The sequence below is a fragment of the Microcebus murinus genome, chromosome 11 (assembly GCF_040939455.1).
Source record: "Microcebus murinus isolate Inina chromosome 11, M.murinus_Inina_mat1.0, whole genome shotgun sequence".
NCBI classification, from domain to species: domain Eukaryota; kingdom Metazoa; phylum Chordata; class Mammalia; order Primates; family Cheirogaleidae; genus Microcebus; species Microcebus murinus.
This window is the reverse complement of record NC_134114.1, coordinates 46,075,322-46,311,820: the sequence shown is the minus strand read 5'-3', so window position 1 is coordinate 46,311,820 and position 236,499 is coordinate 46,075,322. Positions and strand designations below refer to the sequence as shown.

At 35.9% G+C, this 236,499-nt stretch overlaps 1 protein-coding gene across 1 annotated transcript; it reads right to left on the bottom strand.

Annotated features, from left to right (window-relative positions):
• Positions 1 to 8,188: 8,188 nt before the first annotated feature.
• RNF180 (ring finger protein 180) lies at positions 8,189 to 134,873 on the bottom strand. Its single transcript, XM_012784053.3, has 7 exons — positions 134,369 to 134,873; positions 122,683 to 122,778; positions 120,341 to 121,300; positions 117,417 to 117,452; positions 59,519 to 59,744; positions 41,622 to 41,747; positions 8,189 to 9,211 (listed from the first exon to the last, which is right to left on the bottom strand). Exons 1-7 carry the CDS (start codon positions 134,513 to 134,515, stop codon positions 9,012 to 9,014), a joined length of 1,791 nt encoding a protein of 596 aa, XP_012639507.2. The 5' UTR covers positions 134,516 to 134,873; the 3' UTR covers positions 8,189 to 9,011.
• Between the last annotated feature and the right edge of the window lie 101,626 nt (positions 134,874 to 236,499).

Sequence of the window (236,499 nt, the reverse complement as noted above, 5' to 3'; positions counted from 1 at the left end):
AGGATGTAAGAGAAGCATCAGCTGTTTTGTAGTATGCATACATTCTGCTAATTATTGAATCAAACACTGCTGTGAAGAGATTTTTGATTAAAGCCCCTAAGATTTTTGATTAAAGTCAACCTAGGGGCTTTATCCTGGGAGTTTATCCTGGATGGGCCTCATTTAATCAGTTGAAAGCCTTTAAAAGAGAACTTAGACCTTCTCTGGAGAGAGCCCATGGACAACAGCTTCAGCCAGTGATTGTGAGGCTCCAGCCTGCTTGTGATCTTTGCTTTTTGACTGCCTTGTTGCCCTCTGGATTTGACTAACCAGACTCCAATACTAGGTAAGCCAATGCCTTGTTATACATGCATGTGTACACACACACACTCATTTAGAAGCATGAATAGACATACCCTACTGGTTCTGCTTGTCTGGTTGGACCCTGACACAGATTTTTGTACCAGAAGTGGTTCCAGAGGAACAGATTTTAAGCTCTGAATTGGTTCTCTAATCTGATAAAATTTAAAGACATTAATAAGCCTGTTTACACTGTTTTAAAAGACACTGGTAGTCTATGGCATGATGTAGTGAAAGAGTTGCTCAATTTATTACCTTTGGATACTGTAATTGAGTACCTGCAAAAGATTGAGATTCAAGGTGCCTAAGTATGAGCCACTTGAGAACATTTTAGTCAAAATAAGGGGGTAAAATGGAATTGGTTGGTTATTCCTAACTGCTCTGGAGAAAGAGGGCAAAGAAAAATGAGCTTATGGCTTTAAATTGCTAGTTAAATGACCTGAAAGCTTCCATATCTGCCCTCTAAGAAATTCTCTCCTGTAGTTATAAGGCTGGCGTTTCTGAAAATTAAAGCCAGAGATTCCTCCTGTGAGTTGCAAACTTAATTCCCAGCCACTTCTGTTAAAGTTTAGACATTGACTGGGAAGGAATGGGCTACTACAAATGGAAGTGGGGAAATTTGGGTAGATTCTGATAAAGCTGGAGATCTCAACCTCTCAAATGAAACTGAATCTTCTTTGCTGGTAAAAGCAGACCTTCCACCTCTGCCTGAGGAAGTGAGATGGTTAATTTTGGGTCAACTTGACTGGACCACAGATATGTGGTCAAACTTTATTCTGGGTGTTTATGTGAGGGTGTTTGGGGGTGATATTAACATTTAAGTCAGTAGAATGGATAAAGCAGATTGTGTTCCATAATGTGGGTGGGCTTCATTTATGAGATGAAGGTTTAAAGAGAACAAAAGGCTGCCCCTACCCAATAAGAAAGAAAATTATCTTGTCTGACAGACTTTGAATTGGAAAATCAGCTATTCCTGGTTCTACTAGGTTCTACCAGCCTTCAGACTTCACTGGAACATTTTTGGCTCTTCTTATTTCTGCACAGCCTTTGGGTTTTGGACTTGAATTAGGACATCAACTCTAAAGATTTTGGACTTCCAGTTCTTGCCAGTTTGCATAAGTGTGTGAGCCAATTTTAGATATATAAAATTGTATCAATAGCCTAAGGAGATATATTCTGTTTCTCTGGGCTAGCTTCCTGATTAATACAGGTAGCTAGCTCCTCTTTACCTGAAGAACCAGGGAGGGCCTCATGAGGAAGTTGCCTACAAGGTACTCCTGATCCTCCTCAGGACCCTCTTCCTAACACGCTTTTTTGTTTCAAAATGTATAACTAGACTCAAGTTGAAGCAGTCCTCAAAGATGAGGTACAAGATGTGACTCATGACAAAGTGTGATATATACTATAAGAACTGCACGGCTTTTTCCAATTTATATAGAAATCTAGGGGATATATGTGAGAATGGATATTAAGGGTGTGTGGAGGAATATAAAATTATCAGGCTAAATTTACAGGCTCACTGATCAGAGATTCAATGTTTTAGCACAAAGAGTTAGGAAGAGCTTAACTGGTTGGTTGGTTGGTTGGTTGGCTGGACCAAAAGGATGGCCTACACTATAGTCAAAATGCCTTGTTATATTGTAGAGAAAGGTATCTATTCAAAGGCTTGAGGAAGTTGCAATGTTCTTTGCCTGGTGGGATGACACAAACTCTTATTCCTGAAGAGTCTGAACCATTATTAGTCCTACCTAAATTGGTAGCAAATATTTTTCATTCAACATGAAACTTTCTGGATAACATTAAATTTAGGAAATCATATTCTTTAGCCTTTTGAGTAATTTTGTAAATTTAGCATAAGTCCAATGCATTTGCCTTAAGTTCATAGTAAAATGCTTCTGTTGGTATAGCAGTGTGCCAGTATCCATGTCATACAATGCTACTAAATCTATGGTTAAAATCAAGTGGGACCCATGAAAGAATACAAGCAGCCCTTCGTTCTGCTAGAAATGAAGGCTGGAAAACTTCACCTGTAATCCAGTTTTGCCTGATGGCCCGGTTAATGGCTCAATACTTTGCTATACTATGGCTTTCAGCTTAAAGGAATATAAATTATAATAATTAAGGATTCTGGTTGTGCATGAACAGTAAATGTATTTGTACCCTATTAATATCTTTAAAATATAAGACTTTTTCTGTAGCTCTTTCATAAGTAAGTTTTTTTAAATAAGGGGAAGGAAAGAGAAACATGTTTATTGAGTGCTTGCTTTTACTAGCATTATCTCTTTTAATCCAAAGTATATTTTCACTTTTTATAAATCAAGAAACAAAAAATCATAGAGCTAAATAACTTGCCTGTTATCAAATAGATGGTAAATATTGCCCTATCTTTGCATAAACCTTTTCTTAAGGAACTTTTCAATCTGTTCCCTAATTTTGTGAATTAGGGAATCTTGTGAATTGAATTTTATCCTAGCAAAATCCTGTGAAGATTTGTTTCATTATGCATAGTTCTACAGGTGAGGAAAATGAGGAAAGAAAGGTTAAGCAAATTTTAGTCATATAACTCAGGATGAAAAGGTGTCTTGATTTTTTGCCATTATAATACATAGTAAGAGGTGAGCAGAAATACCATAGTATATTTTATTTTCTATATGTTGTATTATTAATGATATATATGATCTCATGTATGTTCTATTTGAATAGAGTCTAGTTAGAGATATGAAGGCCAAAGGATGAGTAATGAAAGAGAATAGGAAAAAAATGGGGAAATAAATTTTTTTCAAAAAAGTTTGATTTATAAGTAAATAACTTACATATCAATACTTAGACTTTAAAACCCACCACATAATTTCAAATCTTACTCAATAGATTCATCTAAAATATTTATAGTATAATTATAATTCCTTTATATTGGATAATCAGCATTCAATTGTCAAATGCCAAAACAATCTGAAATTTGTCTTCTTGTGATACTGTTGTTTTAATCTCAAGAAAGCAGTATTCATGGCCTTCCTTTTATATGAGCCACCTTTGTTCCTTGCTATCCTAAATGTGGTCCGTGGGCCCACAGATTGGTATCACTGATTACTTATTAGCCTTGTAAAATCTCGGGCCTACCTTACACCTTCTGAATAAAAATATGCATTTTTAACGAAATTTATTATAGGCATATGAAGGTTTAACACTGCTGTTGACTTCTAGATCTAGGTTGACTGCTATACTATACTCTTGTCTGCCTGATTTACCTTCAAATGTTGGAATTAGGATAGCCAACAGTCTCCATTTAGTCCTGCAGAACTTGTAAATCAGGACTCTACTTTGTTTTTTGAGTTATAGTTTATATTTTTCTGAAATGAGAACATTAAAGTACATTGCAGCTACATCATTATGTTTTAAAAATCTATGTATTTTACAACTAGGTTCCTACTAAGCTTCTGTTTTAAGCAAAATGAGAAGTATGTGACTGAAAGCAGTTTACTATTATATCATAGCTAAATTGGAATGCATCATAGTGCTATTAATTATAGTAAGGAAACTACATTTTTTCCCCCTCAACAAATGGAAAGACAAGATTCTAAAACATGCATGACTTTCTTATCCAATGATGAAAAATATCTGAAATTGCTAGATTCTCCCTCATTAGTCTTTCCTGCATATTTTGGCCCCTTATAATGTGCCCAGCAAAGTAAGATATAGAAATTTCATAAATGTTAGATATTGTCTTCTTACATTTCTATTTTCCTCTTAATGGTTTTGTTGGTAGATAAAGTGACACCTGTAAAGCGAGTAAAATATTTGCAAGGTTCTTACAAGAACAATATTTGTCTCTTGCAATGCTGTTATTAATAATAAAATTTCACTTTAGTGGGCAGTTACTTAACCATTCTGTTACTTACCTGATATGCTTCAGGTGAGGTTCTTAGACTCAATATATGAAATAGTAAGGGAAACTTAGAAGGACTGTGTCTTGCAGTACTTAATATATTGATTAAGAATAAGGAAAGGCTGGGTGCAGTGGCTCACGCCTGTAATCCTAGCACTCTGGGAGGCCGAGGAGGGCGGATGCTCGAGGTCAGGAGTTCAAAACCAGCCTGAGCAAGAGCGAGACCCCATCTCTACTATAAATAGAAAGAAATTAATAGGCCAACTAATGTATATAGAAAAAATTAGCCGAGCATGGTGGCGCATGCCTGTAGTCCCAGCTACTCGGGAGGCTGAGGCAGTAGGATTGCTTCAGCCCAGGATTTTGAGGTTGCTGTGAGCTAGGCTGATGCCACAGCACTCACTCAAGCCTGGGCAACAAAGCGAGACTCTGTCTCAAAAACAAACACAAAAAAAAAGAATAAGGAAAACTTAGGAAGACTGTGTCTTAATAGATTGATGGTTACGTTTATAAAGAGAAGTAACCATAAACTTTGTAGTAGCAGTCCAATAACTACTTTATAAGTGTTAAAATAAGAAAAATGATGCTCAAAGTATATCAATTGTGCTAGATGAGAGATCCTAAACAACAATGGGAATGGTATTTTTTTCTTGACCCTATAAAAAACATGAATGTAAGAAAACTACATATTGCAGTGGGTACTTATTATTGAAATAGAATGTTAATGCCATTATCTAAAGATACTTGCTGATGATGGTTCTCCTAGGATCTATACAATAAAAAGTAAGAACTGAAATGTGTAAAGCAATTCTTATTTTAGGTGTTATCTTCAAGAAAAAGCAAAAGGAAAATAAATGTATTCTGGAGAAAAGCATACATTAGTTGAACTGTAATATTCTTTAAAAATTTACTGAATATCAGAAACTCTTCAAGAAGTAAAAGTTGAGCATGTTAAAGTATGCAAAACCTTCAGAACACTTTCTGAGATGACAGTGTTCTCTGGCTTCACCTATAGAATTCTGTGAAGAATCAAAGACTTTAACTGCCATTGCATGTAATCAGAGAATGCTCTTCTATTAGACATTTCTTAACAAATGTCCCATATAAAAATCAGATTTTTAAGAATATGTATTCATTTAGCAAAAGAGAAGACATTTAAATGAAAATTTTATTAACTGGATGTTTTTGTTATGTCATTATAACTATCTTAGGAGCAAGATTCCAAGGCAAAAGTGAAACTGATGGTGGTACTGCTATTATATTTAGCATTTAATACTAGCATGGCATTAGTAATATAGCAGATATAGAAATATTGTTTTTTTTGTTTTTTTACCATTCTTGAATTTGGTAATTCACTGTAGAATCTCTGTACAACATAAATTCTGATTCCTTTTCCATTTTGTCTAATTTAGATCCCCCTAGCTTCTGCTGAGTATAAAATAAATGGGTCTGGGATTATAAATTTGCTTTTTTAAAGTTAAGAAATAAATTACTTGCTGAAAGTATTCAGATACATACCTCAATCTGGGCATTGTCTTTTCTTTTTTTTTTTAAATTATTTTTCATTTCAGCATATTACAGGGGTACAAATGTTTAGGTTACACATATTGCCTTTGCCCCACTCGAGTCAGAGCTTCAAATGTGTCCATCCCCCAGACGATGCACACCACACCCATTAGGTGTGAATACACCTATCTCCTCCTCCCTCTACCATCTGCCCAACACCAGATGAATGTTATTAATATATGTGCACTTAAGTGTTGATCCGTTAATACCAATTTGATGGTGAGTACATGTGGTGCTTGTTTTTCCATTCTTGTGATACTTTACTTAGTAGAATGGGTTCCAGCTCTATCCAGGATAATACAAGAGGTGCTAGATTACCATTGTTTTTTGTGGCCGAGTAGAACTCCATAGTATACATATACCACATTTTTATTAATCCACTCATGTATTGATGGGCACTTGGGTTGTTTACACATCTTTGCAATTGTAATTTGTGCTGCTATGAATGTTCTAGTGCAGATGTTTTTTTTTATAGAATATCTTTTGTTCTTTGGGTAGATGCCCAGTAATGGGGTTGCTGGATCAAATGGTAGTTCTACTTGTGGCTTTTTGAAGTATCTCCATATTACTTTCCACAGAGGTTGTACTAATTTGCAGTCCCACCAGCAGTGTATGAGTGTTCCTATCTCTCCACATCCACCCCAACATTTATTGTTTTGGGACTTTTTGATAAAAACCATTCTCACTGGAATTAAGTGATATCTCATTGTGGTTTTGGCTTGCATTTCCCTGATTATAGGGCATTGTTTTAATGAACATGTAAACATGTTTAAAATTAACCTTCACCAGAATTAAGCTCAGTAGAAATAGAAATTGTTAGTGATAGCTCATAAAATTAAACTTATGAAATATTACTAGGGATAAATTTTGTACTTCTTTAGTTTTAAAATTTTTTTTTGCTTGGCTCTTTATTGGAAAATGAGTTTTTATGTTATTAATACTGTGTGAGATGCCAAAGAATAGCATGAGAATTTTTTGTTTTATTCTAAAGCTCATTCATCTACTTTATTTATAAATCAATTATCTATTGAATGACTGCTGTGTTCTTTATTACAGAAGAAAATGGTTTCTTTTCATTTCAGGTTTTATCTGGCTTCTTATAAACTTATAGCTTTAGGAAATGCTATACTTCTTAATATTTAGTAGCTTTTAGCACCATTGGTATAAAATTTAAAAACATTTTAAAATAAATTAGTAATTTATAATTTTCTAAATTTACTTTTAATTTTAATATGACAAATCATGTAATTTTCAGATGAGGTTATTAATCAAGATATGATAAATCCATTTGGTGTGCTCTTCGAAATTATGCTTTCTTTTTTTTGAGTGTATATATTTAAGGGTATTATATATATTTGTATATAGTTTGTAGATACACATCTATAAACTGATATGTATCACTGATCTAACAAATATATAGGGGAATCAACTTTGTTTCAATGAGAAATTTGTATCTATATTACTACTTATTTACTTTAATTTACATATAATTAAACTTTTAAAGTAATACAGAAATGAATCAAGACATTTGCTAAAGCATATAAGCCAGGATTTTCTGGGAAATGGTTACAATTTTAAGAATAATTTAAGAATTTAAAAATTATTTTATCTCCATCCCATACATGTTTTATCAATTTTAAATCTTATATATTTTAGGAGGGCTGACATTTTCTCTTATATTTTTATGTTGAGCAATAAGTTAGTGATTATAAATATCCATTTATGACACAAATTTATCTGTTTTTGTACTGTATTTAGTTTTCTGATTTCTGGATTTGATGTCTAATGTAACTTATTTTATAAATATAATTTTAAACACAATAATGAAAATAGTATTAGAATAAGAATTTGTGCCATTCTTCTATATTTCTTGGAACATTACATACCATCAGTCAAGTGCTTTGGCTCAAATACAGTTAACAGAAATAAGGTTAAATTTTCACTTTTCATAGATTGAACCGTTAAAGCCTGGTTGCTCCCAGCTTTGTTTTGGATGGTGGTAGTATTTGTAGTACCATGAAAGATCCATCTATTTTTATGTAAAAATATGCCTATTTAATTATCAGGTATATGACATCATAGTGTAGTAATGTTGGATTAATAGTTCATAATTAGAACTTCTGTCCTAGGTTTCATGAAGATCACCTGAGTAATGGAATAAATAAGCTCATGTCTCTTTTTGCTTCAGTTTTCTCACTTTCAGAATGGGAATACATGCCCCAATTCCTTCCCAGATTGTAATGATTCAGATCTCTTTTTTCCTTTTGATAAGAAAAATATTAAAGGATTATTATAATTACAAATAAAAATATGTCAGGTTTTCTTTCTAAAAATCCATAAGCCTATTAGCCTATTTCCAACAATTCTTTATTCCAGACATTAAATCACTTCATAACAATAAAAAATTAAAAAGCCATTCTTTATTGCACATTTACAATATATTTGACAATCTTCTACTTAAATAAATGCTAAATTAATTACAGTTTGGACATGCATTGTTCTTTTAGACTACTGAAAGTTGTTGAATTGTTTATTTCTTCAGGTTATTTATCCTGTAATTTGGAAAGTGTTAATATAGGTCTCTAAAGTGTCTACTGGAGGGGGTTAGTCCCAAAGTTTGTAGTATTACATAGTTTTACTCTTCTGTTGCTTATAACAATTAAAATTACTGTACTAATTAGATCTGTACAAAAAGGATAGTCAGTTTTCTTGGTAATAGAAGGGGACATAAGTAAAGGCATTTGGATACCAATATTGAATATACCTTGCTAGATTAGTTCCCAGAAAATGTTGTTTATCTTTAATGAATATAATTTGCTTGAGAATAAGTAATGATTGACTAAATATTTCATCAGTTAAAATACTGTCTGTTCAGATTATCATTTCATTTTGTATTTTAACTATTTTAAGAGGGAAAACCAGTCTTTATAATCAAAGTAAGTATAAAAGTGACACAGTAAAATTAGAACCCCAAATCCTAAACCAAGAACAACTATGAAATTAATAGTGCATTGTTGCTAAGCGCTGGATAGATTAGCTTTTAAATAAAGTTGGTTTGTTACATGAAAAACATTAATAAGTCCATTATTGTCAGGCTTTCTATAAACACCAACAATTTATATAATGCAACATTATAAAAACTTCAAAGCACATTTAAAAAATGTTTAAGCAATTGTTATTTACATCTTTTATGATTGTTCAACTGTAGTAGGTATGAAAATTCCTAAAACGGAAAGAAAAAATAGCAAAGAAAGCAGAAAACAATGAATCCAATGACCCAGTTCACTGAATAAATATATATGATCACCATATCCATGTCAAACCACCATCCACGGCTATCATCCTCAAAGTGCAGGTAGTCCATCCTGTGTGCACCATGTGGGAACTGCCTTCTTGTAACTGGAGCTGCACGTCTATGGAAACCTAGAATATGTATGAACATGTTAAAGCTCATTAAATTCAGATAAGTGCTCAGAAAGAAAGCTGAATTATGAATACAAGTACCATGAATGAAGCATGTCTTGATTTCACTGAGTGGTATGTTGTATTCCTGAGAGTTTTTTTCAATGATGAGCAACTACCAGAAGCTGCTTCTAACATTGAGTGTTAAGGGCAGGGACAGTAAAGTTAGCAAAGAGCACAGGATATAGAGTCAAGATACTCGCCTAGTTCTGTCACTTTACTGGGGCAAGTTATTTAGCTCTGAGTCTCAGATTTCTCATAACATCTAATCAGTTCAAATATTTGTGAGGATCAAATGTAATTATTTTCACATGAGAACATTTTCTAAATGTAAACTTTATTCATGTTTCATTTCACAACTGCTGTTACTGTTTATAACTTCTTATCACTAACTTAACCTTAAATCTATACCTTGAATTTCATTCAGTCCAGTTATTGCATCAAAGTTTTGAGAAGAATGTCTCTTATATCTTGTTTTAGCAGTGAATAAACTGGAGAGACATGATTCTGTGAAGCTCTAAATTGAAACAAATTCTGGTTCATCCATTTTTTTTTTTTTTTTTTTTGAGACAGAGTCTCACTTTGTTGTCCAGGCTAGAGTGAGTGCCGTGGCGTCAGCCTAGCTCACAGCAACCTCAAACTCCTGGGCTTGAGTGATCCTTCTGCCTCAGCCTCCCGAGTAGCTGGGACTACAGGCATGCGCCACCATGCCCGGCTAATTTTTTATATATATATCAGTTGGCCAATTAATTTCTTTCTATTTATAGTAGAGACAGGGTCTCGCTCTTGCTCAGGCTGGTTTTGAACTCCTGACCTTGAGCAATCCGCCCGCCTCGGCCTCCCAAGAGCTAGGATTACAGGCGTGAGCCACAGCGCCCGGCCGGTTCATCCATTTTAACAATTGAGTAATCTTAAATATTATGTTGTAGATCAGGCTGCTTATTCTGACTGTAAGGTTGCATTCATTTGGGTATTAGTATAGTTATTTAAAGTCAAACTTCGCTGTTTCTGTAACCTGAGACTTTGCTTAATTTATCTATCAATTCCAGGAGTCTCTTGGTGGAATTTTTGGGGTTTTCTAGATATAAGATCATATTGTCAGCAAAAAGTGATAGTTTGACTTCCTCTTTCCCAATTTCGATATCCATAATTTCTTTCTCTAGCATACACAAATCAGTAATATTCCTTTATACCAATAACAGTCAAGTTGAAAGTCAAATAAAAGACTCAATACCATTCACAAGAGCTACAAAGAAAATAAAATATCTAGGAATATACTTAACTAAGGAGGTAAATGATCTCTACTAAGAGAACTACTAACACTGATGAAATTGCTGATGATGTAAACAAATGGGGAAATATATCATGCTTATGGATTAGGAAAATCAACATTGTTAAAATGTCCATACTTCCCAAAGTAATTTATAGATCCATTACAATCTCCATCAAGATACAAAAGTCATATTTCACACATATAGAAAAAATTCTATGCTTCATTTGTAACCAGAAAAGAGCCTGAATAGCCAAAGCAATCTTGAGCAAAAGGAACAAATCTGGAGGCATCACATTACCAGACTTCAAACCATATTACAAGGCTATGGTAACTAAAACAGTATGGCATTAAAAAGCTTCTGGCAAATAGACCACCTACAGAACAGGAGAAAATATTCACAAGGTATACATTGAATAAGGGACTAATAACCAGAATCTACAAAGAATTCAAGCAAATAAGCAAGAAAAAAACTCAACCTCATTAAAAAATGGGCAAAAGACATGAACAGAAGCTTCTCAAAAGAAGACAGGCAGATGGATAATAAACATATGAAAAATGCTCAACATCACTAATCATCAGGGAAATGCAAATTATAACCACAATGAGAGATTATTTTACCCCAGTTAGAATGGCTTTTATTAAAAAGTCCAAAAACAGTAGATGCTGGTGTGGATGCAGAGAGAAAGGAACAGTTATACACCTTTCGTGGGACTGCAAATTAGTATAGTCCCTATGGAAAATAGTATGGAGATTCCTCAAAGAACTAAAAGTAGACCTACCATTTGATCTAGCAATCCAACTACTGGGTATTTACCCAAAGGAAAAGAAATCATTTTATCAAAAAGAGATATATACTTGAATGTGTATTGCACCACGATTCACAATTGCAAAGATGTGGAATCAACCCAAGTGCCCATCAATTTATGAGTGGATTAATAAAACGTGTATGTAAACCATGGAATACTATTCAATCACGAAGAAGGATGAATTAATAATGCCTTTTGCAACAATCTGCATTGAATTGGAGATCATCATCCTAAGTGACGTATCTAAAGAATGGAAAAACAAACACCGCATATACTTACTATTAAATTGGAACTAATTTATGAGCACACATGTGCATAGAGGGAAGTATAACTCAATGGAAATCAATCAAGGGGAGGGACTGAGCAAAACCTACCTAATGTGTACAATGAATGCTATCTGGGTTGACAAGGACACTTATAAATAACCCTGACTCAAGCATTACAAAAGTGATCCATGTAACCAAAAACATTTGTACTTCCACAATACTTTGAAATTAAAAAGACTCAAATCTCCTTAGTCAAGAACAATCCTATTTTAAGCTTATGTATGCTTATTTATAAATTATGTTTACTTATATAGATGTAAAACATGAAATTAAAAGGGATGAGATAATGAAATAAGTGATGTTTTGCAATAAATTGTAGTCATATTTCAAATAGTTTTGATAATCTCTAATTGTTTATGGCTGACTTTCTATATTTGATTTGATTTTTAAAAAATGATACATAATATTTGTACATATTTATGGAGTACATATGCTATTTTGTTACGTATATAGGCTGTAATGACCAACTCGGTATTTTGGGTGTCCATTACCTCGAATATTTATCATTTTTATGTGTTAGGAACATTTCAAGTCCTCTCTTCTAGCCATTTTCAAATATTTGAAATATTGTTAACTATAACAACTCTACTGGGCATTTGAAGATTAGAACTTATTCCATCTAACTGTATGTTTTTGCCCATTAACCAATCCCTTTTTATCTTCCCTCACCCAAACATCCTTCCCAGCATCTGGTATCTATTATTCTACTCTCTACCCCCATGAGATCAATTTTTTTTAGCTCTCATATATAAGTAAGGACATGTGATATTTGCTTTTCTGTGTCTGGCTTATTTCACTTAGCATAATGATCTCCAGGTCCATCCATGTAGTTGCAAATGACATTTCATCCTTTTTTAAAGGCTGACTGGTATTCCACTGTGCATATATACCACATTTTCTTTACCCCTTTGTTTATTCATGGTAACTTATATTGATTCCATATCTTTGCTATTGTGAATAGTGCTGTAATAAACAGGCAGCTTTGACATATGGATTTCTTTACTTTGGGTAGAAACCCAGTAGTAGGATTGCTGAATCATATAGTAGTTTTTAGTTTTTTGAGACATCTTCATGCTGTATTCCATAGTGGCTATACTAATTTAAATTTCCACCAATAATGCATAAAAGTTCCCTTTTCTCTGTATCCTCACCAGCATCTGTTATCTTTTATCTTTACTCATAGCCATTCTAACGGGAGTAAGATTATATCTCATTGTGGTGTTGATTTGCATTTCCCTAATGGTTAGTGATGCTGAGAATTTTTTAATATACTTGTTGAGCACTTATTAAGTCTTCTTTTGAGAAATGTCTATTCATGTCCTCTGCCCACTTTTAATAGGGTTATGTTTTTTACTGTTGAATTGTTTGTGTTCCTTTTATATTCTGGATATTAGTTCCTTGTTGGATAGTTTGCAAACAACTTCTCCCATTCAACAGGTTGTCTCTTTACCCTGTTGACTGTTTCCTTTGATGTGCAGAGGCTTTTTAGTTTAATATAATCCCACTTGTCTTTGTTTTTGTTGCTTCTGCTTTTGAGGTATTAGCCATAAAATCTTTGCCTAGACCAACATTCTGGAATGTTCCCCCTATGATTTCTTCTAGTAGTTTTAGAGTTTCAAGTTTTGTGTTTAATTTTTTAAATCAATTTTGAGCTTATTTTTGAATGTGGCGAGAGATAGGGGTCTGGTTTCATTCTTCTGCGTATCATATGGGTATCCAATTTCCCCAGCAACATTTACTGAAGAAGGTGTCAATGAACATTCTTGGCATGTTTGTTTGAAAATTAGTTGACTGTAATACATGGATTTATTTCTGGGTTCTCTATTCTGTCCCATTGTTCTATGGGTCTGTTTTTATTCTACTCCCATCCTGTTTTGATTACTATAGCTTTGTACTATATTCTGAAGTCAGGTGGTATGATGCCTCCAGCTTTGGTCTTTTGCTCAGGATTGCTTTGGCTATTCAGGCTCTTTTTTGGTTCCATATAAATTTTAGCATTGCTTTTTTCTCTTTGAAAAATGACATTGGTATTTTGATAGGAATTGCACTGAATCTGTAGATTGCTTTGGATAGTATGGTCATTTTAATGATCTTAATCTCTCCAATCCATGAGCATGGAATGTCATTTATGTCCTCTAATTTCTTTTCATCAGTGATTTGTAGTTTTCCTTGTAGAGGTCTTTCACTTCTTTAAATTTATTTCTAGGTATCTTTTTTTATAGCTATTGTAGATGGGATTGCCATCTTGATTTCTTTCTCAGTTAGTTGACTACTGGTGTGTAGAGATGCTACTGATTTTTGTATGTTGATTTCATATTCTGAAACTTTACTGAATTTATTCATCATATAAAAGTTTTTTGGTGGAGTCTTTAGGTTTTCCTAGATCTGCAATGAGACATAATTTGACTTCCTCTTTTCCAATTTGGATGCCTTTTATTTCTTTCTCTTTCCTGATTGTTCTGGCTAGGGCTATGTTGTATTTGTGCTGAAAGTGGGCATTGTTATATTGTTCCAGTTCTTAGAGGGAATGTTTTCAGCTTTTCCCCATTCAGTACAATATAGGCTGTGGGTTTGTCATATATGGCCTTTATTATGTTGAGGTATGTTCTTTTTATGTCTAGTTTGTCAAGAGGTTTTTATCATGGAGGGACATTGAATTTTATCAAATGCTTTTTCTGCATCTACTGAGATGAGCATATGATTTTTGTCCTTCATTCATGTTGATTCTGTCATGTTTGATTTTCCTATGTTGAACCATTCTTGTATCCCTGGTATAAATCCCATTTAATCATGGTGTATTATCTTTCTGATGTGCTGTTGAATTTGTTTTACTAGTATTTTGTTGAGAAATTTTGTATCTGTGTTCATCAGAGATACTGGCCTGAAGTTTTCTTTTCTGTTGTTGTGTCTTTGTTTAGTTTTGGCATTAGGATAATGCAGCCTTCATAGAAGGAGTTAGGGAGAATTCCCACCTCTCCATTTTTTTGGACTAGAGGAGAACTGATGTTACTTTTGTGAAAGTTTGGTAGAATTCAGCAGTGAAGCCAACTGGTCCTGGCTCGCTCTTTGTTGGGAGCATCACTATTACTGATTCAATCTCATTACTCATTAGTCTGTTCAGGTTTTCAATTTCTTCTTGATTGAACCTTGGGGGGTTGTATATGTCCAGGAGTTTAACCGTTTTGGCCAGGTTTTCCAGTTTGCAGGTTTATAGATGTTTATACTAGTCTCTGATGATTTTTTGTATTTCTGTGGCATCAGTTATAATGCCTGCTTTTTCATTTCTGATTTTATTGGAATCTTCTCTTTTTTTTTTCTTGGTTAGACTAGCTAGAAGTTTATCAATTTTCTTTATCTTTTCAAAAATTTTTGTTTTGTTGATCCTTTGTACTTTTTATCTCTAATTCATACTTTTCTATTTATTCTTTCTTTCTAGTAACTGGGTTTGCTCTGCTCTTAGATTTCTACTCTTTGAGGTACATTGTTAGATTGTTTATTTGAAATCTTTCTACTTTGTTGATTTAGGCATTTAATGCTTTAAACTTGCCTCTAAGCACTGATTTTGCTGCATCCAATAGGCTTTGATGTGTTATACTTCTATTTTCATTTGTTTCAAGATTTTTTCTTTTTATTATTTATTTATTTCAGAGTATTATGGGGGTACAAATACTTTGGTTACATAAATTGCCTTTGTACCACCCAAGTCAGAGCTACAAGTGTGCCCATTCCCTGGACAGTGTGCACTGCATCTGTTAGGTGTGAATTTACCTATCCTCTCCTCCCCCTCCCCCCTGCTCAACACCCTATGAATGTTACTTCCTTCTATGTGCACATTAGTGTTGATCAATTAGTACCAGTTAATGGTGAGTACATGTGGTGCTTATTTTTCCATTCTTGTGATACTTCACTTAGAAGAATGGGCTCCACTCAGGATAATACAATAGGTAGTTAAATATTTTTTATGGCTTAGTAGTACCCAATGATATACATATACCACATTTTATTAACCTACTCATGTATTGATGGGCACTTGGGTTGTTTCCACATCTTTTCAATTGTGAATTGAGTGCTATAAACATTTGAGTACAGATATTTTTTATAGAATGTCTTTTTTTCCTTTGGGTAGATCTCAGGTTACAAAATCAATGTACACAAATCGGTAGCATTCATATACGCCAACAACAGTCAAACTGAGAACCAAATCAAAGACTAAATACCTTTTACAATAGCAAGAAAGAAAATACCTAGAAATATATTTAAGAAGGTGAAAGACCTCTACTGGGAGAACTATGAAACACTGAGGAAAGAAATAGCAGAGGATGTAAATAGATGGAAAACCATACCATGCTCATGGATTGGCAGAATCAACATTGCTAAAATGCCTGTAGTACCCAAAGTGATCTACACATTCAATGCAATCCATATTAAAATACCAACATCATTTTTTGCAGATCTAGAAAAAATAATTCTATGCTTCATAGAATTCATGGAACTAGAGAAGACCCTATATGGCCAAATCAACCTTAAGCTAAAAGAACAAATTGGGAGGCATCACTTTGCCAGACTTGAAGCTATATTACAAGGCTATAGTAACCAAAACACCATAGTACTGGCAAAAGAACAGAGTCAATAAATTTTTTGCTTTCCCCCTTAATTTCTTCCTTGACCCCATGGTTACTTAAGACATTTTCCTGAAGATATATCTATGGCAGGGGTCCTCAAACTATGGCCCATGGGCCACATGTGGCCCACTGAGGACATTTATCTGGCCCACTGGGTGTTTTTGCCACCACTGCCTATCCTGCTTAACAGCTGACTCATCCCAGGCCCACAGTGCTCATGTGTGGAATGTGCGCCGCACTCTCCAATGGCCCTCCAACAGTCTGAGGGACAGTGAACTGGCCCCCTGTTTAAAAAGTTTGAGGACCCCTGACTATGGTGTTGGTTGGGTAGAGCACTTTGGGTTTGATTCTGGGTGCATTTGGTAGTGTAGTCTCTATATGATTTCTTTGGTTATAAACAGCATCCATGGTGTCTGTGATTTTCTTATTGGCTTAAGGTGCAGTTGTTAGTACAGGTAGTGGTGAAGTTTTGCTGAGGACAGGGATTCCCAGTGGGTCTGTCCTCAGGGCCCAGTGGTGGCAGTAGTGGACTGAATGTGCCTGTCTTTGCCCCAGGGCAACATACACTGGCAGTGGTGGTAGAGGGTCCTGGTGGGCTGATACTTGGGTCTGCAGACTTGGATGCTGGCAGTGGCAATGGTGGGTTGAGCAAGTGGGCAGGTTCTCAGGCTCTTCGGCAAGGGTATGGTATGGGCAATGGTAGTGGCAGGAAAACCCTTTGGCCATGCTGGTGTTGGTAGTGCCTACAACAGTCTGGGTGGGCCAGTCCCTAAGCCCACAGGTGGCATGTACAGGTGGGGATCAGCTGCAGTAGTAGTGGCAGGTTGAGTGGGCCTGACTTCAGCTACCCAGAGGGAATGCTCAGGTGCTAATGGGGGAGGATAGAATTTTGCAGTCCCCAGGGCCTTGAATAGCATGCTCAGGCACTAGGGGTTGGAGTTGGACCAGGTGTACCTGCCATCAGCCCCTCGTGCATGCAGGAGCTGGCTGTGGTAGATAAGGGTGGGATGATTGTTAGACCATCAGTGAAATGCTTGGGTGGGAACACTAGTGGCTGTGCTGTAGCTTTGCTACTGGAGAGGGTAGAGCTGCTTTCAATGGCTGTATGCAGGCAGTTGTGGAGTGTATGAAAGCTGCAGTGGTAGCTGCAGGGGGATTCTGTCTTTGGGGTGCACAAAAATGTGTGGTGGCTTTTCCTTACTGATGGCAGTAAGGTCACTGCCAATGGCTCATGGCTCAGCCCTGGTGGTAGCATTCTGCCACAGGTGGGGAATGTCAGTTGTGCTCCTGAGGTATGGAGATGCAGGGGCTATTGTGTCCCAGGGCTTGATGCAGTCTGATGGGGACTGGGTGCCTCATATGGTGCCTTGCTTTAGATGCTTAAGACTTGTGGGCGTATGTGAGATGTAGTGTGAGCTACCTCTCTGCAACAATGCATTTGTGCAGTCTTTAGGCATCTCCCTCTACAGCAGTTTTAGGGCCCATGAGGGTCTAGAGGGGCACTCTTGTGGCTAAGATTGCAGGAGTGTGTGGTAAGAATGTGGCCCACTAGGGGTGCCTCACTTACCCTTTCCCTGCATTGGGAAGTCTCTCTGGGCTCCCAGCAGAGCAGGTTGCCTTGCTTTCCTCTCCATTCTTGTATTTGGTGTATCCTGTCACTTCTTTGTTCAATTCTAGTATTCTCATAGAGAATCTGTTTGAAGTATGATAGTGAATAGAATATTCACTATGTTGGTTCTTCTTTGTGGAGGAAATGAGTACCAGAGGCTTGCAGTCAGCCATCTTGAAGTCTTTCCTCCTGATAACTTTAATTTTCAATTATAATCTTTATAGCTTAGAAAAGGTTACATTAGGATGATGTGTCAGCTTCTCTGGTTTTTTTTTTTTTTTTTTGGTTTGCTTTTGTTATTAGTATTATTTTCAATCTGATTTCTTTACAGGATTCTGTTTAAGTCCCTTGTTCACTTTGTGCTGGTCATTTAGGTAAAACTAGATAATATAATCATTTAACAAAGCATCTGTAATCTTCAATATATTGTAACACATGGAAAATAAATGAATGAAGCCAGCCCTTCTGTGTTGCCAAACTTCCAGTTTTTCCTCAGCTAACATTACATACCATCATGACATGTAAGTGAAAATGCCAATGTCAGGCCTCAATAAATATTAAGGCTTACTTCTTCTATTTAGATAAAAATCATAAAAAATTTTAATGTTCTTTAAATTCCAGTTGATTGGCTTGCACCCAATCTGTGAGCATTCTACTTTGACGAACACCAGGGAATTTCAATACCAACAGTTTTTCTAGACTATCCTGTTTTCAAAAGTGTAGTCAGTATTTGAAGAAGAAAAGGCCTTTTTTGCGTGTGTAGGAGAAAGGGGAAGTGGGAAGAGTTTTTCCACACATTCAAATATTATCCTAATGTGCAAACACAAATATTCTCGGTGTAGTGATATAACTTTTTAAAAGTTTCTTCACAGGCCGGGCGCGGTGGCTCACGCCTGTAATCCTAGCTCTCTGGGAGGCCGAGGTGGGCGGATCGTTTGAGCTCAGGAGTTCGAAACCAACCTGAGCAAGAGCGAGACCCCATCTCTACTATAAATAGAAAGAAATTAATTGGCCAACTAATACATATAGAAAAAATTAGCCGGGCATGGTGGTGCATGCCTGTAGTCCCAGCTACTTGGGAGGCTGAGGCAGGAGGATCACTTGAGCCCAGGAGTTTGAGGTTGCTGTGAGCTAGGCTGACGCCACGGCACTCACTCTAGCCTGGGCAACAAAGTAAGACTCTGTCTCAAAAAAAAAAAAAAAAAAAAAAAAAAGTTTCTTCACAAATATAGGCTAGAAATTCTTATTACTAAGAAGAAATTATTTTTTCCTATCCAAAAGGATTGGTATAGGCCTTAGATTATTCAGATTCAAAAGTTTCGTTTGAGTAAAAGGAATAATGGTATTAATGGTATAGTTTTAATAAAAATAGTACAGCTGAGAATAGATATGGCACAAAGGATGAAACATTTTGAGTAGGGTGAGTACACATGTTGGTTTCTCTGGGACAGCCCCAATTTACTCTTGTTCCAGCATAATATATGTGCCTTCATTGCTAATTTCCTTTATTGGTGGAAGGAGGGAAAAAGAAGGCAGTATAAGGAAGATTAGATTAGAAACTTTGAATCCAACTCTGAATACCACAAGGTGATGTTGACTCATGGTGGCTTAGGAAACAAGTTTTTATAGATAAGGTGGAAAATGATCATTGGTTGGTTAATTTTAACTTTTTTTCAAGTGAAGAGAGAGTATTTATAATAAATTTTGGAATTCCAAAGCTGTGAATTATAGGAGATTATTGCAATTTTAAAATCAAAGTCAGACTAATAGAAAATCATCTCACAGATGATATATTACTGTTATTATATATGTTACTGTTATTTGGTAAGCCTTAGATTAATAGTGATATTAAAACTTGCTAGAATACAAATCAGTGATTAACTGCAGATTCCAAGGTAAAATGATAATAAAAATGCCTAATTCATTGGGTTATTATGAGGATTAAGTAAATTAATATAATACATGAAAGGCATATGCATGGCCCATAGTAAAGGTTCAATAATGTTAAATTCATCTTTTTATTTTAAACATCCCCATAAGGAGAAAAATGTTATTTCAGTGTGTCTGTACATCTTGCAAAGAGGCAGTAACTGCCTTTATTCTGGACTATCTTTTGAAAGATATTTGTATAGCAAACAATGTTGGAAGATAGTGTCCCCTTTTGAAGCAGAGGGCAGGTTTGTTTATAGTTTTGGAACATAGCATATTATAAAATGCTTGTTATAAAAGATTTGAGTTTTGTAAACTCAGAATTCTTCCATGTAACACACCCCAATGCATGTATACATATTGTGACAACCTGTGGAAAATGGGGCTCAACAATACATAACACGTGCTGCTATGCCGGCTATTGCTATGAGTAATAAACCATTCTTTGTCTTTGACCGATGAATCTTGTGCCGTCCTGCTAGCATCCATGAAAGTGGCCAAATAACTTGTTAGCTTACAAATAGGTAAAATCTCAGGCCCGTAACAGTTCTTGACAATGGTAACCTTGCAATCTCTTTTAGTTTCTGAAACAGTTTGCATAAAATTGGAATCCTTGAACGTTTGATAAATCTAGTCTATGAAACTATTTGGGCCTATAGTCTTTTCAGGCATAGTGGCAGATTTTAAAATACCAATTGATTAACAGTTGTTGGTCTATTCATGTTTTCTAGCTCTTTTTGAGTCATTTTTAATAATTTTCATACAAAATTATCCATCATCTCCATGTTTTCAAATGAGTTGGACTAAGATTTTCATAGCTGTTGTATACTTAAGACTCTTCACAAATATTCTGGTCTCTTTCTTTTTTTTCCAGAATATTATAGGGGTACAAACATTTTGGTTACATATAATGCCTTTGCCTCACCTAAGCCAGAGCTGCAATTGTGCCCATCCCCCATACAGTGTGCCCAGATCCATTTGTTGTGAGTTTACCCACCCCATACCACTTCCCTTCCATCTGAATGACACCCGATGAATATTACTTCTATATGAGCACCTTAGTGTTGATCAGTTAGTACCAATTTGATGGTGAGTACATGCAGTGCTTGCTTTTCCATTCTTGTGATACTTCACTTTGAAGGATGGGCTCCAGCTCTATTCAGGATAATATATGAGGTGCTAGTTCATCATTGTTTTTTGTAGTTGTAGTATTCCATGGTATACATGTAACACATTTTATTAATCTACTCATGTATTGATGGGCACTAGGGTTGTTTCCAAATCTTTGCGATTGTGAATTGTGCTGCTATAAACATTCTAGTGTAAATGCCTTTATTATAGAATGTCTTTATTTCCTTTGGATAGATGCCTAGTAAGTGGGATTGCTAGATCAAATGGTATTTCTATTTTTAATTCTTTGAGATAACTCCAAATTACTTTCCACAGGGGTTGTACTAATTTGCAGTCCCACCAGCAGTGTAAGAGTGTTCCTATCTCTCTCATCTAATCTCTTTCTGAGTACATGGTTTATTTGTACTTCCCTGTCCCTTGGAAGATAGGGATGGCCATGAGATTTGACCAGTAAAAATGACTGTCTAATGAAAATAATGTGCGTTGCTTTTGGGTAGAAGCATTTATCAGTTTAAGATGCTGATAGTCTTTTTTTTTTTTTTTTTTTCTCTGCCACAACAACCAGCAATTTTCCAGGAAGAAACTTCTGTGTCATCTTGGGTCCCAAGTTTGGAATCATGTGGGATGGAGCCCCCAGCAGTTCAGGGAAAATTATTTCAACTTTACTATGAATTCTGACTGAAAATAATGAGATAACATATAAAACTATTGAAGAAATGGGTGATAAAAATGGAAGTTGAATTTGACTTGTTTTCCCACATGGGAAGAAAAAGCTCTTGGAGAAATTCATTGTGGTGAAATCAAAGAGCAAGAACGACCTGTGAAGAAAATCTCCAAGTTTGTTATCAGGTTTAGAAGATTTTAAAGATTGTAGTTACTTCTGTCTCTTCTTATATTCTATTTTATAAAAGCAATTTTACTTCAGAATGATTTCTCTCATATCTTAGAAAATAAGGCTATCACTTTTTTCCTATAGAATATGATACAAACATATTCATCATCAAAGACTATAAGGTGAGCTCCATTATTTTGAAGTTTCTTTCAGAGATAGAAAAACTGTCTCTGAACAGTTATCTCTCATTATTGCAATTTCAGTAGTTCGCACTATGCGTATAGTGCATAAGTGCATACAGTGTACGTTAGCTGCATGGATGAGTGAGTACCTGCATATAAGGGTAGACTTTAGAGAATAAGATGAATCATTGGTATATTTTTTGAGAATATCCTAAATCAAGACTTCCAATTATATTTTCAGCAAGAGTTCAATATTATTATGAATATATTTGAAAGATATTTTATAGTTCTTATGAAAAAAATATTCTTTAGAAGCTAATTGAGAGGGCTTTGAAATCAGTATTAATGTCCTATCTTTCACAAGTGATGGGACAGACAAAAGGTTAAAGCACAGTGTTTTATTGTTCCATATTCTTCATATTACCTAAGAATTTTGTTATTTTAAAGTTGATTGATATAAGTAGGTCTTAGCAGGGGTGGAGTGATATATTTATAGTTATAAATAAGTATAGAGCTATTGTTAATATACTTGAAAATTAATGCAAAATAGATTTCAAATTTCATTTTTTCTCCTATATATTTAGGCTTCCAGAGTCAAATGTATTAATCCTTAAAAAATTAACCTTTTAAATGAATAAATTAAAATGTACTGCAGATTATTTACAACTCTGGGCTTAAATTTCAATATAGTTTATGAAGTTAGACTAAATTACAAATTTTTAAATGTTTAGGTTCTATAACAAGGTAAAAAGTGAGTACCAAGTGTTTTATAAAAATATTTTTATTGGGTAAAATATCTATAACAAAGTTTGTATTTTAAACCATTTTTAAGTATATAATTCAGTTAGCAGCATTAATTACATTTCCCATGTTCTACAACTATTACTGCTATTTCAATTTTTTTTTTCATCATCCCAAACAGTTTGTTTGGATAGCAATAACTCCCCACTATCCCCAGCCCTTGGTAATCTCTAATCTACTTTCTATCTATATGAATTTGCCTATTCTAGATATCTCATAAGTAGGATCATATAATATTTCTCCTTTTGTGTCTGAATTATTTCACTTAGTGTATTTTTCAAGGTTTATCCATATTGCAGTATGTATCAGAACTTCACTTTTTTATGGCTTTTATTCCTTTTTATGCATTATATGTGTATACCACATTTTGTTTATCCATTCAACTGCTGATGGAAACTTGGGTTGTTTCACCTTTTGGCTATTGTGAATAATGCTGAAATGAACACTGGTATACAAGTACATGTTTCAGTCCCTGTTTGTAATTCTTTTGGGTATATACCTAGGAGTAGTACTGTAGAGTCACTTGGTAATTCTATGTTATATTTAGCATTGTTGTTTTTTGTTTGTTTGTTTTTTGAGACAGAGTCTTTGTTGCCCTGGCTAGAGTGCCCTGGCGTCAGCCTTAGCTCACAGCAACCTCAAACTCCTGGGCTCAAGGGATCCTTCTGCCTCAGCCTCCCAAGTAGCTAGGACTTACAGGCATGCACCACCATGTGGTTTTAATTTGTATTTCTCTGATGATCAGTGATGTTGAGGATTTTTTCATGTTTGTTGGCCATTTGTCCATCTTCTTTCAAAGAACTTCTGTTCTTTTGCCTACTTTTTGATGGGTTGTTTATTCTTGTTGATTTGTTTGAAATTTTTGTAGATGCTGGATATTAGCTCTTTACTGGATGCATAGCTTGTCAATATTTTCTCCCATTTTGTAGGCTATTTACTCTGTTGATTATTTCCTTTGCTGTGCAGAAGCTTTTTAATTTAATTGAATGCCATTTATTTATTTGTATTGCTATATTTGCCTTTGTGGTCTTAGTCATAAGTTCTTTTCCCATGCCAAAGTCTAAAATTGTTTTAAAATAGTTTTTCCTGTTTTCTTCTAGAATTTTTAAGCTTTCATGCCTCACATGTAAGGCTTTTATCCATCTTGAATGAATTTTTGTATATGGTGAGAGATAGAGGTCCTATTTCATTCTTCCGTATGTGACTAGACAGTTTTCCTAGCAACATTTATTGAATAGGACTTCCTTTCACCCAGTGTATGTTGGTGTCTAGTGTTGAAGATCAGTTGTTTGTAGATAGGTGATTTTATAATATTTGCATGTTCTTTCTTATGTTTCGTTGGTCTATGTCTCTTTTTTTATATTGGTACCATGCTATTTGGTTACTATAACCTTGTAGTATAATTTGAAGTCAGGTGATGTGATGCCTCCAGATTTGCTTAATAATATTTTGGATATTCAGGATGTTTTTGGTTCCAGATAAAGCTGACGATTATTTTTTAGGTCTGTGGAGTATGACATTGGTATTGTGACGGGGATCACATTAAATCTGTAAATCACTTTGGATATTATGGACATTTTAATGATATTGATTCTACCAATCCATGAGCATGGGATGTTTTTCCATTTATTTGTGTCATCTATGATTTCTTTCATCAGTATTTTATAGTTTTCCTTGTAGAGACCTTTCAGTTCCTTGGTTAAGTATTTTCCTAGGTATTTTACTTTTTTTGTATCTATTGTAAATCATATTGAGTTCTTGATTTGACTCTGTTATTTGTATATAGAAATGATTTGTGTACATTAATTTTGTAACCTGAGACTTTGCTGAATTTATCAATTCTATTAAGGTTATTAAATATGAAATGTCCAATTTCCTTAAGTACTAAGTTTGACAGTTGATATCTCTGACATGTCACTTTGACACTTCTTGTTTTATGTTGATTGTGAAGGTATATCATCAGTCTTTTAAATGCATGTTTTAGCTGTGATTATCTTTCAAATTTTTTTAGAGCAATTTTTGTAAAACCATGGATAAGTCAAAAATTCGTGTTATTTTTGAATATGAGTTCTGTCATGGAACCAATGCAATGCAGACAGCTCAAAATATCAACGAAGTTGATCCCATCCTTTTTGGGAAGGATGTGGCTAATGAACACACAGTATGCCAATGGTTTGAAAAGTTCTGTTCTAGTGATTTTAATCTTAAAAATGAGCCACGTGGATGACCTGAGACCATGCGGTGGATAATGATGAGTTGAAGGCTGTAGTGAAAGTGAATCCATCTCAACCTTCCCAAATGCTTCTTTGCTGTCACCACATAAAGGTGAACCACTTCTATAGCATATTGTTACATGTAATGAAAAATTGATTCTTTTTGACAATCACAAGCATTTGGCACCATGGTTGGATAAAGAGGAAGTGCTGAAACACAGTTGAAAACAGAATATTCATAAAAAAAAAAAAGCTAGTGGTGTCTGTTTGGTGGTCCAGTACTGGTATTATCCACTACAACTTCATGAAACCTGGTCAATTGATTACAGTGGATATTTACTATAACCAATTGGATAAAATGATAAGGAAGACTGCAATAAGGAGCCAAAATTGGGCAATAGAAACAGGCCAACCCCTTTGCAAGACAATGCTCAACCACATATAGCATAAACAATGTTGCTCAAACTACAGAAGCTGGACTTGTAAACTCTGTCATCCACTAGACCTTGCACCAACTATCACTTCTTCCAAGCTTTGGATCACTTCTTGCAAGGAAAACATTCAATTCTCAACAAGCTGTGGAAAATGCCTTTCACAATTTCATTGCCACTTGCTGACCATGCTTCTTTGCTGCTGGCATAAACAAGCTACCATTAAGATTGCAAAACTGTGTTAATAGTTTAGGTGCACACTTTAATTCTACTGTTTCTTGTTTGAGATATAATAAACTATACATTTGATTTGAAATTGGAAATTTCATATTTAATCACCTAATAGTAGTCTTTTGGTGGCATCTTTAAGTTTTCTAGATACAAGATCACAGCGTCACAAACAGGGATAGTTGGACCTTCTCCTCCTCAGATGGATGCCCTTTATATCTTTCTCTTGCTTGATTGCTCTGGGTAGGACTTCCAGTACTATGTTGAATAGAAGTGGTGACAGTGGGCACCACTTTCTTGTTCCAATTATTAGAGAGAATGCTTTTAACATTTCCCCATTCAGTATGATATTGGCTGTGGGTTTATCATATATGGCTCTCATAATTTTGAGATGTTCCCTCCATGCCTAGTCTCTTGACAGTTTTTATCATGAAAGGGTGCTGGATTTTATTGAATACTTTTTCCACATGTATTGAAATCATATGGGGATTGTTTTTGCTTCTGTTTATGTAGTGAATCATGTTTATTGATTTGTATATGTTGAACCATCATTGCATCTCTCCTGTGAAATCCAGCTGATCATGGTGAATTATCTTTTTGATGTACTGTTTAATTAAGTTTGTCAATATTATGTTGATGATTTTTGTGTCTATGTTAATAAGGGAAATTGGTCTGTAGTTTTCTATTTTTGTTGTGTCCTTTCCTGGCTTTGGTATCAAGGAGATACTGGCTTCATAGAATGAGTTAGAGAGGATCACCTTTTTCTCAATATTATATAATACTTTATGCAGGACAGGCAGTAGTTCTTCTTTGTGGATCTTGGTAGAATTTGGCTGTGATTTGGTCTGGTCTGGGGCTTTTTTGGGGGGGAGATTTTTTATTACTGGTTCAATCATACAGCCATTATTGGGCTGTTCAGGGTTTCTATTTCCTTCTGATTCAGGTTTGGGAGGTTTTGTGTTTATAGGAATTTACCCATTGTCTCTGTTTTTTAATTTGTGTGCATTATAGTTTTCATAATATTCACAGATGATGTTTTGTATTTCTGTTGTACTGGTTGTAATGTTTTCTTTTTCATTTCTCATTGAGCTTACTTGAATCCTCTCTTCTATTTCTGGTTAATATGGATAATGGCCTATCGATTTTATTTTTTCAAAGAACCAATTTGTTATTTCATTGATCTTTTGTATTTTTTTGGTTTCCATTTTGTATAGTTCTGCTCTGAGCTTTTCTATTTCTTTTATTCTGCTGGCTTTGGGTTTGGATTGCTTTTTTTCTAGCCCTTTGGATGTGACATTAGACTGTTAATATGTGCCCTTTCTGTCTTTTTGATGTAGGCATTTAAGGCTATGAACTTTCCCCTTAGGACTGCTTTTACTGTGACCCCTAGATTTTGAATGGTTGTGGCCACTTTGTCATTCAGTTCATGGAATCTTTTGATTTCCATCTTAATTTCATGTCAGATGCAAGGATCAATTAATATTCAGTTGTTTAATTTCTATGACTTTTTATAGATTTGAATGTCTCTCTTAGAATTTATTTTCTAGGTTTATTCCACTGTAGTATGAGAAAACACATTGTATTATTTCAATATTTTTGTATTAACTGAGACTTGTTTTGTAGCCTAAGATAGGATCTATCTCAGAAAATGCCTCATGTGCCAATAAGAATATGTGTGTATTCAGTATTTTTTCTGTATAACATTTAATGTTTTTCTTCCCTAATATATTTCCCCCTTCTGTTAATACAGAGTACAGAATAATCTAGATCTTATCAATTAGTCTATTTATAATTATAACCATTTATTAAAAATTTAAGTATCAGTAAAGTTCTAACAGCAAATATAGCTTAGAGATCTCAACTCTTAAATTTAACCTAATCTCTAACATATTACAAAATAATCTTTTGTCAGGAAACATATCCAAACGCCTCATTTAGGTTGTGGCACAGGGCATATTAGACCATTATTATTATCAGTAAGTCATTTAGGATAGAGATGTTCTTCCATTTTACAGAATAAAAATTTAAAAAGAAGACTCTAGGCTTTGAGAGTTTAGTTGATTTGCCATGGGTCACATAAGTTATAGAGCTGAGTCTTCAGCCAGTTTCTGTTTATATATCTATGATAATCCTGTAATTTTCAGATATATCAAAACTATAAGACAATTCAAGTATCTTCTCTCAGTAGCTTGACATTTCATAAAAAATATTTCACAAAATTTCTATTTGATAAGACAGCTATTTTTCAAAATCATTTTATCTATTCCCTTTGAATATTTAAATATATCTCACTTTAAATTCCTTCTGTGACATTAAAATAATGGGCAACCCTAAGTAATACTTGAATCTATTTGTAACCTCAGTAGTTACAAATAGGAGTGGTGGTAGGAGACATTTTGGAAATATGTGGGGACATTTTTGATACAACAAGTTGGGGGATCTATTTCTGGTCAGGTATGTTAAATGATCAACAGTGCGAGGTTAGCCTCATAGCAGTATTGAGTTAGAATTGACCAACAGTGTGCTTTTGAGAACACTGTAGAAATTGCGTATTTGAAAATCTTTTTAAAACAAAATAAAGAATTGAGAAGAAAATGGCCCATGGATGGTTCAAATCATAACCAAAGCTTATTATTGGCTAAATCTATCTTATCATGGCTCAGACAAGGAATCACTTAAGTAGCAATATCCATATCAAACAGAAAAAATATTTCTATAATTTCTAAATCTATAAATAGAACTTATTAGAATGACTTGGTGAATAATTCATCTTCTGGGATATATCACTTGGTAACCAGTTTTATAAATATATATAGGCCCTTAGAGAAAGGAAAGGAATATATTTTATAATTTTGACCTATTTAGAGACGTTACTTACTAGTTGTTAATATTTTGAATAGCATACTAACAGGAAATGTTCAGAAAAGTCACACTCCACTAATTTAATAATAGTTCAGGAAAAAACATTTTATCTGATTGAGAGATTACTTTCTTTTGAGGGTTTAAAAGAAAAAAGCACCATCGATTCAACTATGACTTATCTGTCCAAAGCTCTGCTAGCATTTTTGACAGTCAGTACCCATTTGACAGGAAGTCATATTATCAAGTGCAGCTTGAAAAACCTCACATATGTCCACTAGTTGTTTATATAATCTCTTAAAAGTGAACTACTAACCTATTCTTTTGTTGTATGTGAACTCTTAGGACATATACCTAAGGAATGTAGAATAAAATAACTTGAAAGCATAATGCATATTTCACAGGGAACTCAAAGTTTCAAATCATTTAAATTCTCTTTGGAATATTTTGAAAAATTATGCTATAGCCTTTCATTTTCTCAGACCAGAAAATAGTAACAAATGAAAAAACACTCCTGGCAACATATAGTATTGTTCTCTCTCTTTGCTATTTTAGAAAAAAAAAAGATAAAATGTAGTATTGAAGAAAAAATTAATGGGACAGAAACTAAATATTTTCAGATAGAGTACATTTAAGATTATATTATAAAAGCTATAAATTACATATAATCTTGTATTATATACAATTTACCTTTAAAATACTTTAGCAAACCAGAAATGCAGAAGAATATATATTTTAAGTGATAACATAATGTGGTAGCATTACTAATTATAATACCAATTATAATACATACCATATTGTATTACAAAAATAATGGTCATCTTCAAAAAATAGCAGTAACTATTACTTCTCAACAAAACCTAGATATTAATATTATAATATAACCTTAGTAAAGTTAATACATGTATGCAGAGTAACATTTTGCTAATAAAAACCATTTCATTGCCAGCATAGTTATGAAGTTTTTCTATAACACATTATTTTTGAGTGAATAAAATCTTAAGCTGCTTTAATTGTGACACAAGCCTGATCCCAGTAAAGGTAAACAATAAATTTTAAACTGTTCAGTTTGCAAGTTTTTGATATCAAATAAATCTACAGATATTAAAACATTTTCATATCATCTTATTGAATTTAATGAATACTCTAAGAGCTGCCGAAATTTATAAACATACATCTCATTTAATATTCATTTGTTTTAAGCCATAATACATAAGCCCAGTACTTCATATGCACTACAAAAATGAAAGATGTAGTTACAGTTATGGCATGGTAAATTATGGTAGTAGCTCCACCAGCTGGCAAAAAAGGTCTGAAACTTTCAAGCATATCAGATCATTAACATATTCCTCATGTTACCAAAGGGAAGAAATTGGGACTGTCCTGCATCTCTTCTCCAGATAACTTGTTATCTTTCATTTTGGAACAACTTTTCCTTTGCCAGGACTATGTTGATAGGTATTTTAACCCACTTTCTTCTTTTTTACAGATTTTTTTAAATGTAATAATTTTACAGATGATAAAACAGGCAAATAAACTTACTGCCTTGGATACAATATTGAAGTACTAAAAACACTTTGTGGTCTCCCAAATCCCATGGCATTTTCCCCAGAGTGCTGTTGTTCTAAGCATATTGGTTAAAATCTAATTTGTGTAATTACTTGCAGATATCTTAAATTTGCACTGTATTTTCAATTAAATTTGCATTTGCTATCCAAAACAAATAGACAATTACCATGTGCTATTAAACTATCAATACATTATGCCAGAGTTAACTTCATTTCTGTGTTAGACAAATAACTGTTCATCTCTTTTATAGCATTGCATTCCTTCTGATTAATTCATTTTTGATAATAATTCAGATATGTTACAGCCTGGAAGTCAGAGAATAAAAACAGGATCTTTTAAAATTCCTTTGTATTCTGATCCCACAATTCTGTTCTGCCTTATATTCACAAGCCCTATCAGCTTCTAGAGCAGTGTATCTTATCCTTGACACTTTGGATGCACATTGGAATCACTCAGGGAGCTTTAAATAATACTGATGTTTGAGACCCATCTCCCAAGATTCTGAATTAACTCGTCTGGGATATGATCGGGGCATTAGGATTTATTCGAAGTCATAAGTGTGAAAGAATAGAAACTAATACCTGGAACTGTTTTGCTTTAAAAAACAAAACCAAACCTTAAGTCTTCTCTTCCCTCATGTAAAAAAAAAAAAAAAAAAAAAAAAAAAAAAAATTCTTTCTCATCTGTCAAAGTGAATTGAGGAATTCTCCAAGATTAGATGAAAAATTCTTTTTCATAATAATGGTCTTATTGTGTAGTAGCTCTGTTTGGAAGCCCAATTATCGAAATTCTGGATTAAGATTATGAATGCTGATGGTTATCTCTCCTGGAAGTTCTTTACCTTTTTATTAGTATTATCCAGCTAACTGCTCATTTGATTGATTGAAAAGAGTCAATGAATTTACATTTTACTTTCCCTAAGGAATCAATGATTACAAAAGGTACTTTCCTAGAAGCTATTTTATGTCATTTTGAAAAATATTTTAACTGTACAAATATGATCATACTTCACAGAAAAAAATTTCTTCCATAACTTCAGGATTTTTTTGGTTCTAAAATTTATAAGATTTATATATATTCAATATAACTGCTTATAAATAATAGTGGGCTTTTGGTCAGTAATATGAATAATGTTAGATAATTAACCAATCCTTAACTATGCAAAGAAAAGCAAATTATTTATAAAGTGTTCCTTTTTGTGTCTGCAATGACAGGTGTTATGAGTGTTATTGGTTGGAAGTGGCCCAGCCTTTAAAGAGAAATCCTAGCTTTCAAATCATTTTTTATATATCTGAATGTTGTAGCAAATTTCATTAAGACATTTCTTAGACTATAGACTGCATATCTTCAATCCATCTTTAATACATTTTAAATTAATTTATTTAATGAACATCTGCCCATTTATTTTTCTCCTATATTAATGTTTGGGTTATTATTCAATGCTCTCGTTGCTTTCCTAACTTGGAAGAATCCAGGAGGCACATAAACTCAGGTTGATAATCTTCTATGATGATGGGGGATAGAAGCCCCTTAGAGGACTACAAACTGAGGCTGTAAGCTATATCTTACAATTTGTATTATCTAGATTCTGGTGAATAGTTCACTAGCCAAACGAGAAAGAAAACATTGTTTTCATTAGTATAGGCAATCACAATTACCCCCAATACAAGGCTTATTAGTAAGCTGGTTTGAAAAAAATCAGGGGCTTCCTAGTTCCCTTCTCTCGTCTACATCTTGGGATCCACATACAGAGTAAGAGGTGGAACTAAGCCTACAGATGAACTCTCAGTTTGTTTATTCAATGAACTCAGGTGCATGGATGGATAAAGGAGCAGAACTCAGAAAAGTATGGCAGGTTTGTATCATGCAACCTGAAACAGCCAAAATAGAATGAGAATAGCGGATTGACTAAAAGAGGCCCTTTTGAATTTAGAGGAAGGAAGTGCAAGGGCATCCACCGTGCTTCAGTATAGCAAGTGCAAGAAGTAGGAGGGAAAAGAGTAGGCAATGCCACTCCAAAGCACTGACTTTGAACACAAAGACCCAAGTTACTAATATATTCACAATAACATGAGCCCCAACCTTTGAGATTAGCCACTACTCTTCCCTGGTGAAGGATCTCCTAGATCCTTATGGTGTATGTGTGTTTCTTTTTTTCTACCAGTTCTTGAGAGAGATGTGTTGAAACCTCCAACTGTGATTGTGGATTTATATCTATTTCTACTTTTAATTCTGCCAAATTCTGCTTTATATATTTTGAAACAGTTTTTAAGTTGCATGCAAATTCATGGTTTATTTTCCTGTTGAATTGCCCTTTTTATTACCATGAAATATTCCTTTTCATCTCTAGTAATTTCTGTTCACTTAAAGTCTAATTTTTTTAGATTAACATAGCCATATCTGCTTGCTTTTGATTACTGATTGCATGATATATAATTTTCTACACTTTTAACCTTTTTGTGCCTTTATATTTAAACATTGTCTCTTTTAAACAGCATGCAGTCAGTTCTTGTTTTCTTTTTTAATCTATCTGCTAATATTTTAACATGAATGTTTAGGATATTTACATTTATTTGATTTTTATTTTCCTAACCCCTTGCATATCTCATAATTTTTTACTGTATAAGAAATCCATGTAGAAAGAAGTTGATATTTCCCTCCAGAGAGGGTGGGACCTTTCTTTTGTCAGAAAGACAGCATGAGAGGTTCATCACTTCAATCCAATAATTAACATGCAGGGTTCAGTCTGAAGTTAGGTTGCAGCTTTCATTAGACTCAGTCAACCTCTGATTTCAAATGTCTAAAGTGCATGACCTATGTTGTGTTTATTGGAGTCTCATTCCTTTAATCAGACTTTATCTCCAAAAACATTATGGAGTTCATTATGGCACTGCAGGAAATTTTCAGTGTTTTAGTGTATTCTATTTTTCAGGTCTGGACTCCTCCTTTGAGCATGGTCCTCTGGGTTTTTTGCATAGCAGTTTAGGTCTCTAGCTCCTCTGATTTGAAAGTTCTGCTTCTCAGCTGTTATAGATGAAGCTCTTTAGCCTTTCATTCTACATAAGTTTAAAATATAGGAAGTGTTTTAAGGAGGATTCTTACTGTGTGTTTGCTGTAGGTCCCTCCCTATAGTATAATTTGACTCCTAAACTCTGTGAGACTGTAAGAGATTTCATTCTGCCTTTTTGAGTCAACTATTTAGCCTTTGGTACTGCCACAGCTCTTAGCGAATGTCTCATGTGGAAAACTGGCCATATGTTTGGACTCCTCTTCCAATCTGACATGTTGGTCCATGTGGTTATCAAAACCTCTGCTGATTTGTCTTCCCCTTTGTAAAGTTCTCTGCCTATGGCAAGACTGATCCTCAAATAATTCCCAGACTAAGAAAATACTCCCAGTGAAGCAAATAGCTGGCAACATTAGCTTTCCTAGGGGGCTCTCAGAATACTAGAATTCTAATTCACCTAGTCTTCTGAGCTGCTCCACTTGCTTTCTAGCCTTTGTTCATCAACGTTTCAAAAAATTCAGTTTCCAGTATCAGAGTCATCTTGTTACATATTTGAATACTCGATGCCATTTATTCTGAAGGGTAGTTAGGAAAAACATTAGTTTGGGGACAAAGTAATAAAACTGTGAGCTCAGAGACAAGGTCAGGACTACATGGTCACCCTTTCCCACTAAGATAATATTTTTCCTGTGCTAATTTCAGTGGTCAGTGGATTTTTAATGCACATGCATATGTATGCATTTATGTTTCAAATGCAAGTGTTTTAAAATGAAGGCAGCTTTCTTACCAACGCCCAACTTCATTTGGAATTAGTAAGTACGTTTTATAAATGTGAAACAATGAAAAGGATGGAATTTTTAGAGTGTGTGTGGATATGAGAGAGACAGAGAGAAGGGAGAGTGGAGGGATAGGGAGAGAGAGGAGCAAGATTGAGAAAATAAAACACTGCTCGTAACTTTTAAAATAACAGGTATGAAGCAATGATATTTGAACAAACTATATAACTTGTAATTTATTTGAATCATAAACTTAATGTAGAAGCAAAATGCTTTTGAAATAAATTTTAAACTCCTTAGTAAACCCTATAACAAAAACATAACCTGATTCGGCCAAAAGAAAAAGAAAAAGAAACCTCAGAATTTGTAGGCCCTTTCAAAATACCTTGTGAACAAAATTGTGGCCATTTCAGAGGAATGTAAAGGATAATGCACCTTTCTGCTAAAAGGCAGCATCAAGTCTATAGCACATTTTAAAATTTCTGACTTACTTTAAACTTTCTGGGAGGGCAAATTTCTGGGACATATTCCAACTCATGTTGTTTGAGCATGTACCATTTTGTTTTCTATTAGAGACAAACATTGTTTTCCATCTGGATATTCTTTGATTTATAATGAGCATGTTTAAACTTGCAGAATCAATTTAACACCTTCAGCCAAACTAATGACCAAATAAAAATATCCCCCAGGCTTCATGAGAAATGAATGTGTTTAGTTATAGCCAGCAATATTAAGACATGGAATTTTAAAAGCTTTTGAAAAATTATTTAACTTGAGTATATTTTTAAAAAATTCAACAATGTGAACTCTTTTTTTCAAAAACATTTTAGGAAAACCTCTTAGTTTCCTTGTGTATGTATATGTGTGTGTGTGTGTGTGTGTGTGTGTGTGTGTGTGTGTGTGTGTGTGTGTGATTAAATCATGTCAAATGGATACTGATAAAATAAACTGAGGATGCAATGCCTGGAAATGGTAAGTATTTCAGGGAAAGGAAATATCACTGACAGAGTCATCAGGGCATCTAGTACTTGATAAGAAATATCTATCTCACATTTATCAATATTTCCATTCCTTTTCATATTACCCATTTTATGTATATTTAATATGACATATATATTTGTAAGAAGAAAAAAATTAAAACATCTGTTCACTCATCAATATATTCAAGATACTATTTCATAAAATGAAAAGGAATGAGTCTATTATAGGTAAGTGGGAGAAAGTTTTATGGCTGAGTTCAAGAAGAGTTTATACAAGCTTCATTGGTTAGAAAAATCTATAACTATGTTAAGATTTTTTTGTGTGTGGAAAGAAACACTAATTTTGTGAAGCCAAAGGTATCTACAGAAATGTCTATTCTTTCTCATAAGATCCCCCTTCCCACCTTATCTCAGTCTACCAACTATATAAAATTAAGCTGAGAAGTAAATTTCTTAGGGAACCTATTAACCTAGCATAGGTGGCATCTTCTATTGCATAGTGTGGTATCACTATAGGAATCACAGAGGCTAATTTTTCAATATGATCCTGATTTTGTACAATTTTATTTTAATCAAGATGATTCCATCAGTATGCAATTAAATATGGCTTATTATGAAAAATAATTAGAAATCAAGAATAACAAAAATACATGCGATGAAAGGGAAATTTATGGCCTTAATAATTTAAAGAAAGTAAAAAGGATAAAAATTAATGACTTAGAAAGTCATCTTAATATGGTATAAAAATAACAGAGGAGATCCAAAGAGAATAACAGTAAGGATTTAATAAAGAGCAGAAACTAATGATATAGAAAATAAAGATATAACACAATAAAGTCAATTCCAAAAATTGTCAATTTAAAAGGAATAATAACATTGACAAATACCTGGCAATATCATGGGCAAAAATCAAAACAAAGCATGACTAAATAATATTAAAAATACAAAGAGAGCATAACTATAGATACAGGAGAGATTAAAAGATATTAAAATATTATAAACAACTTATGCCAACAAATTTGAAAACTAAAAAAACCAAATTCTTAGAAAAAAGATATATAAATTGATGTAAAAAGAAACTGACAAAGAATAGTGTGAAAATACAATCTTAATCATAAATGTAGATGTAAAATTCTGAAAAAAATATTAGCAAACTAAATGTAACAGTGCATAAAAATGATCAAGCTGAGTTTCCAGGGATAGAGCATAAAACATTAGAAAAATTGATTATAATCTATTCAATGCATTAACAAATCGAGGAAGTAAAGCCATATGACAATTCAAGAAATGCTGAAAAACATTCACAAAATTTAAACTCAATTCAAGAAAAACTACAGGTATTAGCAAATTAGGAACAGATGAGAACTTTCTTAAAACTTGATGAAAGGTAACTACCAAAAACACAGAGCAGCAATTATACTCAAATATTAAAAGCATTCCTTTAAAAATCAGGGATGCTGATACCACTTTTTATGTTCAAAATCAAACAGAAGTCCTAGCTCAGAATGTCTGGCAAGTAAAGTGAAAAAAGCATATGCATTAGATTGAAAGATGCAAAACTGTCCTTATTTAAGATAATAATACAATTGTCTTTATTGAAAGCCACCCAAACCCTATAAATAATTAGATTCAATAAGATAACTTACTAAGGTGGTTAAATATGAAATAATATTTCTTTGCAACAACAGGAAATAACATAAAAACTCAGACTATATAATAAATACTCAGAAAAGTAGGCTAATATTTGAAAATAGACATATGTGAATCCTCTGTAATACAATATAAGGGGTATAGTCTATATAAAGACCTAAATATGAAAGGTAAAACTGTAAAATAGATATTTAAAAAAATCTAAGTGAGAACCTTTGTGACCTGGGTAGGGAAGAACTTAAACAATAATTCAAAACATAAATGATGAAGCAAAAAGTGGATTTAATTATATCAAAGTTAAGGATTTCTTACAATGAAGGACACCATGACAAACAATATGCAGATGATAAAATGGGCTAAAAAAGTTATAATCTCTAAAGCTGACAACGGATTAAGAAATGCTCAAAAATCAATACGGGCAGACAGCCCCTTAGAAAAATGAGCACACTAGTTACAAAAGAGGCATCCAAAAGGTTAATAAGCATTTAAAGGTATTTTAAACTATTAGCAATCAGTAAATGCAAATTAAAATAATAATAAGGGTTTCTAATTCCCTTTCGCTGCCAACACAAGTTGTTTCCCATAGGTATCTAAACTGGTCATCTGGGAGAACTGTTGACGCTACTCAGTCAAGTCAAATATACTCATACTCTATGATCCAGACATTCTATTCCTAAGTTTATACACCAAATAGATATTCACAGTTCACCCTAGGATTCATTACAGTGTTATTTGTTGTGGCAGGAAGTTGGAGATATTCTGTGATAGCGAATAGATAGTGAATAGATGTGGTAAATGCACACCTTATAAGAGCATTAATTATATAGAAGGCACAGATTAGAGGTACACATAACCACTTGGATGGATCTAAAAGCCTAATGCCTAGGTTAAAAAGATAAGAAACAATGCAATATATTATATAACACAATTTCCATAAATTAAAAACATGCACAGAAAACAATATGTGTTCCATAGAACACAAACAAAAAGATACACATTAAATAAGCCCAATATAGGCCGGGCGCGGTGGCTCACGCCTGTAATCCTAGCTCTTGGGAGGCCGAGGCGGGCGAATTGCTCAAGGTCAGGAGTTCAAAACCAGCCTGAGCAAGAGCGAGACCCCGTCTCTACTATAAATAGAAAGAAATTAATTGGCCAACTGATATATATATAAAAAAAATTAGCCGGGCATGGTGGCGCATGCCTGTAGTCCCAGCTACTCGGGAGGCTGAGGCAGAAGGATCGCTCGAGCCCAGGAGTTTGAGGTTGCTGTGAGCTAGGCTGATGCCACGGCACTCACTCTAGCCTGGACAACAAAGCGAGACTCTGTCTCAAAAAAAAAAAAAAAAAGCCCAATATAATGGTTGGTTATGGGATGAGAGGGGAGTGGAAAGTATGATATGGGGATAAAAAGAAAAATGAGTGTAGCAGTGATGATATGCCATAAATTAAGAAATATGACTAGCATAATTTTCTGCACTGAAGATTCAAAAAGAGAGGACAGAGTGCCAAGTACATATGAATAAAACCAATCGACATGTATAAGACATGTATAAAGAATTATAGAACTTTATTGTAAGACATCAAATAAGATCTAAATAAAGAGATAAACCACATTAAGGGGTAGGAAAAGCAATTACTATAAGGTATCAATACTCCCAAAATTGGTTTATACATTTAACATGCTCTCATTTCCCTAATACAACATGGTTTTTCATGCAACTGGACAAGATGATTCTAAAATTCATATAGAAGAGCAAAGGCCCAAAAAGTAGCCAAGGCACTACTACAGCAAAACAAGTTGGAAAAGGGATGTTAAGACTTATTATAAAGCTTTGGTAACTGAGACAAGTATGGTATTGGCATAGGAATAGACAACAGACCAAAATGGAATGGGAGACCTCAGAATTAGACCCACACATGTGGAGATTTAAATATGACAGATTAGCATTATTTAGTGCGGGGGAAATGATTGTTTTTGGTAAGTGATGGTAGAAAAAAACTCCAAAGAAATTGTATCTTTACCTATAATGTAGCAAAAAATAAACCAATAAGAAACAACTATAACAACATAAATTAATTCCCAAGACCTTTAAAACTATTTGAAAAATACATAAAAAAATATCTTTATGATCCTGGGAATAGAGAAGACTTTCTTAAACAAGACAGGTCACACCAGAAAGACCAAGAAATTGAAAAAAAAAAAATTCATTAAAAGATATCATAAAATAAAAAGACCAACCATAAACTTGAAGACAGCTGCCATTCATATAATTAACAGGAAAAGGAGTCACCAGAAAATATTTTTAAAACTCTGAAAAAATAATACAATCAATAGAAAAATGGACAAAATTTATAAACAGGTATTTCGCAGATGAAGAAACTCAGTCCAGTACACATATAAAGCTATGTTCAATACTCATTAGCAATCACAGTAATGGAAATTCAAACCCCAATGAGATAGGATTTATACCTATTAGGCTAGCAAAATCTAAAAGATTGAAAATACCAAATGTTATGGTAGACAAAGCTGGTGATATATCAGCCATTTAGGAAAAGAGTTTGGTTTACTTAATCAGGTTAAAGATGTGTTTTCTTATAACTCAGCAAGTTTCTATTGGCATTTATTCTAGAACTTTTATGTTCCTGAGACATGACAAGAATGTTTATAACAAAAAAATTGGACAACTCAATTGTTTACCAACAAGAGAATGGATAAATTGGGTTGGAGTATGTTCGTGTAACTGAGTGTACTAGTAAAAATAAATGAATATGGCTATGCATATTGAAATGAATGAATTTGAGAAGCATAATATTGAATGACAAAGCAAAGCAAAATATACACATTGCTACCATTGCAGAAGTTCAAAAACAAAAATAAGTATACATATTCATACCTGAACAAAGAAATTATGAATATAAAATTAAGGGGAAGCAGAGTGTAAACAAAGAAGAAATACAGAAGGTGCTTCAATAAGACCGGTAATTGAGGAGTCCAGTGCCTGATTAGAATCCTCATGTGATTGACCACAGGCAATTACAAAAGCTTCACCTGGCAGGACTCACTCATGGGAGAAAGCTGCCTTCCCCACACCAGACTTAGTGCACAGCCAACGCATTACAGTCTCTGAGGGGGGTTGCAGTTAGGTTCTCAGGCTCCCCTGGCTGTAGACACTCTTTCACGTGTTTACATTCCTAGCCCTCATTCCCAGTTACCTTTATCTTCAGGCACTTCTGCCAAAGCCTTCTTACAGGGGCTGGAAGGAGACACCTCATAGGCATTTTTTCCCACTCTGACTCAGTACTTTTCCATTTCTAGCCCTTCTTCCTTGTCATTCCCCCTGACCTCAGGATCCAAAGAACTTGTGGAGCCTTTTGTTTGGGGCTTTCTCAACAGTGAAAGAAACCCCACCTCTGCCTGGCTCCACTTGGCTCTGGAAATGGTGCACCATATCATGAGAGAAATGGAACAGGGACATCAGCATTTCGTTTGGCTTTAGACTCGTGCTTATACTATTACAGTAAGTGATTAAAGACTTTTTCATTTTTGGTTTTTTGAATAGGCTACTCGGGATACCTGACAGCTCAGCTTAGCTCCTGATATATGAAAGAAAGAGATAGCTTGATCTTTCTTAAGTTGAGTGATATAATAATGTTAATTTGAACCTCCTCCATAAACATGTATTAAAAAAATGAAGTTCTGTGGAACAACTATAGGGAAGACGAATAAGACAAAATCACAAAGAACTAGCTGTTTAAACTATAGCTTCTATACTACCTCAGAATACAGAAAGACAAAGGGAATGTAGGGTTATCATGAATGTATTCCATTCTTTTAAAAATTTGGGTATAAGGTTGAAAGTAGGATACAAGGGAATCTTTTTTTTTTTTTCAGCATAATACAAGGGAATCTTTTAAAAACCATAATTCAAATTATAAACTTTCTCTCCTTTGGTATGAAATACTTTAAGACTGGTTTTCTTATATTTGATTTCATATTATTTCTTGGGCTAAATGTGATATATTTAAAGCCTATCTATACCAAATCTCTAGATAATGAATTTTTACAATTACTAACCACTATAAAGTAGTATGTACTTATTTAATGTCCTTCAACTACTTTCTTCATTCAAACCACTGTGCAAAGCTATATTGGTCCTTAAATTACTGTCTTCAAACTTAAGAGAGATTTCATTTACCAATTTATTTTTTGCCTCAACTGCACAGGCTCTGCTTCTCTCTCCTTTGGTCTAGGTCATTGTCATATTGATCTTGTTGATCATCTTACATAGAAGTTCCTCCTGTTCGCCGAAGATCATAGTTCGTCATATCTGAACTTTTCCTACCAGGCCCCATAACATCATAAGTGGTAAATACTAAAGCTGCAGGGTAGCTCAAGCTCTGACAAACCATGATTTTATAAAAGATGAAATTTATGTCCATGTTGTATGGTCATATGGTAACAAATTCTCAAGGCTAAAACAGGTATTAGAGATTGCCTTGCTCTTATTCCTTATATCTATATAGTGTAAGTAGTTATAATTTAGAATGTGCTTTTTACATTAGCTCATTTGATTTTTATAAATATATTAATTAGATGGGACAAATATAGTTATTCTCATTTTATAGAGCAAAACACAGAAACGAGAGATTTCTATGACATCCCTGAAGTCATATTGATACCTACACCTAAACCCCAAATTTGTACTCCTAGACCACTGCACACCTCTGAGCCAAGGCTCTCTAACTTTCTACTTATCCTAAACTGTGGAACAAGTATAAAACATTAAAACTAAATAAATTTAGCTTATGATAATGAATTATTAACAATCTTTATGAAGAGTACTAATGCTTTTGTCAAATCCGATACTTTTGAGATACATTTTCATTATCTACATATTAAACATTATTGATGGCAAGTTAAAGTCAACTTAGTCACTGGTTTATCTCCCATTTGCTTTTATTGTATAGTCTTCATTTTCTTCATCTGTAGCTTTCAGGATAGAGATACTTAGTAAAATCCTTACTTAAGATTGATCAATACAGAAATATGTTTCCACTATCATTTCTAAGCCATGCAGAAACTACCTTTAAGAAGAGACCTTGGACAAAGTTACTAGACTTTTTAAAAATACTAGTTTTCTTACCTCCAAAAAGATGGAATGCCTTTCTGCAGCTTGGTAGAGGCCATTTTGCACAGCTGGATTTATGGAAGCTTTGTTTTATTTTCAAATATTCTTTAGTAAAGAATGTTTTTGTGGCATTGTTCAGCTCTAGAGTAAAGCAAAAGAAAATAGTATTTTTAATGATTAATTTGAGTAAAATGGCAAGAACATGACAAATGATTGCTGCAGTATTTTGATAATAAATTCATATCTCTTTAAATCGGTGAAGACAAAAGTGGATTCAATATTTTTTTTAAATTCAAGCCTATACAACTCCCCCAAATTCACATTTGATGCAATACTGATATGCCTACACATAGAACATACATCTATTGAGTTAACTATTATGTCAGGCACTATGCCATACAAGGAATACACATGAGGCATCATGCCTGCCCTCAAACTGTAGACTAAAAGATGGGAATAAACTAGTAGACAAAAAAGGGGAATAATGTGTTATAGGTGTAGCAAAAGAATAGCTAGAATGCAATCAGGGCTCAGAAGTGATACTTTTTACTTCATAATCTATTATATTCTATTGTATTTTTACATTAGCTCATTGCTACAAATTTGAGAGTTTAAAAAATGTAAAAATTCTTGAACTTTCAGAAGCTTACTAGTGAGTTAAAAAGGAAATATTTACTTGAAGTACACATAGACCTATCAGAGAACACATATGATGATAGTCACTTTAAATAGTAGAAAGTCTCTATATATGAGCCATGGAAAACCAGGATTGAGTTAGACTGTTTAAATGGAGAAGCTCTTCTTAGAGAGGCCCGTGCAGAGTTGGTTACTAACCTGAGAAGTAAACTAGGTTTTCCATCTACTCTTACTTTTATTCCCACAACTATCACCTGTAGCATTTCCTCAGTTTTCATACTACTTCAGGCTTTGAGCTTCAGCTCAAGACAGTTGCATTAAATTTTCTCTATTTTTCCTAATCACTGCCTTGGACTGATTCTTACCTAAGGAATTCAAAGGGAAAATTGATTCACAAAGTTTACAATTAACCACAAAAGGAACAACGTAAGAAACAGATTACTCTAGGCAAGTGATGTTCTATATTAAACCTGCTCCCCTCCAAATTGTGAACCTATGAACCAGTATACAAGTTAGAGAAAAGGTATATTTGTAGTCTCATCATGTATGCTGAGGGTGTGAGGGTTATTATGGCTAGTGCATTTTTTATACCTTACATGTTTAACAGTTAAATCATTTCAGGTTGGATATTCTCACACTGGATTCTATAGTGATGCACAGCTGTTTTATTAAAGTTCACTTTGCCTACTGCCCGAATTGAGTCACAGCTTTCTAAATGCCCTTGTAAATGAGACCCATGTGGTAGGTCAGTGATGATTTCATGTGGGAGATAACACAAACCAAAGAGAAGAGTTTGCGAGTCAATACTTTCTCTCCTTTCACTCCCTTCTTTCCCTCCCCCTCCCCCCTCCTCCTCCTGGAAAACTTGCAGCCATGTTCTAAATTGTTGATATAATAGCTAGAGAATGCACTGTGCTACCCTATCTTATAATGAAAACTTGTTTGCAAATATTGTATTTTAGTACAAAAGATCAAAAGGACACAGTAAGAGTCATCCAATACCTGCAGTTTTGATAACTAGCCACAATCTTTTTATAGGGGGTAGGTGTGAGAAGGAAAAGCAATAATGTCCATGATAGTCTGTTTTCTGGCTTCAAGGAACTTATTACAACAATGAACTTTAAAACTATTTCACAAACTCACATATTAACACACCAAAACAAGAAGAGTTAGGAAATATTTTCCTAACACCCAAGAAAATTATGATCTGAGAAATTACTTTATTAAAATTTGCAAAATGAGGTGGGTCTTATACCTACAACCTATTGTTGAACATCTACACCTGTGTATCCATAACATAATCTTATGAGTCCAATGATTTTGGATGATTTAATTTACTATACTTGATCTGAAAGACCATTGGAGACGAGAGGATTCAGAAGTCCTTTCTCTCTATTGCTGGGCCAAATAAGAAGTGGGTTCTAACACTTCTTAACTTGGGACCTTCCACAAATCACTCAATTTCTCTTTGTACTCACTTTCTGCCCTATCTCCTGCAAATGTTTATTTTGAACCTTCTGTGCCTGGCATTTTGCTGATCTAGCTAGGAATACAGAGATGAATTAAGTGTAATTCCTGCCTTGCAAGGCATTGTACTAGATTAGTGATTCCAACATGCTTGGCTATGCATTAAAATCACTTAGAGTACTTGTTAAAAGGACAAATTCTAGAACCTCACCTAGACATATTAAAGCAGAATTGAATGTGACATAGGAGTCTGTGTTTTCTGATAAGCTCCTTGGGTGATTCTCATTCACAGCTAGATTTGATAACCACTCGATGAAATGATCTTAGGTCCTTTTCTGTTCGAAAAGTATTTAAATGTATTTAAATGTTAAGCATTATCTCACACCACTATAAAACTTACTAACCTTACCCAAGGATGTTGTTCTTTCTATAGATCTGTGTTGCCTCCATTCCAGCAGCATTTGAGTTTACAAATGCAGGATTTGGCAACAAAGAGAATATTCAACAATATATTCCTAAAATTACCTGGAAGAAACATTAAGAAAAATCTAAGGGTAGACCAAAGTGTAGGGCTCTGAGTAAAAGGTGATGATGAAAGCTACCTTTATCCTCTCCTCAGCCAATGTTACCTATTAGGGAGTAGTAGATGCTTCTTATTAAAATACATATTATAATTCATCCGATGTTATCAGTATTTAATACTGATATTAGATATGCTAGAAAATAAATATGCTAGAAAAATGAAAAATAAACTGACTATCCTGGAAAGATCTAAGTGTATTTCCATTATACATTTAGACAAATGTGGTGGCAGTAGCAGTGGAAATAGCAGCATTTTTGTGTGATGCTATCATCAAAACAGTAAATGATTATTAGGATAAAGGAATTCTAGTCGTCTTGATTTGGCTGAGGTCAGGAGCTAAATGCCAACTACATAAAATCATAATTCACATTATTACAGGGTGTATTACCATGAGATTTCATGGTACTATATTGCAAATAATAAAAAAGGACTATCACATGCATGTTGGGATAATTTTGAACTACAGACTGCATCAATAAGGTGGTGCAACTTTGGTTTCAGCTATATGCTTAATGTTGGTAACTTTATATTTAAACAATTCATTATAATTACATAAATAGTTCAGAATACTTTCAAGCATTCTGCTAAGTGCAGGAATTAAAGTTGTGTAATAGGCATAGTACCCCTATTAAGTCCTATTTAGTAACAAGGCAATCCTAAAGTTATGAGGTAAACGTTCGGGTAGGGTTAATTCATGGTACCTTAGAATCTTATTTAGCAAGGGAACATGAAAAGATTATTATTATAAATATAAGGCGCAGTCATTTAAGTGGACCCAATGATATTATGTTCTAATTTAAAAGACTAGGAGGTGTGTATATGGCTATCTCATTCAGATTATTAAAGGCCTTATTTACCCATTTAAAATTATTATTCTGAAAACTTATTTCTCCACAATTCCCTTCTTAGTTCTATGTTTTCTGATACAATATTTCATTTTTTTCCTGGAGATTTAAGGTACAAAAAATCATTTGACAAAAAGGAAAATTGTAACATGTTGTAATAATAATAAAAAGACCACTTCTCCAAGAGTTTTGAATTATATACCTGTACCAGGATGGATCCTGACTTTGAGTAAAGACCCAACTCTCCCAAGTTTCAGTAGGTGCTTGTGTATACTTGTTCACAGGCATTATTTGGTTCAAGGAAATTAATGTACAATAAAGGACATTTGCAGGCAATAGAACAAGATTGGGAATTAGAATACCAGTCAGTGGACATTTGTGTAAAAAGGAGGGAGATCTCCAAAAAAGAAATCTTTATTAGTTGATGCTAAATCCTCGTTACTTAACATAGCTGTGGGTTGAGTAATATCTTACGAGATGATCTTTGGAACTTTTCAATTAGTTTCATCTCACTCTTATCACTTAATATGTTGATTTTACTGTATCTCAATAGTACACACATTAAAATAGTTTTCTTTGTGTTGTTGAACAGCAGCAAGAGTAAGGCTGAGTTAGGATGTGGTGCCAAGGACCTCCTTCTTTTACTCAAGAATGGAGGAGGATTAATACATTTGGCATTTGAACCTGCCTTACTGTGTTTTAATGAAAATCTCAAAACTATCTTCAGGGATTCAGAGGCAGTGCTTACTTTGGACCTCTGAAAAAGGGGCAAGAAAATTCCACTTATAAGGGACCCTAACACTCCTGGTGAAACTCATTTTGTACCCATGTGAGGCACCCAGAAATGCTCATCTATCTATAGGGTGAATAACACAAGTTAGAGAAAAGTTTGGGTCTGCTGTTATAGCTTATATTCAACAGAAAATTATCAGTTTGAATCATAGAAATATGTAATGTAAATGTGTAAGTCTCATACCCAGCTCTTCTGACCTGGCAGGTGATCACCATGTGGTAGCTGCAAAGTCTCTCTGTACACCCCATAGCATTTAGGGGCCAAGAAGAGCTTTGTATGCTGGGAAAGGAGAGGCCAACCAGGAGTATCTCACCCAAAACTGATGAATACTTACCTATATATCTGTTGAGAGTAAATTTGAATCTGATCTTCATACCTTTTCCTAGTGAACTGTTCAAGGTTAAAATCTACTTTGGGAAATCCCACTGTCCAGCTAATATGCAGCCTGATGACAGAGGCATATATAACAGGGACAAAAATAAACAAAAACCACAAATTCTTTACCTGACATTTTCAAAATGAAGTTATTGTTTTTATAATATTTAAGTCATAGAAAGCAAATTATTTTTACTTAAGAGCTCCTATTTTATTAGGTAGATAAGCACTATTTAAAAATGTATCCATTTTAATTCGATAATTACATTTAGTATTTGGCACTATAATATTTGGCACTTATAATTCAATATAATTTTTATATCAGGATAAAGAGTTGTTGCAATCATTTTTTTTAACGCTTTGGTCCAGGAGAAATCTGCTAGTATTATAAGACTTTCTTAGGTTAGAGCCTTTATCCAAGCTTTTTGCCTCAGGCAGTTATATTTACCTTGTGTTACTCATGTCCTTTAATGGCTTTGGAGCATTAAAAAATCATTTCAGTAACTGTTTCATTATCCAAGAATAACTACGATAGTTTGCCCACTGTTAGAGAGATTATAAGGCCAAAAGGAAATCTATTAAACTAAGTCCAATTCAATCATAACATTTGTTGAGCTCTTATTATAAGCTCTACTTATACTTATAAGTATTTTGTACTGGTCTGATGTTTATTATTTTGTATGTAAAATTACACTTCAGGATTTAGGACGAGTCTATGGATAGGGATGTATTAATGGCTCCACAAAAGGTGATCACTGCATCCATCTGAAGTCATGATTCTCTCTCCTGTGTGAAAAGAAATAGGACTTGACCTTCCCTGTTCACCCTCATATTCAAATTATCCCCAAGACAGAGGATAATTTTTCATTGTGTGTGACTGGCCCAAATGCTATAGGATATTTGTCATCTTTACACTGCCTAAAAGAATCCTCCAATTATTGTGATAGCCTTAAATATTCCTGGTGAAAAATTGCAGGTCTGGACTATGCCTTAAAATCCTAGATTAGCTTAAATGTCATTTCCTTACTTAGTTTGGGACCTCTATGGACAAGGTAGAGAATTAGCTATTTCCTTTTCCAGTGGAGTTCACTAGTATATCTACTCATCAGCACCCAGTCCCACTATGTAAAGGCCAAAGAGTAGTGGCACTGGAGGGTAGGAGAGTGGTCAGAAGGGACAGTGAGATTGAAGAGAGGAAAATAATGGAACACGGGTGGGAATCTTCCTTGCTGAGGTTTGGGTGCACTGTGAATGTGGACGGGATGAGAGCAGGGAGTGATTTCACAGTTGGGAGGGAGGCTGCACTGGTACTGTGGCTCCCCTTGTAACGCTGGGGGCACTACCATCTTTCACAGGACTATAGGTGGGGATCCCTGAACAGTTGATACTGGGTATGTTAGTAGGAATGCCTGCAGGAGGGCCCTCTAGAGTCCATTCATGATGGGGGAAATGGCATGCTTGGTTTGAAGGCTGCAGTCAAAAAGTCCATTCCAGAAATGTTGTCTTTCCTTACAATAAGGTCATGATCTCCTTGGCTGAGGTATTCCTCCTCCCTTCCTTGGATAATGCAACTCCACAAAATGCTTGCAAATCCTGGCCTTTTCCCTTCCTTGGCCTGCAGATTCTTTTGTGCAGCATTTAGCATCTCCCTGAACAGGCCTACTATTGAGATGATAATGTGAGAGCTCCTAGTGTGAAAGTATGTAGTGAGGTTATCAGTCAATGAATGGGAAATGGCCCACCTATCCTGAGGCCTTTCTCCCAAGCCCTATCCATCCCAGGGTCCTTCTCATTTCCATAGATAAAAGAACTCTAGTTAATCTGGAACATACCAGAACTCTTCCCAACCTACAAGCAGACTTGGAATCTGCTGTGTTGAAAATTTATTAAACTGTTTTCCAAAATGACTGCATATTTTAAATTCTAACCAGCAATATATAAGGGTCCCAATTTCTCCATAACTCTACCAACACTTGTTATTGTCTATCTTTTTGATTATAACCATCCTAGTGGGTATGAAGTGATATCTCAAAATAGTTTTTATTTGCATTTCATTAGTGACCAATGACATTGAGCATCTTTTCACATGCTTATTGACCATTTTTGTATTTTTTGGGGAGAATTATCTGTTCAAATTCTTTGTCCATTTTTAATCTGGGTTATTTGTCTTTTTACTGTTGAATTGTAAGAGTTCTTGATATATTGCAATGCTAGACCCCTATCACACACATAATTTACAAAATTTTCTTTCACTCTGTAGTTGTCTTTTCGCTTTCTTGATAATATCCTTTAAAGCAAGGACATTTTCAACTTTGATGAAGTCTAATTTATTTATTTTTTTGTTTCATACTTTAGGTATTATATCTAAAAAACCATTGCTTAACCCAAGTTCACAAAGATTTATACTTACATTTTCTTCTAAGAATTTTATATTTTTAACTCTTATAATTAGGTCTTTGTTCCATTTTGAGTTAACATACATATGGTGTGAAACAGAGGTCCAAATTCATTCTTTTGCATGTGAGTATACAGTTGTCCCAGTACCATTTAGTGAAAGGACACAAAGACTAATTCTTAGAATACTTGTTAAAAAGCAGCTCGCCTAGATGTATGAGTTTTTTTCTGGACTCTCCTCTATGGATTATTGATTTTTTATTTGTTCAATGACTTGGATGGACTAGTTTAGTGAAGTCTATTTCCCCCACCGTGTGCACCCTCTCATGTGCTACAGAGCATAAGCTTAGGTACACACCCAGTTTTCCTAACCACCAGGGATGACTGTACATAGTTTTAGCCAGGTCTGCTTTGATTCTCTTTCCCTGATCTCTCCCCTTAAATCTTCTGGTTGGGCTTCCTTTATTATTACACACAGCTGTTAGTCTCTACCAATTGTTTGTTGATTGTTCTATTGTTTTCCACTATGCCCTGGGGTATAACTTGCTCTACAGTCTGATTCATTTAAAGCAAGGTTCTTTTGCAGGGGCGCTGTGTTGCCAATCTTTGAGGCTTACTACACTTTAGGAAGGCTCTTGTTAGCACTCTCTTTCCATGATTATCTTCTAGCATTTTTAGTATTTTGCTTTTTGCTACTAGAGTCATGGAGCTCCCAGTCTCCCCTAAATTGCTTACCACCCAAATCTCCATTGTTTTCAACAACACACTTTGGTGTGAGCTTCCCCACATTCTGTTCTAGATGAAGTCAGTTCCTTTAGACCTGCAGAGCTCTCTGTTGTTACTCTTTGCCTCCCCCCCTTGGCAGAAACTCTGCATCATCGCATTGGAGCTGGGCATGGGGACAGTGGTCTGTTTGTCCCAGAGTGACACTCCTCTTCTATGAGTAGGATACTGCACTCCTGGCATTTTTTGACTTGGTTTGGCTCTCCTGGCTTGGAGTCTCTGCCCTATAAGCAAACTGGGTTGGTAGATCGGGGCTCAGGATACTGGGACTGCTGTGCCCTAAAGCAGAATTTCCACCCTGCAAGTAGGGGATAGGTGGGGAAGGGAGCTCCAGTCTTCTTGGGTGTGACTGTCTGAAATAGAGCTTCTGCAACATGGAACTGGGGGATAAGAGATATCAGTAGTTTGCTTTGTGTGGAGTGAAACTATAGCCCTAGACTGGGGGTGGGAGAATGGATGGAGGGAGTCCTATCTTCCTGGATGTATCCACCTTTAGTAGAGCTTTTATCACATTGAGCTAGCAATAAGGGGTTTAGAAGCTGGTCCTATATAAAATCCTATAGGCGCTTGCTGTTCTTACCTACAACAGCAGGTTTTAGTAGATATTTTTGAATAAATGCTTTTCAATTTGCTATATGTCCTTAGGATAATTTACAGAGACTTTGGTTTTTTAAAAAAATAATTTTTACCAGTTAAATAGTTGTTTTGCTGGGGGAAGGGTCCACTGAGTATCTCATATCATAATTTCAGAAATCTTTATTTATAAACTTTATATATTATTGATTTCACTCTAAGAGGATTTAAGTTTTTTACCCTTCTCACCTCTCAAATTTTTGTGAATCATATCATTTTTAGTTTTTTTTCTATCATTATTATTATGTGCTTTTATCAGATACGTTGCTCTTGGTTGAAACTATTAATAACAGAAAATTAACTCGAGTTTGTTAATAAGTAAATTTAATATTTTATGTAACAGAAAATTCAAAGCTAAGGTGGCTTCAAAGTTTATTGAATTGTTGGTTCAACATTGTATTCAAGAGCCCACATTCATGTCTTTCCTCAGTTCTGCCATCCAAAATAAAGGCTTTATACTAAGACTGGTTCCCAATTGCTTATAAGATGGCTTCTAGTAATTATTCCTGTTATATACTTTCTTGTTCCTGTTCAAAGGGAGAATGAATGGCTTTTCCATTTCATGTCTTAAAAGTAAAGACAAACTTTCTTTCATCTCATTGGCCAAAACTGGATCACATGCCCATTGGTGAACCAATCACTGGCAAAGGGAATAGATTACCAAGGAGTAGAAGATGGGATCTGCTACCAACAGCCACTGGGTCTATGTTGGGAGACTTGAATACTCAGGGTTATGTTAGGAAGAAAGGAGGAGGTTATGGCAACTAATTAGCAAACAACAGTGACCACTACAAATCTGATTTCTTTTCTATTAGCTGTCAACAATATATACTGACCTCCATTTAAAAAAAAAAAAAGATATTAATGCATCTTACCTTTTTGTGTGCATATCCTATCCCACTTCAACTTCTCAACTTAACAGCCAACAGTGGTAAGTAATTTATGTAAGAAACTAGTGAATGTTATAGTTTAGATTTAAATCACTAATTTGCTAGAGAACACTCTATATGGAATATATCTGGGAGGAATTTCACTGTATTTCTATCCATTGAGCTCCTATTATAGAGTTCTGTTACAAGCAACTCTTTATTCATTGTATTGTACAAATATCTTCCTTTAAAAAATAATAGCCTTCCCATATTAACCTTTGACAATAACTATCTCCTCTGGCTTGTACATAACTGGAACGGAGATACTAGGTAACTAAGATAATAATTATTTAATAAATAACTTTTAGGTTTCAGTAAGGTGACCAGTAACAGAAGAGCCTAAAACTGGGAATCTAAGTTTGCCATAATATTTAATATCAACAAAAGCAGCAATAATAAGAGAAAAGAAATCTCATTTACAATAGCAACACCAAATATATAGGCATAAAGCTAACAGGAAATGTGGAGAGCCTTTAGAAAGGAATCATAGAACATTACTGGAAGATGATATACCATAAAAACAATCACTCAATTTTATAAAAATGTCACCTAAAATGCCAATTATCCTCAAATTAACTTATACTTTGATTCACTTGTGAGTTATTAAAACAAATGCTAGTTGAAAAAAATCAAACAACCCCAACAAGAAATGGGCAATGGAAATGAACAGAAACTTTTCTAAAGAAGACAGAATAATGGCCAGCAAACATATAAAAAAATGCTCAACATCTCTAATCATTAGAGAAATACAAATCAAAACCACAATGAGATATCATCTAACCCCAGTGAGATTGGCCCGTATCAAGAAATCCCAAAGCAACAAATGCTGGCGAGGATGCGGAGAGATAGGAACACTCTTACACCGCTGGTGGGACAGCAAATTGGTGCAACCTTTGTGGAAAAGAATTTGGAGATACCTCAAACAGCTAAAAATAGAAATACCATTTGACCCAGCAATAGCATTATTAGGCATCTACCCAAAAGAGCATAAGACATTCTATTATAAAGACATCTGCACCCGAATGTTTCTGGCAGCACAATTCACTATTGCAAGGACGTGGAAACAACCCAAGTGCCCGTCAATTCATGACTGGATAATTAAAATTTGATATATGTTTACAATGGAATATTACTCAATTCTAAGAAATGACAGCGAGCTAACACCACTTATAGTATCCTGGATTGAGCTTAAGCCCATTATCCAAAGTGAGGTGACACAAGATCAGAAAAATGGGCTCCATATGTACTCGCCGTCACATTGTTACTGACTGATTTTCAGTATGGTGCTCAAAGGGTGGTGTTCACCAGAGATTCGGGGGGGAGGGGGATAGACCCACATCTGAAAGAGATGGCGAACAGTGTGGAGGGGTAGGGCATACCTTTAACTTTAGCTAAGTAAAGGCAAAATGATAAAATCTAACCAAAATGTTATAAAAACAAACAAAAAAACCCGCAAAATACATTTATCGGGTGTCAGGCAGGTGGGGGGAGGGGATGGATTTGTATATATACATTATAAGTGCATTGTGCATTATTGGGGGCATGGACATGCTTGAAGCTCTGACTCGAGAGGGGAGGGAAGGCAATAGCAATGTTTGTAACCTTAACATCTGTACCCCCTTATTATGCTGAAATAAAAAAAAAAAAACAAATGCTAGAATAATTATAAGAGTGAAGTAATAGGATATGACAAGATAGAAAGATGAATGAAAAAGAATGGCTGCCAAGAAACACATATTTTAATAATAATTTTTTAAAGGAAGACAATCCAATCAGCATAGAAAGAACGGATTGGTAAATGAATGTTGCTGGGATATATGGCTAAGGAATGGGAATAAAATGTACTTTATATATGTTTTTTTTACCAAATCATATACCACAATAAATGGATTGGAGTTAAATGTGGAGAAATCAAGACAAAATGAAACCTAAAATAAATATAAAGAGAAGGTCTATATAATTCCATAGTGAGTGAAGCTTTTTAGTACCTAAATTGGTATTGAAATCAGAAATTATAAAGGCAAAGGTCACTATATTTTTATGAGACCACATAAAAATATAGAAGTTCTGTACATTCAGAAAATACCACAAAGTACAAAATGATAAAAATGAAATATTATTTGCCATATATGACAGAAGTTAACATCAAATATTTTTAAAAAGACCGTTATAGTCAGGGAGTTAAAAAGAAAAATTAGGACAGTCAAGACCGTAGAGACAAGTCCTCATACACTGCTCCTTACAATAATTTTGGATAGTAATTTTGCATATATATGTACCCTTAAAAATATGTAGGCTTTAACTAGCATTTCTGCTTCTGGAGATTCATCCTAAGGAAATACTCTGTGACGTATTCAAATATCTATCCGCATATATCGGTAAATAAATAAATTATATATTAAAAAACAAACTAAATGTCTCATAACAGTATATTGGATAAGTAGAGCATGATATAATCATAAGAACATTATAATCTGATTTTTTTGGTAAAAATAGAAAAAAATATGCACTTACGAAATATTCTGGAAGACAATTCACTAAATGTCTTTAATATAGATAAGAATATGGATGATTTTGAGCTTATAATATTTATTTGTATTTTCTGATTTTCCTATAATAAAATTATACAATTTTGAAAGTTATCTTTGTAAAAAAACTGGACCACATTTTTTTGGCTACTAAAAATGTTGCTCTCCTGAATTTATAGTCCATTTCTTCAGCTTTTATCAAATAGTATCACAAGAAATAATGTAAAAACTATTATTTTTGAGGACATTGCCTACTCCATCTCAACATGCCCTAGAGGAGAAATTGCATCTTTTTGAAGATAAGTGTCAGAAAAACCTTTGCTTACACTGAGGAATTTTTTTTTCATGGACCTAGAATCATGTAACTGTACTTACTTTACTTTCTCTTTTTTTTTAAATTTCAGAATATTATAGCGGTGTGAACATTTTGGTTACATGAATAGCTTCTGTACAGTTTCAGTCAAAGTTATAAGTATGTCTATCACCGACATAGTGTGCATTGTACCCATTAGTTGTATATTTACCCATTCCTTCCTCCCTCCTCCCCTCTGCTTTATTTCCATTGAGTTTTACTACCATACATGTACATGAGTGTTGATCGATTAATTCCAATTTAATAGGGAGTACATGTGGTGCTTGATTTTCTATTCTCGAGCTACTTTGAATGGAACTTGAGACTATTCTTCTGATTGTTACTAAAGGTATGAGTTCACCATTTTTTTTTTTTATGGCTGAGCAGTACTTCACGGTATACATATACCATATTTTATTAATCCCCTTATGTAATGATAGGAACTTGGTTTGATTCCATATCTTTGCGATTGTGAACTGTGCTGGGATAAAGATTCTAGTGCAAGTGTCTTTGTGATAAAATGACTTTTTTTTCCTCTTTGAGTAAATATCCAATAATGGATATTGCAGGATCACAGAGTAGGTCTACATTTAGTCCTTTGAGGTATCTCCATACTACTTCCCATAGAGGTTTGTTTTTTTTCTGATATTAATATAGCTATTATCCTTGTTTTTGGTATGCATTTGCTTAGAATATGTTCTTCCACTCCTTTACCTTGAGTCTATGAGAATCTTTGTGGTTATGTGGGTCTCTTCAAAACACCAGATATTTTGGCTGTGTTTTTTCATTCATTCTACCAATTTATATCTTTTAAGTGGGACAATTAGACCATTTATATATAATGTTAAAATTGATATGTGAGATACTGTCCAGACATTGTGTTATTTGGTTAATTTGTATTCTCCCTTGTGCTACTGTATGATAAAAGCTGTGAGTTTTTTCTTTTTTAAACATTGGGGTGTTTTTATACTGACAAGTACTGACCTATCATTTTGATGCTTAAAACTCCTTTGAGCATTTCTTTTTTTTTTTTTTTTTTTGGGTCCTCTGGGTCTGGGAATTTGAGCATTTCTTGAAAGGCTGGTGTGGTTGTCACAGATTCCCTTAGCATTTGCTTGTCTGGGAAATACTTTATTTATCCTTTATTTATGAAACTTAGTTTTATAGGATACAAAATTCTTAGCTGGCTGTTATTCTTTTGATGAATACTAAATATTGGACCCCAATCCCTTTTGGTTGTAAAGTTTCTCCTTAGAAATCTGCCAAGAGTCTGATGGGTTTTCCTTTGTAAGTTACTTGATGTTTTCATCATAGCTTATAGGATTTTCACCTTCACATTAACTTTGCCTACTCTGATGACTATATGCCTTGGTGATGCCTTTTTGCAATGAACTTTCTAGGAGTTCATTGAGCTTCTTATACCTAGATGTCTAAATATCTGGCAAGGTCAGGGAAATTCTCCTCCATTATCACCTCAAATACAGTTACCATGCTTTTTGCTTTTTCTTCTCCATCAGAGATATCTATCATTCTTATGTTTAGATGTTTTACATATTCTCATATTTCTCTAAGATTTTGTTCATTGCTTTTGATTGTTTTTTCTTTATTTTTGGCTGTCTGGGTTCATTCAAAAGTCCTACAGGGGTGGGGAACCTGTGGCCTTGGGGCTATATGTGGGCTTTCTGGATCCTTGAGTTGCGGCCTTTTGACTGAATCCAAATTTTACAGAACAAATGCTTTTAATAAAGGGATTTGTTCTGTGAAAGTTTGGATTTTATCGAGGGGCTGCACTTGGGGATCTGGAGGGCTACATTTGGCCTTGAGGCAACAGGTAGCCAACCCCATTCCCTAAATGACTCTTTCATTTCAAGCAGTTTCATTACTTTAAAAATAATCTCTTTAGTGAATTTTTTCATCATCATCATCATTTGGTTACTTTGTGTTGGTTTTCAGCTTTCTCATCGATCTCATTGAGCTTGCTTGTAATCTATATTTTGAATTCTATATCTGACATTTCAAAAATTTCCTTTTGGTTGGAGTCCATTGCTGGAGAGCTAGTGGGATCCTTTGGGGGTGTTGAAATAGCCCATTATTTTTCATATTGCCAGAGTTACCATGCTGGTTCTTTCTCATCTGGAACTGCTTCCCTCAGCTCAAAACAGACAGCTTTGCAGTTCACCTGTTCTCCTCTTCCGGGAACTCTTGCCGCTCAGTGTAAAGAGAGAGAGGTACACAAGCTATTCGGGAGGCTGAGGCAGGAGGATGGCTAATGCCCAGAAGTTCAAGGCTACAGTGAATTGTGATGTGCTACTATACCTCCAGCCTGGGTGACAGACTGAGACCCTGTCTATAAATTAATTAACTAATTAAAATTTATACCCTCAAAAAGATTTGAGATAATTTATAGAATACATATAATGAAATACCAGGACAGGGAATTATTTGGCTTGTGCAAGAAGAACCCATTGTAGTGTTGCTGGAAATTTGGGTGGGTTGGACCTCAGAACCCTGGGAGAGTGTTCAGGTGCCATTGGTGGTGGACTAGGTTAGGTAATCCCTGGTCCCCAGGCCTCTGGATGGTGTGCCTGGGTGACAAGCCTGAGGCTGGGCTCAAACCTCAAACCTCCCTGAGTTCACCTGCTGGTTGTGATAGAGAGGGGTAGGATGATCTCCCAGTCAGGAAGAATGCTCAGGCAGGAGAAGGGTGGGATGCACTGTGAGCCTGTCATAGGACAGGCGGCTCTCACTTGATGAGATTAGCAAAGGCAGGCAACTGTGGGGTCTACAAACCACTCATACCTTTCTCCCTCAGCAGAGGTGGTAGTTTTTGTTCTTGGGATGCCCCAAAGTATCTGGATTCCCAGCTCTCTTCCTGGCCTGGCCATGGGAGAGGTGTCAGAAAAGTTCAAACCTCTATGTACTGGGTTCCTGGAATGGCTGGGGACTATTGCTTAAGTGCTCCTGCAGGGGAGGGGCAGTTGTGCTAGGGACTTGCCTCCAGGGGAGGGTAGGCTCCTCCAGAAGAGACAGCTCCAGGAGGGGAGAGGATGGCTCACTATGCCCTCCTTAAGCAGAGGTGGTAGTTATTATTCTTGGCATACAAAAACACCTAGGTTCCCAACTTCCTTCCTGGCCTGGCTGTGGCAAAGGTGGCAGAGGAAGCTTGAACCTCTGCATGCTAGGCTTCCAGAATGGCTGAGGGTTGCTGAAATGCCCTGGCAGGGGAAGTGTAGTTTTGCCAGGGACTCACCTCCAGGAAGGGTAGGTTCCTCCTAGAAGAGTTAGACAGCTCAGGGAGAGACCTGCTAGTCCTACCTTTCCTCAGTGGAGCTCTTGTTATAGCTTTCTAAAGGGAAAGGAGTGAGCTCCACACTCCATGAAAGGGTGTGATAGGTGCTCTGTCAGAAGGAGGCAGCTGTTTCCAGGTGTTCTGGCTTAATCATCCCTGTGGAACCCACGTCGGCTCTACAGAAACTTCTCTGTAGGCAGTTAGAACATTTGAAACCAAATACTTCATTTGATTTAGTTCCTATGTAGGGCCATGTGGCTTATATATCTATCCTTCTACCCTCACCTGGTCTTTATATTCCATTTCAATTTATAATTCCCTGTCCTACTATTTCATTATATGTATTCTATAAATTATCTCAAATCCTTTCGAGGGTATAAATTTTAATTCATTAATTTATAGACAGAGTCTCTGTCACCCAGGCTGGAGGTGCAGTGGCACATCACAATTCACTGTAGCCTTGAACTTCTGGGCATTAGCCATCCTCCTGCCTCAGTCTCCCGAGTAGCTAGGATTACAGATGCACTCCACCATGCCTAGCTAATTTTTATTTTTGTGTAGAGATGGGGTCTTGCTATGTTGTCCTGGCTGGTCTCAACCTCCTGGCCTCAAGCAATCCTCCTGCTTTGGTCTCCCAAAGTGCTGGAATTATAGGTGTGAGCCACTGTGCCCAGCCAAGGGTATAAATAATTAAGTAGGATATTTCCATTTTTATTATGAGTCTCTAAATGACAGTATACACCCAAATATAGTCTATACTGGAAGAGACTATAAGTATTCCCAGTATGATTTTAGAAGCATTCATTTTTAAAATAAAGGAAAATATGAAATTGTTGTTTTGATAAATGAACCAAGAGAGACTTGAATCATAAAATGTGATGGAAATAAATTTTATAATCCCGACCATTGTTAAAAAAGATCACAGAAGTCAGGGACAGCATCTGTTAAAGCACCATGTCTACCACCTCGGTGCTACCTATCAAAGTAAGCTTTTAGGAAATGTTTGCTTGCAGAGCTGACCAGAGATCACACTGAAAAAGAAGTGTCATTGGTGCTCCTCCTTTTGGTCACCTCAACAAGGGATCTGGTATTAGAAAAGAACCTTTGTCTCCTACTTCAATGTCTAGCCATAGGCCAGAACAGAATAGTGTCTAATAAGCTTCTGCCTTCTCATGGAAGTGCTTCCTTTCCGTTCTCCACCCTTTACTTGCTCGGGAAAGGAGGAATAACTGAAGTGCCTGGTGAGACTGATGACAGCCTGGTGTCCTGACCACATTCCTGTACTGGGTAGAATTACAACTGTGTTCGGCATGTCCTTTTCTCTCTTGATCTGCCTAAGCTCAGTGCAGTGATTTTGTGTGGTAGTCTACATGCACTAGGCAGATCAGAGAGGTGTCATTCTCTTCATCACTTGATTACTGAGCCTGTAAGGTAGTTTGCAAGTCTTCATGCAGCTGGTTAGGTTAGAACACTCAAAGCTTACTTTAATAATCTGATTCTTCCATGCAGGTAGGTCCTTGGATTTCTTTCAGAGAAGGAAAATGTGCTGTGTACCCTATACAGTTTTACTACCAATGAAGTTCACACTTTGAATTCTCATTTGGCTACTCTATGGCTGAGATGAGAATGTGAAGATAGGAAATTTCCCTCTAACATTTAGCATACAGTAGCGCACTCCATCATTCTACCCCTTTTCCTTAGTTCTCTATGTTCCACATTCATTAGTTTTTAATGTCTCCATTAATGTTTTAAATATTGTGTTATATGCCATCTTTGTATGACAATTAAGCCAACAAATCCTTGCTCAATTTTACTTTTTTCTTGTTTAAAAAGAAAGACGTCAAAAACATTAAGAAAATTCAGATTTGGAGGCTGGGGGTAAGATGTAATAATTGTCCTCAGACATTTACAGATCTATTCTCTGTGACTCCAGAGAAAATAACAAGGACTGAAAAATGAGTAGTAGTAGAAGGCAGATGTGAGGAATAAATAATCAATACCTCAAATGGAATTTCCTTGACAATGGAGATGTTCAAGTAAAGACTGTACAACAACTAGTTATGATGTTTTAGACAGGATCTGAGTGTATAGTAGGAGATTAGAGATGAGGATTTATTCTCATCTATAATTCTATGATTTTAACAGTTTTCAGGTATATAAGCACTGTTTGATAAAGTGGAGTCTAACAAATTATGCTGTATATGATTTTCAATAACTTTTTTATAATTTATAAAGTATCTTAGAACTAGAACAAAGAGGCAGTCAGAATAATCAGACAATCATGTTAGTGAAAGAGAACAGTTACCTGTCTGGAAAAAGACTCTAGAAATAATTGTCCGACATAATGGGCAAGGAGTGCTTGCAGGATTGTCTTTGGCCAGAGTCCGTAAGCAGGGCTCACAGAAGATGTGGTGGCAAGGGTAACACATGTAAGGGTTGAAATAAACATCCAAACACACTGCACAGATGTAGCTATCCTTTTCTTCTGCATATTCATTGTCATCATCTGTACTCATCTCATTATTCAAAGTCTGCAAAACATAAAAACAATTTTTCTTAGTTCAGTATGAGATTGGTTTCCTTGAGATTGACTTTAGATTTTGTTAAAATGAATGAAAATAGTTATGAGAAGCATATATCATTTTTTTCTGTGACATAGTGACAGAAATGCTGCCTTTCAAAGTGAGAAGAAACTGAAAAATACATGAAAAACCCAAAAGTCTATTTATTCTTTTTAGTATTTTTACATATTGCTAAATGCTAAAATATACCAAAGCATATTAAGTATGCCTGTGTCTCCACTTAACCAGTGCTATTTAAGTGTTAGGTGTACCAGTCGCAGGAATATAGATTCTTCTTCTGTTTCACCTCTACTACAGCTAATAAACTGATTGTCACCAAGTTACAGAGCCTTAATACTGGCATCTACACATGATAAGTAAAAGCAGGAGGCCGTCATACCTTATCCTCATACTGTGCATGAAGCATTCTCTCCTCTATACTTTGCAGCTTCCAGGACCTCAAAGCCAAGAAAGATGCAAAGCCTAGAGTTGTTAGGAGGTAGGCATGGTGAAGAAACCTGGGGTAACTATGGGCTTAGCCATGCAGCTGGGAAGCCTGATAAGCCTCTTCACTCTCCAAATGGAAGCATTAAAGAAAAGGTACAGCAGGTCCTCGAATAACATAATTTTATTCAATGCCATGTCGTTATAATGTTGATGAGAAAAAAATCGCCTCCTAGCTGGGGCCACGGTCTGTGTGGAGCTTGCATGTTCTCCCCATGTCTACGTGGTTTTCTTCCGGGTACTCCGGCTTCCTCCCACATCCCAAGATATGCCTGTTAGATAAATTGGTGTGTCCACACGATCCCACTCTGAGTGGGTGTCCAGACACTCACACCCTTGTCTGGACAAGACACCATCCCTGTGATGGGATGGTGTCTTGTCCAGAGCTGCAGGGAGAGGCTCCAGCCATTCCCCATCCTTACCTGGAATAAATGGGTGAATAATTATCGTGTTTTTATTAATCTTTTTAAAATGTGTATACAGCTGTCATTTATTTTAATGTTTAATATCAGAAGTGTTATTTAGAAGTTTGGTGATGTTTTTGTGACTAGAAATAGGCCACGGGAATTATTAATTAGCCTATGGTTTCATTATATGTCATTTCGCTTAAAGTCATAGTTTCCAAGAAACTATTGGTGAGAACTTTGAGGACTTACTATAGTTAGGAACTGGGAAGCTCAGAGGTTAGTAGCACAAAGTCTGTTAGCAGAATTCCTGCTATTCAACCTCACAATTTCCTCATCTGTGCAGTAGTTATAAGAATGGAATGAGGTAATCCAAGTGTTTAGTACAGTACCTGGCATGTAGTAAATATTCAATAAATGTTAGCTATGCGATACTCCTCCTCACTTCCCTTCTCCTGCTTCCCCACAGGCTCTGTAGTTATGCTAAAGTCTTGAACATTTTCCTCAAACCAGGCCTGGACTCAGTCCAGTGAGACATAATGGGAGTCTACAGGATGTATTTCTTTCCTCCTCACTTTGATGTTTATAAAAATGGAGATCAGTGATTAATATTTGAAGAAGCCTTGAGTTTAATAAATATTTGTAAGTTACATGAAATGTAAAAGTTATATAAATGAGGCAACAGAACTTTGAGAACACAGAAAAACCTTCTGCTATGGTTTGAATGTTTGTGTCCCCTCCAAAATTTACGTTACAATTTAACCCCCAGCCAAACAGTATTAAGAAGTGATACTTTTAGAGGGTGATTAAATCATGAGGGCACAGTGTTATATAAGCAACTTATACAAGGGCTGGAAGGAACAGCCTTCATCTGTTTTGCTCTTCCACCATGTAAGGACATGGCCTTTGTCCACTCCAAGGAAGCCGTGTTCAAGGTGCCAACTTGGAAGTAGAGACTGGGCCTTTACTATATTCCAAACCTCTTAGGGCCCTGACTTGGACTTCTCAGGCTCCAGAACTGTAAGAAATGAATTTCCGTTCCTATAAATTACCCAGTCTGTGGTACTTTTGTTACAGCAGCACCCATAAAGGAGGACTTTTGACTGCTGAATAAACTATTATTTGATTTTTCCAGATGGATTTGCTTCTCCTCTGCCATCTTCTTTCTGCCACCTGTTGGGAATTGCTCTCTTGGGGAGGACTTTATTTTTAATTGGGTTGTCTGATTTTTCTTATAGACATGTAGGCATTTTTACTTAATCTAGTTATTTGTTATTATTGGTTAGATGTGTTATATTTTTTTCCTTTTCTCTTATTTGCTTTTTCACTTTTTTCATGATGTGCTTTGATAAAATGAAGTTCTTAATTTTAAAGCAGTTTATATATTCACATTTTTTCTTCATAGTTACTACTTTTTGTGTCTTATTTAAAAACTCTTACCCTTTCCAAAGGTCATTAATATAGCACTATTTTGCATTTCATGATATTTCATAATCCTATGATTCCCCTGAAACTGACTTTCATATATGGTATACCTTATGGGTAAATTTAATTTTTATTTTTTATAGTTATTAATTGGCCCAGTTATTTATTGCAAAGACTTTCCTTTCCTACATTGCTTTGAAGTGCCACTTTGTCATTAAGAGACCATACATGCATGGGTCTGCATCTGGGATTTTTATTGTTCCATTAATTTACTATCTATTCCTATGTCATAATCACAATCTCTTGTAGCTTTACAATAAGCCTCAATATCTGGAAGTCCCTTCATATTATTATTCTTCAATAGTGTCTTGGCTATTCTTGGCTTTTCCACGACTATTTAAAATTTAGAATTACTTCGTTCTTTTTTAAAAAGTTGGAATTTTCATTGGAACTGCATTGAACCCACAGATAAATTTAGGAATAACTAGAAATCTTTACAATATAGAGATTTTAAATACACAAGCCTGGTTTACTTCTTTGTTTATTAAAAAGTTTTTTTTTTTAATTTCTTGGTAGAAGTCTACTTATATTTGAGTCAATATTTTCTCTTTACTACTTCTCTTCCTTTTCTCAACTAGCCCATTCCTATTAGTATATATGACATGCAAGCTCTTATGCCAAAACAAATTAATAAGCATGTAAAAATAACCTTACCAGCTCATGTTACATTCTTCTCTTCCATTTCATAGCAAAACTTCACAAGAGACTTGACCATATTACATATGATTTCTGCTTCCTTACCTCCTATCCACTCTTCAACTCACTTTAACATGGCTTCTGTTGTTCATAGAGAACAACAGAAACTGCTCTTATACAAGTCACTAACAACCTCTGCTATAGCCAAATCCAAGATACTTTCCTGACCAATCTTCCTCAATCTCTCAGCAGCATTTCCTAGGTAGACCAGGATCTCTTCTTTCCCATTTGCTTAATGGTTTCTTTTTACACTTGAAAAGATCAGACTCCTTACAATGATCTACAGGACACTGTAAGGTCCAGCCTACCTTGTTACCCCCCCTATTGAGCTACTTTCCATTCATTGATCATCTTCCAGCTCAACACACACACCAAATACTTTCCTGCCTTAGGTTCTTGAGACATAATGCTTTTGTCTTCCTAAAAAGCTCTTACTGCATGTGGTGGATTACAAAATATTAATAGATAAAATTCTTCCTCTTTGTATGTACATGCCCCTATGCATTTCATCAAGATGGAGAGATTATTTTTTCATCCTCTGACTTTCGGATCTGCCATGTGACTTGCTTTGGCCAATGGGTCATTAACAAACATGATACAATCCGATTTCAAAAATGCTTATGCATTGGGAATGGCCCTCCCTTGCTGTTCTTGGTAACTCTGAGTCCATTACCATGAAAATAAGGCTAGGCAGGCCTGCTGGATGATAAGTGACACATGGTCCAATTACCTCCATTGTGACTGCTGATAACAAGCCAACCACCATGTACATGTGTGAGCCAATAATTGTTAGCTGACTACAAATGTACAAGTGAGCCCAGATGACCCTACATGGAACAGAGAGAGATACGTTATCACTGAACCCAGCCCAAATTGCCAACTCAGAAAAGTGTAAGTAGATGAAGGTATTCTTTTAAAGCAACTAAATTTTAGAGTGATTTATTACATAAAACTTCCCTGACATATCCTTTCCTACACATGGCTAGCTTTGCAATTCATCCTTAAAAGCTTAGCTTAACTATCAACTTCCCAAAGAGAATTTCACTGGCCATTTTATCTATTCCCCATGTTATTCTCTGTCACTACTCACTTATTTCCTTTATAGGTCTTATTTTTATTTGTCTATTTTTCTTTCTCCCTCAATAGAATGTTAAGATGCATAAAGGGAGTGTCTCATATATACTTGTGTGTGTGTGTGTATCTTTGCTGAATGAATGAATGAATGCATAAATTAGTAGATAGGTTCTAAAGTTGGATGTTACCACTCAGTGCATCCTGATTATGGGTGCTCTCATCCTTAAAATGATCATAGGTTCAGCTTACACAATACTGTATTGATTTACATCCTCTTGTGAGTACCTCTGTTAAATGTTCTTCAGTATTCTTGTGGAACTTCTGGATATTTAAAGCTAGATAATCATTCTTAAACTTTGCATATGTTATATGAGATTTTTAACACAGATAGAAAATAAATGTCCCTCACGAACAGAAAGCTTATAGCTATGAGTTGAACAATGAAGAAAAATCTGGAAAGGCAACAAGATCAGTAATTTTTACTCATTATTGACATGCCTATTCCCTTCTGAACTTAAAATACATTTGACAAATTATAGCTAAAAGTGGGGATAATTAGTACTGAACTGGGTGCCCCAGATAAAAAAAACACCTTTGGACCTACATGCTTGTTTACCTAAATTTTACTTCAGAGTGTGAGCTTATTCTGTTTCTATTAGACCCTCAGGATTTTGCCTTGAGATTTGAACTAATTAACCTCTAAGAAGCCCATGTCATAAAAAAAGGATAATTTGAGGAACTTCTTATACTATTACCAAATTGTGGCCCAAATATTTGTGCAGAATTTTATTTCTAAGATGGAATTTTATACTTATATGTACAACAAAAATGACTACACTAAAAAATGAAATATTTATTTCATAATACAGTATTTTGAAAATAAACTTAATCGTGGAAGTTTGAAAATAGAAAGTAAGGCTGGAATTATTCATCTATTATTTGAGCTAAATGAAGCAATCCAAAAAAACAGGAATAACACAAACCTCTATGATTATTGTTTTATTTTTAATTTTTTTTCAGTCTATTTAATTTTAAAAAGTTGATATAGGTATACAATGTGAATTAATCAAATAAGGGTAATTGAGGTAACACTTTAGGCATTTATCATATCTATGTGTTAGGAACATTCTAATTCTCTTTATTTTGAATAATTTATTATTGATTATAGTCACATTGTTGTGCTATCAAATATTGTTCATTCTAACTATATGTTTGCACCAATTAACTGTCCCCACTTTATCTGTCCCCACTACCCATCCCAGCTTTTCATAACCATCTTTCTACTCTCTGTCTCCATGAGATTAGTTGTTTTTAATACTTAGGCTCCCACATAAGAGTGAGAACATGTGAGATCTTTCTGTGCTTGGTTTATTTTGCTTAACATGTTGTTCAATTCCATCCATGTTGTAAATGGCAGGATTTAATTCTTATTTGTGACTATATAATATTTCACTGTGTTTATGTACCATGATTTCTTTATCCATTCATCTGTTTATGGACATGATTCCAAATGTTGCCTATTGTGAATAGCACTGCAATAAACATGGGAGTGCAGATATGTTTTCAATATACTGAATTATCATCCTTTGGAATATATGCCCAGCAGTGGGACTGGTAGGTTATATGATAGTTCTATTTTTAGTTACCTCCATACTGTTGTGTGTAGTGGTTGCACTAATTTACATTCCCACCAACAGTGTAGGATAGTTTGCCTTTCTTCACAACGTTGCCAGCATTTGTTACGGCCTGTCTTTTTGACAAAAGCCATTTTCTTAATAACTGGGGTGACATGATATCATACTGTAGTTTTGATTTGAATTTCTATGATGACTAATAACACCAAGCATTTTTTCATATACCTGTTGGCCATCTGTATGTCTTCTTTTGAGATATATCTATTCAGATCCTTTGCCCATTTTTTATCAGATCATATATTTTATTTTTTCCTATTGAGTAGTTGGAGCTCCTTATGTATTCTAAGGAGCTTGTAAGTATGAATCCCTTGTAAGATGGGTAGTTTGCAAATATTTTCTTCCATAGTCCTAGAAGTTCTAGCTTGAGCAATCAGACAAGAGAAAAAAATAAGGGCATTCAAATTAGAAAGGAAAAAAGTCCAATTATTCTCTTTTGCAGATACGATTTTATATCTAGAGAAACCTAAGGACTCCACCCAAAATCTATTAGAACTGATAAATTCAGTAATATTGTAGGATACAAAATCAACATGCCAAAATGAATCACACATTTCCAAATGCCAATAGTAAACAATCTTGAAAAAAAAAAGCAAGAAAGTAATCCCATTTACAAAAGCTACAAATAAAATGCCCAGGAATAAAGTTAACCAAGCAAGTTGAAAGATCTCTATACTGAAAAAAATAAAACACTGATGAAAGTTGAAGAGGACACACACACAAAAAGAAAAGATATTCCATGCTCATGGATTGGAAGAATCAATATTGTTACAATGTCCTACTACCCAAAGCACTCTACAGATTTAATGTAATCCCCATCAAAATACCAATGACATTCTTCACAGAAATAGAATGCTAAAATTTACACGGAACCACAAAGATCTGGAATAGCCAAAGCCATCCTGCACAAAAAGAACAAAACTGGAGGAATCACCTTAACTGACTTCAAACAGAGCTGTGGTAACCAAAAAAACATGGTACTGGCATCAAAACAGACACATAAATCTTTGACAAAGGTGCTAAAGAACATATGGTGGGGAAAGAATAGTCTCTTCAATAAATGGTGCTGGGAAAACTGGATATTCACATGCAGAAGAATGAAACTAGACCCTTATATGTCCTGAATAGACTGCATCATAGAAGGAACCTTAGCTGGAAACAATTCATGTAAAGACGACCTAGGGATTTTAACTGATGAGCTCAATATGCGATATGTATGCTTAAAAAACAAAAGAAACCTGAACTGCAGTATAGTGTGGATTTACATGCCTACCATTGTATGATAATCACATCATACAATGTGTGCTCTTTGAAGGATACAGACTTCAAAGCTACTTTAAGAGACACAAACCAGAGTTATTCATAGAAACATTCTGAATGCCAGAGCAACACAAGTCTTGAAGCTATCTCCTGAAGTATGGTTAAAAGACTGAGGATAGGCATTCAGAAAAACATTAAGAGACAAGATAAGCATGTTCAAGCATTTATGTGAGAGAAAGCATAAATTTTTACCATATAGTTCTCATGATTAGATTTAAAAGCAAATGGATATTACGGGAAAACAGACTGTGACTAAAATAGCTTATAAAATACAACATAACATGCTCATTCTTATAACAGTATATTCACCATAGAGCTAAACATTTATTTTGTGTTCCCTACCAAATACTTTGGAGCTTAGTATGCACAGCGTTCATCATCTTATTTCTAACTCATCTCCTTAACATAAAACCTCTATAAAATAGATACTGTTATCAGTTTTCAGATCAAAAGGAATATATATAGAAATCTCACTTGCTCAAACTACTAGCGGTGAAGCTGGGATTTCAACACAGCCAGCCTGGATCTAGAACAACACTTTACTGTCTTTACTGTCACATTCTTAAGTAAATTAAGGTACTTCAAAAAGTCTTGAGAAATACTAAATGTTCAATAGACAATAACTGAAGATGATATCAATGTATGTTAAAAGAGAGAGGCAGATTTATACAGGACCTACAACGAAGTTAGAAATAGCAAGTCATCTTTATCATAATCAGCAAATGAATAGGTGCCCAGCTGCCTATTTTTAACCCCAAGGAAATTATCCTACATATTCAACCAAATACACTTAATCTCTGAGGCTCCTTTCTCAAGAAATAATAAAGTTATAAATAGTACAGAGCAAATAATTTTTACTGATTTTCTAAAGCTTAAGATACAATTAAAGACTGAGTATTAACATTAAAAATAAAGCAGCAGTGACATTTAACTCATTTGCAATTATTATGATTACTGTTAGGTTTGACCTTCTTCCTTGCTATAATCTGAATATGACATGAAAAAGTTCATGTATTGGACACTTAATCCAACAGTATTAAGAGGTGGGACTTTTAAGAGGTGATTAGGTCATGAGGGCCCTGACCTCATGAATGGATTAATTAAATTATTGCTATAGTGGTTTCTATATAAAATGATGAGTTTGGCCTGGTTTTCTCTGTCTCAGAAGCTCACTTCTTTCTTCTGCCATGGATGACCCTCACCAGAGGTTGGTGCCATGCTCTTAAACTTCCCTGCCTCCGGAATCATGAACCAAGTAAACTTCCATTTTCTTTCTTTAAATAAATTGCCCAGTCTGTGGTATTCTTACAGTGGCAGAAAACAAACTAAGACATCTCTTCAAGTTATTTTTTTCAAGAAGAAAGAGTAATGCAGTGGTTAAGAGGCACTGACTCCTGAGCCAATCTGTCTGGGTTCTGCCCCTAATGCCTTTGTGACTTTATGCAAGCCATTAACTCCCCAGGTGGCACTTTCCTCATTTGGAAAGTGGGCATACATAGAGGTATAAGCATTAAATGAGTTTATATATTCATAGTGCCCATAATATAAAACACGCTATATAAGTCTTTAATGCTGTTACTATATCCAATGTATATTCTTCTAAAGATTAATATCAAATTTTAACAAAAATAGTTAAAGTTCAGTATCTATAATCTCTCCCTTCTAAAAATGGTAGAATACATTTTACTCTCAACCCCCAAACACAAAGATTGCGCTATGCCTCTACTTTGTTAGGAATAGCTTCTTTAAAATTGAATTAATCCAAATTTAGTTTTAACTATTTTATTCTTCTCCTTATTTTTATTCAGCTTATTTAACACTGCTTTCTTGTATCTCTTATTGTCCTCTTTCTCTTGAATTCATTTTTTGTTATACTGTAGTGTGTCCTTGAGAATTTTTTTTCAGAAAATGTGTGTAGGTAGTAAACTTTTTATGTTCTTTCATATTTGAGGCTGTGTCTTCACATTTTAATTTTACTTGACTATAAAATTCTAGATTAAAAATAATTTCACTTAAAACTTTGAAGATATTGATGCACTGTTTTGTAACATATACTACTGCCTATGAAAAGTCCTACATCAACCTTATTTTTGTTTCTTTTCTTGTTGAAAGTCTTTACAACATTCTCTTTATCCCTGGATTTGAAAAATTTCACTAGATATGTGTCTGTAGGTTTTCCTTTTCAGCACTAGTTGTCCCTTTCAATCTGAAGACTCAAGTTTTTTCTGCAATACAGGTTTCATTTTTTTCCTCTAATCACTGCTATGCTCTTTGCTCCTATTTTCATAATTCTCAATAAACACAAATTTTATCTCTTTAATGGTTTAATTTTGTTTTTATTTTCCATCTCTTTAAGTTATACTATATTCTAAGAGAAATTCTCAAGTTTATCTTCCATAGTACAAAATGATCCAGTCTTAGATTCAACACATATTCACTGAGTAACTAAAGGATTGGACACATACCAGGTACTAGTGATAAAGTAGTGAATATAACATAAAATGTACGTCTTCAGAAGCTTGCTTTTTAGACTTATGTTTTGCCCCATTCTGTTAAAGAACCCTCATACTACTTTTTAAAATTTTAACAATCATGTTTTTCATTCGTATGAGTTCTTTTCCTCTGATTGCTTCTTTTATGATAGGCTATTCTTTCTCTCAAGATATAATTTTTTTTTTAAATCTTAGGATAGTAATTAGAACTTTTGTAACATCTTTTGTTTTCTGTATGTGTCTCTTTTCCCTTGGATCAGTTTTTCTGTTTATCTTTTACATTATTTTGATTTCTCAAAAGTCTGACAATATTTGGTTTATTTTTCTAGACAAAGGATTAGGTTTATTACTATAGGCAGTTGGCACTAATTGTGTAGGTCTGTTTCTGCAAGAGACCACTACTATGAATAGGGGAGTTGATTGCAAAGCCAATCTAAATGGTCAAAATATCAAGAAAAATCCACCTTTTGGGTACATGAGTGGGAAGCAGGCATACAGGTTGAGGATTTTCACAATTGCTAAGATATAGAACATTTTCCTATCATGTGAACTTACTTTATTTCACTCACGAGAATTGCTTTTCCATACCTACCATCATTCTATTTCTAAACTCTGCTTTGCTTCTCCCTCCCACTCCACAAACCAGGCACGTCCTTGAATTAATTTAGGAAGCAGTTCCCAAGGTGTTATCCGAGGTTAAATGCCAATTCTTTATGTGGGAAGGTGAAAGGGCAGGAGCAGGAGTAGCCCAACTATTCAACAGGCAATCTAAGTAATCAATTATCATAATGTTCACATGTGTGGCTTTAAAACTTACTGCCTATCAGAATCAACTGGAGAGATTGTTAAACCATATATTGCTGGGCCTACCCCCAGAGTTTGTGATTCAGTAGGTCTGGAGTGGGTCTAAGAATTTGCATTTTTAACCCTTTGCACTCTAATGTCGAATGTGACTCGACACGGTTAGCAAAAATTACAGAGATTAAAATTACTCTTTGAATGTATCAATAATTTGAAATATAAAAAAATACAAATAAATTTGTATGAAAAGAAACTCCAGTTTTTTATTCTACTGCCATGCTTTGCAAAATCTGGGGTATTTAAAAAATTAAATCCCTAGCAGAATAAAGGAATCGAGAAAAAAAGCAAGTGAGTGCAAAGGGTTAACAATTTTCTGGTGATTCTGATGCTGTTGATCCAGGGACACTTTGAAAACTAGTGGTTCATACCACTACCCACATTCCTGCTATCTAACTGATTTTTTAAACCAGTGTTGAGACCATTTTAATAAATATGCAGTCCCCCAAAGTCCCACTGTTTTAGATCTTATCGCTCCTGCAAACTCCTGTAAAAATAACGATTCCATTGTACATAAATAATTGTTTTGCTCTGACTGCTGTTATTTTGTTTCAGTAATAAAAATCCCCAGGCATCTGGCCTGAGTGCTGACTCTAGCTTTATGCTACTCCTCACTATTCTATAAAAGGAATCACTTCTTCCTCAACTTCACAGAACTCTCCTCTATTCAAATCACATACTCTGCATTGCTCACAGGGAACATGATGCACTCATGACCTCAGCGAACCCACCCACAGGAAGCAAGAAGACTTTAGACTTTAAAAATTTGCATTTTTAAGTAATTTCAAACTTATGGAAAAAGAACAAAACACAAAACAATAGTTCAAAGGATCCTACCTTTTACCCAGGTTCATCAACTGCTAACATTTGGCTTTAGAATATTCTCTTCTCATTTATGTTTACTCTCTCTCTCATTGATATAATCATAGTATAATGATCAGAATCAGGAAATTAAACATTAAACAATAGTATTATCAATAGTACCTCAAACTTCACCAATGTTCACAATGATGTCTTTTACAGAAATTATTTTTTCCCCAGTGTAGGGCCACGCATTGATTGCATTTAAGGGGCATGGACTCCTTTATTTTTATTTTTTAAATAAAACAAAGAATCTTTATCATCCAAAATATGGTTAGGATCCTTTGTTGCATGCAGTGTGTGCCTCCTAGCATGTTACCAAGGACTCAACCTTTAGGTGACCTTTTTATAGGCACAAACTTCTTTATTAAAGAATTTTAGGTTTACAGAAAAACTGTACAGAGATTTTCCATATATCCCCTCCATACACACATTTCCACCTATTAATATTTTGCATTAGTGTGGTACATTTGTTATAATTGATGAATCAATATTGATACATTATTAGTAACTAAAGTCCATACATTAGGGCTCACACTTTGTGTTGTATAATTATGTGTTTTGACAAATGCATAATTTCATGTACCCACAATTACAGTATCATATAAAATAGTTTCCCTGCCCTAAAAATCCATTATGTTCCACTTATTCATCCCTCTTCTCCTCCTCTTCAGCCTCTATCAAGCACAGATCCTTTTACTGTCTGTACATAGTTTTCTGTTTCCAGAATATATAGTCAGAATCATTACAATACATAGCCTTTTAAGACTGGTTTCTTTCACTTAGCAATTATGTTTAAGGTTTCTCCTAATTGATTTTTGATCTTGAAATTACTTCAGTTCTCTGATGAGAACTGCTTCCAATACCACATCAGTTTTTCTCTTGGACCTTAAAAAGAATCAGTTTACTTCATTTTCTAAATAAATGCAAATCCAATTATTTTCTACTGTCTAGAAATTCCTGAATCTAGTCCACTGATGGTATGTTGTTTATATACTCAGGTGTGATCTATTTATTGTTTTAAAAATATACCTTTTTGTATAATTCTACTTTCAAACTATCAGCTGAAAAAAATAATATATTTTGCTTTCACTGAAAATTGTTTACAAGACAGTGCTTGGTAAAATTAAGTTAAAATTTGAACCTAGTTCTATTTATGTATCTGTGTATATATACCAGTCCCTCATTTAAAGGTTTACTTTCGAGGGAAGAAAATTGGTGGAGTAAAGGAAACCTCCTGGATTCCTGCTCCCAGAGAAAGAGGCATAAATCTCAGTCTCCTACACACGAGTGGATTGCTCCTCCGCAAGAACAGTGTTGTGAATCGGCAGAGAATCAGCGTAGAATCACACAAAACAGGAAGAAAAAAAGGTGAACGGGAGATAGGATGTCGAACTCTGGATAGTGGAAAACAAACAATAGAGAATAGGGTGTGGGACAGCTGCACCTGCCAGGCCAGCAAGTTAAGTGTGATTAGACCTACAGGAGATCTTCTTGATTCCCCACTGACCTCCACACCCACGCAGACAGGCACCTGCCTGAAGTTGGTGCAAGATCGTGGCAGGAGGTGTGGGGTTCTGTGGAGAGGAGACATTAGTGGGAAGCATCTTGAACTCCAGGGAGCTCTGTACCAGGACTGCAATAGGTGAAGGAGGGATCCGGTCTTAGCTACTGCTAGAGGTAGTTAGGAGACAGGTAACTTACCTCTGGCACTCAGTGGGTCCAGACCAACGAAGGTGATCACTAAAGTAGGAGTCTCTAACCTGGAAACCACTGCAGGCAAATAGGCCTGCTCAGGGTGGTTCAGTAAGACTGAGAGCTCCTGCTGGACAGGCATGAGACTATGGGAGGGTCAAAAAAAGAGACAATGGGATATATCCTGATGACCCAGGTCCCCAATCAGTCAACTGCCATGTAATGAACAGTCACTCCTAGTGCTAGCAGGTGAGTGGTCACCATTATTGGGATCCACACCCAGCCCCTGCAGTGTGATATGGTGTGTCGGCAGCTCCCTTACCCCAGCACGGGGACTCTTGTGACAAGCTCTGCCCTTATATGATCTATGATCAACTAGCCACGCCTATCTTGATGGATGAATTCTGAACAGTTCGCTAGTCGTGGGAGGCTAATGTCTGCAGGAATTATAAGCACTGGGGTGCCAGGCAGACTGGGGAACCACCCCCTCCCCATAGCCAGCATATTTTGTGCCAAAAGTGATAGGCTCCACCCCTGGAGGTTGGATAAGACAAGAAAAGCCACTTTCCCTCTGCGACTAGTGTGTATCCATGGGGCCTTGGCACAGATCAATAGCTGACAGCCCAGTGACTTTGCTCATCAGACTGGTTTAGGTCATCTAGTAGGATCATAATGCTGGGGCTGGATCTCCGCCCCCGGTCAGCTACCAACAGTGAGGTCCGTGGTCAGGGAACAAAAATCCCCGCAAGAGGCCACAATAAGCTCCCCAAGTAACTCCTCACATCAGGAGTAGCCTACCAATGGTGGTAGAACCCTGAACAACACAATAGTGGGCTCCTTCCAGCAGCAGATCAAGCAACCATAGAAGTGCACATAGCCAGCAGCTGGGATCTGCCTTGCTCCTGTAGCACCTACAGGAACAAAGGCTACACAGGGCCTGTAACTTCCCAAATGAAAACTGAAAGGGGGGAAACACTGAACCAGATGGGAAGAGCTCAAAGAAAGAACTCTGGAAGTGTGAAGAATCAAACGGAAAGCACTCCTCCAAAGAGGAACACCAACTCTCAAGCAATGGACATTAACCAAACTCAGAACACTAAAATGACAGAAGAATTTCAAACATGGATTGTAGGAAAACTCAATGATATGGAAGAAAAAATGGATAACCAACACAAACCACAAAAAAATTCAGGACTTGGAAGAAAAATTCACTAAAGAAATTGAAATATTAAAAAAAAAATCAAACCTAACTCCTAGAAATGAAGAATCTATTCAGGGAACTAAAAAGCACAGTGGAATGCATCAAGAACAGCAGATCAAACAAAAGAAAGAATCTCAGAGATTGAAGATAACACTTTCCAATTAAATAAGTTAGTCATAGAGATAGGGCAGAGAAATAAAAGAGCAAAGCTTACCAAAAATGTGACATTATGTGAAGAAACCTAACTTGAGATTGTTGGGAATTCCTGAAGGGGAAAAAGAAAAAATGCAGGGTTGGATAAGCTGTTTGAAGATATAATTGAGGAAGATTTCACAGGCCTTGCTAAAAAGCTATATATCCAAGTACAAGAAGCTCAAAGGACTCCTGGGAGATTCACTGCAAACAGGAAGACACCAGGACATGTACTCATCAAACTGTTCAAAATATCAACTAAACAGGCCCTTCTACAAGCTGGAAGGTGAAAGAAGCAAGTAACATACAAAGGAAAATCGAACTGAATAATGCCAGACTTCTCAACTGAACCCTTACAAGTATGGAGAGACTGGGGCTCCATTCTCATTCTTCTGAAACAGAATAATGCCCAGCCTAGAATCTTTTACCTTGAAAAACTAAGTTTTGTATATGAAGGAGAAATCAAGACATTCTCAGGTAACAAAGACTGAGGAGATTCACCAAGACAAGACCAGCCCTACAAGAAGTACTCAAAACAGTGTTACACATGGATCAGCACAATAAACACTCACGAATGTAAAACCACTCAAAAGCTAAAGATTAAAGACCAGATACCGCAATGGCTCAAGAGATAAAACCAAGCAACCAAGTTGAACCCAATGGGATGAACAGAAATTTTCCTCACCTATCAGTTCTCTCGATAAATGTGAATGGCTTAAACTCCCCACTCAAGACAGGGAGTGGGGAAAGGCTGGCCGAATGGACAAAACAATACAAGCCAAGTATCTGCTGTTTTCAGGAAACCTCACCTAACCTGCAAGGATGCATTTAGACTAAAGGTAAAGGGATGGAAATCAGTATTTCAAGTAAATGGAAGCCAGAGGAAGGCTGGCATGGCAGTTTTGATTTCAGATAACTTAGTTTTTAAACGAACAAAAGTAATGAAAGACAAAGAGTCACTATATATACAGTTAACCAAGAAGAGATAATTTTAAATACATGTACTCAAGTTAGGTGCACTCAGATTAATAAAGCAAACTATTTGATCTAAGCAAATTGATAAATAGCAACGGCATAATAGCTAGAGATTTCAACACCCTGCCGACAGCACAGGACAGATCCTCCAAACAGAAAATTAATAAAGAAATAGTGGACTTAAACAAAACTCTAGAAAAATTGGTCCTGACTGACATTTACAGGACATTCCATCTAAAATCCACTGAATATACATTCTTCTCATCAGCTCATTGGACATTCTTGAAGATTGACCATATCCTAGGACACAAAGCAAGTCTCAAAAAATTTAAAAAATAGAAATTATATTATGTATCTTCTACTTTTACTCCACTGTGAACTGAAAAATCAACCCTAACAAACTCATTATATACAAAAACATGAAAATTAAACAACCTTCTGCTGAACAATTACTTCATAAACGAGGAAATCAAGATGGAAATCAAAACATTCTTTGAACATAATGACAAAGGAGACACAAGTTATCAAAATCTGTGAGACACAGCTAAAGCAGTCCTGAGAGGAAAGTTTATTTCCATAAATGCCTATATCCAAAAGACAGAAAGATCACAAATAGACAACCTAATGAATTGATTCAAAGAGCTGAAAAGGAAGAACAGCAGATGTGGAATTAACAAGAACAAATCAGATCTAAATGAAATTGACAACAGGAAAACTATACAGAAGATTAACAAAACAAAAAGTTGGTTCTTTGAAAAAAACAAAACCAAAATTGACACGCGTTTGGCTAGACTAACAAAAAACAGAAAAGAGAAATCTCTAATAAGCTTCATCAGGAACAAAAAGGGAGATATTACAACTGATGCCATGCAGATACAAGATATAATCTATGAATACTACAAAAACCTTTATGCACACAAACTGAAATGTAGAAGAAATGGACAAATTTTTAGAAACAGCCTTTCTAGGCTCCACCAGGAAGAAATAGAATTCCTGAACAGACCAATATCAAGTGCCAAAATCGAAAGAGCAATAAAAAACCTTCCTAAAAACAAAAGTCCCAGACCAGATGGTTTCACATTGGAATTTTACCACACCTACAAAGAACTGGTGCCTATCCTGTAGAAATTATTCCACAACATTGAGAAGGATGGAATCATACCCAACTCATTTTATGAAGCCAACATCACTTTGATACCAAAACCAGGAAAAGGCACAACAAAGAAAGAAAACTACAGCCCAATATCCCTTATGAATATAGATGCAAAATTTCTCAAAATCCTAGCTAACTGAATCCAGGTGCTTATCAAGAAAATAATTCTTCACAACTAAGTGAGCTTCAGTCCAGAGATGGTTCAAAACATGCAAATCTATAAATGTAATTCACCATATAAACAGAAGCAAAAACAAAGACCATATGATCCTTTCAATAGATGCTAAAAAAGCATTTGACAAAATTCAACACCCTTTTATGATAAGAACACTTAACAAAAGTGGGAAAAACTGAAAGCATTCCCACTTAGTGGAAAACCTTGCCTAGTTCCAGTTCTATCTCCACTTTTATTTCAACATAGTACGGGAAGTCCTGGCTATAACAATCAGATGAGAGTAGAATTAAGGCATCTAAATGGGGGCAGAAGAGATCAAACTCTCACTCTTTGCTGATGATATGATGTTATATCTAGAATACCACAAGGATTCAACCAAGAGACTCCTGGAATTGATAAACGAATTTAGTAAAGTCTCAGGAAACAAAATCAATACACACAAATCGGAGGCATTCATATCAACAACAGTCAAATTGAGAACCAAATCAAAGACTCGATACCCTTCACAATAGCAACAAAAAAATAAAGTACCTAGGAATATATTTAAGGAGGTAAAAGACCTCTACAGGGAGAACTCTGAAACACTGAGGACGGAAATAAGAGAGGACGTAAACAGGTGGAACACCATACCATGCTGATGGGTCGGCAGAATCAACATTGTTAAAATGTCTATACTACCCAAAGTAATCTACAGATTCAATGCAATCCCTATTAAAATATCAACATCATTTATCACAGATATAAAAAAATAATTTTATGCTTCGTATGGAACCAGAGAAGACCCCATATAACAAAAGCAATTCTAGGCAATAAAAACAAAATCAGAGTTATTAATTTGCTAGATTTCAAATTATATTACAAGCCTGTAATAAATAAGCTTGGTACTAGCACAAGAACAGGGACATTGACCAGTGGAACAGAACTGAGAACCCAGATATAAAACCATCCTCACATAGCCATCTAATCTTTGACAAAGCAGACAAAAATGTACACTGGGAAAAAGAATCCTTATTCAATAAATGGTGCTGGGAAAACTGGATAGCCACATGTAGAAGATTGAAGCAGGATACACACCTCTCACAAAAATCAACTCATGATAACAGACTTAAACCTAAGGTGTGAAACTATTAGAATTCTAGAGGTAAACATTGGAAATACTCTTTTAGACATTAGCCTAGGCAAAGAATTTATGAAGACGACCCCAAAGGCAATCACAGTAACAACAAAAATAAATAGGACCTGATCAAATTAAAAAGCTTCTGCACAGCCAAAGAAACAATCTGCAGAATGTGAGAAAATTTTCGCATGCTATCCATCCAATAAGGGAGTGATTACTAGAATCCATTTAGAACTCAGGAAAATCAGCAAGAAAAAATCAACTCTATCAAAAAGTGGGCAAAGGACATGAACAGAATCTTTTCAAAAGAAGACAGAATAATGGCCAACAAACATGAAAAAATGCTCAACATCTCTAATCAGCAGGGAAATGCAAATCAAATCTGCAATGAAATATCACTTATCTCCAGTGAGAATGGCATTTATCAAAAAGTCGCAAAACAATAAAGGTTGGCACGGATGTGGAGAGACAGGAACACTCCTACATTGCTGGTTGGACTGCAAACTAGTAAAACCTCTTTGGAAAGCAATATGGAGATATAAGTAGATACAAAGATACAGTAGATACAAAGAGATACAAGTAGAACTACCATTTGGATCCAGCAATCCCATGACTGGGCATCTACCCAAAAGAACAAAAGACATTCTACAAAAATATCTGAACTCAAATGTTTATAGCAGCACAATTCACAACTGCAATGATGTGGAAACAACCCAAGTGCCCTTCAATACATGAGTGGATTAATAAAATGTGGTATATGTATACCATGGAATTCTATTCAGCCACAAAAAGCAATGGTGATCTAGCACCTCTTGTATTATCCTGGATAGAGCTGGAACCCATTCTACTAAGTGAAGTATCACAAGAATGGAAAAACAAATACCACATGTACTCACCATCAAAATAGTTTTAACTGATCAACTTAAGTGCACCTACAGTAATAACATTCATGGTGTGTCGTGCAGATGGGAGGGGGGACAAGGGGATGGGTGTATACAGACCTAATGAATACAGTGTGCACCATCTGAGGAATGGACACATTTGAAGCTCTGACTCAGGTGTGGTAAGGGCAATATATTTAACCTAAACACACTGTACCCCCATAATATGCTAAAAGAAAAAAAATAATTTTCCAAACCCACTAAATCCAGCATTCACATATTTTTCATTTATTCATTTCTTCTTTCCTTCATTTATTCGTAAATATGGGATCTAGCTACATTGCTCAGATATGTCACATGTTTACAGAGTAAAGAGGTCTTTTAGTCTTCTTTCTTCTTTACTATAAATTTCTTGGGCTTCGTTTCCTGTCTTAATTCCTTTCTACTTTGTAGTGAAAAACAAAAAACAAAACAAATAAAAAAAACCCCAAACCATTTATATATTAGCCAATGTTTTTTCTAGTTCTGGTTATCCATGACTCTCCTTCATTCAGGCAGAACAGATAATGTTTTACTGACTCAAGCAATGGATGACACAGCAGGATGTGTTTAACAAAGAAATTAAATTATTAAATTTTTTGTATTTGATTTTCAAAAGCCAAGGATTCTGAGCACAACTGATTGACTTGGAAGATCCTTTGTCTGCTTCTCCTTTCCCCATCCCCTTATGCTCAACGCATAGTAGGTGAAGATTCTGTTGGGCAATATACTGGTGGATCTCAGGGAAGGCACTGTGCAAGATACTCATCCCAGCTTAGAACTGGTGGGAGGATGATGAGCAAGATAGAGCATCCCATCAGGTTTTGAGTTTTGTCAGGGAAGGCCACTTTGCCCCACCTTCAGAATACAGTCAAAGAAGAAAGTAAGGTCTCACATTTTCTGACACTTGGGTGGTAAAGGAGCAGCAGTGGATGACACTGACTTGGTGCTGAGTGTACTAGAGGTCTTTTAGTCAGTAGACTGACAGTTTGGTAGGCACAGACAAAGCCAAATATTCATACCATCTGCCAAGATACTGGCACTTGGAAGGCACTAGAAACTTAAGACACAAACTTAGGGGGAAAGGAGAAAAGAAGGCCCTGTATTGATTATGATTTAGTTACCAGCTGCTGATAGAAAATATGCTCAAAATAAAAATTAATTCAACAAATATCTGTAATATCCATTATATGTAAATAATAAAAATTACATTTCCTAAATATATGACTTTGTGGGCTGACTTATTCTTAGAATCAATTTTTTCCTTTCTTTTCATTATATCATTTAGTCTCTTCACACAAACTTTAGGCATGCCTACTTTTCTCTAAATCTTATGCTATTACATTATTTATATGCCTGACACAAAATCCCCATTATGTCATGGAAAAAATTTAGATACTAAGGTTATCAGAAAATAGCAGTGATTAAGAAATAACATTTGGAAGTTGCTTTAAATATATACACATATACGTTACAGAATTATTTTAATTTCTTTTTCTTAAAGAAATGTAAATTTTTATAAATGTCATTGTTGTATCATAAGAATTTGTATTTCTAGTCTCAGAATGACTTCAAATTTGCATAAATACATATTCCAAATTTGACAGTCTTGGATTTCTAACATATGCTAGCTTACATACCAGTCATCAAAATATATATTTTAAGAAACAACTAGAAAAGTTTTTTTATATAGCCATCAAAGACTTTTGGTCTATATGTTGAACCAAGCTGATGTAGGAAGTCTCCCTCTAGTGCTAATTAGATAAAAATTCTAGTTAAAAGGTTTAAAACCCTAATATATAGTGGGGATATAGGTTGGGAGTTAAAACTCTAGGCTCTATGTATAGCAGCAAGCTAGGAAGGACTCTTTGGTCTCAGGAATATGGTACAGAAGCCAGCTACTCTGGAAAAATATAGAAAAAGAATCACCAGAAGGATACCAACACTCCAAACCTGCACTACTTGTGGGTGTGAAGCCAAACTACCACGTCCCAAGAAGCCTGGAAGAGAAACCAAGATGGCTGACATAGACAACACTTGTCGGACTGTCCCAGTGGGAAGGTAGGATATGGGACTGAGGAGAGGGGAGAAAAATCACAGCTCAGGTATGGATCGCAGACAGTGACAACAAAGACAGCTGGGAACCCTATGGAGAAAAACTGTGAAGCTGAGAAAGGAAGAAGATAAAGAGAAGATATTGTCGAGGATCAAACCCAGAGAGGCTTGGAGCCCAGTTCAAGGGTAAGGGGGGATTCCCCACCCCTCCTACATGCCTTTGGTCACCAGCAGGCCACTAAACTTATGGAAGGCTTTTGTATACTCCACAAGCCCAGGCGCAGTGGAAAGTAAGAAACTCCTGGGCCCCAGGAGTTGTGGCAGTACATGAGGGGCCTCCCCTCGCAGAGCACCACTAGAGGCCTGAGTGTTGACTTTCTTCCATCCAGACACTTGCTCCCCTGCACCTCCTCTAACTAATGCAGCAAAGATAGCAGTCTGAGCTCACGCTGACTGGGACCCATGGCCCCACTTGATGTATTACAACTGCGAGAGTGGTTTGAGCCCAGCAGTTCCCAAACAGCAGCTTTTCTCTGGCGGGGTGCACACTGGTGGCTCAGATAAATCTGGTCTTGGTGTCTGCTGGACATGAGAGGGGAGAAGGGGGATGCAGAGGAGAAGTCTAGGAGCTGGACTTCAGTAGCAAGGAAGCCCAGGTACTGAGGGACGGCGATCTGGGAGCATACCCACCCCCCACTGGAGAACTACCATATTGGACATGGGTATGGCATTTGGAGAGGAACAGCCTATCTCCTGGCTCCATGGCAATCAAATGCCTCACACTCAGGCCCACTGGCTGACTGGGTGCTGTGGTCCCTCCTCACACTCATTACAACAGAGAGAAAAGTATTATGCATCAAGAAGTTTGTGAGTGCTGAGTTCTCTCTGGAGGGCAGTGCTCCAGGCTGAGGTCCCCACAGAAGGGCCTATACCTCTTCCCTGGAGGACTTGTGGTGGGACGGGGGTGCACAATATGGGAACTTCCTGCCTGCCAGTGTTCTGTGGAGATATACACTAGTGGGTCAGACACACAGACTGGGGTGGGGGTGGGGGGTTGAGAGCTGGACTTGGATGATGAGGGAGCACACATCTGAGGGAGTGCACTGGGGGAGTCAAAGGAGTGGTAATTTGGGTGAGCACCCACCCCTCTCCACAGAAAAACTACACTACTGGATAAGGGTGGTATGATCCCAGCCCAGGTCTTAGCACTAAAGCCTTTAGGCTCCTCTCTAGAGAACAGCCATACCAGTTTGGAGAGCTTGTCCTGACCCTCCTACCAGCAGCTGTCCCTAAGGACCAGAAGACCAACTTCTGAGCCCTGCTGAGGTTTTGCAAAGCCTTTCAGGCTCAGGCAACCTAGCCACAAACTGCCTTGCTTCTCCCTCCGCCTCAGTGGTGGTAGAGATCAAGCAACAGCCTGGGAGCTACAGGGTCCCTCCTAAAGCTTGGGGCACTCAAGTACTTCACCTGGGGGACCAGAGCCTACAACTAGCACAAAAGAACATCTCGGCAGTTGGCTCTTTCACACAAATGTGACAGAACAACTCTACAACTCGTCATAGTATCTCTCTACTCTAGCAAACAGGCTGTGACAGATTCGTGCCCACACATATCACCCACAGTATCAGAGATTAAGCTGGGGGACCCAACACAACTCACACTGCTGGGAAGAGGTGAAGACAGCAGGACAGAGGCAAACTGAGAGGATCATCACATCTGTTTGAACACCCCCTAGGCAACTTGGGACCAGCTCTCTTCTCTGTGTCATGGACAAGGATTGATCTTTGGTGTACTGGGGACAGGTCAGCAAGCCAGTCCCAGGACTCGTAGGACTTGACCAAGAGGCCAGATAAGAAGGACTCAACAAAAGAACTCTGGAAATATGAAAAAATCAGAACAAAAGGACACCCCCAAAAGGAAACAATAACTCTTCACCAATGAATATGAACCAAACAAAAATATCAAAATGACAGATAAAGAATTCCAAGTTTGGATTATGAGGAAGCTCAATGAAATACAATACAAATAAACCACAAAAACAATACAGAACATGAATAAAAAATTTACTAGAGTTCAAATCAAAAAATAGTAAAGATGGTCATTATATAATAGTAAAGGGAAGATATTCAACAAGACATAACAATCCTAAATATGTATGCATCTAACACAGGTGTACCCAGATTCATAAATCAAATCCCATTATATCTAAATAAAGTAATAAACAGCATTGTAATAGCCAGGGACTTCAACACCCCACTGATAAACTGGAAAGATCCTCCAAGAAGAAAATAAAGAAACACTGGACTTAAGACTCTAGAGCAAATGGGCTTAACAGACTTTTACAGAACATTCTACCCCAAAACTACTATATTCATACATTCTCATCAGCACATGAAACGTTCTCTAAGACCGATCATATCTTATGCCATAAAACATGTCTCAACAAATACAAAAACCAGAAATTATGCCATGTATCTTATCATACCATAGTGGAATAAAAGTAGACATCAACTCCAACAAAAACACTCAGTTCCACACAAAGTCATGAAATTAAACAACCTACTGCTTAGCAATTATTGGGGTCAAGGAGGAAATTAAGGTGAAAATAAAAAGATTCTTTGAACCAGATGAAAAAGGGGAAACAAGTTATCAAAATATATGGGGTTCAGCAAAAGCAGTCCTAAGGGAAAAATTCATGGCCTTAAATGCCTACATTGAAAAGACAGATCACAAATCAAGAATCTAATGAATCACCTCAAGGAACTAGAAGAGAAAGTAGAAACCAAACCCAGTAGAAGAAAAAAAAAATAAGGTCACAGCAGAACTAAATGAAATAAAAAAATTTGGTTCTTGAAAAGATAAACTAAATGAATAGACCCCTCAGTAGAGATTAACCAGAAATAGAAAAGGAAGGAAGCAAAGCAGCTTAATCAGAAATGAAAAAGGAGATATTATGGCTGAAACCACAGAAATATAAAATATCTGTGAATACTATAAGACTATGTACAGAAACTCTAAAACATTGAGGAAATGGATGAATTTCTGGAAACTCACAAACTCCCTTCCCATTCCCTTCTTAAACATTTTTAAATGTCTTGAAAGAGGTGTAACTTTTCTTTATCTTTATGATACAAAATTCTATCTTCCTACCTTCTTGTTCGTTCTTCTGAGTCCCAGCATGTCCTTCTCTTCCTTAAACGTACCATCTCCTTTAGGATATGGATCTTGGCACATGTTGGTCTATTTTATCTGTAATGTTTGGCCCTCAGACCTCTTTACCTTGTTAACTCCTACTCAGTTATTAGATCTTGGCCAAAAAAGATACTTTCACTAGAAAGCCTTCCCTGACTCCTCAATCTAAAATAGGTCCTCCCACTTGTATGTTCTCACAGCAACATGTACTTTTCCTTCATAGCATTTATCATAGTTTGAATTTTACATATTTGTATGAGAGCTTGTTTCATGTGTGCCACTTCCACTAGACTTTAATCTCTACATTGCCTGTAATATAGTAGCCACTCAATATTTGTTAAATGAATATTACAATAATATGTGTTTAATAGTTATCCATGTTTGCAAATAATTTAGTTTTCAAATTCCTTATTTCTAGTCTGTTCTATTTTATATATTTTAAGTCTATCTGCATTCTAATTTTCTTTGTTAACTAGGAGAGAAGGGGAAGGGTTATAGCGAGGGAGTTGGGAACCATGCATAAATCTGGAGATGTTCCTGACAATGTGTGTGAAATTCTCCTTCATTTGTGTCATCGTGAAAAAACAAAAACTAAAAACACAAAAATCCCTTCATAATTGCTGCTCTAGATTGCCAACTAATAACTTATTTAAATAAAATTCAAGTTCTACGAAAAGTAAAAATAATGTTGAAACACAGTATGCCTCTTTCGGCTGGACAGCAACAGGTGACTGAGAGAAGTTATATATTTTATTCACTCCATTGTATCTGCTGTGTGGTGTTCCTAGTTATAATCATCCCTCCAGGAATAAGCAAGCTTTTTTGATAAGTAGCTATAACAGGCAGAAAGTAGAACAATAATTCAGTTCTCCAAATTAATGCTTCAAATTTAGGTGATATTATATTCTTTATACTGGTAGTTATACAAAAAAGAAAATTAGGCACATGCTTTATTCTAGTTTCATGGAGATCAATAAAAATTAAATTCACATATACAATATTTACTTTAGCCTTTCAAGCGTGATGCAGTATATAATATTCTAAAGTAAATTTAAATGTATTGCATTATCTGTGGAAATTTATGGCATCTTATATAGAACATTTTTCTGATTAAAAAGGTAATAAATGCAAGAAAAACACAAAGGAAATAAAACCCCAAATCACATTTTATTCTAATGACCAAGATAGCCATTGTTAATATTTTACATATCATTTGAGTTTTGGTTTTGGTGTGTGGTTTTTTTTTTTCAACAGTATCATCAGGCCCATATTTTCCCATTGTGAACATTTTGTAAATCTGTATTCTTTCCTATTCTTCATAATAGATGCAAAATAATCTAGATGGTTTTTAACCAGGATAATTTTGCTCCAAGGGGACATTTGGTGATATCTAGAAACACTGATTTTTGTTATGACAGGGTGACCACCAGGGATGTGAGAATACTATTGGCATTTAGTATATAGAGGCTAGCAATGCTAAACATCTTACAATGCACGGGCAGTCCTATAACAAAATTATTCAGTCCAAAATGTCAGTAGTGATAAGGTTGAGAATCCCTGTTTTATTATACAGTGCATTTTAAATGCTGCAATACATTGATAGTGAAATTAAACCTTCCACTGCATTGTCATTAATTTCTGAAGATATACTATTAAATCTCCACTATTAAATCTCTGTAATGTTTGGATGTATAAAGGATGCATAAAGTCCCTTTTAATATTCCTAAAATTCTTTGTGATTTATTACTATTGGGTAGATTTTGAAAAGCAAAGAAAAATCCTGACATTCAATCCCTAAGCATTCAGTTGTGAAAAATGTAATTCTTAACTCAGTATTGTACACTTTCATAATGCTGTGAACCTCTTCTTTCTAGAATTTATCACGATGTAATTTTACATTGATTTATGTCTCCTCCATTAAATTATAACTTCCATAAGGGTAAGGACCACGTCTGTCTTTTCTTGTCCTTATTGTTCCCTAGCACAAGGCTTTATGTAAAACATAGCAAGCACTTAAATATTAAATGAACTAATAACATTTGTAACCAGTACAATAATGTATTGCTTAATGACAAGGATACATTCTGAGAAAAACATTGTTAAGCAATTTTGACATTGTGCAAACCTCACAAAGTACACTTACACAAACCTAGATGTCATAGCATACTATGTGTCTAGGCTATGTAGTATATAGGCTATTGCTCCTAGGGGCTATACAAACTGGTATAGTATGTTACTGCTGTATGGGATTCACTGTCATATATGCAGTCCATTGTTGACTGAAACATCATTATATGGGGTATGCCTATAATTACCCTTTTATGTTTTAGTTACAAAAATCAAAGAACATATAAATATAAATAAAATGAAATAACATATGACTGCATTTAACATTCAAAAGCAACATATACATTATTTCAAATGTCTAACATTTGAGGGATCAGCATAATAAAATGTCAGAAAATATCAACAGTAGGTATTTATACACCTTGTACTTTGTGATTTTTTTAAATAAATGATTTAATATAATTGGTTCACAGCTAGCAGTAGTTTTTTGTTTAATTTCTATTTACTAGTTCATCTCTTTACTTTTAGTTCAGATTAGTACACAGGTATGGAAGATCAATCATTACCAATCACATGAAATATGAAATTCCTTCAAATTAAGTATTTTATTGCCCAATTCTGTTTTGTTTGTTTCAACTTGAGTAGGAGTCAATAATCAAGAAATATATTTTAAAAAGTCAATTTAAAGCATTTATAAAACTGTAAGCTGATATTTCAATGGTACAAGGTGAACAAAAAATACATCAGTTATTTTGTGGTCATAATTTAATCACTTCCTTGTTTTCATTAAAATTATCTGAATTTACCTTCAGGTAAAATTTTAGTATGAGCAAAAGATTTGGAAATTATACCCTTTCCTCACCAACTCTAATTCTAATTGGGAGAAGCAAAAATAGACAAATAGCTAACAATTAGAGTATAGGTAAGATACAGAACTAAATTTTTAAAATCCTTAAAAATTTATTGCTTCAGAAAGGCATAAGTTGAATTCCCAATTTAATGGATTTTGTGATCTTAGACAAATTATTTAATCTGTCTCAGTTTACTCATCTACACAATGAGAATAATACCATTTACTTCATGGAGTTGTTATAAGAATTGAATGAGATCATATACATAAAGAGCCCAACACAAGAGCACATTAAATAAATGTGCTTAAGGCTGTGGGTATTTTCAGCAAACATAAACCAGAATCTCTCAGATTCCTGGGGAAGAAAGGTAAGAACATTTTGCAGTAATTTGCAAACTGGTTAGATGGCTATACAGAGAAATGAATAAGCACATTTATGCAATTAATTTCCCTTTGCCCTACCCAGCTATTTACTGTCAAATTGAAGAAAGAAGGATATAGACTCACTGATTTGGTTGTGTAAAATCTGGCACCACTGAAGCCCACCATTTAATTTCTCACTTGAGCAGGGTTGGTTATTAATAACAATACTCCCCTCCAAAATGTGATAAATATAGACAAGGCAAACACAGTGGCTTACCCATTTACTCCAAAGGGATTTTTTCATGTGTTTCTATGAAATATACTAATTCCTTTATGATCAACTAAAGAAATGAGTTTGATTTTTGTTTTTGTGGTTGTATTGGGAAGGAGAAAGGAAAGAGGTGGTAACTCTCATTAGCAGGTCTTTATGGTGGGTTGGTTTTATTAATACCTGGCCCATGGATGTTAGCCAGGCAATGAATGCCTGCAGCATTTCCTATAGTGAATGCCTACAATAACTTAAAATTGATGGCTACCTTTAAGTTCCAAACTAAAAGTTTAAAAATAAAAAGTAGGTCATTATTTCAAATATACGCCAGAACCTTTGGCACTCCATTGGAAAATCAGCCATATTTCAAAAGTAAACTTTGAAGTTTGAAAATAAAGTCAGAGGTGAACTGTGGTTCTAATCACAATTTCCAAAGGCACATGTGATTTACTCTGATGTCCTGCAGCTTAGCTGAACAGTGCTTATTAGAAGAGCAATTTGTCCCAGACAAACACATCAGGGCCTTCAGTAAGTTTTTTTGAAAATAATATCCACTTCTACTTAGAAAGAAACAAATAATTTTCAAGCTTTTATCTGGGCACACAGGAGCACTAAAAAAGAGAATGCAGTACTCTATGAGGCACAAGGAAACACAGAAGAATTACCTCAAATTTGCCACATGTAGTCTGCTGCTGGCATGACAGTCCATTATGGGAGAAATTTTAGGGACAGCAAAACCATCACACATTTCCCTCTTTAAAATTATGACAGAGAGGCATGATAATTTTCAATGGGGAAATATATAAATTAAGACAGCATAAAAATAGTTAATGCATGTAAAAAAAAAAGTGACTAGAGGAGGATGTGTCATTGGGTGGACTGTTAGAATCATTCCTCAAAGGAAGTGATAGACTAGCAAAGGAAAGAGAGAAAGAACGCAAAGAATAGTCTGAGCAAGACTATTGGGAACTAGCAATTTGGATGTAAGTATACAACAAATGGTAGAGATACTAGAAGTAACAACAAGCAAATGTAGGCTGGTGGTTCCCTGATAGTGGATTTTGATGCTGTGCTATGAATCAGTATAGGTTTCAGGGAAGGGTTCCTGTGGTGAAAAGTAGTATTTAAGGAAGAATGTTTAAGAAAGACCGTCTAAGGAAGAGCTGGCAGCTCTGCATATAACTGACAGAAGTGAAGAGGCTAAAGTAAGGACACCTTCCCCAAGACTGTTGCTGTACAGGGGCTAGATTATGTTTTCATCTGTAGCATTGTAGAGTAATGACTAACAGCAGACAGTAAATTGTGCTTTGGAAGGAAATGAGAAAGCATAGGTTCTTTTGGAATTAATTAGATGGTTCCTGATATTGTGGGGGTCTTCTTCCCTGCAGATCAAGATGTTACCATTTCAAATGGCTCAGATGTACTGACCAAATTACTTTCTAAGGCCCCTTTATGAATTTGTCAATCTAGGAAATTATTAATACATTTAATTTTGATTGCTGGAGACAAATTTAGGAATTTAAATCTTCTTCATTACTGTTCTGTACATTTTCTTAGGACTTTGTTTTATACAATTTGCTTGAATACAATTTGCTTGTCATAATGTATAATTAGCTAAATCCAAACAAAAAGATTATATAAAAAGAATGGATAACCTTCACAGACTATCCCAATACTTTTTGCTATGGCTTGCTTTATGGCTGTGTCATTACAAAAAACCCAGTTTCATTTGATAAGTCCATTTACAAATTATTTTTCTCCAGTTCAACTCTCCAAAACGCTTTCTTAAACATAACCCTCTATAAAAAGCACGTTGCAAAATGCCAGAGGTTTTCTGATCTCCCCAAGGCATTAAATACTTTTTGCTATTTAAATGAAAGAAGAAATAAACAAGTCCCATTGAGGAGCCATATATTATCAGAAATGAGGCACAAATATAGTTCTGCTACGTAGTCCTTCTCTGAGGAGAAGGAATTAAATACCACCTCCACAAATGTCATCTTTATTTTGTCATCAGGTCCTATTTGTCACCACTCCAATATCGCTTCTTAAATAGTAACTTCCTTAAAAATAGCTAAAGGTATACTCTAAAGGTTTAGTTCTTTAAATATTTCAGCTCTCCTTGGAACTCATTCTACTAAGTGAAGTATCACAAGAATGGAAAAACAAGCACCACATATACTCACCATAAAATTAGTTTTAACTGATCAACACTTAAGTGCACATATAGTAATAACATTCATCAGGTGTTGGGCAGATGGGAGGGGGGAGGGATGGGTATATTCACACCTAATGGGTGTGGTACGCACCGTCTGGGGGATGGACACGCTTAAAGCTCTGACTCGGGTTGGGTAAAGGCAATATATGTAACCTAAACATTGTACCCCTGTCATATGCTGAAATAAAAAAAAAAATTAAAAAAATATTTTAGCTCCTTTTTAAGCTTAAAAATGACTTGCCTTTAGAATCTTGATTTTCAACCTTTTATGTAACTGAATAGAATTTTTAAATAATTTCTATTTATCAAAGGTGAAGTGGTAGGATTTGAGCCTAGTTTTCAAGCTTGAAATACCTAAATGTTTAATTTTGCCTTTTAGAATATTGGTGTAATTATTAAAAATTTGTGGAGGTCTGAGAAGAGAGGGTCAACTAGCAGTGGGTAAATTAGATATAAAAATAAGCTTAACTTTAACAATAGCTATTATTTATTGCTTACTATATAATAATAACAGCTAGTATTTATTGCTTATACACACAAAATGCTAACATTAAAATGTATTATCTCATTAAAAGTACTCACCCTAGGAGGTGAGTACTTTTTTTTTTTTTTTTGAGACAGAGTCTCGCTCTCTTTCCTGGGCTAGAGTGCCGTGGCATCAGCCTCACTAACAGCAACCTCAAATTCCTAGGATCAAGGGATCCTCCTGCCTCAGCCTCCCGGGTAGCTGAGACTACAGGCACGCGCCACCATGCCTGGCTAATTTTTTCTATTTTTAGTTGTTTGGCTAACTTCTTTCTATTTATAGTAGAGATGGGGTCTCACTCTTGCTCAGGCTGGTCTCAAACTCCTGAGCTCAAGCAATCCTCCGACCTCGGCCTCCCAGAGTGCTAGGATTACAGGTGTTAGCCACCATACCCAGCCTGGAGGTGAGTACTATTATCTCTAATTTACAGATAAGGACACACAAACCCAGAGATGTTGAGTAACTTGATAGCTAGTAACTAGAAGAGCCAGGACTCAATAGAATAGGTCTGATTCCTGAATCGAGGTTCTTAATCTCTATATGAAGCTGCTTAACCTCTTGGGCTACTAACCAAGTGATAAATAATTTAAAACACATTGAGATTTATAAAGCAGATAAATAACTTTTAAACAACTAAAATTTTTTTTGCTTAATGCTTTTTAAAAGATTTGACTCATGCCATATACCTAGAGCTCACTCATTCAACTAGTATTTATTTAGCTAGGCACTATAATGTGCCTGGTATAGTTCTAAGTACTGGGTTTATGGGACTAAAATAGATAAAACACTCTCTCTCATGAATTTTACCTTCTTACAGAAGTGAGAGATAATAACAAGGTAATTTCAAGATAGGTAATATGAAGAAAATAAAACAGGGTTAGGGGAAGAGCAATGAGTGATCAGAAAAGGCCTCTTTGAGAAGACAGCATTTGATTAAAAACAAGAAATAAATAAATAAACAAACAAACAAACAAACAAGAAAGAACAAGCCATGCAGAGATTAGGGGAGAAAAAGAGTCAAAGGCCTGAAGGCAAAACTACATTTGAATATAACTAGGAAACAGCAAGCACAGCATAGTCAAAATGGAGTGAGCAAGTGGGAGAATGGTGGAAGAATGGTCAAGGAGACAGGCTGGGGTACAGGGATGATCATTAGGGCCTTGAGGATGGGGTAAGGAGTTTTTTTTATACCATGGCATATACCTTATATAGCAATGGTAAGTCACAGGGCATTTTGATACAGGATGGTAACATGATCTGATTTATGGTTTAAAAAATCACCCTGGCTGCTATGGCGTTGTTCGGGGGATGAAATATGGTGGGACAGAACAATAGCGGAAAGATAAACTGAGCTCACGTACTGATCTAGGCAAGTGATGATACAATGGTGACCTGATTAATGATGGAAGATGAAGAAAAACAAATGGATTCAGGACGTATTTTGAAGATATAACAAAAAATATCTGGTAGACAGAAAAAGTCTATTTTTGTTAGACTACGCAACTTGCTATTTCAAGGAAGCCTATGGCAACTACTTTGAAACAAGAATTTGTCTTTATTTCAGACATAACATAAATTCAGACTTTGACATATCAGGGTTGTTTACAAGCAGAATATGTTTGCATTATTTTAATTCAGGTTCCCTCGTATCTTTATAGGTGAAAATAAAGCTTATAATGAGGGAATTCCAGTTTTTAAAAGCATTTCCAGGATAAAGACTTGAGAGAAAAGTGAAAGCTATTCTAGTACTAACCAAATTTTTTACACTAAGATCTTATGGATCTTCAGTTCTGCCTGTGCATAAAACTCTCAAGACCTCATAGCCTTTACCAGTTTCATGAAATAAATAGAACACATAAATGCCCAACTGCAGTCTCCAATTGGAGATTACTTTTATAGACCAAAAAATTGCAATCTCTATATTTGGTAACAAAATATTAAACCCCAGAGGATCAAATTTTAACCTTATTTATTTTTTCAAAACTAGAAGGCAATCAATTGGTTATAAGATGCTATTTGCAAGTCTCGTGGTAACCACTAAACAGAGATCTAAAATACATATACAAAAAATAAAATTAAAACATATCACTAGAGAAAATCACTTTACACCAAGGAATACAGGAAGGAAGGAAGGGAGGATCTACAAAACAACCAGAAAAGAAAATGGCAATAAAAACCCTCACCTATCAAAAATAATATTAAATGTACACCAACTAATCAATCAAAAGACACAGAGTGTCCGAATGGATTTAAAAAAAAATACCAAACTCTATGCTGTCCACAAGCAACTCACTTTATAAAGACACAGAGACTGAAAATGAAGGATTTGGTAAAGATATTCCATGAAATCAGAAATCAAAAAAAGAGCAAAAGTAGCTATACTTATATTAGATAAATATTAATATGTTTCAAGACAAAAACTATAAAAAGAAACAAAGAGGGTCATTATATAATGATAAAAGTGTCAATTCAGCAAGAGGATATAATAATTATAAATATGCATCTAACATTGGAGCACCCAGATTTATAAGGCAAGTATTATTAGGCATAAAAGAGAGACCCCAATACAATAATAGCTGTGGACTTCAACATCCCTCTTTAGGCACTGAGCAGATCATCTAGGCAGAAAATCAATAAATCTCAGACTTAATCTACACTATAGACCAAATGGACCTAATAGACATTTACATAACATTTCATCCAATAGCTTCAGTAAACACATTCTGACTCTGCTCATGGAACATTCTCAAGGATAGAACATATGTAGGCCAAAAAACAAGTCTCATAAAAATTAATTGTATCAAATATATTTTCTGATCACAATGGAGTAAAATGAAAAATCATTAACAAGAGGAACACTGGAAACTACACAAACACATGAAAATTAAACAACATGCTCCTGAACAACCACTCGCTGGTCAATGAAGAAATTTGGAAGGAAATTTTAAAACTTCTTGAAACAAATGAAAATGAAAACACAGCATATCAAAACCTGTGGGGTACAGCATAAGCAACAGTAAGAGGGATGTTTAGAGCAATAAATGGCTACATCAAAAAAGTAGAAAAACTCCAAATAAACAACCTAATAATGCATATTAAAGAACTAGAGAAGCAAGAGCAAACCAAACCCGAAATTAGTGGAAGAAAAGAAAAAATAAAGATCAGAGCATAAATAAATAAAATTGAGACCAAAAAATACAAAAGGTCAACAAAACAAAAAGTTGGTATTTCAAAAAGATAATAAAATTAGGCCGGGCGTGATGGCTCATGCCTGTAATCCTAGCACTCTGGGAGGCCGAGGCGGGCGGATTGCTCGAGGTCGGGAGTTCGAAACCAGCCTGAGGGAGACCCCGTCTCTACTAAAAATAGAAAGAAATTAATTGACTGACTAAAAATATATATACAAAAAAATTAGCCGGGCATAGTGGTGCATGCCTGTAGTCTCAGCTACTTGGGAGGCTGAGGCAGGAGGATCGCTTGAGCCCAGGAGTTTGAGTTTGAGGTTGCTGTGAGCTAGGCTGACGCCATGGCACTCACTCTAGCCAGGGCAACAAAAGTGAGACTCTGTCTCAAAAAATAAATAAATAAAAAGATAACAAAATTGACAAATCTTTCACTCCACTCACTAAGAAAAAGAGAAGACCCTAGTAAATAAAATGAGAGATGGAAAAAGGAGACATTACAACTGATATTACAGAAATTCAAAGGATCATCGGAGGTTATTATGAGCTACTATACACCAATAAATTGCAAAACCTAGAAAAAAATGGATAAATTCCTAGACACATAAAACCTACTAAAATGGAAGTATGAAGAAATACAATACCTGATAGACCACTAACAAGTAATGAGATAGAAGCAGTAATAAATAGTCTCCCATCAAAGAAAAGCCCATGTCGTGATGGCTTCACTGCTGAATTCTACCAAATATTTAAAGAAGAACTAAAACCAATCCTACTCAAAACTATTCAAATAAATAGAGGAGGGGGAAATACTTCCAAATTCATTCTGGTTTCCACAAGTCCAGTATTACACTGATAACACAACCAGACAAAGATAAAACAACAGACACTACAAGGCATTGTCTGATGAACATAGATGCAAAAAGCCTCAACACAATACTAGCAAACTGAACTCAATAACACATTAAAAAGATCACTTATCATGATCAATTGGGATTCATCTCAGTGATACAAGGATGGTTCAACATGTACAAGTTAACAAATGTGATACATAAAATCAACAGAACAAAGGACAAAAACCATATGATCATTCATCATCAAATGATATGATCACTTCATGATGCTGAAGAAGTATTTGACAAAATTCATTATCCCTTCATGATAAAAACTCTCAAAAAATGGGTATAGGGTTTATTAATATTTGGTTTGTTTTAAGGGAATCCTCTATATAAAGTCAGGCAGGGAAGAAGGCAGCTAGAAGTAGGTACAAAATTAATGAGCCAACAATGTCTGTCACAAATATATCTGATACAGCTCCAAAATTATGTAACTAATGTTAAAAATACAACTATACTACAAAGCTGTAGTAATTAATTTGGTATTGGCACAAAAATAGGAATATTGACGAGTGGAACAGATATGAGAACCCTGTTATAAAACCATCCTCATATAGTCATCTAATCTTTGACAAAGCAGATAAAAACATACACTGGGGAAAAGAATCCTTATTCAATGAATGGGGCTGGGAAAACTGAATAGCCACTTGTAGAAGGCTGAAGCAGGATCCACACCTTTTACCTCTCACAAAAAATCAACTCACGCTGGATAACAGACTTAAACCTAAGGTATGAAACTATTAGAATCCTAGAGGAAAATGTTGGAAACACTCTCCTAGACATCGGCCTAGGCAAAGAATTTATGAAGAAGACCCCAAAGGCAATCACAGCAGCAATAAAAATAAATGGGACATGATCAAACTAAAAAGCTTCTGCACAGCCAAAGAAATAGTCATGAAAGTAAACACACAACCTACAGAATGGGAGAGAATTTTCGCATCCTACACATCTGATAAGGGGCGGATAACTAGAATCTACTTGGAACTCATGAAAATCTGCTAGAAAAAAATCAAACAATCCTATTAAAACGTGGGCAAAGGACATGAACAGAAACTTTTCTAAAGAAGACATAATAATGGCTAACAAACATATGAAAAAATGTTCAACATCTCTAATCATCAGGGAAATGCAAATGAAAACTACAATGAGATATCACTTATCTCCAGTAAGAATGGCCTTTATCCAAAAGTCCCAAAACAATAAATGTTGGCGTGGATGGGGAGAGATAGGAACACTCCTACACTGCTGGTGGGACTGAAAACTAGTTCAACCTCTATGGAAAGCAATATGGAGATACCTTAAAGCAATACAAGTGAATCTAACATTTGAAGCAGCAATCCCATTACTGGGCATCTACCCAAAAGATCCAATGACACTCTACAAAAAAGACACCTGCACTCAAATGTTTATAGCACCACAATTCATAATTGCAAAGCTGGAGAAACAACCCAAGTACCCATCAATTCATGAGTGGATTAATAAAATGTGGTATATGTATACCATGGAGTACTATTCAGCTCTAAGAAACAACGGTGATATAGCACACCTTGTATTTTCCTGGATAGAGCTGGAACCCATACTACTAAGTGAAGTATCCCAAGAATGAAAAACAAGCACCACATATACTCACCAGAAAACTGGTACTCACTGAGCAGCATCTAAGTGGACACATAGGAACTACATTAACTGGGTGGTGGGTGGGTGGGTGGGGGTGGGTATATACATACATAATGAAAGAGATGTGCACTGTCTGGGGGATGGTCACACTTGAAGCTCAGACTTGTGGGGGGGGAAGGGCATTATTTGAAACCTTAAAATTTGTACCCCCATAATATGCTGAAATAAAAAAATATACGTATCAAAATACTTCTGGGAGAACCCCAAATATAAATCTTATTTCTTTACAAAAGGTTTCTCATTCATATATTCTTATTAAATTCCTATTTGTTCAGCACAACCCAAAAAAGATCTTTTTCTTGTGGAGTCTAGTGGCGACAGAGAAACAATAAAACATTTATCAGGTCGCAGTAAGTACCATGAAGGCAAATAAACTGCATTGAGTAGAGAAGTAGAGAATTTATGTTCAAGTTACTGCTTTAGACAGGGTATTCAAATAAGGCCTTTTTAAGGAAGTAACATTTGAGTAGTGATGTGAATGAGGTGAAAGACTCATGTAGATATCTGAGAACAGAGCCCTTTAGGCAGAAGGAACAATAAGTACTTGGTGTTATCAAGAGATGGTGAGGAGACCAGTATGGGTATAGCTGAGTCAATGAAGGTACAAGTGATCAGCAGTGCAACAAGAGAAGAGAGTATCACAGTAGGATGTTGTAGTAAACCCCACTTTTAGGGGAGTATTTACTGGTTAAAAGTTCTGAAGTAGCCCTGTCACCACTATTGGGAAGGTTAAACCAATGACTGTGTATCAGGCACTCCAACACATGTTAGCTTGTTTAACTCTAACAACCCACTTTAGAAATGAGGACTCTGAGACTCATAATAGTTAAGATTCTCATAGGCTCTATTATAAACACACTGTATCCCTATCATTTAGGTATATGGGCTGCTGGTCCTTATCGTACAAATGCTGGATAAAGCAAAACTCATTAGATTTATTTCAGAGGATCCACCAGAGCCTTTGTTAATACTGATCTGTTTTGAGTCTCCAAAAAGAGGATATAGTTCATAGAGTATATCTATATTTATTATACTATGATAACACTGGTTAACATTTTATGAAAAGCAACCTGTGAAATGCTGTTAGTTCTATGTATGTTATATTTATAGTTCTGTGTATATTGTGCTGATGCTTAATGTGGAAGAAGTATACAAGTATCTCCTATTCAAATCTATTTGGTTCTTAAGTTCAGACAATGAGAACACAGAAAGTAAATGCGTATCTCTGAAAATATGTTGAAACCTATCAGTTTCTGAATTTAAATACTGAGGGATACCTGTATATGGATAAGCAGTTATTTTAGCCAATTCACCCAAAATTTGGAAAGGTAATATCTAAAAATATATCTTCATATTCAGCAAACAATTGCATTCTCAAGTAAAATTTTTATCATGTTTCTAATTTATAGTATAGATTTGGTCTCCTTGAAACAATGAATTGGCAAAGTAAGCATTTTCAGATGAAGGTAATGCTGTTTTTTTTAAGATAATAGACACTTATTTGTATCCAGGCAGACACATTATAAAATATTCATCATCACAGAACACTTTTAAGAGAATGGTAACAGATTCATGACACAGAGCACCATGTTTCAGAAGATCACTGATTTTAAAATGTTTCTACCTGCCAAATGATGCCAGATTAATAATTCAGCTAGCTCTAAAATGCCATAATCAATACAATAGCTTTTAACTCAACTGAAGAACAATACTTTAAAAGACAACTGCCTTATAAAATAGACTATTCTTGTTTAAACCAGACACATAAAAACCCTGCTTTTCCAAAGAAAGGGCAGTATTTACTAGCAGACAGGAAAATGTAACATACAGCAAAAGCAATTATTATCAGGAGTGAAGTAATCTGTCTCTAAAGCTGGAATGAGCTGGAAACAAAATAGCTGAAAGCAATGACTCAAAAATTAAAGGGCACATGAATTACCTGGGGAATGTAACATGCAGATTCCCATTCAGCAGGTGGTAGGCCTAAGATAAGTATGTTTCTAATAAGTTATCAAGTGATCCTGATGCTGCTTGTCCATGAACCCCACCTTGAAGCATGCCCTAAAAGTATACTATTTCTAAAGTTTCTACCTCTATGATGCTGTTGGGAGAATTATACTACATGGGTCAAATAATACTCAAATTGTCTTCTTAAAAAAATTGTATTTAACTGGTAGGAGAAGCAATGGTAAATTCTCCAAAGACAAAAATCAAACAGACAGAACACCCATAAAGCAGGAATTGCCACTATAAAATTAATCTTCAAAATTGTTAGCCATTTCATCCAACTAATTTTTTAATTAATATTTGAGAATGGGAAGAGATGATTTGAATATTAAGAACTTCAGGGTCTCCTTGGCAATGATTTCATGAATATGATACCAAAAGCACAGGCAACAAAAACAAAAATAAATAAGTGGAGCTAATCAAACCAAAAAGTTTCTGCACAGCAAAGAAAACACTCAGCAGAGTAAAATGCAATCATGAAAATCTCCAAAATATATAAGGAACTCCTATAACTCCATAGTAAAAACAATAAAAACCCAATTAAAAAATGGGCTGAGGACTGAACAGAAATTTCTCCAAAGATGATATACAAATGGCCAACAGATACATGAAAAAATAATCACTATCAACAATCATCAGGAGGCCGGGCGCAGTGGCTCACGCCTGTAATCCTAGCACTCTGGGAGACTGAGGTAGGCAGATTGCTTGAGGTCAGGAGTTCGAAACCAGCCTTAGCAAGAGCGAGACATCCTCTCTACTATAAATAGAAAGAAATTAATTGGCCAACTAATATATATAGAAAAAATTAGCCTGGCATGGTGGCACATGCCTGTAATCCCAGCTACTGAGGAGGCTGAGGCAGTAGGATTGCTCGAGCCCAGGAGTTTGAGGTTGCTGTGAGCTAGGCTGATGCCACGGCACTCATTCTAGCCTGGGCAACAAAGTGAGACTCCGTCTCAAAAAATAACAATAATAATAATTAGGAAAATGCAAATCAAAACCACAATGAGATATCACCTCACACTTGTTGGGCTGGCTATTATCAATAGAAATAAAAAAACAACATGTTAGTGAGGATGTACAGAAAAGGGGACCCTTACACACTGTTGGTGGGAATGAAAAATGGTATGACCACTATGGAAAACAGTATGGAAATTCCCCCCAAAACAAAGAATTACCATATGATCCAGTAATACCTCTTATGGATATTTATCCAACAGAATTGAAGTCAGGATCTAATATGGATATTAGCATTCATATGTTCACTGTAGCATTATAGAAAAAATTAGCCGGGCATGGTGGCACATGCTACTCGGGAGGCTGAGGCAGGAGGATCGCTTGAGCCCAGGAGTTTGAGGTTGCTGTGAGCTAGGCTGACGCCACGGCACTCACTCTAGCCTGGGCAACAAAGTGAGACTCCGTCTCAAAAAAAAAAAAAATTTGTTAAAAGTAAATCTCATGTTAAGTATTCTTACCAAAACAAACAAAAATAAAAAAAACCCACAAAAGTTAAAGAAAGGTTGAAAACAAAAAACCCACAAAAGAACCTAAAGGTCTCTTTCTAAGGAGATGCCAATCTCCTTGACTAAAAACTGGAGATGGCTAGCTAAAAGACCTGTCAATCTTTGAGGGAATAATGACAGTATAGCAAATGGATGGCAGCAAGGGTATGAAGTTAAGCAACACTATACCTAGCAATAGTCACTTCAAGGAATTTACCCTGAGGAAATGACAAGACTGGAAATATTTATAGAAAATAGGTTATATCAGCCAAAAAGAGTAAACTAACAAAGTGACCAAAGAAGGGAATTAGTTAAATAAATTATGGTATATTTATAAAATGAAATAATGTGTGGCCATAAAATATTGATATAAAGCTATAGTTAACGACATGGGAAAATGTTTAGAGATCACTGCTAAGTAAGAAAAAAAGGCTAGAGAACAGTATGCATAAAATTATTCTACTTCAATATATGCATATATAGGAATAGTAGATTAAGGGTAATAGTGGAAGGTTTTTTGCTTATCTGAATATTCCATTTTGCTTAAAACAGATTACTTTGTTTGATAAAAACAAAGAAATCAATATATTTTTCCTGAGCACAAATATATTTGTTTTACAGCTACATCCCCCAAATCTAGATCTTAACCTACTTATTCCCTTTTTATGTGATTAAGTTTCCTCACCTATGAAAGGGGAAAATAACATTATCAACTTTATAGGGTGATTATAAGAATTAATATGAACTAATAGATGTAATGTGCTTCAAACAGAACCTGGCACATAGTAAGTGCTACGTAAGAGTTGGTTATGAGGTTTTTTAAATGATTAAACTGGTCTCTGGCTAATAGCGTGTCTGATATTACTGTTATAATTCTGCTTTGGCTTATGACTTTATTAACTCTAGGACCTTTGGAGATAACTAGCCAGAAGAAAAGGTCTAAATCAGAACAAGAATACCATGAAGTGGTCAAACAGCAAGCAATGCAGAACTTTCTACCCAGCTACCCAGTGATTTTAAACATGCAGTAAAAAGGCTCTTCATGAATTGCCAGTAGGAAATCTGGTTAAATCTTTCTGAGGTACAATTTTGTAATATGCATCAAGCCAAGATCTTACAATTCTGCTTCTAGGAATTTGCAATTTTATTTAGAGAATATTGGGTGACATAGAATGTTAAAATTTTAAAAACTAAATACAGAATTGGAGATAGAAAAGGAACACAATTTTTTTGTTTGTTTTCTTTAAAGATTTCAATTTAAGATGCATGAAAGTTTACAGAAGTCAATATTTTAAAATAAAAATAAAGATTTAATATTTAAAGAAAAATTCCCTGTCAGATAAATTTCCTATGTCTAGGTATTCTGTGGACATAGTTTATATACCAAAAGAAAGGATATAAATGAAGTCAAGTATATTATTTGGGTCTTTATTCAGGATGTATGCAGCAACTATAAAAATACACTTAAAAATCAAGATGTAAGATTTTCTTCCTTTTTTTTTTTTTTTTGTTACCAGTAACGCACGTTGAACTTTCCTATTCCTTAAAAGTAATAATAGTTTATTTTTCTCAAAAGTGGCATTTTAAAGCCTTCCAAGCATTTATTTCTTCACCAGATCTCCTCAGTATTTACCAAGGTCCTGATAGGTGCCAGGTGAAAATATGAATAAGAAATAGTCAATACCTTCAAAGAGCTTAGAGTAAAATCTGTAATCATATAATACATGATTCTCTGTCATGGTTCTCCACAGCAGGTATTCAGATATTTTCTTTTTATAAAACAAAAACAACTTTTTATGGACACTCTACAATGACATAAATTAAGTTTACTTTCTAAACTTAAACTTCAAACATAATATAGAGCAAATATATTTTTAAATAATTTGAATTCAAACAGCATACTTTGTTATCTTAAATTAAAAATAATTCTTTTAATAATTTGATTTTTTTCATACATATGAATAATATATTTGGGTATATATCTCCCCTTAAGAGTCCCTCTCTTGGATAGAATCCCTCAGAAGTATTACAGGTTGAGTAATCCTTACCTGAAATGCTTAACACCAGAAGTTTTAGAGTTTGGCTTTTTATTTTTTTATTTCAGATGGAACCTAAGTCTAAACACAAAATTCATGTTTCACACCAGTCTGAATATAATTTTATGCATTTTTAAAAATGTTTAAGGTATTTTTATTTATTTTATTTTTATATTTTTTAAATTCAGGATATTAAATGGTAAAGTAGCGCCTCTTATACTATCCTAGATACAGATTGAGCCCATCCTTCGAAGGGAGGTATCACAAGGATGGAAAAACATGTGTCACATGTACTCAACATCAACTTTTATATATTCTTAATAATTTTGTGCAATGAAACAAGTTTTGATGTTTGCATTTTGACTGTGACCTGTCACATAATCAGGTGTAGAATTTACCACTTGTGGTAACATGTTGGTGTGCTCAAAACATTTCAGATTTTGGGGTTAGGGATGCTCAACCTCTACCTCATTGTTAAAGATATTAAAGGCAGATTACCTACTAATGCTTGCTCTCAAACAAAAACAAACATTTACTTAAAAAATAAAAATTCTTAGAGAAAAAATATTGAGATACTTTTCATTTAGAATTTATATTGGTTTACTCTTATTATTATATTCTATTGGTTAGCTATTATTATTAATGCTAACTTTTATTCAGTGTTTTGTTAAGTGCCCACTGTGTTCTATTTTATATTTATTAGCTCATTCAATCATGGCCACCATATAAGGTAAATAGTAGTATTAGATCCATTTTTGCAAAGAAATTGAGGCACAAAGATTTTAAATGTATTTAGGTTAAACAATAGACAATAGGGCTATGATTAAAACCCACAGTCTGGGTCCAGAACCCATGCTTATCAGCATTAAAAGTTAGAACTAGGCCGGGCGCGGTGGCTCACACCTGTAATCTTAGCTCTTGGGAGGCCGAGGCGGGCGGATTGCTCAAGGTCAGGAGTTCAAAACCAGCCTGAGCAAGAGCGAGACCCCGTCTCTACTATAAATAGAAAGAAATTAATTGGCCAACTGATATATATATAAAAAAAAAATTAGCCGGGCATGGTGGCTCATGCCTGTAGTCTCAGCTACTCGGGAGGCTGAGGCAGAAGGATCGCTCGAGCCTAGGAGTTTGAGGTTGCTGTGAGCTAGGCTGACGCCACGGCACTCACTCTAGCCTGGACAAAAAAGTGAGACTCTGTCTCAAAAAAAAAAAAAAAAAAAAGTTAGAACTAGAGGTCATCCTTTATAATCTGAAAGAGATAAATTAAGACCTGGATGGATTAAAATGTAAGAAAAAATGAAGCATGCCTACAAGATCTAGCAAATAGCCTTAAAATGGTAAATCTAAGAGTTATTGTTCTTAAAGAGGAGGTGGCGAGAGACATTGGAGTAGAAAATTTATTCAAAGAAATAATAACAAAAAACTTTCCAAACCTAGAGAAAGATATAAATATTCAGGTGGAAGAAAGTAACAGAACACCAAGCAGACTTATCCCAAACAGGACTACCTCAAGGCATTAATAATAAAGTTCCCAAAGGTCATTGATAAATAAAAGGTCCTAAAGGGAAGCAAGTAAAAAGAAAAAAAGTAACATAAAAAGGAGCTCCAACACATCTGGCAGCAAATTTCTCAGTGGAAACTTTACAGTCCAGGAACACAGGAAGTTTTTAAAAAATGTCACTGATGAGGCCTCTTCCAGATGAACTGAATAGGAATCTCTGGAAGTGGGCCCTGAACATAGGTTGTATTTTAAAATTTCTCAGCAAGATCCATTTAAACCAAAAGGCAGTATAGTCTATCAGACAGCAAAGTGCTTTGGGTGCAACCTGTTTTCCAAGGAATTTTCTTACAGGAAACAAAAGAAAACTGAGGATTATCTCTCAACATTATAAGGGTCCCAATCTTTATGATATATTGTCTACAATGATGGTCATAACTCTTCCCATGCCTGTATGAATGTCCCTTGTCAATGTGACTTTGTTGTTCCTCTCATCAAGAGGAAGAATCTCTTTTTCTACCCGACCAATCTGGGCTAGTCTCGTGATTTGCTTTGACCAACACTATGTGGTAGAAGCAATGTTCTGTGATTTCCAAGCCTAGGCCTGATGTGGTTTTCAGCTTCCACTCCAACCCTCTTAGAAGACAATGTCACCATGTAAAGAAGCCCAGTTGAGTCCCAGATGATGTGGGTGAGACCAGCAGAAAAAATGAACAGCTGATACTACCCCAAATTGCTGACCAACAGAATTGGAAACAAATAAAATTGATATTGTCTCAAGCCAGTAAGTTGTGGGATAGCATATAGTAAGAGATAATTGGAAGCTCACAAATCTCAAACTTTTACAAGTAAGCCTAATACAAAGTATATACTTCAGGTTGAGCATCTCTAATCCAAAAATCTGAAATCCAAAATGCTCCAAAATCTGAAAGTTTTTGACCACCAACATCCACAAGCAGAAAATTCACACCTGACCTCTTATGACAGGCTGCAGTCAAAACTTCATTTCATGCACAAAATTGTTAAAAATATTGTATGAAATTACCTTCAGACTATTTATATAAGGTGTTTGTGAAACATAAATGAATTTTGTGTTTAGACTTGGGTTCTACCCCCAAGACATCTCCTTGTAAATATGCAAATATTCCAAAATCCAAAAAAAAAAAAAAAATCCAAAACACTTCTGGTCCTAAGCATTTAGGATAAGGATTACTCAACCTGTCTATGGATGAATCCATGAAATAACTCATAATTATGTAAAGTTTCAGTATATTGCCTTTTCACAAAAATTCACTAAATGGATCTTATATTAATCCATTCATTTAACAACTATTTATTGAGTGTCTATATGTAAAGCTGTGTTAGAGGTTATCCCTGGATGACACACAGACATCTGGTTTAGTAATTTTTCACTGACTTACAGGAAATATAGTAGAGGTGATAAGGCAAATTTGGGGGTTTACAAGTAAAGAAACAAAAATTTATGCTTAAGTAGGTAATGGAAGACTCCAAGAAAAAGATGTTCTTTTAATTGCACCTTATGCAAATCAAGAGGATATTCTGGGTTTGGAAGGACAATACAGGCAAGTGAAACCTCAAAAGAAAGCTAAGAGATGAAAAATGTTCACAGTACAGTAAGGAGTCCAACAAGGCTGAAACATACAGTATATGTACAAAAATCATGGGTTACAACTGACACTAGATCAGCAAAGGCCTCAAATGGAAACTTAGATATTAATTTATTCAGTAGACACCTATACTCAAAGTTTGGGAAAACAATAGTAAAAAGAACAAAGGTGGAGCTATAAACACATTAATACAGATTGCAAAAAAAAAAAAAAAAAGAGAAGAGACTAGTAAAGAAGGTCAAATGAGAAGAATCTTATCTATTGGTGTAATAAGAAGTAATCCTGGAAGTAACAAGAGAAAGAAGTAAAATTAGGAAAGTATGTATTCATATAAGAAGCAAACGGAAATTATAAGGGTAGTAAGTCATTTCATAGGTAATGGTATGATGATTTTGCACACAACTTCCCACATGTCCCAGATTTCAGGGGGAAAAAAAAAAAAAACTACTTGTAAGTTAAAAGTCAAACCCTGGAAAATTTTTTTTCCTCTTTGTCGTTCAGGATCAAGATAACTTCATGTAAGAAAATTACTTAAGTGGCATCTCAAAAACACCAAGAATTGCCCAAAGGATATTTCCTCAGATATATCTTCTGCTTCTTGGGAGTTCTCACCATTGGCCACTATAATCTTCTTAGGAGACCGTCACAGTGCTTCCTTATTGAATTTCCCTATGGTCTTTTGGTACTCTCCTGTAGCAATGAGTCCCTAGAGATGGACCACCTGTGCCTGGTGCTTGGATCTGTGGTCTTAACTTTTATGACACATAAGCTATGACTAATATCCTAACCACAGGACCCTTTAAAAATACTGATGTTTTAAATTGGTCCTTCTAAATTATTTCTGTACAGCAAACCATATATTTCTATTGTTGCACTTGAGAATTTTTGCTAGAATATTCACATAGACCTACAACTGCTAAAGTCTAACCTGCCAGTACTTTCTGCACAGTCTTGTTTGCCAATAATTTTTCATATTTTAGGCTTCTTGACTGTTTAATGTCTCAAAACTTATATTAATATAATAATGATAGGTATAAATGACTGGGTACTTATGTATAAAATGCACGTGTTCAATATTTTGAAAACATTTCTTAATTCAGTCTTACCAACAACCTTATAAGTAATATATATTGTAAACTTCATTTTTTGGATGAGGAAACTAAGGCCCAGAAAGGGTAAATAATTCACTTGAGAGATTACTTTGCCAGTGCTGTGTAGAATCTACCCACAAAGCCTGTGGTTTTAAACCAACTTGACTGTGCTGCTTCTTATTATCCATAAAGGACTCCACAGCATAAACAAATCATGAGATAAAATGAAAAGCAGAGGATGGCGCATAATGGTTAAGAGCACAGCTACTTAAGCCTCATGGCCTAGGTTTGAATCCCAGCTCTACCACTTACTACCTTGGTGACTCTGGGCACCACATGTAATATGGCAATATGTAATATGGCAATAATAAAGTATCTCACAGGGTTGATCCACATGTAATATGGCAATAATAAAGTATCTCACAGGGTTGCCATGAAGATTAGGTGAATAATATATCTAAAGGTACTGGAGCAGTACCTGGCATATAGTAAGCACTATGCAAATGTTTTTGTTTTCTACTGCTGTTATTGTTTATGATTATTATTATTATTGCCATTCTTTGATTCCAAAGTAAAAATATTTTACCTTTGAAGCCAATCCTTTAAATGTGGCAAACCATTTAAGAAGGTTATTAATTTTCATTCATCAATACTGATCTTATTATTTTTAACAGATGTAGTCTAATAACAGCAAGGAGAAAATAATCTCCTAAACTTTAAGTCTAGTTGACTTTAGAATAAACATCTAAAAGTTATCAAGCCTGGTTGTACATTAGGATTAACCAGTGTGCTTTTAAAATTTGTCTGGGCCCATCTCAGACTTATAAAACTACCATCTCCAGGGAAACTGTATAATGCTCCCCTGGTGATTTTGATGTACCTGGTCCACAGATGAGCATTTGAAAATCAATGCACTACACATTTCTTTAAGGTGTAAAGAAATCAATCCAAAGAGATTAAAATCTTCAACTCTTCCTTAAAGATGTTCCTGAGGCCAAGTTTTATCAAAAGGCTAGAAATATAAACCTAGTCTATACACTAAGACTTTTGTGAAGGTGAAGACATTACATTCTCAATATTTATTACTAACTAATAGATAGGAAACTTCTGACACTTACTATGACAACAGTTGTCTAATAGGTGCTAATCAAGCAGTGGGTATAAATAAAGATTTTTGATTTCTTAAGTATGTAGTCCTGAACTTTGATAAAATCTATTGTGAAAAAGCAAATTATCCTAACACAAAGACTAGTTACATAAAATATAGGGACAACCTCCTACAATTACAAATGCACTGAGATAAGCGCTTCTCTTTGGCTCATAAATATTCCTAGTGGCTGCAAACACTTTTTGCTCTCTTGGATGACCCCAATAATAAACACATTCATCTGATCTAGGCTAGATGATGTCACTGCATAAAATTTAGGGACTACACAGAATGCTCCAGAGATTGCCAGTAGAGCAGAATTTTGCAATTCACTTCTGGGTAAGCAGAAAATCTTGATCATACCACAACAGACACCATTCCCCAAACTATTACTGATTAGTTTAAAGGCTGACGTTCTAGCTTCAATATTTAGCATAATCATTCGGAACCTACATAACTAATGAACTCAAAGACAGCTCAACTCTTATCAAACTTTGCAAATTTGTGGCATCTATATCTCATTAAATTTACATCACCTGGGAAAAAATTAAGATCGTCTTTCATATGGCATTTGTTTTTTAAAAAATATTCTTTGAATAAACTGACAAAAACTGGACTTTTAGACTACTTGGCTCATTAATAAGTGCAAAAAACTAACACACACAGGCACTCAAATGAAAGCTATTGTCTTTATCATTAATACATATCTGGTCTGTGACTGTTTTTGTTTTTTATTGTTTTGGTTTTTCTTAGGGTGGGTAGAGATGATGTCTAGCGATGTTGCTCAGGATGGTTTTGAACTCCCAGCCTCAAGTGATCCTCCCACCTTGGCCTACCAAGTGGGATCACAAGCATGAGACACCAATCCCAGCCAGTGTGACTGTTAGTTTTATGGACTAAAATGGACCCTGCTAGTCTAAAGTTCTTGACGTAGCCTAATGCAACTTGGGAGTTATTTATGTACCAAGAAGATGTGGTTTATAATCTAATGTTTCTTTACTCAGAGCCCTGGATCCAGGCAACACTGCAAGGTAGGTCAATATTAACTTCGGTACCACACATTTTACCTAAACAGCCCTTGCTCTCATGAGGTTTTCTATATTCAGAGTCCTCTAAACCTTTCAAACAATGCCTCGTGCCTCTTACCTTTCATGATACATCTCCCCATTCCAAACTTAATTGCCTTTTATCCTACTTAAGCAAGACCCAATAGACTAATCCAATCATTTCTGCCAAATTATGATACGGTAGATACATAATGAATCAATTATGCCTCCTAGAACACATACTCATTTTCAGAACCCCAAGAAAAACTAGAGAAATGAATAATGTGAAAATTCCAGGTAAGGTCAAAGAAAACATTCATTTTTCTAGAAGCTATCAAGACCTACAGTAGCTGCCTCTTCTCTTTCAATCTGGCCTGACTCAAAGATTCCACCAAAACCATCTGTGGTGAGTAGAATAATGCTTCCCTCCCTCCTCCACAGATGTACACATGCTAATCCCTACAACTTGTGAATACATTATGTTAAACGGCAGTAGAGAATTAAGATTGCAGATGGAATTAAGGTTGTTAAGCAGCTGACCTTAAAATAGATTATCATGGATTAATTGGGAGAGGGGGCCCAGTGTAATCACAGGTCCTGAAATGAGGTAGAAGGCAGGAGAGAGATGGCATTATGACAGAGACTCAACCAGTTATTGCTGGCTTTGAGGAAAGTAGTTATGAGCCAATATACCATCAGACTTCAGAATCTAGAAAAGGCAAGAAAACAGGCTCCCCTGGAGCCTCCAAAAGGGAATGCACTCCTGCCAAGACCTTGATTTTAGCCCTGCGAGATCCATTTCAGACTTCTGATGTCCAGAACTATAATATATTTTTGTGTTTTAAGCAATTAAATTTGTGGTAATTTGTTACAGCAGCAATAGGAAAGAAGTGCACAATCAAAGTAGGTATATATAAGGACCTAGTGCCTTTACTTCCTTAAAATACATGTTTGTATTAATATTTATCCCACTGGATTATGCTACTGCTTTATAGAAGTTGCCTCATTTGTATTTGCTAGTGATTAGACAACTAAACAGATTATCAATTGCTGTGGCTGGAGATAAAAGAGAAAAAGGAAAATACAATAGCCAGAAACAATTTAGGGTACAATGTAAAAATATCTTTAACTGTTTAATTGGACAAAAAAAAAAGCATAATTAGTGAAAAGAAGTCATTGGGTTGGCCTTGTTCCAATCACTTTTATTTAAGAATGAGGGAAGGATAATCTATGAAATGTAATTTAAGAAAACTCAGCTAAACATCAGTGTGTATGAATAGTTCACTGAAATCTACTGGCTTACATTATTTCACTCCTCTCTGTTAGCACCCCCCTCCATACTGAAGCACAACACTTGCCACTGATATTTTATCTTTAATTTAGGGAACATGCCTATTTTCAGAAAACTGCACATGCAAGAGAAAGCCCTACTATGATTCTCTAAACCCTTTCTCACAAAACACAAAATCTCTTACTTTTTGATTTGTCAAGAAACTAAAAGTATACCATTCCATATTCTACTCAGTGTATGAAATTATTTGATGGAAAAAAAATTATTTTGATTGTTTTGCTCCAAGAGGAAATTTGGTGCCCTCTGGTGTTGGAAAACAAGATGATTCATTTCACCTTTATAATCTAGCATTTTAGAGAGGATCATAAAAGCACAGAATTTAAGAGCTGAATATCATATCCCAGTGCAACACAGACATGTAATTACTTTCTAGTGGAAAGTTTTGGTTATGGATTATTAAATATTCAATTTTTATTCTGATTAAATAGAAAAGCATTATTAAAAAATTGAGTCTCTCATATAAAACAATACTTGCCTATATGATCTGTTGGAGATTTTCCCTCTAAAGTTTTACAAGGAGAACAAAGTTGAATGATCTGAGATTTTGCAGCAAAGTAATGAATAAAAAGAGAATGACATTATTAGGTTGGTATGATTTACAACCAATTCTTCAATAAAATATTGGAGACATATAAAATGGAACAAAACAGAACATCTGTGATAACACCATCCAGCTTAAGAAATAAAACATAACTAATAGAGTTGGAGGCCTCTATATAGCACTCCAGATCATATCCCTCTTACCTCTTATAGGTAACCACTCTCTTAAATCTGGCATTTAAATGAATTTTAAATATATTTTTCAGTTTTCTGTACTTTCTCTAACACTGTTATACTGTTTATAAAATCAAAAATTAAAATACTTTTTGTAAAAGAAATCTCAGATGATAATTATGGTTGATATACTGAACCAAGCAGAGGATTCCAGGCACCTTCCCAGTTTGGGGGTACATGGAAGCTGATATTTTGAGGTCTCCATATGGGAGAAGAAGGGGTAGCACTTGCCTCTCAGCATAGGACAAGGAGGTTTTAAGGAGGTTTGACTAGAACAATGAGGCACTGCCAACAAGTGATATGTGGTTTTAAAAATGGGACAGTGAGGTCGAAAAACAGGTAGGCAGTGTTTATCTTGGGTGATGTGGTAAATAAAGCCAAGAGTGGAGGTTTAGAATAAAAACCAGGCAGTCTTCACTGCACAAGGACAAAAGAGGTGAAGGCATTGCGTAGTTCTATTAATCAAACACAGCTAGTGCTAAGCTCAGACCTGTATGGTAAGTCTTCTGTATGTATTACTCTGGGACTAGCTCACTGATAATTCTGACTTTTCCCTTCCCCAAACAAGTTAGCCTTACACAAAACTTTAGTGTCTTAGTCTGTTTGTGCTGTTATAACAGAATACCTGGGACTGGGTAATTTATAGAGAACAAAAAATGTATTTTCTCACAGTTTTGGAGGCTGGAAGCCTAAGATCAAGTTGCTAGCATGTGGTCTGGTGAGGGCCATCTTGCTGTGTCCTCACATGGCAGAAGGTGGAAGGGCAAGAGAGCAAGCTAGCCAAATACTGCTTGAAGCCTATTTCATAAGGGCCTTAATCCCATAAATGAGGAAGAAGCACTCATGGCCTCATCACCTTTTAAAGGCCCCATCTCTGAATACTATCACATAGACAATACCAGAATTGTGGAGGGGACACATTCAAACCATAGCACTTACAAAACAGAACATGTATCTCTGCTGTTCTCCTACCTTCCAGTTGTCTTTCTCCTGCCCCCACCCACCAGCCCCCAGCACCTGAGGAGGTCAGGGCTCCTTTCTAGCTGTCCAAAGCCTGCTCTCCTGAGAACTTCCCTATGCTCAGTGACCTAAGAGCTCATGTAAATCAGGTAATACAAGTAAAACACCTCCTACTATACCTAGAACACACTGAAGCTCATTAAATGTTAACTGCTGCTTGTCATCTCTCCCTTCCTCTCCTTTGTGCCTAATTAAGACTCTCATTCTCTCAATATCAGGCTAAGAAAAGCAAAGCTATCTGAATATACTAAATGTTACTTGGACATAGATATTTATACGATCTTTTACTAAGTGCAAGGAGCTATATTAGGTGTTGGAAATTATAGGATCAAAATATCTCGTCCCCTTACGTATGGATCTTTATCTAATTCCTTCTCTGCCTGGCAACCATTGAGGTCAGCTGCCTTTCCCTCTGTAACATCCATCAGAACTAATTCTCTCTGCTCTTGTTAATAAATGCTTTGTCAAGGACTTTATTAACTCAAGTCTAAACCTCTTCTAATTATTTTCTGTTAACCTTTCTTCCTTCTAATAGTTCTCAAGAACCCTGGATACAGCTTGGAATCACTTGAGAATTTAAGACAGCCAGACACACACACACACTCTTACTCACTCACTCACTCTGCCCAGCCTAGGCCAACTGAAGCATAATCTGCGAGAGCCCAGAGCACTGAGATATTTTAAAATTCCTAACGGGACTTGTAAACCAGTGTTAAGAATGACTGCTTGCTTTTGCCCATAAGTCATTTACCATGCCTAAAGCATCAGCCACATAATTTATTTGTTCAATTCCTGTACTGAGTAACAATTTACTGAGCTCAGTGGGCCAAGCATAGTGCCACTCAGATTCCTCAGCAGCTACCCAGCATCCTCAGAGTCAAATATAAGTTTCTGACCACAGCATCATAATTCTTTACCAGCTGATCATCTTCCCCTTCTCTGTCTTCAATTTTCCCACTTCTGCACAGTCTCCCCACCTTCTCCCAATCAAACTTGCTCCTTTGTAACTGCTCTAGAATTTGGAGTTGCATTTCAAGGTCTTGGCCAAAACAATCCCATATTAAGTAACCTGTTGGCCAAAATTCTCTGTGATATTGGATTTTTGCAAATGCCCAAGAAAATGGTAACTGAAATTGGTATGTGTCTTCCCCATCCACTCAAAGGTCTTTGAGGAGATGGGTGAAATTTCATTCATTGTTGTGTCCTCAATACTTAGCACTGTTTCTCGCAAAGAGTAAACTACTAAATGATCATAAGTTAAATGAAGAAAACAGTATTGAGAATAAAAGTCTATGATAGTAAAATATTTTCTGAGTCATTAAAGAAAGATAAAATTGGGAGGATTTTAATTCTTGAAAGACTATAAACTAATGGTCAAGAGCAGAAACATTGGAACCTAGATTATTACTAGGTTTGTGGGCCTAGGGAGTTATTTAACCTCTCTGAGCTAAAGTTTCTCCATCTATAAAATGGAGACAGTAATATAAATTATCTCACAAAATTGGGTCAGGATTATATGAAATAAAGCGCTCAGAAAGTTAACGTGAGGTAGGTAGAATAATGACTCCCCAAAGATGTCCACATCCTCCTGATCCTATCCTAGAACCTGTGAATATGTTACTATACGTGGCAAATGGGACTTTGCAGCTTTGATTAAGTTAAGGACCTTGAGATGGGGAGATCGTTTTGGATTATCCAGGTGAACCCAATGTAAGCATAAGGGCCCCCTAAAAGGATCAGAGAGAAGATGTGATGAAAGACAACAGGGGTTGGAGTGATGCCGCTGCTGGAAGGGTGCCACAAGCCAAGAAATGAGGGCAGACTTTATGAGCTGGAAAAAAACAAGGAACATATTTTTCCCTGGAGCCTCCAGAAGAAATGCAACCCAGCCAACACCTTGATTTTAGTCCCACAAGGCCCATTTTTAGACTTATGACCTCCAGAACTATAAGGTGATAAAGCTGTTATTTTAAGCAACTATGTTTGTGGTACTTGGTTACAGCAGCAATAGAAAACTATCTAATATAAGGGATATAGAAGTGTGACATTTATTATTATTATCTTTCCTTCCTGTTACAAAACATTCCTGAGTTAACATCAACAATTAGTCACCTTGATAATATATATTCTTGTAATGTGATGAGAATGGCATGTTATCTCTGTGGTCTTCCTCCCAAAAATCCACGTGGAGAGAAGAGTTAATATAGGAGGCCTGTCTTCACTTACAAGGCTGGCTCTTGACTGGCACCAGAAGTGTGAATTTTTGGAGGGCTCCTAACATCCTAATTGACAAAAGTGGTTCACTGTGCCTAAACTTTTTGTACAATGTGGTTTATGCCAAACACCAGAACTTTTCTCCTGGGAGTCTGGAATTTTGGTATATGTCAGGAAGAGGGAGCCTACATGACCATCCTAAAAACCTTGGGCACTAAGTCTATAATGAGCTTCCTTGGCATTTCACCTTTGTAGTCAGAACTTATTGCTGGAGAATTAAACAATTCTATGTAATCTCAAAGGGAGAAGACTCTTAGAAGCTTGTACCTGATTTCCTCCATATTTTGCCCCATGCACCTTTTCCTTTTGTTGATGATGGTTTGTATCCTTTTGCTGTAATGAAACATAGATGGGAGCATGACTATATGCTAATTTCTATGAGTCTTCTTAGTGATGCATCAAGCATGGGGGTGGTTTGGGGAACCCATGACACAACCCATAACTCTAGTTTAATCAGGGGGAAAACATCAGACAAATCCCAGTTGAGGGATATTTTACAAGACACCTAACCAGTAACCTCAAAACTTCAAGGTCACCCCAAACAAGGCAAGTCTTGAGAAATTGTCACAGCAAAGAGGAACCTAATAAAACATGACAACTAAATGTAATGTGGTATCCCAGATGAGCTACTGGAACAAAAAAGTGAACATTAGGTAAAAACTAAGGAAATCTAAATAAAGTATAAACTAGAATAATAATGTATCAATATTGGTTCATTAATTGTGACAAATGTACCATATTAAAGTAAAAAATTAATAGTAGGAAAGACTGGGGTGTTGGGCATATGACAACTCTCTATACTACCTTCACACCTTTTCTATAAATCTAAATCTATCCTAAAGTAAAAACCACTTATTTTTTAAAATTGCTGAATAATCATCACTGGAGATTCAGCAGGGGGAGAGAGCATGGAAGGGAGTTGAAGAATGAGAAATTACTTAATGTATACAATGTACACTATTCAGGTTGACAGTTACACTAAAAGTCCATATTTCACCACTACACAATGTATTTATGTAACAAAACTGCACTTGTATCACCTTAAATGTATAAAATAAAAAGATAACAACAAGAAATAAACCAAAAATGTTCTAAGCAGCTATTAATATTAAGGTAAAGGCATTATCAATTCTATATAATTTTTCTCAACACCTACTCATTTATATTTTAAAATTAAAGTAGCAGGAAGGCAAAATTAAGATATTTAGTCATGTTTATTTAAACTGACTGCATATTTCTATATCATCCTACTAAATGGTGACTTTCTGCAAGGTAGAGGGAAATTAGAAGTATTAACTAATAGAGCAAGCCCTAGATAATTTTGCATTTATAAAATGAAGAATGGCAAACTTATATCGAACTATTAATCTGACACAAGGTAGAGTAAGCAATAAACACTGATCATCATGATGTTCTTTCAATCTATTCTCTTCTTTCCTAAATGACCATGTCATGATTAAGTTTCTGTGTTTAATTAAAATATTCACATTAGTGAAGATTTTCATTTCAATAAGCCATTAATTTTCTGCTTGAGGAAGAGGTGAATGAATGGGGAATTCTTTAATATTTGAATTATTAGAATTCTGAAGCACAAACAACCAAATATGTATCTCAAGTATAATCTGTGCAAGATTTGAAGATGATGAATCAAGTGATAAAAGATTAAATGGACTTTGTTAAAAACTGAAAATTTCAAAATAATCCTCATGTACAAATCATAAAAATGAAACTAAGTGCCTTGGCAGAAGATAAATCTTTTCTAGATAAACCTGTATGTACAGGCCTTAATATAATTTATTGGCCTGTATTCTCCACAGTGCCTAAATCATACTCTTTTAATAACACAAAACACCTCAACTCATTTAGCTCACTGAAAATAACATAATAGAATTATTGTAAATGATTCAGTGATTTGTTACAAACAATAACATATGGTCAATTATTTTAAATTTTCATGTACAACACTCCACAGAAACCTAAGGCAAACTCTTTTCACAATTTTTTCCTGTGGTCTTTTTTAAAGAGACTTTTTCTTTTATTCGTATTAAATAGGTTCAAGGCTAAGAAATGCAAACACAGCAAATTGAAACACTGTTTAAATAGAATTATTTATAAATATTATGCAATTATACTAGTGGTATCTTTATTTTCTCTCAATTCAGGGGAGAAAATATTTTGCCCAGGATTAAATTTTTTATTAATTTCCTGAAAATGCTGATATTTTAGCCTTATCATGATTATACTAACACCTTCGACGAACTAAGTGGACCAAATGAAGTCTCAGTGGAAATTAGAAAAAGTTTGAAGTGAATTAAAATAAAAATACAACACAATAAAATTTACAGTATATAGCTAATGCACTAATTAAAGGGAAATTTATGGCATTAAATGCTCAGATGAGAAAAAAGAAAGATTTCACATATAAATTTCTATCATAAAAATTAGGAAAGGATAGAAAAATAAACTGAAAGCAAAGGAAGTAAATAATGAAGATATAAGCAGATATCAATGACTATACAAAGAGTAAAACAATAGAGAAAAACAAAAGAAACCAAAAGGTGTTTCTTTGAAAAGATCCATAAAATTTATAAACCTCTATTAACTAAAATAAAAAGAAAGAAAAGATATAAATTGCCATTATCAGGATTGAAATGAGGATATCATTACAGACCCAACAGACATTAAAATACTAATAAATAATGAATACTATGAACAATGCTACATACGTAATTTTTACAACTTCTTTGAAAACCACAAACTGTCAAAACCTAAATAGTCCCATAATTATTAAAGAAATTGCATCCATAGTTAAATGCCTCCCAACAAAGAAATCTCAAGGCCCAGGTAGTTAAACTGCCAAATATTTAAGTAAAAACAATATTAATTCTCCACAATATTTTTCAGAAAATACAAGAGGAAAGAACTCATTTTATAAGGGCAGCAATACTGTAGTACCCAAACCAGACAAATACAGCACAAAAATAGAGAACATTTCAGACCAATATTCTTCATAGAGGCCAAAAAAAAAATCCTCAAAAAGTATTATCAAATAGTATCTAGCACTACATAGAAAGAATAATACAAAACCTTAATAAAAAGAAAGATATCATATTCATGGATTTGAGAAGTCAACATAAAGATTTTAATTCTAAGTTAATCCACAGATTTAATACAATTCCAGCCCAAATCCCAAAAATATATTTCTATAACTATAATCAGGCTGATTTTAAATTTCATATAAAAAGTCAAAGGAGCTAAAATAGCTAAAACAATTTTGAAATAAAAACCAATAAAATCAGAGGATTTTTTTGACTTGCTATCATTCTACGATAAGCAAGAAAAAGTGCTACTAACAAGAAGACAGACATAAAGATGAACAGAACAAAACAGAGTCCACACATATACAGTGAGTTGATTTTTGACAAATTTGCAAAAGCATTTCAATGTAGAAAGGACAGTGTTAACAATAATTGGTACTGGAAAATTGAGCATCTGTATACAAAATGATGGACCTTGATTTAAACCTCACACCTTATCTTGAAAAATTAATTCAAAATGAATCATAATTCTCAATGTAAAACTAAAACCTACAAAGCTCCTAGAAAGAAACCCACAGGAGAATATCTTCATAACATAGGATGAGGCAGGGTCCTTAGATATGCCACCTAAAGCACAATCCATTAAAAAAATTTCAGAAATTGGGCTAATCAAAATTAAACATGCTTGCTCTGCAGGAAAAAAATGTTAAGAGAATAAAACAACAAGATACAGACTGAGAAAACTACTTAAAAATTACATATTCAATGAAGGACTTGTATCCAAAATGTATAAAGAACTCTCACAACTCAATGGGAAGAAAATAACCCAATTAAAAAGTGAACAAAAGATTTGAATAGACACTTCACTAGAGATTATATACAAGTAGGAAAAAAAGCCCATGAAAAATGTTCAACATCATTAGGGAAATGCAAATGAAAACGATAATGTGATACTGCTGCATATTTATTTGAATGACTAAAATAAAAAATATTGAGAATACCAGGTGCTTGCTTTCAAGGATGCACAGCAAATGGAACTCTCATTGCTGCTTAGAATGCAAAATGGTACAGCCATTCTAGAAAACAATTCGACAGTTTCTCATATAGTTAAATATGCACTTACCATTTGATTCAGCAATCCCATTCCTGGGTATTTACCCTAGAGAAATAAAAATTTAGGTTCACACAAAGATACATATATGAACATTTTAACACTTCTATTCATAATTGCCAAAACTTGAAACAATCCACCTGCCATTCAAAAGTGCTAAATGGATAGACTGTGGTTCATTCACACAATGGGATAATATTAAGTAATAAAAAAGAACAAACTATAGATATATGCAACAGCTTAGATAAAACTCATAGGCAACTTTTGTGAGTAAAAGAAGCCCATCTCAAAAGGTTACATACCATATGAGTCTATTTGTACTAATAATATTTTATAACATTAACAAAAATATAAAACTAAAGTAATGGAGAACAGATCAATGGTTTTTAGGGATCAGGGATGGGATAAGGAGGTGATTGTAAAGGTATATAGCACAAGGGAAATTTGGGAGTGACAAAACTGTTCTGTATCCCCATGGTGGTGGTCATGACATAAACCTATACACATTTAAATCAGAGATCTGTACACCAAGGATAAATCAATTTTATTGCATGATAATTTTAAAAAATAAAAATAAAACACAAAACAATTATGCTGGATTTAAAAAAACAGTAGGTCTGCTGGTTAAATGCAGCTGAGTGCTGTCTTTCTCCAAAATAGATGCTCAATTAACATTTGCTGAACAAAAACACTGAAAACTGGCTGTATTTTCTGCTTTAATAGCAATCTCATCTACATCCCTAAGATTCAAAAATTTAAATAACTTTTTGCAGTACCATTAACACTTTCTATCATGGTATATATTAATATCATTGAAAGATGTCTATCTTATACAAAAATGCATTAAAAATATCAGTGAAAGTCAGAAATCCAGATTTCTCAACCAATTATTTTAAACCTTTTAATTATCATGAAAAATGATAACTTTTAATAGTTTATGTACTATATGTTTATATATCTCATTTAAAAAAGGCAAGATCTGTATTGAAGTCATTACCCAAAGGCACAATATCCCAAATTAGCATTTGATAAATGTTTACAGAATTAATCTTTAGTAAACATGGAATGAGTCATCACATAACTATACAATTATTTCTATACCATTATTAACTCATTCTAGGATTTGTCTTTTTGCTTGAATTAGCAAGACAGGCTTGTAAAAATTATGATTATTCTTTCTGGCTCTAACCATGATATGTACTCACATCGCTAACTCACAAAATTTCTAAGCTGCTCTATCTACTCCTAAATTTTCTTTGCTAAAGAGACATTGAGCATTTGTTTGCCTGTAGCTCTTGTGCAACCAATCAAACCTATTAGGATCCATATCATTCCCTACACTGACCTGTGACAACAGGTTTGACTAAGAATTATTAATTCTGATCAATTGGCTAGCAGATTGGTTAAATCACATATGTGAATGAATGGAAATAACTTCATCTATACAAAAGTAAAAAATCCTTAACCTTGCATTTACTTTAAACTATATATTAAATACAATAGAGTATTCCCATGCTGGAAAATGATTACTAATATAGCTGAGGTTTTCCAAAGCACCTAGCCCAAGAATTAAACACGTTTCTAAAAACGTGAAGATGCTATCTACATATGTTTATAGTATAGAAGAAGTATAATTTTCACACTTCTTTTAAATTTCTATTTGCTAGAGAATTAATCATTTTAGAGCCCTTCACATTGCATTAATCATTTTAAGGTATTATTTCTGAATATTCATTTAACATATGATCACCTCCAATTTATCTAGGTATAAGTCAAATTCTCAATAAAAATTCTGAATTTTGCAGCTTCAGTGTTAAAACATGAAGTATATTATATTGATGCTAAAATATATTCACTCTCTATATTCTGGAATATATACTTTGATATCACATTATGCCATCACTTGCAAATAAACCAAACTGGAATGTTCTTGTTAGCAATCAGTCAAAAATATAAGGAGCAATTACCTATAATTATAATTATACTATGTAAAAAGATGAAAAAACACCTAATCTGACTGAAGCAGTCAATGCAGTGATTTTATTCTATCGAGCCTACAACAAGGATCATAAGCCATGTGTTCACTTAACTTTTTAAAAGAGTAACTATTATATGAAGCTGCAGTTTTCTATATTTTAGCTCTAAGGATACTGTTAATCAACACATTGATTAACAAAGACTACTGTCTATAAAGAATAAGCAACTAATAAAGGCAATTTGCAGAAAAGATTTACTCAGAAATATACAAGTCCTCAAACTTCCAAATTTTCACAAGTGTCTCATCCATTGGTTTAACTGGTTTCCACAGCACCTAACTCTTATTGTTCAGTCTCTTCACACATCCCACTCTGGAGCATATATTCATGGGTACTGAGGTAGTTCAAATCACAGAGAAGCACACTCTCCTACAAAATTACAGTAAGGGTAAATTGCTCTTTAGATAATTTTCACAATTTAGAACAGTTAATCTGGATCCTGTGGGCACATAATTAAATAAGCTCCTTAAAAATATTCATTTAAGCTAAATTTGATGAAAAATGAATACATTTGTCACCTGATTAAATTTAGAGAAATATTTTTTCCAACTTAACCTGAAATAAAATCACTGCAAAACAATTCTAACATGTAATAAATTTAAAATATATGTGACAAACAATCCAGTCTCAATATGATAAGATTAATATTGCTCTAAATATATTACAATTGGGAAAAACTACATAAAGGCTTTTTCTAAACACATATGAAGCATAGAGACAGGGTTATACATGTCAATTATAATAGGGCTGCATGAATACTAAGTGTACTTAAAAAGAGCATTTCAAAAATTATTAAAACCAAGTCTTTGTAATACAGGTATTGAAAAGTTAGCTCCACTCCCCAAATCCCAATATTTATAAAACAGAATTTTAAGTAAACTCTTTTTTTAAAGAAATTACCTGCTTCTGTAGCCATCTTTCATGTCTTCGTTGTTTCTTTCTTAGATTCTTCAATTTGCTCCTTTCTTTCTTATTGAGCCTCTGATTAATGGTACCCAAGGAAAAATTAGCCGAGTGCAGGAAGTCCAGAGGGGAGAGGTGCTCTTCTTCCTCCGAGGCCTCCAACATGCTCCTGCCAGCTGAGGGCAGGTCCATCAGGAAAGCAAGGTTGTTAGTACTAGCATGGTCAGAGTACACTGAAGAAGCTTCTAGACCACACTGAAATTCTCCTCCTCTTTGTGTCTGGGTCTCGTGGGGGGCCACTGAAAACCTTTGCAGCAGCATATGAGGATCAAAAGTGGATGGATTCTGAAAGGAACATCTATTTTTACTAGATTGTAAAGGCAAGCCTGAAAGGTCAATAGGCTGTGTTTCATTTAGCCTGGAATAGGCAGTAGTCTTACTATGGATTTCATATAAGGTGGGTAATAAAGTCAGTTTTTCACTGATGTTCAGATCCAAACTATGTGATTTTCTATGAAAAGCTCTTGTAGTGCATCTGCCAGTCACAAGCTGTGGAACAAAAAGCTGGTACTTTGGTTCTGGTTCTTTGAAGAGCAGTTTTTCGTTCTTCATCTCAAAATATGTTGATCGCACCTCCAGGCAGAGTGCTTCTGTTAATCTTCCAGGGTCATTATTATTTTGGGCCATGTTTAAAAGCCTGTGATTTCTGTTTTTGGAGCCACCACCTGTCAGCAGAGTTTTCTTGTCACAACCTGACTGAACTCTAGGATGTGACAAGTATTTCAGTGATGGTCTCATTAGTCTGCCTGCCTGTGTTGGCTGATAATCGGTCCGGCTCTTGGAGAGATGTACAGCTGCAAGCTGGCCACAGGAACATTTTGGAGTGCTGACAAAATTAAAGCCCCCTAAACGGGCCCCACAGAAAGGGCAATTCAGTTTTCCAACTGTCCACTGGGCCTACAGGTAATAAAGGAAAATAAAGACAATGCTTTCATTGTGAAGTAACCAAAGAGAATGTTAGTTAAAAAAAAAAAGCCGACCACATGAAAGTTTTTATGCCATAGAAAAGGCTAGCTTCCTGTTTTCCGATTAGTGGACAGAACAGCAAATGGAAACAAGCCTTACGATAAATAGAGATAAGCAGCACCAAAGTTCTAGAATGATAACATATTGCAAATCATGTCCATCCAAATAAAACTCCTAAGAATTACAAAAGAGAGTCTTTTAAACAATAGGTTGAATATGGATACAGTGTGAACTAATGAAAAGAAAAATACACTATGTCACCAGGAAGCAAATTAGTGTAGGGAGCTTAATTTGCAAGTAAAATCTCACAGAAAAGTGTCTGTTTTGATACACTTCTTGCATACCAAGCACTGTGGGAGGGAACTTTACTCAATCAAAAGAATAAAGCTCTTCCTTTGGCTTTTTACACAAGCCAAAAGATATTGATTGCACTCAACAGATGGTGTATTTTCTATACTGAGATTGAAAATTAATAGTGAACTGGCTTCAAATTACCTTTTCACCAAAGATAGTGACACGTCTGCAGTGTGCTAATACATTTTGTAAAGTTCAGTACACTTAGAACCCATGCCCTGGCATTTTCCTAGGAAATTGTTGCAATGTGAGAATGGGTGCAAGGGATATCTATCAAATGTTAATTTTTTTTTTAACAAAAAAGTAAGCTACTCAGTGGAGAGATGTAATTATATTTTTCTAAAATCATATTACTTATACTTTTCTAAGACAAGTGTTTTTGAACTGTGAGAAATAACTATGCCATATTATTAATAAGGTGAGGTCTTGCTGTCATAATATTTCATTAAGAGTTCTTTAAAGTGTAGTATTTTCATTTTGATTACACCAATAAGAGTCATTGATTACTTAGTTTCTGTGTGTGTATATATGTATGTGTATGGGTATTAATGATACATATGGGATATTTCATTTACTCAACAGGTACTAATCTAGGTGCTGAGGACATAGGAATGAATAAAATATAAAAATCCCTGACTTCATGAAGCTTATATTCCAATGGAAGTGAAGAGTTAGGCAATTAATAAGTAAGCTATTGTGTATATATGTATAATAATATATATTTACTTATGTCATATATATACTTATGTATATTTATGAGTAATGTAAATTACTTATAGTATGAATGTATCTATAAAGGATAAATAGCTATATAAGACAGAAGAGAGAAAAGTAGTGCAAAGAGGTGGGGGCAGCTGATAGGTTAGCTAAGCAATGCATCCAAGAAAAATAGCTCTAAAACAAGGACAAAAACATTCCTAAGGTTGCATTAATAATTTTACTCAAAATAAGAAACTTACTTTTTGTATTAAGTAGTTTATCCATTCTGGAAGGGCTTCTATATTCATGTGCCACACATGACAAATATTTTGAGTATCATCTGGATCACATTTATCCTGTTAAATAAAAACCAATGATATTTATAATTACCAGTTCAGAATTTATTTCACAAATTTCATATTTCAAACTCAAAAATACAAATTCACTTTTAGGTAGAAAGCAAATATGCATTGCCCTCCTTTCCTCACTCCCACAATCAAAAACAAACCCACAAAGAAAACAAAAATATGTTTTTCAGGGAATAGCTACCTGTGACTTAAAACAGAACTCTATTTCACCGAGCCTATCAAATGAAATTTAAAATTTAGCAGTGAGTTACTGAATGGACAAATACAGTACTGCCTTCTTTTTTTTTTCTTCCCCTGTGTGTGAGACAAAATAGTGCCATTCATGGCAGCTTTCCCCAGCCTTCAATCTCTGATTCTATCTAAATGATACTAATGGCAGAATAAAGAAGTTGCTATATTCTCCATAAAGATGCTAGATTAACATGCAGGAAGATGGGGAGAAGGAAGATGGGGAAGAAGAAAGATGGGGTTCAGGACACATTGCCTCAAAACATGCCACCTAGGCATACTGAAAAACAGCAGAAGCAGGAAGGTCTTTTCCCTACCCCTGCCCCTGCCCCTTGCCCTTTTCCAAGGAAGTAGGTCAAAAACCTCTATGAAGGCTTTTCTGAACTCCCCTAAAGTAAGTCATAACAGACCTACTGTGAGAGGTGGCCTCCCCTATACCAGGAATAAAGGTATCTTCAAAACTGTAGTTGAAGTTGGCCCTCTAAATAAGTCTACCAATCCATCTGATAAACTGGGCAGGAGAGGGTACACTTCAGTGCAGGTCTGTACATGGATAAACATATGACAGACTAATAGATCTTTTGAAAAGTAAATCTTCAATTTTAGCATGAGAAGAGAAACTGTAAGTTACAATCTGTTTCCACTGGTTCAGCAGCAAGAAAACTGCATGAATACAAGCAAACATCCTTAGATACTTTTTTCTTAACCCCACAATGTAATACAAATATTAATAGATGTTATCAGATTTGCCTCCTACAGGGAGACATTCTGGCATTATTTAGTCATTGGTAGTAAGCCTAGGACTTCAAACTTTAATTATTCTAAGAAATCCAAGGATGCCAATTTCCACAGAGTTTGAGATAGAACAGCAACACTGTGGTAAGTGCAAGGTTTTCTTTTGATTAGCACTAATTAACATAATCTAGATAAAGATCAAGAGCTCTGTAAAAGGCCACTTTAGAAGAGAATTTCCCAAAATGTGGTCCCTACAGCAACAGTATCAGAGGTACTTAAAGTTTGTAGTAGAGGGTCATTTAGAGTGCAATTACTCTAATTACACTCTAAATGAGCCTCTACTATGACTCTCATATACATTAAAGTTAAGAATCTAGACTTTGTTTTAGAATCTGATTTTGTGCACTTCAGTCATCTGCCTTTTCCAACACTTTAAGTTCTTATAGTGAATATTTGCAATAACAGTTTGGTCATTACTGCCTTTTCTAACTCACATATAAATTAGGATGACTTGGAAAAAGCACTAAAGTGAAGACCCTCTAACTACAATCTACTCTATCAAGAAGTCTATGGCCAGAGTGGTACCTCACACCTGTAATCCTAGCACTCTGGGAAGCCAAGGAGGGAGGATCCCTTGAGCTCAGGAGTTTAAGACCAGCCTGAGCAAGAGCAAGACCCCCTCTCTACTAAAATAGAAAAAGTAGCTGGGGTCATGGTGTGCCTGTAAGTCCCAGCTAAACAGGAGATTGAAGCAGGAAGATTGCTTGAGCCAGCAGTTGGAGGTTGCAGTGAGCTATGATGATGCCACTGCACTCTACCCAGGGTGGCAGAGTGAGACTCTGTCAGGAAAGGAAAGAAGAAGAAAGGAAAGGAGAAAGAAAGAAAAAAAAGTCTGAGAAAGATATCTTTTAATATAGAATACACTGGCAAAAAATGGAAAGAATCTTTAGCCATTTAATTTAGAAATACACACACACACACACACACACACACACACACACGTTTAAATGATTCTAAATGCTTTATGTTGCTCCAGATTTTACATACTTCTGTACTTCATGTTAATATTTTTAGTATTATCATGTTTACAAATATATTCTTCCAGGGAAAAATATTTTCCAAATCATTTTATTTTCTACATATTCAAAGAATTAAAATATAATTTCATTTTGTTTATGCTCATGACACATGACCCTGGTTTTCATCCTGGAAATAATCTTTTATCTCCTGAAAATTTCTAATCCAAACAGAAGGATTTTCTGTTTTAATTCTCAGGTCTAAATCCTGGTAGTTGGTAACTTCTGTGGGACATGCATTTAAGTTTTCTTTGTACCCTCAGATCATGAGACAATGCCTAAAATATAATAGCTATGTAATAAATGCTGGGTGATTGAAAGATGCCTATTCTGTATAAAATTTTATATTTTTCACTGTAGTCTTTATCTTCCTTAGCCCCTTTAATTTTTAAAGTATTTTCTTCTAAATATTGAAGACCCCCAAAAAGTGTGCATGTTTTTACTTTCTGCATTGTTGGAAAATTTTCATTTAAAAATCTGAATTCTCAATAATTTGTTCCTGTATGAGCCAAGACCCATTGTGAAAAGTTTAAGTGACTAAACAAATCTATTTTTAAAAGAACATTAGAAAGTTATTGGAAATGACTCAATAAAAATAAAGAGTACATCTTTACCTAAATACTGTCCTTCAGAAACAAAATAAAGGTCTGGAAAAAATTTATGAAAAATAGAATTAATCTTTAGAAACACTGATCATATATATCAGCTCCTTCCTTTAGGAGCTAACAGTTATACAGATTAGTATAACTCCAATTAATTCTTTAAAAGGCTCTTATGGAAAATACAAACTGGAATTGACAAATTCACCTTTTCATTACTGGATCTAGAATTTTTTTTGATTTTTTAAGATTCTGTCTATAAAGGAAGGAAGGAAAAAATGTCTACATTGGTAGAAACAATAAGAGATTACTAAGGTCAAGGTAACTTAACAGCAATCAACATTTCAACATTTATTGACTGATTGCTATATATACAGTGTTCACCACAGAAAGCAGGTAAAAAGACATGCTTGTTAATATGCCAGGGACTGTGGTGGGTACCTTACATTTATTATATCACTATGTACATTTCACTATTTCATTTAATCATTAAATTGATCATGGTATTTAATCACATAACACTAATCACAACACTATCCACTATAAATTCTTAAAATGATTTATAAATATGCCTATGATAATAAACACTTAGTCATAGTTGCAGGTAGGTGAAAGAAGTTTTATAATGTACTTTCTCTTCTTATTTTTACTAAGTAACAAACATTTATATTGTGCTTACTAGGCCTCAGGCACTGTTTGAAGAGTTTTTACTATCTTACAAATATGGAAACTGAAACAAGAGAAATTAAGTAACTTTAAGTAACTTGACAAGGTCACAAAGTAAGTAGCAAGGCAAGGATTTCCATCCAAGCAATCTTGCTTCAAAATTCAGGCCCTTAGCCAATAAGCTTCCACTGTTACTTCTTGTACCTAGTAAATACTATAGTTTTTAAGGCAATAAACTTTCTTACATCTGTAGCATGAGTATGTTTTAAGGCATGGCATTGCTATTCTTCCCTAAGCTTACAAAAAAGCAAAACTAAAACTGAAGCAATAACTATTAACTAAAAATAATACACTCATATGGGGAGAGGTAGGTTTTAAAAAAAAAATCCCACAGCCGATTCTGCAATTTGACCCCTTATCCCAACCTTCTTCATTTGAGAACTATTAATATGAAGCAAACACACATTTTTCTTTAAATAGTTAAAAGTAAAAGCATACTTTCATGCCAATTAAAAAAGAAGAAGAAAATAAGTTACAGCGATTTATATGGGGGGGGAGGCAGAGCAAAAAAATAAAAAGACAACCAGGATAAGTGAGAATGCCAACTACTTCATCTATTTCACCTACATTTACATATACACAGGCTTAGAAAAATAAATATATGTGTGATATTTATTTTCAATATAATTTCACAGGTAAAAAAAAGCACATATCAACCATTAAGTTTCTAAATCTTAGTTGCTTAATTAAAAAATATCACATACATACGATAAAACAAGTTTTAATTGACATATTTTAAGATAAATGATGAAACTGGAAGCAACTTGATTTGAAGAATTTAAAGCCCTTACAGTATTGGCAAAGCAGGTTATCTCCCTGGGAAAAATTAAACTAAAAATTAGAAACAATTGTTTTAGTAGGATTAAAAAAACTTTACTATTAATAGTTTTTCATATCTCAACTTTATCACATGGGAGAAAGAGAAAGAAAAAGAGGGAAAAGTAACTAACAGCCAATTTCACATAATGCTATCAGAAAAAGGTTGACAAAATGTAAATGAAATAATTTGTTCAAGCAGCAGAGGGAGCCAATGTATTGCTATTTTGTTTCCTATTGAAGAAAGGCAGGAAATGTTTTCATCATTTAATTTAAAATTATAAACTTAATGCATTATTTTTCATATTTAGTATTTTTGATTAAGTAGAACAGATTAAGTGTAAAAAGCTGATAAACAATTTAATATTATTATATATTATTTTGAAAGATGTTTAATGCTTGGCATTCCCAACGTAAGCAATACAATTCCCTTAGCTAATTCTTTAAAAGTGAACCAACTATATTATTTAATTACTGCAGATATAAATACCACAGGGAAAAGATTATGTAACAAAAATATCATTTAGATTGACATTATTAATGAAATGTTTAAAGTGTTACAAATGTAAATAAACCAAAATTTAACCCGGTTTTTCTATTCATACTTTGAGAAGGTACTTCAGTGGTAAAAACTTTTCTAAATCCAAAGGTCACAATGAATAGAAAAAAAATGGAAAGCCTCACTGAAGAGCAAACAAGCCCCTTGCATAAATTCTTGCTGCTTTTCTAAATTCACTCTTCAGACTGTAACCAAAGTAATCTTTTTAAAATTCAGAGACCATGTTATTACCTTTCATTGACTTTCCAGCTCCTAGGATAAAGATCGAAGTTTTTAATTTGACTATGTGACCATAAATGATCTGATCAATACCTATTTTAACCCCAAATCCTGCCAAACTCCCTCTTCATCTCTGAACTCCAATCACAGCAATCTCTTTTAGTTCTGTGAATTCATCACAAGGCCTTTAAACATGGTGGTTCTGAAGCTTGAAGTGTTCTTCCTCTCACATTGTCCTCACATCTCATCTCTCAGCCATCATATCTCCACACAAGTCAGCTCCTCAGGAAAGTCTTCTCCTTATAGCTAGGTCCAGCATCCTGTCTATATCCTAACTCTTAAGGCTCCCTATATTTTTCTTTTTTGCCACTTATACGGCTAATTATTTATATTACTTGTCCAATGTCTAATATTTACATGATTGGTCAATATTACATTAAATTCTTAATTTAATATCAAACTATCGACATTATATAATAATTTAATGCATTAATAATTTTGTTACATTAATTATAATTATATTAATGTTAAATTATAAATCCTGAAAACTTCTCAAGGACCAACCATCTCTCTTCTGCACATCTTTGCATTTCCAGTGTCTGTAATAGGACCTGTGGTGTCTTAGTCTGCTTGCACTGCCAAAACAAAATGCCATAGACTCTGACTCACTTAAACAACAGAAATTTATTTCTCCCAGTTCTAGAGGCTGAAAGTCCAAGATCAGAGTGCCAGCATGTTTGGGTTTTGATAAGGGCACTCTTCCTAGCTTGCAGATGGCCACCTTCTCACTGTCCTCACATTTTCTCTCTTACCTCTCCCTCTCTTCTCATAAGACCACATTCCTATTGATAGGGCCCCATCCTTAAGACTTCATTTAACCTTAATTAACTGCCAATGACCCTATCTTCAGATTACCTCCAGATACAGTCACATTCTTCCTTCCAAAATATACATTTGAGGGGCACACAATTCAGCCCATAGCATAGCATGTGGTAAGACTAAGTATGGAATAAATATATGCTGATACCAGGAAAAGGGAACCCAAAATATTAAAAATGTAATAAGCAGAAACATGACTTATTTCAGTATTATAGCTATTAAAGGAAAGATACTACCAGAATAATGAAGCTAGAGAGAAAACAAGCAAATTATCTAACCAAAAAAGGTGAAGGAGGAGCTATACATTAATATGAATTAATTCAATGGTCAATGCAACATTCATCAATCCTATTCATGGCAGTTATGGCATAAGATGAAACACTCCACAGCCAGGTGATGGGAAAAAAACTCAACAATAACCCAATAATTAAGTAACCCAATAATTAAAGTACTTTTTAATAAGTGTTAGATCATTCCTCAGTTCTCAATTTCCTCAACCCACTAGAATTTGGTACCTGTCCCTACAACTCTCACAACTACAATGAATGCTGACCAATGATCTCTCATTAAAACTAATGCATACTTTTAACTCTCATTCAGGGTCTTTACTCAGCACAAATCTAGAACCACCTTTCACAGACTAGCACCCTGGAGAATTGTACAGTGCACAGCCCGCACATTGAAGGCAGTGTCTGGTGGTCTTCTATTGTAGCTATCCCTACAACATTCAACATTACTAATGTCCAAATGACATGTCTAAATCTGTAATAAAACTAAGGACACCACTCCCCACCACAGATTGCACAAATGGAGACTATTGCTATTATTTTATTTTTACATTTTTAGGGTTTTTGTTATTTTGCTTTTGGTTCTTGTCCATATTTCATGTATCTCAGGCCTGAAGGCAAGGTAGAGGTCCCCTTTTCTCCCTGTGGATACTGCAGAGTGTCTCAAAACTCCATGCTAAATTTCCTGTTCTCATGCCTTCCTGTGTGCCAGTGGCTAGAAAACTAAAGCTCAAATGTCCTAGACACCCTTACAGCTCAAGTTCCACATCAACTTAGCTTCAACCAACCTGATGTACCTGCTCAATATTACGAAAACAGAAGTAATGACTGTATTCATGCTATTTCGTACAGCATGCTTGCTTTTGGAGGTATTTGGTTATTCTGCAGCAAAGATCACAGCAATTCTAGTTTCCAGTTCCTAGTTTTATAAGGGCTGAGAGGCTGGGTGAGAATTCCATTTCCTGACAATGGTTAATGGCCCTGGAGCCTATGGTTATGGACGTTGTTTCCCCAGCTTCCTGACTCTGTTGTTCTGAGGGCCATTTCATGTCGACATGTGGAAGACAGGAGATTAACCTCAGTGCTTGCTTGGGTGGAAAGAAACTAAAGAGGAACTTAGGTTAAAACCTCAGTATAAAGGTGAATGAGAAATAAACCTGGTGCTAAGAAAAACACACAAGGAAACTTGCCTATCACAACTTTGGGATTCAACAGAAGAAAGGAAAAAAAAAAAATCTTCCCCTCACATTGTAGAAGAGTTTCTTTAAAAAAAAAAAAGTACAAAACATGAAGATATAAACTGGGAAAAGATATTTGCAATACAATAAGCAATAAAGGTTTAATATTTGGAATACTTAAAGAACCTCCAAAAATCAAAATGAAACAACATACTAGAAACACAGGCAAGAAAAAAAAGAGGCTTCACAGAAAACACAAATGGCCATTGAGAATGAGATGTTAAATGTTGGTGAAACGTGGAATCACAGCAATGCTCAACAAGTGCTGGTAAGACTATCTTTTGAAAACAGCTTAGCACTGCCCAATAAAGTTGAACATGCACATACCCTGGGATGCTGGAACTCCACTTCTAGTAATATCCTCTCTCCCATATGTGCAAAGATATGTACAAGAAAGCTCATAGCAGCACTGTTTATAAGAGCAAAACAACTAGATACAACTCAAACGTCTATCAATAGTAGAATGAATTACACAGTGTGATTAATATACCTGAATAGTATACAAAAGTAAAAATAAACTAAAACTATACTTAAACATTGTGATATTGAGTAAAAGCAGTAAATCCCAGAACAACACCTACCTGTGATTTCACTCACTGAAAATTCAGAAAAAAAGACACTTACTTTATATATATATATAAACTATATAGTCACTTTAATAGGTAACACATTTATATAATCTTATAGGTGATAAATTTAGAATCCTTTTAGGTTCCAATAATTTTTTTATGGTCTCCTTTAATTAAAAGATCCTTTCATGTTCATTTTTAATATTTTTATGAAGCTTATAAATTCATAAAATATAAAACATGTTTTTATAAAGAAGATTAAAGAAAAGCAAATACCAACATATTCACTACCCAGATTAAGAAATATAACATTGGGGGAGGGAGGTGGGTATATACATACATAATGAGTGAGATGTGCACCATCTGGGGGATGGTCATGATGGAGACTCAGACTTTTGGGGGGAGGGGGGGAAATGGGCATTTATTGAAACCTTAAAATCTGTACCCCCATAATATGCCAAAATAAAAAAAAAATTAAAAAAAAAAGAAATATAACATTAACATTACTAATTTTAGAAGCCTCCCTCAGAGTCACTCCATCCACCTAGACTTAACCATAATATTGAATTATTCCTTTGTCATTCTTAATAGTTTTTAGTATATATTTTATTTTGCATATTTTAGTATATAGATGTAATTTTATACATAATTTATATTTGAAGTTATGTATACTTTTTTTTATTTTAGCATATTATCGGGGTATAAATGTTAAGGTTACGTATATTGCCCATGCCCCTGCTTCCCCCTCCCACCTGCCCAACACCCAATAAATGTTATTCCTATATGTCCACTTAAGTGTTAATCTGTTAATACCAAATTACTGGTGAGTACATGTGGTGCTTGTTTTTCCATTCTTGAGATACATCACTTAGAATGGGTTCCAGATCTATCCAGGAAAATACAAGAGATGCTATATCACCACTGTTTCTTAAAGCTGAATAGTATTCCATTGTATACATATTATATGTAAAATTATATACATAGTTTTATACATTTTCATTTCATAGTTTCAATGGCTTACATATTATGTATACACTAATACACATATATTTTATTTTATATATAAATCTATAGAGATAGAAATAAGATTGGTGGTTGCCTGGGGAAGGGAGCAGGACGAATGGGCATGAGGAAACTTTATGGGGTAAGGGAAATGTTCCAAAACTGTATTGTAGTGGTAGTTGCACAACTAAAATCCATTAAATTGTATTCTTACAGTGAGTGACTTTTATGGTCTACAAATTATACTTAAAAAGCTGTAAAAAAAAATATATGTGTATATATATCTGTTCACACATTACCTCTTCCAGGCAGCCTTCTGTGACCAGCCTAGGCAGAAGTTTGTTTCATTCCTCTCTTACAGTATTCATCAAATCAGGCCACACTCACTGGCATATTTTCAAATTAGAGCTCCTAGAGGGCTGGAATATGTGTTTTTGAACCTATATCACTCTTTCCCATCCCAATACATCCTAGAGCAATACTTCAGCTGTTCTTGCTCATTAAATATTTGTTTAATGAATGAATAGTGGGAGTTCTCCAGGTAGATAAAAGGATCAGCCACTCTACTAAGATGTGAAATTGCATAATATCTTCAGGGAGGACCAAAGGCAGCAAAGTGAGTTTGGAGGTTAAGAGCACTGGCTCTGTAGCCTCACTGCCCAGTCCAGTCACAGCTGCACTGCTTAGAGGCAGCGTGAACTTGGGCAAAGTACTTATCCTACTGTGTCTCAGTTTCCTTATCTGTGAAATGGAGATGATAGATTACCTTCCTCAAGGCATTACCATAAAGAATAAATCACATAAATAAAGCATTTAAAACAGTGCCTAACCAATAAAGCACATAACATCAACATCATTAGTCACCAAGGAAATACAAATGAAAACTATAGTGATATGCCACTATACATCTATCAGAATAGCTAAAAGTATAAAGACTGAAAATGTAAGTGTTGGCAAAGGTGCATAGCAATTGAAATTCTCATACTTTGCTACTGGAAGTGAACATTTACCTTGGAAAACTACTAGCAGTTTCTAACAATATTAAATTACACCAAATGTGGTGACTCACGCCTATAATCCTAGCACGTTGGAAGGCCAAGACAGGAGGCTCACTTGAGTCCAGAATTTCGAAACAAGCCTGGCAACAGTGAGACACCCATCTCTATAAAAAATAAGAACAAAAACTAGCTGGGCATGGTGGTGCAGACCTGCAGTCCCAGCTACTCAGGAGGCTGAGAGGCAGGATGATCACTTGAGCCCAAAGGTCTGAGGCTGCAATGAGATACGATGACACCACTGCACTCTAGCCTAGGCAACAGAGTGAGATCCTGCCTCAAAAAAAAAAAAAAAGAAAAGAAAAAAAAATTCCACTATACCTACCCTATGATCCAACCAAAACATTCACTCCTATATATATGTATATCAAAAAGAAATAATAAAACATAACCACAGAAAGACTTTCACAAAAATTTCGATAGCAGTTTTATTCATAACTTAAGACTGGAATGAGTACAAATATCCATCAGCAGAAAAAAAATCAACAAGTTGTGATATATTCATAAATGGCACAATACTCAATGATAAAAGGAACAAACTGCTGATACATGCAAAACATAAATGAATCTCTAAATCTTTATGCTGAGGAAAATAAGTCAGGCACAAAACAGTGCTATATTATTCCACTGGAAAGAATGTGAAGAACATTCAAAACTAGGCTTTGATGATAGACATCAGTAAAGCGGTTGCCTTTCAAGAGGGAGAACACTGTCTGGAAAAAGGCAAGACAGAAATTTATGAGGCAATGCAAATGTACATCTTGATTTGATTCATAGCAGATAGAATTTATCAAGTTGTACACTTAATTTTTTTTAAACTCAGTGTACATTATATCTAATAAAATACTCTTAGCAAGAAAAGTTTGGGGACTTTTTTCCCAATTAAAAGGTTACATCAAGTGATTAAAAAGTGTCTGGTATATGGTAAATATCCATTCAAAACTATCTACCATTATCAATCCAGGTTGGCTAATTTGTTAGAATGGAGAGGGAATGATCATGATTAAGTATGACAAAAAAAGAAAAACAGAAAGTATGGCTGTGGCAAATAAATAAATAGAGGCTGAGCGTGTCTCTCAAAGAAGGAGAAGATTGGGAATATTAGGGATTTTTGTTTTTGTTGTTTCAAAAACATTTATTTTTATCAGAATGAACAAACATTTAAAAATATTATTCAGGTTTTCCTATGGGTTATTTTATATTATACATGAACTTTCTCTCCTCTCTTAGGCCCATATTGAATATTTAAAAATTATATATATATAAAACAGCTTTTCCAGTTCTAGCGAGGATCCTGAATTGTGCAGTGATCATTAAGGTACACTCATGAGAGGGGTAAAATATAATGACTACTATCTTCAACTTAGAAATTTAAGGTCATGTTAACATTAGCAGCTAAAGGTATAATTAATTGTAACTGTGGAAGGTGGGATGTCTTTTGAATACTACTTTGGAATGTTTTCAGTGAGTCAGGTAAAATGAGGTAAAAGCTTAATCAGGCATAGAGCAGGAAGTGTGCACATGTATGGGTGCACCCACAGCATTCCTAGACTAGGAAATTGCTTCAGGACTGGAGTTAGCAGTACTCACCTTAATCACTTGATTTTCAAGATATTCCATGAAACAACCAGAACTTGCTATACATTTTCTACATTTCCAACAACGAAGAATACTTATTTCCTCTTGATTATGATTTTTAATTATCGATTCTTTACTTCTTTTCATCTGTGGGAACATTAATGCATTTTTAAAAGATTAAACTGTCAGATAAACTTGCTCTTCTAAATTCCTTTGCACAGAATTAGCTACAAGTGGAGCATAAAGAAGAGAACTATCATTTATTGAGGTACCTACTTGTTAACAGGTCTTAGGCTTGAGGGTTTCCATAAACTACATCTGGGATAGAGAATTCTATTTAATTATGGTGATGATGCATTATGCTAGTGACTACAAGCTTATTTCTTTTTGCAGAACATTTTATGTCTATTGCTTTCCGTTTGTCTCTCACTAAAAGTGGTAAAAAGCAACTGTTGAATAGTCAGTTACTACACTGATTTCAAAGAGTTATGACAAAGAACTATAATATGCTTGTAAGTATGATGTTTTCAATAGCTGCAGCATTGAATTTTAAGTATAATACAATTTATCGAGTTGTAGTTAATTCTGTAAAATTTGGAAATGATTACTTTAAAATTGATGGCAAAAATCATCTACCATGAATGCAATAATTTCTCCTTTATATTGTACTCATTGGAACAGTTAACTATACTACATTTCGTGATGTAGGTACCGAACAAGAATAGCCCCACTGATTTTTTTAGTCTATTTTTATACCTGAGTTTTTTTGTCAATACTTTTATTTAGACAAATTTGGGGTAATAGTTTCACACTAATATGTAAGAATTCCAAAACAGTAGTGTATTTAATAACTTGCCTGGTAACTGTCCATTATTTTTCATTGACTCAACATCTACTGAAAGCTAAATATGTGCTAGACAATGAATGAGTCAAACTCCAGGACCATGAAGATAAGGAAAACTTATTTTCTTAGAGATGCTATAGATGAATAATTTTCTACCCTAGCACATTAGAATCACTTGGGAAACTTTTAGAAAACAATGATGCCTCAGCCCCACTCCTAGAAATTTTGACTTATTCTGAGAAGGGGATGAGTGTAGGAATGAGTACTTTAAAAAAAATTCCCCAGGGAATAGTGTGGTCAGGGTAAAGATGAAGATGTGCGTACACATACAAAAATTAACTAAAATGCAGCAGCTACAACTATAAGAGAGGGAACATAGACCATAACCAAGTTAAAAGCAAGGATTTAAGGAACTCTGGCTTGGAAGGCACAGCAAGTCCCTCTTGCAGCCAATCTAGCTCAAACTTTAAAAGCAGTTAGCCTGAGGTTCTATCTCCTCTGGCCCATCTTCAGAACCCATCTTAGCCCAGTTTAAGCCACTCTATTCAAACTACAACCTCAAGGATCATCAAAAAATCTCTTAATTTGCAAATGTCTTGCCCTCATCTTTCTTCATTGTTGAATCACTACCCCCCACCTTATTTAACTTCTTTAGTAGTTCTTGTATCTCCCTCTATCCTTCTTAGCCTCTTTTATCCTCATCTCTCTTTCAACCAGTGGTTCTCGGCTAGGAGTGAGGACTGTAGGGGGGAGTCATATCAGAATCAAGTATAGAGAAACTCCATATCTGCCTGTGTCAACTAATCCTGAGACACCTGCCTCCTAAATGAGATTCTTCCATGCTCTCTTGGGAGTGCAACTATGTAGTAGAAAAAACTCTGTAGGAGATTCTAGAAAATCCTCAATGAAAACCACTGAAAACTATGTTCTTTCTGTGTGACAACTCTTCTGTTATATATCAATGATTTTTAAATCTATATATCTAGTTTTGAACTTATTCTAAAGCTCTAGACCAATTATTTTCAACTTCTAGATGCCAAATGAACATCTCTGTATGAATTTCCTTCAGGGCCTTTGCACTGGCTGTTCACTTTGTATAGATCCGTGCTATCCTATTAACATATGGTAGCCACCAGCCAGATATAGTTGTTGAGCACTTGAAATGCAGCTAATCTGAATTGAAATGTGCACTAAGTAAAAAAATATACACTGGATTTTGAAGACTTAGTAGAAAAAGAGAATGCAAAATGACTCAATTTTTATATGAATTAATGTTGAAATATTTTTAATACGCTGAGAGAAGTAAAATATATAAACTTAATTTCACCTTTTTTCTTACTTTTTTAATGTGGCTTATAGATACAACTTGCATTATATTTCTATTGAACAGCACTTAACTAGACCTCCTCGCCCCACCCACGTCTTTGCATGGTTGGCTGTTTTCTCATCATTCAGATCTCAGCTTAATGTCACCTCTTCAAAGATATGGTATAGGAGTACCTTGGGAGTTTATTTAAATGCAGGTCACAGGGCCACAATCCAAGAGATTCTAATATGATTTTCCTAGGGTAGGACCCTGAAATCAGCATATGTAACAAACACGTTAGGTGATTCTATTGCAGGTGATCTGATGACTATTCTTTGAAAGACATCAACCTACAGAATACAGTCTAAGCTCCTTACTACATCATGAAAGGCCTTTTAGGTATCACATGGGATCCTTGTGACAGAACTTTTCTGTATGATTGTAGTAGTGGTCACATGAATCTACACAAGTGATAAAACTGCATAGAACTAAATACACACACACACACACACAAATGAGTCCATGTAACTAGTAAAATCTGAATAAAATAGATGTACTGAAAGATGTGCAGGGTTCTCTTGGTGTATCTATAATTCAAAACTCACCCTTCAATTGACGATTATTCAAAAAGTTTAAAAAAAAGCTTTAAACACATACATTAGAAACTGCAAATTATAAAGAGTTGTAATATTACTTTCAGAGGCTGAGGCGGGAGGATCACTTGGAGCCAAGAGTTCAAGACCAGCCTAGACAACATGGTGAGACCCTGTCTCTACCAAAAAAGAGGACTTCCCTACTCCCAACTAGGTTCATGGAATAATCTGAAATCCTTTCTTATAATTTCAACAATATTCATAGCATCTTTAATAGGGATAGATTCCATCTCAAGAAAGCATTTTCTTTGCTCATAAGCAGCAGCTCCAAATCCATTCAAGTTTTATCATGAGATTGGAGCACATCTGCAATTCAGGCAGATCTTCAGGCTCCACTTCTAATTCTAGTTCTCTTGCTATTATTATCACCACATCTGCAGTTACTTCCTATTGAAGTCTTGAACCCCACAAAATCATCCATGATGGTTGGAATCAACTTCTTTCAAACTCTTGTTAATGTTGATATGTTAACCTCCCATGCATCACAAATGTTTTTAATAGCATCTAGAATAGTGAATCTTTTACAGAAGTTTTTCAGTTTACTTTCCTCAGATCCATCAGGGGAATCACTATCTATGGAAGCTATAGCGTTATGAAGTGTATTTCTTAAACAGTAAGACTTGAAAGTCAGAATTACTCCTTGATCCATGGTTGCAGAATGAATGTTTTGTTAGCAGACATGAAAACATTAATCTTCCTGTACATCACCATCAAAGCTCTTGGCTAACTAGGTGCATTTTCAATGAGCAGTAATACCTTGAAAAGAATTCCTTTATCTGAGTAGTAGGTCTCAACAGAGGGCTTAAAATATTCAGTAATTCATGCCTTTATAAACAGATGCGCTGTCACACAGGCTTTGTTTTTCCACTTACAGAGCACAGGCAGAGAAGATTTAGCATAACTCTTAAGGGCCCTCAGATTTTTGAATTGGTAAATGAGCACTGGCTCCTACTTAAAGTCACCAGCTACATTATCTCCTAACAAGAGAGTCAGCTTGTCCATTGAAGCTTGAAGTCATTGACTTCCCCTGTCTAGATATGAAAGTTCTAGATGGCACCTTGTTCCAACAGAAGGCTATTTCTTCTACATTGAAAATATGTTGTTTAGTTAGCTACCTTCATCGATTATCTTAGCTACATTTCCTGCATAGCTTGCTGTAGCTTCTACATTTGCACTTGCTGCTTCACTTTGCACTTTTATGTTATGGAGACAATATATTTTCTTAAACTTCATGAACCAACCTCTGCTAGCTTCATACTTTTCTTCTGCAGCTTCTTCAACTCCCTGAGCCTTAATAGAATTGAAGACATTTAGGGCCTTGCTCTCGATTAGGCTTTGGCTTAAGGCAGTGTTATGGCTGCTTTAGTCTTCTATCCAGACTGCTAAAACTTTCTCCATATCCACAATAAGGCTGTTTTACTTTCTCAGCATTTGTGTGCTTTTAATTTCCTTCAAGAACTTTTCCTTTGCATTTACAACTTGGCTGTTTGGTGCAGGAGGCCTAGCTTTCTGTCTGTCTCAGTTTTCATCATGCTTTCCTCACTTAGCTTATTTTTAGTTTTTGATTTTAAAGTGAGATATGTGTGACTCTTCCTTTCACTTGAACACTTAGAGGCCACTGTGGGGTTATTAATTCACTTAAATTATTATCTCAGGGAACAGGAAAGCCCAAGGAGAGGAAGAGAGATTAGGCTAGTTGATAAAGCAGTCAGAACACACACAGCATTTATCAATTAAGTTTGCCATCTCATATGAGCACAGTTCATGGTGCCCCAAAACAATGACAATAGTAAGTCCAAAATACACTGATCACAGATCACCAAAATATAATGGAAAAGTCTGAAATACTGCAACAATTACCAAACTATGACAGAGAGACATGAAGTGCGCATACCTTTTGGAAAAATCACAGCAATAGACTTGTTTGACGCAGGGTTTCCACAAATCTCCAATTTGTCAAATGCAAAATGTGTGAAGTACAAAAAAAACAATGTGTGTCTGTACTATTTTGTGCACTTCCACCTTCAAGGTTGCTGGTCTTTCTTCCTGTGATACCATTTCCCTATCCTTTAACTTTATATTAAGAAATAGTTCTCATCCTTTAAGGTTGAGCTCAAATTAATTTCCTTTTCCAGATGCTCTCCAGGAAAAGATAATCGCTCTCTCCTTTGTGTTCCCATAGCACTTTTCACACACCTGAACAGTAGCACTAGTCATGCGGTATTACACTTATCTCTGTGTATGTGCGTCTTATAGATTTAACTGTGAACTCCTAAAAAGCACCATACTCTATGCAACTCTATTCTTACAGTCAAAACATGATACCTGGCACCAAAAAAGGCCTCCACAAATGTTTGTTGAAATCAGATGAACAAGATATGGCAGAGAGCTCAGCTTATAGCCTTTCTCCAGTACTAAGTCCTAAGTATATTTGGCCAACCAGTGAAACAAACCAAATAGAAGTCCTTTTGCAACAATCATGAGGAGTCTACTGGGGACAAATATAGTTATGTTTATATGTATCTGAGCTTGAAATGAGACCTGTAGGCTACTCAACAGTGATCTATTTATAGGACAACTGAGGTGGCTTTGGTCAGAAAATTTATGCTAAAGCAAGGGGTTCCCACTTGGTCTGTTTGACCAAACTATCTGCTAATATTTGCTTGACTTTCTTAATGTTGCCTGGTCATAGATTTCCTCTTGCTGCACCTCACTACCCGTCCTGATATTTCTGTTACTTTTTGGCATTTCCTGAATGCACTCGGCATTTAGAAAATAATGTTTTGTTGGGTTATGTATCTCTCTCAAATACTGAAACATTCTGTTATACAATATGGAAAAAAATCACATTCATTAATATCACCACCAGTCTCAGCAAAAAAGTTTTTATTGGGCAGCAGTCAAGGTCACAGTGGTGGATACAAGTTTTCACACATTTTAGTTTTTGTTTAAAGTACAAATTTTATCACTTGGAACAAATGCTGCCAAATCTCCCTGTCTGAATAACCATAGTTTGTCAATCATTCAAGTGAAAATGATGTCCCAGGAAAGGTGCTGTGTTCAGCTTTCAACTCAAACTACTGAACAAGGTCTTTCCCTTAAGACTACCATCAGCCTTCAGTAGACTGCAAAATGCATTATGCATTCCTCTCATTTTTTCACAAAGAATATTAAAAAGACATGCATTTAAAAGTAAAGATTTAATAAAATCAAACGTATTTACCGCTTCGACCATTTTTTCAACTACCCATGTGTGGCAGTAAAGAATATAATGACTCCTAGTGCAATTTGTTGCCACTGTCTTGGTTTGGCTAAGAGACCAGCAGTTTTACCTAGCATTGCTTTTCCATTATTAGTGCAAATGCCAACACAATAAGAAAGGCAAATAACATCTTAGTATCACCATCCCTGAAAGGAACTTAGAGACAGCAGGGGCATGGATCATATTTTGAGAACTATGACTTTTTGCAAAACAGCTGTCCCAAAAATGTCTATGAAAATCGTATTTCCCAATAACATCCTTTAAAATATTTAGGAAGAATAGATGAGTCTCTATGGAGAAACATATTTAGAAAAGATTAGGTTGGAATTTTCTGTAACACCAAGTACTGGAATCATAACCTTCATAATGAAGTTCCATTCCTTTGTCTACCTTTTGCAATTTGCTATTCTTTATGGTAAAATACCAGCATTTGGTACAAATGTAATTCCATACTCCTGGGTATCCAGTCTTTGCTGACCTTGTTATTCATAAATTTAAAGTCAAGATGAAGAGGACAAAACTATAAGTTATAATTATTAAAATTAACCTAAAATTAGAAAACAAAAACAATTTTTAGAATTCAAATACAACTCACTTATCCTCTTGAAAAGAAACAAAAAAATTGAAAGGGGATACAGACACAGATGCTCTAAATGGAAAATTTTACCAATCTTTCAAGAAGTGGACAATATGTATAACTTAAATTAGTCCATAAAATAGAAAAGGAATAACAGCTCCCACAAATAATTCTATAAGACAAATATAACTTTGACATATTAAAAGATAAGGAAGTATTAAACTAAATGAGAAGAAAATTATAGACCAATTTATTTATGAACAAAGATGCTAAAATACTAAATATTGGCAAACAGAATCCATCAATGAATTATAAGAAAAATGTATTTTCACCAAGTAAGACTATTTTCAGGAATTCAGGGGAAAAAATCTATTCAATAAACTAAAAGAAAAAATACATGCTCATCTTAGAAGTTGCAAAATTAAACTTCTTGTGGCATTCAGCACTTAGTCATGATTAAAAAACAAAAACACTATTCTAACAATAAAAGGAAATGTCCTTATACTGATAAAAAGGGAGTCTATAGAAAGTTTTAGCAATTATAATACTTGATGATGAAATGTTAAAAGTATTCCATGAAAATCAGGAAGAACACAATGATGCTTATTATAATATTTGACCTATTATTCACATTTGTACCAGCACTCCTAGCTAATGCAATAGAAGAAGAAAAGTAAATAAGAAATATAGGTGGCACTTGCTGGGAGGAACAAGCTGCGGTGTTGTTTTTGGATCCTGTAACCAGCTCTTATTCCTCTGGAGAGCCCAAACTACCGAAAATGATATACAGATTCAATGCAATCCCTATTAAAATACCAATATCATTTTTCACAGATCTAGAAAAAAAAAATTCTACGCTTCATATGCAGAGAAGACCCTGCACAGCAAAAGCAATCTTAGCAGAAAGAACAAATTGGGAGGCATCAATTTACCAGACTTCAAACTGTACTATAAGGCTATACTAACTACAACAGCATGGTATTGGCATAAGAACAGAGACATAGACCAATGGAACAGAACTGAGAATCCAGATATAAAACTATCCTCATATAGCCATCTAAACTTTGACAAAGCAGACAAAAACATACACTGGGGAAAAGAATCCTTATTCAATAAATGGTGGTGGGAAAACTGGATAGCCACATGTAAAAGACTGAAGCAGGATCCATACCTTTCACCTTTCACAAAAATCAACTCATGGTGAATAACAGACTTAAACATAAGGTATGCAACTATAAAAATTCTAGAAGAAAATACTGGAAAAACTCTTCTAGACATTGGCCTAGGCAAATAATTTATGAAGAAGACCCCAAAGGCAATCAAAACAACAACAAAAATAAGTAAATAGGACCCGATCAAATTAAAAAGCTTCTGCATAGCCAAGGAAACTATCATGACAGCAAACATACAACCTACAGAATGGGAGAAAATATTTGCATGTTATACATCCGATAAAGGGCTGAAAACTAGAATCTATATAGAATTCAGGAAAATGAGCAAAAAAAAAAAAAATCAAACAACCCTATCAAAAAGTGGGCAAAGGAAATGAGCAGAAACTTTTCAAAAGATAGACTACTGGCCAACAAACATATGAAAAAATGCTGAACATCTCTAATCATCAGGGAAATGCAAATCAAAACCACCATGAGATATCTCCAGTGAGAATGGCCTTTGTCAAAAAGTCCCAAAACAATAAATGTTGGCATGGATGCAGAGAGATAGGAACACTCCTATATTGCTGGTAGGACTGCAAACTAGTGCAACCTCTGTGGAAAGTAATATGGAGATACCTTAAAGCGATACAAGTAGATCTACCACTTGATCCAGCAATCCCATGACTGGGCATCTACCCAAAAGAACAAAAGACACTCTATAAAAAAGATACCTGCACTGGAATGTTTATAGAAGCACAATTCACAATTGTAAAGATATGGAAACAACCCAAGTGCTCATCAATACATGAGTGGATTAATAAAATGTTGTATATGTATACCATGGAACAAGGATCCTCAAACTTTTTAAACAGGGGGCCAGTTCACTGTCCCTCAGACCATTGGAGGGCCGGACTATAGTTTAAAAAAAAAAAGAACTATGAACAAATTCCTATGCACACTGCACATATCTTATTGTGAAGTAAAAAAACAAATGGGCAAAACCACCCGCATGTGCCCTGTGGGCCGCAGTTTAAAGACACCTGCCATGGAGTATATTCAGCTATAAGAAACAATGGTGATCTAGCATCCCTTGTGTTACCCTAGATAGACCTGGAGTCCATTTTACTAAGTATCAAGCACCACATGTACTCATCATAGAATTGTTATTTACTGATCAACACTTAAATACACATATAGTAATAACATTCATCGGGTGTCGTACAGATGGGAGGGGAGACAAGGGGATGGGCATATACACACCTAATGGGTGTGGTACACACTGTCTGGGGGATGGACATACTTGAAGCTCTGACTCAGGTGGGGCAAAGGCAATATATGTAACCTAAACATATGTACCCCCATAATATGCTGAAATAAAAAAAAATTTAAAAAACATAAAAAGCAATATAGGGTTGGAAAGTGTTAATGAATGAAAAAGAAACTAACTGCCTGTTAATACATGGCATCATTTTTCTTTTTTAGGCTACAGATGTGTCCATCTTGCTAGAACTACAGTAATTCCTTGAGTAACACCATTTTGTTCAATGTCATTCAGTTATAACATGAGGGGAAAAAAATTGATTCCCAGCCAGGGCCACTATCTGTGTAGAGTATGCACATTCTCTCATGTCTTTGTGGGTTTTCTTTGGGTATTCTGGTTTCCTCCCACATCCCAAAGGGGTGCACATTAAGGGAACTATTGTATTTAAATTGTACCGGCTGGACTGAGTGTGGATACATGTGACTGTGCCCTTTCATGGGATGGCATCCTGTCCAGAGTTGGTTCCTGCCTTGCACCCTGACCTGCTGGGATTAGGCTCCAGCCATCTGAAACCCTGAACTGGAATAACTCAGTAAATAATTATCTTACTCATTTTTATTAATCTTTCTTAAATGTGTATATAGCTCACATTTATTTCAGTGTTTAATATTAGAGGTGTTTTTGTCTTTAGAAGTTTGATGATGTTTTGTAACCAGAAATAGGCCATAGGCAATTAATTCTTGTTTATATCAATTAGCCTATGGTAAAACTGGTTTCATTATATGTGGTTTTGCTTAAAGTTGGTTTCCATGAACCTATCAACAACATTAAGGAGGCACTTACTTACATAAATCACACTGATTAGTAAGTTCGTTCCTTGATGCTGAAGAGCTGAGGAGAACACAAGTATCAATAAATAATACTTAACATTATATTACACACACACATCCCCTTTGATGTGGTATTTCTTCATTCTCTACATAGGAGGTGGTTAATGACCATTTGCTCACTATGATGATTTTATCTCAACTATACCACTTTCATATACTTGGTATATAAAACTACCCTATGGTACTAAATATGCTCAGTTTAAAGTGTTTAAATTTTTGGACTTATATTCAATACTTTCAGTATTATCACCAATTGGCCAAAAGACACCCTATCCACGATATGTACATTTCTCACTAGATTACATGAATAAAATCATAGAAAACACTGTCCTACAGGATTTTTCTTATTTGAAGGGAAAATTGTTCTGCTCAAAGAAATCTGGGATACAATGGTAAATTTAAAAATAGGTTAACATGATACTTGATAAGCTTCTGCAGTACTAAAAATATAGTAACTTCTAATATACTATTCATTTTTTGCTCTGGGTACTGGTTATTTATATAGGTATGCTCATTTTGTGAAAATTCATCAAGTTGTACATTTGTGATCTGTTCATTTTTCTGTATAGTTCGATAAAGAAATTGCTTTAAAAACTTATCACTTTAAAGTGTCTCTTTCTCTCTTCCTCTCCCTCTTTCCTTCTCTCTCATCAAAATATCCCCAGGCTGGCCTCTATTTGAGAACAATGGATAAAGAATGCTCAATATAGAACAATGTCTACAGTGTCAACTATTATATCTGGCCTTGGTTAAGAAGCCTCAAAGATGGATGCTTTATGACAGGTAGAAATCAAGTACTTCCAACGAGACAAGGGAGCACAGATGTATTTTTCCTATCCCTGTCCATATGGGGATTACTTTATATCACCAAGGACACACTGGAGAATGGGAAAGCATTGGAATGTGTCCAGGCTTCTCTCACATTATAAAAGTTATATATAACAAAGGTCAGTTTCTATGTGGATAGAACAGTGCCAGCCCCTTTCAAAATCAAAGAATTGATTAAATACTAAAGAAGACTTCATAATCCAAATCCTGAACACCGGGGGAATGGGCCAACAAAGAAAAATCTAATGTAAAATTGAAGACTTCTCATGTACAGATAACTTTGTGATTTGCTTTTCTTTATATTGATTGACATATTAATATTTTCTTAAAAGCGTCAAGGAATAACTGATATACAAAAATTGAACATATTTAATGTATACATTTTTGATGAATTTGGACATAGGTATATACCTATGATACTATCATCACAATCAGGGTACTAAGTATATCCATCACTTCCAAAATATCCTTGTGTCTTTTTGTGGGATTTTGTTTTGATTAAGAATACTTAAAATAAGATCTATCCTCTTAACACATTTTAAAGTGTAAATACTATATTGTGAACTATAGGTACTATGTTGTATAGCTGGGCTCTAGAACTTACTCGTCCTAAATAACTAAAACTGTTATATCCATTAAGCAACAATTCCCCATTTCCTCCTCCCATCCCCTAGTAGTCACACTTCTATTCTCTGCTTTTATGAGCTTGACTATTTTAGATACCTAAGTGAAATAATGCAATACTTGCCCTTCTGTGACTGCCTTATTTTACTTAGCATAATGTTCTCTAGGTTCATCCATGTTCTTGCAAATGGTAGATTTACTTCTTTTTTATTGCTGAATAAATCCCATTTTATGTACATGCTACATTTTCTTCATTCATGTGCTGTTATTTTTTCCTTATCTTGGCTACTGTTAATAATGCAGCAATGAACATGAGGATGTAGATATATCTCTTTGAGATCCTGATTTCAATTTTTCTGGATATACATATATATCAAACACGAAATTGCTGGATCATATGGCATTTTAAATTGTTTGAAGAACCTCCACACTATTTTTAATAGTAACTGCACCATTATATACATATATTCCTACAAACAGTAGGGTTCCAATTTTTCCACATCCTTACCAACACTTGTCATCTTTTCTTTTTTTTTTTATAATAGTCATCCTTACACGTGTGAGGTAATATCTCATTATAATGATCTGCATTTCCCTGATGATCAGTGATATTAAGAACCCTTTAAAATACCCAGTGGCCATTTGCATGTCTTCTTTGGAAAAATGTCCATTCAAGTATTTACCCATGTTTCAACTGGAGGATTTTTTTGTTTGTTTGGTTTTTTGGTTTGTTTTGCTATAGAGAAATACGGTCAGAGATATACAATCAAATGATCTTCAAACAAGGGTGTTAAGAACACACAATGGAGAAAGGACAGTCTCCTCAACAAATGGTGCTGAGAAAACTGTATACCCACAAGCGGAAGAATCAAACTGGGCCCCTATCTTACATCATACACAAAAGTCACTTCAAAATGGATGACGCACTTAAGACCTAAAACTATAAAACTCGTGGAAGAAAATAGGGAAAAAGTTTCTTGACATTGGTCTTGGCAAGGATTTCATGGATTTGACACCAAAATCACAGGTAACAATACCAAAAACAGACAAGTGAAACTATATTAAACTAAAAAGCTCTGCCAACAGCAAAGAAACAATCAACAGAGTAAAAAGGCAACTTACAATATGTGATGGGAGAAAACATCTGCAAACTATATAAAATGATAAGTGGTTAACATAAAAAATATATAAGAATCTCTTGAAACTCAACAGTAAAAAAAATAAAATAAAATAAATAACTGTCAGGTTTACTGAGAGTGGGATCCTGAAAAGTATGCAGAGGATGTAATACTTAGGCAGGTATCATAATGCTTGTGAAACAAAAGCTGCAGGAGTCTGGAGAGTCCAGAGGTTGTAAATCTGACAGACAGCTATGGCATTCCTATCCCCTGATAAGGACGAAGCTACTCCCCTTCCCTACGTCTGCTGGTGTTGCTCAATCCCCCCAGAGAAACCATCTATAAACCTCAAGGCTTTCCCCTCCCTTGTGGTGGATGCTCATTTGGCCTCTACCATCTGCACCCAGATGCTCAAAATAAATAGCATTTTGCTATACCTCAGGCTCCTTGTCTTCCTCTTAGCTCTGGACCTAACAATAACCCAATTAAAAATTCACATGTTAATCTTTAAAATCAGAGAACAGAAAAAATACGTTTATATTTCATGCAGAGAACGTTAAGTATTCTAAATTTTCCATCAGAATAATAAAGAAAGAAAATTTCAAATTATGCACTCTAGCAGTTTCATTATCTTTGTATATTAATACTTAATTATTTGTGGGAAGGAAGAGAAGGGTAAATAGGTGAAACCGGAGAATTTTAGAGCAGTGAAACTATACGGTATGATACTGTAATGGTAAAGACATGACATTATACATTTGTCAAAACCCATAGAATTACACAACACAGAGTGGATCCTAATGTAGATTATAGACTCTGGCTAATAATAACGCATCAATACAATAGTCATTCATCAATTGTAACAAGCATACCACACCAATATAGATGTTGTTAACCGGAGCAACTGTGTAGGAGGAAAGGGAATGTTCTGTACTTTCTACACATAAATAAAAATGGCAGCTTTCTGTACTTTTTGCTCAATTTTTCAGTAAACCTGAAACTCCTCTAAAAATAATGTCTATTAATTTAAAAAAGCTAATTATTTTGATATCTAATAATAGCATCACCTACTCAAAGTTATTAGTATTCGTTAACAAAAAAGGGAAGTTTACTTCTGTCTTGGTTATTTAGATTCTTCATTTGAAATTTTATATTAACATTGGTTTTCTAAACATAAGAAAATTTCTGCCTTGTCAGTATGGTACCAGTACTAGTCTGTTTGGGCTATAACAACAGGATACTACTGTTAGCTTAAACAGATGGCTAAACAGATAGCTACTACAGATAGCTTAAACAACAGAAATTTATTTTCTCAAAGTGGTGAGGGCTAGAAGTCCAAGATTAAGATACCCACAGGGTTGTTTTCTGGTGAGGGCTCTTGTTCTGGCTTGCAGAGATCCACGTTCTGTGTCCTCACATGGCCTTTCCTCTGTGCATGCATACTTCTGGTGTCTCTTCATCTTCTTATAAGAACAAGAGTCCTATTGGATTAGAGGCCCACTCTTTAGACCTCATTTAACCTTAACCACCTTCTTATCTCCAAACAGTCACACTGGGGGTTAGTACTTCAAGGTATAGATTGGTGGTGGTGGGATACAATTCAATTGATAACATTCTTCCCTCTGGCCCCTACAATTCATGTCCTTTTCACATACAAAAAACAAGCACCCCATCCCCAAAGCCCCCTAAAGTCTTAACCCATTCCAGTAAGAACTCCAAGTCCAGAATTTCACCCAAATATCATCTACATTAGGTATGGTTGAGATTCGAGGTATGATTAATCCTGAGGCAAAATTGTTCTCCAGCTGTGAAACTGTAAAACCACATAACTTACATGCTTCTAAAATACAATGTTAGGACATGCACAGGATATCCATTCCCATTCCAAAAGGGAGAAATCAGAATGAAGAAAGGGGTGATAGGTCCCAAGAAAATCCAAAACCTAGCAAGGCAAATTCCATTAGATCTTAAGGCACACGAATAGTCCTCTCTGCTTTGATGCTGTGCCCTACAGGCACACTGCAACATCACTTTGTACTCTGGGCCCTAGGTGACAGCCATGCTCTACAAGGGAGCCTGGCCCTCTGAAACTGAGGAGGAGGCAGCTTTGTGCTCTGGGCCTGTGGAGGCAGTGGCAATCCTGCTGATCTGCGAATAATCCTCAGAGTCAGTCTTCCCTTTTCTTGAAGGATAAGGGATGTTAACAGCCAGATATGTGATTCTATAGAATAGGACAGTAGAACCTAAGTCCAAAAACCTTTCTTTATTATATCCCATCTGACCCCTTTGATACAAAGTGGCAGTGTCTCTGCTGGTATAATCCCATCACTATTCTTAGCTTCTGCCAGGATGGCTGATTAACTATGGTTTAATCTCTTTATGGAAAGACTGGCCACATATTGGGTGTTCTTTCCAGAACATGCTCTTACAATAAGGACATACTGAGAATGTCCCAAGTCTCAGTTCCTGGTTCCTTTTTGCTTAACAATTCCTTCTACAATAAATCTCTCTCCTCTCAAATTTTACTATAAGCAGTAAGGAGAAACCAAGCTATACTTTCAAGACTTTGCTTAGAAATCTCCTTTGCTAAATGTCCATGCTCATCACTCACAAGTTCTATCTTTCACAGAACATTGGAATACAATTCAGTCAAGTTTTTTGCTTCTTCATAACAAGGACTGCCTTCTTTCTAATTTCCTGTAACATTTCTCGTTTCCATCTGAGACCTCACCGGAATCATCTTTAGCATCTGCATTCTCACCAATGATTCCATCAGAACTCTTCCAGCCTCACATTACCTAATTCTAAAGCCACTCCCCATTTTTAGGTATTCGTTACAGTGGAACTCCATTTCACAGTACCAAAATCTGCATTATTCTGCTCAGGCTTCCATAACACAATACTGAGTAGGTTAAATAACAGAAATTTATTTTCTCACAGTTCTACAGGCTAGAAGTCCAAGATTAAGATGCTGGTAGGGTTTCTTTCTAGTAAGGCCTCTCCTTCTTGGCCTGCAGATGGCTGCCTTCTTGCTGAGTACTCCGATGGCCTTTTCTCTGTGAGTGCATACTTCTGGTATCTCTTCCTAGTCTTATAATGACACTAGTACTATCAGATTAGGGCCCCAGCTTTATGATCTCAGTTAACCTTAATAATCTCCTTAAAGGCTTTATCTCCAAAAACAGTCCAGTCATATTGGAAGTTAGGTTTTTAACATAAGAGTTTGGGGGAAGAGGGCACAATTCAGTCTAAAACAGTACCAACAGAAATCATGCCAGTCCTGTGTTCTGTAGGTACTTGACATTATTAGAATGCACATGTTTTATTATGTGTTTTTTTATGTTATTATTTATGTTAAAATTGTGACAAGATAAAAAGCCAAGTTGGTTAAATGTATGCAATATTTATCAAATTAGAAAATAAAATTCTTAAATGACTTAGCCAGCTCAAACCATCTCAGAGCAAATAATATTTCTAATTTTTGGTCTTTTCTTTTTAAGCTGTCTCTACTCTCTGGGAATTTAATTATTTATTTATTTTTAATTTTTTAGTCATTTATTTTGAGAAACAATCTTGCTCTGTTACCCAGGCTAGAGTGCAGTAGAGCCATCATAGCTCAACTCCTCAAACTCCTGGGCTCAAGCAGTCCTCCCACCTCAGCCTCCCAAAGTGCTAGGATTACAGGCACAAACCACCGTATCTGGCGCACTCTGGGGATTCAAATTAAAATATGTATAAACATTTTTTGCTTACAAGAACTATGATGTATTTGTATCCATTAGATTCCAGCATAATTAATCACCTACAAGTTGTACACTGGATGTGTCAGTACATTATATCTCCATAAAATGAGAAGGAATATTCCTTCTGTAGAGGTAAAGAAATAGCATGTCCCTAATGCAAGAGAAATCTCATTCTTACACAGGACAAAGTAACCCCAGAAGTAATCCACAGTTGCTCTGCAGAAGTGGGTTTGGGAATCAGTGACTGTTCACACAAACAGAACATCATACATAATAACTGTTGGGAATGAGCTACACAGACATTAATTATTTAGTAAAACTGATAATTTGTCAGCTCCCTCTACTGATGTTAAATGTTCTTGATGTCTGTTGTGAGCACAGAAGAACCAGAATAAAAGGCGCCCAAATCCACACAGGCCACAGCAAATAAAGTACAACACTGTAATCAATGATCACTGTGGAGTATTGCAAAAATGTGAATGATTTTCGACAAAGCAATAGATGATCACTAAATTTGTTTGTGCACCATTTAGGAATGCATCAGGACACAAGAAGTAATCTTATGGTAAGTAGAAATTAAAACAGCTTCTTACAGTTGTGACTAGATTCCTGTGGAATTTATGTGCCTTATTTAGTTCAATGAATATTTCAAGCACATATATTATTTAGTGAATGCTTGCTTGTAACCTATGATCCCTCTTATATTAGCTTTCAATCTTTGTCAAGGATATGAGATACTTTATCTGTACAACTAGGAGACTGGATCAGGCTATTTCTAAACTGTAAATTTTATAATTTTAGGCTTGGTAACTGCAAAGACTAAAATAGCATTTGAAGCTTCTAATTTATTAACTCTGAAACTGTCTAAATCTTGAATTATACAGAAGGACCTCAATCTTCTTCAATTATTGTTGATGCTATATATATTTTTGGGTTTGAACATGATAAAGTCAACTTTAACAGTTTAAATGGTTCTACAAACACTTTGGTGTTCACATTCATAAACATTTTTATTAAAAAGCACCCTTTTATTGATAAAAAAAAATATTCAATTGCCCAAATTAACTTTCTCTAGCTAGCCACCTCTCATCCTACTCTCATCTCTACTTTTCTATTCACACTTGCTGAGTTCCTAGGCATGATGCAATGCATATCCAACCTTTATGAGAAAAAGTAATATGAATTTGACACTATAGTAGCTACCAGATGCTTCCTTCCAACTCTGTCCCATAGGTTTTTTTTTTTGAGAAAGAGTCTCACTCTGTTGCCCGGGCTAGAGTGCCATGGCATCAGCCTAGCTCACAGCAACCTCACACTCCTGGGCTCAAGCAATCCTTCTGCCTCAGCCTCACGAGTAGCTGGGACTATATAGGCATGCACCACCATGCCTGGCTAATTTTCTTTTCTATATATTTTTAGTTGGCCAAGTGATTTCTTTCTTTTTTTTTTAGCAGAGATAGGATCTCACTCTTGCTCAGGCTGGTCTCGAACTCCTGAGCGCAAGCAATCCACCCGCCTTGGCCTCCCAGAGTGCTAGGATTACAGGCGTGAGCCACCATGCCCAGCCTGTCCCATATGTTTTTAAGCCACACACTTCAACTGAAGTTGAATACAACCTCTTTATTCTTGTAAATTTCCTTCTCTTCCCTTTTCTTTCTCTCACAAACATATCTCAGGCACTTAGTCTTGAATGCCTATTACAGTATTTTCCTCCTAGTGACACCTTTAAGAATTGTAAAATATTACTAAAAAAATGAAGACATGTATTCTGATTAGTTTTGTCCATTTTAACTGCTACACCTCTTTCCTAAAAGAATGAATGAATTTTAAAGATGAATGAAAGTAATAATGAGTAAGACCCATATACTCACTTACTTCTCACACCCTACTTTCTTAAAGGGAAAATGTAAGAAAAGGTAGATCTATTTTTAGTAGAGACAGAGTAAAGAAGAAAAAAAAAGAAAGAAAAGGTAGAAATTATATGCAGAATTAAGAGAGTTGTACAGAATGCTGAAATATACTTTTCAAAATGGTCTGTGTATATCTGTATTTGTATAACTCTTAGGAATCACTATGAGTTCATGAGTTTTTGTTCTAAAGAATAAGTTTAGTCATTTTTGGAGATTCTTAAGCAATCTAAAGCATTACACATCTAAATATAATTTTAATAAAGGTACCAATAATATTGTTGATCGGACAAAGAAGATACAGTAGAGAGAATAAAATCAGGTGATTTTTTTTTTCAGTTAATTTTAAGTTGTGTTTTGAGGCTACAAATATTCATTCAATAAATATTGGAGGAGCATCTACTGTTTTGTCAGGAACACAAACAATAGCAAAGATGTGCTGTGAAAGCATATGAGAGAGTGAGAGGGGTTCTAAGCTAGTTGGGGGGTAGGGCAGAGTAGGCAAAAATTGTCGGGGTCTTCAAAGTGAAACATCTAAGACAAGACTTGAGCCTGAGGTCATATGGAGCCTTCTTTCCCCAACTGCTTTTTGAGCTGACTTCTTAGAAGGAGAAATAGGGCTAAAACACATTTACTTTATGTGAAATATATTAGTATGATATGAAGCACTATTAAACAACAAGCAAGCGTGTGACCTCAAGCATTTTTAGGCCAGAAATTATAGTTTTAATCATCAAGGTTTTACTTTATGAAAATCTGAGGCATTTTATTCTCCACACTGAAGGTGGAATCCTTCTTAAAAATGCAAAACATATTATATTATTCTCCTACTCCCTTCAGGGGCTTTGTAATACTCTGCTGACCAGGCTGCTGCCAATGCACTCCCCAAATCTGTTCTACTGTCTAGCAATCTAGCCCCTCTTTCAGTGCCTCCACTCTGCAGGCTCCCTCCTCCTGCTTCAATCCCTGGATCTCCGGAAATCTTGTCTCTAGCCTCTAGGGAGTACTGCCATAGTTTCCAGGTCTCAACTTAATGCCCTTCCTGGTGGGGTAGTGTTGAGTCTAGGTATGACCCCCTCTTATTTTCCTCTAAAGGCTATTTTTAGTTCTCCCTCGGGATATTCATCACACTCTTGATTATTTGTTCCATGTCTGTCTTCTTTGCTGAGTTGCAAACTCCTCAACAGTTTAATATACTCTGCTGCTAGCACAGTGCTGGGCACTTGTCACAATGAGTAAGTCAAAAAACAAGCAAGTATAAGCAAGACACACACAAAAAAATCCTGCCTTTAGCCCTTACTCTGCTTAAAGTCAGAGCATAATTTATTGCCATCATCAGGATAAATTCAGCAAACATCACCAAAGGAAGCTGGTTTCATTAGCCTCATAAAGCTATTTACAGAGATTGACTTTTTAGAAACTCCATTACAGAACATAGTCTGAGTTTCAAGACATTATATGTGGTTGGATGATTATATCTTACTGGATGTATTACAATTATTTACAATCCTGTTTATGAAACTATCCATCAAAAATGTATACTTTTCGCCTTTTTTTTATTAGCAATGAGCCAGAAAGTAGTGTACCTTCCATATTTTTAAAACTAAAATCTCCACGCATAAAGCATGAAGACAAAGGGTTGATATTATTGTTATGAAAACTAGCTACTATTTTTGAGTATATTACTTGTTAAGTGAATTAGCATCTTTAATCATCAAGACATTCCTATGAAGTAGGGACTGTTAACTCCATTTTATAGATGAGTAAACTGAGGCCCACTGAACTCTAATAACTTCTCAAAATATTCCAACCATTTTGTGAGGAGGATACCCTTATATTCTAGAGTCTTGAGATTTCTAAAGATCAGAAAAGTGAGGTGGGTTAAAGTTGTGACAGAGAATTCTAAGTTGGGATGGGGGACATGCTCTCTGAAAAGTCACTTACTGGAACACAGGCAATAAACATCATGAGCTGTCCTTCCCTACCTACTGGCATCTTAGGTGGCTACAATAATAAAAACAGAAGGTAAGGCATGGATGCAGAAACTAGCTGCAAGGTGAAACTTTAAGATCCATGTTCAGTCCTGAAAACAGCCTAAAAATAAAACAGTCCAATAAGTTGACAGAGTCCACAAAAATTCTGGTTTTGTGGCGAGTTTTTATTTTATTCTACATCTTAATAGGAATTTAATGAAAAATGAGAAAAGGTTACACTGGAGGCTGCTAGCTAGCTGCCATTTTTGAACTGAGAGACTCTTTTATATGAATTTTTAAAGCTTATTAATTTTATGTATATTCCATTGAAAAACTGTGTGGTATGTTTATTTCTTTATTTATCCCCTACCTTATCTAAAAATACGTTTTGAAAGTAAGGTAGAAAGCTGCAAACCTTGGGAAGACTGAGGTTGTTACTACATGCTAGGTCATAAAACTGTTTTAAAAAACAGAGTAGAATATATTGATGAATGGAAATATTGATAAATATTTAACTTTAGTATAAGAAAAGACAAAATTAAGAGACAATCCACAAACTGGAATAAGAAACTTATAAATATAAGCAAATGGTTAAAAGTTACAATTAATCATATAACGCAATTTTTTTAAGAGATAGGGTCTCACTCTATGACACAAATTTTTAAAAAGAAAAATATCCAATAGAAAAATGAACAAAGAATATTAAAGGGCAGTTCCTAGAAGAGGAAACCAAAATGGCTAACAGTGACTAATCATACAAAACATTTTCAACATCACCAGAAATCAAGAAAATAAAAATCAAAACAAAATATCATTTCACACCTCTCACAGTGGGAAAAATTAAATAATCTTACAATACCAAATATAAAAATGATATGGACCAACAAGAATCTCATAAACTACCTCAGGTAGGTTTAACTAGGTACAACCATTTTGGAAGGCAATTTGGTAAGATCTGGTAAGATAGAATATACCTATCTGTGGATTTGTAGTTTAACTTCTAGGTTTGTATGTGCATAAGGAAACATTACATTACATGGTAATGTTCATTTTAGCAACACTTTCAGTAACACCAAAAAAATTGGAAACTACTGAAGTGTGCATCAATTGCTTTGATAAATAAATTTGTATTCACTCATAAAATGAAATACTATATAGCAATAAAACTTAATACATGTATCTAGAAAGACTTTGAAATTATTTTGAAAACAAACAGCCTGCAGAAACATACACATTAAAGAATACAGTATAGTAAGAGTTATAAAAAGTTTTAAAGCATGTGAAACAATGTTACATTTTGTTTACTGATACATGCATGTGTAGCATAGGTACAAAAACATTCATGGGAATGATAAACATAAAGTTTAGGATAACAGTAACCCCTAGGAAGAAATCTAAGGTGGCTTAAATTTTATCCGCATTTCTCTTTTTTAAAAATAAAAAAAATACTCAAATGTTAATCTTTTATGAAGCTAAGTGATGGGAACATGGGTATTCAGTATATTATTCTCTGTGTTGTATATATTTGAAGTATTATAATTTTACAAAACTTTAAAATATATTTACCTTATTCGGAATATGGAAACCATATATTTTGCATTCCATATCATAAGCATTTCTCAACATGAAAAATATAAAACATTTATTTTGCTTTGAAGAGTACATAAAACAGCATTAGATTTCCATTTAAGCCTGAATTACTAAAGAGTCTTTTACACATACACACACACACATAGAAAGGAAAGGAGCTGGCAACAATAAAAATTTGGGTCAAAATGATTACCTGTGCAAATGGTTCTCATTTAGTGTGCATCTGAAATAATCTGGAAGTTTTTTTAAAAGAATAGATGTTCAGCTCTCATCCTAAACCTGCTTTAATCAGAATATCTGCACTGAGGACCACATATATCAAGACTGAAAACCACTAATCTATGAAAACGACATAAAGAAAAAAATGAGCAAACCTGATTTAGACAAATCACACAGTTGGAATGGTGAAGGGACAGTTTTGCTAATGGCCATATGGACAGTTCTATGTATTCCACCTGTGCATTGTAAGAGCAATAGATAAAATATGAAAAAATAAATCACTGAGGAGACAAATTTAATAATATTCCACCAGCTAATAACACAACAAAAAGGGATAGTGGTTGCATTTCATACAGAATGCATCAACCATATGCATTTCTTGGATATTAATAACTACGTTAGACTAGAAATACACAGATGTGCCTTTTAGGAAATAAAGGCAGCACAAAAAAGCTTATATAACTGCAAATGAAACATTCTCTTGATGATATGATTACAGTGCTGGCTATTCTTTGTTTCCCCCTCCAATTCTACTCTTCACCTTCTATATCTTGCTCTCTTACCCAGGAGGTTGACTTTTGGACTGTAACAACAGGTCTCCCTGGCCTGGTTTCCAATACAGTAAGCCAGTGGGAAGCATCTGCAGGAAATCAGAGGGCCAGCGTTACCCCAATACCAAAACCAGACAAGGACAAAACAAACAAAAAAAGGAAAATGACAGACCAATATTCCTGATGAACATAGATGCAAAAACCCTCAACAAAATACTAGCAAACCAAATTCAACAGCATACTAAAAAGATCATTCACCATGATCAAATGGAATTCATCTCAAAAATTCAAGGATGGTTTAACATACACAAATCAAAAACATGATACATCACATTAACAGAATCAAGGACACAAAACAAATGATCATTTCAATGGACATATAAAATGCATTTGATAAAATTCAACATCCTTTCATGATAAAAATTAGGTATAGAAGAAACATGATAAAGGCTATATATGACAAATCCACAGCCAACTTCATACTGAATGGGGAAAAGCTGAAAGCTTTTCAAGATAATATTTGCCCACTTTCAAGATAAGAATCAAGATAAGAATTGCCCACTTTCACCACTCTTATTCAACATAGCACTGGAAGTTCTAGCCAGAACAATTAGGTAAAAGAAAAAATTACATGACATCCAAATTGAAAGGAGAAAGTGAAGTTGTCCCTGTTTGCAGAAGACATGATCTCATATTTAGAAAAGCCTAAAGACTCAAAAAAAAACCCTGTTAGAATAATTAAATTCAGCAAAGTTGCCGGATATAAAATCAATATGCAAAAATCAGTAGCACTTCTCTATGCCAATAGCAAGCTATCTGAAAAACAAATGAAAAAAGCAACACTATTTTCAATAGCTATAAAAAAAAAAGATACCTAGGAATAAATTTAACTAAGGATCTCCACAATAAAAACCACAAAACATTGATGAAGTAGAAGAGGACATACAAAAAAACTGAAAGATAATCCCCGTTCATGGATTAGAAGAATATTGTTAAAATGTCCAAACTACTCAAATTGATCTACAGATTCAAGGCAATCACTATCAAAATACCAATGAAATTGTTTGAAGAAAAGCAAAAACAATCCTAAAATTCATATGAAACCACAAAATAACACAGAATAACCCAGAATAACCAAAGCAATCTTGAGCGAAAGGAACAAAGCTGAAGGAGGTATACCATCTGACTTCAAAATATACTACAAAGCTATAATAACTGAAGAAGCGTTGTAGAGGCATAAAAACAGATAGACCAATGGAACAGAATGGAGAACACAGAAATAAGTCTACACACTAAGACCCAACATATTTTCAATAAAAGTGTCAAGAACATATACTGGGGAAAGGATAGTCTCTTCAATAAATGGTGCTGGAAAAACTGGATATCCACATGTAGAAGAATGAAACTAGATCCCTATCTTTCCCCATATATAAAAAAAGTCAACTTGAAATGGATTAAAGAATTAAATGTAAGACCCAACACTATGAAACTGCTAGAACAAAACATGGGGGGAAATGCTTTATGACATTGGTCTGGACAAGGATTTTTTGGATAAGACCTCAAAAGCACAGGCAACAACAGGCAACAACAAAAATAGACAAATGCGATTACATCTACCTAAAAACCATCTGCACAGCAAAGGAAACAATCAACAGAGTAAAGAAACAACCTAGAGAAAGGGAGAAAATATTTGCAAACTATGCTTCTGACAAGCGGTTAATATCCAGAACACATAAGAAGCTCAAGAAACTCAATAGCAAATAATAATAATCCATTCAAAAATAGGCAAAAGACTTGAATAGACATTTCTCAAAAGAAGACATACAAATGGCGAACAAGTACATGAAAAATTGCTCAACATCACTAATCATTTAGGAAACACAAATCAGAAACACAATGAGATATCAGGTCACCCCAATTAGAATGGTTATTATCAAAAAGGCAGAAAATATCAAATGCTGGAGTGGATGTGGAGAAAGGGGAACTCTTATACACTGTCGGCAGGAATACAAATTAGGACAGTCATTATGTAGAAGAGTATGGAGATTCCTCAAAAAATTAAAGATAGAACTACCATATATATGATTCAGCAATCCCACTATTGAGCATGTAGCCAAAGGAAATGAAATCAGTATGCCAAAGAGATATCTGCATTCCCATGTTCAGTGCAGCATTATTCACAATAGCCAAAATACAGAATCAATCTATGTCCTTCAACAGATAACTAAATAAAATGTGATATGTATACACAATGGGATATTATTTAGCCATAAAAATAACAAAATCCTGTAATTTGTGACAACATTTGGATAAATATGGAGGACATTACAGACACGTGAAATAAGCCAGGCACAGAAAGACAAAATCTTCATGATCTCACTCATATGTAAAATCTAAAAAAGCTGACCTCGCAGAAGTAGAGAGTAGAATAGTGGTTACCATTATCTTGGGTTAACAGGGGAGGGGGGAGGGGGAGAGATTGGTCAACAGGTAAAAAGTTAGGAGGGAAAAGTTTTAGTTATCTATTGCACAGTAAGGTAACTATAATTAACAATACTGTATTGTATATTTGAAAATAGCTAGAAGAAAGGATTTTGAATGTTTTCATCATAAATAAATGATAAATTTTTGAGTCAAATATGTTAATCATTATACAATGTATACATGTTTCAAAATATCACTGTACCCTATAAATATGTAAAATTTATGTGTTGAAAACGTATAAATTAAAAATAAATTTTTAAAAATCATGGTGAAATGAAAGAGCTATTTTAAAAGAATATGGCCTTAAAGAAATATGCAAAATGATTCACACTAAAATGTTAACAGGTGGTTATCTTTGACTGGGAATTCAAATGATGAAAACGTTGTAAACAATAGCAGCAGCAACCAAAAACCCTGTTAATTAAGTGTTCAATGTTTACTGTACCAAAGATACTTGTTTCTGGTTAATATGATTCTATTTTTTGTATACTTTATTATATACTAGAGACATAAACCTAACAAGAGAGAATGGCAGTTTGTTCAGGATCTAAGAGTCATTGCCAGAATAGTTATTCCTCATTTCCTAGTGGTTCCAAACTCTTCTTGTCTCAGGTTCTCCCAGATTCTAAAGAGTTTACAGTGGTAGACTTATATTCAGCCTTCTTTAGCATTCCAACTAACCCTGACAGTCAATATTTGTTTGCTTCTACTTGGAATCAACAATGAATCTGGACAGTCATGTCTCAGTGGTTCACTGAAGCCCATGCCTATTTCTCTCAAGTGCTGCATCAAGACTTGAGCATCCTTGAGTTTCCTAGAGGCTCAACTCTCCTGCAATATGTGGACGACCTCTTTGTTCAGTCACTGAGGAGGCATTCCAGCAGTATTCTATCTATTTATTACAACAGGTAACAGAGAAGGGACATAAGGTCTCCCAAGACAAATTACAGTTATCATCAGATACTGTTCACTATTTAGGACATGATCTAAATGCTGCAGGTGTCCAACACTGTCCCCTAATACAGTTAGGCTTATTCAAGAGTTTCCTAGGCCCTAAGAGGCAACTTCATGGATTATTAGAGTTAGTTGGATTATGTCAACTATGTGCCCCTAATTTTTGACTCTTATCATCCTCACTGTATAAACTCCACTAAAATCTTACTTCCTGAACTTCTTCCTTGGGAAGAAAAACATGAGACAGCCTTTGTAGAATGAAAAAGGGCAGTACTACCAGCCCCCTCACTTAGGATTGACCAATTATTCAAAATTTTTCCGCCTTTTTGTACATGAAAGCAGCCTCAGGGAATGCTTGCACAGGAACATGGTGATAAGCTTTGGCTCCTCACTTATTACAGTGCTCAATTAGATTCAGTCATCCAGGCATACCAAATTGTCCTCAAACTGTATCTATAGCTGCAAAACTGGAGCTCAGCAGATCTGGCCTTAGGTAATGATGTTTACCTCCACACACTACATGCACACACTACATGCAGTACAAAGTCTTCTCAATCCTGAGCTTACCCAACATCTTTCTGTGAGAAGACTAACTTTTCATGAAATCCTTTTACTCTCTCATCCTCCTGATCTTCATCTGAAATGCCATAACATTCTCAAATTTGCTGCTTTCTTGCTCTTATCTGACAAAGGTGAATTAGATGTGACTGTAAAACGGTAACATCCCAATTAGTTACATTTCACCTAATCTGCAGGACATTCCTTTACAAAGTACTGATTTGATCATTATTATGGATGGGTTTTATGCTGAAAATCAGGCAGGAAATTTCTGTGCTACATATCAGTCACCACCCAGTATGAGCTCATTGAAAAGCAGCAAATTTCCCCACTTCAAGTCTGCTCAACAGGTAGAACTTTATGTTCTTATCTGTGCCTGCATTTATCTAAAAATAAGTCTGTCCACATTAGTACCGACAATCATTGTGCCTTGGGGTGGTTCATGATTTTGGAATGCTTGGAAAGCAAAGACATTTCCTCACTTCTGCAGACATATCAATAAAAAATGGCCCACAAGTTGATGAGCTCCTTGCTGGATACTGCCGCCCAAAGAGATTACTGCCATAAAAATAGAGGCTCATACAAAGAGAACTGAGTCTGAATATCAAGGAAATAGTCTAGCTGACTTTCATGCCAAAATGTTACCCAACTCTGTGAGGTCTGTTATCTAAATAGCTAGAAACAGTAAGGAATGCTGCCTGACTTTTGCTTCCTTACACCCAGATGCTGTTGCCGATGGACAACAAAATTCCCCTAAAGATTAAAAAGAATTCTGGAAATCAGAAGGACACTATTTTAATTTATTTTCCAAGTTGTGGGAAAGCCAAGACAGCCACTTGGTGCTCCCAGACTTCCTTAAGGGAACTTTGTTATGATTTTACACTACCTTACCCATAGAGGTATTGGTAAGCTGGTACAATCAACAAGTGTTGGTGGGGAAATTGTTAAAAAGTTAGAAAAGCTATTTATAATCGATACTTAACCTTCCAAACTCGTAAGCCAAGAAAGTCTCTTTATAGTCTAATGACACCCCCTGCCTGCTCCCCTAGTCCATCCATCAGGCCCATTTGAACATCTACAATTAGACTTCATCCAACCAAGTATGGATTATTACTATGTACTTGTTATAGTATGTTCTTTGGATGGATTGAGGCCTTCCCATGCCCAACGGCTAATGTCCTCACTGTAGCAAAATAATAATAATAATAATAATAATAATGCCACAAGTAGTAATTCTGACCTGAGGTATTCTGGATGACATTTCAAGTAACTGACTCATTTTACCAGACAGGTAATTCAAGTACTACATAAATTTTTACAAACAGTCTGGCATTATCATTGTCCTTACCACTCTCAGTCTGCTAGTAAAGTAGAAAGAACTAATGAGATACTTAAGCTCAGAATTTCCAAATTATCTGAAACCATTGGCCTTTCTTGGCCTAAAATTCTGCCTCTGGCTCTCATGACTCTTTGGAGCACCCCTGGAGGAAAACACAGGTTAAATTCTTAGGAAATTATTACTTGTCAACCTATGCCTGAGTATTATTACACCAAATGCAGACTCCCAATTGACCCAGCTGAAATGACATGTATTATAAATTCTTAATGTACTATGTTAAAAGTTATCATCGATAGGTCAAAGAAGCCATTCAAGACACTGATCCCAAAAGTCTTCTGGACATGGTCTGGCATCTGGCAAGTGGGTGTCCAGGAAACACCATCAAAGAAAGACTGCTGCTGAGCCCTACTCAAAAGGACCCTACCAAGTGGTCCTGACTACAGACACATCAGCTAACCTCAAATTACAAGAACAACTCCTGATACCACCTACAATTCCTAAATACAAGAAAACATTCTGATACCAAGTGGTCCTCTTCTCAAACCAGAGACCTTAAAAATCAGGTTAATCAGGATGAGAAGCTGACAACTTCGCACTGTGTACACCTTTTCCCAAGATATAAGACCAAGATTCCCCATCATAATGAGACTCTCACCCCTCTTAATTTTCCTTACTTATATCTACATCTTCCACTTAGCGGGATAATGCTATAACTAGAATTTTATAATCAGTAACTTGGCAGGTAACTTCATGGAAGTGTTGGATCTGTCATGCCAAACTCAAGACTTCACATAACTTAAGACATCCTTTAGTCTACCCAGTGGCTAATTTAGCAACTTTCCTAACACAATTATTTTTTCAAACTGTACTAGTGGCCCCTTTTATAGAGTCAGACTTCTAGACCCACTTGTTCTCACTCTCTGTTTCAATTTAACCCCGTCATGGAATACAAGAACCAGGTCTAAATGAGTACATCATGAGACAGGATTATACCAAAAGCCCACATGCAGTTTCTTACAAATTGAGTTATGTGCCAGGGTATCACAATGCTTTTAACCTGTAAAAGCACCACATTAGACCCTTGGCTAGGACTGCCAGCCAAATCCAATCCACCATTTCAAGCAATATACCCATGATCAGCGGAACTGGAAAGAGGGCCTTATGTGCATCCAAAGTACACCCTTTATTTATGGAGGATTTGTGGCCAATGTTATGTATGGGCAAGTTCATGTCTTGACATGTAGAAAATGAAGAGTCAATATGGGTTAGGAACTTTAATGGAGATAACTTTATAACTCCATAATCAGTCAGAAGTGGAACACTGGTCCTTTCCTCTTACTTAACCTCTTAACCTTTAACATCATAGGTTAAAAAGAATTTTGTCAGGAGGCATCACTTCTTTTGGATGAACATCATTTGTTAGGTCCCTTTTCTTGTGGCTTGGAGTAAAGATAAATGAAGCAATGATTGGAAATTTATCCCTCACAATAGCCTCTACAGCAGACTCTACTGCAAATGCTATAGCTGCACAACAGATTTCTTTTAATTCTCTTGCAAAAGTTATACTAGATAATAGAATTGTCCTAGATTATCTACTGGCCATACAAGGAAGAGCCTATGTAGTTGCTAATGCTTCTTGTTGCTCATGGATAAATAAGTCAGGTACCGTAGAGACTCAATTGCAAAAAACTAAAGAACAGGCTACTTGCTTAAAATGGGTGAATCCTTTATCTGGCCCATTCTTTGATCTGTTCAATTTTAGTTGGTTTGATTCATGGAGCCTTGATTAAGGACCATGTTCCAAACTCTTGCTATTATCCTCCTGATAGACATAAGAGTAGTCTTCCTAGTGTGTTGTATTCTCTCAAAAGTTTCAAATGACTGCATACCAGCCATCTGCTGAATGCCAAATGCTCTCTCTCTCCAGCCAGAATGACAAAAGCTCAAAGAAACCTGTGATAATGAGGATACATAACCTATGAATAACCTGTTGGGACTGAAAGCCCAGAATGATGGTAACACAGAGTAGTGCTAATGCCCTAAGCTTTGGTCATGTGCCTAAGTGATAGGTCAAAGGGGGGAATTTGTTAAATAAAATTTATAGGAGGCCACTGTTTAGACCAATCTCCTGTGCTAGGCCCCAATAGACCAAACCAAAATGGAGTCATTCATGCTGCCACATAATCAAAATGAAACTTTAAGGAAGCAGGTAAAACTCAGACAGACTAGTTTTTCTGCAAAACAGGAGATTCACTGCAACCAATCTGAAGGGGCCCAGACAACCTAAGCTGGCATAAGGACGTCTCCTCTACATTAACTCTTACAGAAAAGTAACCTAAAGTAATCAGATGTTAACCAATCCCCCCTTTAATTCTGTTTCCTTGTTTCCACCTTACAAAAATCAACTATTCTGCCATGCCCAGTGGAGCACGCATTCTGTTTTATAGAATGAGATGCTGCATGATTATGGACTTGCTAATAAAAGCTAATTATATATTTAAACTAAATTTAGTGAAATTTTGTCTTTTGACAGTGGCGTGATCAGGAAAGTCTGTTGCACACACAACTTGCTAGTAATTTTTTTGAAAATAGTAATTTTATATTTTGATGAAGCTATTTTGCCCCAGGTATATTACACTCAATACATAAAACATGGAGCCAAATTTTATGATTTTAAACTATTACAAAGATTTACACTTAAAATTTAAGTGAAGTTCCAAATATACTCCCAATGTAATATTACTCCAGTATGATATGTGATCTACTTAATGTAGTCTGCTTAAAATATATGTGAAATATCTGATTCCCAAAATGTCAATGTGATGAAAAGAGGTAACTGGTTATAATACAGATTATCAGTTTTAAAATGCTTAAAAGCATGCAAATGCACACATAGGTATAACAGTTAGCCTACAAGTAAGCATTGCCCCTTCAGAGTAGTCCTCTGGGAAGGTGGCAAATTCATTTTACTAATGTTTTCCACTATTTTAAACCATTTCTAAACTGCCACTTGAAATTTTACCTTCACAGCCATCAGCATAATCCTTTAAATATCCTAAATAGTGGTGAAATCTTGAACGTAAAACTGAGTTTTGCAGCCACATAGAAATCATTCTCCCAAGTTTAGCAGATAAAATAAGAGCTAAAGCTGAGTAACAGTTTTTTGATTAAAAAAAAAACACAAAAACCAGTGTTTATAAATGTGATCATAAAATGTTTTTAATTTGCTTATACACTGACTAGAATTTTCAAAAGATTCAAAATAATTATAAATTACAGCAGCACTATTAGAATAAGGTCTTAGCCTTCTAAGGTGACTACGTGGAATGAGTACTCTCTTTAAAAATACAAAGCAGGGGAAAGTGTTTGATAATTCTATATCACACTCTGAAGTTACAAAGCAGCTTTCTTCCATGGAATTCAAACTATTTTCCAGAAATTAGTTCATCAACACTCCAAATATCCCTATAATGGAAAGGATAGGTCATTATTCTTTTATCAGATAGCTGAGTGGAGGTGGTATAAGGGAAAGAGAATTGTGTTTGTTCCACGAGGGAACAATTAAGTCTAGGCACATTGTTCCCTAAAGTTTGTGCTACATAATTAGCAAAATTTAAGTGAAATTTTTTATTTTTATGCCCTTTGATTAAAAAAGGTTTTATATGACTAAAAACTATTATTATTCAGGTAGGTATGTCATAAAATATTACAGAGATCTATTAAAAGTGATTATTAATTTATTAAACATTTGCCTAGAAGAATTCCTGCTTGATGTATGAGAGTTACTTATTAAAGAGGCTGGTATGTGGCCACAGATACACTCATAAAAGTCCTAATTATATTTTACCAAGAAAGAAAGCTTGTTGCTTTTTAAAAATACTCTTCCTTATATTTTATAAGAAAAAAAAAACCCTTTACTTTGAAAAACCAATACAAACAAAAGAGAGGAAGAAAAATAGGGCAATAAAAGATTCATTGGCAAAACTGTTTAAGAGAGCAAACCCTAGGAAAACTGGTAAATTGTTGATGGCTCTGGGGAGATAAGAAAACACAACATAATATGCACACAATTACAAGTTAATTTTCATTGAACTAATCCCAAATGTTCAATTCTTTATAAGAAAAAACTTTGCTGCTGCCCAATATTCAGGGATACCTAGCAGCTTGCCTCCTCCTTTATACTTATTTATTGAATAAATATTGACCGTCTTTGTTATTATCATCACCAAGTATCTCAGGGCTGCCAGTGGCAGTACATTTACACAGAAGATGAAAGATTTGACAGATGAAAGAAAAATGAATTTTATGCATTACTGTGACTCTAGTGAGCATAGCATTCAACAACTGAAATGATTCTGATCTTTTAAGTATCACTTTTTGGAGTACTAGTCCAGGAGTTTGAAAGGATTCAACTCTATAAGAAAGATTTTAATATTTAACGAGGAAGCAAAAACAGAGTGAGTATCAGACTGGCACTCTTTGCCTGCTAAATGTTGTTTGAGGCTGAAAGACCAACTGGACCAAGGACAACTCTCAGTCAGACAAGTTCTAATCACCGCTTCCACAAGGACTGCTTCGTTTTGATAAAATCACTTTCCTTCCCGGGTGCCTCAGCAGACTAGTCTATAAAATGGGGGTAATTTAATAGTAACCTGCCCACATAATACTCCTTTGAAGTTAACTAATGAACGCTCTCACAGGTGCACTTGAAACTATCAGATGCTACAAGAATAGTGAGCTCTGCCTCGAAAAGAACACATGTCACTGCTATAATGGCACTAATAATAATCTCCCCCCAAAGGACCCCCACCGCACTTCCACCCCGTACATTTCAGAGCTTACTTATGACCTCTGCCTGGCCGCAAGTCTGCACACTCCGGACCCAAGGCTGCAACAAAAGCACCCGAAACGCCGACACCGAAATGGACCAGACAAAAGAAAGTGCATCTACGCGGAGGGAAGCGGCCGCGGAAGGGGGTGTGTGCCGACTCTCCCCGCGGGCTCCGCGATTGAACCGGGCGCCCTTCTCGCCTCGACCTGGGGAGCCTTCGACGCTGGCCCCCTCGCACCCAGCCAGCCACCCACCACGCCCCCGGCGCCCCGCCGCCAGCGCTCGGGTTTCCAGCGCGAGTAATTCCACCCCGTGGCAGGGCGCGCCCGGAGGCCGCCCAGCAGAGCCCCAGGTGCGAAAGCTGAACCGCCGCGGCGCCACCTGAGGCCGGGGCTGGGCACGGACGGCCGGCCCCGCCCCGCCCAGCCCCTCGGCCGCGCGTCCTCGCCCGGGCGGCGCGGGGCCCGACCGCGGCCACCGGGCAGGGCCAGGCCGAGGCCGGGCCCCCCGGGAAGGCGCCGCCGCCGCCGCCGCGCCCCGCAGGCTCGCCGCCGCCGGCCCTCACCTGTGTCCGCGTCCGCCGCCGCCCGCGCCGCGCCCCCTCCCGGCGCCCCCGGCCGCCCGCAGGCCGGCCCGAGCGCTCGCGGCGGCTCCGGAGGCTGCGAGGCCGGCTCGGCGAGACGGGAAGCGACAGGAGCCAAACCCCGCGGAAAGCGCTCGAGCTGCGCCGGCAGCCCCGACCCCGCGGCCTCGGACCGGGCGCCCGGGCGCGCGCTGTCCCCGCCGCCGCCGCCCGTCCTGCTCGCGCCGCCGCCGCCGGCTCCCGCCGCAGCCGCGCGTGGGCGGCGCCGGGCCCTGACCGCGCGGACCGGCAGGCAGCGCGAGCCGGCGGCGCCGTGGGAAAGTTTCTCGCGCGCTCGGTCCTCTGCGGAGCAACTGAAATGGTCCGCACGGCCCCCGGGTCCTCGCTCAGCCCGTGCCGGGGCTCCCAGCTCCAAGCCCACCCTCTGCTGGGTCTGCTCCCCGCTAAAATCGGCAGGCGTCCCAGCCAGCCGTCGGCATGCCCCGGACTTCCTAGGGCGGCACCACCGCCCGGGTAGTTTTACCTCCAGATAGCACGGTCTTCTGTTGCTTACTTTCTTGTGCCTAAGGTTCCACCCGTGTGCAACCAGCCTTAACTACTAAAGCGTGCTTGACCCACTTGACTACTCCTGACAAATTACAGCTGGGAGGCGAGTTGATGACTGGACGTAAATCAAAAGTGCTTATTCTGGGAGGGGGGGAGGGGGCCGGCCGCTTGCAGTAAATGATGACTTGCCAGAGCGTCAGAGATGATTGATTGAGAGGCAATAAGACTTGGAATATGAAAAGCAAGTTTTATTGGCTTGAGAAAGGAGAAGGAAGCTAGGAAGGAACCTCAAAGGATTGTATACCTTTCTTTCTCTCCTACATAAACTTTGATTTGCCTTTAGTGGCTTATTTGGAGTCTTGTCCTAAGTCTAGGACTATATGCAATGAATTCCCACCTGAAAATTCAATGATATGTGTAACAGACTCAAAGACATCACAAGAAAACCTCTGGCTAATATACCTTATGGATAGTAGCACAAAAATCCTCAATAAAATACGTGCAAACCAAACCTAGCAATATAGAAAAAGGATAATACAACACGACCAAGTGGGATTTTATCTCAAGAACGGAAGGTTGGTGTAACATACAAAACTAATCAATATAATTCACCATTTTAATAGACTAGAGAACAAAAACCACATACCCTCTTAATAGATGAAGAAAAAGCATTTGACAAAATCCAACACCCTTTCTTGATTAAAAAACAAAGTAAAACACTTAAACTAGGAATAAAAGAGAACTTACTCAACCTAATAAAGGGATGAAAAAATGAAATCTATGAAAAAATTGATAGTTAACAACATACTTAATTGTGAAAGAATGAACATTTTCACCTAAAATCAGGAATAAGACAAGGATGTCAATTGTTGCCACTTCTTTTCAACATAATGGAGTTTCTAGCCAGGGCAATTAGGTTTCGTTTTTTGTTTTTTGTTTTGTTTTTTTTTTTGAGACAGAGTCTCACTTTGTTATTCAGGCTAGAGTGAGTTCCCTGGCGTCAGCCTAGCTCACAGCAACCTCAAACTCCTGGGCTCAAGCGATTCTGCTGCCTCAGCCTCCCGAGTAGCTGGGACTACAGGCATGCACCACCATGCCCGGCTAATTTTTTCTATATATATTAGTTGGCCAATTAATTTCTTTCTGTTTATAGTAGAGACGGGGTCTCACTCTTGCTCAGGCTAGTTTCGAACTCCTGACCTTGAGCAATCCGCCCGCCTCGGCCTCCCAGAGAGCTAGGATTACAGGCGTGAGCCATGGCGCCGGCCTCAGGGCAATTAGGCAAAGAAAGGTGGGCTATCTACCAGGTAGTAAAGCAAATAAAAGAAAGAGAATTATCAAAGAAAGCCAGAACAAGTTTTCAAAACTGAAGGACAACAGCATACAAGCTCTCAGCTCAATAGATAAATATTATCTACACCAAAGTGTATTATTGTGGAATTTCAAAGCACATGGGTTGGAGAGCTCTTAATAGCTTCCAGGGAGGAAAAAATAAGAGATTATTAATGAAGATTCAGAAATTAGAATGACACTAGATTTCTCAACAGAAATATAAATAAAAGATAAATTCTATGGAAAATCATTTCCAATCCTGAAATTGATAAATTAAGAGGTTAAAAAATACATTTTCAAATATGCAAAATTTTAAATTTTTTTTCACTCAGGAAGCAATACAGGATGTGTTCTATAACACTAGCATGAGGCAGAGGGTCTGATAGAAGAGAGAGGTAAAGGTTACACATAAGACAACTGTGGTAGGCAGCATGGCCCCCAAAAGTGACCACATCCTAATTCCTGAAACCTGTGAATATGTTACATTATATAGCAAAAGGGACTTTACTGATGTAATTAAGGTGATGGACCCAAATGGGGAGATGATTTTGGATTACCCAGGTAGGCCCAATCTAATCATATGAGCCTTTAAAAGCAGAAAACTTTTTCCAGCTAGAGTCAGAAAGATGGACTGTCAAGAAATGACAGAGATATTTGAAACTTGACAGGGATTTGACCTTCCATTGCTGAAGAGAACCACATGGAAAACACAAGGGAGAATGTGGGCAGCTTTCTAGAGGAAAGGATCAGCCACCTGGCTGAATTTGTATTGCTTCATGTGTAAAGAAATAAACTTTTAGAGGTACAAAGTTCATTATCAACAGGCCTAAAGACAGACAGACAAATCAAAAGTCTCAATGCTATCTGATTAAAAAATAAGTGGATAGCATCCAATGGGGGCAACAGGTTAAGGAGGATGAAGAAAGCTTCTAGATTTGCTGACTAATTTGGGTAATGTGGAATCTGGGGCAACAGTGGCCTGGCTTGAATCTCCACTCTGCCACTTACAAGTGTATAACCTTAGGACGACTTTCTTAATCTCTGTACCTCAGTTTTTTCATCTGTAAATAGGAGGTAATAGTAACATTATAGAGTTATTGTGAAGTTTCAAAAGCTTTATCCAAGTTAAGTGCTTAAAATGATAACTGGTATACAGTAAGCACTCAATAAATATCAGCTGTTATTATTAGTGAAAACCTTTAAGAAAACAGTTTCTGTAGAGTAGAGCATTAGTTAGGACTCATTTTAGTGGAATGACAGAAACTCGACTCAAGTTGGCCCAAGGAAAATATTGAGTAATTTATAGGAATAATCCTGTGAAAGCTTCAGGCATGTTTGGATCTATGTGCTCACATGATGTCATCAGCAGTATATTTTCATCTTTGTGCCCTATATTTCTCTTTCTTGGCTTCTTTGTTAGGCAAAGTCAGTCATGTAGTGACAAGATTGGCCACTAGTAGCTCCAGGCTTAAATTCAACCAGTTTAGCAACCAAAATGCAAAAAGAATCTCTCTCTCCCAACAGTTCTAGCAAAGTTTTGGAACCAAGTCCCAGCATACAGACTTGGCCCACATTCTTATTCTCACAAAGGGAGACAACTAGCAAGTTGGTCTATTGAGTGTCATTTGCTCACCCATAAAACAGGGGCAGGGGTGGGAATCAGCCTCCCTACTCAGACCACATAGGATCAAAGTGAGAGAGGCATAATTACCCCCAAGGAACACTAAAGTGCTATTATCAGAAGAAAAGAAAATGGATATTTTGGCAGAAAAAAAAAAAAGAAAGATATTCATTGTATGTGGTGAGTGTGTGTGGTTATTTGAGCACAAAATAAAAGATTACTAAACATCAGAGGGAGCCCAGCTGAGGCTTGAATGGTGGCAGAAATTTGCATATAGGATTTGATACATTCTTCAAAATGTTCAGCATCCCAAGAGAAACAAAGAAAGTACAATGATGTGATTTACAAAAGACTCAGGATTGGGAAAGTGAGCGTGGCCAAAGGACTGGGCAAAAGAATGAAGATGTCATTAAAAGCACAATTGAAATGGTCCATGGGGCCCAGGTTGTGCAGGGATGCAATGAAGCCAGAAAGACAGTGACAAAATAATTCCTACTTTGTATCTGGATGTCCTCGTATTAGAAAAGTCCTAATGCTGGTGCTAAAATGATTGAGGAAGTTATGGGAGAGGGAGAGAGAGACCTCAGGAAAAGGTATCTTAGTTTTAGTTTTCATTGTCTTTCTTCGGTAAGTGTTAGACTAAGTGGACATATTCCAAATGGAAAGAGGTCACATAACATCTGAAAAAGATTTAAAAAATCTGATTTTGTCTTCACAGTTAACCAATACATGCTAATTTTTATTTTACTATCACTGGAATGAAGGTAATTCCATTCAAAATACTCTAGTAAATCAGGAGTTTATTAATTAGCATCATATTGTTAATATAAAAAACGTATATGTAATATATTTATACATACTCATAATCTATTTTATAATAAATGTATAAATAAAAATTAATATTAGTACTAGTAAAACTCAAGCCACAATTTTTTTTTACCAGGTATTATCATTCCCTAAATCCTTAAAACACATAATAGGAAAAACATTCTTTCAAAGAAGGAAAAGCATGAAAATACCAAAGAAGACTTGAGACTTATAATTTTCATCCATGTGATCTTGGGCAAGTCACATAATAACTTTGACCCCAAGTTTTCTCAACTATAATAATGCTTTATCTTAAATGGTATGTTTTAATCAGTTGCGATTATGGACTGAGAACAGAATGTAAAAGTGTTTTGTAAATAATAAAATCATTTAAGTACGTTATTTTCTACTAGCAACTTGCACAATTTAGATGGTTACTACAATAATCATTAGGTGGATTTAACATTAATTTACTAACCTAATTTTAAAGGATATACATTTTTTTTTTTTTGAGACAGAGTCTCACTGTGTTGCCCTGGCTAGAGTGAGTGCCGTGGCGTCAGCCTAGCTCACAGCAACCTCAAACTCCTGGACTCAAGCAATCCTACTGCCTCAGCCTCCCGAGTAGCTGGGACTACAGGCATGCGCCACCGTGCCCGGCTAATTTTTTTCTATATGTATTAGTTGGCCAATTAATTTCTTTCTATTTATAGTAGAGACGGGGTCTTGCTCTTGCTCAGGCTGGTTTCGAACTCCTGACCTCGAGCAATCCACCCGCCTCGGCCTCCCAGAGTGCTAGGATTACAGGCGTGAGCCACCACGCCCGGCCAAGGATATACATTTTTAACACTAACTTTTCATTTAAGTAGTTTCTCCCAGGTAATTGAAGTAACTCCTTAATCAATGAGAGTCTGCTGCCCCTCACCTTAGAGTTGTCTTTTCTAACTTAATTCAAAGCAATCTTGTATAACCTTTATCTACATTGAGAATTTTACTAGTATCAAAGAGGTCACATATCCCTTCCATCTTCAGATATTGTTATGGTCTCTTCCAAATGCTGGTTGTTTAGTTTCAGAGTTTAAAAATAAAATTAGCTTGTGGAAGCAATTGTTATTTATCAGGGAGTAAGAAAGAGGGAAAGGAGAGAGCATGGCCTTAGTATCTGGCGAGAGCCGTTGTGCTGCATCATAACAGGATGAAGGGCAAGTGAGCATACCAGACAGGAAATCAGACCAAACGTATCCTTTTTATGAGGAACCCATTCCTGTGAAAACTAACCCACTACCACGATAATGATATTAATCCATTCATGAGGGCCTAACCTTCATGACCTAATCACATCTTAAAGGTCTCGATACAATTGTTATAATGGGAATTGAATTTCAACATGAGTTTTGGAGGGGATTTTCAAACCATAGCACTGAGCTATTTGCATACCTTTCACATTTTTGGTTGCCCTTTTTGTATATTTTCTTTTTTCTTGGTGTATGTGTTTTTCCTATTTTTGGTGTGTACTTTTGGTGCAACAGACCTGAAAGATGGAATAGCTAAAAAAAAAAAAAAGTAGGAAAAAGTGAAGAAATAAATGTTTAAAGTACCAAGTTCTTTAAATGTTTTCTTGTAAAGCAACTAAGCAAAGAATGATAGATGTGCTAACCACATGTGCTTATTGCTATTCGGCAAATCTGCTATTCCTGCTATTGAGTATTACATGCCTGCTGTAGTACATAGCATTAAGTTAACAGGAGTAGCCAGCTGCAGTTCCCTGGTATATGCAGAATATGCTCTATCTCTTCCTGTGTCCTACACAATGTTTCAAATCTCAGTCCCTCATATGCAGAGCTGAATTCAAAGGCATCTTTTGCATCTTTATATTACCCAGAATTCAGTTATCCTTCTCAAGTCAGTTATTTTCTGTTTCCACAAGAAATACAACCACATCAAGAATATTGCAATCTTGATAGTTTTTTTGGACCCTAGAATAATCACATTGGATCTCACATAGTATATCACTTCCAAACATCTCACTTCACTGTCCATTCCCGAGTCTCTTCTCCTAGCCACATAATCACTGGGTTTCTCTTTCTGCTCTCCCTCCCCCACAGGTCTCAGCTCAGCCTCACTGGTTTCTGTGCTCCTGGCTCACTCTCCCTCAAGTCATTCAATCTCTCCTGTCTTTTTATCTTCTGCAGAACAATTTAGTGTTTCTCTAGTTTCTACTTCTGAACTTTCATACCTTACATTGCTCACCAACAAAGGACCCTCCAGGTAACACGGTCGGTCTGTTCATCTAGGGCAGTGGGAGATGGCAAGTTACAATAAATAATTTTTACTTCAAGATATTTATAGCATTTTCTCACTTCTCTAAATAGAAGGAAAATTAGTCCTTTTCCTCAGTATTTCAGTTCCACCCCAGGAAAGAGAACAGCATGGGAGAGGACATAAAATTGGGTTTCCACAGAGGCTATTTCCTAAAACACTCGAAGATCAAGCAGCGGGTGGAGGGAGTGAGAAAAGAAAGCTGAAAGATAAGAGAAGCAAAGGGAGGAATTACTTGGAGAAGTTACGAGTAGACATTTTCTTTTTTTTTTTTTTCTTTTTTTTTTTTTTTTTTAACGTGAACAGAAATACAGAAGACGAGTAGACATTTTCTGCCTTGAAAACGCTTCATTACATAACCACTGAGTATTTGGAAAGATTGAAAGCCAATCTAATAACCAAGTCGGGGTTATTAACTTGCAGGTAGGAAATAGTGTGATAAATAGGTGTATTAGTTTTAAGCAATACTCTAGGACAACTGATTGGTGGTTGAAATAAATAAGGAATCCATATCCCAGAGGTGTCTAGCTAGTACTTGAATCAGAATGACTAGCTTTATCATTGATTAACACCTAAGGGTTTGGCAATTAGTCTATAAATGTTAGAAATGATTCTTCATTCTTGACTTGTTGGCAGAGGTGTTCAAAGTATTGATAAAAGAAAAACTTAAGTACATTTAAATTTTAAATACTATATTTAAGTATTCAGCAATTCATGAATTGGAGCAGCAGCATCCGTCAAGCAGCTAGCACTCCACTGGGATGGGCAAAAGGGGAAGTTTTTATAAAGTATTGCCAGAAGCAAGACAAAGAAAACAGTTTGGTTAGTTACAGTGGAAAGTTCCTAGTTAGAGGTTAGTTGATGGCTCTGATCAGTACAGTTTCTAGGGTTGTTTTTACTGTTTACTGGCTTTGGTTTGTTCAAGTAGGAATTTAAAGTGCCAGAGCCACCCAATCTAACAGCTTTCCAATTAGAATATTTTTTAAAATTTCCCCACTTTTGGTCAGCTTCTCATTTATGAGAGATTGACTAAAACTGGAGCATAAGCACCACTCTGTCACCATCACACCTGGGTTGTCTTTGTCTCAGTGTGGAACTCATCAGTCATGGTGTCAGGCTTGTTGGAGAAAGATTCCTTTTGTTGTACATCTCACTTTTCTTGCTCTATTTGCAGTGAGACCATCTTGTATATCTTTGATGTCTGTGAACATTTAAGACCCTTGTGAGAATATAATATACACCAGCGAGATGTTTATATTGACTATCAAGAGGATAATACCAAGAGACAGGAGTATTCTTAGATAAGGTTGAAAGGAACCAAACCAACTAATATTTCTATGGAAAGTCTCCCAAGTTCAGAGGGTAATTTATTTGAGAAGACTTACATATTTCAGCTCAAAGCATATTTTCCTGGTCTTCAGTTTGAATGTATCTGGTTATGGCATTGGACATTTTGGTGAACTCTCTTAATGTACATATTAGGCATAAGGTTGTATCCTTGGAAATTACATCAGGTTGTCTATTTCTACCTTGTAGGATTTCAGTAACAGAACCATTGTTCTTAGTGATTCTAAGTTGGAAAGTGTAAGAAAATTGGATTGGAGGAATCTAGAATAATTCAGGATCCAATTCAGTCTACAGGTAGAAAATAAAACTCAAACACAATAAACAAGGCTACGATCTGATAACAGGTGTACTATAGTTTCTTCTGAAACACAATTTTTCTCTGTATAGTCATCCTGATTGCTACCAACAATCATAAGAGGAAGGCTAATTTGATTGTAAAAGAAGATTAGTCTCACCAAACATGCCCTGACAATTTACATAAGTGCAGTACGAATAGTGATTGACCATACAGGCTTTTTAGTTTTTAAGTCTGCTGTAACTTTGCTGTAACTTTTGATAAAGAATCTCAGATTAGACTTTTAAAAAGCCTTTCCAGGCAAGGAAGACAAGCCAAGGACTTGACATCAGACTGTGCCTATTTCCATGGAAATGAACTTAAGATAATCATTGTCTAGGTCTAACATTCTATGAGTCTATGATTATATTATGTGGAGTAAAGGTAGAGTTGGACTAGGTCATGGCTAGCTAAAGAGTAGAGAAGGCCAGAGTAGACATGGGAAACAATTCCTTTAACCAGTGCTGTTTGGCAGATAGTTTGGTCAGGGTCTAGTAAACCAGCCATTTGAAGTGAAGAGCAAGTGTGTAATGAGAAGCTGCAAAATTATTTTAAAATTAAATACTATTGATTGAGCAGCTTCTGTGTGCCAAAGATACAAAGAATGGGCAAGTCATCACTAGTTGTAGAAGTTTAGGTTTCTGCCTCTCAAACTGTAATGGACAAAAAAACTCACGTAAGGATTTTTTTTTTTAAACTGCAGATACTTAGGCGGTAGTTCTAAGAAGTTCCCAGGTGACACCTATACTGGTGATGAACAGGCACAGTTTTAGCAGTAAGATGCAACAGAAACATAATGTAAGACACATGTGTAATTTTAAATTTGTTAGCAAATTTGTTGTTAAAAATGTAGAGAAATGGTGAAATTAATTTCATAACATACTCTGACTCAATATATCCAACATATTATCATTTCAACAGTCAATATGAAAATTATTAATGAGATATCTTATACACACTTTTTAAATTAAGCCTTCAAAATTTGTTGTGTATTTTACACTTATTGGACATCCCAATTCAGATGCTTCATTTTTATTGAAAATATATACATTTGTATTTCATAATATTTATAGTTCTAAATACGTTAATGTATGCACGTTATTCCAAACGTGCTTAAACATTTTCCAATAACTGAATAAAGCATGAGCGTTTAAATGTAAATAAAAATAAAAATTAAATAAAATTTAAAATTCAGTTCTTCAGTTGCATGCACTCGTCACATCTGCAATGTTCCAGAGCCACATGTGGCCACTGGCCACCACATTACACAGAGTAGCTCTAAATCACGCAATAAAGATGAGAAGAATGCTGAGGGGAGCATGAGGAAAAAGGAAACTGGGACATGGCTTGAAGAGACTAAAGCAGAGAGATGAAAGAGCTATGGTATAATAATAATAATTATTATTTTAATTTAGGCAATGATGACTTCTTAGGGAGTAAAGGACAAAGTGAGTGAACAATGGAAAAAAGCCTCTGTCTTTTTCTGAGCAACCATGGCTAGGATTATTTTTCCTTGTTTTGATAATTCAAAAGCATCAACATTTCTCTTCAGGGGAAAGAAAGTAATTAACAGATGATGAAAACTTGTCAGAACACTTTTTCAGAGCCTGGAGAAAACGCTGTCAGGTCACACGTTGACAGGAAAGCAAGGAGCTGCAGCCAAAGCTGTTCCAGGCCTGGTCTAGTTTGGCTGTCAGCAGTCAGAGATTACCTGCTGAGGCTGTTTCCTGTCTCCCAGGTTTGTCTCTGGATGGCTGGATTACTCTATACCAGTTCTTCACTGGGTAACGGGTTACTCCATAAATGATGTTAAGTCTCATCCTCTCTGTAGGTTTTGTCTTCTCTATACGAGCTTCCGTCCTCCCTTTCTACCTTGCCAACCTCATTTTTCTTTTTTTCATTCTACTCTCACTCTCTGGCTGCATACCAGCCCCAGAGGCTTCTTTTTAGTTTCTTAAACTTATAATTGATGGTCTAGCCCCAGGACCTTTGCACAGGCTCTTTTCTTCCTATATAATGCTGGTTTTCTTCTGCAGCAACCTGCACTTAAGCACTTGTCATCTTTGTTTATATTCAACAAAGGATAAGATGTGGAACATTTCAGTGATTAAAAGAAACACTTTCCTCAGGGACCACATGTTGGGACCAGCATAATTCCCTAGCTGTCTTCTTAGAGGTAGGTATATTTTGACTCCCAGACTCTGGATACAATGATAAATAGACTTATCTGAAGGGAGTGCCTTTCTGTGAATACTACTAATAGGTTGCCTGACTTTGCTGGCATAATTTGCCAAATTCTCCAGCACCTGATTAAGTTTCCTGATGACTTACCTGTTCACTTTGTGAACCACTAATGTGGGGCTTATTCTCCTGGACAAGCCTTGTCTCCCTTCCCGCCTTTCTCCATGCTTCTTGGTAAGGACACAGTCTTCACCAGCTCTCTGGCCTCACCCCCTTCAGGTTGGACTCCCTGGCCAAGCCTGCTCTGCTTAATCTTCTAGTAGTTGTTCCTCTGAATTGCTGACCCAGCAGATGGCCAGTCGCAGGGCTGATGAAGTTTTGCTGCCCCCTACTGGCCGAATGTTTAGCAACTATTTGTTTAATGAATTCTGGAAATAGAATTGAATACCTTTCCAGATGCTAGTGTGTAATGAAAAGCTGCATTAAAAAAATTAAATACTATTTATTGAGCATATTCTGTGTTCCAGAAATACTAGGCACTGGCGATAAAGCAGTGAATGAAATAGACAAACGTGTGCCCTCACTGAAAAGTCAGGAGGAGACAGACAAGATATACATAAATAAGAGAACAGGTGGTAAACCAGAGATTACATGAGCAGTAAAGCTGGGAATGGAGATGGAGAGTGGGCAGGCATTTATATTTTAGATAAGGCCAGTGAAGCTCTCTGCCTGAGACTAAAGGACATGAAGGAAGAGAACAATAAACACTGAGGGAAGAGGCTACTTGTTATGTTTGAAGAACATCAAGGCAGCCAGTGTGGCTGGAGCACTGGAGCAGAGGGACTGAGGGGGGGAGTAGGGCACAGGTCAATGAGCTGATCGTGAAGGGGAGGTGAGGGCAGATCACACAGGGGCTTGTGGGCAATTTTATACATACATAGGTATTCGTGCACACATGCACGGATACAATATATGGGTACAGTATTTATATACATACAGACGCACACATGGATACACACAGATACATGCCAGAGACTCACAGACACACAGACATACACACAAATACAGTGACACACATAGATACACAGAGACATGCACAGAGACATACAGAGACACACAGTGACATGCACACAAAAACATGCATAGAAACAGATATGCACAGAGACACACAGACACACAGTGACATGCATACACACATGCACAGACACACACACACAGAATCATACACAGATACAGACACACAGAGACATACACAGACATGCACAGAGACATACAGATGTACACACAGACACACAGAGATACACACAGAGACACACAGACACGCAGAGTCACATTCAGTAACATGCACACACAGACATGCACAGAGACAGACACAGAGACATGCAGAGAGACAGGCACATAGACATGCAGAGACACACTCAGACATGCACAGTGACATGCATAGAGACACACAGACACACAGACAGAGTGACACACATAGTCATATATATATGAATCAGATGGGAAGCTGGGAGTTTTGAAGAGAGTGGGGCTATGATATGACATGTTTAAATAAATCACTCTGCAAATTGTATCAATAATAGACTGTAGGAATGAAGGTAGAGAGAACAATAGTTGTTATTTAGAAACATTTAATTTGAGATACCTTATTGCACATATACCAAAGAGAAAATCAGAGGAGAAATCTAGGGTAGTGATAAAATATTTGGAGATATCCTCTATAAATGGTATTTATAATTATTGATAAAACTGGATGTGATCAAATTAAGAATATTAATTCAATGTGGCAGAAGTTGTTATAACTTCCAATCTGAATGTGGTTCTGACTTCAATGCAGCTTTGAGATTTAAATTTCCACTTTTGCCATGTGATATATGCTGACTATATATTGGTGTAAACCTGTATTCTCCTCTATTTGAATTGGTGTAAACCTGTATTCTACTATTTGAATTGTTGTAAACCTGTGGTTCATATAGCTCACCCTGTAATTATCTGTTTTTCATGTGGCCATGACTGTATCCTTTATGAACTAATTCTACCTCTGTCTTTTTCTGCTTAGTTCATCACAGTTAAAATAGCTGATGGTAGCAACAGGGTTGTGAATACCAGTGCAAATACTGGCAGGGTCATAGAGTGCTTTTCACCTCTTCCCCGTTTGCACATCCTCTTGTTCAACTAGCTAAGTTCTGCATATGCCTTAAGACTCAGTTGAAATGTCATCCCCTCTGAGAAGCCCTTCTTCATGTCTCTGGGCAGTGCCTACTGTTCCCTTTTCTTTATTTTCATCATGCCTTGTTTATACCTTTCTTTATAGCCCTTGCCATGTAACTAATTATTAGCTTTCATATCCTTTCTGCATGGATTGTAATTCCCAAGGGGGAAGGGATTGTGCTTTGCTCATTTTTTATATACTTGGTGACAGAGTTACTCACAAATAGTAAGTGCTTGATAAATATTAAATGAATAAATAAATAGCATTTATGCTAAACTAGTAATGGGCTTTTCATCTGGGCAACTTTTATGTTGAACAAATTAAAATTGTATAATTCCATAAGCTATTTAAGGTCTAGGCACCTTCAAATAAAGCAGGAAAAGGGCTCTTTATTTTTCTCTCTGGGCTATAAAAGTGGATGCCTAGGTTTTTATTTTGTTTGACATTAATTTAGTTGGCCAAAGCAGATTCTATCTGAAGAGCTGTCGGACTTCATTCTTCACTGCTGCTTTTTGGCAAGTCTCACATCAAAGAGCTGTTTGGAAGTTTATTCATGTTGAGGCTTTCTGGCTTCTGGTACCCATTTGGAATGAGAATCTATCTGGGAGATTAACTGTGTGGTTCCCTAGTATTGGTCGAATCTTTTTGTCAAGAATTATTGCTGTCCTTTTCCTTGGCTTAACCCTAGACCTGTTTCTGGGTAAACAACGGCCCAGCAATTTTGGTCCTTTATGTCTTTTGTTCTAATCCAGTTTAAATGTTGTTGCCATGAGCTATTTATTTTCAAGTCTTTATTTAGCTGTTAAATAATTTTCCATATAGGAAAGTGCTTTAAAGCTTTCCTATTCCAAGAAGTTCAGATTTAAAACAGCAGCCACTGGATAGCCACTTGTAGAAGGCTAAAGCAGGACCCACACCTTTCACCTCTCACAAAAATTAACTCACGCTGGATAACAGACTTAAACCTAAGGTATAAAACTATTAGAATTCTAGAGGAAAATGTTGGAAACACTCTCCTAGACATCGGCCTAGGCAAAGAGTTTATGAAGAAGTCCCCAAAGACAATCACAGCAGCAATAAAAATAAATAAATGGGACATGATCAAACTAAAAAGCTTCTGCACAGCCAAAGAAACAGTCATGAAAGTAAACAGACAACCTGCAGAATGGGAGAAAATTTTTGCATCCTACACATCTGATAAGGGGCTGATAACTAGATTATACTTAGAACTCCCGAAAATCAGCAAGAAAAAATCAAATAACCCTATTAAAAAGTGGGCAAAGGACTTGAACAGAAACTTTTCTAAAAAAGACAGAAGAATGGCCAACAAACATATGAAAAAATGTTCAACATCTCTAATCATCAGGGAAATGCAAATCAAAACCACAATGAGATATCACTTAACTCCAGTGAGAATGGCCTTTATCAAAAAGTCCACAAATAACAAATGCTGGCATGGATGAGGAGAGAGAGGAACACTCCTACGCTACTGGTGGGGCTGCAAACTAGTTCAACCTCTGTGGAAAGCAATATGATGATACCTTAAAGTGATACAAGTGAATCTACCATTTGATCCAGCAATCCCATTACTGGGCATCTACTCAAAAGATCCAATGATGCTCTACAAAAAAGACACCTGCACTCGAATGTTTATAGCAGCACAATTCATAATCGCAAGGCTGTGGAAACAGCCCAAGTGCCCATCAAACCAAGAATGGATTAATAAAATGTGGTATATGTATACAATGGAGTACTATTCAGCTCTAAGAAACAACGGTGATATAGCACATCTCATATTTTCCTGGTTAGAGCTGGAACCCATACTACTAAGTGAAGTATCCCAATAATGGAAAAACAAGCACCACATATACTCACCAGCAAACTGGTATTAATTGAGCAGCACCTAAGTGGACACATAGGTACTACAGTAATAGGGTATTGGGCACGTGGGAGGGGGGTGGGGGGAGGGCATATACATACATAATGAGTGAGATGTGTACCATCTGGGGGATGGTCATGATGGAGACTCAGACTTGTGGGGGGAGGGGAGGAAAGGGCATGTATTGAAACCTTAAAATCTGTACCCCATAATAAGCTGAAATAAAAAAAAATTAAAGAAAAACTGGTTTGGCAGTCAGGTTAGATAATAAAAATAAAATTGGATTCTGTACAGCGGAAAATAAAAAAAAATAAAAACAGCAGCCATTTAAACTTGTATTTAGGCAAACAATCTTTAGATTTCTTAATTTTATTTCCTAATTTTCCTTGTGATTTCTTCTTTGATACATTGGTTAAGAGTGTGTTGTTTAATTTCCACAAATTTGTAAAAGTTTTAATTTTACCCTGTTATTGATTTCTAATTTCATCCTGTTGTGTCAAGGGAAGATACTTTGCATGATGTCTATCTTTTTATATGTCTATTGAGACTTAATTTGTGTCCTAACATACAGTCAATCCTGGAAAATGTCTTATGTGCTCTTGAGAAGAATATGTATTCTGTTGTTAGGCAGAGTGTTCTGTATATCTGTGAGATCTAGTTGGTCTATTATGTTGTTAAATTTGTCTATCTCCTGTCTTGTTCTATCTACAATTGAGTGTGGGGTATTGAAGTCTCCAACTATCTACTATAGACTATTTTTCCCTTCAATTCTATCAGTTTTTCCTTCATATATTTATGATTTTCTATTAAGTACCTAAATGTTAATAATTGTTATTTCTTCTTACTATATTGAATCTTTTATTAATGTATTATGTTCTTCTTTGTCTCTTGTAATCTTTTTTATTTAAAGTTTATTTTGTCTTATATTGGTATAACCACACCTCTTCTTGGTTGCTCTTTGGATGGAATGACCTTTTCCACACTTTCACCTTTTAACCTATTTGTGTCTTTAGATCTAAAGTGAGTCTTTTGTACACAGCATATAGTTGAATCGTGGTTTTAAAATATATTCTTCCAATCTCTGTCCTTTGATTGGAGAGCTTCATACATTCACATTTAAATAATTACCAGTAAGAAGAAACTTACTTCTGTCATTTTGCAATTTGTTTTCCTGTCCCTCATTACCTGCATTACTGTCTTCTTTATTGGTTAGTTGATTTTTTGTAGTGAAACATTTAAATTCATTTTTTATTTTCTTTTGTATATATCCTATAGCTATTTTCTTTGTAGTTGCCATAAGGATTATATTTAACATCCTAAAATTATAACATCCTACTTTCAATTTATACCAGCTTAACTTCAATGATATACAAAAACTTCGCTCCTTGAACAGCTCTTTCCCCACCCCTTTCAGTTGTTGATGTCAGAAAATTACATCTTTATACATATATGCCCACAAACTAATAATTCTTTTAAATATAATAGTATCTTAAATTATGTAAAAAATAAAATGTGGAGTTATAAATGAAAGTTACAATAATACTAGTTTTTAAATCTAGTAATTTTCTTTTAAAATGTATGGTCTCTTAAACTATGTAGAAAATAGAAAGTGGAGTTACTCACTATTGTTTTAACAATACTAGCTTATATAATTGCCAGTGTATTTACCTCTATTGAGATGATTATTTCTTTATAAACTTTTGTGTTCTGTCTAGCATCCTCTCATTTCAACTGGAAAGGCTCCCTCTAGTATTTCTTGCAGGGCAGGTATGGTAGTAACAAACTCCCTCAGATTTTGTTTATCTGGGAATGTCAATTTCTCCCTCACTTTTGAAAGACAGTTTTGCCAGATATAGTATTCTTGGTTAACAGTTTTTAAATTTTCCTTTTAGCACATTGATTATATCAGCCCACTGCTTTCTGGCTGCCAAAGTTTCTGATGAGAAATCTGCTAATAATCTTACTGAGGATTCTTTGTATATGATGAGCCACTTCTCTCTTGCTGATTTAAAAGTTCTGTCTTTGTCCTTGGCCTTCACCAGTTTGATAATAATGTGTCTCAATGTGGGTGTCGTTGAGTTCACTTTACTTATAGTTTATTAAATGTCTTGTGTGTTTATATTCATGTCTTTCATAAAGTTTATGAAGTTTTTTGGCCACTATTCCTTCAAATACTCTCTCCACCCCTTTCTCTCTTCTTCTGGAACTCCCACAATACGTATGTTGTTCCACTTGATGGTGTTCCACATGTCCTTTAGGTTCTGTTTACTTTTGTCAACCTTTATTCTTCCTGTTCCTCAACTTGATTATTTACATTGTCCTGTCTTCAAGTTCACAGGATTCTTTCTTTTTCCTGCTCAAAGCTACCTTTAAATACCTCAATGATTTTGAAATTTCATTTATTATTATTTTCAGATCCAGCATTTCTTTTTTGTTCCTTTTTCAGTTTTATATCTCGTTATTGATCCTAAAATTTTGCTCATACACAATTTTCTTTATTTTCTCCATTTCTTCCTTTAGCTCTTTGATCATTTTTAAGACACTTGTTTTACAGTCTTTTTTAATAGATCCACCATCAGGTCTTTTTCAGGGACAGTTTAAGTATAAGCATGGAAGATTAAAGATTAAAAAGAGACCAAAATCTAACTTCTAGAGATTAAAACTACAATGTGTAAAATAAAAAAATATATACTGGATTGGATGACATAGATTATTCATTGCAGGAAACTTCTACACTGAAGATTACAAAAAATCATTGCTAAGAGAAATTTAAGAAGACTTGAATAAATGGATGTTCATGGGGTGGAAAGCTTAAAATTGTTAACACTCATTTAACCCAAATTAATTGATCTATAGTTTTAATGCAATCTCAATCAGGCTTTTTTTCTTAAGAAATTTACAAACAGATTCTAAAATTCACATGGAAATGCAAAGCCCCTAGAACAACCAAATAAACTTTGAAAGAAGTTGAATAAAATAGAGGATTAACACCACCTTATTTCAAGATTTAAAATTATAGTAATAAAGAAGTGTGACATTACCATAGACAGAGAGAAACAGATCAATGAAGTAGGATAGGGACTTCAAAAATAGACCCACACAAGAATGGACAACTAATTTGTAAACAAAGGTGCTAAGATGATTTAATGGAGAAAGAATAGTCTTTTCAACAAGTGGTATTAGAACAATTGGAGAGCCATATATAAATAAATAAACTTTGATCCTTACCTTGGATCATACAAATATTGTGGTGTTTAATTTTATGTGTCAACTTGACTGGGCTAAAAGTTGAGCAGATAGCTGGTAAAACATTATTTCTGAGTGTGTCTGTGACGGTTTTTCTGGAAGAGACTGACATTTGGATTGGAACACTACATAAAGAAGATCACCCTTATTAATGTGAGGGAGCATCAGCCAATCTGTTGCAGTCCTGAATAGAACAAAAATACAAAGGAAGGGCAAATTTACTCATTTTTTTTGAGCTGGGCATCCATCTCCTGTTTTTGAACATGGGTGCTTTTGGTTCTTGAGCCTTTGGACCAGGACCAGGACCTACACCATTACCCCCATCCTCAACCACCAGACCTTTGAACTCAGCCTGTATTACAACACTGACTTCCTGGTGTTCTCTCTCTCTCTTCCCACTACATACTCACTATTATAGATATCAAACATATGGTTTAATGAATAAGAAATTAATTGGCCAACTAATATTTACAGAAAAAATTAGCCAGGCATGGTGGCGCATGCCTGTAGTCCCAGCTACTTGGGAAGCTGAGGCAGCAGGATTGCTTGAGCCCAGGAGTTCGAGGTTGCTGTGAGCTAGGCTGACGCCACGGCACTCACTCTAGCCTGGGCAACAAAGGGAGACCCTGTCTCAAAAAAAAAAAAAAAAAGAAAAGAAAAGAAGTATTGAGTTCATAGTATTTACAAAAAACTATAGCCAATTGTGAATATTTATGCTCTTAGAAATATGCTAGTGAATATTACTGAGTAGCAGTTGAACAATTAAAAGTTTGGATCTCCCAGAAAGGTTAACGGTTCTACACAGAACTACATGCCAAAACTACCAATTTAAGGACTTGTTTCCAAACTTGTTATTTCCTGGAACACCACTCATATGATTTATATAATATATATGTTTAAATATTATATCTATTAATATTTATTTACAAGAATGACTCACCATTAGCAGCATACAGAATGATGAACATACACTTCTAACATGGCAACAGCTGCAAGCAAAATGATTAGATTGTGCTTCTTCCTTTGTGCTCCTGATTCATTTCTTGGGTATGTTAACCTTAACTTTGGGCTCTGCATGTTAGCACTTCCTGATCTTGCTTTAGACTTAACTGCAGTGGATTGCTTCTAAATAGTACTGTCTCTATGTCAACTTCTAGGGTTTAATTCTTGCAAGAGGTTATAATATTTTTTTAAATTTTCTCGGTCTATATGTTTTTGAAATTCAAGAAATTCTAGGAATGATTCTCTATATGGAAAAGCTGCTTTCCCACTAGTTACTGGATATTCCAATGGTTTCCAGTTTTATAATGAAAAACTTTTTTCTCTTTCAATTTTATATTTTTTGATCAGATCTACAAATTATTTGGCAAACATATTCTTTGAGTAGTCATCTCTAACAACTCATTATAAAAGAACCTTATTCAAATCCAATTCTTTAATATCACTTATGTATTCAGTGATTAACTTCTTCATAGATTTTTTTTTCTCTTCTAAAATCCTTGGAAGGCTAGATTAAAGTCCATTAACTGCCTCAAGTCTTGGGTTTCCTGCCCAAGGACTTGATCCCTAGAGAAGATTTCCAGCTCTTTTCTCAGGGAGTCATAACGCCCACAGGGATTGGAAAGAAGCATGAGACTTAGCATACTCTCAATGATTTATCAGTAACTGTGAACCTCTTTGCCCTCATATGCCTTTTCTCAAAGAACTGTTGCAGATTAAAGCATGTGTATATATGCTCATAGTTGTGTAAATATTACAAGGTATCAATGAATGGTCACTATTGTTTATTTATTGTTATTATTAACACTGATTTTTAATTTTATCTTGCTTTCTCAGAATTGTTATGTTACTCCTGAGACTGGGTCCTAACTTCTATCTTGACACTTTTTATCTTTTCCTGACAAGACAAAACAGAAAGGGGTTCCTCAAGTCCTCTTACCTTTAGTTCATACTTGCAGATTTGTAATTAAGACACAGTGGGTGAGTGTTTCTGAGAGGAGGACAAACACCTCTATCTGTGCATCTGTTCTCAGAAACTGCTGCTGCCCTCTGTGCTCCTCCCCTGCAGAGAGCCCCCATCCTAGATTAAGAAAAAGGAAAGAAAAGCTCTCTTTTGCTCGTCCTTGGCTCTGAGCAACACCCTTTCTATCTCATCTAGAGCTTTCTCTTCTTACTGCTCCTAATTTAACCCAAACATTTTGCTCTGTGGTAGTGTCATTGGACTTATAGCAGTTCTGAAGAGGGCCAAATTATTTGAATATATTCAGTCTGATTTATTAAAATTAAAAATTTCCAGCCTGAGCAAGAGTGATACCCCATGTCTACTAAAAACAGAAAAAAAAAAAATAGCCAGGCATGGTGGCCCATGACTGTACCCAGCAATCAGGAGGCTGAGGCAGGAGGATCACTTGAGCCCAGGAGTTTGAGGTTGCTGTGAAGTAGGCTGATGCCATGGCACTCTAGCCTGGGCAACAGAGCAAGAATCTGTGTCGAAAAAAAAAAATTAAAAGTTTTATTTTGAAATTATATCTCAATCATAATTAAATTACCATCTTGATATCCAAAAAAGGCAAATTAAATAAGAATTTTAAAAAAATAGCAGCAAATTTATTTCAGATATATCTTATTTTGAGAAAAGTTGTATTAAAAATCTCTATAGGAACCCAGTTGTACTCTCTAAGAATTTCATAAAAATATCCACAATGAGTGAATTCAAACATGGTCCAGGACTGCTTCCATAGGGAAAGATCTCATGATTACGATGTATTGATCCATAGGCAAGAGTCTAGGAGAATGCAGTTTCATTCATGAAGCTAGTTTATTGGCATACCTGTCTGCTAACGTGGCTAAAGCTATGTATGGATTGATCCAAACAATATTGTATGTCTGATCAACCTATGTCAGAAGGCACTTGTTTTGCCTTTTAATTAAGCCCTCTGAACACTATTGATATCCCTCTTCCCACCCTACAGATCTATCAAACAGTTCCCTGATCACCCTAAGCAAGACTACCATAATCACTCTCCTATTTCTATCCATTAAAAGGAAAAAATCCAGAGCATAATATCCACAAGCAGCCAGGATCTTGGCTATGTGAACCCTGGATACACCATCCTTCTTGAATTCTGCAAGAAGAGAGAGAGAGAGAGAGAGAGAGAGAGAGAGAGAGAGAGAGAGAGAGAGAGAGAGAGAGAAAGAGAGAGAGAGAGAGAGGAGATAGAATTAGAGAGACTAATGATGACAACAAAATGAAATAATGGCATCTTACCTGTTTCCTTACCTTTTTCCTCCATGTACATTTCACATACAATGATCAATCTCTTTGCTTGGACAGCTGCTGTCTACAATGTGATTTTGGCCTTGACGTTTCTATTCTCATTTCTTGTCTTCTGGTAGAAATGGCCAGAGTTGAATACAACTGAAACCCACTGTAGCAATTGACTTCTCAAGAGGCTTCATCCTCTGCAGGCCTCAAATGAAGGCTTCTCTCTCTTTCACAGTCCCTAAACACATTGAGTTTTTCCCATAAATTCCCTACTTTCCTCCTGTTGATATTTTGTTTTTTTAGGGAATACTTTGCCTCATAAAATAAGCCACAAAATCACAAAATTCTAGGGCTTAAAGGACCTCAAAGATTAGCGAGTTAAGTGGTCCCAGGGTTCCCCAATCTTTGGCTCTTACCCCAGACATTCTGATTTAATTGATTTGAGTGTGACCTTGCCATTGGGACTGTAAAAAGCTCCCAAGTGATTGTAATGTGAACCAAAGTTTGAAAAATTCTGACATTGTACTAATTCTTACCCTTTTCTTAGGACATATAGCTAGTAGGTGCCCAAGCCAGGACTTGAAAGAGGGTCAGTTGTTACTTGAAAGAGGGTCAGTGTGTTTTCATTGTTCAAGTGTTGTGTTTCTTCTAAATGAAATAGCACCAAATGATAGTAAGTATAAAAATCTGAGCAATTCTTGAGAATTTATTAAGGTATTAATTATACTAAATGAATATTGAAGAATATAGGTTAAGATAGGCCATTCAAAAAGAAAAAGCTCGGGAATAGTGCATTATTGTAATATTATGGGACATAAATGATATTATCTGATTGCTATCAATAAAATACTAATAAAATAAAAGCAAATCTTTAGCAGGCAAATGAATATGCAGTTCCTCATATTGAATCATTAAATAGTGGATTGGAATGATTTGTCTTTTTGTAGGATGATCTATCTGTTAATATTATTTTATAAACTAGAGAGAAAATTATGTTCATAGAGGCACCTGAATAAAATTTCTTCCATTCAGTTGATTAGAAAATAATTCTTCAGAAATGCTTAGATATTTAGCATACCCAAAATAGTAATAGGAAGGTCAGAAGCAAGTAACACAAAAGCAATTTGAGATAACAGAACACCAAATAAAATGTAATAACCATAAAGGCATTTAAAGCTCTTGGTCTCTGTGCTACCATTAATAATTGACTATCTGACCTCATTGTTGAACATGTCAAAGTAATGAATGTGTAGTTGGCCTTCATTGTCCTTGTGTTCACCATGCTCTGTCAACACCTCCTAGGTAGCCATCAATTCTCTTAGTGTTCTTCTCTCTGTTGTTTTTATTAACAGCAGCAAGACACATTTTGTTGTTTTAATTTAAAGACAAAACTTTGACTATAAGTTGAGGTATCAAATTTACACATACATTGCTACTCACAGTCTTTATTAAAGTTGCTTGTATGTTAAGGGATATACAAAAAAAGGGATATATTAAAAGCATTCTGAATTTTCTTGAATGGCATTAGTTTCTAATATGCTCTTCCAGAAATGCATCACATGTGTTAATCTTGGGTCAAGAAAATATAATGATGGTTTTATGCCACTAAATTTAGAGTGATTTGTTGCACTGCAACAGAAACTAGAATAGTAGTGGATGCATTGCTTTTTTTGTTGGGGAAATGATTCTGTTTTTTTTTTACTTTCCCCCCAATATAACCAAGAAGCTACCAATCAAAGTATTTCCCCTTTGGAAATTTTAATCAACATAAAAGTAGGACCCAGCCTAGGTTGGAGTAATGATCATATGATGTCTGCTTTGCTAAAGCGATTGGCCCAAGGTATGGCACATGACCCAACTAGGGCCAATCTGAGTCTGTTCCTGGAAGTTTCTAATTAGAGCTGAAGTGAAAAACTCTTTTGCCTTCTAGGTCCAGCAAGTGGCTACACTACAGTATGGAGAAAGCCTTCCTGCAGTAGGAGAGAATGAAGCTGTGCCAAGAAGAGACCAAAGAAAAGAGGAAGGAGGCCTGACTGTGCTTGGACTTCTGGTTCCAGTCACCAAGTTCATCTGAGTTTCCCTGGGCCTGAATCTCTTTCTTCATTTCTGAGCACTAACCTGGTATCCTTCAATAAATTGTTCTATTTTGTGTAATCTACTTTGAACTAGGATTCTGTCGCTTGCAACGTGTGAGAACCTTCACAGTGAGCTTGAATTTCATTCTCATCATCAGATATCCTCAAGAGTATATGATTTTGAAGAAAGAGGCCATTTGTGGGCCAAAAGGAGAAAACCAAGGGCAGGTTGAGGGAAAGCATTTGAAAATAACAAAGAATTCTTGTTAAGTAAAGGGGTCAAATTAAAGGCAGAAGAGATCAATTAATGAACAATTCTTTTTTCACAGACTGGAGTAGATCCCTCCTGAAGTTGTTGAGTTTTTAGTCCCCGTTATAATGCTGTATTTTGTGAGTCACTGCTGTTCATCCCTTGTCCCCCAACCATACCTCCAGCGCATTATTAATTTCTCCTAATTTAGGGTTGTGACAAGGTTAATATCACCTGTTTAGAATCTAGCTGTCAATTTAATGTGAACAACACAGACAATTATTATGTAAAGGGTATTAACTGGACAGAAAATCAGTTCCCACAGGGAAAAATATTGGATACTATTTAATCACCAATACCTAATCAGTAAGAAATAAAAATGTAACAAAGAAACAATCTGGTGGTCTTGAAGAGCTACTTGAAAAAGCTAGAAATTTAAGCAGAAAAAAATCCAGAATTGTAGAAAACCTTATTAAAACATGTTTTGATGTTTCTTTTGGAAATAAAATGACCCCTTATGAATATTACATAGACTCTGGATGGACATTGTTTATGATTTGCATGGTACTTTAAAATTTGTCTCACCATGGGAATCTTAGCTAATAAGATGTTATTTCTGGTAAAGAAGGATAGTTTGTGATATTTGGTAAAGGGAAAATAACACTTAGATTATGTTTCAGAGAAAAACAATCATTTACAAAGAGCTCTTAAAAATTGAGTTGTTAAATATTTAAAAGTTCAGGAATTTTATTAAACCACCTAATTTTGTATTTATAATATATTAATTATAATATATTACTACCATCCTTTATATGTATATGTGTTTAACATGGTGATTCAGCCTTTTTTTGTTAGATTTCTTGGCTTAACTGTTACTCACTTCCCTGGATTCTCTTAGGCTGTTCCTCTCTTCTTATTTTTACCCAAGTGTATACTCATGGAATAAAAAGTAATTTAATATAAACCTTAGCAAAATATAACTAAGAAGATAAATCATAGGATCATAAAAATTTAGAACTGGAGGGGTCTACAGAGCTCATTTGGTTCGATGACCTTATTTTACAGGTTCAGAAACGAGATTCAAGGAGATTAATTATTTTTCAGCCCAAAGTTGTGTTTGCTGCTGAGAAAAAATAAAATGCTCCCAAACTATATATAAATGATTCTTAGGTTATTCATACTTTTGGTGTTTCTGTGCCTCAGTTTTTCTTTCTTACTTTTTAGAGTATTATCTGTTTGAATGGCTTTATATTTAAGTTATTGAGTGACATAGTCTAGTGCAGCAATTCTCAAAGTTCAGTCCTTGGACCAACAGCATCAGTATTACCTGAACACATGTTAAAAATGCAAATTCTCAGGCCCCATTCCAGATGTAGTGAATTAGAAACAGCAATCTCTGTTTTAATAAGCCTCTTGGTTATTCTAATGTACTAGGTTTGTGGAATGACACATGGTCTGAGTATTAGGAAAATGAGGTCTTAGTACAAATTCTGTAACTGACTGGTGATTAAGCATCTCACATCTTAACGCAAACCTAATATTCTTTTTTTCCTTTCCTAAAACCCTCTAAAGTTCTTCCATAGACTACAGAACACAATTTAGCCTTTGTGTAAACCTTTTTAGTCCTATGTAAACAGCCCTCTACTTCTACAACCTCATCTCCCTTCAACCATTTGCTCTGATTTGGGCTCCAACAGTACCAATCTCTCTGTTCCATTTCCCTTATTGTTCCCTTGCCAGGAATGCTCTTTCTTCCCTCTTCACCTGACTTAGCTCTTTTATGAATCCAGCTAGAGGCCCAGGAATTGTAGGAAGTCTTCTTTGGTTTCCTCACAGGATGGGTTCTGTGCCTTCTCTATTGTTTTCATAATATTCTATGCATAGACATCACTGAGAGCTGAAAATATGTAGATATTCACTAGTTAATGGAGAACAAATGGCTTCCTGGATAAGAGAATGGCTTGTGCAAATGTCCTGCGCTACTGGGAGGACACAAAAAAGGGGCTGAAAAAAGTGGCAGTGTGGCAGGAGTGGAGGGTGTGAGAGAAGTGCAAAGGGAGGTAGGTAGGGCCAAATCACGCAGAGTGTTGTAGGCAACAATGGGGATATTTGTTCTTATCCTAAGAGCAACAGGAAAATATGGATATATTGTAGGGAAAAAGTGAATGCAATAAGATTTTCATTTTGAGAGGATCACTTTGGCTGCTATTAAAAGGCAACAAGAGCAGCTTTCAGGCAGCCAGCTAGGACACCATTGCACTAGTGCAGGGGAAAGACAATGGTACCTAGGATGGTAACTTCTCTGTTGGTGGTGGTGGAAATGGAGAGAACAGATGGATTTCATGAGATATTTTAGGACTTAGTGATGGCTGGATAGGAGGGGTGAGGGAGTGGGAAATGTCAAGGATGACTCCAAAAATTTTGGTTTGTGTAACTAGTGCATTCAGTCATTTAGTTGGGGGATACCAAAAGAAGACTAGGTTTTGGAAGAAAGGTTAGGGACATCAGGAATTTGAGGCAATAACAAGGTAGGTAGTCGAATTCAGAGGGAGATCAGAGAGGAATACAAAAATTTGGGGGTCATTGCTCAAAGGCAATCCTGATGAGAAAGGTTTTATTGGATGAGTGGGGATGGAAACCACTTTATAATGGGTAGGGTAGTGACAGAGAAGTCAGGAAGTAGAGAGAGGAGGCTTTATTAAGTTTCTTGAAAAGTGAAAATGCAAAAGAAAGGAGAAAAATAAGGGAGTTGCTGGAATTGGGAATGTAGGTAAATTAGAGTTTTACATGTTTTAGAGACTTGAGTGTATTTACAAACTGATGAGAAGGACTCAGTTGATGCAGAGAGGATGAACATGTAAAAAGGAGAAGTGATAATTGATACTATGGGTCTGAAGAGAGCAGTAAGTGATGGAATCTGAAGCACAAAAATAAATGGGACTTGATTAAATTAAAAGCTTCTGCACAGCCAAGGAAACAATCAACAGAGCAAATAGACAACCAACAGAATGGGAGAAAATATTCACATGCTACACATTTGATACAGGGCTGATAACTAGACTCTAGAGAGAACTCAAGCAAATCAGCAAGAAAATAATCAAACAACCCCATTACAATGTATTTCCAAAACAGGATTTAAAGCAACTTATAATAAAAATGCTTGTTTTATTTTGTTTTGGGTAAGTGTAGGTTTTAAGTCAGTATCTAGTAACTGAAGATATTGACTATATTGGTGAACCTGACAGATTAACACTGCCAAATAAGGGGAACACTCTCATTTAAATACTCCGAACAAAAGTAACATATATCTCAGTCCCTATGTATCCCCAAGGTGTGATCAGTTTATTATGGACATTGAATATTCTAGCACTTCTTTGAGACTGTCTTTAAAAAGTTGGTAAATAAAACCAGATTTAACTGTTCATCTCCTTCAGCTCTTCCTATACATTCACATATAGCAATGGAGAACAATCATTCCATTAATTTTTTTGGATTCTTTCTGTAACATTCATTTTAGACGTCATCCTTGTCATCTTCTGTCCCCATTAATGCTCCTTGTTCTGCTTATAAATATTTCATATGCATATCTTTTACTTCATGTTGAGGTTTAATGATCCCCTTTCTCCTTTGCTGTCCCTTTGATGTATTATGCTCATTAGAATGGAAGGGCAGGGGTTGAATGTATTTTTTGAACCAAGTCAAAGACTTGTAAAATTTCTAAAATTTTCTGCTCTATCAAAATTTACAATTTGAAAAAATCTGGCTAGGAGTCTTGAGATGTTTTTACCAGACAGATATTGATTTGAGGTCAATAATTTTTGGGAGCAGGGGAAGTATAGAAAAAGAAAATATTTTATTTTTTTAAAATTTTCATTTATTTATTTATTTATTTTGAGACAGAGTCTCACTCTGTTGCCCAGGCTAGAGTGCCATGGTGTTAGCCTAGCTCACAGCAACCTCAAACTTCTGGGCTCAAGCAATCCTTCTGCCTCAGTCTCCCGAGTTGCTGGGACTGCAGGCATGTACCACCATGCCCGGCTAATTTTTTCTATATATTTTTAGTTGGCCAATTAATTTCTTTCTATTTTTAGTAGAGATGGGGTCTCGCTCTTGCTCACTCTGGTCTCGAACTCCTAACCTCGAGTGATCCTCCTGCCTAGGCCTCCCAGAGTGCTAGGATTACAGGCGTGAGTCACCAGGCCCGGCCAAAAGAAAACATTTTAAATGTGAAAAATTCTTAAATTCTGCATAAAATAGTTTACTAAAATGATCATCCAATTTCAACAATTTTAGAAGATTGACAAATATAAGATGAATATGTTGTTATGAAACCAAGTCCTTGGATAAAACCTAAGGGGGGCTATAATTTTTTTTTTTTAATAAAAACCAGAGTTACCATTAAGGATTGCTAAAGAAATCTATAATAAGTCTCTGAACACACTAAAGGAGATATTATAGTTGAAGCTTGTCAACAAAGTGAGTCAGCTGGTAAGAACCATTTTCTCTTTTCAAAACTTGTGGCAGTCCTTCCTAGTAGGAATTCCATTTGCATCAATAAAATGTTTCCAGTGGAAGAAAACTGTAGCAGTATCTTTGAGTCGTGTACTTTGAGATTGCTTTATAGACAAGGACCTGTTATACAGTGAAATTTTTGATTTGTCAATAATCAAGATGGGATATGAGACAGGCTGACTCCATGATGAAAATGACTCCATAGTTAATTGTTTTGGAAAGAGGTTTCATTCTATTTGCATCTAACAGGTGAACAAATTAGTTGCCAGAGTTTCTTGATGAAATAAAACCACACTGTTAGCAGAATGCAGGCCAGGTCACATCTAATCAAAGTCTGGGATCGGTTTAGGTACCTCCTCTGGCCTTCAGAAAAGGATAAAACCTTCTAAGTTGATAGGAATTGATTATTTCCACTGTCTGTCAGGTAGCTCATTTAAACGGGTAACAATATGTGCTCTGACTCTATTGCAACACGCTTTAAACCTGTCTTCTGAATTCTAGAAAAGGCCTAGCTGATAAATATGTTCTGTTTACTTACTGATGTTAAAAATTCTTACTGCTATCTCTTTTCTCAGCTGAACAATGCAAATTTATGTAACCTTTTCATACAGAACTTGATTTTCCCACTCCTGACTTTGAGTTCTTCTTTTCCTTAGATTTAATAACTTAATGGGGTTGTCCTGATACTACAGGAGTCCTGGCTCTTTAGTCCCCAAGGCTCAGCTTGACTCTTATCCTCCAGCCTCCCACTACTCACCTTCCTAACATTGCTTTATCAGATCTCTGCTGTCACCTGTGCCTAGCCAGTAATGCATGTAACAGTTCCCCACGGGGCTTCCTTGTGAGTGGGGCAGAGATGTAATTCCAGGTTTAACAAGAAAACCCTCCATCACTCACCTCCTTCCTGGAGTCTGTTCTTCCTTCCGTAGGAGGCAAAGCCTTAAATCCACAATTAGATAAAGCTTGTACTGCAAATATACTCCAAGAGAGATAATACAGCAACTTAGCTTTATTTGTATAAAACTATAAATGCCTGATTTAAGACCCAGAAATCATGCTGTATGTTGGAAGGGGAGGGGGTGTGAAGACCCTGATGGTGTACAACAGGGCTAGCAAAAGTGACACATTTGACTTTGCTTACTCCATCCCACGGTCACTTTTTATTAGAAGTTGTAACGGTCCCTTTTTGATGCATGCATATTTTCTTCAGATTGTGCCTTTTTTCCTTGCTTTTTGGTATGCCATGTAACTTTTTGTTCAAAGCCTGGCGTGTTTGCGTTGGGAATAGGAACCGAGGTAAACAGGCCTTTAGTGCGAGGATTTATGATAATCTGGCTAGGAATTGGGCTGTGTTTAATGTTTGCCATAGCTAAAGGTTTTAGTGCCTTCAGATTTCTCTAGTGTTCTTGTTTTTTCTCTCCTCTTGACTTTGGCTTTCCAATATACTCTTCCGCAGGGAGAGTCTGTGTCTTGCAGCTCTTTAGCTACAATCCACTGTTGTTACACTAGAGCCCTGTTGCTGTGGTGGCAAGGTATGGGGGAGAGAAAAGCATAATATAATGTAATTAATTGGGCTTATATCTCTTATCTGTGACCTTGACAATTATTTTTACATGGGGTAGCCTTCGTTTTCTCTCTTAGATGAGACAGAAAGGCTGGAGTGCAGGAAGGTGAGGAATGTCTTTCCCTAGCTGAGCAAAGGCTGTAATAGTCTCTTCCCTTGCTGAGTAAGCCTTTGTTATGGAGAACACTTTGGGCCTGGTTCACATTGGTTTTTCTTTTCCTCCTCCTGCCAGAGGCGTGAGAATATCTCTCTCAAATCTTCACTGGTGGGATTCTTGGAGATAAACCCATGAAAGTGTGGGTCTGCACTAAGACTGTGGCTTCTAAGAGTTTCTCACTCTCATGCTAGTCCACTTGCAGCCTCTAGCAAGTCATCAAAATTATCATGTAGGTTTTCCTACCAGTGTGTGGATCCAGCAGCTTCTACTCCAGGTAAACAGATCTAGGCTGTGATCTTCTGGATTTATCTCTCTCTGGTTAGATTTTGGGTTGTGGTTTGCCCTGTAGCCTCAGTTCCCTGATGAGTCAGAGAAAAGTCACTGATTTTCAGTTTATTCAACGTTTTCTTGTAGGGACAGGAGTGATGACTTCCAACTTGTTTATATGTCAGAGCTGAAACCAGAAGTCAACATTACTTCTTTGTGCAATATCCCTTTGATGTTTCCATTGTATACATCCCATTTATTTCTCTCAGTGCACTACTCTTGGGGCAAAATGGCTATTTTAAAAAAAATTGAAGTAGCTGTAGTTTATTCATAGTTACACATCAATCAGGTTTGATGTTAGAGGAGTTGAGAGTAGAACAATGACTTGGGAAGACAAAGGATTTGGAAGAGAGGTCTCATAAGTAGAATATAGAACGGATTCTAAAATCTACTTATGAGACTCTGGTAATATAGAAATCTTCTTCCTTACCACAACTATTCCTCCCCCATGAAATGCTATGTCAAATTTCCTTTGATGTGAGACTCAAGCTGATATAAACTAACATTTAAAAACAGATCTTAGTTCTCTAAAATTTCTCTCAGCCAACTTTGATTCTTCGATCTGCCTCTGTAATTATTTTTCTTATTCTACAACACATATAATCAACTTGCAAAAATTCTACTCTCCTTTTAAGGGTTAGATTACACACAACTTCTGATCTCTTAGAGTGAAAGTAACTTCTCTGATCTTATTAATTATTATAGAGGTATGCCGGAGGCAGTTAATATTGGCTCACAAAAGCTGAATATGTGCATGACTCTGTTCTACATTGTGTGATATGGCATTGGTACACTGAAATCAGCTATAGTGGGAACATTTACACCAAGGAAATTGGAAAACACTACTATCCATTGGAATTTATTTTTCTTGTACAGGCAGTTAAACATATAACATCACACCACTGTGTGTGTGCCCATGTGTTTGTATGTGTGGTGTCTGTGTATGTAGATAGAATGAGAGAAAAGCAGAGAGGCAGAGAGAAAGAGAGAAACAAAGAGATACATAATAGTTCTTTATGTACTTGTGTCTTATTCTAGTCTGTAGTTTCTTAAGTGTAGTGGGCAGGTATTTTTTTTTCCTCCTAGGTACCCACTCCCACTTTTTAACTGGGGAATCATTATCTACTATTTCATTACTGATTATTTGGGTGAGGCTTAGTTATTTATTGGTTTCTTGCTTCCAGGGGCAGACATGAACTTGGTAAACAAGTATATTGGTTCTCTCTGGCTGTAGTGATTGATTCAACGGCAGTCACATGACATAAACTAAGTCAATCAAAGCCAATGAATGTCAGCCCTGGGACTTTAGTGAGAACTCTTGAAAAAATACTTTCTTTTCACTGAGGTCCTAAGTTGAAACTGCTGGTGGGCATATAGCCAATGTGACAGTGGAACTTATCTAAGAATAAAATCAATACAGAGAAACAAAGGACCAAGAGATGGAGAGAGGATCCCTGATCATTTTAAGCACCTGGATCTATCCTTAAGTTGCATTCTTTTTCAAATATGTAAGCCAATATTTTTTTTTACATTGGCTAGTTTGAATGAGGTTTCTCATTGGCAGCCAAAAAAGCTCTAAGAGTAAATAAAATAGAATATAGGTTTTAAAAAATCATTATAGCCACACAGCAGCATAATGCCTCATCTATGAAGGAGCTTAATAACTATTTATTGAATTAAAGAATGAATCTGATGTAAAATACAAATGCAAAGTTTGCTGTTAATGTGGTATGTATTTATTTCTTCCTGAAAACCTTATTAAATATTTGAGTGAATTGTTCATATATTTAATTCATTTCTAAAGAGGAAAAAATTGTGTCTTATTATACGACCTTCATTGCTGACCTTTTCTGCTGTTTGAATTTTACTTATCTGTTATTTGAAGAAATAATTTCTTCAGATAAGTAAGCTATATTAAGTACTCTGCTTTTGGGTTTTTCTAGGTAAAGAATTCCATTCTTTAAAACATAAAATTAATTATAAAATCCATGTTATTTAACAAATAAGGTATTTAAAAGTAATATTTAGACATAAAAGAGAACATTGACTTGAAATGATAACAGAAACTGTAAGAAAGTACAAATTTTTAAAAGGTGACAAATACTATAACTGCAACAAAGTATAGGAAAAATAAAATGATTTTTAAAAATTAATTAACTGCCTAAAAATCTTCATAATAATTATTTTTTTCTATTTGCATACTGTTTGGTTGCCTCCTCATATGACCACAATTTTATAATATCATTTTCTATAGAGAAAATAGAAAGATAATCCCGTCTTTCCTCTAGAATTATTCTCCTTTTTGAGGTCATCCTCAATAGTCTTTCATTCAATAAACAAAACAAAACCCATGCCTTTTTTTTTTTTTTTTGACTGGTGTTGCCCTCTTCTGTGCCCTATCTTTTTTTGGCTAAATGTGCTTGACTTTAAACAATTGAAGAGGAAAAGGTTTCATGCTTGGTCCATAAATGCTCAGCTCAGGGACATGCAGATGTCCTTTCTCTTAGTAGCTAATGAAAATTGATTATTAAAAAAACAGAAGCAGCAATGCATTTATTTCATTTTTAGAAGTTGTTTGAACCATTAAGTAGGGATGCTAAGAACAGTTTTCTTTTCATTATTTTAACATAAGTAGATTCAGCCTGCCCTCCTCTATACTTTTAGGTTTTAGTTGTTTCACTGAGTAATTGGGTTGAGAGCTAACTTTCCCCTCTACATTTTATTTTCTCTCTTCAGTGATCAATTGATGATTCAGAAAATAACAGAAGACTCTAAAAGAAGACCTACCATCCAGAGCTAGTCTATAAGTTGTGACTCAAGTGCATTTATATACCTAGAGTATCAGTTCCAATGACAGCCATGGAAACTGAGCCAGGTAGTGAACTCATCATGGCATTTTATGTGTTCCAATATTTTATGCCATCAGCTAAATCAAAGGACAATGGAGGAGACTACGTCTGATGAATTATTATTTTAAAACACATGGAGACCTGCACAGAGAAGGTCATAAATATATAACAGTGTATAATAAGTTCTGGTATTTGTGACTTTAGTTGATCCAAAAGATAGGAGTTAAAAGATGCTTTAGAAACTAAATGGAACTAGTGGAAAACATTGCTATATGGACAGGAATGACCAACTATACTGACGCAATGAATTAATGTTATGCTAGAAATTGTTAACCCAAAGCTCTTACTTCACTTTCCTATTTATACCTGTTAGCATTTAATATCTAACTAATCATAGATGACCCTCTCCTATCTTGTATATGAAATGGGAAGAGATAGGGCTTTATTTCAAATTTTGGTAAAATGACATTTTTGTATCTTGAAGCTGTGTGATGACCCAGGGGTAGGAAGGGGCCAGGATTATCAAGGCCCAAAACTAAAAGTAAATTCTTTATTAACAGTGAAGTCCTTGGGGTAGACCAGGGGAAAGATGGCGTTGAAGCTGATTCCTCTGTTGCCTTCCTCTCTGGGAATGCTGGCAAACCAAGAGGGAACAGTGGCAACTGCTTTGGAGAAGTGTCACATAAATCCTTGAGATTTACTGAGAAATTGGGTTTTGCTTCTTGGTGACAGTTGCTGTGAGTCACAGAGATTACTGAGATAAACTTTAAAGGCAAAGGATAAAGAAACCTGTCCTCCCTTCTTTTTGTGAGCTACGGGGTGCTTCCCAGTCTTGAGTTCTATGGTTTTTCTTCTTTTCTCTTATCTCAAACCATCAGTTAATTAAACACATCTTCAATGTCTAGTACATTTGGGTGCTCTGTCAAATATATATACGTATACATACACACATATGTATATGTAGACATAAAATATGGTCCCTACTTCCAAGAAACCTAGGGGCAAGTAGGAGAGATGGTCTTTTCCTAAATGATGAGAGTGATAAGTATCAAGTATGAGGCACAAACAAATGCCACAGAAATCCAGAGGAGGGAGGGAATGCATTCAACTGTAGGATCTAAGTCTTGAAAGATACAATTTTACATGGTAACTGGATGTGAAAGTGGATTTTTCTGTTCTCTCTGAATTTCAGCTAAAATCCCTCAAGTAGAAAATAGACACAAAGACCTAAAGAGAATGATAAGGAGCTACTGGGTACTGTTGATTCCTAAGAGTTGGCCAAACTAGGGGCCCTTATTTCCTTGACCCCATTTAGTGATGCTATGGAATTTTTCCTTTCCTCACTTAGAATAAGAGAAAGAAGGGTATTATGGACTGAATTGTGTCCCTACTGAAATGAGACTGTATGTGGAGATACACTTAAAGAGATAACTAAGGTTAAATGGACATAAGGTTAAATGAGGTCATAAGGGTGGGGCTCTAATTCAATAGAACTGGTGTCCTTAGAAGAAGAGGAAGATGCACAGAAATAGAGAAAGGCCATGTGAAGACACAGTGAAAAGGTAGCCATTTGCAAGCCAAGGAGAGAAGTCTCAGGTGAAACCAACCCTGCTGGCACCGTGATTTTGGACTTTCAGCCTCCAGAACTGTGAGAAAATAAATTTCTGCTGTTTAAGCCATGCAAAATGTGGTATTCTATTATGACATCCCTGAAAAACTAATACAGAGGGCTGCTCTATTATTGAACCAATTAAGAGGATCCTAAGAAAACTTCTTACAGGGATTGGAAATAACTATAAGGAGGTGAGACTGACACATTAACCCTTTGAGAATGTGTTGGTGTACATGAAATTAGAGACAGCATGTGAAGTTGGTTTGATTTTGATTTATGGGTTTTAAAAAATATTTAAAGTTGGACTGTCTTCATTAAAGTGGGAATATACTTGAGATGTCATCAGTGATCATGGAAGGAAGAGATCATAGACCACATTTGAAGGGAATAGTTTAACAAAATTGTTTCTTGTTCAAATTGTGCTATAAACTGATCACAGATAAAAACACTAAGACCTTCTGCATGACAAATATCTACATGTATCACTAATCTCATTGAATAGGTTCTAATAGAAGTGATTGTTTTATTTTATGGAATCAGTATTTTTTTAACCTACTTAGTTTTTGACTCAGCATATAGTCCCCAAGAATCGTATTTATGAACTAGGAGAGTAATGTAGTTACCTTAGTTTGAGCTATTATAACAGATTACCATAGACTGGATGGCTTAAATAGACATTTATTTCTCACCATTATGGAGGTTGGGAAGTGTAAGATCAAGGTGTCGGTGGATCCAGCATCTGATTAGGGTTCCTTTCTTGGTTTACAGAGGGCTGTCTTCTTGCTATGTCTTCGTATGGCAGAGAGCAGAGAGCAAGCTCTTGCATGTCTTTTTATAAGGGCACTAAGTCAATTTATGAGAGCTCCACCCTAATGATCTAATAACCTTCCAAAAGCCCTACCTCCTAAAGCCATCACTTTGGAGGTTAGGATTTCAACACAGGAATCTTGAGGAAGAACACAACCATTTAGTCCACATCTTCTTATATTTCCATTTTGCCTTTCTTCCTCAAGACTAGAGGAGGGCAGGATTTTCTAAATTCTGACATGACTTACTTTCTGTGTTGCTTTTTTATTTGGAAGATCAAATCATGGCTATAGCTACTCTCTCTCTCTCTTTTTTTTTTCTTCTAAGTGTGTGTGTGTGTGTGTGTGTGTGTATGAGAGAGAGAGAGAGAGAGAGGGAGAGAGAGAGAGAGAGAGAAACAGAGAGAGAGGAGTTTAAATATTAGAATTCTCTATATTTTAAGATTAACTTTTTTGACCGATGGCAATATTTAATGGATTATATGGATGACTCAGCAGAGGGAGTTCATTATCTGCTTATTCTTGACTAAGATATTGTATACTTTCAATCAATGGTAATTGAATTTACAAGTTACACACATCTGATAGCAACACAATTGCCAAAATTAACTGACGTGGGTGTTCCAGTGCATTTGCCACCAGGCGTCACACCACCTGCCAATATCATTGGCATATTTAGCTGGCATCTCACTTGACTAGTTCTTACACCTCTTAGTGAGACACTATGAGCTATGAGTTTTTCCTATCAGATCTTCTCCTTTCAAGACTGTAGGGTGAATAAAGAAGCTTAGATTTTTTGGAGTACTGGGATAGTGCTAGAAGAGTACAGAGAAAAAAGTTCAGAATTCAAGTGAAGAAAGTAAGCAACATGTTCATGGTAATTATTTGAAGGAGTTGATCAAAAGTCAGAAAATGGCTGAATACTAACTTACATGGTGCCATTGTAAGTAGTTTGCAGGGGAATTCCAAAGCAGTATAACAAAGTCATAATGTATTGTTAGACAAAGTGAACCTTGTTAATATTCATGCTATCCTTAATTGAGCTTGATTTGAATTCATTTACAAATACTGATTCCGCCTACATTTCTCTCACACTAAGAGATGTAGTCAACCACTGACCACTGACCAGAAGGCAGATCCAGAGTATCCCAAATTGGTCATCAGTCTTATGAAAGAAACTCACACTGCAGCATAAACTACCATCTGTTTTTGAAACTCTATGCAATGAACTGACTTACTTGATTGACAATCATCAGCTTTGTTTACCTCTCCTGTAATCTTTGAGTGATAGAAACATCCATCCATTTGTTGCTCCTATTCCTATACCAATTCTGGTACAATGAAATAATGCTTCCTCCCCCACAAAGATATTCATATCATATCTCTAGAACCTGAGAATATTATTTTATTTGGAAAAAGGGTCTTTATGGACGTGTTTAGTTAAGGTAAGGATTTTGAGAGAAGGAGGTAATTTGGATTATCTAGGTAGAGAGAGAGAGACCGACAGACAGGGGAGAAGATACATATATAAGAGAAGGCAACATGAAGATGGAAACAGATATTAGAGTGATACAGCCACAAGCCAAGAAGCCAAGGGGGCAGACAGCCACCAGAAGCTGGAAGAGCCAAAGTTCTCCCTCAGAGCCCTTGGAGTAAGCATGGACCGTCAACAGACACGTTGATTTCAGGTGTATGCTTCCAAAACTGTGAGAGAATAAATTTCTATTGTGTTAAGCAATCAGGTTGTGGTAATTTGTTATAGCAGCAACACATACACACACACACACACACACACACAAACACTTTATATAATATTTGGATCAATGCTATTAATATTAGTTTAATTTACTCTTAATCTTAAGGTTATGTTGGGCTACTGCATGTTTTCCAAAATATTACTATTGGAATAACTCAAGATCAGCTTGAGGAGAATATAACAGGCAATGATTCACAGGATCTGGTTCCCTGTGACAATTCAATATGGTATTCCAGTTATCTCTTACTGCTTAACAAATCACCCTGAACCTTAGTGGCTTAATGCAAAATTATCATTTTCTCTCTTGGTTTGTGGGTTGACTGAGCTCTGCTGGATGGGAGAGTGGAGAAATTAACCTCTCCATTTATTGATGAGAGCATATCAAGGTCACATTGCAGAAGAGAATGTGAGATGAGAAATATTTTTGTGTCCATCTTTGGAAAATACAATGTTTTATGCATAGTAATTAGGCTTATGAATAACACCAAATTCAGGAAAATTGTGCTTGAGAAAAAGAGATTCAAATTCAAAGGCACTTTGAGAAGATAAGCTTGTATAGGAAAACTCCCCATTTAATATGGTATCTGTCTACAGCTTCTCTCCATGTCTCCCAACTTTCCACTAATAGAAAAAAAAAAAAAAAGCAAGAAAAAGTATTACCTCACATTGCATATCTGGAATCTGATTCATGATATAGAATACATGTAAACAAACAGAACGGAAGACTCTTCTTACCATTACTATTATCTGTTCCTGGAACCAAATCCCAAGATCTGCATCACTCAGAAAATTAGGCAGCTTTCCCCCCAACCCAAAGGTGCTGAATTTCCTGCCTCTTTGTCATATCCTCAACCTTCAAATACTATTCCTTCCTGCCAAGTTAATACTCTTATCAAAGATATTTCCACCAGAAGATATCTGGACAAGAGTTGGGGAGGGGAAGTGGTTCAGAACTGGTGGTGTGTCACGTAGAATATGGACAGTGTGATACTAAAAAAATAGAGTATTTTGAGTGAGGCTTGAAACAGGAGGGGCTGGTTTTGGAGTTGAGGTTTTTTAAAAGTAATACAGCTCTAGGCAGTGAAGGTAGGCAATGATGCTGTTTCAAGAGAGCAGAGGTGAAAAAAATGAAAACTTTCAAGAACTGGGAGCTCATCTGGGAGAGAAGCACATCAGTCTGCCCTCCAGCTATAAATCTGAAAAGAGGAATGAAACATTTCCCAAGTAGACAGAGAACAGACCCCATCAAAGGTCTGTAGACAAACATTACAGACAAATAGAAATTGTCTATTGTCTTATTTGAACAGAACACTGAGGTCCTAGAAGAACTGCCGCTAAAAATGATCTATGGCAAAATATAGAAGAGCATTTCAAGAAGTTGTATGATATTTCCATCAGGGTTCAAAAATAAACAAGTATTATAAAATAGGAATAGGAAAAGGAAGAAAGCTATGCAAAGAGATAGATAAGATAAAAAATATGGCAAGAAAACATTTTGTTTTTTCCCCTTAAATTTTCTAAGCTAGTTAAATTTAAGTAATCAGTCCTCAAGGACAAACCAATGTTTTAAATTTAAGAAAAAAACAAAAACAGAACACTCAGCTAGAAGATGGGAAATAATTGGTGGAGCTAATAATGGTATAAAGGGACAATGGCCTTGGGCAATTCTAAATGTTTTAGTATTTTATTACTAAATCAAGTACATCAGCAATGTTAGAGATTTGAGGACATGAAAACCTTCTACCATAGTGTTTTTATTGATCAGTTTCAGCTAGTTTAGTGTTCAACATTTTAGGATGGATGTTTTGGTAAAAGTAGAAGGAAAGATTAATATAAGATGAAAGTGGTTGGAAATATTTAGTCTAGAGAATGCAATGTTAAAATGTTAATTAAATAACCACAGATGTTTTTGTGCCTAGGGATAGGCAGATTTCTCATTATTTTTGTGAAATCTGGCTTTGGAAGAAGTATGGTGATCTCAGAGTAGAGAGAGTGATCAAGAACAGCCTCACTCTTTTTAGGGACTGAAGGTCTAGCAGTACTGGTGGCAATAGTAGGCTGGTGCCTTGGGACAGGCAGAGAGGCTCCAGGCAGCTGCAGAATGCTGAAGCTTTAGGGCTTGGGGAGCAGAAAGAGAACAAAAATGGCTACAGAGAAAGAGAAAAGGACTTCTTAGTGGGGAAATAGGGCTTGAGATTCCGGCAATAGCACATAGCTAGAATGGGATTAGGTTCAGTCATGGCTGTAGGCATGAGGGCAATTCATGTTCTATAATTTACTGGAAAATATTTTGGCAAAGGCAATCACACAACATAGAAGAAAGATCTCTGTTCACAGGTCTTTTATTTTTTTTATTTTTATTTTTTATTTTTTTTTTATTTTTGCGAGTCCCACAGTAAGTACTATGTTCACAGGTCTTTTAAAAGAGTACTTTTATTATTGGGCCATGCACAGCAATGAAACAGATAACTTATTTTCAGAAGCACATGTGCTCAGCATCCATATGCATCAAGAACATTTTTTTCTATGACACTTTTAATATCTTGTTTAATGACACAAAAATTTATTTTTATTCCCAGCTGTTTTCTTAACCAGAAACATTGATGGAATTTGAAAAAAAAAAGATAACTTCAGCTTCAGAGAACTTAGCAAAATTCTACAAATCTAACGTGTTTTTCATGGTTTCTCATTCCTAATATGTAGGCAATTCTGCCTCTACTTACATTTATCTATATGCTCTTCCAAAATCCCATGGGTTAAATAAATCCGAAAAATAGGCTAACTCAGAGGTATAGCCCACATTATTTTTATTAACTTGTGTAATGAAAATACCTTTACTTTTCTCTTATGCCTTCTTGAGTTAGCTTAGAAATGTGCTTCCAAGCTTTACAATACTTGAAGTGGCCCCTAATGGTGTGTGGTAGTCCAGGGACAATTAAAGAGTCTCTTCTGGCCTGAGTTTAAGAGGGAAGGCTACTTTAAACTGTGCCAACTGCAAGATGTATGAAAACTTCCTGTTTATAATCCTTGCATTATTCTGGACTTCATTTTAGCAATTAGCTTCAAGTATATCTTTCTTTTCTCTTACATTTTACAGAAATATTGGAGGCAACATGGGATTTAGGTTATACATTTCCAAAGCTAATTATGTGCCATGGAGATTACTTAGTGTTCTTAATGTGTCATGGCTCTTTTAAAAAATATAATGAGAGCTAGGGGCCATCTCCCCTGAGCAAAAGCAAATAGACATCAATTTTATATACAGTTTCAGAAAGTTCAGAAATCCCTCTGCTCAGCCATGAAATAGTTTCAAATCTAGTTCAATTCCATACTTTAAGTTTTTATTCAATTCCTTATTTTGTACTTAGACAACAGTTAAGCAAATGGACAAAGGGCAGTTTATTAACAATTATGTTGAAGTAAGCTTAATTTAAGTTTCCATTAAATAAATATTTTTTTCCCCACCAATCTAGATGACTTTTGACCTACTTAGACAATTTATTAGACTTAGGTGTATTTTGTCTTGGCCAATATGTGTGTTTGATTAAGGCAGATTGATCATCTTCTTCTCTCCAAACTGGATGGGGAGCTTGTGCAGATGGGAGAGAGTTAACCTCCATGTGTACATCATCCAAGCCATCATCCTTGTATTTCTCTCCTGAAGTTATACTGAACTCATTGAAATACTCATTTAGTTGGAAATAAATGCTGTTTGTGAATCTTGTGTTAAAAAAAATCATGCTTACTGATTCAGAGAACTTCCTTTAACAATCCCTAACCCTAATCTTGCACCAGTATCTATTCATAATGTTTTATATCTTTTTCCTTTTGTTTGGGTAAGCGTTCATATTTAAAATTTCTGTCATACTTCATGGTTGTATATCCCATCCTGGTTTTTCCTTTTAAAGTAATAAGTCAACCATACTGCTTTGATATTTTTATTACATAGTATCAACTTTCTCCTCATTTGCAGCAATTGCTATTTAAGAACTCTCTAATCAGTAGCCAATCTGTTCTGCTACATCCTTTCCTCTGGTTACTATAACAACTGAAGAGCTGGTCAAAAATTCATATCCAGTCTCCGTATAATCCAGACAGAGGCCTTCCAGAAATGCCAGTATGCCTAAGGAGTTATTTAAGGGACAACAGCAGCAAAATCAACAGATGATTTTCAGCAAGAATGTTTATAGAATGTATATAGACTTAGAATTGGAAAGGCCTTAGGATTCATCTACTCCTCCTGCCTACCCAATTCAGAAAATCATCTGTATTAGATCACTGGGAAGTGGCCTTCTAATCTTAGAAACTTCTTGACAGGACATTCTCACTCTTTGGTGCAGCCTCGTTAGGTTTGATGATTATAAAGTTCTTTCTTGTGTTTGTTAGAAATATGCTTCCCAGTAATTTCTACACACTAATTCTTGTTACATCATGTGGGATTTCATAAAACAAGCTGGGCTCATTTTCAATTTGTCAAACATTCAAATATTTAAATACAGATATTATTGAAATGGTCATCTCAATTAGCCTGCCTGGGATCCATTTCCCTTTCTTCCCATAATAAATCAGTTTCCCAATGGGAAATTATCCTCATTCTATTTCATAGAGAAGGAAACTGAGTCACAATGAAGTTAAATGGCTTGCTTAGGCCATGCAACTGGCAAATGGAGATAATGAGATTCAGATCTATCTTTATGTAATCCCTACTAATGAGAACCACCACACATGAACAGTACAATCACAGGAAAGGGTCATGATTATAATCCAGAAATATAGCCAGTACTTAAAATGATCTCTCTCTCATACACACATACATTTATCTATCTTCATTATAGCTTTTAAATGGGGTACATTTCAGTATGTTTTAATCTTTGAAAATTGTTTAACAAGCCAACATACATGCAGCAACCTTTATCAGTGTTTAGTGAATCACTGTACAGAAGAGGGTTATCATGATTGATAACAGAGCTATTATATGGAAAAGTGTATGCTTATATTTTATTGCTTATTTAATATTTTGTAAACATTTAGAGTAGAGAAAAAATATTGCAATTATTTTCAACAAATTTTGCAGAATTTCATAATAGATTAAAATTGGAACAAACTATTAATGGATGGCAACTATGAGAAAAGGAATTGGCATTATACTCATTAAACTCAGTATCTTAACTCTCCCATGATTCTGTGCTATTTGTTATAAATAAGTAATGTCTCAATGATTAATTTTTAAGTGACTAAAAATCCCAGCAAAATAAATTGTTCTTTATTTGAAGTTAGGGACAATCTTCAATGTATTTTGGGTCCCTTGGCTCTATTTTGCTGACTTTTTGGTGTTTGGCCTCCAACTGAACTTTTTTTTATCTCTTGATCATTAGCTTATTCTTTGTGAGTTGGCTGGGAGACTTGTGTCCCCAGGCAGAAAAACTAATCAGCACTTTGTGAACTCTGCAGATTTACCTGGCCATGAATTTTAGCAAATCTAGGGCAGCTTGGCAGAGGGGTTAGGCATAGCTCCCTGGCTGCCGTTTCTTTTGCTCTGTCACATTGTGTTATGTCTGTTGCACCAGCAGGTGTCATACTGGGCTGCACTTTCCCACAGAAATGCATCAGGTAAAAATTCCAAATCATTTCCTGTTCCATAAAGTCTAAAAATAGAATACTAGCCTCAAGCATTCTACCATAAAGAAGTGGTAAGTTGTTCCATCTTAATTATGAATGCGTCAAATATGAAGGCCTTTCCCCCCTCCCAGGTCTCCCACGGAAAGTGTGTACAGTTTAGTGTTGTAAATGTAGGCAGCCAGTCTGCCGTCTTTAAAGGGGTCAAAGATTTTGCTGTGCTAGGGCTGAGGTTGCCTTCCCAAAGGGACATGCATTTAACTCCGTGGTTCTCATCAGACTCAGTTGGAGGGGGCTGCTTGCAACAGAGACTGTAGAGCCCTGCCCAGAGTTTCTGAATTTGTGTTCCCAGAGGCTACTGATGTTAGGACCACATTTTGAGAGCTACAGCTTTAACTTTAGGATTTGGGTTTGCATTTGGCAGACTTACCCAGATGGATGAATTAGGTTTGCTTTGTTTCCTTCTTCACCATTTGAAGAACAGCCTAGCATTTGCGGTTTTGGAGAATAGCTCGCATTAGGATGCCTTCTTAAAAATAAGAGCGTGAAATAAAGTCTCATTTCAGATATTCGGTTACATGTTAAGGTTTTTGGATGCAAGTTACAGAAACGGTTTTAGCTAACTTAGATCTACTGCAACAGACATTGTAAGATTCCCACCCAGGTCCCCTTTTCCAGCCAGTGCACCCATTCTCTGGCAGCTGAAAGTGCTGTGGTTAACGGCTAACAGCTGTGTTTTTTTCTTCTTCTTTTTTTTTTTTGTTTATTTTCTTTCCAGCATATTGTGGGGGTACAAATGTTAAGGTTATGTATATTGCCCATGCCCCCTCTCCCCCTGAAGTCAGAGCTTCAAGCGTGCCCATCCCCCAGTTGGTGTGCATCACATTCATTATGTATGTATATACCCATCCCCTCCCCCCCCCCCACCTGCCCGACACTCGTTAAATGTTATTCCAATATGTCCACTTAGGTGTTGATCAGTTAATACCAATTTGCTGGTGAGTACATGTGGTGCTTGTTTTTCCATTCTTGGGATACTTCACTTAGTAGAATGGGTTCCAGCTCTATCCAGGAAAATACAAGAGGTGCTATATCACCATTGTTTTTGTGGCTGTTTGATACAGAGTTTGAATTGACACTGACACCAGGGATCTCAGAGTACCATCATTGACTCCTTGTTGGAATAGGGGTATGTGAGGATCCAGTAATAAATAAAACTTTAGCCTATATCCATCTCACAGTGGGTCCATTAGGTCCAAGGACACACCTGGTGATTATTTCTTTAGTTCCTAAATATATATGCATAATGGAACACTCACATTTGTTCTTTGATCTGTTAAATCCAAGCTATTTTAGCAGGAAAGGCCAAGTAGTATCCCTAAAGCTGCCCCCTCCCTACTCCTGCCAATGCAGTAAGTAAAATAATAATGCATCCAAGGGAAAATGACAGATATTAATGCCATACTCAGAGACTTAAAGGTTGAAGGTATGGTGGTGTCAATCATATCTTTATTTAATTTACTGGGCTGAAACTAGCAAAAACTAGATGGATAATAACATATACCAGTGGATTACCATGTACCTAAGCAAGTAGTAGTCCCAACTGAAATTTCTAATAAATAGTTTGTAGCTATTAATTTTGGGAATGCATTCTTTCCATACCTATAGGAAAGAAGAACTGATTTGCCTTCACATTAAACAATCAAAAGTATATGTCACAGTCTGTCTCCAGGTCAATGTTAATTCTTCTACCTATGTACAATATGATCTGAATGGAACTGGACATGCTGGACATAATTCTTATCATCATATTCATCCAATATATTGATGGCAGTATGTTAAACAGATCTGATAAGCAAGAAGCTATAAGCCCTCAGCATGCCGATAAACTCATGTACTCAGAAGGTGGGAGATAAATTCCATAAAAATTCAGGGGGCTGCCACATTGGTGAAGATGTTGTGGGTTCATGGAACTGAAGTATGCTGAGACCTCCTCTCCAAAGCAAAGGATACAATGTTCAATCCTGTACCTCCTACCATTAAGAGAGAAGAAAAATTCTTGGTATTCCTTTTGGTTTTTTGAAGTAGCATTTGAGAATACTGCTATGACTATTTATTGGGTAAGGTGAACCTCTGCTAGTTTCAAGTGGTGTCTGGAGCAAGAGAAACCTGTGTAGCAGGTTTAGGATGCAGTACAAGTAGTTCTGCTACTTGAGTCATATGAACTATGGTATCAGAATTATATTTGATGGTAAAAGATGCCAGTAGAAAAGTCCCGGTAGAAGAGTTGTAGGGCAAAATGCTAGGATTCTGAAACAAGGCTATTCAATCTGCAAAGAACTGTACCTGACTCATGAAATCCTCTGGGTGCCCCTGGGACATAGGAGGGGCTGAGCATCTGAGCATGGGACATCAAGTGACCATATAGCCAAAGTTGCCCATCATGAGTTGGGAGATTATGAAACCCTTCCATTCACAAATTTACAGCAGCAATCGCCTACAAGTAAGATTGTAAGATTTATGCAAGGCAGAAGACAGTCTTGAGATTTTGAGAGTCTTGGGCAAGTCTAGAGGCATAATCAAGCTGCATGAAGAGTTGACGCACAGCCTCCTATTATCAAAGTTGCTCAGACACTTATCCCTTAGCTCACACATATGACTCATGATGGGTATTTCCTATGGTCTGTGGACAAAGGAGTTTTAAAAAAATCCAACAAACATAAACAGAGCTTGATTCATGGATTGCTTGACTTGCTATGTTGGTGCAAACACAAAATTGGTTATTTTTTTTTTATTTTTTATTTTTTTTGCAATCACACAAGAGGAGGTTTATTTTCTGGCTAGCCAGGGTCCAAGCCCCAGAGCACCAATGCAGTGGCCACTCTGGCAGGCAAGGACCCCGACCGGAACAACGGCATGCCTTCTATCCCCATGGTGCACAAGCTGCGCACAAGCTGACTACGCATGGATCATGCGTTGACCTTTAAAATGGTTGGTTGCCCACTATTGCCTTTTGAAATAATTGGCGGGTTGGTTGCCCTCTATTGCCTGATGGGCCAGTCGCCCGTGCTTCAATGACCTCATCCCATAATTCCCCATACAGCGGCGTAGCAAGCAAGCAATGACCAGAAGCAAAAGTTTGCGGTTAGCTCATTGCCCCACCCAAGTAAATTCCCGACAATTGGAAAAACTCCTCTGCCCTTCCTCTGTCCTACAAATTCCTCTGCCCTTCCTCTGTCCTACAAATTCCTCTGCCCTACATTCCCCCCTTTCTCTAGGTAGCAGACGAGCACTCCTGCTCGTCCTCAAGGTCTCTTAGGTGCTCTAGTACTATAGTACTTGACCGTAGCTGCTGATATTGTTGTTGCGATACTAGTAGCTGGACAGTGTTTATCCGTTCTTTCACAAAAGCTACTAGTCTATTAATTACACATGGTGCGAAAGTAAGGACTAAGATTAGCATAATGAGTGGGCCTAGTAGGGTGGATAGTAGCGTTGTTAACCAGGGGGAACTGTTAAACCAAGACTCAAACCAACCTGCTTGCTGTTCATATTCCCGTTTGCGGTGGGCAAGCCCTTCCCTGACCTTAGCTATAGATAGATTCTCTAACAACTCCCGTATGGTCTGCATAGAAACAACATTCTTCTTTGAGGGCAGCACACAATCCTCCTTGCTGGAGGAATACTAGATCTAACCCCCTCTGGTTCTGGAGCACTACCTCGGATAGGGAGGTTAGTGACTTTTCTAGGTGTGAAATTGAATCTTCTATCCTTGCAATATCTTCATCAACAGCTGCCCTCAGAGTATTAAACCCTCTTTGCTGCATTGCCAGAGAAGAGATACTAGTTCCTGCTCCTATTGCCCCTAAGCCAAAAAGAGTAGCCAGGGTTATGGCTGTGAAGGGCTCTCTTTCTTTCAAAAATTAGGTTGGTGACTCTTCACCCCACTATGCCTTCATACATTGTCTCCTCAGTGTGGTATTTTTTTGGGAACACTAACACCATTATACAGTAATCTTTAGACCCATGTAAGGTTATGGGGTTGGTGGGGGTTCGGGGCGGTAAGTACAGCTGTAGGTCTCTACCCCAAAAACATTAGACCAAAAACACAACATCCCCAAAACACAACAACCAACCCCCCCCTCCTGTAGTTCCTAGGATGAGCCCTGAGGCTCTTCCGGGACATCCCAAAGAAGTGTTACAAGCGGTGCAGGCTCTGCAACATGTCCACAGTCAAGTATGGCTGGCCCTCCATGCTATCTACCGGCCTGAGGAGGAGGGTGCCGGACACCCGTTTCACCCACACCAGCCGGGGGACTGGGTGTGGGTGAAATGGCATAACAGCAGAACCCTCGAACCGAGGTGGAAGGGCCCCTATAAAATTATTCTTGTTACCCCTACTGCTCTTAAGGTTGATAGAATAGTAGCAACCTGGAAACACCACTCCCACGTGAGACCTGCTAATAAAAAGACCAGGAGCGGTGCCAGGACCAGTATAGAAAGCAACTGCAGACCCGAAGAATCCTCTGAAGACCAGACTAACCCAAGAGGCGGCGACAGCCCAGGACCGCTGACACAGAAAATTGGTTATTTTGAACTATTGCTGCACTCAGGGATGGCCCAGAAAGACTAGGTGTGGGGGAAATTCTCTGAAAGGGAAAAGCTCTTGATAGTGAATCTTATCAACTCTGTATGGAAAGAGAAGTCCAAGGTAAGGTATACATGGCAGTGGCAAATGGCTTAGCTGGTTGGTCAGGGGCTTAGAAGGAGCAAGATTCGAAGGAAATAAAGGGATAGCCATATGGGTAGACATGTGGGAGGGGGCACAATATATAAATATTTTTATATGCACACCAGAGGGTATCCACTCCAGAAGAGGCACTAAAAATCCACACAGGAGGCCTTTGAAAAGATGAGTTTCCTTCTGAAAACTAAAGAGACTGTACATGCAATGCCTAAACTATTTTTATAGTTTTTCCGATTTAAGGATGCAGTGAGGGAAAATAAAAATACTAGGTGTAGTGATTAGGATATAGAGACTAGAAAACAGAATTTCAGACTCCTCAATACAGGCAAATTAAGCACTGTGAGTTTTATTATTTTAGGTACCAAATGGGGTATGACTTCAAAAAATTTACAATCAGTTTTCCATGTAGCAGACAGAAGACCTCAAGAAGTGTTCAGGATGAGTTTTCTGGCTACCAAAGTCTTAGGATACTTTACAAAATATTGTAACATTCTTAGAATATTATTTTAGTTATTTGAATAGTGTGGAAAGGGGACTTAAAAATCTTTCTTCATAATTTTGTCTAACTCTTTTAATTTTGAGGCCTGAGAAAAAACTTCTGAGACCTAAATTAGCCTTCATTGAATGTAGTAGGCAGAAATAATGCCCCCTCCAAAAATGTAATGCTGGAATTTCCAGAATCTGTGACTGTCTTATCTTACGTGGGAAAATGGGCTTTGGAAGTACGATTAAGGTTAAAGACCTTGAGATGGGGAGAGTAGCTTGTATTATCCAGGTGGACCCACTCTGTTTAATAATTACATGGGCCTTTAAAAGCAGAAAATGTTTGCCAACTGTGGGTAGAGAGATGAGACAGTAGAAGAAGGAGGAGGCATTCAAAGTGGAAAAGACAAACCTTTGTTGCTGGCTTTGAAGATGGAGGAAGGGGACCATGAACCAAGGCATGTGGCTGGCCTCTGGAAGCCAGGAATGGGTCTCAGCTGACAGCCAGCAAGAAAATGGAGCTGTCAGTCTTATGAGGATCTGAGTTCTAACAACTTGGATAAGCAACAAGATGGGTTTTGCCTTGGATCTTTCAGAAAGTAATGCAGTCCTGCCAACACCTTGCTTTTAGCTTGGTGAGACCAGGTTGGATTTGTGACCTACAGAAATGTAAAATAATAAATTTGCATTATTTAGGCCACAAAATTGTGGTAATTTGTTACTACAGCTCATGGATAACTAATAAACTAGACTTTCCTGGCCTTTTATCTCCTCATCAGCAAGTAGGCATAATGCTGTCTCCCTCTTCCACTGAAGACAAAATGAAGCATGAAATAGTGCCTGGAAAACTTTAAAATGCTGTATAATCAGGTTTTATTAGGTTTAGAACCAGCTGATGGAGTACTCTCAGAGAAGGTCTTGTTGGTGCAAATAGCCAATTACCCTGATTGTTTCCAGTGCTTGGAAATGCAATAAGGTAAAAGAAATATTTCAAATTTGGTTTTGGTACATTAACATTTGACAATATCTAGACCTAATGAAATCACAAGAATAAATACAGAAAGCCCTTAGTGAAGATTATACACTTGTCACAACAGGAATAGAAGACCAAGAACAAAACCAGTATTATTTTAATGTAACTCTTGGCTGCTAGAAAGAAAAGTTAATTAACATGTGCTACTCAAGAACCAAATAGTAGATCCATCTCAATTTTAGTTTATTGAGTTTGATTTGATTATAATGATTCTCTAGCACCAATAACTACTTGGTATTATCAGTTCCTTTGCTCTGATTTCTTAATCAGCGAGGCAATGCAAAATAGCTGCTTATTTCTTGCACATGGTCAATTATGTTGACTCATTTATTTTGGAAGGGACCACAGAGCTCACTTAGGTAGGTGGATGGGCTACCTCTTTGCTTTTGGGGATAATCACTTCCAAAGAAACTTTTAAAATTTAGGTCAGTTTGGTCTGATTTTTTTTTTTAAAGACAATCAGAACTAGGTGGTTAAACATCTTAGGGAATATTTACTGCAAGGAAGCTATTCAAGCTAGTTCTAGTGAAGTGAATTCTAATTTTAAGGATTCAAAAAGCAGCTTTAAGGGTATAAAAAGTGGAATATAGGTATGTTTGTGAAATCAGGAATCGAGAAGCCAGAGACAAAGGCTTCTCATCCACCTTTAATGAAGTTTTTGGTCTTTTGTCTTTGCTTATCTCTAAGTACTTGTTCCACCTTCCTGCTTCTGACTATAGACCACCTGTTTAGTTGTTGGTCAATTTTAGCCATATGCATACCATCTCAGGCTGCCTCTATGTGCATGGAATTCAATTGCACATCTCATTCCCCTCTCCCCATCCCTGCCACACCGTATCTGTGCCTCTTAGTTTAAATTAAATATAGACAATATGATTGATCACTAGCGGTTAAAACATTGAATACTTTCAGTCCAATGCATGTCCCTAGTTCAGTAAGCTGTGGTGTTGAGGTCACAGAGTACAAATTTGGCTGTGGAGATCAGTAGGTAGTTCCCAGAGAAGAGGGATATGGGGAGGCAGATACTATAAGACAGGTCTCTTTTATTTAGTCACAATTAAAGCTTTAATTTGTTGCACCTGGAAAATGAATCAACTTTCTGTTAGGTTTATGCCCTAGACCAAAGTTTTTCACTATTTGACTTTAAAACATTACATAGTCCCTCTTTCTTTTTAATTAAGCTAATGATTAAAGTGAATCAAAGATGTTTAAATTGGTATACAAGGACTTCAAGACAGTTATTCGAATACGTATGAGGATTTAAAAGAAAATATGGGCAAATGAATGAGTAGGTAGGGAATATCATCAGAGAAATAGAAGCTATAGAATAAACCAAATGGGAATAATTGAAAGAAACAATAGTATATTTGAAGTGGAAATTTTTCTGAATGTACTTTAAATGCTGCATTAGACATTATAGATGAACAGATGAGGAAACTTGAAGACAGGTCAATAGAAACTACTCAAACTGAAGCACAGAAGAACATAAAAATGACAAAAAGTGAAAAGAGATTCAGTGACCTGTGGGATAAAACTAGGTGAAATTCGAGTTCCAGAAAAAGAGGGGAGAGTGACACTGTGACAGGAAAAAAAATTGAAAAAAATTTGAAAAACATAATTAACAAAATTCTCCATATTTGATGAAAAAGATCAATACACAGATCCTAGGCACTTAAATGCCAATAGTATAAATACAAAGAAATCAGACTTAGGCACATCATACTAAAAATGCTGAAAATCAAAGATAAAGGAGAAATATTTTTAAAAGCTAGAGAAAAAGAATACATCCCATGTAGGAGAACAATAAGAATGATCTCTATTTCTCATCAGAAACAATGCTAGCCAGAGGAAAATGGAACTACACTGTTAATGTTTTGAAAAAAAAAATAAAATTAATGAAGAAAAAGAAAAATACATAGATTAATGAAAGAGAATAGAAAATTCAGAAAGAGACCCATATCACAGTTAAATTGTCAGTTAGCAAGCAATTCAATGGAGGAAAGGAAAGTCCTTTTTTTTTTTCTTTTACCTCCTAAATGATATTAGAGCAACTAAATATATAGGAAAAAAATGAATTTTGATATCTAATTGACACCATACACAAAAAAGAAAAATGTTGAGATGAATCATAAAGAAAAACATAAGATTTAAACCTATAAAGTTTCTAGAATAAAACAGGAGAATACCTTTTTTACCTTTGATTAAAGTTTTCTTATACAGAATACTGCAAACATTCACCCTGTAAGAAAAAAATAATAAAAAGGCCTTATCAAAATGAAAAACTTCCACTCATTAATAGACTCCATTAAGGTAATGAATAGCTGAGCCACACAGTGGAAGAAAATATTCATGTTACATACCTCTGACAAAGGATTTATATCCACAATATACAAATAACCCTTACTATTCAATAATAACAATACAAACAGCCTCACTTAAAAATAGCAAAGAACTTTAACAACAGACTTCACAATGGAAGAATACCAATGGTCACTAAGCAAATATGAAATATAAAAATATGTTCAACATCACTATTTATAATGGAAATAAAAATTAAAACAAAAATGAGATATTACTACAAACCCTTAAGAATGAATACATTCAAAAAGGGCTATAATGCCAAATATTGATGAAGGTGTGGAACAACTGGAATTCTCATACATTGCTGGTAGGAATGTCAAATGATACCACCACTTTGGGAAAATATCTCATGGTTTACTATAATATGAAACAAACAATTATGGCACAATTCTAATCCTAGATCAAGAGAAATGAAATGACATGTCCAAAAGTATTTGTACAAGAATATTGATAGCAGCTTTATAATATCTCAAAACTGGAAGTAACACAAATGTCCATCCATAAGATAATGGAAAACAAATTGTGTTATATTCATACCATGGTTTACTATGCTACAACAGAGATGTATCTTAAAAACATTAATTTGAGCAAAAGAAGACACACAAGAGAATACATACTGTATGGTTCCATTTATATGCAATTCTATACCAGGGTAAACTAAAGTCCAGTGATAGAAATCAGAACAATGGTTATCTCTGGAGATGGTGGTTCAGGAAAGGAAACATTTCTAGGAAGGGACATGAGAAAACTTTTGAGATGTTAGAATGTTCTTTATCTTGTATTTATTTGTCCAAACTCATTTTTCTGTATGTGCATCATACCTTAAATTTTAAAAAGCAACTGGGATAACAAGAGTAAATATTTTATAAGAGTATTGTGGTAATTAAATTAGCTAATGCATGTGTATGTAAAATGATTACAATAGAGCCTGATAAATATTAAGTAATAATTTACAAGCCTTAGAAATTACTACTATAGTTTATGTTGCCATTTCTAATGCTCCATTTACTTAATGTACTACTATATGGTTTTGCACAAATATTCAAGCCATGGAATATATTTAAGGAATACATTAGAGATAATACCTCACATTGCATAGAATGAGACTTTCCTGGTATCATATTATTTAGTTCTCTTAAAAAAGCATTGCAGCTGTTTCTACTTATGAAACCTCTTGACACTTCCTAAATTCTCCATCTGTGGTTTCCCAACCAGCTGACTTCTAAATGACTACAAGTTTTCCTTTCCATTAAATTATCTAGAATTTTAAGTGCAAGTAATTAATCCCTTGATCAAATGGTATAGAATTAGACCGCTTTGATTGTCCTGTCCCTCAAGGGATCTTAGGCTTCCACAGAACATAACATTTAAAGCACATTTAAACAGAACATAAGGTGGTTTAGAAAGTGGTTTTGTGGTAATATCCTCAAAATCCATAGTGCAAAGCATACATCTGATGAAATCAAACAGAAATCACCTTTTGCCTGAATTCTATAGGGAACTTCATCTACACAGTATATGAGTGCCAATGTTTCCACTAAATGGGAGGGTGAAAATGCCAGAGAGTTACTTCAACTGGCAAATAGGAAGCAAACATTACAGTGATGATGATACAAGGGGTAATTTATTTTTTTTAAAAGGAATTTAGTTTTTTACCACTCTGGCTTGGGAAGGAAGCATTCACTGCCAGATGCCAAAGTGTGAAATGTAAATGGTAAAATTGCATGGTTGAAGATAACGTGTTTTTAACCTGTCTCTAACAGAGTCAGCCTCAGTCTAATATCATTACTTGGGTCTTATCTGTTTTCATAGAGGTTTCAAAGTTGAAAATAGTCTACCCACTGTACAAAGCACGGGTACAATTTCTGGAACAGTGCTTATAAAATAGATAGCAGATCAGAATAAAGATCATAGGAAATTAAAAGACCAAAATAACTTATTAAAGAAGAAAAAGTAAAGCCACATTCTAACTCGAATTTGCTTGGGAATAATTGTTTCACCTTCTTTGAAAACTAGATGCAATAAAATGTCCACCAGTTGGCTGGCAGTAGCCTCATTACCCCAATTTCACATAATTGCTGTGTTTGATCAAGCAAGGCTGAGTAACAGCTGGCCCAGACATTAGTCTTTGCTCTCATTTTAGATAGAGAAGTTTGCAGGGTGCACAAGCAAAATTTTTTTTTCTCCATTACCTGGGCTATGGTCATTGTATTCTCTATTCACGGTCAAAGAACTTTTGAAGCTGGACACAATATCAGATAAGCCATGCAATGAAAGGCTTTGTCAAGAGACAAAGTTATCCAGGCTTTCCACCACTGTGCCTTTTAGCACTTGGAATTGCTCTTTTTAAAGAAGAGATTTAGTTTAAAAAAAACTTATTATTTTCCCCTCATAAATCCCATGTGTACCAGTCTTCCCTCTTGCCAGATCTGTCCCCTGGCTGTGGTCCTGCCCAGCACCTTGCCTTGTCTGGCTGCAGGGTTCTGGCAGGGGCAGGAGGACCTAATTTATCAAAAACCACACATACACAGATCATTTTGTATACCGTAAACAATGAGTTTATCTAAAGGAGAAAAATTAAGACTCAACGTATTAACTCTGTAGTGGGAAGTTGATCATTTGAGCTCTGAATTTTTCTTGATATAATTTGCCCATCATTAAAAACTTGTGCACAAGAGTTGGTCATCCTAGAAAACCTAGCATGCCTTTAAACCTTCCCATTCATACAAATACTTGCAAGTAGAGGAGCCATAAACCAACTGGGATGCCTGAAGGGAGTTGTTCTCCTTGTCTTTCTTTATTTTTAAAGGATTTATTTTCCATTCTTCTTTGAATGAATGAGAAAGGCCTATTGAGGCTTATTTTAGGAGGAAGAGGCAATGGAGAAGATCCTTAGAATGCACCTCCAAATCAAAATTAGGATCCAAACAACAAATTCCTGGGTAAAAAGCCAACAGCTCAGAATAAACTAAGGACCATCCACCACCACTTTGCTTCATACTCCATATGTGGTACCAACCACTACTTTTCCTCAGACTTCAGACAAGTAGTATCTCAATACAAACACTTACCAGACAAGTGTTACAAAAATTCACAAACAACCAAACACAAACAGGCTGGGCACGGTGGCTCACAACTGTATTCCTAGCACTCTGGAAGGCCAAGGCAGGCCTTGATCATTTGAGCTGAGGAGTTTGAGACCAGACTGAGCAAGAGTGAGACCTCATCTCTACTAAAAAAAAAGAAAGAAATTAACTGGACAACTAAAAATATATAGAAAAAATTAGCCGGCCATGGTGGCACATGCCTATAGTCCCAGCTACTCAGGAGGCTGAGGGAGGAGAATCACTTGAGCCCAGGAGTTTGAGGTTGCTGTGAGCTAGGCTGATGCCACGGCACTCTAGCCCGGGTAATAGAGACTCTGACTCAAAAAAAAAAAAAAAAAAAAAATCAAACACAAACAATATAGGAAATTTCCAAAACAATCTAAAATGCCAAGACCTATAAATCAAATGGGAATTTTCATTTAACAGACACTTCTCCCCATACTCCAGACCATTCTCTCTACTATCAGTTCTAAAGTTTTTCCCCACAGGGACTTTGAGATGGAGATTCCTTATGTTGCAACAAAACTCACAAACAACAAACAGACAATCCAGGGGATGCAAAAATGCCAAGGCCTATCAAACATATGAGGATCCAAAGGGGACAAACGTCACCCAAAATGGTATCTTAGTGCCTCAAATGCCCTACCATGGGGCTAGAAGGTTCACAAATGGGAATCTAAGGGATAAATGCTACCCCAAATGGCTAGAAGTTTCAAAACTCTCCCCAAATGGGTGGACTCATCTTCCCATTCTCTGGGAAAACCTCCCCAAATAGTGACCTAGTCCCCCCATTCCCTGGGAATTGTAAATGAGCTCCAAATTCAAAGTGAGTTCCCTAGTTCCACTCAACCTCATGACTTCCACCCCCAAAAGGCACCTCAAAATAAATGCCCTGATAGGCATAGATTTCATTAACTGTTCATCATTTTCTGAAAGCAATTTAGGCTGGTAGGATCTCCAGAGCCAGGAACGTAACATTCTGGTGAGGAGGTGGAGGGAGCCCAAGCTTCAGCCCTCTCCACAGCACTGAGCCTGAGAGCAATTCCACCCACCACGGCAGGTATCTTCAGGGCCACCAGGCGTAGTGTCCCACACAGTACATAAGCAGTGGCAGTTGGAGATGCCAGCTCCTTTCTGTAGGGACTCATAGGCTTTTATCAACTCAACGACTCAAGGGAACCAGGAAACCACACAATCCTTTTTTTCCCTTCATCACCACTTCTTCTTAGCCTCTCTCTTTTATCTAGAGATTATGGGAGACTACCTTTATTCCAAGGTGACCTCTTTAAGCCCCACCAGCTTTATTATTTTTCTGGTTTTTGTATTATACAACAGAGAGAGTTGGGAGGAAAGGGGTGATGTGCGCCAAGGACTCTGTCTTCCTCAGATGGCTTATAATTTCATCCTCCTTCCTCAACCCCAGTTGAATACAATTAAATTTCCAGTGAATTCTGTTGCTACTGATCTAAAGTTAACAAACTTGGTTTATTTCATTGTGCTTATTATTATCTTATCTCTGTTACTTTCTTGATTTGTGTCTTAGTCTCCTAATAAGGAGTAGTAAATCATTTAGTAGAGTGAAAAGGCAACCTGCAGAATGGGAGAAAATATTTGCAAATCATATATCTGATAAGGAGTTAATAACTAAAATGTATAAGAAGTTCCTACAACTTGATAGCAAAAAAACTAACAACCTGATTTAAAAATGGGCTGAGAATACTTTTCCAAAGGTAATATACAAATGGCCAACAGGTATGCAAAATGATACTCGAAGTCTCTAATCATCAGGGACATACAGATTAAAACCAATATAAGATATCACTTCACACATGTTAAGATAGCTATTATCAAAAAAGATAAAAGGTAATGAGTGTTAGTGAGGATTTGGACTGTTGGTAGCAACATAGTATGGCGCAACCACTATGAAAAACAGTAAGGAGGCTCTTCAAAAAATTAAAAATAGAACTACAAAGTGATTCAGCAACCTCACTTCTGGGTATTTGCCCCAAAGAATTAAAATTAATATTTCAAAGAGATGGTAGAACATTTATGTTTATTGCAGCACCATTCATAATAGCCAAGAAGCTGAAACAAACTAAATGTCTATTGACAAAATGAATAGATTTTTTAAAAAATGTGGTATATACATCCAATGGAATATTTAGCCTTAAAAAATGATATGCAATATGTAGAAACACGGATGAAACTTGAGGATACTGTGCTAAGTGAAATAAGCCACAATTCATATAGAACTGTGGTTGCCAGGGACTGTCGGGAAGGAAAATGGGAGTTGCTAACCAACTGATAAAAATTTTCAATTATGCAAGATAAGTTCTAGAGAGCTGTTGTACAACATATGTCTATAGATAATGATGTATTGTCAACTCAAAAATCCGTTAAGGGGATAGATCTCTTGTTAATTATTTTTACCACAATAGTAAAATAATAAATGAAGTTAATGAAGTTTCTCTTTAGCTTTGCAAGTCTCCTTTGTAAGTTTAAAAAAATATTTTGTTAAGTTTTTATTTATACTTTATAAAGTACTCTTTCATTCATTGTCTTGTTTGATTTTTTTCCTTTGTCTTATCTTTTATCATTCCGCTTCCACTAATAGGTAGAATCACGCATGTGGAAGGTTCGCAGTGGTTGATTTTATTCTTCAATTCTTTTGCTAACAAAACAACCTATATTCTTATTTTGCTAACAATAACAAGACATTACAAGGAAGCAAAAGTGAGAAGAGAGAATGAAGAGCTCCTCTTATAATCCCTTCATCATCAATACATATTCTAAGGAGTGGGTCCGATATCAGATACTTTTATGAATTTAAGCTAATATATTACCCTTCTCAAATATGTTTTCTGAGAAGGTTTATGCTTAATTGTAGAAGAAAAGATTTGTCTCTACTAATGAAATTTATGACAGAAGATAATAAGGTGAACAGTTATTTCAGGAATGCCTGTTGAACTGATTATAAACAGTCCCCAATTTCTGATAGTTTGACCTAATTTTTGACTTTATGATACCGTGCTCAGAATATGCATTCAGTAGAAACCATATTTCTGGTATCCATGCAACTGTTCTGTTTTTCACTTTCAGTACAGTCTTCGGTTACATGAGACATTCAGCACTTTATTATAGAATAGGCTTTGTGTTAGGTGATTTGACCCAACTGTAAGCTAATGTTAGTGTTCTGAGCATATTTAAGGTAGGCTAGGCTAAGCTACATGATATTCAGTAGGTTAAGTATATTAAATGCATTTTTGCCTTATGATATTTTCAACTTAAGGGGTGTTTACTGGGATATAACCTCATTGTAAGTCCAGGAGCATCTGTGTATTCTGCCCTACTTATAATAATAATAGCCCAGAGGAAAGATAATTCGTAGCTGAAAGTATCAGTGTATTTGAACTATCTTAAGTATAGGATACTTTCAGCCTTATGCTATGATTACTAAGCTAGCTGTGGGTAAAGCCATAACCCTCCACAGACATTAAATATTGAATTATAACATCCTTTTTATTAGTACAAGTCATTCTAAAGTCATATATATTTATATTTTCCATTGCTATGTTTGATCTTAGCAGTATAAATAAAATGTTTATAAGAATGTTTGTCATTCTTGATGAAAGGTTATTCTCATGATAACTGCAAAGTGTTATTTTACTGAGAGGTGCCATAACTATCTTTGCTGATATTTGTATTTTATGGACAATTTAATGCTTCATTGTAAATATGATTTTTCTGCCTAGAATTGCTCATAAAGAATGACAACCCTGTTGTCTGGATTTCATTGAGATCTTATGAGAGTTGGAGTAGTTGGGTGGTTTGTATTTCATGCCAGTCATAATTCAAGGTCTGTGTAGCATAGTTTTATTTTGAACTGGTTGGGAAAATATTCAAGTTCTCACACAAACATTCTTCCTGATAATGGCTCTGTTTAGTGGGGGTAAATCAGGCATAAACTTATTGACATCCCAGGATAGTTTCAAAAAAATTTTAGCTCCTGGTATGTTTGAGGAAGAGGGAGGAAGTCAGTGGTCCTTTTTTCAAGGAGGTGTTCTGAAGTTCTTGAAACCATTATTTCCAGATGTTTTCACACTGAACTGGAAGTGCTTCGTTTGTGGCCTCTCTCCAGCTGTGGCTGGCTATGCTATTTATTCATGCACTCAACAAAAAATGTACTGAGTGCATGCTGTGTGCCAAGCTCTATTCTAGCTCTTGAGGCTACAGTAGTGAACAAAACAAGTAAAAAAACCCCTGACTTTAAGTCACCTATTTTTAGCAGGGAGAGAGATTATAGGCAAGGTAAACACTGTGTTAGACACTGACCAAGAGTTAAGCAGAAAAATAAAGTTGGGAAATGTTGGGAAAGGGTTGGTTTGCAATTTATATACTGCGACCAGGGAAGGCCAACTGGAGGAGGTGACTTATGCACAAAGACCTGATGAGAGTGAGAAACAAGTTTATGTGCATAGTTACGGGAGGATTGTGCCTGGTGGAGGGAATAGCAAGTGAAAAATCCCTGAGGCAGGAGCATGGGCTGTGCATTTAAGGAATAGTGAAAATGAAGCCAAGGGTGCTGGAATTGAGCAAAGAAGGAGATAAGAGTAGGAGTTGAGGTAATGACAGGTGCTGGGGATTAGGTGCGGATTAAGTATAGCTGTGTAGGCCATGGTTCAGTCTCTTTTTACAATTCAAGAGAAGCACTATCTAGGGCAAATAAGGAATTCAGTTTCCACTCTCAAAATATACCACTGATGATAGGAACCTTCCCTGCATACTAGGAGATAAGACATACTTCTTCCCATTAGCACTGTGGGATACCTTGTATTTCTTTTCCTAATGAAAACAAAGACTAATGGTTGCTTGGTGTTGTGTCTAAAGTTCTTAATAAAGATTAATTTTTGAGTAGTTACAATCTCCTTGTTTCTTTGCTATTCCTTTTGCATCCACAAAGCAGAAAGCCATTCCATCTGCCTCTTGGGAAGTACTATGCAAGTAGTTATTGTGGCTATTCCTGTATTATGTTGTTAAATCTATCTTGTGTCTACTGCCTCAGAGTCAGGGATTTATGGCTTTGACCAGCATAATCTCAGTTTTGTATTTAAGATCACTCACATAGTGAGCACTCTACATGGCACCTAATGGAATTAATTCAATGAATAGACATGGTCTAATTCATCTTGACGTAATACTTCATTTAACTTGAAGACCAATAGATGGGTTAGTTTCTATAAGGCGTGGATGTGTGGGGATGATGCTTCTGAGAGGAAAAGCTGGAGGGGACGGGGACCTCTATCCCTGCCTGCTAAAGCTCTCTCTTTGCAAAATGTCCACTTCCCCCCTCTGATTCCTTCCCAATATTATTTAATTACTGTATTTGTTAGGGATGTGGTTTTTTCTATCAAAACATAAGCACCACAAAGAAAGGAACCATGACTATTTTATAATCAATCATTCTATCGCCAGTGCTGAATGTGGTGCCAGGTCCATTGTAGGCACTCAAAATATTTATTGAATGAACTAATTCATGAATTTAAATATTAATATAATGTATTTCCTTTGTATTCTTCTGACCTCCCTCCAAAATTTTCACTTTGGAAACTCAATTCAAGATGTTCTGCTTCTTGAGGAAATTAGGTAACTCTTAGAACAGTGTATACCTGGGGTAAATAAGGGTGCCATCAACATGTAAACTTTGTGATTCCTTGAAAAATTCCATGGAAAGATTTGATTCATTCACCTGACCCAGACCAATCTCCCACCATGGCTTGGGGAAAAAGAAAATCGACAGCAACAACATAATAATAATAGCAAGTATCTTGTGATTTAGAATATGATGTTGTATTTTTTAATGGCTAAATGTGTCTTTCAAATCTTATTCTCACATTAGAGGCCTCATTTTGTCCATTTCTCCTCAATACTTAGTACAAGTATGGTACAAACTGCATGAATTTGGTGTCAAGTGAAGCTGGATGTGAACTCCTGTCTCTCCAAGTAAGTCTCAGTTTCTATTTATTTATTTTTTTACACATTGGGGGAAAAATCAGTTTATTAAACATTTCACACAACTATACCCAAGCTTTGCCAAACTGGAAACTTGGACATTGTCTGCACAGTGATTTTTTTTTTGTTTTAAAATTAATTTTTATTTTTTAAATTGTGTAGTGACTTTATTTTTTATTTCAGAATATTATGGGGGTACAAACATTTTGAAAGGCATCATTAAGATTAATCATCTTAATCTCTGAAGTTATGAGTCTGTAAGAGGAAACAGAAATAATAAAACAAGAAAATGGTCACTAATTAGCTGACAATTTATAATATTAGCCTCAGCTCTTCTAACACTTCATTTATCATAAATAATATCTACTCATCACTATAATATCTTTGACATTTTTTCACTGGTTGTTGGATTCTATAAACATCCCATAATACAATTCACTTATGATTTGAATATTTGTGAAATTTCAAGAACCACAAAATATATAGGAAATAATTAAGTCCAAGTAAATGTTAAAATTATTTACAAAACTATAGATAAGATAAGGAGCCAAGACAAATTAGCAAGGATGATGACAAGAGCATCAGAGGAGAATAACTTGCATAGTCAAGCATTACAAAAATTGATGAAGTTGGCTAACATTTTTACAAAGGAGATCCTCTTTAGGAAAGTGATAAAAATTCAAATGGGAAGCAAAGGCTGCCATACTGTACATTTTATGGAAAAAATTACACATAAAAACCCAACACACAATTTATTATTTGTTGCGATTATAACCTATATCATGTTAAGTATAAGATAAAAATAAACATTTTTTTATGACTTTGAGTTTGCTTTTTTAAAGATTAAATCTAGGTCAAAATTTTTTTTTTTAAACTGTATTAATTCTTATGAACTTTTCCCCCCTCCATTAACATTCCTCTTTCCAAATAACAATTGTCCTGGAAAAATGAGCTCTTCCTGTATTCAGTTATGTAGATGTTTGGAAGCCATTAGAATGTCAACTCCATGAAAGCAAATCCTAGCCAACATAATACCTTGCACATAAACACTAATGTACTATTTTCTGTGAGCTGGGCACTGATCTCAGCGCTTTATAAATATGAACTCATTTAATCATCAGTGTAATTCTTCAAGGTAGGTATTATCTTTGTGCTAGAGAAGAGAACACTTAGGCACCGAGAAGTTAAGTAACTTGTCCTGGTCACACAGCTTGAGGTAGTAGAGCTTGAAATCAAATCTAGGCAGTTTGGTTCTGGACTCTGGACTCCTAGCCAGTATGCTATGTTTCCTCTAGTCTGCCTCAAGATGTTAGTAGAATAATTTCAGATTTTAATATTTAATAATCTAAGTATGGTAATGTAGTTTGCAGGTCAGATTCAAAGGAGCTCTGAAGAGACGGGATCCATTAAGGAGGCTTATGATATCTTAGCATATGAGAAATGCTGGAAGAAAATGCAAATGTAAAAACAAAAACAAATAAATCCCTCCCAGACTTCTCCAATGAATCTAAGACAATCTGGCCTTTTCCAGCATCTTCTTTTAGTCCATTTGTTTCCTCATTATTTCTTGATTATAAAATAGAATGGATAAAACATAAATATAGAAAGATCTTATATATATTTCACTATGTTTTCTACCACGTGTAAAGAGATCTTGCATTAAAGTCTGAATTGCTTTGCTACATGTCCACTATTGACAGTGCTGTTCGGTTTCACAGACTTTATTTAAGTTTCTCTGTATAGCAGCAATCATGGGCACCAGCAACAGGCTAATACTGGAGTACCTTTTTCTTTCTCACGCTCTACCTAGGGTCCCCTGAGGGACTTCTGCTTCCCCAGTTTCCTCCCAGCATCCCATCCTTATTTAGTTTTATAGTAATCTATTCTCTTTGAGATCTAGCCCAGTCTTCACTTCTGTACCTCAATCCTTTAGGGACCTGCTCCATGCTGGCCAACAAATATCAAAGGTGATGGCCTGCATGAGACTCCTAGGTTTGCTGAGCTCTCTCAGCAGCTGGAGGTGGGATGATTTGGGGGTGGAACTGGAAATGGAAGAAATAGGGGGGCTCTGGTCCCCCATATCTCCCTCAAGAAGATTACCTCACTGTTTATTGTTCTGTATGTACCATGAGGAAAATGGTCTTCTCATAGTAAAATTTTTCTTAGAAAGGGAATTATAAAGGAGCTGCCAATGTTGGGAGAACACACTGATATAGAGGATAGAAGGTTACAAATGACAGGAACCCAAACAACAAAAACAGATGATTAAACTTATTTGCAGGAGAAAGTATGAAGGATTTTTATTTGTTTATTATTCTTTTGTTCTAAGAAGCAGGGGAGGAAAAAGGAAGAGAGAAAAGTGAGGGCATGCATTAGCACTCTCCAGAGAAACATAACCAATAAGATATTTATCTATCTACCTACCTAATATATTTATATATATATATTTATCTACATGTGAAAACAATATATAATGTGTATATACAGTGTGTGTGTGTGTGTGTGTGTGTGTGTGTGTGTGTGTGTGTAGGGAATTGGCTTATGTGAATATGGAGCCTGAGAAGTCCCAAGACCTATGGACCAAAGCCCTGAGAATCAGGAGAACTGATGGTGTAAATTCTAGTATGCGTCCAGTGGCAGGAGAGGACCAATGTCCCAGTTTCAGACCAGCAGGCCAAAAGAGCAAACTCTCTTGCTCAGCCTTTTGTCCCATTCAGGCGCTCACTGGACTGGCTGAATCCCACCTCCATTGGAGAGGACAATCTGCTTTGCTCAGTCTGCCAGTTCAAATGTAAACCTCAGCCAGAAACCCTCACAGACATGCCCAGAATAGTGTTAAACAAATACCTGGGTACCCTGTAGCCCAGTTGAGTTGACACATAAAATTAACATGGGGAAAAGAGAAGAGCCAGCAAGATGGTATGAGGTTGGAAACTTTGCTGGGGTGAAGGGCTAATGGAAAATTTCACTGTGGAGGGACAGCAGAAAAAACTTTCTAGAATGAAGAATTTTTGAATTTACATTTCTATGTTTCCTCAATAAATTAGAAAATAATTTAACTCCAAATGATATTTGTGAACGTGGTAAATGCTGAAAATCCTAAGGCGGATGTTTTCACAGCACAGAGCAGAAGCAGCAGGTATGGGAGAGGTGTCTGCAAGAAAAGCAGACCATGCTCCACTCAGTCTCGGGGAAGTCACAGGTGTCTTTGCACTGCCACAGGGTAGGGAATTTAGGGCTTGGAAGCAACTTTATAAATACTGCAAAGAGATTGGAAGGGCTGAGTTATAAGCATATTTTTGTTTGAATAAAAAAGAATTCCTCTGATTACAAAAAAGTCTGTGTGTGTGTAGGAAAGCATTGAACCCCAATCCATGCTATTCAAAAGTGTTCATTTGCTCAAGTTGTTTTCCTGCCAGGGGAGCACTTAGGAATGATAAAGAGACCCTGTGATGATGAGCTTAGACCAATAGTGTGAGCTTCTAGAGCACAGAAGCTGTGTCTCAGCACTGAGCATATGCTTGGCAGACAGTAGAAATGCAAATAGTAGAGACTATTAATAGTCATTGAATAGAGTCCAGCATTTAAGACAGCACCTTTGCTGGCTGGTTAAGGTCTTACTCTTGGTAGACATCTATTGGCACAGACTAATTCTTCCTTTAATACCAACCTCAGTGGAAAATGAAATATTTGCTGCTGCTCTCTCCTCACTGGCTCATGAGGAAGCCTCTTCCTGCTGCTTTTAATGATGTTTATTTGTGCAACATTAACACCGTGGTAATTAGTGCTATACATAGAACTCTATAGGAAATGTTTTGTTTTTCCAGCACCCAGGTAATAGGATCTTTCCTAATGAGCCTTATTGTAAAGCTTCTGTCTACTTCTGTTCAATCATTCATTTGTGGGGGGAGTTTCCCTCATATACTCTTAGAGACAAATGAGAGTGAGAAAGAAAAAGGAGGCAAACTCCCCCCACCTCCTCACTGCCTCTGCCTGCAAATCATCTAGAACATTTATTTAGTGTTAGGATAAAATCATCAGAGGAAGAGGGACAGAGAAGGAAGATGCTGCCTCTCCAGTGTTTTAGGTCTTACTAGGTTCCCTGCTCTTGCTTTCCTTCTGTCCCCACAAATGCTCTCTATTTCCTTCTTTTTTTTTTAAATTATAGATATTGGTATCTATATCTATATAGATATATATATTAGAATATTATGGGGGTACAAATGTTTAGGTTGCATGTATTGCCTTTGCCCCGCAGTCAGAGCAACAAGCATGTCCATCCCCCAGATGGTGCACACTGCACCCATTAGGAATATACCCATCCCCTACTCCCCACCCCCGCCTGCTCGACACCCAACGAATGTTACTACTATATGTGCACATATGTGTTGATCAATTAATACCAATTTAATGGTGAGTGGATGTGGTGCTTGTTTTTCCATTCTTGCAGTACTTCACTTAGTCAAAGAGCTAAAAGTAGAACAAATTCGTTCTTTTGATCCACCAATTTCATTCTTACCTGTAGGGTCAGCCCCAACCAGGGCCAGCCTTATCAGAGTCAAGGCTGGGTGGAGTACAGAGTAGTGTCTCTGGATCAATACTTACTTTTCCCCTTTAAAACAACCCCTCTCTCATCTCTCTTATTACAATGAAGCATGGATTTATTTCTTTAACTTGATGTGTTCTAATCGTTACATATAGATTCAGCGAGCTCTAACAGTGCACCCCATGGCTTGTTCAGGGGACCATAGTTCCTTGTATGGGATGCAAATCATTTTGTTGTTCCTCTTGGGTTTTTTTGTCTTGACGATTTTTATTGTACCATAACTCATGGCAACCTCAAACTCCTGGGCCGAAGTGATCCTCCCGCTTCAGCCTCCCAAGTCGCTGAGACGACAGGGGTGTACCACCATGCCTGGATAACTGTTTTTACTTTTTTGTAGAGTTGGAGATCCACTATATTGCCCAGACTGGTCTTGAACTCCTGGCCTCAAGCAATCCTCCCACTTGGGTCTCCCAAAGTGCTGGGATTATAGGCATGAGCCACCATGCCCAGTCTGTCTAACCACATAGATGTTCCTTTTTCTAGTCTTTACCCTCCACTCTCAATTTGGCTGATCTCCATTCCATTGCCCCCACCTGACCTGAATAAGCAACAGCCCCTGACACTAGCTCCAGGCTCAGCTCTGATGGACTACGTTTCGGGTGGGTTGGGGTGAGCAAGACAGGCCCATAGTTACTCTAACAAGTGATTTCTCAGAGCAAAGCAGACACTAACACTAAGGAAAATTCTTAAAGCATTTTCCCATTTTTTTCTGTATAAATGACAACACTGAATTTCAACTCTAATTTTTTCTTTGGATTAACAATATTATGGAATTCTATTAAAAATTCAAGTTTCCCCAATTATTCCCCAAGTATCTTTCAAGATGTATTCTTTTAGATCAGGAGCCACTTAAATTTAACTCATTGTATATGGTTGTTACATCTCTTTGGTTTCTTTTTCATGACATTTATCTTCTACTGACCCTCTTTAAAGTTCATTATCTCTGGAAAACAGACCATATACTGCTCCTCTACTCCTGCTCCTTTCTCTCTCATCTCTGTTCCTCTTCTGGAGTCTTCACCACCCTTCCTCACTCACAGCCCTCTAGATCTGGTCCAGTACCTGGTAATATAACTGAGTACAATTTATACTATGCCTACCATTCTCTTCAGAAAACAGGAGATAGAGGAAAAAGTTCGGATGTAGAAACACAAACACACAGACACAAACATACAGAAACACACATGAGACTCTTCTCACCTCTGGGATTCCTCTCCTAGAGTTGTTCATTGTCGGATCAGGAACCTGGGACAAGAGAGACTGAGAATCCCCCCCTGGTTGCCAAGGGTGACACTTACATCCTACTTTGAATGTTAAGTGATAACTGCAGTTTCTAGTTGATGGGCAAATACTGGTCTGGAAAATGGCTGTAAGACTTTGCTGTAGCATCCTTCCAGAAAACACTCTTCAAATACAGTGAAGGCTCAGAAAGGCTGGTGGCACTTTTCCTGCAGAGAGAGGTTTTTAAGTTGTCATGAAAATATTTCTCTTCAGAGAAAAGATAATAATTAATAGATGATAAAAACTTGTCAGAACACTTTCTTAGAGCCTGGAGGAAATACTGTCAGGCCGTATATTAATAGGGAAGCAAAGAGCTGCAGGAAAAGCTGTTCCAGCCCCGGACTAGTTTGGTTTTCCATAGTCAGAGATTACTTGCTGGTGCTGTTTCCTGTCTCTGAGGTTTGCTCAAGGGCCTCAGGATGGCTGAACTACCCTATGCCAGTTCTTCACCGGGCGATGGGTTACTCAGTGAGTGACTTTGAATCTCAACCTCTCTGTAGGCTTTGTCTTGTCTATAGCAGCTTCCATTCTCCCTCCCTTCCTTTTCTTGTCAGCAGATGAGTGCTGACTTTATCTCAGGCATCGTGTTGGGCAGTGGGAAGGACATGGTCATCATCTTTTGTCACATAGTGTGTTTGGTCAAGTAGGAAGGCAGGGCTGTGCCTTTTATAAATCTGGTCTGGGATTAGCAGGAGCTCAGCAAATCTCCATTACTTACCAAAGGGAATCACTCCTTTCTCTCTCTTTCCATTTTGCATACATTGAACTCACTGAACTGCTCGAGACATCCAGAGGATTGTCTTTGAATTTTGAGGCTTCTTGAGTTGAGGAAAAGGGATTACGTGTGGCTGTTAAATCTCATGTTGCTTTCAGTCAACCCCTTGTTTGTCAAAACACCAGGCCGGGAGTAAGACTCTGGGATTGGGTGGGGAGTCAGTCTAGCAGGTGCCACGAAGAGCCATGGCTTTTACAGTGAGTTCAAATCTTGGCTGTGCCATTTACTAGTTATAGGATCTTGGGTAGGAGACATTAACCTCTCCTTATCAGTAGAAGGAGAATTGTAATAATAGTAATTACTTCATAGGGCTGTCCGGGGGTTTTGCCACAATGCATGTGAAGGGCTTAGTGTATGGCCTGTCCCAGAATAAGAGCTCAGCAAAAGATAATGATAATTATGGTTGTGGATTTCAGCAGAGACACAGACCCTACATCACAAGGTCTTACACAATGAAATCAAGGCTTTGGCATCTCTTGGCTATTTCATTTAGTATCTTAAACAATTATGTCTATAAGCCTTTCCCTAAATTATTAGAGTTCCTTATCTTTGGATTTCCAATATCTCATTCTAAAGAAACAGTGAAGGATATCACACCCCATTACCCAATGCTGAGGACTTATGAGATACCTAGTGGAAAATGGTTATAACCCATTTTAAAGATGTCAATAAAAGTGTAAAAAGCACAAGGAAAAATATAAATATATATTTTTAAAACCCCTCCTTATCTCTTAGGATATGTCTTTAAAAGACACAAGATTGTGGATGAAATTTCTTTAATCTGATTCCAATGATAATTTGTAAAATTTTCTTGAAAAAAGAATAAAATAAAAAGCCAAACTCTTCAATGCTGTCCTGCAAAGATAGTTATGAATACTGAAAAGCCATGCCAACTACAGGTAGAAAGCCCAATGGCTTTCATTCCTTGCCTCTGTGTGATGGATATGCTATTTGATGTTTATCTTCCTTCATGTGAATTTTATTTATTTAAATGAAATGCATTATCTCCGCATCTAGAGCTAATTATCAAGCTAATGGAAGGCAAGACTGCCATTAGCCATTCTATGAGGAGAGCAACTAATGTTATAATAAAAAGCAGGTTCCCATTCACTTCATGAAATGCCCCTGATGTCTGCACAGCTCGATCCCTCAGATTTAGGTCCCTGATGAGAGATTACTTAATGAGTACAATGCACAATATTTGGGTGATGGATATCCCCAAAGCCCTGATTTCACCACTGCACAATCATTGCATGTAACACAATTACACATGTGTACCATAAATTAATACAAATAAAAAATGATGCAGTTCTCTGCTGAAATGTCAAGCTTATCCAAAAGAACTTCTTTGAGAGCTTAATCTTAAATAGCATCTCTCATCACCCTCTCTCCTCTAACTCGGATTTATTTTTCACAGCACTAACCTTTTCCTGCAATATTACAAATTAATTTTTAATGATTATCTGCTTCCCCCAACCTCCTGCTACTGATCATAAGATATCAAAGGGTAGGGATTTTTCCTGGTATCTGTGCCAGTTGTATACCAATATTTAGAACAATTCCTGGCATATACTGATGTTCAAGATGTTATTTCATAAATGAATGAATGAATGAATGTATCAAGAGGCACAGTGGCATGGTAGAAAAAATCTAGTCTTGAAATTAAGGTACAGTTTTGACTCCTGGCTATGTTTGTTCCAGAGATGTTTGTCTGTGAGCAAGCCAACTCATTTTTTGAGCTTTAGCTTCCTCATTTACAAGATACCAATAATAATATCTACCTTGTAGGGATGTTATGACATTCAAATGAAATGGTATTATTAAAATACTTTATATACTTTTTATAAACAATTTTAAAGTTATTTGTTATTATTGCTCA

Coding starts and splice junctions, on each gene's coding strand:
- RNF180 (XM_012784053.3), bottom strand. CDS start 134,515: ATGTTCCCACAGATGAAAAGAAGTAAAGAATCGATAATTAAAAATCAT. Junction 117,453..120,340: donor AAAGATGGCTACAGAAGCAG/GTAATTTCTTTA, acceptor TTATTTCTCTAG/GGTAAATACCCAGGAATGGG. Junction 9,212..41,621: donor GGCATTCCATCTTTTTGGAG/GTAAGAAAACTA, acceptor TACATATTCTAG/GTTTCCATAGACGTGCAGCT.